The 251,934-nt window shown below is 44.7% G+C and overlaps 4 protein-coding genes and 4 long non-coding RNA genes across 41 annotated transcripts; 3 read left to right on the top strand and 5 right to left on the bottom strand.

The window, feature by feature from the left end:
- Positions 1 to 18,177: 18,177 nt before the first annotated feature.
- On the top strand, positions 18,178 to 30,503 carry LOC147996324 (uncharacterized). Of its 2 annotated transcripts, XR_015676005.1 has the most exons (5): positions 18,230 to 18,363; positions 21,795 to 21,879; positions 23,464 to 23,698; positions 27,397 to 27,597; positions 29,698 to 30,503. It is a non-coding gene; the product is annotated as an uncharacterized LOC147996324 (long non-coding RNA). The 2 variants fall into 2 exon arrangements; XR_015676004.1 differs by lacking the exon at positions 27,397 to 27,597 and having other exon boundaries at positions 18,178 to 18,363.
- A 33,059-nt stretch (positions 30,504 to 63,562) lies between these two features.
- Positions 63,563 to 66,929, bottom strand: Tigd4 (tigger transposable element derived 4). The gene is given in 1 exon segment (NM_001399762.1): positions 63,563 to 66,929. A coding segment is annotated over 1 exon segment (1,545 nt). The 5' UTR covers positions 66,710 to 66,929; the 3' UTR covers positions 63,563 to 65,164.
- A 9,500-nt stretch (positions 66,930 to 76,429) lies between these two features.
- On the top strand, positions 76,430 to 155,810 carry Arfip1 (ARF interacting protein 1). Of its 28 annotated transcripts, XM_087631863.1 has the most exons (12): positions 76,586 to 76,686; positions 84,360 to 84,430; positions 86,562 to 86,628; positions 100,750 to 100,891; positions 103,847 to 103,948; positions 116,914 to 117,022; positions 123,181 to 123,276; positions 124,608 to 124,720; positions 129,543 to 129,764; positions 133,347 to 133,504; positions 138,636 to 138,810; positions 154,039 to 155,803. In XM_087631863.1, exons 5-12 carry the CDS (start codon positions 103,856 to 103,858, stop codon positions 154,192 to 154,194), a joined length of 1,122 nt encoding a protein of 373 aa, XP_087487989.1. In that variant the 5' UTR covers positions 76,586 to 76,686; positions 84,360 to 84,430; positions 86,562 to 86,628; positions 100,750 to 100,891; positions 103,847 to 103,855; the 3' UTR covers positions 154,195 to 155,803.
- A 5,005-nt stretch (positions 155,811 to 160,815) lies between these two features.
- LOC148006710 (uncharacterized) lies at positions 160,816 to 162,752 on the bottom strand. The gene is made up of 2 exons (XR_015676001.1): positions 162,560 to 162,752; positions 160,816 to 162,480 (listed from the first exon to the last, which is right to left on the bottom strand). It is a non-coding gene; the product is annotated as an uncharacterized LOC148006710 (long non-coding RNA).
- A 3,908-nt stretch (positions 162,753 to 166,660) lies between these two features.
- On the bottom strand, positions 166,661 to 171,438 carry LOC147996323 (uncharacterized). Its single transcript, XR_015675998.1, has 4 exons — positions 170,243 to 171,438; positions 169,306 to 169,586; positions 167,561 to 167,694; positions 166,661 to 166,942 (listed from the first exon to the last, which is right to left on the bottom strand). It is a non-coding gene; the product is annotated as an uncharacterized LOC147996323 (long non-coding RNA).
- Fhdc1 (FH2 domain containing 1) lies at positions 170,517 to 208,441 on the top strand. Of its 2 annotated transcripts, none has more exons than XM_087619544.1 (12): positions 170,517 to 170,586; positions 176,190 to 176,824; positions 185,441 to 185,502; positions 186,527 to 186,629; positions 194,129 to 194,214; positions 194,305 to 194,405; positions 196,418 to 196,488; positions 196,580 to 196,687; positions 197,967 to 198,037; positions 200,096 to 200,213; positions 203,533 to 203,697; positions 205,958 to 208,441. In XM_087619544.1, exons 2-12 carry the CDS (start codon positions 176,327 to 176,329, stop codon positions 208,019 to 208,021), a joined length of 3,447 nt encoding a protein of 1,148 aa, XP_087475670.1. In that variant the 5' UTR covers positions 170,517 to 170,586; positions 176,190 to 176,326; the 3' UTR covers positions 208,022 to 208,441.
- Positions 176,023 to 177,515, bottom strand: LOC147996322 (uncharacterized). The gene is made up of 2 exons (XR_015676000.1): positions 176,579 to 177,515; positions 176,023 to 176,350 (listed from the first exon to the last, which is right to left on the bottom strand). It is a non-coding gene; the product is annotated as an uncharacterized LOC147996322 (long non-coding RNA).
- Positions 201,359 to 233,060, bottom strand: LOC147996321 (uncharacterized). Of its 5 annotated transcripts, none has more exons than XM_087641720.1 (5): positions 232,791 to 233,060; positions 226,505 to 226,571; positions 222,859 to 222,879; positions 222,600 to 222,729; positions 201,359 to 202,134 (listed from the first exon to the last, which is right to left on the bottom strand). In XM_087641720.1, the coding sequence occupies exons 1-5, from the start codon at positions 232,827 to 232,829 to the stop codon at positions 201,954 to 201,956; spliced, it is 438 nt and encodes a 145-aa protein (XP_087497846.1). In that variant the 5' UTR covers positions 232,830 to 233,060; the 3' UTR covers positions 201,359 to 201,953. The 5 variants fall into 5 exon arrangements, 2 of the variants coding, with proteins under 2 accessions (XP_087497846.1, XP_087497849.1); XM_087641723.1 differs by lacking the exon at positions 201,359 to 202,134 and adding an exon at positions 211,292 to 212,116; XR_015675976.1 differs by lacking the exon at positions 201,359 to 202,134 and having other exon boundaries at positions 222,836 to 222,879.
- Positions 233,061 to 251,934: the final 18,874 nt, after the last annotated feature.

Below are 251,934 nucleotides of genomic sequence, written 5' to 3'. Positions count from 1 at the left end.
GGCTCCTGACAGGGAAGGAAGGAATATAGTTGCCCACTGTTGGTCCACAGAGCTGAGAGTCTCAAGTCCATGGTCTCGGTTTAACTTCCTTCCCCTAGCTAGATTTTCTGAGAAATAGCAAGGCTGAGGGCTAGAGAGAGAGCTCGGTAGTGAAGAGTACTGCTGTTCTTCTGAAGAACCCAAGTCTAGTTCCTAGGGCCTGTGCTAGATGGCTTACATCTGCCTGTAACTCCAGATGCGCGGATCCAACATCCTCTTCTGGCCTTCACATGTACCTGCATGCACACGCGACATAGTCTCATAAAGATACACACATACACATAAAAAGAAAGAAAGAAAAATGGCAGGGCTGACTAAGAGTCTATATCCTCTACATCAATTCTATGTGGGCACCAGATAAAGGTCTTCAGAGGACAAGGCCTCAGCTTAGACAGGGTTGCTCTAAACACCTGCGAGCCGGATTCCTCCTCACCTCCTCCTTTTCCAAAGTGTGTGTGTGTGTGTGTGTGTGTGTGTGTGTGTGTGTGTGCACGTGTGTGTAGGAGCACACACCATGGCACACATGTGGAACTCAGAGGACAACTCTGAGTCAGTTTTGTCCTTCTACAGTATGAGTCCCAGGAACCTAATTCAGGTCTTCAGGCTTTGAGGCAAGCATCTTCGAAAGCCAGGTTCTCAGTCTGCCCACCATCACCAAGCTCTGGCAATGAAAGGGACACAGCAGCCCCGGCTGGCTTAGAATGGAAGGCAGTGAGCTGCCTAGACAAACAGCTGAGTGCTGAGGTGAAATAGGGTTACCAGAGGACTTGGAATAATCAAATCCCTGGGCTCCACCCCCACGCCAAAATAAAAGGGAGAAAGGAGGAAGCAGAGCAGCCTTAGGCCGTAGGTGTGGCTTGTCAGGGAAGCTTACACGGTTGTGAAACCAGGGAAGGAGGAAGGAAATAAACAAACGCAGCAGAGAGCTGTGAGGTGAGTCCTTTCCTGCCTGTGAAGCAACAGGTGCAGGGCTTATCTGAAACTAAGAACAGCCGTTTCCAAGGACAGCAGTGTGATCATTTCCGTTGCAGCCACACAGGACATCGAGCCCTGGTAGCGACAGCACGCTTCCACACCCAAAGCTCAGCTGCAACTCTCCTGAGAGGCCAGGAGAGTCATGGGCTTTGTCTCACGCTGTCTTCTTTCTCTGAAAACTGGTGACCCTTTTCAGGGTATGGATCGGAGCTCCCTTTCTAATGGCGGTTGCTTATGAGTACCTTTGAGGGGCCCTAGCTTTTTACTGGCCCTGGCTTCTCTGTGTTGGGCCGAGCCGTTTAAGAGTTGCTTTCATCCCAGAACTGAGTGGAGGAGACAGCGTGGCAGGTGTGGACAAAAGTTTGTAGGAATTCTCCCAGACTTTGGTTTGTCCTACTGCGTATCTGTGATCTTGTACTTCTGGGTCATCATGAGCCCAGAACATTGTACTGACTCCAAAACTAGAAATCTGGAACCCAGCTTAGGGCACCCCGGCTCAGCTGAATCTCAGGTGACCATGGGCATGAAGACAGATGCTGATGAGGACAAACTATGTGATCGAGTTAGCGCAGCAAGAGCCCTGGGCAAGAGCCCTGGGAAAGACCGCACTTCACACTCAATAATATCACCTTCATCTTCCGCCTTCAGGGGCCCCCTAATTAACCCAGAGCCAGCCGTTTCAAACAGTGGAGGCATGTGCTGTTAATTAGTGGCAGTCCCTGGTTCCTGAATCACTGGGCAGTTGCAGAGGAACAGGTCCTCAGAGCTAATGACCAGAGGCAACAGTAACATTGAACCATTTAAGCTGCACTCTGTGGTCTTTGTCTCCTTGTGCTCTGGTTGGGTAACCAGACAAACTCTCTACGCTGATTGGCCACATGCTTAAGGAAGAGGGATTCTTATCCAGATGAATTTGATCACTGCCCTCTACTTGGAGCACGCGGCGCAGCCTACAGCTCATGGCGCAGCCTACATGGATTAGCACACACTGGATGAACCAAAGGAAAGAGGCTGGGGATGTAGATCTGGAGCAGAGTGCTTACCTAGCATTCACAGGTCTAAGTCCTCAGTGCTGCAAAAAAGAAATAATGAAGAAAGATTAAAGAGGGGCTGGAGAGATGGCTCAGCGGTTAAGAGCACCGACTGCTCTTCCAGAGGCCCTGAGTTCAATTCCCAGCAACCACATGGTGACTCACAACCATCTGTAATGGGATCCAATGCCCTCTTCTGGTGTGCAGGCAGACAGCTACAGAGCACCTATATAAATACAATAAGTAGATTTAAAAAAACAAAAAAGGAAAAAAAGAAGGAACAAAAAATTAAAGAATCTAAAACTGGCCTTTATTACCTGCTACTGTGTGTGTGTGTGTGCGTGTGTGTGTGTGTGTGTGTGTGTGGGTGGGTGTGTGTGTGTTCATTCCTTTGTTTGCACACCTGAATTTGTAAACAAAGCTTCTTACCATCTTCCTGTCAGGAGTTTAATTCCTGAGTCTTTGCAAGAAAGGCATTCTCCAGAACAAGCCCCAGTGCCCTGCCTGCCTGTGTTTTCTTTCCTGGGAATAGAGCTGTTTATTTCCACTGCCTGAGCCTGTGTGTCTTCTCTCCTCAGGGTCCTTTGCAGGACACCTCTTTGCCTCATCCTGCAAAAGAATCTGACACAATAGGATGGAGGTTTTGCTGCTTCGGGGTCTGTCTAGCAACACCTGAAGAAGATTGGTCTGCCATGAGTGAGGTCAGGCTAACTACTGCCCCTCCAGTACTCACTGCAGTTGGGGGCGGGGCCTGTTTCAGACACTCAGGAAGCACTAAGAAGACCTCTCCCTTGCCCACCTGTGGGGATACAGCTTTTGTCTGCTTGGGGATGGGATAGAGGAAAAATGTTGCCTCTGCATACAAAGATTAGAATGAAAATATGCTTGCCTAAGCATAGAAAACCGGCAAGATAGGACCCACTGGGATTGACGTGGTCTCTGCGGAGGCACAAGAAGGAGAACGAGAAATAGGAGACACAGTGCCCTCAGAATTCTTCTGTACTACACAAAATATAATAATAAAATAAGTGGTGTGTGTGTGTGTGTGTGTGTGTGTGTGTGTGTGTGTGTGTGTGTGTGGTACTGGTTTGTACGTGCAGGCGAGTGTACTATGCAGTGGTCGGAGGACAGCATGGGTGTTGGTTCTTTCCTTTCATCTTGTTGGCAGCTTCCTACGTCAGGTTAGCTGGCCCACTAACTTTGCGTGGTTCTTCTTCCTCTGCCTCTCTCCTGGAGGGAGGGTCTGGGGTTACAGACATTTACACTGTCCATCCTTTATAAAATGTGGCTCTGCAGATCGAAACTCGGGTTCTCAGGCTCACGGGGCAAGCATTCTTCCCAGTCCAAGACTGGTTACTTAATTCAGTATCAGGAAATGAAGTTTTGTTGTAGGAGATTCTGTGGAGAGAATCCAGAGAGACTACCGCGCCTGTGTGTGGACAGCGACAGTAAACACCTCTTTATAATGCGTAGGCTGGTACCGGGAAGCATGTCACCATGGGATGAAGACAAACCTTCTTTGTTGAATGGCCAGAAAAGACCATGACTGGAGCAGTAGGTGTGAACGGCTGGGTGATCAGAAGCACAAAACCAGTGGAGGCTCTGGAGGTAACCGGAAGCAGTTACCACAATCCCCAGTCCAGCCCCCCCCACAACAAAGAGTCAACTGGAAATGCCAATTGTGCCAAGGTAGAGCAGCTCTGTACTGACTGGTGTGAGTGGTGAGATACGGTTGTACATTTGTTCCTTATCTCCCTTGCAGCAGGCAGGGCAGGCGTCTCTATTCTCTGAGAGAGCTGAGATGGAGGAGGTTTCGGGGGTCTCTGAGGGTGCAGCACCTGGGGCCCAGGCCCCCCCCTCGGCTACCTCTCCTCAGGAACGCCAGCAGAACATGCTTCTGCTATGGAGGAACTGGGGGGGTCCCCTCCTTGGCTTCTTCATTTCATTGATAAAATACTTTTAAGAGTGGATCCAGAATGGACAACGAGGACAATTTTATTAGAGTTTAAAGGAAAGCCACAGGGCAGACAAGCCGTAGACTTGGACAGTGGCCAGGAGGAGGAGGAGGATGAAGAAAAGGAAGCAGCAAGGAGAGACAGGGCTGCAGGTAGCAATGGTAACAATTTCTATATCCTGTCCTGCAAGCAGCTACATGGTAGCAATGTACCTTCAGAAAAAGAGTGAGAAAGCCCAGAGTGACACGACAGCATTCTTAGGCTTTACCCCTTACCCAAGAGAAAGAGGTAGAGAAGAGGGAAGGGGTAAACTTTAAAAAAAAATAAGTGGGCAGATATTTTGGAGCTGCAAGCCTCTAAGGGACACTTAAGCGACTGCACTAGGGGCAAAAATTCTGGGCAGGAAAAGTACATCCCCGAGAGAGGGTATAGTTATTCCGCCCATCCTTTAGTATGACTTTAGAAGAATCAGCCTTCCTGGAGGTGATCTCTTGTCCAGGTGATGGACTGATGGGAGCCGCAGTCACCTTTTATATCTACTTTCCAGGCAGAAGTTAGGAGAGAAAAAAAAATACAAAGAATTAGACCTCTCTTCTACTGTTGCTGGGCTCTCGCCAGGACAGAACCAAGGACATTTTCAGCTTTCCACCAAGGGAAAAACTGTTTACTTGTGGGATCCTCTATCCTGAACGTCAGAGTCAATTTCTATATCCTGTCCTCATCGCCAGGGCCCTTTGAACGGCATGGTTAGGCGAGGACAGTTGGGTGAGGACGAGTTGAACTCCAGACCAAGGTCAGGGAAAGAGGCTGCGTAGGAGCAAAAGCGGAAACGTCACAATCCAAGGCGTACTCGCTGGAGAAACTAACGAAAGATCAGTGGTGTTCTAGTAAGATGGCCAATCAATCCTTCTTCTGGTAGTGGCTGGGCCAGTTTGTCACACACCCACAGGAGGACATTTGAGTATGCACAGATCTGAAAGTACCTGGCTTACTCAGAGAGGGAGGCTCACAGTGGTTCGTAGAAAGGCGACTGAATCATGTGCTACAGTGGGGACAGCACAGCCTCCTGGGAAACTGGGAGCAGATGAAAACAGCAGTGTGCACAGGCCGGCCTGTTGGGTGCTGATTTAAATGCACAGTAAGTGAAGTCATAGCACGAATGTTCAGATGAGTAGTTAGCCCTTGACACTGACCCAAAGAGGCTTGTTACTGTGACTCCACTTACAAACAGGCTGCAGTGTGTGCAAGGTACTCACAGCCATATCTGCCAGCTCGGGGGCAGACATCATCACCCTGGAAGGCATGAGAAAGGAAAAGAACTTGTAGTGCCAGGCTGGCAACTAATGCAAGGACTGACCCTTTCTCTGTTAAGTACATTTCATACGTTACATTACAATTCATACATTTATACACAATGTGTGTGCAGGTGTGTGTGTGCATGCATGCGTGAGTGTGTGTGTGTGTGTGTGTGTGCATGTGTGCCCGAACACACCCAGGATCACATGTAGCATGATTTCATAAGTATGGACACAAAAGGAGGACAAGATTGAGACACGTAAGGAGCTGGCCCGAGGCCATGAGGGCTTAGGGTCCACAGAAAACCTTAGAAAAGCCCTTTCCCTCATGGTGATCATCTGGTCATTTGGCTTTGTTTTGATCAATCCAAAAGGCTACACACCACTCTATTTCATTTTAATTTAAGCCATTAGCACAAACCTAATGAAAAAGGAAATTGATTTGTTCTCTCAAATACCCTAGTGTTTAAGAATGTAGGTTAAAAGGTCATACTTTCTTTTCTATGAGATATATCCACTAATATCTACAAACAAGAATGTATTGTGAGGGCTAGGGCACTGACTGCTCTTCCAGAGGTCCTGAGTTCAATTCCCAGCAACAGCATGGTGGCTCACAGTCATCTGCAATGAGATCAGGTGCCCTCTTCTGGTGTGTCTGAAGACAACTACAGTGTACTTACATACATAATATTTTTGTTTAATTGTACTTTTTATGGTTACAGTGAGATGTATCATTGATTTCAAGCAAATTTAAAGATTTAAATCACAAAGAAAGTATCCCATAATGAAAAATCTGGAGATGAAACTATTCCCAGACTGTCTGGTCCAGGTGCTGAGCCAATCACGAATGTGGGCTCCTTCCAGCTTCCTGCGGTCTTATGATCATTCCTCTTTCAAGGGTCAAACCTAACACAATGTTGAAAGAAATCTAGGGAGAAATGTTCCAGAACTGTGAATGAATATGTCAATGGTAGGATGTTGCCCCAGTATACACCAGGCTGTGGGTTACAGCACTCGCTTAAAACGATTTTCTGTTACAAGAAGATCCATCCACAGGATTTCCATGGAGGAAGGAGAAAGCTGACTTTTGAACGTTGCCCTCTGACCTTCACATGTGTGCTATGGTATGCTCCTCTCCCTCACGTGAATAAAATTGTGTATTAAAAAATGATGGAAGCCGGGCTGGAGAGATGGCTCAGCGGTTAAGAGCACCCAATTGCTCTTCCAGAGGTCATGAGTTCAATTCCCAGCAACCACATGGTGGCTTACAACCATCTGTAAAGAGATCTGATGCCCTCTTCTGGTGTATCTGAAGACAGCTACAGTGTACTTATATATAATAAATAAATAAATAAATCTTTTAAAAAAAATGATGGAAGTCATTCCTCACCAGGTATGGTAATATACCCATCATCCTAACTCCCCAGGAGGCTGAGGCAGGGGGATCGCTTGGGACCAGGAATTTGGGACCAGCCTGGACTACAGAAAAGACATCAATGAAAAGAGTGCAAAATGATTTTTGAGTGGATGACTAAGAATGTCTGCTCTATAGTCAAGTGGGGGGAGTCCTACTAGGGGACCTGTGGGGGGTGAGAGGATATAAAATTTTAGCTGAGGGAGGAATAAATTCAAAACCCCTGTTGCATTACCCAGTGGGTGACTACAGTTTATCAGCAGGGTGACTACAGTCTGTTGCACAGTGAGGAGATGACACTCTTGCACAACAGGGCAACCACAGTTAATAACAAATATATGGGAGTCTTGAAAACTGTTTTGCAAAGACAGAAGGCTACAAATATAAAATGGAGTAAAAATTCAGAGTTAAAGATGATGAGAAATATCTAGATGAAATAACAGACTAAGGAAACATTTTAGATGTAGAATAATATAACAAATAGAGGGAAACAGGTTGCCACTGAAATGTTAAGTGAAATGGAAACTTAAGGGTTCTTTGGAAAGTCGGTTGGATGGGTCTTTTTTTGCTGGGGCAAACACGTGAAGGAATGTTTAGCTGAAGCAGACACAGGTAAAAGGATGTTCTGCTAACGCATGTGAATGGATACATGATGAATGAGTCTTTGCTAATGACACGCATGTGTTGGTCTGCCTTACATTGCATAGCTGAGCTGCATTTCTTATGACTTCATAGAGAGAAAAACTTCTGGTGGTGGTCTGCAGTTTCTTGCTGCTTCGGAGGACTTGGGCTGATTGACAGAGTGGTGTCAGCTGAGACAGACACAAGAGTTGAGCCAAGACCCATGATGCCTAGAGGGTTTAAATAGGACTTGACGGAAAGTGACAGGAGCTGAGCTTGGCTTGCTGGTACAGCTAGCTGTGCAAGCCTTGTTGGTCTCCAGTCTTCGCCGATCTTCACTTTGCTGAGAGAAGCACAGCTGAGAACTTCTCCGGCATCCCTCTGGTTTGCTCCTGCTAACTCGTACCAATTCAGCCGAGGCCTGGCTGTCTCTGCTAGGTAGCACCATCATTGCTGATTCATGTTTGCTATTCCCACTCTACCTAACTGGGCTGCTGGTTTATCTGCGAAGTATTTGCAAGTGGATCGAGTGGCTGCAGCTAACTGTGACCTGAACTGCAGATTTCCAGACAACACAGATTGGAGTTGCTCCATAGAACCTTTCTAAGCAGGTCCACTCCCACCCCCACCTCACCCACTGTGTATCCTTTCTTTTCTACTACTTGTGTGAATGGTGGGCTACCAGGGAGGTAAAAGCATTTTGTGAACCATCATTAAGAGTAGGCGTTTGAAAAAATTAAAGCTACAATTAAATGCAGAAAAACATAACCGAGACAGGCAGAGACCATGAAGCAGAATCAGGAACCTCTGGTTCTGGGCCATGAACATTTTACCCCTTAAGAGCACATGCAAATATTGACAGATGAGGAACCCATTATTATTAAACCAAATTAGAACTAGCCGGGTTCAAGATGTCTACACAAATCATAAGCAGAGGGGACTGTGACCAAAACAAACAAGCTCTCTCTACACAACCCTCTGGCTCTTGATTTGAGAGACCAAATAACCATTTAGGTTCAGACTCAGAGAACTTGAATTCAGGTAAACTGACAGGTGGTACCTAGCATTGGTTTCCAAATTACCCCCCAAAAGACCAACATCTCCAAATTAATCTCCCTCAACAAAACCGCAGCCTAGGTCCAGTCTCTAGGCTAACCCCAACAAACCCAGTGTTTCCCCAACAAGCCCGCCCCCTGCCTAAAGACCACCAATGCAGAGGGAAGCAGAGGTTAAGTTTATGGTTTGACTCCCACCGCCAGCCAATCATGTTAAAGGCCACAGTAGCTCTCCAATCAGATGCTTCCTAGGCTAGAGACACTCACCCGCTCACCCGCTCACCCACTCCCACTTACTATAAAGCACTGCACGTTTACTTAAAACTCACTGATTTTGGAGGTCACACGGGTGAGATGCGTTATGAGTCTCCTGTAGCCTTGAGCAGATAGCTCTGTTGACACAGGGGAGGGCAAGCTCAACTTTAACAGAAACCTGAAGACCTTGCCTGTGACGAACACTGGTTCCTCATTGTACCTGACAGTTGGCTAAAGTGGGATAAGAGTCTCGATGAGACTCTACTCAGCTCTGCATGAAACGTGTTTTAAAAAAGAAAAAGCCCCCGACCTGGCCGATTGACCGCTGGAGCAAACAAGTGTTTTCTCTACCCTGTCCCCGTGTGCTTTTCCAGTAACCGAGCACCTACAAGTCCGCCAGTCTCACTGTAAGACTCAGACCAAACCATGAGGCCAGGATAGTTACACAGACGATGGTACCAGCTGTAACGTAGCAGTGGTTGAATGAACTTGATAATCTGTTAAATATATCCCCAAACACACACACACACACACACACACACACACACACACACACACACACACACACACACACACAGGAGAGAGGGAGAGAGAGAGAGAGAAAGAGAGAGAGAGAGTTTGTGCATAAGAGAAAGAGCGCCTTCAAGACCACACCCACGACTAATGGATAATTATCAAACTTTAGGTCCCCTAGAAAATCAACAAAATCTTGCTGCCTCGATGGTTTAAACAGGCACTGCTCACCTTGGCTCAGTGTTACATCCGTTAGGCTTGAGTCAAAGGGGTCTCAAGAAAGTTCCAATGGAGAGCCCTGCTGGTCTGGTTGAGCATGTGGCTTGGTCTAATTTTTACTGCCCCAATGGCACAGAATGGAGAAGACCAAGAAAGCTAAGATGGGCAGTTCTGAAAGAACGATTTGTGGAGCAGCAACCGCAACTGTAGCCCGGGGAGTGACTAGAAACGCATCTGGGAACCCTTACTTGGGCAGCTGAACCAGAAGTCTGGGGGCAGGGCCAGAGATCTGCCTTAATAATTTCTCCCAGACACTCTACTGCAACTGGGCAGTTGAGAATCTGAAAGGGAAACAATGAATACTTAAAAACATTGAGAATCATAAAACTTGAAGTTAATAGGCATGACGAGGGGGACAAGGTTCCAGGGTGGCTACTGCTAAGTCTGGAAAACTAGGTTTGCTGTCAACAGGGGCTCCCAGTCTGTCCCAGCTTCTCGGCTGCTCCATCAAAGCTAAAATCTGTGGTTCTTAGGCTGGCTTCACTTTAGAGCCACAGACACTGCCAACAAATGGGGATCCTGGGAGTTGGAGAAGTGGCATTATTAGGTGATTCCAATGTACAGCTCTGATTCTGAACCATCGGTCTGGATGGAACCCCTGGATTGACAGGCACCGCCACAGCCTTTGACCTTGGTAAGAGGGCAGAGCTTTGAAGGGGAAGTTCAGTGGGGAACAATGCTGGGCTATGAGATCATCCTCCCAGAATCCTCCCCGATCTCTGATGGACACTGGGGTTCTTGTACAACCTCGAGTTCCCTTAGTGAGAAGCCTGAGTATCAGCAGAGGCTGTGCCTGAAGGATCTGGAAAGAGTTCAGAGGAGAGAAACAAAGATGACTAAAGAGGACAATGGAGCCTTTGAAGGGACGCGAAAGGAAACAGAATGGCCCAGCCTGGAAAGCTGAGAGACAGCATCAGTACTCCTGTGGAGGGTGTGGTCACTGCTGATCTGCCTGGCTCCATTTTCACTGAGGATGAAACAGGAAAACAAATAAATGTCACCCACCTGTGCCTATGCCAGTCCTCTCACTCTCTATAAGCTTCTACCTCCCCAGAGACACTCATCCTTCAGTCCGAGAGACAGAGTCTGCCTGACGGGGTTAGGAGAAACAGAGCCATGCCCTGAAGCTTGAAGAGCCGCTGGTTAGAGATGCTTCTTTTGATGCACAATAAGAAGCAGAACCACTCTTCTCTAACAGGGATGGTTTATGTATTTCCCATATGACTTTTAGAATTGCATTATTAAAGGGTTGGCAAAATGGCTCATTAAGTAAAGGCACTTGCTACCCAACCTCATGACCCGAGGTAGATCTCTGGAACCCACAGGACGTGCATGCAGAAGGAGAGACTTGACTCCTGCTGGTTTTCTGTGGAATTCTCTCTCTCTCTCTCTCTCTCTCTCTCTCTCTCTCTCTCTCTCTCTCCCTCTCCCTCTCCCTCTCCCTCTCCCTTTCCCTCTCTCTCTCTCGCACACACACACACACACGAGAAATATAATATATATTTATATAATATATAATGATGTTATAGTTAAATTATTTTTAGACATTGATTTCCAATGTACCTGAATTTTGTTGGGGCTCTTATTATTCACTAGTGCAAGGAATAATAAGTATATTCTGCATTCACATGATGTCTTATCTGTATGCCTTTCACCTTGACAACAGTATTTGGCCTATGAAACAATCGTCTGAAGTCACACAAAGGCACTCACATCTTCCCGTTTTCTAGGCAAGAGAGTGGAGGCACGGAGAAGGAGAGCGACTTTCCCACGGCCTCACAGTAAACTGTAGGGTTGGAGGATTTTCCAGGACCAGTGACTCTTGGTTTCAGGCCCTTTACCATGCTAGCCACACTCATCCCTTGGCACGGATAACGTCTGGTTGCGACACAGATCACTGGATCCACCCCAGAGTCCTGACTCAGCAGGTTTTGGGTGGGGTCTGAGAACTCTCATTTCTAGTAAGTTACCAGAACTGTTGGCACTGAAAGCCACTGGCCCTCACCATTCGCTTTACACACATTCCTGGTGTCTACCTTCTCCTCAGTGCTCGGTTCTCTGTTCTTCTCTAAGAGGTCCTTGGAGCAGGAAGGTAAAGCAGTCTCCTGCTATGTCCAGGCCAAGGAGAGATAAAACCGTTACCTCCTGTGGCGCTCGCATTTGTATGCTTGGTGAGAACCCCATTCAAGGACAAATAAGAATTGGGTGTGTATAAATGATTTCTTCAGGATCCTCGGGCTCTGCAGGGTAGCGGGGAATGGAATACACTGGCTCATAAATCTAAATGATCCATACCAACAGCCTACAGAGCATAATAAATGCTTCAAGAAATCAATGAGCAAAACTTCTGTGTTGCCGCTGCACCCAAACACACTCAAAACTTAATAGCTGGAGTTCGAAGGCTACAGCAGAGTAGTAAGTTGTCTGGCAAAGCGCAGCCTGGAGGAGCCAGCACGAGTACTGTACAGTCCAGTACAGTAGAGGCCCAAGTCGGGTGCGTGCAGGAGGAACACTGCCAAGCCACAGTCTCTTTGGGATCAAGACTCGGGTCCAGCGCTATATCTTGGAGGCTGCTTTCTCTAGTGAAGGATCAACCATGAGAGTGCCCAGGCCTGGTGAGCCTGCTCAGCCACACCCAGTGTTCTTTGTCAATGCCTGCACCTAGTTCAAGGGAGTGGTTTTTTTTTTTTTTTTTAATTGTATTCTCACCAACTGGTGACCTTTAATGCAACTGGGGTGGGAAAGGGAGGGAACAGCTTTCTTGGTGTGTGGGAAGGATGGGGGGAAGGGAACTTCAAAGGAAGCAGAGAGGAGAAATATTTGAAACCAGAGTAGCTCCAAACCTGCAAATAGCGTTCCAGAAGTTTCTAGAACAGAAGTAGGGAAGTGAAAGCCATTTCCAGCCCAGACAGATCTTACCCTAAATACAAGAACCCACTGTGGCTGGCCTGATACTGGTTAGTGGCTTATTGTTCTCTACCTGGTCCTCAGGGAGAGCCACAAAAATAAAATCATGCTCTGGACTCCTCTGAGCCCCAGTCTGTCTCAGTCAGACTGTCTTGAGGTGTGGAAAGAAAAAAAAAAACCAGTTCCCCGAGCCTGTCCTGTGGGTTTGAGGGCTCCTGGGCCACTGTGTCTGGGCACCCCTTGAGGTGAAAAGGAGTTTCTTCCGTATGGGATCTCGATCCTGTTGCTAAGCCAACCTCTCTAGACTTGCTTCCTCTTTGAGGCAAACTGTTTTGGTTTTGTTCGTTTGTTGGTTTTTAGAGGCAGAATTTCTCTGTGTAGCCCTGGCTGTCGCAGAACTCAGAGACCCACCTGCCTCTACCTCCTGAATGCTGGGGTTAAAGGAGAATGTCTCCATTTTGAGGCAAATGTTGTGTGTGTGTGTGTGTGTGTGTGTGTGTGTGTGTGTGTGTGTGTGTGTGTGTGTGTGTGTGAGAGAGAGAGAGAGAGAGAGAGAGAGAGAGTGAGAGAGTGAGAGAGAGAGTGTGTGTTTGTGTATGTGTGTGTGAGAGAGAGAATGAAAGGGAGAGAGAGAGTGAGAGAGAGTGTGTGTGTGTTTGTGTATGTGTGTGTGTGAGAGAGAGAGTGAAAGGGAGAGAGTGAGAGAGAGAGTGAGAGAGAGTGAGAGAGAGTGAGAGAGAGTGTGTGTGTGAGAGAGAGAGAGAGAGAGAAAGAGAGAGTGTGTGTGAGAGAGAGTGAGAGAGAGAGAGTGTGAGAGAGAGACAGAGAGACAGAGAGAGAGGGAGAGAGAGAGAGAGAGAATGCTGGAGCAGCATCCACTCTTGGCCTTAACCTATCTTCATATTGGCTTTAAATTCATATTAAGGTTCAAGTCTTTGGCAGTAGGGCAACTAACTGTTCCATGGTGTGCTGTAAATATTTATTTATTTTTCTGTATATCCTAACATTTGACTTCTTAATCTTTCTGGCTGGAGACAGACCCCTCCAAAAAAATAAAAAGGAAGCAGCTGATTTTTAGAGGTAGCAAGAAGCCCAGGACAACCGATCTAGAAGCACACTGTCCTTGGAGACCCTGTGCCTGAGCGTCGCCAGCCCAGGCCTGGGTAAGAGAGGAAGCAAAGCTGTTGCCACAGCTCATATCGCCCCAAAGCACCCACCAGAGAGCATCCCAAGTGCTTCATCTGCCATGCCTGCCAGGGAAGCCACAGTGCAGACCCCAGACTAGTGCTTCCCATGCCTCTGTCTCTGGTCTGGACACACAGTTGTCCTCCCCTGGAGACTTATGTGGCAGGCCATGCCTCCTGTCTCTAGCACAAGAATTTTTTTCATGTGATCCTATTTTGTCTTCTGACCTTCCTAAGAAGGTCTGCATTGACCCAAGCCATAGAAACGGCGGCAGGGCAAGACCCCATGAGTAACCAGCCTGTCAGAGGTCTCTGGTCAAGAACACATATGCCAGCTCTTAGCAAAGCCTCCATGTTTTCTAAGCACAGCTGACGTTTGGGGACTCGCCCCATCTATTCCACACATCACCTCCACAGAGGAAGGGAATGCAAAATGATGGAGGTGCTTGACAAGACTCTAAACTCTGGAGACCAAGGTGCCATTTTCAAGTCACAGTCTGCTTCCTGGGTCATGGTTCACATTTAGAAGACCCATGGCTATGCTCTGCTTTGTATTTCTCCTGAAAGGCTCAAGGAAGCAGTGCACCTTCTGCATGCAAAATGTAGTTCATCTCCACTGGCCCAGTGACCTGCCGAGCAGGACCGCCTCCTCCTGTGTGTGTGCACCAGCAGGTTCCCTGGAGGAAGTCTCATTGTCTTCCCAGCTGCTGTGAACCTCCTGAGCTTGACATCAGTTTTTTTTTTGTTTTTTTTTTGTTTTGTTTTGTTTTTTTTTGTTTTTTTTTTTTTTTGTTAATGCACAAAGCAATGGGTTTCATGGTGACATTTCCATACATATATAGCATTGTGTCTTATTCATGGCCCCTATGCACTAATATCCCTGCTCCTCCCTTTCCACTCTTGCTGACCCCCCTTCCCCAGTCCTCATAGGCCCCTGTGCTTTTCTCTCTCTCTCTCTCTCTCTCTCTCTCTCTTTCTCTCTCTCTCTCTCTCTCTCTCTCTCTCTCTCTCTCTCACACACACACACACACACACACACACACACACGGGGTGGAGTGGGAGAGAACGTCTAGATTCTTCATGAGAAGACATGTAATATTTTGTTTTTCTTTGCTCCCCAGTTACCCTCTCATTTCGTCTCTCCCCTCCCTTTATGTCTCTCTCCCCCATATAGTTTCCCTTCTTGGTATATTCATGTATAAATATACATATTCATATACATCTATATCATAGACTTATATGGAGAAGTATATAGATAGACTATAAATATATTATATATATTATATATATTCATATACAAGTCTGTGAGAGAAAGTACTGAGATTGGCTTATTCCATTTACTATAATGATCTCCCAGTTCTCCTGTAATGTTTTCCTGTAATCATCTTCTTATGGCTGAGTAAAAGGCCATCATGTGTATATGCAGCCAGACCTCATAGGACACCCCTTCATTCCTAGTACTTGGGAGGCAGAAGCAAGTGGATCCCTATGAGTTTGAGTTCTAGGAGAGCCACAGCTACATAGTGAGACTCTGCTTTAAACACAAAATAAACAAACAAAAAACATAAAATAGAGTACATGTTTTTTGTACCATCTGCTTTTAGGAAAAAAATTTGTGCCTACAATGGGCCATGTTGGTGTAGTCACCATCATGTCACTCCTTCCTCCTGTGCCCTGTGTCTCAGGGCTACACCATGAAATGAACTGCTGTTCATCACTGGTGATACTCTAAAATGTTCCAAGATGGGGGCAGCCTGCTCTTCAGCCTACCCCATTGCAGCCTGGGAAGACACCACAGCTACTTTCTGCTCATGCTGTAATGGCTCCTGACCTATCACAGTCGGCAGGAGTCAGTGTGTGAAAAGCCTTCATCTTCATAGAGCCCCTGAAGTGGAAACTTACAGTTCTTTGGAAAGTCACTTGTGTCAGTCAGATGGTGTTTTGCTGAGGCAAACACGTGAAGGAACGTTTCACTGAAGCAGACACAGGAGAAAGGATGCATGAGAAGGATTCTTCACTAACTAAACGCATGTATTGGTTTGCCTAAAATTAAAATGCACAGCTGAGCTCTGTTTGTCATGACTCCATAAAGAGAAATGCACCCAAAAAACCTTCTGGTGGTGTTTTGGCAACTTCTTGCTGCTTCCTTGGATTTGGGCTGATTGGCAGAGGGCTGTCAGCTGATACAGACTCATGTAGAATTTTGCTAAGACAGACTCTCAGGCTGAGGCAAGACACTCAGTGAGGCAAGACCCGTGGAGGAGATACGATGTTTGGGGGATATAAATAGGACTCGGCAGACAGCGATGGCTTGCCCAGCTGGTTTTCAACCTTCATTGGCCTCCCAGCTTCAGGGATCTTCACTTCATTGAGAGAGGCACGGCAGAGAACCTGTGCCAATTCGGTTGAGGCCTGGCTGTCTCTGCTAGGTTGTGCCATCGCTGCTGATTCATGCTTGCTGTCCCGACACTACTGAGCTGGACTGCTGGTGTGTTTGTGAAGTGTTTCTGAGTGAATTGAGCTGCCACAGTGGATTCCTGTGAACTGAACTGCTGGTTTTCCAGCAAAGAACAAACAGGTCCATCTCCCCTGGATCCTAATAACCTTTCTTTTCCCCTACCTCTGGTAGGCATTTAAGAACTGTTATTAAAAACAGGATTTGAAAAAAAAATCTAAGTTACAAGACTCTCTACTCCCCCATCCTTCCCTTCCGTCATCTCTAAGCCTCAACTCCAGCCGCCTCAAAGAAGAGATGGGACAGAGGAGCTCACGGAGGGCTGGAAGGCTTCTGATGAGGCCCTTTGTGCTTCGAGACAAGGCAGAGTGAAGGATTGAAGTTCATTTTGTTGGTTCGTGTGACACTGGCTCTTGGAATCTGTTTTTAAGAGGCCTTAACCTTACTGAATGTTCAGTGTAGACATAGATCTTGTCAAAGGTGGATTTCCATTCTCCAAGCTTGGGTAGAAATCCAAACGTGCCCATCCCGAGCAAAGGCCAGGAAGAGTTGACATTACTAAACTTCAGCCCATGATCCGGTGAGCTGTTTAATTAATGATGCAATAATTACTTTTGAACAGGCATTTAATCACTGCTTATAAAACTCCACCAAGCTCAGGCTAACACAGGCCTTTCTTTCTCCTGGAGATGCCCTGTAGTTACTGGTAAGAAGCAGGGCCCCAGGACACCCCCAAAACACTCCCGAAGCTGGAAGATCCCTACATGCAAAATCACTGCTACCTCTCTTGTTTTTCTACCTTGTGTTTTGGTTCTTGGCAAAGACAGCTCTGCAGCTCAGACTGAAAGAACGAAAGAACCCACTACAGATAGACTGGAGACTACTGAGCAGAAAGGGAGCGCAGGGCACTGGTAGTTAGGAGAAATGCTTAATTATTTCCCCTATTTTGATCTTGTAGGAGCCCAAGGAATGAAGGGAGAACTTGAGATGTGCTATAGTCTATCCGAAGGACAACCTTCCAAAGGCCTTGCCTGGCCACTGGTGCAGCTATGAATTAAATGCTCCAGGCTGACGCTAAGGGAATCTTTCTTCCGAAGAGGCCAACTGCCATTGACCTTTCTAGGCAGGAAATGAGCCGATAATGGGACCTTTGGAAATCACAGATGCCTGGGTATAAGCTCTTGATAAGGTGATTTATTTAATCATGCAAATGAATGTTTATCTCCTGTAATTTGCAAGGCACCCCTTCTCTCAAGGGAGGGCCCCTGGAGAGCTGCCCTATAGACCCATTCCTATCCTGGGAGAACAGTCTCAGTATCTTAGGATGCAGGCAGCCTGCAGCTTGGCTGTTTACAGCATCTAAAGAACAGGTGCTGGGAACTTGCGGGGTGGGGCGCAAGCCCAGTGGAAGAGTGACCGAAGCAAATGGGGAGGGAATGCCCAGTGTGTCTTGGGGGAAACGGACTGCTTGCTCTGGTCTGGAGGAATGGAACAGAGGGTGAGAGTGGGGGGCTGCAGCCCCATCCTGATACTCTTGGAATTATGTTAGTAGCTGGTTGGAGGCACAATGGTAACAGAAACCTAGATGTTGCTTGAGGCTGTCTCAAGTGCAATATGCTGGGGTAGAGGAGACTCAGGCACGCCCAACCTTCTGACATTGCAACATACTTTATCTTCTACAAAGTTCATGCTCCGTAACCATGAAACAAGTTACCAAAATATTACGGAAGAAAAAACACAATGTTTTAAGTCCGTTTATTACTTTGTGTTGTGGGCCAGCCACCTTCATAACTATTTTCATTCAGCCACAAGACGCTCTGTGCGGCCCTTGGTTACAGGTTGAAAACCTCTGGTAAAGCAGGCCAGAATGCCACCTTGTCGTCCAGCTAGGATTGGGAATGCCTGTGTTAGAGACAAAGGGAGAGCAGTGGTTTCCTGGGAGAGCGGCAGCTCCCATCTGTGGATTTAGGCTCTGTTTAAACTGAGTCATTTGGGTGAAGCTGACCAGCATGGGGCTTCTGTCTGTACGGTTGGAAACAAGTGCTTGCAGACAGACAGGGAGGGGAGCCATGGGGTTCTTCTGTGTCTGTTCCACAGCCAATCAAGCAGAAACATGGGGCCTGACATATTCCATACTGCCCTTCCTACCTGCCGGGGCTATGGAGGGCATAGCAGGGCATAGCAGGGCAGGGGCAGAGCAGGGCAGGGCTGGGCAGGGCAGGGCTGGGCAGGGCAGGGCCAGGGCCAGGTCATTTCTGCTGGGTTCTCACCTTGCGGAAGGTCACTCACTCCTTCCCAGTGTCAGCAGGCCACACTGGAGCAGTTTGCAGAAGGCAGATTAAAGAGAAAGACCTCAGTCTGAAGGCAGGATCAATAGCTCAGTGGGTAAGTGCTTACAGGTTTTGCAAAAAGATTCCAAGTTCCAGCACCTGAGTCAGGCAGCTCACACTGCCTGTAACCCTAGCTCCAGGAAATCTGACACAGCCTTTTACGTCTTTCAGAGGCATGCGCGTCCTGTGGGGCCTGCATGCAGTACACAGACACACAGACACACAGACTCTCCTCTCTCTCTCTCTCTCTCTCTCTCTCTCTCTCTCTCTCTCTCTCTCTAAAAGTAAATCTTTAAAAAGTGAAAAACTGGTCTGGAGAGATGACTCAGCGGTTAAGAGCACTGGCTGCTCTTCTGGAGGTCCTGAGTTCAATTCCCAGCAACCACATGGTGGCTCACAACCATCTGTAATGAGATCTGATGCCCTCTTCTGGGGTGTCTGAAGACTGCTGCAGTGTACTTATGTATAATAAATAAATAAATCATTTTTTAAAAAGTAGAAAACCTCTTAGGTCTATCGTACCAAAAAAAAATTTATTTAGATTTGTCAATTAGGTGACTCTCAAACCAGAAGAGTTCTGAGAACTCCAACCAACAATGTGATGGTGGAAATGAAGCACAGAAAACCACCCTCACGCCAGGAATGGCTGAAGTTCAGGCACCTGGTGCCAGGGCTTCTTGTAGCCCAAACTCCGTTAACTATGATTAAACCCATGCCCCTCAGGCTGTGGGCCCAAGCTATGCTAGCAACCTGCCACCTCCCTCAGTTTCATTCTCAGCAACAGCAGGGGAAGCAACGGACAGAATAGGAGCAGCAAGACTGTCAAGGACCATGCGCCTGGCTGTGCACACCGTTAATCCTAGTACTGGCAGCTGGGTCAGGAGGATCATGGCTTGGAGCATAGCCAAAACCTGTGGAGCTCTCCTGTGTGGGAAGTCAGTAGCCCCGGGTCAGTATCCCTGGTCAGAGCGTCAGGCCCTGGGAAGAGATGACTTGGTGGCCCAATGCCTATTTTCTCAAGTGTCAAATGCCCTCAGCCAAACTGGTTTTCCTGGTCTGGAACACCAGCTTCCCTGAGAGGAAAGCAGTCGCACGCCCCACCCAGGGCTGCCTGCTACCGAACCCCAGTTCACTTTATACCCATGCTCTAGACAGAGAATTTGCTGGGAAACTTCTGTTTTCTGTTTTCCTTTTCTGATACAACTCTATTTGGAAAACACCCTTTTAACTTATGTCTTTAAGAAAGAAAGAAAAAAAAAAACCCGAAGCCTTTTTCAGCTGGCCTCGGCCTCAGGGTTGGGAGAGCTGGGGTTGTGGCCTGGGCAAGTGGGGACCTTCTGCCTGGCAAACGTCAAGGAAGGGACTCTTGAGGGACTGATGAGGGAATTCATGGAAGCCCAGCCCGAGTTCTGAATTCTCCAGCCATTCATCTTTCTCTCTCCCCAACTCTTTTGTTTGTCATTTACTGGTTTGTCCGTCACATCATCGGAAACGAGAAGACAGAAATCTGCAGGACAGATGGACACCAGCTCGCAATGACTCAGGCAGGGGCATACCTAGATGTTCTTTGCTTTCAGCTGAAGAGAAAAGGAAAGAACATTTCTCTTTGTTCACTGTAGCTGACTGCCTTCTGCTGGCCTCCTCCAACCCCAGGGCTTTCTGCCTCCCTACCGTGTGTGTGTGTGTGTGTGTGTGTGTGTGTGTGTGTGTGTGTGTGTGTGTGTATGTGTGTGTGTGTTTCTCTTTCTCTTTCTCCTCTCTCTCTTAGAGATGGGGCTGGGGAGTTTATCTGCCAGTTCTGGGCAGCAAGGCAAGTACAGGATGCCAGAACACTTAAGGACTTTACCAGAACACCAAACTTCAACTTTCCCATACTAACTCTTGCTGTTATCTACCCACCATGGCCACAGAAAAGGGGGGTTTACAATGAGGAAATGTAACTTTAATTCCAGCTCTAGGGCGGATTTGAACTGAGGCCTTTGAATGCCCAGCAGTTAGACACCGGCCCGGATTACTACTCAGCGTGAGGACTAAGTGGAGGGGACAGCTGCGGGGCAGATGTCATTGTGACCAAGTGTTTTGTTCGATGACTCTACACCTTACTCTTCTAAAACCTGGTATTTCACTGAGCCTGGGGCCATTCTAGAAGCCAACAAACTCCAGGGGTAGCCCCGTCTCTCCTCCCCACAGTGCTGTGGTAGGAGACTTGTACTGAAGTGGTACAGCTGCACCCAGCTTTTTACATGATTCTGGGATCCAAGTTTGGCCCTGTTTGTGCAGCAAACAATAATGCAGCTCTCTGGTCCCTGGTTCCTCCCCACTTCCCCCAGCACCACCACTGAGAATGTTGGTAGTAAAAGGAAAAGTCGGGTGCTGTAAGTTCAAGGTGAGAAGACATTGCACAAGCCTGTCCAAGGTACCACTGCCTTGCACAGGGCTGTCACATGTCACGGGATCCAGAATTCCACCAGCTTCATCTGCTCCAAGAGGACAGAGCAGGGCCCCGCCTTGGGCCACTGTAGGCATACATTTTTTGCAGCCTACTTTTAATAAGGGCTCAACCTCTCCTCCAGTCTGCAGAGGCAGGGGAGGAGAAAAGTTATTAGGATAGGGAGGAAGTGGACCTGCTCAGCAATAGTTCTTTGGGGGTGAGCTCAGTCTTCTTTGGCAGCAAGCAGTTCAGTCCTGTAGCAAACACCAAATACAACTCGGCAGCTGCAGACCAGTGCAGACCAGTCCTCTAGGTAGGCAGACTGCGTAGACACACACACACACACACACACACACACACACACACACACAAACACACACACACACTGGCAGTTGCTATCCAGTCCTGAAGGCACAGTTAGGCTCACCGACCAGTCTGAGGTGAGGCCATGCACTGGAAGCAGGGACCTCACAAGCAGTCCTTGGGCGAGCTTCTCTCAATGGCAGTGTATTGAAGAACAGCAAGGCGGAGCAAACCAAACCAATGCTCAGTGCTCATCTCCCACTGTCTGTGGGGTCCTAGTTCATCAAGCATCTTTTCACGTTTGCTATATCAAAACTCTCACCTGCGTGCCCCAGCAAAACAGCATTTGATACCACATTCAAAGAAACTAAAAGTTTCCACTTCAGGCCACAGCAAGGGAGGGCAAGGCATGTCATAAAGGTGAAATGAAGTGGATATTTGAACAGAGGAGCAGGGAAAGTAACACTTTACAGGCATTTACAAATATTTAAAATATTAAAAATATTTTAAAATGTCTGATCGGGAGCAAAATGATTGTTATGTTTGAAATTTGTAAGATATTAAAAACAATTAAGAAGATACAGAAATTCCCCCAAACCCTACCGCACAGATCTGAATGCAGCAGCCGGTCCATCGTCGGTCTTGTTAATTTGCCTATATTTTATGCACTTACTAAATTGTTGGGATTGCAGATATTCTTCGGTAACCTCCTCTTTTACTTCATTTAACATACCATGTGTGCTTGCTTTTAGAGGTTTTCTTATAAGACACTTCACGGACACGGCTGTAGCAGGCACTTCACACGAAGGAGTTTATTCCTCACGACAACTTAAAGAGGTTAGTTAACACTGTAAGTTATGTTCAGTTTACAGAGGGAGCTACACCTCTCTAAGGGGGGAATCGGGCCCATGCCCTTAGCCCATTCTGCAATAAGATTTGCCTGTTCACCAGCCAAACCAAGTTGCTTTTGTCAGTGAACTGAGCCATCAGGGATATCACCTTGACTTCGACTTTTTGCTATCAGAGCAAGAGAAAGCTGAATAGCCTCAAGTGCACTCTTTTTTTTTTTTTTTTTTATTACTTGAGTATTTCTTGTATACATTTCGAGTGTTGTTTCCCGGCAAACATCTCCCCCCCCCTTCTTTATGGGTGCTCCCCTCCCCATCCTCCCCCCATTGCCGCCCTCCCCCCAACAATCTAGTTCACTGGGGGTTCAGTCTTAGAAGGACCCAGGGCTTCCCCTTCCACTGGTGCTCTTACTAGGATATTCATTGCTACCTATGAAGTCAGAGTCCAGGGTCAGTCCATGTATAGTCTTTAGGTAGTGGCTTAGTCCCTGGAAGCTCTGATTGCTTGGCATTGTTGTACATATGGGGTCTAGAGCCCCTTCAAGCTCTTCTAGTTCTTTCTCTGATTCCTTCAACGGGGGTCCTATTCTCAGTTCAGTGGTTTGCTGCTGGCATTCGTCTCTGTGTTTGCTGTATTCTGGCTGTGTCTCTCAGGAGCGATCTACATCCCGCTCCTGTCGGTCTGCACTTCTTTTGCTCTTAAAGCATGCATCTCGTGACTTCTTTGTGATCCCAGACCAAAGGGGAAACTCACTTAGGTTTTTGACACATAGTGACAATTTAGAGACCTATCAAATTACATTCTGCATATACAGAAGTAATACTTTGTAACAAACTCTTCCCGCTTGTGTTGGATTTGGAATCAGCAAGGAGACAATTCTTGGGAGACTATGAGGGAGTTTTCAGAGAGGTTTAAATTAGGAGGGAAGGCCAGTGTCCCTTCCTCCAATGAGGGCAACATCATGCCATGTCCCTTAGTCCTAGAGTACATAAAAAAGGCCGGGAAGAGGAAGCCAACAGCACCAGCTTCATCTCTCTCTGCTTCCTGACTGGAGGTGCATTGTGGGCAGCCTCCCAGGCATAGCTCTCACTGCCACACTTTTCCCAGTGACGAACTGCATCCCTTCAAACTATGAGTCAAAATAGACCCTCCTCCTTAAAGTTGCTTTGGTCAGGTGTTTTGTCTAAGAATGAGTAGATATAAGAGAATAGGTAATGAGAAGGGTAACTACTGTAACGATATTAAGTATTGATTTTCTTTGTGACTTATATGGCCAAAGTAGCCCCTAGGGATTGTTTTCATATACATATCCATATTTACTACCTTTACACAATTATGGCATGCAGATAGAGGTCAGAGGACATGCTATGGGAGTCCGTTCCCTCCTTCATCACATGGGTCTCAGGGATTAAAGTCAGGTCATTGGTCACAGTAGCAAGCACTGTGATCTGCTAAGTCATCTCACTGACTCCTGATGTTCTATTCTGAACGTCATGCTCATGAAGCCTGGCCCTACCTCAAGAGAAGGCAAATGCTCATTCATTTTTTCTTTCACTTTTGTTCCCCACACAGTTAAGGCATCATTTTCCATCTCTGAGTCAGCCTGCTTCAGGTCAGGTGATTTTGTTGCCACTATGAGTAGGAGCTGGGGTTCACAGCCTGAGTGACGCCAGATGCTTTGCTTTCTCTCCATGCTTCTCCAAAGGATACACAAGGAAAACAAAGCCACGAGCTTCTACACACATGGAAAAACTGATTCAAGCCTCCCGCAGTTTACTTCTTTAAGAAAGTTATCACCTCTCAGTAGGTAAGCACCCCACCCAGGGACCACTCTCCCCCTGGTGGCCTAGGTCCTAAGTGGGGGGGGGTTGTTTTCCAAGCCCTACAGGATTTGTGCAGGATGATGGGAAGTCTGTCACAGGCATGGGGCTCAGGAGTTCTCTGCTTTGACGAAGCTGGTATTGTAAACAACACTGGAAATGGTGTCAGGATGAATGCCTAAGAGGCAAAGGTAGGGCTTAATTAAGTAAAGAAAAGTTCACAGTGTAAGTGACAGAATCAAATGCATGTGTTAAAGGTTGTGCGAGCAAGGTATATGGCCCATAAGTGTAATCCTAGAGTTTGGGAGGCTGAGCTAGGAAGATTGCCAAGGGTTTGAGGCTGACCTGGGTTACATAGTGAGTCCAGGCTAGCCTGTTTTAAAAATACCTTTAAAGAAAGAAGGGTAGGAGGGAGGGGGAAAGAGAGGAACTTAAATGTCCTAGCAACAGCCAAACATGCAATATTAAGTAAGAAAATATAAATTGTAAAAATGAAATTTAAAATGATGACATTTTTAAGAAAATGGAAGGAAATAGAAATTAATCAAAATAAGTCAGTCACAGAAAGACAGTCACCATATTTAGAACCTAAATTTAAACCTGTGTGTGTGTTTCTCTCTTTGTGTGTCTGTGTCAGTATATCTGTGTGTCTGTGTTTATCGTTCTCTCTGTGTATCTGTGTTTGTATCTATATGAATGTTTGTGTATGTGTGTCTCTCTGTGTGTGTCTGTATATCTGTGTGTCTCTCTGTGTGTGTCTGTATATCTGTGTGCATCTGGGTTTGTATCCCTTTGTGTGTGTGTGTCTTTATCTCTCTCTGTGTATCTCTCTGTGTGTGCCTGTGTGTTTGTGTGTGTGTGTGTCTGTGTTAGTATGTCTGTGTGCCTGTGTTTGTATCTCTCTCTCTGTCTGTGTATCTGTGTGTATGTATGTGTGTGTGTGTGTGTGCGTGTGTGTTTGAATCTCTCTCTGTGTGTATGTGTCTGTACCTGTGTTTGTACTGTGTGTGTGTGTGAATGTATCTGTGTGTCTGTGTTTATATCTCTGTCTGTGTATCTGTGTATCTATATGTGTGTGTGTATCTGTGTGTCTCTCTGTGTGTGTCTGTGTTTGTATCACTCTGTGTATGTGTCTGTATCTTTCTCTGTGCATGTGTCTGTACCTGTGTTTGTATCTCTCTCTCTCTCTCTCTCTCTCTCTCTCTCTCTCTCTCTCTCTGTGTGTGTGTGTGTGTGTGTGTCTGTGTTTCTCTCTCTCTTCTCTCTGTCAATATTTCTGTGTGTCTGTGTTCATATCTCTGTGTATCTGTGTGTCTCTGTGTGTGTCTGTGTGTCTGAGTATCCGCATGGTCTGTATTTGTATCTTTCTCTATTTGTGTATGTGTCTGTCTCTCTCAGTGCATGTGTCTGTGTGTATCTGTGTGTTTGTGTGTATGTCTGTGTCAGTATATCTGTGTACCTGTGTCTGTATTTCTCTGTCTGTGTATCTGTGCTTGTATCTGTGTGTATGTCTGTGTTTCTGTCTGTGTGTGTCTGTGTTTGAATCTCTTTCTCTCTCTTTGTGTATGTGTCTGTATCTGTGTGTGTTTCTCTCTGTGTGTGTGTCGGTATATCTGTGTGTCTGTGTGTCTTTGTGTGTTTGTATCTCTCTCTCTCTCTTTGTGTATATGTCTGTATCTCTCTGTGTGTATGTCTATGTGTCTGTCTGTCTGTCTGTCTGTCTGTCTGTCTCTCTCTCTCTCTCTCTCTCTCTGTGTGTGTGTGTGTGTGTGTGTGTGACAATTTCAGAGGAAGAGATATTAGGGAAGGGGAGAAGAGAGGACACAGAGACAAGAATGGACACCTGTACCTTGAAGGCAGGGAAAGAACTATTAGGGAAAGCAAAGGACAGCAAGGGTGGAAAGGAAGGGAGAGGAAGTGGCTGACATGTGCCTGTATAAGGAACTGATAAGGAAGCCTGTTTTGTATGCTAAATTTAAAAATTAATACAAATAAAACCCACAAAACTTCTAAAAGGAGCTGGTTTTCTTACTTATCTCGTCCTACAGAGCATCCGTTTGTGAAGGATGTAGGTGGTTTGTGGTGGGCAGTGTTCAGATTGACAGATGAGAAAAGAGAGATACTGAGGTGAAAATTGATGATCTCTGACTTAAGACACACACTCTTGCCTTTGGCATGGCTCGATGGCTATTTTGACCTCTTGTGTGAGCATCACTGTCACTCAGAAATAACAGTCCCTACCCAGAAGGTTCTTACAGCAGCAGCTTTTCAGCTGTGTAGGAATTCTTGGCTTTCGGCAGTTAGAACCCAGGGCATGAGGGGCCTTTCCCATTCCCTTGCCCTTGCTGGCCCCTACTATTCATTCTCAGTCACTAATGACTAAAGGTCTATATGTTCACCATTTTTTGAGCATGGGTAGGGAGTGTAGGACTTTGCCATGCTCGATATGAGCTCTCCCACCGAGTTACTTCCCAACTTCCTTTTTAGAACATTTGAGACACGGTCTTGATAAATTCTCCAGACTGGCCTTGCCCTTGAGGTCTCCCTGTCTCTACCTCTTGGTTAGCTGGGCTTGCCATCATCATTCTTTGCAAAAACAATCATTTCCTGTGCGTGTGTGTATGCCTGGGTATATTATATCTGTACCATGTGTGCAGATACCTGTAGAGATCAGGAGGGCACTGGATCCTTTGGTTCTAGAGTTATAGGTGGTTGTGAGTGCCTGACAAGGTTGTGGGGACAAAACCGAGGTCCCCTGCAAGAGAGGTGCGTGTATAGAGGAGTCAATCTGATGCTTTGATTTAACCGGAAATCTGCGTGTACTGACACTGAAGGTCCTTGTCCCCAATTGGTTTTGATCTATCAATAAATATGCCAGCCACAAAATGGCTGGGCACAGGGTAGGACACTGAAAGAGGCCCAGGTAGGATGCTGGGGAGATTGCCATGACTTGGGGATGCAGTAGTAGCAGGAGATAAAGCCATGTAAATGGCCACTGGTCACTTCCCTGATTGGGCCTGAGGTGGCAGGGGAAGGTTTAGGACACCCAGCCTTTGAGGTAGCCAAGGCATTTTAAAATTAACTGGTGTGTGTGTGTGTGTATGTGTGTGTGTATGTGTGTGTATGTGTGTGTGTGTGTATGTGTGTATGTGTGTGTATGTGTATGTGTGTTGTGTGTATGTGTGTGTATGTGTGTGTATGTGTGTATGTGTGTGTATGTGTATGTGTGTTGTGTATGTATGTGTATGTGTGTGTATGTGTGTATGTGTGTATGTGTGTGTATGTGTGTTGTGTGTTGTGTGTGTATGTGTGTGTATGTGTGTTGTGTGTGTATGTGTATGTGTGTGTATGTGTGTGTATGTGTGTGTATGTGTATGTGTGTATATGTGTGTTGTGTGTGTATGTGTATGTGTGTGTATGTGTGTGTGTGTGTGTGTGTGTGTGCGTGTGTGTGTATTTTCCATTTGAAGACCCCAGATAGATCCTGGGTGGGTGCTTGTGTGCAACCAGCTGGGTGCACAAAGCAGGACAGCTAAAAAACTCACCTCAACACAAGTGCTTTTAACATTTGGCCATTTGGAAAAATCGTTTTTATATTTCCCCTCCCTATTTTTAGGGAGAGTAAATAATTTTTTCCTTGCATAATTTTCTTTATATTTTAACCTATCTTTTCTGTTTATTAAAGTTACTATCAAAACTGGGGGCTGGAGAGATGGCTCAGAGGTTAAGAGCACTGACTGCTCTTCCAGAGGTCTCGAGTTCAATTCCCAGCAACCACATGGTGGCTCACAACCATCTGTAATGGGATCCGATGCCCTCTTCTGGTGTGTCTGAAGACAGTGACAGTGTGCTTAAAAAGATTTCAAAAATTACCACCAAAACAAAGGTAAATGATTTTTAAGATTTATATTTTGTGTGCATGTGTCTTCCATACGTACCACGCGCACGGGAAGACAGCAAAGCCTGAAGAAGGAGCTGGATGCCCTGGAGCTGTGAGCCATTGCTGCTAGGGCAAGCATCAGACTCTCAGGTAGAACAGCAAGCCCTCCTAACCACTGAGCCATCTCGCCATCCTCAATGACAACAAAGAATACAAGACAAAGTCATTACCAAGGTTTTCCTAGAGAGTGTGCTAAGAGAATAGCTTGTCTTGATTATGAAGATGTGCTGAATTCTTAGGAAACACCGGTGTTTCTCTTCCCCTCCCCGACAGTGACCCCCCAGTTAGATAGAGGCAGGCAGCTAACTTATCCATTCTCCTGAGGAGGAACCCAGTGTGAATCTCAGGTTTGCAGCGCTCTGTCTCTTCCTCCTCCAGGTCAGGGGCTTCAGTGTAGGAAACGAGGATTCACTTCTGGCTCTATAATCTTCTACTGTTTATCATGAAGACATCCCTAATAGCCATTAGCTAAAGAATTCCTTGGTGTCGAGGGGCTCACCGAGGGGAAAGGAGCACTGAAATTGTACTGACCTCCTGCTGATCATTTCCTTTATTAAAAGTAATCTTCTATTTAAGACACTTAGATTTGCAGAATTAGTGTGCACTGTGCGGACCTCTCATCACATGGCTCTTTTGTTTCTTGTTTGTTTCTTGTTTGATCACTGCATTGCAGGTGGAACCCAGGTCCAAGTGTGCTAGCCAAGCGTTTGCCAACTGGGCTCCCTTGCCAGTGTCTTCTATTACTAATATCTTCCATTAATATATCATTTTTATAATTAAAGGATAGTCACTGGGGATGAGTATTATCAAAATACACTGTATGCACATATAAAATATTTTTAAAATAATAAAAACTAATATATGTATACTATATGTATACATACACACATATATATATATACATACGCACATACATATGTATATTATATATGTACTTTTAAAGGATATTCAGGGCCAACCAGATGGCTGTTGTGCAGCAGTTTGCCTTGAGATCACAATCTTTTCATCTTGGAGGGGAGCTTCCTAAGACATGGTATATTAAAGAAGAGGAAGGTCTGGATAGTCTATGCAGAGGTTAAGTTCAGGGAGTAAACAACTCACTAACTTCAGAAAAATCCCTGAAACTGACCAGATTCACTGAGCTCCTCCCTCCACAAGCATGTATAAAGTGCAAGGACTGCTGAGGCACACTATCAGACAAGGTAAGCTGCAAGAAAGTAGCAGAGACCAACCAAGCAGCCTGGAAGAGACTCAGTCCAACTGCACTGTCTGGATAGGGCACTTTCCAATCTGTCAAGCTGTCTGCAGGCTGTACAAGGTCCTCTAGGACTCCAACCTTGGTAAGCCCTACGCTGGGGTGGGCTTTGGTGATTCAATTGTCTTTGACTCATTTCTACTCCTGTAAGTAACCCCTCACCCACATTTCTGTAAGTAGCCCCAGTAAAAGCATGGATCTCGACGTTGGGCCAGGTGGTATCTGTACTTTGGTCTGTTCCCTTCCTTATCTGAGGTGAGTAGACATTCTTCACACCAATGGCTCAGCTGGTCCTGAGTTTGATCCTCAGAACCCATCTAACTGGTTTCCACAGGTTACCTCTCATCTCTACACATGTGCTGCAAAAAAAAAAAAAACAATTAAAAAATTAGGTTATTTATGACATAATGTCATCATTTCCTCTTTCTATTTCCTCTCCAAACCTTAAAAGAAGAGTCATACATAGTGATTAACTGGAGTTTATGCATGATCCACTTTTTATAAGTTTTTATGTTCCAGACATTTTCTGTTTCAGGATCCCATCCAGACACATTGCGTTTATTTGTTTTGTTTCCTGAGACTCTGGTTCGCTTTGAGTTTCTCAGACAGTTCATATTTGTGATGATTCTGACAGCTTTGAAGAGGCTTGGTCGGGCATTTTATAGACTGTGCTTCAATTTCAGTTTGTCTGATGTTCTCTCCAAGGTTAGACAGAGCCGGTGTGCTTTCGGGATGTATCAAGGGCACACGCCGTCAATACGACTCACTATTGACCTTCTCTCTGGTCTCAGGTGTGCTTGTCCTTTGTCTGGAAGGAAGTCACCGTGTGCAGCCTGCCCGTAGGATGTGGTGGTTCCTGCTGTCCTCCGTAAGGGCCTCGCCAGTGTTAGTTATGCATGGGAGGTTTGTGTCCTCCTTTCTCAGCTATTCATCTCACTGTTGACTCGTGGATATTCATTCTATCCCTTAGGTTATAATCCAATGCTATTTTAACTGATGGCTTTATAAACTTTTTATTATGAAGGATTTTGAACATATGAAAAAGTAGGTGAATAAGCCCTCCTGTGCCAGCCCCACGCCAAGACTGCTCTCTAAACAAACACTCCGACACTTCATCTGCAGATACCTCTGTATATATCTTGAAAAGACAAGGACATTAAGAATATAACCATAATCAAATGACCGAAATAAATCAGTGATAAGAATGAATACGTGCCATCCCTTTGAAGCCCCACATCAGAATGCCATTGCCCTGGGGCTGGGCACATGAATAACATAGACATGAACATGCAGACCACAGTAGTCTATCAAAAATTAATGAGATAGGTGTCGTGGTTTGTACATGCTTGGCCCAGAGAGTGACACTATTTGGAGGCGTGGCCTTGTTGGAGTAGGTGTGTCTCTGTGGGTGTAGCTTTAAGACCCTCATCCTAGCTGCCTGGAAGTCAGTATTCTGCAGCAGCCTTCAGATGAAGATGTAGAACTCTCAGCTCCTCCTGCACTATGCCTGCCTGAATGCTGCCATGTTCCTGCCTTGATGATAACGGACTGAAACTTTGAACCTGTAAGCAGCCCCAATTAAATGTTGTCCTTATAAGAGTTGCCTTGGTCACGATGTTTCTTCACAGTAGTAAAACCCTAACTAAAATAATGGGTGTTGTGGTACACACCTTTAATTTCAGCTCTAGGGAGGCAGAGGCAGGAGGATCTCTGTGAGTTCAAGACCAGTGTGATCTACAGAGCTAGTCCAGGACAGCCAGGGCTATACCCTGTCTCAAAAACAAAAAACAAAAAAACCAAAACAAACAAACAAACAAAAAACCCAAAAAACAACAACAAAAAAACAAGTTATTAGTTATACTCTGAAATTATGCAAAAGTTGGGAGCAGGGTTCTTGGGTGGCCAGAAAGACCCTCTATTAGGGTGAGTTCCATCTCACTACTAAAACCATAAGAACAAGACCTTAATCAGTGGACAGCATCCAGGCAGCTGCCGGTGGCAGAGTCTAAACTCAACGTGGACTCCTGTCCTCCAGTCCCTCCAAAGGACAGGGCCTTGTCAATAGTAGGCAAGCACTCTACCACTGCACCATGACTCCGGTCCTTTCTGTTCTTGCTGTTTGGGGAGATGTGTTTCTTTAGAAAGAAATCACATCTATCCAGTATACTACAAGGAGAGACAAGGGCATGCAGAGGGAAAACTTCTGCCCTCTTTCTCCGGTTTTCAATCTTCGACAGTGTCTTAACCTGACTGAACCACCCTTGAACTTGCTTTACAGCATTACACTTCGACTCTGCCTCCCTAGTAGCTGGGAGTTCCATTCCTGTCCTGCCAGACCCCACTGAGCCCTACTATCTTTTATAGCTACAACCACTTTAGTCCAGCACCTGGAAAAGCTCCTACGGCAGTCAGAGCGTCAAGCCTGTGGTGACAGGGTAGCTGGCAATGTGTGAGTAAATGATTTAGCTCAAATATCCTTCTGGGATCTCTTTCTCTTTCTCTCTTGTACACTGATACCTCAAAGGGTGAAAAGGAAGCAGGGATGCTGGCCTCTCAGATGGGTAATCCTCGTAGGAGGTGGACACTTCAAATATGGCACAGGGCCATGTGTATCACCCATAGTGTGTACCTGGGGAGATAGATATATCTGGGGTGGACAGAAGAGGGGGAAGAAGAGAGGAGAGAGGACGTGCTCTACTCCTTTTCAAATTATGTTGCAAAAAATGGGGTTTTGATGGGACCCTTCCTTTTTTTTCTCCTCTGGCCCTTCTTACAGATGTTTATGAAGATGGACATGGTCCTGGTATAGGCAGCATTCTCGTTTGTCTGTTTGTTCATTTGTTTGTTGAGACAGGATTTCTCTGTGTAACAGAACCCTGGCTGTCCCTAGACTCACTTTGTAGACCAGGCTGGCCTCCAACTCACAGAGATCCGCCTGCCTCCATCTCCCAAGTGCTGGGATTAAAGGTGTGCACCACCATGCCCGGCTTGGCAGCATTTACTCTTAGTAGTCATTTCCCGTTAGAAGTGGGGATTTAATGGTGCCAGAGTTAAAGTACCACTCAAGACCCCCTCACCAGTTGCTCCAGTGGGCGTCACGACTGTCGGTTTGTTCCCTTGACACCCAGGTCTAAATGGCCTAGGATTTCATTATTATTACTTTTCCGTCTGGAAATGCCTACTTTAAAGGAAGATTGCGTCACCCGCTAACAGCGTTGGTTTGGCAGAACACAGTGGAATCCCGGATTGTTTTTTTCCTTCATTTTTGTTTTGATTTGGGGATTATAGTTAAGTGGTTTCCAATTCTGCTGCCAAGAAAACAAATCAAACGAAAGAGAAAAGAACTGGATGGAAGGACAGATGGAATGATCCTTACAGACTTTAGGACCCAGGGTGAGTATGCCACATGTAGTGCTGCTGGCAGACCCTGGAGGTGGCTTCCCAGGCGTGTGGGAATGTGTGCATTTATCCATCAAAGAAGACCCTGAGGTCATCAGGAAATTGGCTTGTGTCACATCAGTAGGATTTGTAGCCAGGACGCTGGCACACAAGCCAGGAGCAGGCATGGCAGGGGTCAGAGGAGTCTAAAAGTGTTAAGGGTTTCTTGTTTTTGTTTTTGTCTTTGTTTTTGTTTTTAAGTCTACAAAGCCAGGAAAACACAGTAAAAACACGTCACTCCGTTCAAGATTTCTCTTTGCCCGTAAGCTTCAATAAATAAATGAATGAATAAATGAATGAAAACCTCTACCAGTTTAGGCAAAAGAACACAGGCATTTTGACCTTGGTACAGGTTAAAAGTGTGTGTGTGTGTGAATGTGTGTGTGTGTGTGTGTGTGTGTGTGTGAGCGTGTGTGTGTGTGTGTGAGCAGGAGTGAGTGTGTGGATGTATTCTGGCCTCAAACTCATCAATGATAACCTTGAACTCCTTATCTTCTACTCCAAGGGCTGGGATTATGGCCTGAACTACCACACTCTGCTGACAGAAGTAAGACTTCTTAAATGATGTGGCTCATATCAAAGCTAGATTCATCCAAACCACAGAATTGTGAAAGGCAGGTGATGTGCCTCCCAGGCCAGGCATCAGTCTGTCCGTGTGGCTAATGCACAGGAAAGCACCCCTACTATTGGTAGCCATGTAAACTGAGGTACACAGCAGCATGAACGTTTCTGTTGAGCTGGCATGCAGCCCAGCAGCAGAACCCTTGCCTATGTGTATAAAACCCTGGACTACGACCTCAGCATGGAAAAATATCTTCCCTTCAAATCCCAAAGAAGTAAGCTTCATAGCTTCTCTCCCATGGGGACTAGGGAAACTGTATTCCACAGCTAGAGTTCCAGGCAGCATAAAGACAAGTCCATCTCCTCAGAATGAGCTCTCATAGATAGCTTCCTCACAAGCCTTCAGAATGAGGTGTAAAGACCAACCATACCAGTTGTCTTAAGAAGACCACAAAGGGACGGGAGAGATGGCTCAGTGGTAAGAGCGTTTGCTGTGCAAGCTTGAGAACCTGAGTTTGACTGGGCGTGAGTACAACCAGGTGTAGGAGACAGAGACAGGAGGGTCGTTGAGGCTTGCTGGTCACCATCCTCATTCAATTCCATGAAAGAATTTGTCTTAAGGGAATAAAGTGATAGACCAGAACATTTGACATCCTCCTCTGGCTTTGCACAGCTCATGTGCTTATAACACAGGCTTATACATATGTACAAACAGGTTCACACATATGTACATACACAGGCTCACACACAAGTATACACATAGGCTCACACAGGCACACACACAGGCTCATACATAGGCACATGCACTGGCACATGCACAGGCTCACACATAGGCTCACCCAAAAGGGTCTGAAATGAAAAGTGAATAAAATGAAAGTTAGAGCTTGTTGTCTATTTCATTTTGAGGCTCCCCTGCCTGCTCACCTGTCTCCTTCCTTCCCCTACCGCCTCCCTGGAACCCGGAAGAAATCCAGAGTGTCTCACATGCCAGGCAAGCGTTCCACCACTAAGCCACCCTCAACCCCCTTTCTGTGGGTCTTCACTTCTGTCCCTTGTGCTTCTGGGCTTGACAAGACCTTTCAAACAGTATTCAAGCAGCAGCTTAGAAACTGACCTACATGCTGCATGGCCTTGAACTTGAGATCTTTTTGCCTCAGCCTCTCAGGTAGCTGGGATTGCAAGCTTGCACTAGACTGCATCATCAGATTTTGTTAAAATAAAATGGTTATGCAGACATCGCAGTACACACCCACAATCCCGGCATTCAGGAGACTGAAGCAGCAGAATTGCCATGAGTTTAAAGGCAGCCTGGGGTCTAGTAAGCTAGGCAGAGCTACATAACAAAATCTGTTAAAATGAGGAGGGAGAGGGGGAGGGGGAGGAGGGGGAAGAGGAAGAGGAAGAAGAGAAGGGGAAAGAAGAGGGGGAAGAGGAGAGGGAAGAGGAGGGGGAGAAGGGGGAAGAGGAAGAAGAGGAGATGGGAAGAAGAGGGGAAGAGGAGGAGGGGAAAGAGGAGAGGGAAGAGGAGGGAGAGGAAGAGGAGAGGGGGAGGAAGAGGGGAGGAGAAAAATTAACAAATGTCTCTTGAGTCATCCTTGGGCCTACTTATTAATCTTTTTAACACACACTGCAACCACATTTTAGGCAATTTCTCCATTTGGACAAGTGAAAAATGGACCCATGGGCTTATTCATTTGGCCCAATTATAAGTAACAGAAGTAGGTTGACCCTGGCCTGGGCTGGTCCTAAAATTAATACCTGCCCATTATCTGCAAAATAAGCACTGCAAAACCAGTGGTGGAGTAAGAGTGTCCTTCCCCTGTGAGCCCCTAGTCTGTGTTAATCTGCCACAGAAGCCTCATAAGCACCCACCCAGCCCATCATTGGAGCAAAGAAGCATTCACGATCAGACAGCTCCAGAGTAGTAGAAACGAAGCGAGAAAGGCTGACTCTGCGTGGAGCTGCTGGATAGCAACAGTATATGGTAGGAGAGCGTGTTAGCATTGCTGACCACCTTGGGGAGTACTGGGAAGCTTAACGGTGGGGCTGAGAAGAGGTCAGAAGCACAAGCAGAGGCCTCCTGGAGAAGTGAGCTTTTGGAGGCACAGATGGGATGGCAGAGCCACTTGCTCTGACGAGCCTGAGGGCTCTGGAGTCAGGCCCCTCCTACCTCTAGTTCCTAAGCGTATGACTTTGGACAAAGCTTTGTGTATAATGCTGGCTCTGCAGAATGCTGGTAACAGTACATTTCCACCGGGCCATCCAGACAACTGAATAAGGTAAGTTGTACAAACTTTAGCTTGCTTTATACTGGGTGCTCAATAGACATCTGTTTAAACCATAAGGGAAACTTTACTGAAAAGTAACAGGACAATCCACATAACTGTCGGAAGGCAGGATAGCCTAGATCATAAAACAAAGTAGGAACCAAGGACATCTGGGTGGCAGGCCCTGCAGCCAAAGCTGTATATGCAGGCAGGTGACACTCCTACCTTCCACCAGAACTCGCTCTGTGAATCGGGGGAGGGAGGTTGGGCACTTCAGGTAGATCATGTGAGTACTCCAGTGATACAATGACTTACCGGAGCAAGAAGTGAGTATGAGGGTGAGGGTCACAGGAGGAGAAGGTTAGAATAGCCTATGACAAGTAGACACACTGGCTGCAGGGACATCCTCTGGCAGTGCCTTCCTGACCAAGAAAAGAAGCAGTTTCAAGAGGAGCAGCCCAAGTGTTCTCCAACTTCTTTGAAGGGTTCTGCCCAGTCTTTAAAGTGCTTTTGAGCTTAGAGCTTTCACTCGTAATGTTTTTTTTGAATCACAGTATAGCTTAGGCTATACATTCACCAGTGCATATACGTATAAATATATACATGTAAAGACTACATTAGATACTTTCTTTTATTTCGCCTTCAGATCTTCAAATAAAACGGAAGACTAGGAATGAAAATTAGGGATAGAGTACTTTCTTTGTTCACATATATAAAGCCCTGGGTTTAGTCCCCAGTATCATAAGAAAGAAGAAAAGATGGAGGAGGGGAAGAAAGGAAGGAAGGAAGGAGGAGAAGGAAGAAAGGAAGGAAGGAAGGGAGGAAGGGAGGGAGGGAGGGAGGAAGGAAGGAAGGAAGGAAGGAAGGAAGGAAGGAAGGAAGGAAGGAAGGAAGGAAGGACAGCTTTATTTTATTCCTAAAACTTGACCGTCTTCAGTCAAACGAGCCTATGCTGTCTGGGAGCAGACAGACAGACAGACTTTTCAGCGTTCATTCAGCCAGTGATAGTAAAGTGTCTGTCAGCTCCATGGCAGAAGCAGGGCCGTTTGCATTAATAACCTCCTCGGTTCCTTCTTTCCAACTCTTAGGGTCTGCACTGTGCCCCAGACTGAGGCGCAGAGACCTGTGCTGTGAACAAACAGATGGAGAAATGTGGTTGGGAAAGATTGTTGAAACAATGGGGGCTCACTCAAAAAAAAAAATACCGGAGAAATCTGAGAAAATCTGAGAAAGGGGTTTGGAGAAGAAAAGCAGATTCGTGATGAGGGCAGAGAGGCTCAAATGGCTCAGAACGTAAGAAAACACATGGTCCAAGTGGAAACTTAGGGTTACTTCGGGAAGTCAGTTGTGCCTGATGGTGTCTTGCTGAGGCAAACGTGTGAAGGAGCGAAGCAGACACAGGTGAAAGGATGCTTTGCTAAAGCGGACCCGTGACGGGATGGGTCACAAGCGCACAGGTCAAAGGACGCGTGACGAAGGAGTCTTCGCTAACGACATGCACATACTGGTCCACCTTATACTGAGTAGCTGAGCTTCGTTTGTTGTGAGTCCATAGAGAGAAACGCACCAAAAAACTCTGATGGTGTTTTGGTGGCTTCTTACTGCTTCTGGACTTGAGCTGATTGGCTGAGTGATGTCAGCTGATGCAGACATGTGGAGTTTTGCTAAGACAGACTCTCGTGCTGAGGCAAGACCTGTGGCAGACACATTAGGTTTGGCAGGGGTTGGGGTGGGGTGACAGAAGGCTTACATAGCTAGCCTTTCAAAGCTTCCTTGGTCTCCTGGCTTCACTGATTTTCACTTTGTTGAGAGAGGTGTGGCAGAGAACTTCTGGTGTCCCTGCTGGTCATGGTCCTTCCTACTGACTCATGCAGATTCGGTTGAGGCCCGGCTGTGTCTGCTAGGTCATGTCACTGAGATTGATCCCTGGTTACTGAACTGGACTGCTGGTGTATTCATGAAATGTTTGCAAGTGGGACAGGTGCCGCTGCTGATTCCCGTGAACTGAACTGCTGGTTTCCTAGCAGAGCAGATGGGATTTGCTCCAAAGAACAACTTCTAAACAGGTCCACTTCCTCTGTATCCTAACAATCTTCCTTTTCCACTGCCTCTGGTGGATGATGGACTAGAAGGGAGGTTAAAGCACTTAAGAACCATCATTAAAATTAGGAATGAGAAAAAGCTAGGCTTACACATAGTTCTTGCATAGGACCAGGGTTCAGTTCCCACCCCTCCAGGAGATCTCCTTCTAGTCTCCAAGGGGTACTTTTATGCAGATGGTGCATATAAACTCAGTGGACACGCAGAGATAAATAATAAATAAATCTTTAAAAAATAATCTAGGCCCACAATGGTGCTGGGGCAGGAGCTTACAGACACACACAAGAGGCAGCAGCAGAACTGTGCCCTGCAGGGGAGGACATAGGAGAGTCCCCTGAGGAGAGTGTGGAGGGCCATAGGATGCTGGGCAGGTGTAGGAGTGGGTGGGGTGTTCCTGACAGAGGGACACAACCCTGTGATAGGGTTCAGTACTCAGGGTTTAAGTACATAAAGGGAGTGGAGGGCTGATGCCTGGGGACGTGAGTCAGCCCCTCGTGTGAGTGCTGTGGCTTCCTCACAAAGCAGTGGAGACTCACTAAAGGGTTTTTGAGTGGGCCACCACGAAAGGATCAAACTTGTTTTTAGAAGCTGGGTTGGGGCGGGGCCTAAAGAAGGCAATATCAGTGACAGGAAGACGTTTTAGATGACGGAGATGGTCCACCAAGTAAGAGATGATGAGAACCCAAAACGAGGGAGCTGCTGTTGAGATGGACCAGGCTTGTATGGGGCTGGGGAGAGGTGTTCAGTAATGACTGGATGATGATGAAAAACAGAGCAATAAAATGCCAGCTAAAGTGAATCAAAGTATTGTCATGTGGGAGTTGCAAGTGTAAAGACACGAAGCAAATTTTTTTAAAACAAATTTCTTTCTTTTTTTTTTTAAAGATTGACTTATTTTATTATATATGAGTACACTGTAGCTGTCTTCAGACACACCAGAAGAGGGCATCGGATCCCATTACAGATGGTTGTGAGCCACCATGTGGTTGCTGGGAATTGAACTCAGGACCTCTGGAAGAGCAGTCAGTGCTCTTAACCACTGAGCCATCTCTCCAGCCCACAAATTGTTTTTAGTGCAGTCAACAAACACACCGGATGCTGATCCAAGTCAGTGAGATAAGGCGGGGAATTAAACCAACAAAAACCCTTACCTTCTACTGGGACAGGCAGACAATAAACAAGGCAAAACTAAGTTGCACAGTACATAACACTAAGTGCTAACAAGGAAAAGGAAAGCCAGTTCAGAGAAGGGGAAGGAGAGTGTTGGGACAAGATTCTAACACTGTAAAGGCAATCAAGACCACCACACTAAAAGAGTACATTTGAGCAGAGAAAAAGCAGAAAGTAATGGATCAAGACAAACAACATCTTGCCTAAAACCATCCTTAGCGGGGAGAGCAGTATCTGTGAAATTGTACCTAATTCTGGGGATGGTGGAAGGCCATTGAGGTCAGACTGAGCGGATGGCAGGAGAGCTGTTGGAGATCAGGGTCAGGCAATGGACCCCTAACCACTTATACCTTGAAGGTCTGTAGCTTTTATTCCAACGGAGGTGGGAGCCAGCCTGGTGCCCTGAGCAGAAGAGTAGCACATGTGACTTAATTTCAAGCAGGCTCACTCCAACTGAGTTTTGAGCTTAGACTGCAAGGTGAAGCAGGCTCTGAGGCCACTCCTGCTGTAGTTCCAGAGAAAGTTGGCAACAGTGCGCTCACTGTGAGGTGGCTGCAGTGGAGGGGAGGTGGACAAGTCTCTGGCCACAATTTGAAGGTCAACCTCATTGATTGATACAACACATGGGAGAAAGAAGAGATAGCATGAAGGAGGTGGGGGAGGGAGGGAAGGAAGGGTGAGAGAGAGAGGGAAAGACACAGAAGTCTCAGGTGGGAGCTGGGCAGATGGAAGATAGAGTTCCCTTTAACTGATGGGATGGCCTTAGAGGAGCAGGCTACAATGTGGGGAGTGGCAAATCAGCTTGGGCGGGCTGGGTAGGGTGGGGATTCCACTTGGTATTTGGGCCTGGGCTTTGGAGAGTTCAGTACCAGACATAAAAATGCAGAAAGGCTTAGCGTCTGGAGAGGTCTAAAACCCTAAGCCCAGCTTACCTCCACTAGGGAACAGGTAAATGCAGACAGTAAGTCCCAGGACTAAGCTTCTGGGTGTTCTAACATGCAGAGGTTGCAGGGTTGGCAGAGAGAGAGAACAGGAGACAAAGCAGGAGGAACTGTGTAAGGTGCTCCTGGAGGGTCAAAGCAGAGGACAGCAGAGACAGCCTCACCTTGGCACTACAGAGGCTACTGGGTCTTGTCAGGAGCAGACTCTAAGTGGACATCAAGAGATGATGGAAGACTTGTTTTTCTGTGAGCATAGATTTCCTTTTAAGAAGCTGGTGTGCTTCAGGGAGCAGATATTGAACTGGAAAGGTTTTGTTAAGATAGAAGGTGGGGCTAGGGAGATGGTTCAGTACTGCTGTGCAAGCCTGCTGACCTGACTTCAGATACCCAGAACCCCGAGGCAAAAACTGGACACAGTAATACATTCTGCAATCAATCCCAGCGCCCCTGTTGGGAACAGAATCTTTGGAAGCTCACACATCAGCTAGTCTGGCTTATGTAGCAGTGAAGAGACTGTTACAAACAAGAGGAAGAGGCAAGGGCCAACATTTGAAGGTTGTCCTCTGACCTCTTCCTTAACACACATGCACACACACACACAGGCACACACACACACGGCACACACATGAGCACACATGTGCACACACACATGAGCACACATGTGCACACACACACATGCACAGGCACAGGCACACACACATGGGCACACACATGAGTACACATGCACAGGCACACACATACACGGGCACACACATGAGCACACATGTGCACACACACACACACACACACACACACACACACACACACACACACACACTGGTTGATGGGAATGACCCTGTAGAGAGAGAAACTGAGGAAGGAGGAGAATGTCTTTGTCAGGTGCTGTGGTGAGTGAACACGGCTAGGTCTGCATCTAAAGAACTGAGGAAAAATAGGGTGAACGCAAACACAGACCAGCGCTTTGTGTCCCATGAGTTAAATATTAAATAGAATTTACAGCTCAGCTTCTCACTGATGCTGGTCACCCTCCCAGTGCTCTGTAGCCCTCGGTGAGCTACAGCCCTGACTGGCAATACACATTTGCCTTACTCAGGAAGTTCTCGGTTTAGACTGCCCTACCTCTGCCTACAGGAGTAAGAGGCTGAGGTCAGGGTGAAGACAGGATCACTGGAGGGGAAACTGAGGCATAACTCGAAACTGACAAAACTCAAGGAAGGGTTAAGATCACAGAAAGTAGGGGTGAGATGGGCATTAAAGCAATCAATAAGTGTTTTTAAAAGAAGATTGTGAGGCTAAGAGATATAGGTGAGGAGGAGGCAGGGGTCTGTGGTCTCATCTCCGCAGCCCTGTGAAGTGAGTACTGTCATTCAACTTTATGGATGAAGACAAATTCAGAAAATACTAGGGTTAAGTAAAACCACAGGCCTTGATATTTCAGGTCATCCCCAGGAAAAGGGTGTAAAGTGTGTGTGGGGGGAGAGGAGGGTAAGGTATGGCTGTGGAGTAGAGAGGGTTCTGACTTAACATGTTCAGAATAGAGAGTGCCCTGCGAAAAGGTTGACAGGTCAGAAACACAGCAGGGTTTAGTGTGGGAGGTTCACAGTTAGAGAGGCGGGTCTGAAGTGAGCAATTCAGGCGGAGAGAGCTTTTGGACTCTGGATTCTCTCAGGTAGAGGCCTCACTGCCTCAGGGAAAATGGAATTGGTTTCTAGAGGTGAGAAACAAGAAGAGATTACAAGTGAATTCCAATTTAGAAGCTCGACAAAAACCTCAGCTGCTGCCCTTAAACTCCACGAATAATATCTGTGCACCGAAGGACTTCCTCGAAATTTATATTGCTGGGGAAAGCGGCCTGCTTTTGAAATACTGCTTTAACAGTGACCCCTAGTGTTAGGGAGAGGTCTCTAACTGATGCTCAACCTACAAAGGAAAATTCCCTTCACCTGAGTCATCGCTGAGCCGATGTTGCCAGGTGCCTTAATGCATTATTCAGTCACCTTGCCTTTGGGAAGCTCACACTTGAACAGTCCCAGGTCACCTCCCTTCCAGGAAGATGTAATGGAGATGGACTCCAAGAAGGGCAGCCAGCATAAACAAGGAGGAAGGTATACTTTCCCAAGAGAATAATTTGAAGAGGAGGAGGACAAGAAGAAACTACAGATTAGAAAGTTAATAAAATACTGAAATAACAAGTCTCTGAGTGACAGACCGGAAAGGTACCATGTTTTGTTTTCTTTTCTGTTGCTATGATAAAACTCTCTAACCAAAAGCAACTTAAGGAAAGAAAGTTCTTATTTCAGCACACAAGTCCATCACTTAGGGAAGTCAGGGACTTACAGGAACCTGGTGCAGAAACCACAGGAATGCTGCTTACCAAACGACAGAGTTACGCATTACGCATAACTAGCTTTTTTTTTTTTTTTTGGAGCTGGGGATGGAACCCAGGGCCTTGCGCTTGCTAGGCAAGTGCTCTACCACTGAGCCAAATCCCCAACCCCCCATAACTAGCTTTCTTATTCAGCCTAGCAACATTGGCCTAGGGAGTGGTGCTGCCCACAGTAGGCTGGGCCCTTCTACACCAATTAACCCCAAGAAACCTTCTACTCCCAGACATGTCCACAGGCCTATCTGATTTATGTAATTTCTCATTTGAGATTCCTTTCTCAGATGACTCCAGGCTGTATTAAGTTGTCAATTAAAACTAACTAGAATGGAGCGATTTGAAAGTCTGAGAGGTTCCTTCAGCATAACAAACTAATCATTCTGAGCACTTGTTCCATACCAAGCCAGCTTACTACTGGCCTGTTTATCCCAAAGGTGAGAACAGTTATTATCTCTTTTGTATAAAGAAGCCAATCAGCTAATTATCCAAGCTGACTACAGCTGAAGAGGAGGGAAAACACAACTGGAACCCAGGCTTCTTGAATGCCAGGTCTGCATTTCTAATCTCAGTGCTACAGCCTTTTTAAAAAAAATTAGTATGCTGACTAATGGTGATGGCACAGGTCTTTAATCCCAGCGCTCTGGAGGCAGGGGCAGGTGGATCTCTGTGAGTTCAAGGCCAGCCTAGTCTACAGGGTGAGTTCCAGGGCATCCAGCTCTACACAGAAAAACCCTGTCTTGAAATGGCTCAGCAGTTAAGTGCACTTGCTCCTCTTGCAGGGGCTAGGATTCAGTCCCCAGCATCACATTCATGACTTTCTGTATGTAGACCAGGACCACTGAATCCAGCTCCCTTTTCTGGTCTTGGGCACTGCATGCATGAAGTGTATATATATTAAGACAAACATACAAATTTGAAAAGCAAATACTTAAATACTGCATGTCAGATCTAGAATATGCATAACTCATTAAATAGCAAAGGCTAAAAATGTAGCTTGGTTCCAGAAGGACAGTCTGGGTGTTTGGGATCCCCACCCCTGTGTGCTCATTCACACTCGGTCATTATCGAATCAATGGACCTTCCAGAGAAGGAGCTCCTCCATGCACTGCAATTTTCAGGCATCTTTACTAGAGGCCGGGGATGTGACACAGTGGTGGATGCCAGAGCCTGCTCAGCATGGGTTCTCAGGCCAAGAGTGAAAAACAAACAGACAAGCAAATGGCCTCTCCAGCTGACAGTGTCTTCACATGTGGATAAAAGGAACAGGGGGGGGGGGGGGGAGGAAGGATGGAAGGCAGGAGGCGTTTGATGATTCCAAATATCAGAAGTTTTTAGAAAACATATATAATCAAACTTGTGATGATGGCTTTTGGCTTTTGGTTGCTTTTGGTAGCTGTCAGTGTCTGAAGATGTAAATATCTGGCAGACAAAACTATGGCATCCTTCTCAGTCTCCCTTGAGGCTTTCATTTCCATTAGCGCCCGGGGTTCACCTTCAACACCTTAGACCTGGTAGCCGCTCACTCAGTAGTGGCTGAGTGCTGAACACTGCTCCAGCCACCCATTTAGGCGTTACCCCACCTCTTCACAGCCTGCAGGAGATGGCCCGATCATGACTCTGCAGGAGGAAAGTTACAGATCAGTTAATGTGCCCAGTATCCTACAGGTAGTCATGGTAAAGAGAAAGCATGAGTAAAGTCATTTAAACCACTCTTCTGTGGACACTCATTATAACGCTGCAAAGCAGACAGGACAAATGGAACTCTTTCAATGCACCAGGGTGGCAGTGTTGGGGGAGGGAAGGTTCTGGAGGCCAGGTCATTAGGGATGGCCACACAGTGAGGTGAGGCCGACATCAGTTGGCATCCATCCATATTGTATACTGGTTGTTAAGTGTTTCCGTGTGAGTGACCCGTCCTAGCTGCTGTGAGCCTCCTGCATCACCCTGTAGCTTGGCATATCCACAGGTCTTGCTCTAGTGATGTTTGCAGACTCCAGCAGGTTCCCCTTGGGAACTGTAGTGGAGGAGGAATGGAAGGAGTGTAAGGGTGGGACAGGGGGCCTGGGGAGAGAGAACAGCCTATAACAGCAGGCTTCATGGTACCTGGAAGGGAACAGAGTTTGGGAAGGACAAAGGACAGGCTTTTATCCTCTGGTTTTATATTAGATGGGGGATCTTGAGGTATCTGAGATGGGTTACAAAGCTGTTGAATTGCAGGGAAGAGACACTCTGCAATGGGTCGATAGTTCTCAATCACCAGCAAGTGTCTGGGTACTTGAACTAGGTACTTTTCTCCATGCTGTGACAAAAGACCAGACAAACGTGGCCTAAGGGTGAAAGGGTTTATTTGGGTTCATGACTTGAGCAATACTGTCTGCCATGGTGGGGTAGGCATGGCAGTGACTATAACACAGGAGTGTGAGGTAGCTGGTTGTGATGGCTAACATAAGAGTGACCCCCAGAGGCTCACATACTTGAATGTTCGATCTCCAGTTGATGGCACTGCTTGGGAAGGATTAGGAGGTGTGTCTCGGGGGCTGGGCTTAGAGGTTACTGTTTCCAGCGTCTCTGCCTGTGCTTGTGGTTTGGATCTAGGTTTGCAGCTACTGCTCCTGCACCAGGCCTGCCTGCCGCCATGCTCCCCACCATGGTGGTCAGGAACTCAACCTGTGAATTGTAAGTCCCAGTAAATGCTTCTATAAGTGGCGTTGGTCATGGTGTCTCAGCAGTAGAAGAGTAACTGAGATGCCGGTCATGATGCATCTGCAGTCAGGAAGTGGAGAGAGACGAGTGCTGGTGCTCAGCTCTCTTCCTTTATTTAGTTCTGGACCCCAGGTTATGGGATGGAGCTATCTGCATTCAGGCGAGGCATTCCCTCTTCAGTTAGCTCTCACTGGAAAGCTCCTTACAGATGTGCTCAGACGTGTCTCTCCTAGATGAGTCTACGCCAGGCAAGTTGGCGGTTACTATTAACCACCAGGGTGCTGGTCAGTGAAGAATTGAACATGGGCATCTTAGAGAAGACAAAGTAAAAGTGCATCTCCCAAATATAAACGAGCTGAGTTAGTCCTGAGTCAACTCAGGCACTACATGGAAAGGCAGATGACAGACAAGGTGCTTACTGCTCTGCGCAAACACCCTCAGGGCTTCCGAAGGCAAGGGAAGGAACAAACAGAAGCCAAACCCAGGACATGCGACATGGGATGAGAAGTCAGTATGAAAGCTGGAGCCTGTCAACAAGCTAGAAGTCTGGGAATAAGAAGCACCATCGAGTTGCCCAAACCCCACGGGGAATCCATTCTTTAGTCTGACAATTCCATTTCTGTAAAAGGTAGGTTGGAAAGAAAACTGAATCATGGAAAGCAAAGTGTGTGCGAGTGCATGTGTGTGTGCATGTGTGCATGTGCACATTTTGCATGTGTGTTCGTGTGTGAACTTTCTAGGGAAGCTGAAACTGTGACTTAAGACAACAAACGCTAATTGTTACTGGATTCTGGAAATGGCTAGACTGAAATCAAGGTGTGCTGCACACACACACACACACACACACACACACACACATACACACACACCCCATAAGGGGTTTCAGGAAGGGTCCTTTCTGGCCTAACACCTCTGTGGAGGTCGGGGAAGGGGTCCTGGCATTCCTGGGCTTATGGTAGCACCATAGAAGTCTCTCCTCTAGTCTTGGTTTGTGAATTTGGTTTATTTTGAGACCAGGTTCCCACTGTATAGCATTGTCTGGCTTGAACTCGTGAGCCTCCTGCCTCAGCTTCCCAAGTGCTGGGATTATAGGCATATACTATCATTGCTAGCCATCTCCTCTCTGATAAGGAGAATGAGCACTATTTTAGGACCCATTCTGAGTCTAGGATTATTTTCTCTTGACATCCTTAACTAATTTTCAATTAATTACATCTACAGAGATCCTATTTCCAAATAAGGTCATGTTTGGAGGTTCCAGGTAGAGATGAAGTCTGGGGGAGTCATTTTATTAAACCCATTACAACATGTGACCTATTGCACAAAGTAGACAAAAGCAGGTATCTTAGTCACTGCTCTTCTGCTGTGAAGAGACACATGACCAAGGCCACTCTCATAAAAGAAACCATAGCTATATGAGAGGGGGGGGAGAGGGAGATTGAGAGAGAGAGAGAGAGAAAGAGAGAGAGAGAGAGAGAGAGAGAGAGAGAGAGAGAGAGAGAGAGAGAGAGGCTGATCCTGATTTGGGCTTTTGAAACCTCAAAACCCCCATGCCCCAGTGACACACTTCCTCCAACAAGACCACACCTTCTAATCCTTTTCAAAAGTTCCACTCCCTAGTGACTAAGCATTTAAATATATGAGTGTATGGGAACCATTCTCACTCAACCACCACAGCAAGAAACAGGTTATTGATTTACCAGAGATAACCAGCGACTGGCAACGGTCAAAGGGAATCTAGGCTGGGAGTGTTGACTCCATGGTTCAGCAGGCACCCGGCACAGATAGCATGTCCTGCATCATACTCTCAAAAGCAAACGTGACTTTTATATCCCAAGGACACTGTTTCCCACACGCTGGAACAGACCAAGAAGTCTTGCTGAATAAACCCCATAGGCTCTGTACTGAAGCCTCAGAGCCCTTGGCTTCCCCTCACCAGCTTGGAGGGATCACTGAGCAGAGGTTCTGCTGCACATTCTCCATGTCCTGGTGAGGCAGGCATCAGAGCCACCACGGTTTCCACACAGAAACCCTTATGTGATAAATAGGGGAAGTGCTATCACGCTTCTGTGTCCTACCCCCCCTACACTCCACAACCTCTCCTTTCGTTTCTATTAACCAACCTGTAGGAAGCTGAATTTAATAACAGATGATACAAATCAATGTAAGAATAAATTAAACATGTATATTTTGTGATGTCCCATTGAATCTATAGCCACAAGCTGATAAATGTCCATCAAACTATCAATTATATACAATGCAGTATTCTTTTTTAAAATATTTATTTATTTTACGTATGAGTATACTGTTGCTCTCTTCAGACACACCAGAAGAGGGCATTGGATTCCATGACTGATGGTTGTGAGCCACCATGTAGTTTCTAGGAATTGAACTCATGATCCCTGGAAGAGCAGTCAGTGCTCTTAACCGCTGAGGTGTCTCTCAGCCTCAGCAATATCCTTTAAATAAAATTGGATATGTAGATCAGGCTGGGCTCTTAAAGATCACCTCATCTTGATATTAAAGGTGTGGGCCACCACATCCGGCCTGCATATATTTTGTTTGTCATTGTCAATACTGTGTATTGCTATGTAGTGCAGAATGCCCACAGAAATACATTGAGAGCATGAAGGTATTTCTCCATAAGAGGTCCTGCCAGTTAAAAGTCGAACTTAAAGAACATACAGGTTGAAGTGTGATCATATCATTTTGCTTTAAAATAACAAGGTTGGCACTTCAGGGAAAGCACCAAGTAGATTTCCTTTGCCCAGGACAGTGGTATAGTGCATTGATATAATTCCATTTCTGTCTAAAGCCAACATCTCCAGAATGCACAGACGCTTTTCAAATCAAGTTACACCACTTTCTATTTTTGTTGGAGTCAGCTGCCAGTAAGCAAGATATTCCTGGGAGCCTCCCCTGCCCCCCACTATCACCCCACCCTTCTACCAGGCTCCAGACGTCAGGCAGGTAGCAGGAGTGCCCCAGGGTTGCAACTGGGCAATAAGTAAGTGCCCAGAGGACAAGGTACCCAGCCAACAAGGCTCTTTCACCCACGCATTGGCTCATTTATTATCTCTCTTTGGACCCTCACCAGAGCATCATTTGACAATGGAGGGGAAAGCAGTCACCAGAAGAAGTTGCTACTGTCACTTCCAGATGGCAAAGGTCTCTGCTTCCTTTGCATAGCTCCACCCTTCTCTGTTAGATTGCCTGTCTTTTCAAGATTTTAGAAACCATCATCTTTTGGTTTTTATCTTTGCATTTTAAATGTTTGACTTACAACCCGAAGCCTTATTTCCTGGCATCCAGTGCAGAATCAGATTCTCAGAGATGCGCAAATCATGACTGACTTGCTGTCTACAAAACTCTCAGGAGAAGCTTAGCCCTGGGCTTCTTGTGCATGAGTGCAGGCATATGCACGTCTATCTGACTCCAAAGGAAACCTCTGTCCACCCTGTGCAGTGGCATAGTGGACACTGCCCAACTGTGCTGCCCCTTCCTCCCAGGGAACGAGCTTCTGTGGGCACATGGGTGGCAAGAATCTGAGAAAGATGAAAAGACTTTCTTCTTGCTCTTTCGCATGCCTCTGCATTTCATACAGAAAATATACTGTGTACTTGGAGACGGCCCCTTCTGCCCTCTGCCCTTCACCACCCTGTCAGAGTCGGGTGTGTCGCAGTTTAAGCCAGATATATAAATCCTTCTGGACTGGGCTGGCTGCTAAATTAACTTATGCTAAATGGCTGTCTGCTTGTGACTGTCAGCTCTATCATCCTTGTCTGTCTCCTTTTCCCGTTCCCAGACATGCCATTTCATCGTGGGTGACAGTTCATTTCATTCTCAATGCCATTCTGTCTCGCTGCGATGACTGGAATTTCTCAGTGAACAGGATGCTCCCTGGCCCTTCTGAGACTGACAAGGATGTCTGTGTGCCCTGAGCAACTTCAATAATACAATCCTGCTGGGTTTCCCTTCCAGACTCCTCCGAGCTAGTCTATACTTCAGAGACTGCATTATTAAAAGAGAGCATCAATCTGTCACACCTATACTCAAATCCCCAAACTGAATTCCAGCTTATTACAGACACGCACAGTCAAGGGCAGCCAGATACCTGAAAGCCCTTGAGGGATGTGGGCAAAGTCAGCTGGGACTCAGCATTGATAGACGACGTGTCTATGTATTGATACTTTGTGATGTTGTGACTTTAGGACGGCTTGGCAGCTCTCAAGGTCAGCTTGAGGACGTAGGTTCAGAAAACCAGAGCAGAGTTTTCTACTAACACTAAGAGATACACAGTCTTAGTAAGTCCCGAAGTCCTCCACACATGCACTAGAGCTAGTTACATGTTCTCACTACCTCTTTAGATCAGGTGCAAAATCAAAATTTTCCAACAACTACTGATTGACATCTGAGTAGAAGCCAGTATGTTAACTGGAGAAGAAGCAATGCTGACAATTATGGGTGGCCTTGTTTCTTCCAGCTTATGCACTGGCTGGGGATCTAGAAAACAACTGAAAACGGATGCAAAGGGTTGTCGAGTGCTGATGTAGCTCATGCTCAAAGGCAGAGCTCTTGCCTACTATGTGTGGGGCCACGGGTTCAATCCGTAGCACCACAAATAAAAGAGTAAGTGGTGGGAAGATGTGCGTACCCTGGAGCGACACGGAGGAATCCTGTATGCAATGCTGGGTTTCAAGTCACCAAGAAAGCAGTCACCAAGCTGTGGCCAGAAGGGCGAGTAGGTTTTAGTAAGGGGAGAGAACCCAAACTCACTTGTGGACTAAACCTTCTCCCTTGCGGTATTCACCCCTATCCTACCGTAGACTCATTGTTTAATCCTTGGGACCCATCTTGTAGGGGTGTGTGTGTGTGGGAAAACTCTGCTAATTAAGGTTGAAGTCTACCATTGTCTGGATAGCCTTCTGGAGCTGAGTCCATTCCGGATGTTCCTACCCCCATTCCCCAATTATATAAGCCTCAGATTACCCCAAGTAAAGTAGATCTGCCTCCCTGCAGCTGGTATGGTATGTCTTCTTCACTGTACTTATTCCCAGGGCTTTGGAACCCGCTCCCTTTGCCCTCATGGACTGATATTGCTCTACCATCCCCAAGGGCAGGAAGGATCACAGAGGAGAACCGACTACTGAAAGTTGTTGTTTCAGACTTTCTATTGCTGTGAACAGAGACCATGACCACAGCAACTCTTATAGGGAAAACATTGTATTGGGGCTGGCTTACAGTTCACAGGTTTAGTCCATTCCCATTGTGGCAGGAAGCATGGCAGTGCGCAGGCAGACATGATGTTGGAGAGGTAGCTGAGAGTTCTTCATCTGGGTTAGCAGGCAGCAGGAAGAGAGAGTAAACCACTGAGCCTGGCTTGAGCTTCTGAAACCTCTAATCTCCCAGTGATGTACTTCCTCCAACAAGGCCACACCTACTCCAAAAAGCCACACCTCCTAATAACGGCACTTCCTATGAGTCTATGGAGCCATTTTTATTCAAACTATCACGTTTCACTCCTGGCCTCTACAGGATTGCAGCCATGGCATAATCAAAACTGCATTCAGAACTACCTCAAAAATCCCCATCCATAGTCTATTACAGTCTCCACACTGTTTAAAAGTCCAAAGCCCAATGTCTCATCTGGGACTCATGCCACTCTCTGTCTCTGTCTCCTCCTCCACCCTCTCTCTGGTATTTTGAGATAGAGTTTCTTTGTGTAACAACCCAGGCTGTCCTGGAACTCACTTTGTAGACCAGGCTGGCCTCTAACTCACCAAGATCCATTTTCCTCTGCCTCAGGAGTGCCACCATATCTGGCTGGAAACTTTAATTCCTTTTCACAAGTCCGAAGCTTAGCTGGGTGGGCTCTTGCCCTGAGGTTACTACTCCCTTTATTCTGTTTAGCATCAGGTTAAACTTTTTATCTCTTTGACACAGAATATTGCTCCATTAGAATTCCTAGTTGCTCCATTAGAATTCCTAGTGCTTCTTTTCTCCTTAGACTGTACGTTTTGTGTTTTCCCTTGTCCAGCTTGCTCCTTTTCATTATAGATCTGTGTAAGTATGGACACTAATAATCAATCAACAAAGTCAATACTAGACTAAAAATCTCCTCTGCCAAAGCTGTTTATCCCTAATTCTTCAATTTAGCCCCAGGGCGATTTTGGGGGGGGCAGAAAGCAGCTACACTCTTCACTAAAATATCACAAGAACAGTGTTTAGGCCACATACTCATAATTTTTTCCCTAAAACCTCTTGAGCCAGGCTCCCACAGTATCACCATCAGCACCACTGTCTTTCATACTTCTATAAATACAACCCATTAAAGCATTCAACTGCTTTTCTAACCCAAAGTTCCAAAGTTTGCATTCCTCCAAACAGAAGCACAGTCAGGCCTGTCATAGAAATACCCAACTCCTGGTACCAAAAATCTGTATTGGCTACTGTTCTCCCTAGTAACAGAATTTGTAGAATGAATCCCTCTCTCTACTTATATAAAGGGGATTTATTGGCACAACTCACAGGCTACATACAGTCCAGCTAGCCCAACACTGGCTAGTTTTAAATGGCAAGTCCAAGAATCCAACAGTTGCCTAGTTCACAGGGCTGCTGTGTCAGCTGGTCTTCCCAAAAAAGTAGGCTGTAGTGTTAATAAATGAATGGATGTGCTAGCAAGGTCAGGGCAAGCAGGCAGAGAGCAAAACATTCCTTGTTCTGTGTCCTTTTTTTTTTTTTAAGATTTATTTTGTTTATATGGGCACACTGTAGCTATTTTTAGACACACCAGAAGAGGGCATTGGATCCCATTAGAGATGGTTTTCGAACCACCATGTGGTTGCTGGGAATTGAACTCAGGACCTCTGGAAGAGCAGTCAATGCTCTTAACCGCTGAGCCATCTCTCCAGCCCCGTTCTGTGTCCTTATATGGACTTCCAGCAGAAGGTATGGCCCAGATGAAAGGTGTGTCTTCCTGCCTCAAAGGTCTGGACTGGAAGTGGATTCACCCACTTCAAGCCAAGAAAAAAAAAATCTCTCACAGGTGAGCCCTCCTTTTCTGGAATTCATTCCAGATATAGTCAAGTTGACGAACAAGAATAGACATCATAGTTGTCCTCCTCTGACTTCAGCACATGCATGTGTGTGCACACATCTGTAATACATTTTTTTAAAAAAGAAATTACAACAATTTCCTAATTTCCAAATGAATCGAACATTTCCAAATGTAAACATTACATATATACCAAACAGAAATAGCATTATATTCCCTGAGAGGGAAGATCTGAAGTTTGGCTTCATAAGATTAATATCTAAACCCCAATTTTTAGCTAGTAATCTGTGTGAACCTCAGGGGTGTGTGTCTGTGTGTATATGTATGTGTATACATGTCTGTACACAGAAACTGTTCACCTTTTGAGACTGTTGCTTGCTGGGACCTAGAGCTGACAGCTGATTAGGCAAGGCTGACTGGCCCATGAACCCTAGAAATCTGTCTTTCTCTGCCTCCTCAGTGGCTTGGCACCATGCCTCCTTTTCAAGTGAATGCTGGGGGGGGGGGTTGAATGCAGTTCCTGTGCTCACATGGCACTTCCCTCCTGAACTCTCTCCCACCCCAAAGCTCTTCTCGTTTGCAGTAATAGGACCAATGAGCCCCTCCCAGGATTATTGGGAAGAAGCTCTCTTGTTTAGTGCTGTATCCTCAATGCCCAGACCAGCATCCAGCGCAGGGTAGGTACGTACTTGCCATTTGTTAAGTTTATGAATGAAATAGACCTGTAGGGCTGTCTGTGACACTTAAATATACTGTCGATTTGCCACTGAATGAGTCTCTCTGAGGAATTATCTCGATCAGGTTGGCTGTGGGCATATGGTGTGTGTGGGGGGGTGTTTTGATTGTAACCCAGATGGAAAGACCCACCTTGAAGGTTGGCAGCGTCTTTTCCTTGACTGGGACCTCGTGTGTAATAGTGAAGAACATTAACTGAGCATATGCAGTAAGCAAGCAAGGAGACACTTATTTTTTTTAATTTTTTATTACCTATTTCTTCACTTACATTTCAAAGGTTATTCCTCTTCCTGGTTTCCTGTCCATAAGCCCCTATTCCCACTCCTCCCCCTCCCCCATATGAGTATTCCCCCTATACATCCCCCTTATTGCCCTCCCCCATATTCCCCTGCACTGGGGGTCCAACCTTGGCAAGACCAAGGGCTTTCCCTTCCACTGGTGCCCCAACAAGTCTATTCTCTGCTACATATGCAGTTGGAGCCCTGGGTCAGTCCGTGTATAGTCTTTCAGTAGTGGTTTAGTCCCTGGAAGCTCTGGTTGGTTAGCATTGTTGTTTTTATGGGGTTGCAAGCTCCTTCAACTCTTTCAATACTTCCTCTAATTCCCCCCAAGGGTGTCCTATTCTCAGTTTGGTGATTTGCTGCTAGCATTGACCTCTTTATTGGACATGCTCTGGATGTGTCTCTCAGGAGAGATCTATATCCAGTCCCTTTCCGCATGCATTTTTTAGCTTCATCAATCTTATCTAGTTTTGGTGGCTATATATATAGGGGCCACATGTGTGTCAGGCTCTGAATGGCCATTCCTTGAGTCGCTGCTCTAAACTTTGCTTCCATATCCCCTCCTATGGATATTTCCCCCTCTTTTAAGAAGGAATGGGAGCATCTGCATTTTGGTCATCCTTCTTCTTGAGCTTCCTGTAGTCTGTAGATTGCATCTTGGGTCAGTTGAGCTTTTTGGCTAATATCCACGTATCAGTGAGTGCATACCAAGTGTGTTTTTCTGTGATTGAGTAACCTCACTCAGGATGATATTTTCTAGTTCCATCCATTTGCCTATGAATTTCATGAAGTCACTGTTTTACTCCATTGTGTAGATGTACCACATTTTTTTAATCCATTCCTCTGTTGAAGGGCTTCTGGGTTCTTTCCAGCTTCTGGTATTATAAATAAGGCTTCTATAAACATAGTGGAGCATGTGTCTTTGTTGTATGTTGGAGCATTCTTTGGGTATATGCCCAAGAGAGGTATAGCTGGGTCCTCAGGTAGTTCAATGTCCAATTTTCTGAGGACGCTCCAGACTGATTTCCAGAATGGTTGTACCAGTCTGCAATCCCACCAACAATGGAGGAGTGTTCCTCTTTCTCCACATCCTCGCCAGCATCTGCTGTCACCTGAGTTTTTTATCTTAGCCATTCTGACTGGTGTGAAGTGAAATCTCAGGGTTGTTTTGATTTGCATTTCCCTGATGACTAAGGATGTTGAATATTTCTTTAGGTGCCTTTTGGCCATTCGATAATCCTCAGCTGAGAATGTTTAGTTTAGCTCTGTACCCCATTTTAATAGGGTGATTTGGCTCTCTGGAGTCTAATTTCTTGAATTCTTTGTATATTTTGGATATTAGCCCACTATCAGATGTAGGATTGGTAAAGATCTTTTCCCAATCTGTTGGTTGCCATTTTGTACTAATGGCAGTGTCTTTTGCTTTACAAAAGCTTTGCAGTTTTATGAGGTCCCATTTGTTGATTCTTGATCTTAGAGCATAAGCCATTGGTGTTTTTCCCAGTACCCATGTGTTCGAGACTCTTCCCCACATTTTCTTCTATTAGTTTGAGTGTATCTGGTTTGATGTGGAGGTCCTTGATCCACTTGGACTTAAGCTTTGTACAGGGTGATAAGCATGGATCGATCTGCATTCTTCTACATGTTGGCCTCCAGTTGAACCAGCACCATTTGTTGAAAATGCTATCTTTCTTCCATTGGATGGTTTTAGCTCCTTTGTCAAAGATCAAGTGGCTATAGGTGTGTGGGTTCATTTTTGGGTCTTCAATTTTGTTCCACTGATCTACCTGCCTGTCTCTGTACCAATACCATACAGTTTTTATGACTATTGCTCTGTAATACTGCTTGAAGTCAGGGATGGTGATTCCCCTAGAAGTTCTTTTATTGTTGAGTATAGTTTTCGCTATCCTGGGTTTTTTGTTATTCCAAATGAATTTGCAAATTGCTCTTTCTATCTCTATAAAGAATTGAGTAGGAATTTTGATGGGGATTGCACTGAATCTGTAGATTGCTTTTGGCAAAATGGCCATCTTAACTATATTAATCCTGCCAATCCATGAGCATGGAAGATCTTTCCATCTTCTAAGATCTTCCTCAACTTCTTTCTTCAGAGATTTGAAGTTCTTGTCATACAGATCTTTCACTTGCTTGGTTAAAGTCACAGCAAGATATTTTATGTTATTTGGGACTATTGTGAAGGGTGTCATTTCCTTAATTTCTTTTTCAGCCTGTTTATCCTTTGAGTAGAGGAACGCTACTGATTAGTTTGAGTTAATTTTATACACCGACACTTTGCTGAAGTTGTTTATCAGGTTAAATAGTTCTCTGGTGGAACTTTTGGGGTCGATTAAATACACTATCATATCATCTGCAAATAGTGATATTTTGATTTCTTCCCTTCCACTTTGTATCCCTTTGATCTCCTTTTGTTGTCTGATTGATCTGGCTAGAACTTCAAGAACTATATTGAATAAGTAGGGAGAGAGTGGGCAGCCTTGTCTAGTCCCTGATTTTAGCGGGATTGCTTCAAGTTTCTCTCCATTTAGTTTGATGTTAGCTACTGGTTTGCTATATATGGCTTTTACTATGTTTAGATATGAGCCTTGAATTCCAGATCTTTCCAGGAGTTTTATCATGAAGGGGTATTGAATTTTGTCAAATGCTTTCTCAGCATCTAATGAAATGACCATGTGGTTCTTATCATTGAGTTTGTTTATATAGTGGATTACATTGATGGATTTTCGTATATTAAACCATCTCTGCATCCCTGGGATGAAGCCTACTTGATCATGATGGATGATTGTTTTGATGTGTTCTTGGATTCAGTTTGCAAGCATTTTATTGAGTATTTTTGCGTCAATATTTATAAGGGAAATTGGTCTGAAGTTCTCTTTCTTTGTTGGGTCTTTGTGTGGTTTAGGTATAAGAGTAATTGTGGCTTCATAGAAGGAATTCGGGAGTGATCCATCTGTTTCAATTTTGTGGAATAGTTTGGATAGTATTGGTATGAGGTCTTCTATGAAGGTCTGATAGAATTCTGCACTGAACCCGTCTGGACCTGGGCTCTTTTTTGGTTGGGAAACTTTTAATGACTGCTTCTATTTCCTTAGGCGTTATGGGGTTGTTTAACTGGTTTATCTGTTCCTGATTTAACTTTGGTACCTGGTATCTGTCTAGGAAATTGTCCATTTCCTCCAGATTTTCAAGTTTTCAAGTTGAATATAGGCTTTCATAGTAGGATCTGATGATTTTTTTAATTTCATCTGATTCTGTAGTTATGTCTCCCTTTTCCTTTCTGATTTTGTTAATTTGGACACACTCTCTGGGTCCTCTGGTTAGTCTGGCTAAGGGTTTATCTATCTTGTTGATTTTCTCAAAGAACCATCAAGGAGACACATTATCTCTGCTCCTGCTTGTGGATGTGCTGTGATGAGCTCTTCGAGTCCCTGCTGTGACTTTCAGGCAATGATGGCTGGTGGTAATTGTAAGGCAGATAAACCTTTCCTTCCTTGGCTACTTTTATCAAGATACTTTGTTACAAGAGACATGAAACTTAAAACCCGTCAAAGCTGGCTTCTGCTCATGACCATGTTCTACTTGCTTCCTGGGGAGAGAGATCAAACGGGTGGATCCAAAGAATGTTTTTGGAGAAGGAGAAGGTATTAACTGTTGGAATTCAGACCTGAGACAAACTGCTGGGGTGTATACCAAAGCCAACCTGGTTTCCAGGTTCTCCCAGCACCCCTCAGTCCCTACTTGTTACAGGGCAGGGTTGCATACCCACCCTCTGCCTTGAACTTTCCAGCCAAGGGGCTGAGCTTCCCCTCCCCCCAAAAACTCTTCCTTATACAATCCAGACATTTTGTTCTCCCTCTCTCCCGTCTTCCCTTCTCTCTCCCTGCATGTGCAAGCCCCCCTCCCTCCTTCCCCACCGTGACTTCCCTGGCCTCATTCCCTGGGACCAGTGAACCTGCTAGAGCTGCTTCCCCAAAGCCTGTCTTTGCATACTTTAATTTGGCTTGAATTGGCTCATTCGCCAGCGGAGAATAACTTATCACCAATCCCTTAATTAGTCTTGAGATCCAGGTTTTCACTAAGGCTTCAACCTTTCCCCTAGGAAAGGTTTTTTAAGCCATTTCTGTTTCCCTTTATGCATTTATACTACGGAAATAATACTAGTGATGACCCCAGAGCCTTATGGAAATAAAACTGGGTAGTCTAGATGTCAGTCTTAGAAAGAAATCTTCTAGAGAGCTCAGAGTGCTTTAACTGAGCTTATGTTGTAAAATCCTTACCAACCCCCACATCACTAATGTAATGCTCTTCTGAGCTCCACAAGTAGATGACTTCAGTGCCCTAGGATAAGAAAGATCAGCTCATTCGAGAGTCACACCTTCTATACAATCCGAGTTTAGGATGAACTCTTTCATTTACTTTGGATAGGCAGAAAAAAGAAGGAAAGGCACTCACCCAGGAGGTGGGAGGGCAGAGTGAGAACAGATAGCCTTGAACACATCTCTAAAGCTGAGCTTGGTGATATGTGTGGGAGGTTGAGGCAGGGGATCACTTCTAGTTCAGGAGCAGTGTGGATTCTATAATGAGTTCAAGGCCAAACTGGACTACATAGTGAGATTCCATAGTGGACAGGGAGAAGGAAAGGGGATGGGGAAGGGAGGGGAAGGGGAAGGAGGAAAAGGAAGGGGAGGGAGAGGGAGAGAGGGAGGGGAAGAGGGGAGACTGATTCTTTCTAAAGAGTTTACAATCTAGTCTGAACATGTACTAGTTTTTCTACTTACAAAATCAGGCTAGTACCTGCCCTAATCATTATGCAATGTAGTCATCACAAGTCACCCAGATAAACAAGTGTGGCACTGTGTATTAGCTACCAATTTAAACACCACTCACACTTTGTAAAGAGGTAGCATTACTATTAGGGTGGTACATGCCTTCACTTACATACAACGCTCAGCTCAATGCCAGGCACGTTGCAAGCACCACACAGGTACCTATTGAAGCAATGTCTGTATCACTGACACACACCCATCCTATTGCTTCTGCTCCTCTGCAGACCCCTCACCTACACTCACTTTTACACTTATATTTTAGCTAATTAATATAAAATTACAGTGAGAGTGAATCACTGGAAATTAAAGTTGCGAGAGGGGATCTGCCTTCAAGGTCTGTCCCCCAGACGTTGTTGCCTCTGAGGCAGCTTGACAAGAAACAAGGAATAACATGAGCCATCTTGCCTCGCAGCTACTCCTTAAAATGCTTAATATAAATTTGTAGCTCCCCGAAATAATTTTCTCGACCTCAGCGCTCCTTTGGACTCTGTTATTTCCAACTTAATCCTTTCATCCCGCCCCACCCTAGATATATTTGAAAGGCTGGGCTCAGGCCTAAGTTCCCTTTCTTGTCTGTGTATCTTTGTGAAGGTCACATACACACTTTGAATGGAAGGGCACCCCATCCCCCAACCTTTATTGGTACTTCATGAAATCAAGGTGGGGCTTTAGAGATTTATCTACAACACAGACAAACCCAGCTAGAAACCATGCATTTCCTTTTATGATCTATAAGTGGCAGTTTTAAAGAGAACATACACTCTTCCTGGTCTGTAAGACTCAGAACCTATAAAATGAAACCCTGTAGACATCCTGCTGAAGTGCCTTGACCATGCCAGCCTACCTTGGGTCCTTTGTCAGGCTTTGGTACCCTGCAAGCTGCTTGTCCTGGCCCGATGCTATGCAGGAGGGTTTCTCATTGTGGGAGCTCACAGGAAACCCTGCTCCTGCACTCTCTCTGCCACACTGAGTCGGAACTACGGCAAAGTGTAGTTTTTATCATCTGGAGTGTTCACTCCACCTTCCTAGTTAGATGGTAAAACCCAGACAGGCACAAGTCTGGCTCTCCTGGAAACTTTGCGCTACCCAAATGGTGTACTCTGACACGGAGCACCTCGACATGGTTGCACCCGACATGGCGCACATCCACAACCACCCCCCCACGCCCGCGACATGGCGGGCCACCAAGGAAGGCCCTCCAAAAAGGTTCGAGTGTCTGTGGCAGCCATCTCTATCCTGGAGCACCTCCTAATACTGCTCCTGTGGTCGAATTGATTTTTTTTTCCCTCTGACTACAGAAGGCATGCTATTCCTCAGAGGAATGAGGCCGTGTACCCGTGAGCTGACAATTTTAATACTTTATTTCTGGTGCTTCTCTAAATGACAGTGTCCGAGAGTGTCAGCATGAGCAAGTCCTTATTATAGAGATTCAGCCTGGTGCTAAATCCTCGGCTCTCTGTTCAGCTTCCAGGGAGTATGAGGCCTCAGACGGTTCTTTTAATTGTATTTGATCAGAGTAGTCCTCGTAAAAATACACTAGAAAACTATTAAAAATAACATTATCAAGAATAGCGGGCAAAGGAGAAAGGAAAAAGGAATGTGTCAAAGAAGGCTCAGCTAAGACACGAGTGTAGGAAAGGGAAAGTCTGCTCCGTTTTCTTCAAGTATCAATTAATAACACCCGGGAGTTTAAAAACACAGGGAGGCGGAAACAGACTGTCTGGCATGTCGGCTCAGACTCAGGCTCAGGCTCAGGCTCAGGCGAGCGGCTAGGCTTGTGTTTCTCCTGTTTGGATATTCTGTGTAAATTTTACTAGCAAAAAGTCTATGAACATCAGGAAGATGAGTGTTTTTCTCCTCCCTTTATTAGGTTTTCTTTCTATGAATGCATGCATTTATTGTGCTGGGGTTGGAACTCTGGGCTCTGTGGATGATAGCAAGTGTTTTTAATCCCAATCTGCACCCTCAACCCGATGAGTAATTTCTTAATGGTAACCCCTTGGCCTGGGCTGTAGCTCTGTTGTAGAATGCTTGCCTAACACACATGAGGTCTCTATTCAGTCCCTAGTAATGAGAGAGAGAGAGAGAGAGAGAGAGAGAGAGAGAGAGAGAGAGAGAGAGAGAGAGAGAGAGAGACTCTAAATTTTAACTTTCTTTTTTGGAGAAAATCTGAAGCAAAACTCTCTTGTAGTCTCCAGAGTGTGAGACATGTCTTCTCATCTGTACATCTTGAGATTAACAGGTGAGGTTAAACTCCTGTTCCGAGTATGTCTAAAGTTTCAAAGGTTTTTTTTTTTTAACAAACTATTTCCAAGTAGAACAAAGCAAAATAAAAAACCCTTTGTCGTTTAATAGTCTCATAGCTAACCCCCTCAAAAACTAAAGGCGTCCTCCGAATAAGCACAGGCAGTGTCTAAAAGCCAACCCTGCCTAATGAGCCCAGGGCCTTGGGAACCTGACAAGGGCTCCAGAATTGCTTTTGAGAGCTTGGGATGTCTGCAGTCCTCACAGGAATGGCTAAGTCACTGAAAAGTGTTAGCTTTTTTAGTTTGCCTCCTTAAGGATGCATTACCTGCCTCACGGCCTACAAAACCCACTAGAAGTGTTTAACTGGTTCCTACACAGCGAGGCAGTGCTTGGCAGTTAATTAAGAACTGAACCTTTTCCAGATGCAGAGAGGTTTGTAAACTCAGCAGACTGTGTGTCTGCTACACACGCTGTGGAAAGAAGGAAGGCTGCCTAAGCTTGTGGTAAAGGTTTGCACAGAAAGTAAAAATTAAAAGAGCTCTCTGATAACCAGGGACAGTACGTGGGATGAAGTCGGCATCTTGTTAACTAAATAAGATCGGGTGGGGCGGAGTAAGGTGATACAGACTACCGATAAAAGTCATTTTTAAAAGCTGCTTTAATATGCCACCAAACCATCATGATGTCACTTCAGCCACGATCAGTAAGTAATGACTGTTACTAATATTATTTATGTATTTGTTTATCAATCTTAAGGGACATTTTCTTAGGGATGCTGTATTGAACTAGCATTAATCTGAGGCCAAGGCCGGGCAGGCTTCTGTAGCTGCTCACCCCAGGATCACTGGGTTGCTACAGCACTAACTCAGCTCCCACAGTCCGTGGGCCTTCACATAACATCCCTTTTCATTGACCTTGACTGTAATCCTCAATCAAGGATGTACTTTTTCTCTAGACTCTTTCAGCTGTTTGCCTGTGGGTTCAAGACTCAGCAAGAACCAATGTTCTGTTGGCTGTCCTGAAGAGTGCAGAGGCCTGCTGCTTACCCTCAAAGTGACTCTTGCTATTCATTTCCTCCTACAACGGGAAGGAGTGTTTTTGAATGTTTAGAGGTCTTGGTCCTTTCCTGGGGGAAACAAAGTCTATCCCTCTTTCCAAGGTCCAGGTGACAAAACAGGGATGACTCTGCCAAATTCACTCTGGAGAACCAATTCACTCAGGGCTTCTTTACAGGCATATGGGTAAGGGGTTATCTTCAGGAGTGTGGGTGCCCTCCCCCATAAAAGGCCACGCTGCTTTTACCCAGCAGAGAGGAAGGCTTTGTCATAGCTGCAGAGATGGAGCACCCCCTAGGCTCCCCTGCTCTTCAGGAAAGCTCTCCCTCCCTCCCCAGCCCTCTCTGAGGCCACCTGCAGTTAAGGCGGTTTTGTACAGCATTTGGTTGGGAGCAGCTGGATGTTCAGGGGAGGTTGTCTTGACTGTCCATATCACTCCATGTAAAGAATAAGGAGTTAACAAGCCCAGCTAGGATCCTCCTTCTGCAGGCAGACGCCCTTGAACTCCTCATGGTGGCAGTAGCTTGTCATAGAGGGTAAGCCCCTTTTTCTAGAATCTCCTTTTTTTCTTTTTTCTAACATCTTGACTCTATTCTGAGGCCCACAGCTCTGCTTATGGTCAAAGCTTTCAAAAGCAAAGATGGGAATGTTTTCTTCTCACCCCTGCCCCACCCCTGTGTAAAATGGCCCCGTATTGAACCCTACCCCAGCTAACTGATCCTCTTCTATCTCAAGCCACTTCCACTGGGCATTTCCTTCAGTTCCTAACTGATGGCGGCATTCTCCTCCTGAACCTGGCTCACAGGGCACTCAGTGATCTCTCCCATCTTTCTCCCTTGCCTAGTTAAAGTGTAATTTATCCTAGGAGTCCAAATCTCAGGTTTGGCTCTAGACACCTTGCTGGTTCACTCTTTTCCTAGTCTCGGGACCAGGTTAAAGCTCCACATTGCCTGATTTTGTAGACGCAGATGTCATGTTTCCAGTGTTCCTGTCATTACTGAACACTGCCTGCTTCCTTCACTAACCTGCCAATGTCACAAGGAAGGCGTTCTTTCCTCTGTTCTTATCATTAACCTTCAGTACTTGGCACCCTGAACAGGACAAACCCTTCTAAGTATCAGGCACCCCCTCCCTTTATTAGAATCTTTAGTCACCAGGTTTGAGTCGATTCCACTTATACCCCAACAACTGAAAGTAAGGGGACATCAATTTATTCTTCTCAAAAGTTAATATGGCCTCTAACTGAACAACTGGGTCTGAGAAACAATGGTCAACCCTGGAACAATGATGATGGTGATAAAGATGATGGTGGTGGTGGTGATGATGATGGTGGTGGTGGTGATGATGATGATGACGATGATGAACTCATCAGGGTTTAAAGCTGATATTGCACAGCTCGAGTTCAAAGTTCAAACAGACATTATAAAAGGTTACTCACTTGTATGGTAGGTCTGACTTGCATAATGTGTACATAGTTCAGAAATGAAGAAATACACTTTTAAAACTAGTTTTACCTGCTCACAAGCCTTCATTTCTATCAGCAGAAATCAAGCTTGATCTCTCCACCTGTATAATCGCCTTTCGGTTCAAGCTATACTTTCTTCTGGCAATTATTCAGACACCATAGAATTGCCTCTAGGGGCAGGGACAAGATTTGCTATATAGAGACAGGGCTTAACAACACAGTGGGCTGGTAGCTCTGTGATGTAGGGTAAGCAACAGTGCATAAAGCACTCTCGGGGCTGGAAGGAGGACTTCCAGATCTTCCTCATTTGCTCCCATGCTGGCTGGAAACCAGTGCGCGGTGCTGAGTTTTATCTTTTGCAATGTGGAATATAGGTGTGGCATCAGGCACCAGCATTCCACAGTGACTGTGCATTCACGAAGGACTTACAAGAGGAAGCGAGGGGAAACAGGTCCTGTCCTCCCTCTTGATTTGTTCCTAGTTTAGGAAGCAAGACTATCTGGAACTCTTGACTTAGTTCTTACATCTGACAGACATGTGGTCATGTCAGGAGCCTGCTATATATTTAGTATTCTGTGGAGATATAATAAGACTATACAACTGTCCCAGCTCTCAAAAGGTTGCTGAAAGGTGACAGCTAAGAACAAAATGAGGAAACATGGAATGAAGCGGGGGCCTATGCCCTTTGATTTTGTTCTAACGTAAAACACAAGAGTCATCTAATTCAGAAGCTGATTCCTTCAGTGAGGTGAATGCATGAACATGATCATGCCATTTACAGTATAGTATCCCGCATGGCTTCACCAACTCATCGCTATGCCGCTGTCCCTGCTGTGTTTGGTTAGGGCTCTAGGATCTTCCATTACCCATAACCTTCTGCTGACTCACCTGCTCTGTGGTGTATTTCATTCAGGAGTTCTTTGTGCAGCAGAGGCCCAGTCCAGCTCTCCACTGCACAGTGACCCTGAAGAAAGCAGATGTCCACTCCCCAGCTCTGCCTGTCCACAGGGAGCTGGGCCTACTGGCACAGGAGGTGCGAACTGTTCTCCTGGACAGCTCTCCTTCAACTTCCCTTCTCTCCTTGCTTCCTTCTTCCAGCTATTCTGTCTCTTATTCAGTGGAAAGAAGGTCTGCAGTGAGGGCTTGGTCTGCATAAGAGCCAGGCAGGCAGGATGAATCCATCCCACAGGCAGCATTAGTTATGAGCTTGGGCTAAACCTTCCACTCGGGAGTCAGGCACAACGCACAGTGAAGAAAGTCGTAAATGCAATTCAAGGTTTGTTCCTAGCTAGGAATGAGTAAAGAACACTGTTGAAACAGCAAGAACTTATAAAGTAAGAACAATGAAAACCAGACTAACTAAATTTTTTTCTTGAGAGACAGGCTCTTAAGAGCAAAGTTAAAATTACACATCAAATCACAAAATTCTTTTAATTTAAATATTCAATGTTTAATAATAAAGGAAACTTCTAAAATATTAATACAGTTTAGGGCTCAACTAAATCCTCAGAGCAGAGCAAACAACAATAGAAAATAAAAATGGTTTGTTAGATTATTTTCTTCTAAATGTATAATCTTCTGACAGATTAATAATTCACAACAAATCGCTATGCTTTGTATTTTTTTTTCTTTTCTTTTCTTTTTTCTTTTTCTTTCTTTTTTTTTTTTTTTTTCGGAGCTGGGGACCAAACCCAGGGCCTTGCACTTGCTAAGCAAGTGCTCTACCACTGAGCTAAATCCCCAACCCCTTATGCTTTGTATTTTTATAAAATACTTCTCAAGGGGACCTAAATTAGGTAGAATAAGTTAAATAAACACGCTATTTAAAACTGAACAGTGGGAAAGACTGACACATTGTTAAAATTTTGCTCAACGGCTGTTTTTAGATGGTGAGTAGGTAATTTCCTACAGTATGTTAATGTATTATACAGGTAACACTTTCTCTAAAAACTTTTAGAGAAGAAAACATTGGAGGAAGACAACTAAATACCACAATGTGCTAAGAAATAAAATTCAGTAAAATCAAGAACAAAACTAGATTAAAAGTTGAGCTCTTGAAATTTTTAAAAAAGCGCCACATCGCTTCTCGGCCTTTTGGCTAAGATCATGTGTAAAAAAGTGCCACAAGTTTTCTTCTTGGTGACTCTAAGTGAGTCTTCAATTGCCTCCTTATTCGAATATAAATATGAGTTTAATAAACATTTCCCTTCAAGTATTTTCCCACTAAGCAAGCACACACATATGCCCAGCAGAAGGACCTGGTGATGGATGGTAAAATGATAGCTTTTCATTTGACTTAATTTGACAAGTGATTTGAAAGCAGCAAGAATTACATTGTTCATCATCTTGGTGCATAGCAGATTAGAATATATTTTAATAATTTTTTCAGTCTGGAAGATTAATTAGAACATAATTTTATACTAGATGATGCTCAAAAGCTTAATTAGGCTGTGCATAGTGATTTATACCTATAATCCCAGCATCTGAGAGGCCGAGGCAGGAGCATAGCCCTGAATTTGAGGCATTTTGGACTACACAGAGAGACCCTTTCTTTAAAAACCAACCAAAAAGGAAAGAGAACAAAAGAATTCATTAGGATAGAGGTAGCATGCAAATGACTTTATAAAAATAAATAAGCTGGGTTTTTTTTACTACGAAGATAAAATATTCTAGAATATTATCTGAACTTAAAAAAAAAACAAAGAAAATGAAAACCAGCAATTTCATGCGTGTGAGTCAGCCAGCTGGAGTTCTTTCACACACATGCTAAGTTTCTTTCAAGTATAAAGCCTCTGAAACACATTTTCTCCCCAAACCTGCTAAACGGAATTTTGCAGTTTTACTTAGTCATTATTTACTAGGGAGCCCCCGCTACGCAGATCAAAGGCTTTGCAGTTAAGCCAACGATTATTAGGCTTTCTCTTTTCTTGTTTAAGAGATACTTTCCGTTTACATTCCTTGGGGAATATGATACCCGAGGAAAAGTTACTGCTCTGCAGATGAACACTGAGGGGCTACTTAGGCGACAAAGTGTTAATAAAGTTTTCAAGGTCTGCTAAAGAACTGTGAAGTTCATCGTTCATATCGTGACTTCTAAGAAACCTTTTCAGAGTGCCTAGAGCTGTGAGTGCTTCATTCGTGGATGGTAACGGCAGGTCCACTTCTAGCGCTCCGCTGTCCTCCTCCTCTTCATCGGAAGTATAAAAACCGGTTACATCTTGCTTACTTTCTTCGTCCCACTCAGCACCATCTTTTGGGGCTTCTTCACAAGTCTCCAGGTCCTCATCCAGGGCAGCGTATCCCTCTATGGACAAGCCTTCAAGAAATTCCACTCCTGCCCCCACTGCATGGGCAGTCAGATCAAGAGCAGCAGCATCTTCTTCTGCATTTGCTGTGTCAGTTTCTCCCCTTGGAGAGCTGAATCCTGCTTCTTCATAGCATTTAACAATGGTCTCTGGCGCTATAGCTCTCCAGCAGAGATGTAATGTATCAACCGCATCTAGCAGGGAAAATGTAAACTCTTTGCTACTTTCAACTGAGCTTAAAAATTTCTTGATAAGACAATGCCGGTATTTGATTTTAAGGCTTTTAATAACACCTTGATTCATAGCTGCAAACCCGGAAGACAAGCATGATGGGAAGAATGCTAACTCAATGGACTTTAGGTTTTTCACTTCTGGATGTGCCGGAAGAGAATCCACAAAAATCACCACTCTTCGTTTCTGGGCTTGGAATTTTTCATCCAGCTTCTGCATCCACTGTTCGAATATAGCTGCAGTCATCCGCGCCGTTCTGTTAGCTTCGTAATACACAGGCAATGATTTTACGCCTTTGAAACAATGTGGGGCTCGGTTTTTCCCGATGATAAGCAGAGGGAGCTTCTCAGAGCCATCCACATTCGTGCCGAGTGCCAGCGTTATCCTGTCTTTGCACAGCTTTCCAATTGAACATGTTTCTCCTTTGAATGCAAAAGTATTTGTAGGTAACATTCGATAAAGCAGTCCAGTCTCTTTTACATTGAAAATGTTTTTAGGATGATAATCGTTTAAATAATAAGGCAGCACATTTTGGTACCACACAGCCGAAGGGTCTGTAGATACACCCGTGGCTTCTACGGGTTGTGCTCTGAAGACTAAGCCATACCTGGACTTAAAACGGTCCAGCCAACCATTGCTGCACTTAAAATCATTGTGCCCCAGCTTCTGGGCAAAATCATTAGCTTTTAGACGCAGCATTGGACCGTTAACTGGAACGTTCAGACACTGAGCAATTCGATACCACCTCATCAGTGCCTCTTCCAGATCCGTATAAAACGCCGTCCTCAGCCTTTTTCTCTTTGGATCAAATCTCAAAGACTCAAAGGCTTCTAGAACTTTGTCTTTGTTTTTCATAATGGAAGACAATGAATTTTTCTTTATACCATATTCAGCTGCGATCTCTGCCTTTTTCTTGCCACTTTCCACTGCATTTATGATGTCGATCTTTTCCTCAATGGACAGGCTTTTCTTTTTCTTCACGGTTACTGGCGGAGTCCCGGCATCCAGCGAGGCTTCTGCCATCTCAGCGGCGGCTCGTGCAGACCTTGGCTCTGAGCTCCTGGTGTAAGTTTCTGTTTCACATTTAGTTTTCAGTAGGATGTGGACCAGGGCTTTCTACCTACCATTTCCTGTACTAACGTTGGTAAGTACCAACAGTCTCATTCTCTAGGAAAACAACTAGTCGCGTCTTTCCCAAAAGTCTGAAGAAAACCCTATATGCGATTAGGAGAGGCACCACCTTCTTAGGATCTTGTGTGGCTCAATTTATAGTTCTTCAGAGTTCCAGAAGTCAGGCTAAAATAGGAATGTCATTATGTCAAACCTGCCCAGTCCTGCTGGGGTATTTTTGGAGCTGCAATCCTTTAAGACGATTCATTTTATCCATGCATACTTCAGTCTTGTACTAAATTCTCCACAGCAGGCTCAGAGATAAGAAACAAACTTTCAAAAATGTTCATGTAAGATATCCCGGCTTAAGTTCTAGTTTCTTCAAGGTATAGAATGGAAAAAAGGACGTCTTGAAAATGACGGGGGAAAAGCAGTAGTTGAGCAAAATGGCAACCGGACACTACCATGCTCTGAATGACAATGAAAAGGAAAGGAAGAAGTTTCTGGAAATGTAGTAACCAAAGCTTCCAGGCAGATGATTACTTCCTGAATGGCCTCTCCATTAAAAGCTCTGCTCTGTGGTTTGCATCCCTCCTTGCGCTTTGCAATATACACTTCTAAAATACACCGGACAAATTTAATCTGCTTTGAAGATGTGTGTGTGCCAAAACTAAAGCACTAAAAACGATCCCGGATAGATCCTTCATGGCTATTTTCTACATGAGGTCACAGACTGTACCCTCTGGCTCTACAAGAAAAAAAAATAACCACAGACAGTAGTCATGAGCTCGATTTTTAATAGCACATGGGAGACAGTCTTCTTCATAGGAGTCTGCTAGAAATACTTCATTGAAATGCTCAATTCAGGTGATGAATAATTCCATTAAAAAGTCTAAACCCTGTGCACCGTCAAAACTAAAAATAAATACAGTAATTTTTACATCAGTTTAGAACAGTATATGAATATACATTGGTCGGTGTTGAGAACACACATCATGATAAACACGTTGTGAAGGGATAAAATGTAGAAAATTATCTAGACTAAAATAGGAAGTCGACTGACCATGGTTCTTACCCTTTCAGGCCTCCTATGTAGGTCTATGTGTGGGAAAGTGACTTGCCGTAGTTTAAAGACATGGGCTTTGGAGCAAGAGGGGTCTTGAGAAGTAACTGCCACTTAGTACTTATCTGGTCTTAACCATTAAAGCCTCAGCTGTTTTATCTGTAAAACGGGAGAAACTACAGGACTGACTTCACCGTGCTGAACACTCAGTAAGGCTCAGTGAGTTTTGTAAGAGGCACTCAGAACAGCTTTTAACACACACACACACACACACACACACACACACACACACACACATTCTTGCATATAGACTAGTTGGGCCTTGACCTTGCCGCCCCCTTGATTCAGTCTCTCTAGTGCTGGCTAGGTGTAACAGTACACAACCACCATGCCCGGAATAACTTCACATTTGAAGAAAGTGCCCAGCAAACGTGGGCTGATGATTTCATTACCATGGCCTTCTCTTTTCAATCTTTTCAGCTCGAAATTGCAGACTTGGGGACAGGATTGGCACTTAAAAACAGACTGGAAACAGTGTGCTCCGTGTTTGTGTGTGTGTGTGTGTGTGTGTGTGTGTGTGTGTGTGTGTGTGGTCAGAGGAGGGTGCTGGATTTCCTCTTCTTTACTCTCTGCCTTTCCTTTCTTGAGACAAAGTGTCTCACTGAACCTGGAGCCCACCATTTCTCATCTAGGCTGGCCATCTGTCTCCATACCCACACCCAGCATCCGAGTTCCAGGTGCGTGAAGCTATATGCATGTCCGTTAGGTGGGTGCTAGGCTCTAACACACGTAGTAGGTCTTCATGCTTGAGCAGCAAGTACCCTTAGCTGGTGAGTCCTCTTCCTTGCCTAGACTCGTTCTTCTTAAGCAGCAGCAGTGAGACCAGCCCTGGGGATCCAGACAGTGTCACATTCAGCTCCCAGACACCAGCTCTCTTGCCAGAATCTATCTATTCTGGGCATGCTGTGGCCAAGACAACAAGAAGCTAATTTGATAAGTGGACACTATTATGTGGGCACCCTGGTCTTCCTGCTGTGTCTCCAGGCTTCCGAGGTGACACGATGCATCTTTTTGCTTGCTTTTTGTTCTGTTTTGTTTTTAAGACAGGATTGTGTTGCACGGTCTAAGCTGGCCTTGACCTCATAATTTTCATATTTCAGCTTCTTGGATGCTGGGGTTGTAGGTATACCCAGCTTACAGAAAAGTTCTCGTTAAAATTCTTCTGTCCCTGTTGTCCAACTCAAAGGAGTAATTTTTAATCACCAAAATTACAACTCATAGGGTTTTTTTTTCCTAAATTGTTGTAAAAAAGGTCTTAATAATGACATCATCGTGGCACTGGTTTTCATATCGCTTTGTTGCTATATATCCCAACTAACTAATGAGGAGGTAGGTAGAAATGGGCTTTAATGGTAACACAGTTATAGTGTGTTTGGAATGCAGTTCCTAATCTCGTCCTTTTAATGTCCAGTTATACTTTATTTCTATATTAGCACATACTTAAATCATATTGATAGGGCCTTCTCTGACCATAGTTTACAATCTGGGTTCCCTGTACTAAGCAAGCCTGCAATAACACCCCCCCCCCAAAAAAAAGGGTTTCTCTGTGTAGTCCTGGCTGTCCTGGAACTCCCTCTGTAAACCAGGCTGTCCTCGAATTCAGAGATCTGCCTTTCTCTGCTTCCCACTTGCTAGGATTAAAAGCATGTGCCAGCATGCCCAGCTTACAACAACTTTTTAAAATGTTTATTTTTATTTTGTGACCATATGTGTCCCTGAATGTATGTATGAATGAATGTATGTTTGCGGCATGGGCTCAGGAGTCTGTGGAAGTCAGAAGAGGCATTGGGTCTCCTGGAACTGTAGTTACAGATGGTTACTGCCATGAGGGTGCTGGGAACCAAACTTGGCTCCTTTGTAAAAACAAGTGTTCTTAAGCACCGATCCACCTTTGTTTGTTTTTTAAACTCTCTCCAGCTCTAACAACACATTTGAAGGGCAATATTAAGTTTCTAAGGAAGAGCAGACCATTTTGGATGCTGTGAGCATCCACAGCATCTTTACTGACTGTTAGGGAAGCTAGGCTGTCTAGGTGCGATCTGACCATTTGACTCATTCCCAAGAGCACTTGTTCATTTCCCTGGGGACTCCTTGCATATTCCCTGCAAATCTGTGACTATCTTTTATGTAAGTATTTCTCTTACTAGTTTGATATCAGCTTCCAGAGATTCCCCGACCCTCCCATCTTACTTTATTTGTCTGAAATGAACAACAAGGGCTGCAGAAATGCTAACTTCCTCTCTTGGTTCATCCTAACTAAAGAAAAAACAAAGATCAAAAATCTCTAATTTTAAATCCAGGAGACTTACAGATTAGGGCTTACAGATCAGCCTTAAAGTCTATGCAAATACTCCAAATGAAAGATTCAAGCTCTGAGGGGTTGGGGATTTAGCTCAGTGGTAGAGCGCTTGCCTAGGAAGCGCAAGGCCCTGGGTTCGGTCCCCAGCTCCAAAAAAAAAGAACCAAAAAAAAAAAAAAAAAGATTCAAGCTCTGAGCCCAGCGGTGTTGGCATATACCTTTAATCTCAGCATTTAGGAGGCTGACAGATTGCTGTAAGTTTGAGGCCAGCCTGGTCTATAGAGTCAGTTCTAGGACAGCCAAGGCAACACAGAAAAACCCTGTCTCAAAAAACAAAGATTCAAACTCTGAAATTCTATTGTGAAGCCCTTCAGATAATGAATACTCAGCCTGTATACACAACCATAGAGACCAGTTCAAATCGAAATGAGCAGTATGTTTATTTAAGAAGATAGTCAACTTCCTTTGTGAGTGAACAGTGTCAGTTCCTTCAATAACAAAAGTTAACATTTCCACAATAAAATATAATACATTCCTAAAACAATCAAATGTATGATGTAAACCAGACAAATTAGACCTTTCCCCTAGAAAAGTATAAACATCAATATTGCTTAATGAATTAAAAAGGATGTTATTCGACTTCCCACAGACAATGGCTGGCATTGGCTGTTGCAAGGAGTAATGGCAGTAACTAATATTTACTACGGATGCTCATCCTCTTAACTAAGCTCAGAATTCATTTTCCCCTGAACACATTGCAGAGGAGAAGTGCTATCCTACAAGTTAGAGAATATTTTCGTGATGCCAACAGTTAAACTAAGAAATAGGCCGTGCCCTAAAGAATCCTACAAGTGATAAGAAAAATATAAATCGTCTTGGATGTTAGTTTTTTCCCCTAGCATCTTTTTTCCAGGGTATGTCACATAGGCTGTTCCAAGGCACATCAGGAAGACAAATTAGCAACATGAGAGAAAAAACTTAAAATATTTTGTCATAACTTTTTAACCTAGAAAGTCTTTATCTAGAACTCCATGTGGAGTTGGAGTTCCAGACAATTGTGAGCCACCACTGGGAGGAGGGAGCTGAGCCTCCGCAAAGGTCTACAAGATCTTCTACAAGGGCAGTAAGTACTCCTACCGACTGAGCTCTTCCAGTCCAGCCCCTATTTATTATCATAGATGCCCATAGGTCAGAACCCCATCCGGGACAGCTTAGCTGGGTCTCCAGGGTCTCACACAGCAGAAATCAGGAGGAAGAACTAGCTCCCAAGTCTCCCTGAGGTCATCCAGAACTTAGCTCCTTGCTGCTGTAGGAGTGAAGGTCCTGCATTTGATGGTGGTTGCCAGGAACCACTCTCCACACTTGAGCCCTCTGTCATATCTTGCCTCTGGACTTCATTTCCCAACAGAGAAAACTCCTCCTGTCCAAGTCTCTTATACATTTTGACTTTCTTTGATTCCTCTCCTAACTGCTTTTAAAGGGTTCATGTGGTGAAGTCAGACTCACACAGACTATCTCCCTTTCTAGTAACTCAAAGCCGATGAATTAGCTACTTTAATTATACCGGCAAAAATCCCCTAGCTGGTAATGTAGCATGACTATGGGAGAGTTCTCCCATCATTCTCACAGAAAGGGAATGAGGTAAAGTGGGAGCTGCTAGAGGTCAGACAGCATTCCCCACGGCAGATAGTGTTCTTTGGGTTATACATTACAGACAGAACCAGAAAAAAAAATCTAAATATGCCAAAAAGGGTCAATTAAGTAAATTAAGAAATAGCTGTACATTGAAAAACTACGCCAAGCCACCCACATTTTCTCCTTTTTATTTATTTTTAATTCTAATGTTCTTTTTGTACCAGATTGTAAAGTAAAACTAACACATTGGGAAACACAGCACTGGCAGCCTTCCCATTCAGAATATCTGGGGTAATAAATCACTCTGTTCTTATCCACAGTTTACAGCCCTCTGCAGAGTCCCAACCATTCCTCAGACTCAAAACGCACTCATGTTTTGTCTTTAACAACTAGACAGCAAGTATGCCCACGTAAATCTGCCCATGCCACTACTTTAAATAGCAGCAATCACTGGTCCTTGGTAAGTCTCGGGGTGTGCGACAGAAAACCTTTCTGTAACCCAAGCACTGTTAACTTCCTGATGGTTCTGAAAGAATAAAAACGAGTCCAAAGTTCAGACTGCCAAAAAGGATCCTGAGGGAGCCAATGAGGTGGCTTGTAGCTAAAGTCCTTGCCATACAAGCCTGGTGATATGAGTTGAATCAATTTTCTTTAAAAAATGAATGGGGAAAACAGACACGAAGAGCCAGCAGCACAAGGCAGACCAATGGCTGTTCAAACTAAGGGCCGCAGGAAGTAGGTGGCAGAAATGAACTCTCACAGGGAGGACAGAAATGGGTTTGTGGTGGAAGCAAGGGCTGAGCTCAGGGCCACGAGGGTAGGAGTGTGGTGTGAGGTGGAGGAGAGGTCTGAGAGCATCTCTGCAGAGACGATATCCACGACAGAATCACAGGGCTAGGAACAGGTCAAGCAGCTCTGTGTAATCACGCTTTCATCTGCCTGACCTGATGGATACCGTCAGCTAAATGAGCACTCTTACTCCACGTTCCCAGAGTACTGATTTGGTTGATAGGTTACACAACAGCAAACAATATTGGGTCCAGACCCTGGCGAGTCTTGCATACCAGGGTAGGAGGTCAAATTTATTCAGAATGCTACCAAAGCCTATTGGAGGTCTAGAGGGGGAAAGTTAGAGTCATATGAGAAGGTTCCTCTGTTATCATTAGTAACAGACAATATAATGAAATAATGAATAAGTGACTCCAGTGCTTAAAGCCGTAATAACACTAAGCTCACCCAGTGTACTTTATACATTACTGAATGAAGTTGTATACTAGAAAGCTTCCAAAAGTACAGCAGCTCTACTTTTTACCCTGTCTGCTTGGGAACTGCTGCTGCGGCTGCTTCTTCTTCTTCTTCTTCTTCTTCTTCTTCTTCTTCTTCTTCTTCTTCTTCTTCTTCTTCTTCTTCTTCTTCTTCTTCCTCTCCTTCCTCCTCCTCCTATCTTTCTCTTCCTCCTCCTCCTTTCCTCCTCCTCCTTTCCTCCTCCTCCTTTCCTCCTCTTCCTCTTCCTCCTCTTCTTCTTCCTCCTCTTCCTCCTCCTCCTTTCCTCCTCCTCCTTTCCTCCTCTTCCTCTTCCTCCTCTTCTTCTTCCTCCTCTTCCTCCTCTTCCTCTTCCTCCTCTTCCTCTTCCTCCTCTTCTTCCTCTTTTCCTCCTCTTCCTCTCCTCCTTTCCTCCTCTTCCTCTTCCTCCTCCTCTCCTCCTCCTTTCCTCCTCTTCTTCTTCCTCCTCTTCCTCCTCCTCCTTTCCTCTTCTTCCTCCTCTTCCTCCTCTTCCTCTCCTCCTTTCCTCCTCTTCCTCTTCCTCCTTCTTCTCCTTCTAACTCTTTTGATCCTTTGTGAATTTCACATCAGGCATCCCAGTCCTACTCATCTCTCTGTCCCTCCATCTGCCCTCCACCCTTGTAACCTCCCCCATAAAACAAAAATCTCCAATGGGAGCTGAGAAGTGTCAAGGTGTCACACACAGTTTACCCCTTCTCCCAAACAGCTTTTCTTGCAAATAGTCACTACAATGAGTCATTGATCTGGTTTGAGACCTCTGGCTTCTGCTACTCTATCAATACTGGATCCTCACTGGGGGTCCTCTCAGATATTCCCTTGTTGCCCTGTGCCATGGAGAACCTGCAGCTTTGGATATGCAGGGCCAGCCCTTTCGCAAAGTCCAACAATTCCTAGGTGGAGTAGATGCTGGGGTGGGCCAACTCAAAGCCCTGGATCTGGAGGTAGTAGCTGAATGTCAGGCTGGGTTGTCAGCTTTCTTGAACCCATAACACCAGGGCCAGCTTTCTCACTTGGCTCAGGTAAAGGGACAGGACTGTCTCCAAAAGCACTGTCTGCTCTTTGGGCGTTTGTTGTTGTCGTCGTTTTTTATTTGTTTGTTTGTTTTTTGTTTTTGTTTTGTCGTTGTTGTTTTTGGAGGGTTTCTATGTGTAGCTCCGGCTATCCTGGAATTCTATAGCTGTTCTTGAACTGAGAGGTCTGCCTGCCTCTCAAGTGCTGGGATTAAAGGCGTGCGCCACCAACTGGCTCATCTGGGAACTTCTTAATATGTTCTTAAGAGTTTCCTGAAGATTACACTGTGTGATTAGTAACCTAATTATCTCCCCAGGAAGAGAAACCTACTGATGAAGAGTGCTGGAAATTTTGACACATTATCAGAATTCGCATAGATAAGATCTGGATGTAGCAATTTCTTGCTCTTGAGAAAATAGCACTGATAAGTAGTATGCAACATTCAAAATCTAAATCTGACATTTACTTGAGGCAGAATGGAGTAAGAGCACCAGCCACCATCTGTGCCTTATCTCCTTTTCTTCCTGATTATAGAATTAAAGGCAGGCGGTCTACCAAAGTTCTCTACAAGCCCAGGGAACAACGCGTGAAATAACTTTGCAAAAGTTGAATACCTTATCTCCATGTCATGATTATATGGGACAGCAAATCCTTTTCTCTTACCCCTCTGATCATATATGTCAATTGAGAGGAATAGGAATCTTCTATTCATTCTAAGCAGAATGGGTAGACAGAATTCTTTGGGGGCAAAAAGGGACAAAAATAAAGATAAGGAGAGAAAGAAAACAAGAAGAAAAAAGCAAGGAAGTGAAAATTTACTGTTACTTAGAATAAGCAACTAGTAGCATCTTTTTCAAATAAAATTAGCCTTAGTTCCAAGTCCATCAGAGCCATCCTAAAAACTATCAGCAATTCTCAGAGAAAGTATACCACTTAAGGACAAACGACCAATACAAGAAGCCAAGTATTCCTAAATGTAAAGAGACATCATCAGACATCCTTAAGGAGACACCCAGTTTTGATAAATACTAACTGTCCACACCATTCATACACAACTGGGCATTGCTAGACATCTTTTCCAAGTCACCCTTCAGAAGCCCTATAGATGACATTTGCACTTAGCTACAAGTCTTATTCAGTTCTTACAGAATGAGAGCAGGAGTTGCACTAGACAGGGGCCCCTTTCTAATAATAGCGAAGACTAATGGGTTCCAACTCTGGAGGATGGCTTTGAGTGGGAAACTTCACAACATACTGCAGGATAGTTACGGTTTGAGTGAATTGGCACACCGCCCCCCTTTATAGATCAGTTTCAGAACGGGAAGGCCCTTTTACACAAGATTTATGCTTGGGCATGTCAACACTGTTTTTGTAAGAGTTGATGTGCTGGCAATCTAAGACAATACAATACATTTTAGGTTTAAAATGTATGTGGTGCATTTTGTAAATAATTGTATGTAGTGTTACTATTAACCAGTCCGAGGAAGACAGTACAGGGATATTGAACTCAATGGAAATGTGCTCTGGCACATTTCTATATAGCGCCGCTGGGGATATGAAAGACTCTCGCAGGTACCCCAAAGACTGGTAGGAAACGGCCAAGAAGAGCTCTGAGAGAGGGATAGTTGAAATGTTTCTGTGGACAGGGCGACGGCGATCTAATTAAGAGGGGATGAGCAGGAAGGCAGATCTTGGGTGCTGGCAAGAGAAGAGCAGCGAAGAAAAGTACCCTGAGCCACTGTCAGAGAGCAGCGGGGAAGGGGAGCACAGCAACAGTGCTACAACCGCACGCTCACGGATGCCGGTCTTTCTGCACAGATTGGTACGAGTGCGTTGGTCGCGGAGAACTAGAGAGACACCTAGGAAAGCGAGGACCGGGCTTCCGTGCTGTCAGCGGGTGTACATTCATCTTCGCTCCATCCCTTCCGCCTCCCGCCCGGTCTCTCCCGTGGCTGACAAACTTTCGGCTGCGCGGTGGTGAGCTGCGGCCACCTCCACCCTCCAGGCACGGACTATGAGTGTGGGAAAAGGACAGACTGTCTGGCTGGTGGGTTGCACTTTGCAAACTAGTGACTCTGCTCCACGCCGCAACCGGGTTACCCGGGCAACGGCCCGTGCGGATTCCCGGATGTAGTTCACAGGGCTGCGGCCCGGGGCGGAGTCCAGAGGACCCAGCCCCTAGGGAGAGGCGCGCGCACCATAGAGACGTGGCGGGTCCCGGCTTGGCTTCTAGAGAGAGGCTGTCCGGGGCTCAAGACCCCGCACTTCCGGCCTCTCACTTCCGGCTCCGCGGGTAGGGTGCAAGCGCTGGAGGCCGGCTTGAGAGGTCGCCGGTGCAAGTGTCCTCGGCGGTTGGTTGTCCAGAGCCTGTGACAGCCGCAGCTGCTCCCCGCCCCCGAGGCGTGGGGGAGGAGACGAAGGAAAAGCTCCCGGTCGCGCTTCCGGTCCCTCCTGCCTCAGGCCGACGCGATTCCCGAGAGCTGCTGCAACCGGGAGAACCCGCGACGGAGCGCTGCCGGCTTCCCTGCTGACAGACAGGTGAGGGCGGAGCCGCGGCGGAAAGGATGGGGTTGAGGTGGCATGCTCCCGGACGGACGAGTCGCCTACGGCTACTCTCGCCAAACTTGCTCCTGGGCACTTCCATCCCTGGGAGCAGCCAAGTCCGCCCCATTCCTCTGAGTGTATTCTGGAGTGAAATAGGGCAGCACCGGCCCCCGGGGCGGCACCGCTTGACTGTGCTGGCGGTGGGTGGGAAAAGTTGGCAGAGTCCGGGTCTTTCTGGACTCTGTCCAAGTGGGCCGCCTTTCCCTCCGTTCTTCCCTAAGTCTCCTGCTTCCTCTCTCCTGCTGTGAGAGGAAGGGAGGTAGCAATCAGCCCTCGGAGAGGTTGCCTGACACTGGTGCAGAGGGAGGCGCCCCGACTGAAAGGTCCCAAGCCTGAGTGCTAGTGAGGGCGTCCTAGGAATGCTGGAGTTTGGAGAAGGAAATTGTGGCCCTGCCTTCTGGTGCGTTCCTTATTGCCAAGTTAACTACACTTTACGTGTCTAGGAAAGGAGGCGTGTGTGTGTGTGTGTGTGTGTGTGTGTTAATTTAAGTGTTTAGATTCTAGACTTTCTCCCCTGTTATTGCTTCCTTGGCTTTGTTCTTATTTTCCTCTTGAATCCTCTGATCTCAAAAGGTTTATACTTTACACTTCCTGCAGATCCTTTTAATCACCCTGTCAGGATTTCTGTGTGTCCTTCCTGAAGTATACTTACTTGCTTCTTATCTGATCAGGAAAAAAAAAAAAAGAATGAAAAAGAATTGCAGGGCTTTTCATCAACGTGTTGCTTTCACAACTGCGAAGGTGTGTTCACATTTGCCATCTGATTAACTTGATTGTTGAAGAAAGGTGCACCAGACTGATGATGGTTGGTCAATTCTCTGGAGGCTGCAGGAATGGCTGTATTTCATTGCTGCTCTTTCAGAGCAAGTATTGCAGCTGTACTCTTTTCTTATATTTGTTCTATTTTTATTTGCTTTTAATTTCCGTTTTTGTTTTCCTTCTTCACTGTGACCAACACTTACTACAAAGTCTAACACTTAGTATATAGGAAAACAGCACATTTCCACTATGATTTTCTGAATTAAAGGCTCTGCCTGAGTTACTTTGTTTCCTGTTTGACAAAATGCTAACTTTTCTTGGATTATGCTTGCCTTAATCCTGGGTTCGGTCTCAGTCTAGGTATCAGTGATTTTTCAGGGGGTTTCTATTCCTACCCCTGAAATTCTGTGCTGTTTGTATATGTGTTCTGGGTAAAGGCAGTCTTTTATCAACTTCTTAAAGGACATGTGTAATGTCCAGCAAGATTAAGTATGTTTTAATGTCTTGTTGAAGCTAATCGAAACAGTTTATTCATGGAGCTGTTGTTTCCCCGAGTTGCACATGGCCTACTTGGGTGCTGTACAGAGTAGAGTGCAGGGATTACAGCCTGGTACTGAAATCTCACTACTTCAAAAAACTGCCATGTTTCTACATTCCTTCCTGGACCTATAGAAGGAACCAAGTCAGTTCCTGATTTGTGGGTTTGAGATTTCTTTTTAGGGATAGCTGGCTGTGTCCATTGCTTTGTCAATACAGGGGCTTTCTACACTGATGTGCTTATCATTATTTAATGCATACTAACTATCACCAGTCCTCTGGGTACAACTCAGAAGAAAGCATTGGAATGATGGTTGTTCTAGGCTTTCATTATCTTGTTTTTAACTGGAGAGAGATGTCTGCCTTGGGCTTCCCTAAGGAAGGGCAAAGATGTCTTATGTAGTCCACATGGCTTCAGCATTTTTGATACCCCGTTCTCTTCATTCTGTATTATGTATGTTATTTATTGTTTCTTGTAAATGAGGATCTTTCCAAGCTTTATGTAAGTCTTTGGAGCACATTTTACTTACTGGTTTGGCTGTGAAGTGTTTGGAAGTTGAAATTGTAACATTTTGAAGTTCAATTCACACAGTGTTACCTGCGCAGCTTATAGTAAGTTGTCTTCTCTTCAACAATGTCATGATTTTCCCTCAGGGTAGCATCCTCACCTAGTGGAGCAGACAGTGCTAACTAAGCTAGTTGCTTGTGAAATAAAAGCAAATTTAGAAGCTAGATTCTGGATAGCACCGAAGTGACAGGTATATTTAATACATTTATTTGCTATGTCCATGGTGCCAAGTGCTTTTCATGATTAACTCATCCTTCTAGCAACCTTATAAGGATGCTCCCTCCTCCTCATTGTTTAGATCAGTGGTTCTCAACCTGTAGGTCATGACCTCTTTGGGGGGAGGGTCCCAGGAGCCTTTCACAGGGGTGGACTAGGACCTTCGGAGCACAGATATTTAGATGATGATTCATACCAGTAGCAAAATTACAGTTATGAAGTAGCAATGGAAATAAATTTATGGCTTGGTGGGGGTCACTAAAACATGAGGAACTCTGTTAAAAGGTCACAGCTTTAGGAAGGTTGAGAGCTACTGTTGTAGATGAAGTTTACTGAACCTAAATGACCCATAGAGCTAAGATAATTTGCTTAAAATAATTCTGGTGGAGGCAGGGTTGACCTTAGGTGTGTGACTTTAGGTAACTTCTAGGAAACTCCATTGTAAAATCTGTGGAATGACTTGGAGATATCTTCTTTGATTATCTTAGACATGAGGGATCTTTTCCTCTATTACTCCTTGGCGGGTGAACACCTCCTTGAATGTTATATTGTAACATAGATAAACGGCCTATAGATTAGTAGCTGATAGGGCCTCTCTGGAGATGGATACAAGTTTGTTGGATTGTGTGTATTATCACCTGTAAGATTGGAGACTATCTAACCTTGGCCTAGTGAGTTTGGAACCTTGAATTTCAGCATGGTCATTTGGGATAGAGGGAGAACTAAATTTGGCAAAGTACTTAAATTCATATAGCCTTGGGTGGAAGCTGACGCTACTGGTGGATATTGAAAACATTGCAGAGCATGCTGAGGTTGGGAAGACGGTGACTGGAAGGCAGGTTGGTAGGAGTGCTACTTTGGGGTTGTAGAAAAAGGATGTGAAACAAAAGTCTACCTGTGAGCTACTTCTCCAGCCTTATACAGGATGGTCTTGAAGTAAACTTCCCAAATATATAATAAGCAGATGGAATGAAAATTTCTTCTACTTTCAGTATTCCATCCCCACCCATAGGTCTCAGGTCCCCTCACAGTTAATTCAAAATATAGTTGAGGATCAAATTAATTAGCACTAGGAAGCCTTAAACCTCTTCATTCTAATACCATAGCCTCTAACCTTGTGGCTGTTTAAGTTATGTGAAATTAAATAAAATTCTCTCAGTTGTACCAACCACAAGTCAGTGCGCAGTGGTCACTTGGGTTGGTGCCTGCCTTTTAGGACAGCACAGATTTAGAACATTTCTAGCAGTGTTTTCCAACCTGGTAAACACTTTGAAATACTGTGATTTGTTACGTAATTATTATATTACTGAACCAAGATGGGAAGATTTTCTGTTTCCCCATGGTGTTTAGCAGCTTTGTTTTAGCTGACAAAATATAGCCGTGTTCTCTCTTGGCTTTAAAACTAAATCCAGATGGTCAAAGTCTAATGATTTTCTTGCATGTTTGGGATTATTATGCTGTTAGCTTTTTTTCTAGGATAAAGCTGTCAGCTTTACTAAAGGCATGTAGGTTTTCTGTTTCCTTTGAGCTATAAGTCTGTACTCCTTGCTAACTGGTCGATGCCTTCCCTTGAAACTTGAAGATGTCTTCAAGCTAGACTCATTTCTCCTCCTTCCTTTCCCACCTCCCAAACATTGCTTTTCTTTTTCTTGTTTCTGTTTTCAGTGGGTGATGACATTATCTGACATATAAAATCTTTAAGATGTGGAGCAGTCCTTCCAGCCCCTCCTTCAGTGTCATATATGTCAGCAGATAGTAACGTTCTTTCTCATGCTCTTGACCATGCTCTCCCTGCTTCCATGCACTGCTTTAGTTTGCACACTGTCACCTGTTGTTGATTTTTAATGGGGTGTTTCCACCTGCCTTGGATAGTTCAGTTCTTAGATAAAAGACACAGAAGTTTTATATTCATAATAAGCCTTTAATCAGCACTAGAGTTGGGCAGATATCTACCTTCTAAGGTATTAGTATCTAAAACGTTATCAATAATCCTGAGCTGTGACTTACCATGTTCTGTCTGGGCTGCTCTTATTTTAACTGACCAGCCCTCAGGGCCAGTTCTCAGGATCATTTACCCCATGGTGTAAAGATCTCCTCTTTCCACCTTCTCTGCTTTTCTTCCCTTGCAGTCTCCTGCCTCAGACCTCCAAGCCTGGGAACCAAAACCCTGCCTACCTCTCTTCTGCTCAGCTGTAGGTTGTGTCACCAGTCAGTGATAACTTGGGGGGCAAGTGATATAGCACCACTTGTGTATGTGAGGATCTCCTTCCTCTTCCCGGTGTTTCTAGCATTACAATGCGTAGCAACATCACCTTGCCTGAGACTTGTTTATAGCCTTCCTTTAGGCTGGCTTTGGCCTGTTTTAATCCTTTCTCCATCCTGAGAACATTGATTTATTATGGACATACTGATTGTCGCTCTCTCCCTTTTCCCTAGCCCTTTTGTGACTTTGCTTGCTTTTAGAGTAAAAAGAAAACTCCTTAACAGTTGTAATTCTTCAGCCTTACCTTGAAGTAGGTTCCATGAAACTATGCTCAACCAAGCTGGCCTCCATTGGTCATTACGTTTTTTTAATAGCTTTTTTGCTTTATATTTTTGTGGATGTGTGTGCGCCTGTTTATCTGTATTGCGTGTACATTATGTGCTAGGTTTTTTGCAAGAGCAGCAAGTGTTCTAAACAGTGGGCCGTCTTTCCAACTCCTGATTTATTAATAATTCATATATATAGTGTGTGTGTAGGTGTACGTGCCATGACCCCAGACCCAATATTTATTCATTATTCTAAATTGCTGGTATTAAAGACTTTAGCTCATAGATTTTTTTTGTTGTTGTTTGATTTTTTTTTCTTTTAAAGATTTTTGAGTTTGAATTGTTACACTTATAGTAGTTAAAATAGTAATTCTTAAACTGCAAACTAAATTGCTGGTTTCTTAATTCACATAATAAAGTACTAATAGTTTATAAAATAGTATAATATTTTTAGATTATTTATAATGAACCCTTGACTAGACTTACAGAATTACTAAAAAGAGGAGATAGAGGTAGCTGAATATTCCATTTCCATATTAACATATGTCATTAGTGTGACACAATTATTTACATCAAGTCAGCTTTTCCCTTATGTCCTTTTTCTGTTCCAGGATCCCATCCAGTCATCAGGTGTTCTTGGCACTGAAGTTTCAAAGATTTTCTTGCTTTTTGGAGGGTAGGAATGGAGGTTGAGACAGGGTTTCTTATGTAGCCTTGGCTGTCCTGGAACTTGATCTATAGACCAGACTGGCCTTGAACTCATAGAGATCCGTCTGTATGTGCCTTCCAAGTGCTGGGATTAAAGGCATGCTTTACCACTGCGTGGTCTCACTTTGTCCGTTGTGGAGCTACTCTTTTTGAACCCTTCCCTTTGAATATTGCCTTATTATAGAAGAAAAATTCTTTATATGGTGCAAAGATAGAGTGGAGAATTAACTTTTACCTCCTAAAGGGGAGGAGTATTCATATAAACTTTAAGGAAATAAATTGTAAGGGGAATATTTCTCCTTGTTTACTGATTCAATCACTTCTATCAAATTTATATTATTATTTTAAATTATATATATATGTGTGTGTGTGTGTGTGTGTGTGTGTGTGTGTGTGTGTGTGTGTGTATTGGTATGTGTACATAAGTCAGCACAGGTGCCCATGAACTTCAGTCTCCCTAGAGCTGGAGTTGCAGGTGGGTGTAAGCTATCTGACATGGGTGTTGGGGCCAGTCTCCAGACCTGTGTGAAAGCAATATATGTACGTACTCTCTTGACTGCTGAACAGCCGCTCCAGACTGTCTGTTCTGAAAAATGAATACATGTTTGCACTTTGGGTTATAATTCCGCGATGCTTTTTATTAGTCGTTCTTCCAGCCTTTTTAATTGATTTCTTGAAATACCTTGTCATTATGCAGATTGCTTTTTTAAAAGCACTTTTTGAGGTTGTTTATTTGGTTTTAATTTCTCTTCTACAAGATGCTCCTGGATCATCTAGGGTGTTACTTTCCCTGGTTCTTGAACTATTCATTCTCTTGGAGTGACCCTTCTTTTTACTGGAAAATGCTATTAGAAACCAGTGTCTGGGCTGCGTATGTTCTCATTGCTGAGAACATTGCCTGTCACTGCTTCTATGGCCTCTTAGGAGATAGAGCAAGGAAATAGTGTGTGTGTGTGTGTGTGTGTGTGTGTGTGTGTGTGTGTGTGTGTGTGTGTTAATGTATTTAACATTTTATATGGTGATGATCGGTATCTGTCTATATTAAACTGCGCTTACCATGAACTCTTTTTCTACTGAGTTTCTGCCTGTAAATTTTGAGGGGGTTTATTTGATATGTTTTTCCCCTGTGAAGTTACTGTTTTTCTCTTTTAGTTGGTAAGTATATTGTGAGAAAATCTGGAAAACCAGTCTTGATCCATTTTTTTTCCTAAAAAATTTGCCCTCTAATTTTAGCATTTATCAAGTGGGTTTGGTCTGTAGTGTTTGTGGTGTTTATCTGATGATCCTGTTTCCTGTTCTCCTCAATCAGTGACCCCCTTTGGGGACAAAGGTCTCACTGTGTATCCCCAGGAACTCCAGATGGAGCCAAAACTAGCCTCAGACTTGAGGTGCTGATGCCTTAGCCTGCCAGTTGTGTGATTATATGGATTGTGTGTGAGCATAGGTGTGTGCCAGCTTGCTGTGTGTTCTCAGAAACTCAGCGGAGGATATCAGGTCTCTGATCACTCACTGCCCACTTTATTCCTTTGAGACCAGTGCCTTCTTACTGAGCTCGAGGCTGGGCTGGAGGTCATGATACTTCAGCAATCCTTGCCTCCCCCATCTCAACGTGACCATGCCTAGCTTTTTATGTGGTTGCTGGGATCAGACCTCAAGTTTGCACAGCAAGCTCTTTGAACCCGTTGTGCCATCTCACCATCTGTTTCTGTTCTGTATTTCCAGTCCTGAGTGTCTTGAAGTGAGGGTCTTTTCCCCTTTACCTATGTATTTGCTTATGTTGTTAAGGGACCTCCCCTGTTTGTTTTAGTCGGTTTCCTTAAATCCACTACTGCCATTTTGTTGCTGTTACTCAGTTTAAGCCAAGTTTAGCAACTAGTGGCTCCTTCAGGTTGACATCTGTTTTCTTTGGATATGTTCCCATTCCTTTTGGAAAACTTACTTATTTTCTGACTCTAGATGATATTGTAGTCGCTTCTGTTTTTCTTGATTCATCCTTAGAGTGGAGTGTTTGTCCCAGAATCTTTATTCTTTTCATTGGAGAATGTTGTTTAGAGACCAAGAATGGGCGCAGGTGTACTTGTCTTTCTTACCCCTTAATACAGGGCTAGAAAACTAACCCACATATATGCAGACATATTAAAGGATTGATTCCAGACCAACACTACAGGGTTCGTGTTAGCATTTTCCTTTCTTATAGCTTTCCTGTGACAATTTAAAATGTAGTTCCCAATATCTATACTTTCTTTCTTTCCTTTTTTTCCTTTTAAACAGATTTTCATTTAACCCTTAGGTAGACTCAAACTCTATGCACAGCTGAGTCTGACCTTGAAGTGCTGCTCCTCTTGCCTGCTTCTCCCACAGGTAGGGTTACACATATGCTTCCTGCTCATCTGTGCACGCTGTTTGATTTCCTTTTCCTCCCTGCTTTCTTAGTTATCTGTTTACAACAGATTGGTTTCTTAGTATTTCTGATTTTCAGTTTCCACTCCACCCTGTTTAGTTACAGTTTTCACTAAAATTATTTTCAAGGATGTGTGGGCATCATTATAGCTCTGAGTCAGTTAGTTTTAAAATGATAACTAGAGGTATCAGTACTTCTTCATCCTGCTAGCTCTCTAGTTCCCAATCCTTCCCTTTTCTCCTCATCCCCCCACCCCAGATGAACCATCCACCTTGTTTCTGAGTCATGCTTCCTCTGTGTTTTCCTAGATTCCCCTTCTTAGATAGAGGTAGCAAAACAGAGCTTGTCAGACTTTGGTTTTTCAATGAGCAGTTACAAAGTTTCAGACATGTCCAACTTATGGCTTGTGGGCCACAGATAGCTATAAATGTGGCCCAGCACAAAACTGTAAACTTAGGACATCAGGACTTTTTTTTAAAAACTTAGCTACAAGGTTCTTAAGCATGAACCGTATGAATAGCAGCATTTCACAGTGTCAATAATTGGACTTGCCTAGTTTAGGTGTAGTTAATCGCTTTTGTATGTATAGGCATAGATGGTTTCCAGTGTTTTATGGTTGCAAAGAATGCTATAGTGCACATTTCTACATTGCTTATTTTATTACTACTTAGTCTTTTTATTACAAATGGGATTTTTTTCTGTCATTTGGTCCACTGATTATTGTTATATACGCAGGCTGATATTTGAATATTTTGTATCTTGCTACTTCAGTGAATTCTTTTCAATTTGATTCTCTTGGGGGGCATGTACTACCTATTGTTTGCAAATAGAGATAAAGTTCTTTACTATGACTCTTGACTGGTTGGATTGGTCAAGACTTCTAGCATAATGCCAAATAATAGTGAAAATGGCTGGAGTTTTTGCCTTATTTCAATATCAGTGGAAACACCTGTTATTTCTTTATTAAATAAGATAGATATTAAATAAGATACAGAACACATACATATTAAGATACTTTCAGTTATATTTCTGTTTCTTTGAGTATTTAATTTTGAACGAGTGTTTAATTTTGCCAGCTATACTCTGTCTCAGTGTACATGGCTATGTGTTTACCCTGTTAAATTTATGAGGACGGATTATATTGATATATTTTTCTAATTGAACCAATCCTGTGCTTTTGGGATAAATCCCACACAGCCATTTTGTATTATTTTCTTATTTTAAAGACTTATTATTTTATGAGTACATTAGCTCTCTTTAGACACACCAGAAGAGGGCATCAGATCCTATTACAGATGGTTGTAAGCCACCATGTGGCTGGGAATTGAACTCAGGACCTCTGGAAGTGCTCTTAACTGCTGAGCAGTCTCTCTGGGACTGTATTTTTATTAATGTATTTGATTTTGTTTGTTAACAATAAAAATGTTCTTTCTAGTCCAATTTGAGAGTAGAAACCCATTTCTTGCACATTATTGTCTAGCATGTCTTGTAATACTCTTGTAATACTCTGTCTCCCTATTGGGTTGAAAGTACTTTTTAGAACCTTTGTGCTTAACTGAGCTCTTTTATGTAGTGACATTCTCCATGTATTTATTATTAGATACATTAGAAGCAGGAATAGCTCATTAAGCTTTTATCAGATGAAATCTGAGAGTTGTGTCTCACTTACACAGCAAGCAGTTACATCAGTTACCAGGATTGAAGATGACTTTTCCAGTATCTGGGCAAGAGGTGTGAGTTCTAGTGTGCAGCGTTGCTTTGGGAGACCTAAGGTCACTAACATTTGGCTTTAGATATTTGATCAGTTTTTATCTGTCAGTTCAAGTTGATAGTCTTTTGAAGTTTCTCATGCATATACATGGTTTTATAAAATTGTTTTCTTCATTCTATATAAATGCTTTTTCTGATTTTTTTTAGAAGCATTTACCTGTGTAATCAATAGATAATTCATATAGCTCCAGATAGTTTTGTAAAACAAATTCTGATCACAAATAAGTTAATTATGCTGTGCAATATTTATAAGAATGTCAGTGAATGATGCCAGTCTTTTAACTGAGTGTTTAATTCGTAACTAACACATTTCACTTTTAGGTGTGTCTGATTGCAGCAATGATGCTTCAGCGCAGCAGCCACAGGAGGAGTCCAGTCTAGAGTTGAGGTGATTGGGGTGCTGTTTGTATTGCTTTGTAAGGTCAGCCCATCTTAAGGCCTCAGACTGTCCAGATTGACTAGTTGTCTAAAGGTACACCATTCAATAATAAACTCTCGTGCATAGTGACCAGATAAAATGAGAGAGGCTTGTTTGAAAATAAGGAGTAACTTAAACATTTGTTCTTGGTGACTGTCTTAGTCAGGGTTTCTATTTCTGCACAAACATCATGACCAAGAAGCAAGTTGGGAAGGAAAGGGATTATTCAGCTTATACCTCCACATTGCTGTTCATCACCAAAGGAAGTCAGGACTGGAACTCAAGCAGGTCAGGATGCAGGAGCTGATGCTGAGGCCATGGAGGGATGTTGCTTTCTGACTTGCTGCCCTGGCTTGCTCAGCTTGCTCTCTTATAGAACCCAAGACCACCAGCCCAGGGATGGTACCACCCACAAGGGGCACTCCCACCGTTGATCACTAATTGAGAAAATGCCTTACAGCTGGGTCTCATGGAGGCATTTCCTCCACTCAGGAGCCTTTCTCTGTGATAACTCCAGCTTGTGTCAAGTTGACACACAAAACCAGCCAGTACAGTTGACCCCTTGTCAACTTGACACACAAATACATCGCTATTAAGCCTCAACCCTTATTTTCCTATTCATCCCCAAGATCTCAATAACTTAATAAGTCTTAAGTTAAGTCCCACAGTCTTTACATATTAACAGTTCAGTCCCTTTAAAATATCCAATATCTTTTAAAATTCAAAGTCTTTTTAAAATTCAAAGTCTCTTAACTGGGGGCTCCACTAAAATATTTCCTTCCTTTAAGAGGGAAAAATATGAGGGCACAGTCACAATCAAAAGCAAAATCAAACTCTTAACTGTCCGATGTTCTGGGATCTACCCATGATCTTCTAGGCTCCTCCAAGGGCTTGGGTCACTTCTCCAGCTCTGCCCTTTGTAGCACACACCTTATCTTCTAGGCTCCAGATGCCTGTTCTCCACTGCTGCTGCTGCTCTTGGTGGTCATCTCATGGTACTGGCATCTCCAAAATGCTGCTGTCTTCTATTGCAACTAGGCTTCACCAATAGCTTCTCACAGGCTCTCATCATGGTGCCAAGCCTCAACTCTTTTGCATGACCCCTTCAGTCCTGGGCCATCAACTGCAACTGAGGCTGCACCTTCACACATGGTCTTTCATGGCCTCTCACAGTGCCCAGCCTCAGCTGCTTTTCATGACCCCTTCATGCCTTCAAAACCAGTACCACCTGGGTGACTCTTACACACTCCCAGTTCCAGCCACAGCATGAGATACAACCGTGACTATCTCTGGAACACAGCCTCTTTGTGCTCTCAGAAAACACTTCCCAGAAGATTTCACGTCAATGATGCTGGTCTCCTCTTAATCACCACTAACTTCTTAGCTCCAGCTGACCAGCATCAATAGTCCCAGTAATGCAAAGGTTCCCTTTAATAGTTCTGGTATCTTGTTAATCACAGCTGATTGTTCAGCCCTAGCTAGCCAAAACCACAGAAACTTCACAATCAAAACAGCATCAGCCCTGAAAAGAGTTTTTAATATTCCCTCTCCGATTTCACAAGCCAGGCCTCCATCTTCTGCACTGTTCTCAACATTATTTTCCAAGCTCCTATAGAACATCCCACAGAGCTCTTTTAGCTCAAAGTTCCAAAGTCCTACAGTCAGGACTTTGGAATATGGTCAGGTTGTCACAGGAATACCCCACTCCTGGTACCAACTTCTGTCTTAGGGTTTTACTGCTGTGAATAAGCACCATGACCAATGTAAGTTTTATAAAGGACAAGGTTTAATTGGGGCTGACTTACCGGTTCAGAGGTTTACTCCATTATCATCAAGGTGGGAGCATGGCAGTATCCAGGCAGGCCTGGTGCAGGAGGAGCTGAGAGTTCTACATCTTCATCTGAAGGAAGCCAGGAACAGACTGAGCATCCTCAGGCAACTAGGAGGGTCTCCAAGCCCACCCCCATAGTGACACACTTCCTCCAACAAGGCCACGCATTCTAATAGTGCCACTCCCTGGACCAATCATATGCAAACCATCACAGTGACCTAAACCTTTATAGGATAGCTTTAAAAAAAAAACAAAACTAAAATTGCTTTATTGAAATTAATTCATAAATAAAAACATCACATAGCTAGATCCACTCTAACAAATACTTGCTCGGTCTCAGACTCTAGAAGGTAAAGCTTATTTGTCACATCAAAATAAAAATGAAAGCTGTACAGGTTTTATTTAATTTGTATAATGAAATATGAAAGTGTTTCTAAAAAATAATAGTAGTATTCGGTGTCATAGGTGGCTCCCATTTTGGCTTATCTACTACCATGAATGTTTACTCACTGAATGTGCATCTGAACCCAGGAAGAGAGCTTTTAAAAAAATGACTGAATGCCATGCTTGAGACTCATCATGAGACTCAGCACGCCGGCAGTGATAGACATAGAGTCTGATTCCTGGTTTCTTCTCTCCTCGTCCCCCCCCCCCCTCCTCCTTCTTCCTCTCTCTCTCTCTCTCTCTCTCTCTCTCTCTCTCTCTCTCTCTCTCTCTCTCTCTCAATCTATAATTGATTCTGGTGAAATACCATAAGTCAACTATTGTATCTCATCAAACTAGGGAGAAAGATTAATTAGAGAGGAAAAGGAAGGAAAGAAAAGAGAGAACTGACTATTGTAGGTCATTAAATGGGGGCGGAAGATTAAGCAGTGAGTTTGTTTAAATTGAGCTCCAGTCAGTATAGCTGTTTTTGGCACATAATTAAGCACAAGCAATGCTTTCTCTTGTTCATAGATCTGTAGAATCATTCGATTCGATAATTGGAGCAATTGTTTCTTTTGTTTTAGTTGAATAAACTAAACTTTCAGACAGATGAAAGACAGGTGACTGACTTAGAGGATTTGGTAAGGCAAGAATGCAACATGGGACCCATTGACTGCAGATTCAATGTTTCTGTACTAATCTCCCACTTGTAAAGATTCATTATTCTTCAGTTAAGCAGAATATCCTGAATTTTTGTGACAAATATCGCACACAAAAAAGGGGGTGCTTTTTTCAGGAGTGGGGATTAAATCTGATTGTAGGTTAGACAACTGCTGTACTGCCCGGTTGTATTCCCAGACTTATTTGTGACATGCTGATACAGGATTTTGAGTGTTTGTTGTTGTTGTTTTTCAACCAGGGTTTGTGTAGCTTTGGCTGTCCTTGAACTCACGCTAGACCATTAAAGCTATGCGCCCCCAAACCTGGTGATGATTGGCTTTTTTTGTCTAAACATTGATGGTGATGAATTCTGTTTGGGAAATAGGTGTTATTTGTATAAGGTTCAAGATTCTTTCTTGAATTCTTCCTGCCTACCTTCCCTTCTTCTTCCTCTTCTTCCCCGCTCCTTGTCTCTCCCTCTTTCTTTCACCAGGTTTTGCCTTGTAGTCTCACCAGTTTTTGCCTCATAGCCCAGGCTGTCCTCGAACTTGAGCTCATCCTGCTTCAGCCTCCTGAGTTGTTGATATTATTGGTGTGTAGCACCAGACTGATTGTGTGGAGGTTCTTTGTAGTGTAAGGTAACTTGGCTGGTTGTCATCTGACAGTGCAGTCTTGAGAGAGGAAGAATTATGTGTACTATAATCTACTCCTGCTCATGGTTTGACTTTCTGTGATTTATCTCTCAGTTTATACCATTGAGAGATAATCAGGGAAGCTAGGCATTTGTGAGCTACCGGGAAGGTTTACAGCCTAGCCACTGATGGCTCCATGACATTATGTGCTAGGATTATTGTTAGCTGCTTGCTACTGTGAGTTTCCTGTCTGTGGAAGGTGCTCTGAGAGATGCTGAAGTAGAAATTCTCTACTCAGTAAACAGTAAAGTTTGGATGATAGTGATCTGAAGGAAGCAACTGTCAAATAATGGATCGTTCAAAGCAAATTATCATTACCTCCTTGTTAAGAATTCTTTGTCTTAGTCATAACCGAGTAGGCAGTCGCCAAGAGAATGCAAGAATAGTAATCTTTAAAGTTTTAACTGTAAAAATAAGCTGAATTTACACCCTGGCTTAAAAGCATTATAGGAGTTTATAGTGTGATTTGGGACTCTTCTGTAGTTTTAAAGTTTATCATTTAGAATGAGATCCTGTCATTTTCAATAATGTGGATAGAATTGGAGCTTTATGTTTTGTGGGTAAGCCAGGCAGAACAGTAGTCCAGTTGTACCATTCGCTGAGAGACTCACAGATGCCAGGCATTGGACTAGGTTTACGCTATGGTCTCCTTAGGTTTTCCTCCCACATTTACATATTAAGACTTTGCCTCTTGGAAGGATTAACAGAGTTATTAAGTGGAAAAGCTGAGACAATTTGAGAAATGAAATAAAAATGGAATGATAGGAGCAAGAAGGTGAGAAACAGTATATTCCTTAAATTACAACAAAGAAAACAAGTTGTGTTTTATTCTGAAATTATAGCCTGAATTCTTTTCTGCTTTCCTCTTAATTTAGTAATTTTATATAACAACTTGTAATACTCACGGAAAGTGCACAATTATTTGCATTCTTCTTTTGTATAGTTCTGTGGTCTAAACAGTAGATGGATTGTAGACCTTGTGTTCAAAGTGTATGCTGATTAATTGATGAAATTGGGAAAAAAAATCAAGATAATGGTGCCTATCGAGTAACACAGATTAAAGGTCATGGCAGTTTAAAGGAATAGGATCAGGAATGTCAGCGACAATGACATTGCACTCTTGAAATGTGCATAGAGATGAACATGTGGGTGATGTCCTTCCTGAAGACGGGGAGAGGAGATTGGGAAATACATATGCGGAGGATGGGTTTGGTTTAACAAATCTAAAGGGGGTTGGGGATTTAGCTCAGTGGTAGAGCGCTTGCCTAGGAAGCGCAAGGCCTTGGGTTCCGTCCCCAGCTCCAAAAAAAAAGAACCAAAAAAAAAAAAAAAAAAACAAAATCTAAAGAAGTCTAACTAGTGGGAAAAAATAATTGGAAGAATTCTGAGTGTCAAGTTGAAGAGTTGGCTTTTACTTTGTAGATAGAGACAGATATGCTGACTGTTTATTCTGTAGTATAATGTGTTATATGCCATGAAACATAATAAAAGGCTAAAAAGTGTCAAAAAGGTCATTTACAAAGTTGGTTAAAGGTAGCCGTCTGAGGATCTGAAGTTTGAGTAGAAAGTTGATGAGATGAGAGTCATGTGAAATGTAGAGTGAGAATCTTCCAGGCAGGGAAGCAGCAAAAACTAAATGTGAGATTGGTTTATGTGAGGAGCGAGTGGCGGTCCTGAGCTGTAAATGGTGTGACAGAGAAAGGAAGGGGAGTATGTTTCAAGAGGGAGCTAATGACTGAGACCGGTGCAGAGTAGGCATGACAGTGACGGACAGAAGATAGTCATCAGACAAGGATATGGACAGTGGGAAGCTCAAAATCATGATGTTCACTGTTGATTTGCAACAAATAAAAAATGGACAAAATTCCCATATATTTATTCAGATCCAATAATTGTCTGGGTTTAACATATCTGTTTTCTTCCTTTATGTATAATAATGGGGTTGAAAATTCTCTATCTATTGAAGCCATGGAATTATCAAAATAACTTAAAGGTGAGGAGGAAAAGGCTGTATGCATTAATATTTATATCTGTAATTTAATTCTGTCTTGATTATGGTCCGATGTAGAAAACTCTAGAATGCCCACTCCAGTGGGACGGCAATGAAGAATTTACTTGGGTAAAATCAGGCCCAATGTCTCCTATATGAACTGCTTGGGAATTGTTTTGAATTCACATGTTTTTGAAGATCAGAAATGTTTTTGGATTTCAGTTTCACTTTTTGGGGTATACTTATAGATACATAACAATATATTTTAGGTATTGATTCTACATGTAATCACAGAATTCATTTGTGCTTTACAAAGACCTTGTACAGGCAGCCTATGCTTTGACCAAAATCTATCACATGAAGTCAGTGTGAAACACATGTTAGCACTCAGGAAGTATATCAACTTCGGAAACACTAGTGTTGATAGAATGACTTTAGTATTTATCTATTGGTCTGAGGTTGACTGTAATGTCTAACATAGTGCTTATGGTATATAGTGTTTCCTATTTGATTCTCTACCAGTGTTACCAGAGGATGTTGGGGACTGAACCCAGGCAAGTGTTCTCCACTGAGTTACCTTCTCAGCCCCTGCACTTGTTTACCCGGTACCCATATGACATCTTGGGGTGTTTAATAATACCATTTTCATTATATTTTAGTTTATTTGTGTGTGTGCGCGTGCGTGTGTGTGGGTGTGTGGGTGGGTGTGCACTTGTGTTCCTGCCACTGCACCTCTGAAAGTCAGAGGACAACTAGTGGGAGTTGGTTCTCTTTCTACGACGTGGATTCTATGAATTAAACTCAGGTTTGGTGGCCAGAACCTTTACCTGCTGAGCCATGTCACCAGCCCTAGTAATCTCCTCCTGACGAAGTACACAAAGGTTACGGGGATGAAGTGACATCTCTGAAGTATGGAAAGGCAGAGCTTGGCCTGAGGTCAGTGTCTCCTAGTTCCTGAGCTGGTTCTCCTTCAGTTTCATTTAGCCCCTTCATTTGAGGCCATGCTGAGTTGACACTTTGTGATACATATACTTCTCACTTTAATAGATTGTGTTTGTCTTTGTGGTGGAGGAAATTTCAGAGAGTATTTAAATTATGAACTTATTAGAATTGCTTTGTCTTTGTACAGGCAAACAAAAAATCTGAGTAATTTCATCCAACACAAAAGGCGTTTGTACTGTTGTATTGGAACAAATATGGTTTGTCTTGAGATGTATAATTAGTCCACTAAGCACTGCGACCCTCCTTGTCAAAGCCTGAACTAGAACAATTGGGCTGAAATATTTGCAGCTTCTCCTTTTGCTCTCTGCTTACTTTTTTATCTAAAATTAACTGAAATTAATTTAATTCTATAAAACTGGTAGGAAATACAACTACTATAAAGCACCCCCCCCAAAAAAAACAAAACAAACCCAAACCAACTGAACATAAGCAGTGACCTAAACACTGAAGTATTTTGGGGTACTTTTTATTGCCTTTTCAGAAAACTTTATAAAATATGGTAGATTTAGGAAACATCTGAGAAAATGTTACGTTTACTATTATACCTTTAATTTTGTTTGCTTGGTGGTAAACTAGGCCGAACAGTTACATTGGTTTGAAATTAAACTGTTAAATTGTTAAATGAATAAACTGCTGTCAAACAATGATAAATGCCTTATATGGTTGGCAAAGCTGTAGACCTTCTCTATGAAGAGTCTAAGTTTTTCTAAGCATTTTTTAGAAATTAAATTTTATGTGCGTAAACTTGTTTCTAGTATGTTTGCCTTACTAAGGTAACTTTTGGATGAACTTTGTCAGTGATTCTCGTCTCTAACAATCTATCTATCAGGGCCCAGTGGTCAAAAGGAAACCCTTTTGTAACATCCAGATACCTATTTTCAAGATTTAGGCACATATTATGTGAACATTTAACAAGCTGGTCTTGGCTCTAGAAAGGGTGTAGACAAAGAATTGAATTGATAATGAGCAGCGTTAACTCTGTATCCTTAGGGTAAAGATGAACTTAGCATTTGGTTGTCAAACTGGCTAATGGGAAGAGAGTTAGGGACGGTTTTGGTCTTAGGAGCAGTTGGAGAGGTGAGCAGGGGACAAGCTAAGTTGTTTTCTGGATCCATACTATTGTTGTGTCTGGAAAGCTTGCTGGAGAGCTCCTTGGCTCATCGACCGCATGGGAGTGTGTCTTCTAATGCAGCTGCAATGGCTGCCTTTCTCAGAAAGAGGAAATAGATGGTAACTTAGGCCTGCTAGTCTGGAGAGTTTACATACCAGGTTGTCTACTGAGTTTCTCAACCTTGGCATTGTTGATATACTTGATTTGGTAATTTTAATTCATCATTTAATTTCAGTCATCCTTGAAGAAATGGTATATTGTGAGGTAGTTATATGTGTTGACATACATGAAGCAGAGAGAATTCAACCACTTCTTATGTAAAATACACATAGAAGAGCATCTGACACACAGTACTCATTGTTAGTTCTTCCTCTTACAGAGCTTCATTTGCAGGAGGATGTGCACTACTTAGTTTAAATCTTTAACCAGAGAGGGCTCAGTGTCCTTGCTATAAGTTGAGAGCATCATATTTATCTTAAGGCAGCTGTGAGCATTAAGTGATATAATTCATGTAGTGCTCTTAGTTCAGTGCTGACCTCTAGTACATAAAGTCACTGTAGCAATTCCCTCTGGTATTAGAGCAAGTAGTGTTGGTGTCAGAGTAAGGAACCTTTAAGCTAGGAAACCAGCTTCATAGCATTCTGGTATCTGGGGAGTTGATAAACCATTTCAGAGTACCTTGAAAACATTCATAGCAATACTGGAAGACTTCCATTCATCTGCTGTTGAGTCTGAGGCCAGCTCCCACTCAGCTAGTCAGAAAAAGAGGCTTCCTAAAGCCCCCCCACCCACCCAGTCTTAAAGTATGGAGGCTTTCCCAATATTGAGAGGGAACCACAGTTGGCCAGCCAAACAGATGAACAAATGAGACATCCATAACCCTTGGCTGAAGTCTGGCCAAGGGTTACAATGAAAGTACGCCTTCATTGCTGTCTCAGAGATCTGAGATGGTAGTGGGATTCCTTCCTCTGATTGAGTGCATCTCAAACCCTGCCATTGCTTGCTATTTCCATGTTTGAATGCTCGCTTGGAGGAATTACTTGAGATTCTCAGGTTCTGGATTGTTCATAAATGGCACTTAGGCTGCCGCAGCCGTTTTTATAGTGGTATAGGAGAGTTGTTATTTTCTTTTTGTTGCTGAAACATTTTGCAAGTTGACAAACTTCTTTTGCTGCTGGGTTATAGAGCTACAAGTCAGTCCCTTATAGGTGGGCACAGTGGTCAGAGTGACACCACATACCTTGCTGTGGGTGGGATTTGGACTTCCAGGAAAAACAAATCCTTTACCATTAAAAAATGGTGAAATGGGAGCTGGGCATCTTTAATCTCAGAAACTGGGTGACAGAGGCAGGCAGATCTCTGTGAGTTCAATACCAGCCTGGGCTATAGAGGGGGGTTCCAGAACAGCCAGGGCTATGCAGAAAAACAAAACAAAACAAACAAGGAAGGAATGAAGGAATGGTGCAGCGTGAATAAGGGAGGCTGTGGGTCCTGTGTCGCTTGGTGTGCTGCTTTGTAAGCAGGTGCTCCCTGCAGCAGAGTTTCTTACACTGGAAGTTCTCACAGCACCACAGTGAGGCCTTGCCTATGTTTGGAAGTCTTTCTCATCTTCTTCAACTGCTGTAAATCTGCCTGAAGCAACTGAGTCTGCAACGGAGAAAACTTTAAACACTGTTTGGAGAGGAAGTAGAAAAGGAATCGTTCTGTAAACTCTTGTTGGTTTGAAACCACAGAAGGTTTAAGAAGCGACTAGGAGCAGTGGGGAAAGTTCCCAGACTGGTTATGAGGCATCCTGCGAGCAAAAGGTAATAGGGCTTGATTTTGTAGCTTTCTCGTCCTTGGTGGAGGTTGATGCTGCCTAGACTGCAAAGCCTCGGTAATAGATGGGAGAGTGGTTGAGGCAAACATTTCATATTAAGAGAGGAGTCTGGAAAACTTGCACCTCTTGTAACTGAAGAAGCTGTTTGATGGTGGGGTTAGAGAAGATCCTGAGGAACACCACCTTACAGAGTACTTTGAAGAATATAGGAAAATTGATATTGAAATAATTCTTGACAGGCAGTCTGGAAGGAAGAGGGACCTTGACTTTGCTACATTTATGACCATGATCCTGGAAATAAATTGTATTGCAAAATATCATACCATTAGTGGTCACAACACAGACGAGAGAAAAGCATTACCTAGGCAGGAAATGCAGGAATCTCAGGTTCTAGGAGTGGAAGTGGAGGTGTCTAGTGGGAGGAGCCAATATGGAGCTTCTTCCTGTGGGCTTCAGTGTATAAATTGGAGAGGATGAGAGTTGGGAAGAACATCTTTAGGTTATTAAAACCACAGTGCTTGCTGGGCAGCGTCAGTGCATGCCTTTAATCCCCGAAGAGTCAGGCTCTCTGCTGTCTCTGTGAATTTGGTGAGTTCCAGGACGCAGAGAAATACTGTCTCCAAAAACAAACAAACAAACAAAAAGCAAAAACAACAAACAAACAAGACCAAAAAACAGTGCTAAGGAAACCCTGGTCTTGAGTATGCACAAATCTGAAGTGATGTGGCTGAAGACTCCAGAGTTCTGAATGGCCTGGACTGTTTAATAACCTTATCTTACTGTGTAGGCAGAATTGTTTTAAAAAGCCTTCAAGACAGTGTCTTCTTTTAAACTTTTGCTTGTTCCTAGTATTTATTTGTAAGAGTTTAGAAGCATTCCTTCCTTGGTAATTTTATATTTGTTTCAGGTGATCCATGAGACCATTTTCTCAGACTTTTGAAAACTATTAGAATCATGGTATATTAAGACAGTGTTTTTCCTTTAAAAAACGCAAGCATATGTGTAGAGATAGGAAGCCGTTGACATTTATGACTTAATAAACAATTCTGAAAGGAAAAAATGGTGAAATGTGACTTTCAAAATCTTGTTTCCCCCAAATAAATCATCAGATTATTGAATTATGACTACATCCAAATTACACCTGTTTCAGATGTAAAGCCTAGTGAGTTTTGACAAATGCATAAGGTGGCAGTCCCCAATCACTGTCACCGTACAGAGCATGCTATCACCCAAACTTCCTTGTGCCCTTTTTCAGCAACCCTGCCCCACCTCTCCTGGGCAGCCGCTAATCTCTCATGACAGAATGGCTTCTCTATGTAAACAGACTCTTACAGCATATGATTTCCATGCTTGTTCAGCTTTTTCACTCAACATGTTATGAGATTAAGCAGGAATGGTGTGTGTTGTCAATTAGTTACTGCTTTTGTTTAGTAAGGAATATACCATGGTATGGATAGACCACAATTTATTCTATTCATTAAACTCTTGGCAGACATTTTGTTTCATTTTGGAGGTTTTATGAATAAAGCTGCCATGAGCAAATATATACAAATGAGGATATTTGTTTTAATTGTATGTGTGTGTGTGTGGGGGCAGACTTCGGTGTAAAATAGATAACATGCACACATGGGTGAACACACACTCAAATATATACAGAGTGACATTTTTTTCCAGTCTGTGACTTGCATTTTTTAATTTTTAAATAGCTTCTGAGATTTTAGTTTCTGTTATTACCATTGTTTTTAACACAGGTGCCACTGTTAAACTGTAGCCAGCCTAAAACTTGCCATACAGATAAGGCTGGCCTCTTGTTCACCGAGAGTTGCCTGTTTCTGCCTCCCAATTGATAAGCATTCACTATCATGCTGAGCTTGGAGATTTAGTGTTGATAAATTGCAGGGTTTAATTGTTTTTATTCAGTTATCTTTAAGCTGTGTGTGTGTACAGTGTTGTGCCACACCAGAAGAGGGCATCAGATTCTGCCCAATGTGGGTCCTGGGAACTGAGCTCAAGTCTTCTGTGGGAGCATTGCACACCCTAAACCACTGAGCCATCTCTCCAGCCCATTTGTACTTTTTGTGTGTAAGAAATGTTGACTCCTCCAAGGACTCAGGATTCTTCCACTCATGACACCAGTGGTACTGCTTCTTTCTTTCTTATCATTGCTACTACTATTAGTATTCCTTTTTGAGCCAGTCATGTAATATTTACTCCTTGAATCTAGCTTTGTTTTGGAAAATTAACTCTGACGTTTATAACAGTAGTTTATACTGTTCTGTTGATATACAATATTCTTTTATATGACTGTATTACCATTTTATTTGATCAGTACTTGGATTTATTTCTTGGCTCTTAAGATAAAATTGCTTATGAACGCTCTTATACTTGCCTCTAATAAACATATGCATTTTAGGTATATTTCTTAGGAATAGAATTATGAAGTTATTGGATAGGTATACACTAACTAATATTATTACTAAATACTTTCCTACCATGATTTTATTAGGTTTTCTTTGTGTCAACACATTTTTGGTGGGAATTTACCATTTTTTTAAATAAAAATTAAGCTAAATAGGCAGTTTTTAACGCAAACTTTAAATATGAAATTCATCCATTTTACAAATACTGTTGCTTCGCACATTGGGTAGCATTTGGTTTTGTCAGCCTGAGTTGTGGCCATTCTAATGCATGTGTAAAGCTATCTGACATGTTGTACAAGTACTAAGTTGCCCAGTACTAAGTTCACAGGACAAAGTTCTAAGTACCCTGGTTCAAAGAGAAGCCAAGTTTCCGGTTGAAGAAGCAGCATGTGAAATTCCTGGTCATCCATGTGGCAACTCAGAGGGGCTCATCACTAAATCGTGATCTCCCTGGAAGGGTTACAAACTTCCCAGGGAGTTCCGAGGTTGGGAACCATGGCTTCTTGAGGCCTTGCTGTATACTGTAGGGATAAAGTCCCAACTCTAAAAGTGTCATTAATTATATCCCCTTTAATCTACCCTAGCTTTATTCCATTGAAAGAACTCAAGAAGCTAGAGCCTGGAGCTGTAGGCGTGGTTCCGAGGCTCCACACTCTTGCTGCTCTTGCAGAAGGCTCACATTTGGGGCTCACAACCACTGTAACTCTAGCCCCATCATAATGCCCTCTTCTTGCCTCTGTAGGTACCCGAATCTATAAGCACACATAGGCATAATTAGAATTATCATTAATTGTTTTAAAGAAGCAGCTAGTCTCTGTCTTCTGCTTGTTGAGCTGCACCGCATAGTTATTCTCTGGGTCGGGCCCACTCAGTTTTCTGATTTTACATTACTCTTTGTATTATAAGGTTAATCCTGTTTTAAAAGTATATTAACTACATATGAGTCAATTACATATCAATTACTATAAAAATGAATGTCCTTTCTGCCAGCATAAAAAAACAATAGTCATGTAAAGTATTTGACCAACTTTGATCTCTTCCTTAACACGACAATGAACTTAAAATGTGCTTAGACTTGTCAGAACATGAAAGAAAAGAGGCACGACTTGGTGTCCCCTTGTAAAGTAGAAAATAGAAAGCGTGATCAGCTTCCATTCATCGCCAGACAAGTGTATTGACTTTTAAAAGTTTGTTTCCATAGATCCAGCTAGTACGTGCCATATACTCATTCCCTTACCAGGAATTAATTCAGCAGTGTAGACAGTGGATGTGCTGGCCTGCAGAAGTTGATTATCACGTTTTAAAAAGTTTGTAAGCCAGCTCTTACTTCTTAAGTTTTAACTGTATGAATTTAAGATTAGGGTCTGGAGCGATGGCTTGGTGATGAACACTTGCTCTCAGTGCCCACATTAGATGGCCAAAACTACCTGTAATTCCAGATCCAGCTGATCTGATCCCTTTTCTCGGCCTCCATGGGCACCACATATGTATGGCATGCATGCACACAGCTACACAGAAATAAAAAATAAAAATGATTCTTGAAACCTACAACTAAATAAATGTTTTTAAAACAAAGGTAATACAAAACTTACTGGTTCTGAAATATTTTCTATTATATGTGCTCAAGTTATGTTATATTTCAATAGCAGAAATGCTATGTTGTATTGTACTGAACATCTCTTTTTTTGCTCTGAATTCAGTGAGATCGTGTCAGAAACTTGAGAAATCAGCCTTACTTAGTGTGGTTACCATAACAATAAACATTAGCAATCCAATAAGATTGGCTGTATTTTAGCTTAGTTTTCAAGGAGATGTAGTTAGTTGATTGTTGTGGAAGGAGTGGCGGAGCTGACCACACTGTGTCCGCAGTCAGGAGGCAGAGCGATTAGACTCAACTCCTTTTCTCCTTTTCAGCTCTGGAGTCTTCTCACCCTTGGCTCAGTTTACCTATTCTAGATGAATTCTTGCATTTATGCCCAGAGGCTTGACTCGTAGGTAACAGTAAGTGTTAACTATCATAGTGGACAAATTCTTTGCCACTGAGTGTTAGCTCATTCCATGGGCTTACTTTTTGTTTTGCTTTTTTTCTTTTTCCCTGTCACTGAGATTTTCAATGTTGTAAATATTCATTTTTTGTCAGGTGTCATAACACACTCCTTTTATCCCAGCACTTGGAGATGGCCGAAGATACTTAGAGATCACCCTCAGCCTGAGGTCTGGGAGAGAGCTCTTGTCTCACACAAGCAAACAAACAACGGGAAAGAAGAACCACAACAGCAGAAGTAAACATTCACTTTAATCAAAAACAGTAGCTTCTAGGTCTTCATTAGTTTCAGCATCTCAGACTAGATTGGATTTTCCCTGGGAATATATTCTTGGAATTTTCTTGATTTTATTTTATGTTTTGATTTGTATTCTGGACATTGTGGATTGTGGTGGTCTGGATAAGAATGGGCCCCATAGGCTCATATATTTGAAAGCTTAGTCACCAGGGAGTGGCACTGTTTGAAAGGACTAGGAAGATTAGGAGGTGTGGCCTCGTGGGAGGAAGCGTGGTGGGGGTGGTCTTTGAGGTTTCAGAAGCTATACTAGGTCCAGTGTTCCTCTGCCTGTAGATGAGGCCGTAGCTCTCAACTACTTCTCTAGCTCCACGTCTGCCTCTGTGCTGCCGTGGTCCCCAGCAGCTAACAGACTAACCCTCTGCAACTGTATGCAAGACCCCAGTTAAGTCCTTTATTTCTAAGAGATGCTTTGTCATGATGTCTCCTCACAGCAGTAGAACATTGACTGAGATAGGAACACGGAGATATGGAGAGTGCAGTCTGTTAGTTTTCTCTCTGATATTATTTCCTTTGGGTAATTTTCTCAGTAGGAGAAAATTTTGACTGTGATATTACATTACAAACTGTTCTTGATTGTGATTCTTTTATCTAGATCTTTTCTGTTTGGTTGTGTTCCTTTGGGTCTGTCAATTCCAACAAAATTCAAGGGTTAGAGATGTAGGTAGACAGAATTTGAGTTGACCTTACTAGATCTGTCCTTTCCTGGATTCTCTTTCTCCTCCTCTTTTTTCCTAGCTTTCCACTAGTTTAAAAAGGCCTGCTTTATCTACATGTTCCCAGCCAAAAGTAAGGAGATTATCCGCATTTCATATTTGAGATTCTATGGGATGTATGTACAAATATATGCATAGAGATAGAGAGAGATACAGGCAGGTGGACTTTTCTGTTCTTTTTCTGTGTAAAACATCATTTATTGACCAAATGCTGTCACACTGTTTCTGGTAGCTGTGGTAATGAGTGGATCCTAGGCCTGAGTCATACCACGGTCATACCAGTCATGTTTCCAGATGCACACTTCAAAGGACAGTTAGAGTATAAGTGCCATTGTCTCTGAGTAGTTCTGCTCAAGGCAGTTGGGGAAAGGAGACTATGCTGCCACAACGTGGGAGACAGCAGGAAGTTTAGACCTTAGGGTGACATCTGTGAATGTTGGGTTGCCAGGAAGGTCATTTGATAAGCAAAGCATAGAGGAATCCTTTCCCTGCTGTGTAAGGGGTCAGACAACATTAGAGTCTGGTGCTGGGTTATTCTACCATTGGATTGGTATCTGTTGCTCAGGGCCATCTGTGCTCTAATAGGCAGGAGTCACCTGTAGATGATTGATGCCGGTGTGCACATATGGGGGAAGGGCCGAGCAGATATTCGGGAGGGGCCTTTGTCTTTGGTGAGAGATGAGAGAAATGATGAGCTGGTTCTAGGTAGAAAGAGGCAGCTAGCTCCTCAAGACTATTTTCATGGAGTTTCCCTCCCGTTCAGGTTGGGTTAGCGATTTCCACTCAACTAGACAACTGAGGATAGGAGAGGAAGCTTGTTTAGATGGATGTCTTAGAAAACAGGACTCATGCAGTTGAGAGCTCAGTAGGGGTTTTTGTTTGTTTGTTTGTTTGCTTTTTCAAGACAGGGTATCTGTGTAGCCCTGGCAGTCCTGGAACTTGCTTTGTAGACCAGGCTGGCCTTAGAACTCAGAGATCCACATGTCTCTGCCTCCCAAGTGCTGGGACTAAAGGTATACCACCAACAACAACCAGCTAAGGCCAGAAGGTTTTTTTTGTTTTCGTTTTTGAAATCTCTTTTTAAAAAAACTTTCAGAGAATATTCAGTGATTTTCTTTTTCCGGTGTTAATGATCAAATCCAGAGTCTTGCTAATAAGTTTCTTAGTTGCATTTTTGATTTAGGTCTGTAGGTTAACTGTACATGTATACACACAGTTATAATTAGTTGTTCATTATGGTTTTGGTAACCACAGTGTAAGTGAGAGAGAAGCTAGACTCAGGTGTCTGCATTAAAACACATGTCCATTGGAATGTACTGTCTGTCCCTGACAAATACTTATCCCATGGTCATTATTTTAGTGGCTATCCATGTTAAAATATAAGGGATAAGTAACACTTTTAAAGACATCAGTGACTAAGAAACAGTGGGGAGAAAGATGGTCATCAGTTCTCAGTGGAAAGTTGAATAGCTTGGTTTACTTTGAAGGTTTCAAAAATTTAAAGTTGGTGATTTTTAAATAATTTAAGATTCTTTGTATAAAATTCTCATATTAATTTGTCAACCTTAAAGTCATTGTTGAAGTACAACTGCTTTAACAGTAATAATTGATGTTCTGTTATTGTTTAATCTCTGAAAAATTGTACTTCATATGGTTATGAAATTAAGGAGTATGTTTTTAACTACTGCTTTGCTTTTTGAACCATCACCCAGAGGATAAAACTTTTGTTCTTCTGGTTCACATATTTAAAACTTTTGTTATATTAGGAAAAGTTTTTCTGTAGATAGCTCAGTTTGAAGTCCATTAAGTAGGGCAAGTGAACTCTCTTTGTATAAGTTATACACCACGCATGACTTTATGAAGTATTTCTTCTATTATGAGTGGTGACCTACCATATTCTAAGAGGCAGGGAGGATGCCCCTCTCATTTTTCACCTGTAACTTTTCTGTAAATCAAGGAATTTAGAGTGAGTGCGAAGAAAGCATCCACATACATTTATTTTGTTGTATTGCCATCATGTTGAATATATATGAAATAATATGTGGCTAATATATCAAGTTATAAAAAGATTGGTAGACAGTAAGTGTATATGAATAAGTCTTAAAATGTGCCTTTTATAGTTTTGCATTAGTATAGATTTTTCTCTTCTCTTTAAAAAAAAAATTTTTTTTTTTTAATTTAGGTGTCTGCCATGGCTGAAGAATCCCCCAAAAATTCTGCAGCGGAAATTCCAGTAACTAGTAATGGGGAAGTTGGTGATGCCCACGAACATGGCTATAATAGGGTAAGAACACTTTACTTTCTGTTAATGCAAAAATCATGGCAAATTTCGCTAATAATCTGAGGTTATCATGAGGAATATTGGATAGGCTGTGGCACTGATTTGTCAGGGTTGAGCTCTTGTGCTATAAGCTTTGCTATTAGCTCACTAATAGAGAACCTACAGAAAAACCCTAAAAATTTATGTCATTAACCAGAATGACAAATGTATCTTGCAGTTTTGGCATATAATTTTATATAGTTTTTATTTTACTTTCATAACTTTCATAGTATTTTACTTTTAAAATATTATTTATAAATATCAATATGTCCTTTAAAAATATAGCACCATCTAACTGCTTTTTTAAAAAGCACATAATTTCTAGGAGGCTGGTTTTGATTTTGCTGTCATTTGTTGTTTTGGGTTGCTGTGATAAAGTACCATGACCAGAAGGGGCTCATGGAAGAGAGATTATTTTGGCTGTGGTTCCGCAGTGGATGGGCAGTCCTGGCGAGAGGTCGGAGCAGGAAGCTGGCTGATCAAATTTCTGTCCACACATAGGAAGTGTAATTTAGAACAGGAGGTGTGGTGAGGCTGTAAGCCCTCAAAGCTTGTCCCCAGGCTCTGCCTAAAGGTTCCATAACCTCCTCAAACAGTGCCATCAACTGGGGACCAAGTGTTCAAATACATGAGCCTGTGTGGGACATGTCTCATTAGAACCACCAAAGCTGTTAGCGTCTGAAAGTGGCACAGTTAACTCAGAAAGAAACTGAAATGACTGTGGTAAGCATAGTGTCTCTCTACCACTGCGAGACAACCTTAGCCTGGTGAAATTAACTTTGCTCTGCGTCCAAGTTCAGTTTAATGCATTCTAAGAAAACCGTATGAGACTGGAAATAATTTGGGTTCAAATTTCAGCTCTGTCATTTCTAACAGTGTAACCTTGATAGCATTTCCAAAAACTATTTACTTTTATTAGGATATTAATAGTGAGTAAGATGAGTAATGTGCCTGAAAGTCAGAAATGATAGTGATACTTTGTATTTCTGAGATGAAACATTCTTCTAATGACATTTGATACAAGTGTACAACTTTACCTAATATGGTTTCTGTGGTCTTAAAAGGTTAGTTTTGTTTTGTTATGCTATTTGTTTGCTTGCTTAGATAGAATGTCATTGTGTAGCCCTGGCTGGCCTGGAACTCCTGAATTCTGGAATTAAATGTACACAGCAGCATGCCTAGCTCTGTGTGTGTGTGTGTGTGTGTGTGTGTGTGTGTGTGTGTGTGTGTGTGTGTGTGTGTGTTTTCATGAAAGGTTGAAAGTTTTAAATTATTTTGTAGTTCCCATATGTTTCTGTGTCCTACTTAAGAATGAAATCTTTTGTCCTTTTATGGTATTTTAGTTCAGGACTCTGAGTTGGTGTCAGCTCACTGTCAGTTGTGGGGCTGTCTTTGTAGGCGCCAGCGGCAGCTTCGTTCTCTACCGAGCAGCTTCCTCTTCATCGCTCAGCGTCTGTAAGGCTGGAGAGACACTCATGCTGGTTGGGAACTACTGTTTTAGATAGACTCTGTGGTAGTCTTCAAGCCTGAGGTTTATCTTAGTATTTTCCACTGCCAGGACAGAATACTTGGGAGTGAATAGTTTATAAAGAAAAGAGGCTTAACTAATCCACAGTTCTAGAGGCAGGGAAATTCAGGATTGTGCTGTCCTGTAACCTGACAGATAACATCACATGGGGAGAGGGTGTTTGTGAGTGCTAACTTGGAGTGCATGTGGAAGGGAGAGAAGACAGAATTGCTAAATAGTGTATAACAACATGTTCTTGAGAGAATCAGTCTCATGAGAAAGCCGTTCTTGCCTCTCAGAAGCCTCACTTTAACATTACAGCATAAATGGCAGCATAAATTTTACTAGGCACAGACCACATGTACACTAATTATTTATTTTACTTGGCAAGTACTTTAATTTGGTTTCTGAGCATGTGTAGTATAAAATAAGGTAACTGATGGAAGACTTAAGATTCTGAGCACATAATGAAATCTTTTACCTCTAAGATAAACCTGCATGATAAGGAAACTCAGGTTACTGTCATCACCTGCTGCCAATTACCTAATAAATACCTATTAGCACAAATACTCATTGTACCAACATTTTAATCATTTTTCTTCCAAGTTTTGATATCTACTTTAGCAAATTTACTCTGTGAATATTTATTAAGTAGCTGCTATCTATCACACAAGGCACTGGGCATAGAGCAATGAAAGAATGCCTACTGCAGGAGGATTGATGCCCTCAAAGCCTGTCTGAAGGTGAACCATCTCAGCATTGGGAGCAGACGCAGGGGGATTGCTGCAAGTTCTAGGGTAGCTTATTTACATAGTAAGTTATGGGCTACAGAGTAGTACGATTCTGTCTCAGCAGAAACAACAGAAATACCTAATGGAAGCAGCAGACCTGTATTCAGTGAACACGCACTATATTCAAAGCATGGCAGGAGTAACCTCAGTGGTGGAGTGTGGTCAACGTCCTCAGTGCAAAAGTAAAATAAAAAATCGAAGTTAGGTTGGAAAAGTCACCACAGCCTGTTCTTTTTCCTTAAAACTTGTTGTTATTGGAGTCTGGCTCGTACAGAGGGGAAACGCTCCAGTGTGAAGTGTATAGATAGCTCCAGGAAAGCACCACTGAATAAAGATTCAGAGTTCCCGGGAACTCGGACCAGTCCCTCATTGCTAGGCAGTATGCTCCCCCTTTCTGGGAGGGGCGCCACTAATGTAACCTGTCTAGATTGATTGATTGACTGATTATTTATTTATATATATATTTATTTATTTGTGTCTGGTTAGTTGGTTTGATGTTTTGAGACAGGGTATGTAGCCTATGTAGCCTAGGCTGTCTTCAAATTTGTGACCCCCTTTCTCAGTCCCCAAATACAAGATGTGCAAGCATGTCTCATCAGTGGGCTGCTTTTTACTGCCCCTTTGATTATAAGTGGGGTTGTACAGTTGGGACTTTGTGAACTCACTTTCACCAAACATCTGCGGCTCACTTGTATTGTTGTTTGTAGCACGTTTTGGTCTTTAAATGATATTTTTCTGTTTGTAATCTGTTTTTGGTCAGTGAATGTTAGGATATGTCTAGTCCTTATCCATTATGAATAAAATTGCCTCTCCCACGTCTGTACAGATGTTTGTTGTACACAGTCAACTTCTGAAGGAGCAGAAGTGTACAGTGTACACAGACGTTGACAGTTTCACTAGCAGTGAGCGATTGAGAGTTCTAGTTTTCAGCATCTTAGATAGTTCCTCATATTTGACGTATAATTAATTCCATCTTAGCTGTTCTTATAGAGGTTGAGTGATAACCTATTATCCGTTTCTCTGATGATTAATGACATTGAACAGTTGAACCACCGTGTGGGTATTGTCTTTTGTGAAATGACTTTTCTATAGTGCCAGTGTTTTAATTAGGTGTGAACCTTTTTCTGAGTAATTTGTAGAAATTTATATTCATTCATATGGGCATTAGGGAGAATCTTTAAACATAACTGTGGATGTTTTAGTTGCTTTTCTGTTGCTGCACTAAGATACCAAGAGCAGGGCAACCCACAGAAGGTTTATTGGGCTTCAGAGTGGAAAGGAATGTGACGGCAGGCAGGCAGGCATGGTGCTGGACAGCAGCTGAGCAGAAGGATCTAACTGGGAATGCTGCAGAATATTGGGAAATTGCAGAGCCCACCCCCAGTGACACTTCTTCAGAAGGCCACACTCCTAATCCTTCCCAAACAGTTAAATAAATGAACCAGTGGAGGTAAACAGCTATTTTAAAAACAGTATAGAAATTCCTTTAAAAACTGAAAACAGATAGTTGAAGTAGAAAAGAAACAGTTTCATCTCAGGGAGTATAATAAATAAAACAAAAGTTGTTATTTCTAGTTATTTCACAGTGTTATTTCTAGTAGACAAGCTATAGAAACAACCCAGGTGTTTGTTAGGTTGACTAGGTACAGAAAACAAATACACATACACATATTTCTGTACACAAACACACATGCGCACACACACACACACACACAAGAATACCATCTGTCATTAAACCAAGGAAACCATGAGTGAGCATGGTGGTAAATATTCTTGAGACTTTAGTCCTAGTCCAGTCTAGGCTGCACCGTGATACTTGGTCTCAACACCAAGGGAGAGATGGTGAGGGAGAATATGACTATGAGAATGAGTGAAGAGTCTTGTCTTCTGTTATAGCATGGGCTAACCGGGAAGGTATCTGTCTATGCCAAGTAAGGTAAGTCAGATACAGAAAGGGAAGTATGTATGATCTCATTTTTGTAGTGAAAGTTTCTTCAAACTTTCGTCAAAAACCTCAAAATCATAGAAAAAGAATGGGAGTGTGGATCCTACCTTCTCCCATAAAGAAGCTCACACCATAATGCTTGCTGCTGTCCACTCTTTAGTGTGTCGTGAATCTCTTACATATTTGATATGCTTTATTTAAAATTAACCTTAGTTCGCTGCCTTTCCTCAAGAGTGGAAACAATATTTCCAGGCATCTTTTGACAGTTTCCAATGTATTTATACTCACGCTCTATTAGGCATACGCTAACCTAAATGTTAGTTGCTTTCTTGTTTCGTTTTTCAAGTTAATCAACAGGAAATTGTGTTTAACCTCAAATCTTTTAATAAAAGTGAAATTTTAGAAAGAAAGGGTGAAATGCATCAACTGGTGTTAGACTATAGATGTTTATAGAACAGCAAAACAGTCTCATGGGGCTGGATCCCTGAGCAGATTTCAGAGATACATACATACTTCTTCCTTTATGGGTGTTCATTTAGAATCTTGTAGTACCTTTTTTCTTGCCTTGGCATGATAGTCACTGTCTTTGTCAGGGTGTCTATTGCTGCAATGAAACACCATGACCAAGAAGCAAGTTGGGGAGGAAAGAAAGGGTTTATTCAGCTTACACTTCCACATTGCTGTTCATCACCAAAGGAAGTCAGGACAGGAACTCATACAGGGCAGGAACCTGGAGGCAGGAGCTGATGCAGAGGCCGTGGAGGGTGCTGCTTACTGGCTTGCTTCCCCTGGCTCACGCATCCTGCCTGCCTTATAGAACCCAGGACCCAGGGATGGCACCACCCACAGTGGGCCGGGTCCTCCCTCACTGATCACTAATTGAGAAAATACCTTAAAACTGGATCTGATGGAGACATTTCCTCAACTGAGGCTTCTTTCTCTGTGATAACTCTAGCTTGTATCAGGTTGACATACAAAACCAGCCATACAGTCTCTAAAATTAGTCTCACAGGAACTCAGAAATTACTGAGTTGCAATGATTCGGTTGGCCAGCTGGTGGCACTGTGGCACAAGCAATGAGACAAAAAACTGTTCTAGTTTGTATTTTGGTTTCTCAGTTCAGACTATTTTGTTCTGAGAGGCCATCCTCCACATTCGTGTTTCTGTAGAGGTTATAACGAGCGCGCTCATCCTAGAACTGCACCAGCACTGCCGTCCTTGCTCCTGTACACACACCTCTAGAGAAGAGTGAGACAGTGAGCTTACTACCTTGGGCCTCCTCTACCCCTCCGCAAAGATACTGTTATTTTCTAAGTACAACAATTTTTGTTCTTTAAAGTTTAAACTTCACAGATGTCAGGTTACTCTGCAGTTTCGAGCTGTATATTGTTTACAATGGCTGCTTTAACAATTGCTAAAGAGCAGCTTGGTGAAGTGGTATAAACCCGCTTATCCTCTGCTTAGGGGCCAGAGGCCAGAGGCTCGGGGTCATTCTCTGCTACACAGTAAGTCCACGACCAGACTGGAGGACATAAGACTGACCCAAAACAGTGGAAATGGAATACGATGGCTGCTGTTACCTTGTTTCTTAAATAGTAACTAGATATTGCAAGTTGTTGCTTGAGATAAAGAGAAGCAAACAAATACACATGGTTGAAGCTCCTTGTCAGTTCAGCTGTACTTATCAGGTTAGGGAATTACTTCATTAGGTACAGTGGAAATGGACTTTTCCTGTGGAATGTCCAAAACAGAAGTGCATAGTTTAGATGTTTCCCAGCTCTGAACGCTTTAGAAAGTGCATGCATATAGCACACTATCAAAACTTCCTATTAAAGTTAGGTAGTTATAATCCACAGTCATTAGGACTTAAATTACAGAGCACTGGTTGAGCAGGAACTCGTTAGAGACCTTTGTGTCTCACCACTTTGTTTTACGACAGGCAGGGGAGCCTGGGTGCTCAGGCAGAGTTGCTAGCACTGCGGAGCTGTTCCTGAAGCCTTTGTGACTTGGCTGTAATTTCAGTCAGGGGCAAGAATTTTCATTCATTTCCATATTTCCAATCCTGGCAAAAAGGCTTGGTGTGTAATAAAGGCTTATATTTCATAAATGTTTTATGAACGAACATTTAGTTTTGTTAGAGGTTGCCTAGAAATAAGACTTCTAGACCTGGGGTAGGGGAGAGGTAGTCCATTTTTAGATTGACTTCGTTTTGCATCCTTACCTGTGCTGCTTGGGCTGTTGTTTGCTTTTGTGTATAAACAGTCTTTGGGTTTTTTGGGTTTTTGTTTCTTTAAATAAATGTTTGGGAAAATGATAGACTTGGTCAAATAAAGCTTGCTGATATGTGGTAGGAGGAAATAGTACCTGAGGAGTTGTGTGACCACACTGAGAGCTAAAAGATAAACTAGACAGATGAAGAAGAATGAGGACTACTTCCCTCAAAGTACCTGCAGAGGGTCTAAAGGGGGCTAAAGACCATGTTATCTACAACTCACCTGCCAAAGTGTGTGTGTGTGTGTGTGTGTGTGTGTGTGTGTGTGTGTGTGTGTGTGAGAGAGAGAGAGAGAGAGAGAGAGAGGCAGACAGTTATGAATTTTAGTGTTGGAGGTGGAGGCCTAAAGTGTATGTGACACTAGAGAGATAAGTAGACCCTGAAAAATCTTAGAGCAATATTTATTAAGGAACTAGCTTATGTAAAAGGCAGTGGAGCCACATAAACAGTGTAAAAATGGGTTAAAAATGGGTTACCAGATTCCCATTTTAGAACGTTGTACCTGAGCTCAACATGGTGGTACACACCTTAAATCCTAATACTGGGGAGGCAAAGGCAGAAGGGTTGTGAGTTAGAAGGGAGCCTGGGCTTCTTAGCAACTTCTGTAGCCAGACCCTGCAGAAAAAAGGCAGGAGGGTGGAGGGGAGGAGGGCAAAGAAAGTTGTTTCTCACCACAGTGTAAAGATTCCGTTGCAGGGCTGACAGGACAAGAGACAAGGAAAACAAGAATAGTCACCAAGAGAAGAGAGGTAAGACCTAGACTCTGCTAGAGAAAGTAGAACCATTGATGACACCAGACTATTTAATATAGACAGGTGGAAAGCAGCACGGTGTAAGCACAGGAGCAGGGGCTGCTGCAGAGTGTAAATCCCTGGAGGACCCTTGCAGACTATGCTGATTGAGATCTCTTCCCTTCTAGCCAGAACAAGGAGGGACAATGAATTCTTCTGCAGTTCTTCTCATGTGTATCGGTGTCCTCCACATCCTTAAGTGTCTGTCTTAAAACATTTATTGAATGCTTTGTGAAACAGCACATTGTTATTCAAAAGAAAATTGTTATGCCAAGTTCTAAATTGAATTTAGGTTTTAAATTTCATTTTGGGATTGAAGAGATGGCTCAGCAGTTAAGAGCTCTTGCAGCTCTGGAGCAAGGACTTGAGCCTGGATCCCAGTACCCATGTCAGCAGCCCACAGACACACAGACACACACACACACACACACACACACACACACAGATACACACACACACAGATACACACACACACACAGATACACACACACACACACCTCTAAAATTTTGCATTCTTTTTTTTTTAACTAGTATCAAATTATGCAAAACAAAGAGAAGTTCCCAGGGTTTGAATGAGCACTCTTTTATGACTTTGTAAAATCTAATACTTTGATTTTGTATCATTTAAAAAGTACTAAAATGCATAAGACACCTATTTGAAGTTTTTAAGGCAATATATTTGCTTTAGGCTAATTGAAAATTATTTTTATTTATTTTTATTTTTTAAAGATTTATTTATTTATTATATGTGAGTACACTGTAGCTGTCTTCACACACACCAGAAGAGGGCATCGGATCCCATTACAGATGGGTGTGAGCCACCATGTGGTTGCTGGGATTTGAACTCAGGACCTCGGGAAGATCAGTCAGTGCTCTTAACCACTGAGCCATCTCTCTAGCCCGAAAATTATTTTTAAATGTATTAAAGACTTCAATATTGACCTATAGCTTCAGTAGAGTTGAAACTTAAGCTATTTTAAGTTTGAATTGAATATCAGTAACTTAAAAATGTGAAGTGGGGATTTGGTATTGAGTTGTAAACAAATTATTTCTGGAGCTTACCTTGTAAAATATAGGACTGAATATAGTCACTTACATTCAGTGAGTTATTAAGGTATGTAGTACCTTATAAGTGAACACCAAAAAACCTGAAAACTGACAGTATACGAAGAAGGCACATTTCAAAATTTTGTACACACTGAGGGTATATTATATTACTTAGGAAATATAACACCCTCAGGTTGACACACTCAGACTCCTGAGTATTATCTAATGAGTTGTCCATCTCAGACCTGAATTATTTTGTACCATCAAGCTGCTGTCTCTTTTCAGAATTTTATACCACTTCATTCAGATGTTGCACTTTTTTCACATAATGGCAAGAGCTCTGGTTCCTGAAACATTGCTGCTTTCTGAGTCAAGGAACCCTGGCCACCATGAGGTACTCACACTGTTGACTGGAGGCCATCCATTTTATTACCAATGGCATCTGTGTCACTTAAAGGTGTCCACAGTCTGAGATCTCTACCATTTCTGTTTAGTCCTTTCCTACTTCACCTCACATGCAGCACCCACTGTGCTACTTGAGACTGTCCAGAGCACTCTCTTTAAGAGAATGGCCAGGTGGCTGGTGCTCTCTCGGGTAAGTTCAGCTGCCCCAGGTCCTGTGCGATCGGTACCCTGCTGAACTAGCTCTTCTCTCTGAGATGACGTGCCCCACGTCAGGCCGGCGTTTATGCTGGCTCACAGTCCATCAGCACAGAGAAGTCATGGCAGCAGCTCTCTAAGCAGCTCAGCTTGCTCCCCTCTTCATACAGAGCTAGGTAGGCCGATGAAGTGACGCCACAGGATTACCTCAGGATTACCCTGGAAGACATGGCCTGGGGCTTATTTCTATGCTAACTCTGAGTCCTATCAAGATGATAGTGCAGATTAAGGGTCAGTGACATTTGAATGTACTTAGACTTTCAAGTCCTCTTATTTTCCCTCAGGAGAGCTTATCTTCACTTAGGTACATGTCTAAACGTTGTCATGACTTATGTGCGATGACATCCTTGGAAAGATATAGGGAACCTGGAAATGAAGAGCATAAAGCAGGATGACGATCAAATTAAATGAGGTTGTTAAGTTAAAACAGCAGAAACTTAAATAAAACGTGAGTTCTGAAAACTTATATTTTAATCGTATATTGCAGGGTAAAGTAAACTATAAAGAAAGGATTTCTCAAACATGTACGGAGGGTATAGCTCAGTGGCAGAAGATTTTTGTCTCACGTATACAGGTCTTGGCTTCTGTCCCAACACTAGTGGTGAGGGGCACTTGGCATCCCTTTGTTTTCAGTAAGTAGTCACTGTGGAGGGCATTCAGAGCCCCTCGCCCCTCGCCCCTCGCCCCTCCGGAGGTGACTTTAACTGGAAATCTGGTGCTGTAAGAAACCGGTGGAGACCAAAGACCCATATTTTTCTTTTGCTACACAAGAGGCATGATTTCTGTATTTGTTTGGTTTGGACTTGATGTATATACAGCAGGGGCTTGTGTGCCTTACACTCGTCTAGAGCAATATTCTTAGGAGTCTAGAGGTTTCTGGTTGGGAGTATCTTCAAAGATCGTCTGTAAGGACAAGACCACTTCATCTTTCCATCTCTTTTCAGAAGAGTGTTTATGACAGTGTCTCTGTCACTATTGAATTAAGTTACTATTAATAAAATTCACAGTCTGTCTGCTGGCCTCTTCCTCTCTTTTTGTTTGTTCAGTATACAGTTCTTATTTTTAGTATTAAACATACTCCTACCCTTTACAGGCTGCCTTTCCTGTATTTTTGTATTCATAGGCATTTTCTGTTACATATATTAGCATTTTATATTCTTTTATTTTTACTTTTTAAATTTAGTTTACTTTTATTTGTTATTACTTTATATAATATTACCTTTGTTATTATCTTTATTTTTGAGGTGGGTTCTTGCCATCAGACTGGGCTCACTGTACCCTATTTTTACTTCCCAGTAGCTGTGTTTAGCAGGCATCTGCCACTGCACCCATTTAGTGTGTAACATTTTAAAACTTGAAGCTCTCAGACTTAAAGCTCTTTGTAGATGTGTTCTTTAGAGCAGTGAATATTAGAAGTTAATTATATGGTTGTTTTAAAATGCAGGCATGCCCTAATATAATTGAGATGCATTGTTAAATATATTACTTAACGGTGGGTCAAGGATGAGTGCCTGTAATTCCATGTTTGGAGATGATAAGGAGATACACTAATGACTTCGGTGTCTTCTTCTGTCTACCATTCATAGGGTAGAGATCACTCAATCTAAATTATGTGAAACATGTAATCTTCTGTTGATCCAACTTTAAACATTCAACAGAGTTCTGTTTATAAGTTAATATGAGAGGGTATTGTCCTTCACTCTCTTTGTGTGCTATCTGTGAAGTAAGAATTATTAACCCTCAGTTATCTCCCTTTCATAATAAAGAAACTCAGCAAGTTAGAGAAGCTGCCTGGGACTACATGGTCATAAGTAACTAAGCCAGGTTCCCTGCTGAGGTTTGTCTGACCTGACTCCAGTGCACATGTCACAGCGTTATGACAAACTGATCAATGCTATGGGTTTTTTTAAAGTAATGAATCCACTTGGTATCAGAACTAATTCTTTCCTGATAACCAAAGTGCTAAGCAGTCCTGTTTCCTTTCTGAAACTCATCTCTCAGTCTAGAAAGCATATTGTAATTCAGAGATGACTTCAACCTTACCACAATGTAAATATTTTTCCCACTGAAGTTGATGAATGCTTTCATTTCAGTCACTATTAGTAACAAGTCACTTGAGACACACCTTGCTCTAATAGCAGTGAAGACGCCAGTCTGGTGAAATGCCAGGGTTGAGGACTATAGAAGAAGCTGTTCTCAGACATGCTTCCTCCATTTGATGTATTTTTGTGATAAATCTCTAGTAGCTAATCTAGCTAGAAAGTTATAAGATTTAAGGTTGAATAGGTAGAATAAAGTTTTTCAGAACTAAGCAAAGATGCCTTAATAATAAAGCACACAGTCACTTCTTACAGTAAAGTAAACATTTAGGTTTGCATCCAGTCTACAATGCTATGAAAGCCAGTAGGAAGTCAGTTGATACATAGGAAGAGTTAGGTCTGGGAGAAATCTTAAAAATGACTTATTTCAGTTATTAAAAATGGGTTAGCAGAGTATAAAAGAAAGGACAATCATAAGCAGTATTAAAGACCAACGATATCCCTGGGTGGAAATGGCTTTAATTGCCATGTGTTGAATTAAGTCGTGTATGCTAAGCCAGATTTAGTGATGTGGGTATAGTTCCAGCACGCAAGAGGCTGAAGTAGAAATGCTGCAGAGTTAAAGCCAACATGAGGTAGACTAGCAAAATCCTGCCTCTAAAAGAAAACTACATTTTAAACCTTGTATTTCGTTAAATACTTAGGATTACACTAAGGACATTATGGTATAGCCATTCTGTAGGTTTTAGACCTGGGTACTCAGTAGAGTCCTAAGGATCCCTCCAGAGGGGATCCCAAAGTAGAAAAAGGCACACATTTATGCTTAGTCGCCAGAGAAGATTCCTCCATAGAAGAGATCTCAGGAAATGGTTACAGCTCTCACAATGGATTTGTAGCAAACACTTGGCCCTCTGTGTATACGGCCAAGCTCCACATTGATAGTAGTGGTAACATGCAGAAACTTGAGCAAGAAAGCATAATGGACACTGAAGGTAGGAGGGTTTCCAGGCAAGCGTTCAAAATGCTGTCTTCAAATCATGTTGTTGCTACAGATGTCACTTAACGTATTTCTCCTCTGGTAGCAGAGTTGACAGAGTTACTGAGACTCTGTTGTGTGTTTACCACTGACTTGTGCATATCAGATGTTCTCTTTGCTCTCATACAAAGCATGCAGCAGGTTTTCATCACAAGTTTTAATTTTAATTATTCCTGAATTTCATGGGGTGGGGGAGGGTGGTGTCTATGTCTCTACCTTTAGGCTGGCCTTACTTGAGATAGAATGGTATGCAGTTTATGATTGGTCTTGCCTTTAGCTTCAGATTCTTTTAAGCTGTTCTTATATATGTCCCAAATTTATATTCTTAAAGTAGTTCTTTCACCAAACCAAGCACATCTCCTATTTAGAGCCTACTTTTTAATTCAGTTAGGACTAAACTTCCTACTTGATCTGGCCTTCTTCTCTTTCCTGCTCCTCTATCTCTCAGTGAGACATTAGCTGCATCGGCCCTTTGTTGGTTGCTGGCCTCCCTGCTTTGACAGTAATGTGATGGTAGCGGCCTAGTCTCCCGCCTCCTCTTCTGCAAGGGTCTTAGCCAAGGTACATCCTGCTTTACCCTCTTTCCCATCTCTGCAAACTTGTGTGTCCTGACATCCTAAACTGTGACCAGCGTAAAGGCGTACCACATGTGGCATACACTGTATCTCCTAAGTAGCATTCTTGCTGTATTCGATCACCACAGAATGCCACGGCAGTTTAAGGAGATAATGTGTAGAAAGAGAAAAATAGCATAAAATGTAGTAAAAGGCACAATTCTGAAATTTTATGTGCTATGAAATCTTTTACCAAGTTTTTTTCCTTTTATTTAAATGTTACCAAGGATTTGAAGCATTCATTACCATCTGGACTTGGACTCTCAGAAACTCAAATTACATCTCATGGCTTTGACAGTACCAAAGAGGGGGTTACTGAAGCAGGAGCATCCCAAGGTAAGGACCCACATGTTATAAAGATGGCTGAAGTAGAGGATGGCAGTTCACTAAGCGCCTCTTCTGTTAAAGAAGACAAGAGTTAAGCTCTTTATTTCTCTGATGAAAGGTGCCCATAAACATACTCTTTCTCTTCATTTTAATAATTTAAGCATTATCTTGCTGATCTTCATAGAAATAAATTGGAATGAATAACTTTATTGTCACCCTCCCTCCCAGGATGCAGCTGAAGCCGCGCACTAGGCACTACCACTCACGCTGCCCCTTCAGCTCGCTACTCGTGCAACACTTTTTAATAATGCTTTCCAAGTATTGTGAATGAAGCTGGGAAATTATTTTAGGAGGTAAACTACTTTTAGGTAGTAACCACAAAATTGTAACTATTGATTTGTATAAATACAGATTTCATATTTCAAAAGAAGTAAGAAAATGCAGCTTCTATTTTCCTATGCTTGCCATATAGGAGAACTTCAAGGTCACCTTGACATTGGTCTCGGCTGATGCTCACACTATGGCTTATTACAGGCAGTCAGGAAGGCGATGTCTTCCTAGGGTCTTATGCACAGAGACTGCTCAAGCCTTTCACTGTGAGTCCTGGCTCCACACCTAAAGTGTGGCTACTGGGGGAAGATCGCTGGACCTTTAGTGTCCAGGGCTTTTATAAGGACTGCACACAGGCATCCTGTGAGCACTGTCAGGGTTCTAGACGTAACAGAAGTCTGTAGACACTCCACCTAAGCCACACTGTCTATGTAGACAGTTTAGGTCTTGGGATCCCAGCCTTCTGAAGGGAACTTTTCAAAGTTATCTTCTGAGGATCTGGACAAAGGCTGGTCTTGTAAATAGTCTTTTGTAAGGACAGGCAGTAAGACCTGCTGTAACTCTTTGCTGCACGCAAACTAGGAAGTATGTAAATATACATGCATATGTATATATCTGTATAGTTCATGCAGAAGAAAAATTGCTTCTTGTTAGTGACCTTGCTTATAACCTTTTTCAATGGGTTTTTAATGTAGTGCTTTCATTCTTGGGTATTTTATACATGTATACAATATATTTTGACTTTCTCCCCTTATTCCTTATCTTAACTTGTCCCAGATCTTCTTCAACCTCTCCCAACTTCCCCTTTAAAGAAACAAACAAACTAAAACACTTAGTCCAGAATGTGCCTTCCATATACACACATGGGTGTGGGACCAACCACTAGTGTGTGGTCAGCCTACCAAGGCCCGTGATCTGTAGAATCTGGACTATTCCCTAACACCCGTCAACCGTTCACAGCTCCTCAGCAGGGGTAAGAGCTTAGGAGTCCCTCTCCTTTATACTGGAATGTCAACTGATTAGGTCTGGCATAGGCAACAACTGTCAGAGATCACAGTACAGTGACCCTGTCAAGTCCAGGAGATACTACTTTACCCTAGTTCCTACCCCACTCTTTCTGTGGTGTTCCCTGAGAATCGTTTTTGTAAATGAATAGAGGAAAACCACCAAACATTTGGATGTAGAGCTGTAATTAAGGAGCCATAGTTAATGTTCAGTGTGAACTTGGTTAATTTTCTTAATGTCTTGTGGTTTGATAGAGTAGATCTTGCTTTGCCAATACGTAAATTGGTCAATATTTCTCCTATATTATTGGCTAGCTCTTTAGTCAAGGGCACTTTAGATTTTGAAGCACATTATTTCTAATTCCAGTATTACGTTCTGAACTGTAGGTTGGGGAAATGAATGAGTGATACTGTTTTTCCTTCCTTTTTATTGTATTTCAAAGTAAAGCTAGAAAGGAAGCAAATTTGTTGGTATCTTTTTTGTTTGCTTGGTTTTGGTTTTTTGAGACAGGGTTTCTCTGTGTAGCCCTGGCTGTCCTGTCAGTCATTCTGTATACTAGGCTGGCCTCAACCTCACAGAGATATGAGTTCTGCCTCTGCCTCTGCCTCCCAAGATATGTTAGTATCTTAACAGTATATATCTGTAAAGCTCTTGAAAATGAAAATCAATGCATGCTGTTAAAAATTAGAGTTTTAGGTCTATAAAATGCCTTAGCAGATAAAGTCACTTGTCACATTGTGGAATGAGAGATCTGAATCCCACAAACTGTCCTCTGATCTCCATGTGTACACCATGACTGCCTACCCCCCACAATAAGAAATGAAGTCTTAAGGTTGGGAAGTTGGTTTGGTTGGTAAAGTCCTCAGCGTATAAGATGAGTTTGGTCCCCTAGGACCCATGTTTAAATACCAGGCATGCCCCAGAGCTAGGAGGTAGAGACACCAGCCTTGTCAGTTCAGTGATTCCCAAGCCCGTGAGAAACCCTATCTCAAAACACAAAGCAGACAGTATCTAAGAAGGAGCAGCACCAGAGGCGGCCTTCCCAGAGACAGGCGAGCGCAGTGTCCTCTTCGCTCTCAAGTGTTACAGCATTCTCATGCAGGCTTCTTGCCTTCGAAAGGGTTGACTAAACGCCTAGAATTATGATTGCTTAACATATTGGCTTACTTTATATAATTTGACACAATTTTTTGATTAGTTACTACTTACTAATTTTATTTTATTTATTAATTTTCATGATGTTGGGAGTTGAACTCAGGACCTTGAACATTTCAGACAAATGTTCTAGCACTAAAACTAGCTACATCCCAGCCCACTTCCAAATTTTAAACGTCACCAACTAAAAAAAAAATCAAATGTGCTATTTAGATATTTTAATTATTTTTAATGAAATTTTTCATCTGACATTTGATTTAATCTTTTCCCCTGAAAGTTGCAGGATTATAGAGTAATTGGACTAAAATGACCATTACAATCTGTAGCAAACATTAAAATGTCAGTTAGTTTTATTTGCTTGTAAACACTTTCTTTTTTATTATTATTTATTGTATGTGTATGAGTATGAGTACACTGTCACTGACTTCAGACACACCAGAAGAGGGCGTCAGATCCCATTACAGATGGTTGTGAGCCACCATGTGGTTGCTGGGAATTGAACTCAGGACCTCTGAAGAGCAGTCGGTGCTCTTAACCGCTGAGCCATCTCTCCAGCCCCTTGTAAATTCTTTCTAATACTCAAGTTAGAGTGACAAGTGTGTTTTGTACTAATGGAAGTAACTTATCTCTTTGGACTGCATTTATAAAGCTCATTTTAACCTAACATGATTATTGATCCGTGTATCCATAAGAGAACTCTGTGTGCTCGCACTGGCTCGGTACTTATTGGAAAGGTACAGTTGACTTAAGGGCACGTGTTTTAGGATGTACAGATAATTGGAGTGACCAAGGGAAGAATGACAGACGGAAAACCTGGGAAATAAATCTGAGGTCAGGGTTAGCTCTGAACAGTTACTATAAGATGATTAATGCCATACTTCTCTGTTTGTTCCTAAAGTTAAAAACAAACAAACAAAACCCCTTATACCTAAATTTAGCCTTAAAATGAACAACAGATTGAAATCTGGTCTACAACAGAATGTGGCAGAATCACTAACAGTGTGAGTCAAAAGTAAGTCTCAGCTCCTGGCAGGGAGGTGCTTCCCCAAGGCTTCGTTTTGTTATAATTTTAATGAGAGTTCTAATTCTTGCACCTGCCTAGGTTTCTGCTGAGAGGAAATTGCCTAATTCCCCCAAACATAAGTCAGTTAGAAAGATCCTGAAGTTGTTTTTCCCTGTTTTTCTCTTTCGAGGGGGTAGGGTCGTGCAGTATGGTCCTGGTTGGCAGAAACTCACAATCCTACCTCTCTTGGTAGGATTTCCTCTCCTCGGTCCTAGGAATAAGAGGTGTGTGCCACTATGCCCAGCTTTAAGATTTTGGATTCCTAAGAGGTTTTTGTGGGCATTAGTGAGCACTTTTGATAGTTTAATTTAATTGGGAGGGTTGATTTAAACTACACCAGTCTACAGGCTTGCAGTTCTGAATATAGGAAAAAATGGAAGGTGACTTTGAAGGCAAGGCAGACACCCGAAATCTCACCCACTTTAGCACCACATCTCATCTGCCATTTTAGTCTGGAAGCTGTGTCTCTGGCTACATGTATGATACACACGTCAGGTTGTGTGGTGGCGTCATTTCTCACAGAGACTAATGAACTGTGACAGCCAGAGCAACAGGGCTCTGTTGTCAAGGTCCTCAGACATGGGACTGCCCTCGTGTCCTCTCATGTTCACTGCTTCCTTATGGGAGCCCCAGGCCTGGGGAATGGAAGTGTGGTCTTTGTGTGGTGTGGACCTTTAGGTACCCTTTTGAATGTAATTTGATAATGGAGATAGATCCGGTGTAGGTTCCATACTTTCCCATGTGGGCCTGTTTCCCCTCCCGAGCCTCATTTCTCATGGACTTTATTGTAAGTGTTCAGACCATTTTATGTCTACCAGCTAATCTAGTTTTAAGTTTTGTAGTTCAGAAACTTAAAGAGATAGCTATCTCTACTTTCAAAAATAGTGGCAATCAATTTAGGTCTATCATATGCTTGAGTTCAATGTAAGCAGGTTTTCATACTTTTACAGCTAAAGGCTGTCTTTATCAGAACTCTGTGTGTGTGTGTATAGGGTATGTACACTTGTAATTATATGTAAAGTGGATATTGATTCTTTCCTGTCATGAATGAATTTTACATAATTTTTTCCAGGAAACCTGGGAAGATTACTATTAAAATGATAGTATGTCATAGGCATTAAATGTCCCAGCCAGAGCTCAAGAGATGACTCACTGAGTGAGGACACTTGCTTTGTAAACATGGGGATTTGAACTTGAGTCTCTAGCACCCATGAGAACGCCAGGTGTAGCTTCCTGTTCCTGTGACTCCAGTGCCGGGTAGATGAGGAAGGAGGACACTGGCGTCCTCTGGCCATCTTGTGTACATGTGTACAGATATACCATGTAGACACTCACATGTGTACAGATATACCATGTAGACACTCACATGTGTACAGATATACCATGTAGACACTCACAGGTATAGTAAGTAGAGAAAAATCAAATATTCTCAGCTAAGTACTGAAAGAATTTCCCATGTTTTTAATGATTACTCTCTTTAACTTGATTTAGTACTAGGCCTTATCAGCAGTGATGGGTAGCATTTATTTGTTTTGTGTGCACACATGCATATGGATGTGTTTGCTCCAGTGTGAATGTGCATAGCAGTTTGTGAGAGTTAGCTACTTGTACCTGGGTTCCAGGGTCAACCTTCAGAGTGTCAGCCTAGGAGCAAGTGTCAGCCTAGGAGCAATGCCTCTGCCTTCTGAGAACTTATTACTGTTCAGAAGACTGCAGAGACTTAGAGCTATAAGTAAGTTATCAGTGTGTTCCTAACACTATGTGATAGACAGTACCAGAATTTTATACCTAGAATTAGAATTATAACGTGGTTGTGATTTACTTGAAATTTGTTTTCTTCCCCCTTGTTCTTAAACTTTGAAAATCTCCCAAGTAGCCTTCAAAGGCAGCAGGTGCCTTTTGCAGTGGATCTTGAGAGAGTGGCAAATATTTCTTAAAGTTCCATGAATGAGTCTTATGATCACTAGGGAAACATGACAGCCCTGGTTCCGAAACTTCCCAGTACCCAGAGTTCACCCCGGGTGCAGCTCCTGGTTCAGTGTGCTTGAGTGTCTGCATTTCAGCAGAATGCTGTGGAGTCCCTGCAGTCTCAGAGTAAACAGCAGTAGTCTGTACTTATCATACTTGGTTTATCATTGGGAAACTTTGGCAACAGTTTCTATAAAAACTGTAATTCTTATAAAGAATATCATTCACATTTTTATCAGAAGTATTAAAAAAATGCTTCAGTATTTTTTTTTCTACTCTTAAGCCTTTTCTTCATATAAAGTCTGGGAAATTATGAGGTATATACCTAAACTATAAGGACTTTCATATGATTTGGTTTTGAAAATCACATACTCCAGGGAAACTCATTTGGATATGGTCTTAACCAATTCTTTTATGTAGTGAGGTGCTTTGTATGGTTTTGATAGGCTAATAAAACATTTATATAGAGCTCAGGCTCATAGCATCTTCGATTAGTCCTTACTTGCAAGGAGGCAAGCGTTTTCATTGTAGTTGTACTTGCAGCATTTGACCATGTTAAAGGAGCTGTCAGTAGATCTGTGCAAACTGTCCAGCATGTGGAGGAGGAAGTGGATTTATTTTCACAGTTCAATGTCTGCCTTTCCAGGTTCCTCAGCACCACCTTTGCCATGTGTTCTGTCTCCCAGCAGGGTGGCAGCTAGTCAGCTGACCCAGCACGCAGGTGATCTGACTGTTCCTGCAGGTATCCACTGTGTCTCCTCCCGCTGAAGCCAGCCTACCTCACTTTCATGATTGCCCCCCTGTGTGTAGTCATATGCTCTTCTGGCTGCTGCCACTGCTTTCTCTAGTAATATATAAGAAAAATCACTTTTCTAGCCATCGCCTGCCTTTTCAACGCAATTAGGTTGTGCTCAGATCTGAAATTTAATTATTTTAATGGTTAAAAGCATAGTAAGACATAATTTGTTTTAATCCATTCTTTCTTTTCTCTGGTTGGTATAGATCTACCTATTTGATTCTATTTCTTAGCTTCGCAGCTCTGCCCTCTTGCCAGACAAAAAGGGAGCTTTGACAATTGTATTATTGAGAATGGGTCAAGTGAAAAAGCCATGTATGTATTCCTGTCAGTCTCAGATACATACAGATAGATTGTAGATTGCAACAAAATACTGAGAAATGAGCTGGATTTAGTAGTACATGCCTGTAGCCTCAGCATTGACAAGGTTGAGGCTAAGGAGTTCAAGGCTGACTTGGGTCATTTAAGGAGACACTCTTAAAACCAAAACATGAAACAAAAAGAAGCGGAAAAAACAAACTACACATTTCTTTTTTGTATAACATTAACACTATTTTTATGAGACTTTTATAAATTAGATGTTTTTGTGGTGTTTTTTGTTTTGTTTTGTTTTTGTTTTGGGTGGTTGGGCTTTGGCATTTCTCTGATCCTTAAGTGTGTGATGGCCAGTTTGGCTGTTGAAATAAGTGGGAGAAGAAAATGTCTACTCAACCTGAGTTTTGGTGTTTGTTCCCAGGCACACATGTATGCATGTACGTGTGCAGTCTGTAGGTCGACCTTGGTTGTCTTGACTCTGACTCTGAGGCCATTGTCTATCACAAGCCTGGAGCTTATCGAGTCAGCCAGTGACTGACCAGTGAACCCCGGGGACCACCGTCTGTGCTGAGGTCACTGCCTGCACTACCTCCCTCAGCTCTCCCCAGCAGACACGGGTGCTAGAGAGTTTGAACTTGAGTCCTGTTGCTTGTGCAGCAAGCACTTAACAGAATAAGTAATCTCCCCAGACCAGATGTTTGTCGTTTGGTTTGTTTTTGTTTTTAGGTAAATTTGCAGCAGAATTTCTTAGAGTAAGACAAACTATGTTTACTTAGTAGACAGAAATATCTGTGACTATGAAATTATCCTACATGTTTACAGGAGGCTCTAGTCCTTCACACAGTGGGAACCTTTGCATTTTTTTATTTAAGTAGTTCAGTTTGAATAGCACCAGGCTTCAAGTTTCCTCATGTCCTTTGTTTATCTGGATTGTGCTTTTGTCTTTTATTATGATCATGCAGGTGGCCAAAGAACACACACAAAAGGTGGACCAGTTATTTTAGCAGATGAAATTAAAAATCCTGCAATGGAGAAGTTAGAACTTGTTAGAAAATGGAGTCTCAACACATATAAGGTTTGTAATTTTTAAATTATTTCTATGACTTTTCATTTATATGTAATTCATATTCATTATATATTATTCATATATTGTTCCATTACTTTATATACTTTAAATTTAGTACAAAAGAATTTGAAATGGACTGACTAAAACACTGGCAGATTGTATATTTTATTCATTCATTCATTTATTTTAAGAAACAAAAACCCAGCCTGCATGTAGTGACACATGCTATAATCTCAGCACTTAGAAGGCCAAAGCAGGAAGACTGTTGTAAGTTCCAGGCCACTCTCAGGACTATGAAGACAGAGAAACAGACACCAGGCCACTCAGGACTGTGGAGACACACACGCACGCGCGCGCACACACACACACACACACACACACACACACACACGTTCTTGGAATGTCTTTAACCATAGAACTGCTAAGGTTGTACTCCCTCCCTCTTCTTTTTTGGTAATTTGGCCAGTCTGGGGGTGCCCTTCCAGGGACCAAGGGATCCTCCGACTTCAGCCTCCTGAGTTACCTAGACTATAGGCCAATGCCCCTGAACCTGATCTTTTCTTGGTATTTTATAACAGCTGACGGTTAAGAGAGCACACTAGTTCTCCACAGCTGGCAGCTCTGTGATCCTGCAGTCATTGAGAACTGTACAGGCAGCACCAGATTAGTCCAGCATGGCTCTTGGCGTTGCCTTGGAGTCATTGGTGGTTATTTTCCTAAAGATCTCAGTAAAACCAGTCATTTTTAGATAAACAGCACATGTCATGCTGTCCAAACCACAGATCTACGTGAACTTTGAATCTTACTAGGGCTCAGACACTAGAAGTCATTGGACATGTAAGATGAGAAACCCCAGCAGCACAGGCCACAGCATAAGCTACAGTGCTTGTGTTTTGAGTTGGCAAGTCAAAATTGTTTACGTTTTTACACACAGCAGTTTTCTCTAAAGTGTCTTCTCAAGAGTAAAGCAGAATGAAATTATTCTTTCAATTGTTTTAAAATATGACATGAAACCCTCTATAAAAATAGAGGCTTTCTAACAGAGTGAGATACTGAATTTGTATATGTTAGACTGTATAATAAGTTTTCTTCATTTTTTAGATGTATTTTAAAAATTTTTTGTGTATGAGTGTTTTGCCTGCATGTGCATATATGCACCATGTTTGTGCTAGGTGCCTGTTAACGAGAGGACATCAGATCTTGAATTGGAGTTATAGATGGATATGAGCTACCACGTGGATGCTGAGAACTGAACCTGGGTCCTCTTCAAGAGCAACAAGTGTTCGTAGCTACAGAGGCATCTTTCTAGCCCCCAAAGTTTTCTTAATAAGATAAAATGTTTTGAAATGTGCTACATGAGTCTTTCCAAAAGTAATTTAGTTCATGCCACCACGTGACCTGAGAGATGCTGGTGGTAGTGTGTAAAAGCAGTGCCCACTTACACCGTTCTTCTCGTGCAGGGGCGTCTCTGCACGCCCTTGCCCTCTGTTCTCCATGGTAGGGGTATGATCCGCGCCTCTGTTCTCTCATAATGCAACTGTTGTTCTTTGAACCCTCTCCTTCCTTTTGTTGAACCTAGAATCTAATCAGTCACTAAACCCCGCAGATTCTCCCTTGGTTTTCTCTTACTTTCTCTGGTACCGATCTTTATTACTGTCTCACTATTGTTACAGCTTACCAGCCAATTATCTTAGACTGGTGTGGTCATTGTTACATTAAATTCCTCAGCAGATCCCATTATCTGAGGCAGCCATATGACCTTACCCACTTTCCCTGTTATTACCTCCCTGCTTTTGTCTGCAGATCCTGGCCATAAGTGTCTGTCTTCTCTTGCTCCTGTCGCTGTGTGAGGGTGCGGTGCCAGCTGTTGGAATTCCCCTTCCTCTCACTTGTGTAATTTTCATGCCACACTGAGCTTCGTTCTTTAAAAACAAACAAGCAAAAAAAAAAAAAAATGTTTCCCCCAAAATTCTATTACAGACTAGGAAAAGAAACAAAAACAGACTATAAAAAAATAAAGAGAACAGAGTACCCTGTTCAACTATGTCTTCAGATAGGAGGAAGTAAGGAAATTGATCTGAAAGGATGGATTCAAGACCTAAACTGGAAGTTCCTTCTGGTGTGCTTGTTCTGTCCCTCTGTCCTTCCTGCCTCCTTGCTGTATTGTCCTTCTTGAAATATTTTTCTCTCTTGATTTGTTCTCGATCTTCCTCCCTCATTCTTCTCACTTCTCTCCCTGTCCTGTCCCCTCCCCAAAGATTAAATTGTCTCAGTTTCAGGCATTGAGAGCCAGCAGCTTTTCTGAATATGAAATACTGTTTTAAAGTCATACTTTAAATTCTGAAGCCGTTTCCATTAACATTCCTGCTACCTTTAAGCCCGTGTCTTTCAGTTTTCCGTCCTTGTTTTCCCGCCAGTGTTGCCCCACCTTTTCATTGGCTGACCCACATCCTCTGTTGATTGCCCTCTGAGGCGTCCTTCTGTATTTTGTCTTAATAACCTTTCTGTGAAGTTGTTCTTTTCCTTGTACCTAAATGTCTATTTTTGTCATCACAGCTAAGCTGTTTGTGCTGTTTAAATAATCAGAGTACACAGTCTATAGTGTCAATTCTTGAGCCAGGAGGATAGTGCCCAGTGCATTCCCTGTGCTGCGCCACTTCACCCACCGCCATAGTTAGGAGATCTTGCCAGGTCAATGATTTTGTTTAAAGCCGTCCAGCTCTGCAAGTTAGCACATTGGCTTCATTTGGAAGCTATTATGTTCTAAATGATTACTAGGGAGGTGCAGGAGGGGTTGGTAGGTGCAAGCTCTTGGTAGGTAGCATGGGACTTGATAGATCAGCAGGTCTCAAATTCAGAAGTCTGCCTGCCTCTTCCTCACAGTGCTAGAATCACACTCTGACTGTTTTCTTTATGTGGGAAACTTTGGTCAGTTTATTGTAAGTAGTCTCCATTTTCAAGGACTTTGAAGGATAGAGAAATTAGATTCTCTTTGTAAACCTGCTATGTAATGAATTATAGTCTTCAGTTTTGTATTTTAGTTTCAGAAATGTCTCATGCCAGAAACTTCCTGAGGCTCTAAATACTGAGGAAATGAGTAACAACTATATACCTTCTTTACCATACTTCAAGCACACACACTCTAGTATTCTCATTTTTGATTATTTAGATTTTCCTTAAGAATGTACAGTTAAACTTTATTTTGATTTTCCTCTCCTAGAACAGTTTTATTTATTTATTTAGAGTGACTGTGTATGTCTGTCTGTGTGTGTGTGTGTGTGTGTGTGTGTGTGTGTGTGTGTGTGTGTGTGTGCAAGCGTGCATGTATGTACTCATGCCATAGCACACGCCTGTCGGGGTAGAGGATAACTTGCTGGAGTTGGCTCTCTCGTTTCACCATTGAGGGTCCTTGGGATCTACCTCAGATCGTTAGGCCTGACTAGAAGCACCTCTGCTGGCTGCTGGTCCTTCCCTCGTCCTTTGCCATGCCTCTGGGAACTTGGCCCGATGAGAGCCTAAGAACAGGACAAACATATAGACACATGCAGAGAGCTAGGGTAGGGGGACATGTCTCTCTGATGAAGACACTCCAGCACCTCAGAAGCTCAGCTTGCTTGTTATATGGAGTTGAACAGGAAACTGGTTATAAACAAGGAGGCAGGGTTTGTGGTGTACAGCTGGATCAAGGACACTATAGCTGATCACAGGAGAAACAGTCTCTGCTGGGGAGCCAGCGTTTAGGCTGGGAACAGGCTGGGTGGGAAACCTGTGATGGACGTTTTCTGCTCATACTCTCTTTGTCCTTCTCTGAGCCTCCTTCCTAGGGAAAGGCTTTGCTGTTTTCCCTTGGGTCTGAGGCTCTGGGGTCCTTGACAGGGCTATGCACACATTCACTCGGGTCCTCACTCCCCATATCCAGGAACTTTAGAAGATGTAATAAACAACGTAGTTAAAAGTTATACCAAAGTTAAAAGTTTGTTGTTGTTGTTACTGTTGTCTTGAGTATTTTGTTTGCTCATTTGTATTGTTTTTTTGTTTTGTTTTGTTTTGTTTTTTAAGATAGGGTCACACGTATTCTACATTGGCCTTGAACTCCTGATCTGTCAGCTTTCCAGTGTGCAGCCACATCTGGGTTTTTATTACCTTCGTAGAATATTTTTATTTTAATGATGAAGAATACATTGATACCTTACACAATTATTCCTTAAACAATAAAATATTTTTATTTTCATAAAAATTATTACTAGCAAGTTTACTTTCTTATTCTCTGAAATTAGGTACATTTTTTTAAAAAGTATGTTTCTGGGACAAAATAGAATAACAGCTAACTACTGTGCTGACCTTGGGGAATGTCTAATCCCTCTTCCTCTTGTGGTCTTACTGTTTCTTTTCATTCTCCCTCCTACACAAGCAGAGATCACTTAGGTGAAAGTAGAAAGTGACCAGTAGGAGAGTTACATCTTGGCGGTCTTTGTTTTCTCTCTGTTTAGGTCTTCATGCTGTTCTGCAAAACTGTCTGATATCCCTGTTGCTTTAAATACTTTACCCAAATGCAGTGGGCTTGAAATATGATTATGTGGATAATTCATTTGGCAGTATATAAACTTGCTAGATGTATGTCACAATTTCTTAGCTTAGTGATAGTTACTACTTAGACAGGCCTGTAAATGCATTTCCTCAGTCCTGGGAACAGGGATAGTAGTTCAGCTTGCTAACTCGCTCACTCTAGGTATAAAACTAATTGTGTAGTGCACAGTGTAATATTTTGGTTTGCTGTAATTTTTTATTGTTCTTTTTTCTTCTTAAATAAAGTGCATCTTTCTGCTTTTAGTGTACTCGGCAAATTATATCTGAGAAACTAGGCCGTGGCTCAAGAACCGTGGACCTTGAACTTGAAGCTCAGATTGACATATTAAGAGATAATAAGAAAAAATATGAAAACATTCTGAAACTGGCTCAGACCTTGTCGACGCAGCTTTTCCAGATGGTACATACCCAAAAGCAACTTGGAGATGCATTTGCTGACCTGAGTTTGAAGTCTCTAGAACTCCACGTAAGCTTATTGAGAACACCTCTTAGGGATTGTGGGTGTGAGGGTACTAATAGAAGTATTCTGAGTGGTAATTTTTTTCCATTTATGATTGCTAAACTCTTAGTAAAATTGGCAATGTTGTGTTTGTTTGGGTGCTGGACATTGAACCAAGTGACCATTGGTGTTATTCCACTGGCCTATATCCTCAAACCCCAAAGTAATGGGATTTTGAGGCATTTTTTAAAAAAAGGTTTTAATAAGATTTATTTTATATGAGTACACTGTAGCTGTCTTCAGACACACCAGAAGAGGGCATCACTGTGAGCCACCCTGTGGTTGCTGGGAATCGAGTTCAGAACTTCTGGAAGAGCAGTCAGGGTGCTTTTAAATGCTTGAGCCTGGGGATATTCTTCTCAAGATACTACATTATACAATCTTTTGGTCTTTTTCTTTGGTTGTTGTTGGGGTTTTTGGGTTTTGGTTTGTTTGTTTGAGACAGGGTTTCTCTGTGTAGCCCTGGCTGTCCTGGAACTCGCCTTGTACAGCAGGCGCCTCTGCTTGCCTCTTATCGCCTGCCTCTGCCTCCTGAGCACTGGTTGTACGGCACGTGACACCCCCACCCAGCTTACATCATATACAATCTTTAAGGAGATCCAGATGACCCTGAATGTAGTGATCCATTTCTACCCAGAATAGATGTCAGCTAGAGGGTCTAGGAGAAAGTTCTTGGTGAGAGAGAAGGGAAAGATCATAACTATTTATGATTCTTTGATGGGATACAGAGTAAGTAGGCACTTACGCTGCAAACCTCTGCCAGTCTTGAAATAAGCTGAACAAATAGTCACTTGTTTGAGTGGACTTGGGGTATGTGCTTACTAAAGTTATGAAGTAAATTAGATTTAGGTCTGGGCTACAGCTCAGATAGCGTATATAGTCCGCATTTCTAAGACAGAGTATAGAATAAAGGTCTTTTTTTCTCCTAGCATTTATTTATTTAAGTGTGGAACAGAACATTTTTCTTGTTTTCAGACAAAGTCTCTAGCTGAGGCTGGGCCTTAACTCCCTACACAACTCAGGATGACTTTGAACTTCTGATCCTCCTGCCTCTGCTTTCTGAATGCTGGGATTTGTATGTGTGCTCAGTTGTTATGTACTGAACTCAGAGATCAAACCCAAGGTGGACGAATGCTAGGCAGTCACTCTACCAGCAGAGCTGCTTCCCAAGCCCTGCGGAGACTTCCTTGAGAACTTCTTTTACTATCTCACGACTCTTGATGTCTGGCTGTTTGTCTCGCCTGCAACAAAAGATAACCCTTCACCCCATAGATGTCTAACCTGAGGAAGTAGATCATTTAAAGCAGAAAATTATTTTTTTCCTAGAAACTTGGATAAGAAATTTGGTACAGACATTGATACAGCACAATAATAAAAAAAAAAATACAGAAACTCATGATCTCTTAGATTTACGGAATTTGCATGGCTGGCTTTATTTCAAGGGTCTCTATCTCTGTTGCATAGGTCTCTGGGCTTTTCCCCCTTTTGATGAAATTATAATTTAACTAGATTGTTTCTGTCTTTCCCTTTCCTCCTTCAGATTGTCCCATATACCCTTTCTTGATCATCTGGGTGTGTGTGTGTGTGTGTGTGTGTGTGTGTGTGTGTGTGTGTGTGTGTGTATTCTTAAATACATAATACAACCTGCTTTGTCTGTATAATGTTCCTTGAATATATGTTTTTGGGATAGGCCACTTGGTTTTGGGTAGACAGTTTCACTGCTTTTCCCTGGGGAATAGTATTTCTCCCTCTCTTGTTATTCTCTAGTGTGTGTAGGATTGAGGCCCTGTGTGCATGCCCCCTCCCCTTCATCCTCATCCTCATTCCTGTCCCCATCCCTCAGCATTTCATCCACCCCACACCTCTCCCCGTCCACATCCATGTTAGCATGCTTGTTGGTGGTGTTCTCTGCTCTATTGCACAGCAGGTAAGAAGGGCTCCTTAGTTTTTGTTAGGATTATGCTTATATAAGTCTAGGGTTTTTTGTTTCTGTTTTTTGTTTGTTTGTTTTGTTTTTTTTTTTTTGAGACCAGGTTTCTCTGTGTAACTCTGGCTGTCTTAGAACTAGCTCTGTAGTCCAGGCTGGCTTCAAACTTGCAGAGATCTGCCTGTCTCTGCCTATCAAAAGCTGAGATCAAAGGTGTGTGTCATCACGCCCAGTTATAAATCTAATTTTTATAGTTTTCTTCCTCTTTTTTTTTTTTAATTTTTGGCTTTTACCTCTTAATGTCAGAGAAAATAAGTACAATTATAATATTTTAAAATTTTTGAGAAGTTAAAGAAAATGTTCTATCCCATATATTTTAAATGCAGTAACATTTATTTATACTTCATATGATTTACCTTGTAGAAAATGTCAGAAACACCCTGCCGTTCTACCTATAGTTATAAAGATGCTATGGTGATGATAGAATGAGTGACTGCTTCCCCACTGATTGTCAGTCTGTTTTGAGACAAAGTCTTGCCCTATAGCGTCAGTGTGCTTGACTTTGGAGCACCTGTATTGTGCCATCTCTGAGTGTTAGGATTGCAGGTATGCGCTATTCTTCTTACACGTTTCTACACTTGGAGTCGTCTACACAGTTCAGAAGACTGAGTCGGAGCAAAGCACATGAACCTCTCTTAAATGAAAAATGTTTTTAGCATAGTGTAATTTTACTCTCCTGATACTTACTGAATTATTACATCATTTATCATCTGGAAATGTAATTATAAGCATAGCACTGCATTAAATTTTCATCTACTAGTTAACTTTGTTACTCCTTTTTTTTATAGCCAAAATTGAAGTGTTTTATGACAGACTGGAGAATTCACGTTGGACGATACATCTTACAGTAAAATAGGATGACTTTATTTGGTCAGATGTGCGTCTGACTAATCTGCTCTGACTGGGAAGCTTGCACTGCTGGCCATGAAGAGTTTGTTCTTGCCACATATGAAGGAGTTGTCTGAAATGTTGGCTGAGCTGAGACATGGTTTATTAGAATGAGCTAAGGCTGGTGTTGAGTGAACCTCTCAGCTCTCTGCCCAGATAGACCTGATCTTGCAAGGCACCTGGACCACATAAGTTTACAAAGAAATGTGTCTTGTCAATATTTATACGTTGAAGAAATTCAATCAAAACACAAAAAAGAATGCAATCTATTTTATGTCTGAAAGTTTTAGCCAATTGTTACCTAATTTGGTCCTGAAAGTTCTAACTTCTCTGATTAATAAGCTGCTGTATTTTCCCACACAGCTGTGCTTACAGTGTAATAGAAACAAAATGTGGAAACAAAAATAATCTGTATAGTACAAAGTAATTTAGCTTTTAAAATTATTTAGATTTAGCTGTGTGTCTGGGCTAATGATAATTTTGGTTTACTAAACTTTTAGTAATTATGTAGCTAGCTATGATTTATATTCTTACATTTTTAAAGATTAGCAGAAAAAGTAAAAACTTCAGTTGCTAGATTTCTAACCCAAACATTTTCCCATTGATAATATGTTTACAATTTCAAAGTCATGCCCAGTGATTAGTGGCCAGTTAAGATGTCGTCTTTGTTTTAGGAAGAATTTGGCTATAATGCAGATACACAGAAGCTGCTGGCTAAAAATGGAGAGACTCTTCTTGGGGCCATTAATTTTTTCATTGCTAGCGTGAACACCTTGGTGAATAAAACAATTGAAGACACACTAATGACAGTAAAACAGTACGAGAACGCCAGGTGGGTACGACTTCATGCTGTCTGCTTCACAGGTGACTTGTATTTACTTAAGGTGTTTGGTTCCTAACAAGAGAAGCTTACTGTCCAATAGGAGAAGATAAATAATGTATTAGAAAAAAATAATGTATTAGATTAGGATCTGAGGTCGGGGATGCTTGTTGCATGAGCCCCCTGTTTGGGCCAGTACTGAGACCGTGTAGAGGTGGAAAGAGAGAACCACATCCACAGAGCAAATGCTCTCTTTTCCAAAAAAAACCAAATGTCAAGTTGGAGGTTAGTTCCCAGAAAGAACAAAATGGGAGAGCAAGGTTTTGAAGAAGGCAAGAGCCAAAGTCAAGTAAAGCCTCAGGAGTTTTTCTCAGCATATGAATCCTGCACCCTAGGTGCTTGATGCTGCCACCTCTTCAGAAGTAATTTTCAAAAGGCCTGGAAAACTTCACCTTGGGAATGTCCGGTTGAGCCGTACTCATACCCCAGCCTTGCTTGCTGACAGATGGGGAATGGAGGAGTTCTCAGTTCTAGCTTCCTTTGTCCTACAAGTAGACAGTCTGGAATCTGACCTAATGAGAACCTGTAACTGTATTATTGGTGCATCCCACTGTGAGCAGTCACACTGCTTCCACATACCAGCTCTTGATTTTCATTTACCCAGGTTCAAACTGCCATTACATGTTTACACATTTGGCCTTATACATAAATATTTACCTTTATCTTGGTGGTTTATAATACAGATTTCCAAATGTACTATTTTATATGTATATCCCTCTCATGATTTTACTAAGTGAACAAAATGTATAGTAATAACTAATTTTAAATATCTAAAAATATTCTCTAAGAAGTCCACACCCATGATAACTTTTCAACTTTTGCTTCCATGTCCATTTTCCTGTGTCCTGACACTGTTGTTCATTGTCAGCCTCATTTTCTGGTAGTTCTCTGAGCACTTGGAACGCTGTCTTTCTGATACATTTCTGTAGTGTGGTTGAAGGTGATGTCAGGTCTTACCTTGTAGGAATAGAAGTCGACTTTTGACCTCTTACCCTAGCTAAATGGCAGTGCTTGTGAGAATTCCGAAAGCATCTGCCTCACCATTTTGTGGTTGAGTGCTTATTCTTAGGTCCATATTGTCTATGCTTTCTGTAGGTCAAAATCCAGATATGTGGACTACTTAATTTTTGATTTTTTTTGTTACAAGAAGTGCTTCTGTTCTGTGCTGTTTGTAATTTCCAGTTTAATATTAATGGTGGTATTGTTGCTGGCTTTCAAATAAAGGTCACGGTAACAGCTAAGACTATCTGTGGGAAGCGGGAGGTTGCTGGTTTGCAGATTATTTAGGCTAAAGACTTACTTTTTATTTGAATTATTTATTAACATGATAAAATCAGGTGGTGAGAAATAGAATTGGAAGCAGTCTTCCTAAAGATTTACTTCACTGACACGGAGAGTGTCAACAACATCTGCAGTAATTGGCCTGCCCGGCTGCTGAAATCCTCTCGTCAGCCGTGTTTTCATGCATTCATACGCACAGGAGTAAAAGCTTAATTTGTCTTACTTCTGTGTCAGTTTCTGCTAAATTTGTCTATCATAATCTATCTCTAATCATTTTAAGCTGTTTTTCAGTTTTTCTAGTTCTTAGGAGACTAGACGATTCAAAGATAAGAATTACTTGTCTGCCTCTTGTGTGCTGAGGCTATAGGCAGGTGCCACCGTGCACAGCTCAGTGTGGGAAGCACTTGTGTTTGATTTACAGAGGAGTAAAGTAAGTCTACAGAGATTGAATGGCTTGCTTACCTGTAGCTTCAAATGCCCATTTGGCTTCCTATCTTTTAATCTAAAATTTGGGCTGCAAGTGTAGTACAGAGACAGTGTCTTGCCTAGCACAACAAAACAATAATGTAATTTTTAAAACCATAAAATTTTCATGTCTCATAATTGAAAAACCGTTTTTAAATGAGAACCTCGAAGGATAATGGAGTATCAGGTCTCAGGGTATATACAGTATATTGGCTTATTTGGAACTTTTGGATAGTTACTTAAAGGAAACCTTCAGGCAACCTCATTTGTGTGCTTGACAATGATATCATCCCAGAACCATCTTTTTTTGTTCAAATTACGCTAGCATATTCTTTAAGTTTAGCTTGGGGCTTGATTTCTGCTTATCAGTTCTCTGAGGACTTGGTTAGTAGTAATACTTGGACATTGGCTTCTTGCGGGATAGTCTTTGAAGAAGAGGCTAAGCTTCAAAGTTTTAAGTAGCAGTTTCTTTTTTGTTTGACAAATTTACTGACTTTTAGGGCAAGGGTCATCCATTTGACCAGCATTAGAAGAGGTAATTAAGGCAAATGCTGGGTGGTCTGTTAACCCTCATACGCATTGTGTACAAGTCCTTCCTGGCCTGCTCGTAACAGCCCATTCAGTGTTTCTCCACAGCAGCACCAACAGGCGGTCATTTGTGACCTTTTCACATGTGGACACCTGCTTTCCATAGAGTAACAAGCCCAGGCTGGCAATCTTGAGGCTTGCCCTGGAAGACTGAGTGCCCATCCCTGGGTGGCACTGAGTGCTCTTGGAGAAGTGTTGCTGGGAAGTTCTGCTTTTGCCATCTACAAAATGAGCATCAAGGCTAAAGAATGCAAGGTCAATATTATAACTGCATATATCTCGGCCAGCACCGCTGTTTAAAATGCCACGTAGCTTCGTAGGGCGCGTGGGGCATCCCACCAGCTTTAGTTTGCTTCCACTCTCTTGTTTGTAGCTTGCTTTTAGCTCTTCCTTTTTTTAATACTAAGCATTCTAAAGGTTTTGATTATTGCCCAATATCATATAATAATATGGGTATGAAGTTTTGTTGTAATTATTGTTCCCATTCATAGATGAAAAGGTAGAAACAAAAAAAATGCAATGCTAACTGAAGACAGGAAAGCAAGTAAAAGATAGTTTGGCCTGAAAACCCATGGACTTAACTAACTTGTTAGCAAGTTTAAATTGTCCTGCCCCGTTGTCTGTCTGAGTCTTTATCGCCTCTGTTCAGGTTCTGACACGTCTTATCCCCTCAGTCTTGAGGCTGACCCATCTTCTTAGTCTACTCCAGTCCATCTCCCTTCCGTTCCATTAGAGGCTCAGCTCTCTATCCTAAACAAATGAAGTCAGGACAAAGCACAGCTCTTCACTGGCTTTTTCCTGCTTGCTCCTGCTGGCTTACCTCTGAACTGTTTTTCAGGGACCATGGGGCTGTCTACAGCCCTGACTGAAGTGCCTTCCATTACTGGCATTAATTTTGGGTTGTAATACACTGACTTAATTCTCAACTGTCTATGTCAGTACTGACACTTTTCTCTTTGGGGGTTATCCTACCAATTTTATTGCCTAGTACTCTTTTACTGTCCTTCACACTTTAGTTGTGTCCTATTTTTGTTCTCCTCAGAAATACTTTCTTAAATGTCCAGTCATGCCCACTGTCTGTAATGGTGATGTGCATTGTGCCATTTTGTTACAATCGGCTACTCACTCGCATCTTGAGGATGAGCTCTGCTCACTTGAAACACAGAAGGTGCCGACGTGATTACTGCTGGATGGATCAACATTTAGTGAACGAATGAGTGGTCTTCATCGGCCCGGAAAGATCTAGTTTGTTAAATTTAGTGCAGGTTAAAAATAAGCAGGGCTTGGAGGCCAGGCACCAGGCACATGCCTTTAATCCCACTGTCCAGGAGGCAGAACAAACAGGCATCTGACTTTGAGGCCAGCCTGGTTTTTAGAATGAATTTAGAACAGCCAGAGCTACACAGGGAAAACTTGTCTGGAGAAAAGTAAAACATAAAAGTAATAAAACTTGGGAAGCAGAAGCTGGCCGATCTCTGAATTCAAGGCCAGCCTGGGCCTCATAGTGAGTTCGAAGACATCCAGGGTTATGTAGTGAGACGGTCTCAAAACCCACAAATTAAATGGCAGACAAAGTACGGTCGAATGTGAGGGACTAACATATTCCTTTTCAAGTTAGGTATACAATATAGTTTATCACTTAGCATATTCTTCATTCTTGGAGTGGAAGATAGAGGAAATCTTCCCTCCAAGAATCTCCCTCTTGATGTCTGAATAAAGACCATTAGCTGTAGCACATAGACTTTTTTTTTACTGAATTAGGGGGCACTTGCTTTCTACAGTCGAGTACAGAATGCTAGAGCAGCTGAGAAGGTCTGCTTACCATGGCAGCACTGTTACTCCACAGGGCTATGGCAGAGGTGCCATGTAGCTGCTGAGAGGTCGCAGAGTGAGTTTGGTGGAGGAGCTGTTGTAGAATCATTAAGGCAGAGCACCTCACAGAACCAGGTACAGTGTCTACAGGAGGTGTCATTTTCACAGTCTAAATGCTACTGTGACCACAATCCATCTAGCATTGTACTGTCATATGTGCCTGTCAAACACTGAACTGTGACCAGTGTCTGTTGGAATATGATGATTGTAAAAAGTACACCGGGGCTTTCCAAGACTCAGTGTAAAGTAGCCCCAGATATAACGTAGCTTGTTAGCAATTGTCTGCATTCATGACAGGTTGCAGCAGTAGTGTCTGAAGTGACAGTATTATTTACACACAGTGATGAGAACATTTTAAAGAGCATAGGTGCGTTGGTAATTCTCAGTGACTTAGCAGTTTTGCTAGACATTCTAAGTCCGCTGGCCTTACCAACTTTGTCTCATTAGTAATCAGTTCACATTAAGGATTGATAACTACTTTGAACTTGGTTTGACATCTGTTGAGGTTGACTTTTTTTATTTAAGTATTTGCTAAATGTTGAAAATTTTGTCCAGTAATATTTAAGTTTGGGAAATAGTGGATGATCTTAAGAAGCAGCTTCTCCCTGTTCACTCATGCATGTGTGCATGCACATATTTTACAGTGCTGGAGAACAAAGCCCTAGAGTTGCACACATCTAAAGCACTCTAGCGCTGAGGTCCCCCCAGCCCTTTAAGTGTCTTGATAGCTCTTTATGTTTAGGGAAATAATGATTTAAAGCATCAAATGTAGACTGTGTGTGGGGTTTGAGTATTAATGTGAGACTCTTGTTTCTAGTCCATCTCTTGACTGCCCCAGTGTTTGCTGCTGTGAGATTATTTATTCTCTTCTTTTCAGAATTGAATATGATGCATATCGCACTGATTTGGAAGAACTGAACCTTGGACCTCGTGATGCAAACACTCTGCCAAAAATTGAGCAGTCACAGCATCTGTTCCAAATACACAAGGAAAAATATGACAAAATGCGCAGTGATGTTTCTGTCAAATTGAAATTTCTTGAGGAAAATAAGGTAAATTTATTCTTTGTTTTCTGATAGCTGTTCATGGATTTTAAAATAGTTAAATTCGCAGAAATGATTTGTTTCTAATAACTTTTTCATGACAATTGCATGAAGGAATTTGGTTCATAACTAATTTGAGTTTAGATAACATAATTTCTGTTACAAGAGTCATCAACCATACTGAGTCATGCTCTCATATATAACAACTGGGTGGGTAAAAAAGTCTTGTGTTCAACTTTGATCTTTAGGTTGATGATGGAAAGCAAGGACTTCAGTTAAAAAATGGGGCTGTTATCAAGTTTAGTGGCCCATGCCTATAATCTCTGCATTAGGAAGCAGGCTGGTCCTGGTTTTATTGTGTGCTTTTGTTGGTTGGTGCTGGGGATTGGATCCCAGCCCTGGGCATGCTGGGTAGGTGAGTGGTCTACTGCTGAGCTGTGTTCTCGGCCCTTGAGTTTTCCTTTGTGTGAAGGGTCGGTTCCTGAGTTTGACACGTCTTCTTAGTTTTCTGTGGACGATTGTAGTTGTAAATGAGAGAACCAATAACAATCATGGTACAACTAGGTGTTCTCTGTCCTGTGACTGGATCTTTCGTGCAAACAGTTCCTTTTCCTATGCTGTCTGCATCCTCTGAAACCCAACAGGCCTTCAACCATGCTTGCTTCCAGGCAGCCTTGGATAACTGGCATGCAGTTAGTCAGTCAGTTGTCACTGTAGCCTATTCTTGGGACAGCCCATTATGACGTGAAAAGGTTGGTCTGACTCACAGTTGCAGGGGTCTCAGTAATAGGGTGTATCCTCACAGGAGCATGTGTCAGGCAAAACTGCTCTCCCGTGGCACCCAGGGCAGCCCTGTTTCCTCACTAGGCCCGGTGGCTTTGGTGTTTCTTCCTGTGTCTGTGGAAGGTTTGGTTTTTATTCTGCTTTGCTGTTTGGTGACTGTAGCTGTCGCTGTCCTGGAACTTGCTGTGTAGACCAGGCTGGCCTCAGATTCACAGAGATCGGAGTGCCTCTGCGTACAACACCACACCCAGCCGTAGTTTTTATTTTTAAGACAATATTTAGTAGATAAAAAAGAGCTGGCCTTGTGTTCATGTTTAGCTCTGCTCTTGAGTTTTTAGCTAAGCAGGGGTGTGCCCTGTGCCACACTTCAAGATTCTACTATCTCCCAGAGGGCCATAGGCTGGCAGCCAAGCCTTTAACACATGGTCCTTTGGGGACAGATTTAAACTGTAGCAATTATTTTTATTTACTTCTAGAAAACTAATATTTATACGCTCCCTCATGACATCAAAGAGCTATATTAAATTATTACCTTCTTGTTTTCTTTAAGCCCGTAGCTACCATAACATTTGCAGAAATAACATTTCTTTGGGTTCTACCATCTTTAGAAATGTTATTCCATTTCTAAAGAGAGTGTGAATGAAAATACTCACCTGGAAGCAATACACTGATAGAGATGGTCCAACATGATTGAAGTAGCACAGCCTTTTAAAGCACTCATTAGTTAAGGTCCACAAGACTATGTTCATTTCAGTCTCAGATCTATTAATCAGTTACGTTTTTTAGTATTTTGATGGATGTTATTATATCAATATTTACATATTTGTTGACATTATCACTGATACATCTCTTAGAAGAGCCACACTCCACAGTAATATGCATGTTGATAACTTGTAGCCAGCCAAGTCATTTCTAAATTGTTTTTATTACTGTAATTTTTTTTTACAGTCAGTTGTTGTTCCCCTCCCAGCCATCCCTCCCACAGTTCCTCATCCCATCTCCCCCTCCTTACCTCCATCTCCAAAACGATGGGCCCATCACCCTCTTCTCCCACCAGGCCTCCCTTCTCCCTGGGGCTTCAAGTCTCTCGAGGGTTAGGCACATCTTCTGTCACTGAGGCTAGACCAGGCATCCTCTGCTGTATATGTGTCAGGGGCTCATATCAGCTAGTGTATGCTGCCTGGTTGGTGGGTCAGTGTCTGAGAGATCTCGGGTCCGGGTTGGTTGAGGCTACTGGTCTTCCTATGGGGTCACTCTCCTCCTTGGCTTCTTCCAGCCTTCCCCTAATTCAACACAGGGACCCTGACTTCAGTCCATTGATTGGGTGTAAGTATCAGCCTCTCTCTCAGTCAGCTACTTGTTGGGTCTCTCAGAGGACAGCCATGCTAGGCTCCTGTCTGTAAGGACACCATAACATCAGTAATAGTGTCAAGTTTTGGAGTCTATCCTTGAGGTGGACCCCAAGTTGGGCCTGTCACTGGACCTCCTTTCCCTCAGTCTCTTCACCATTTTTATCCCTGTAGTTCTTTTAGACAGGGACAATTCTGGGTTAGAGTTTTTGACTGTGGAATGGCAACTCCATCCCTCCACTTGATGCCCTGTCTTTCTAGTGGAGGTAACTCCTCCCCTGTTGCCTTGGGTGTTACTTTTAAATTTTAAATGCCAGTCAGATGGATCTTATTAACGCATTTTTTTTTGTAAGCACTGAAAACATTATCATGTAGGGAGTAACAGTAAGTTCGTCGCAAATAGACTAGACGTGGTGGTGTGTGCCTTAATCCCGGCACTGAGGAAGCAGAAGCAGGAGCACCTGAGAGTTCGAGGCCAGTATAGTCTAGGGAGCAAGTGCCAGCCAATATTGTGTAGAGACCATGTCTCAAGTATTAATTAATTTAAAAAACAAAGTAGATATTTACCATCTTTAAGACATCTTATCAGCAAGTGGACTGCTGAATGGCTTGAGCCCAGCTGTCACGTGTCACAGAGGGGCATTTCTGTGGTGGCATAACAGGGATGGGATAAGGGTGCAGGTGGATCTTCTCTTTAAGTAAGGATGGGATATTGAAGGGAGACGATAGGAAGTTGGCTGTTGTATGTTCAGAGTTTGGCTTCGATAACAAAGGTCTGGGCATTACTGGAGATTAATATCAGTCTGTATTTCCTTTTTATTATAAAATATAATAGAAAATTATCCCTGTTCTCATGGATTTTGTGTTCTGAGAATATTGTCTTAGTGTTTCGAAGCTGCTAGAACAAAGTACCATATATACATATCATAAATATAAAATATGTTTCTCGTGTCTCTAGAGAGTTGGAGATCTGAGGCAAAGGCAGTCTGGTGTCTGGTGAGAACCTTCCTCTGGCTCATAGATGGCCTCTTTCTTGCTGTACCTTTACCCAGCAGGAAGAGGAAGGGGTCTAAGGCCTCTTTTAGAAGGACATTAATTTATTAATGAAGACTTGGGACCAAACACCACCTCTGTCCTCCCCTGGGTTGAGGATTTTGAAATGAATTTGAGGGGGCACAGTATTCAAGCCATAGCGGGATGGTTACTGTCAGCTAGATTTCAGAGTGGTCTTTTATCCTTTTTACTTAATGGTTTAAAATTATGAGATATTGTCAAACTGTTACTTATAAGCATTATCTATAATTTAAGACTTTGCTCCAGGAGGTGGCGGTGCATGCCTTTTATCCCAGCACTTGGGAAGCAGAGGCAGGCGGATTTCTGTGAGTTCAAGACCAGTCTGGTCTATAAAGAGAATTATGGGATAGCCAGAGCTATGCAGAGAAAGCTTGTCTCAAAAAAACAACAACAAAGCAAAACAAAAAGGACTTGGATCTATGAGAGAACTTTGCAGCACTGTTTGATTTAACAACGTTTACCCTTTTTATTTTTAATTAACAAGAACAAAAGGAACATACAGTTTGCCTCAACAGCTTTCAGTTCAATTTGGTTCTTCTAGTAAAATATTTCTGAATTAATTGCTCAGTGTTACACAGATGTAAACAATCTATTTAGGAATTGGATTTTAACAAAACACAATGCAGCGCTTGTTTGTTTGTTTGTTCAGTGTGTGCTGACTTTAAGAACAGCGTCCTGAGTGTAGTTGTGTACAGTGTGATGGTTGAAGGGCCTGGTTTTGTAGTTTTCTGTGGGGCTGGGGTGGTTTGTCCTGGTTCTCTGGTTTGTAGCTTTCCGTGGTGACACTTCTCAGGGGCAAGCACCTGCAGCTGAGTTACACCCCACCAACTACTCCTAAAATGAGAGGCCAAATAGTGAGTGGCTAAATAGTCCATAAAATCAGGGCAGAAAGTCCCGTATGGAACGTTCAGTCTGTGGCAGTGCTGTTAGGTCTTAGTGTTAGTACTTTTGTGGCTCCTTTTTAAAATTTTAACAGAAAGTGAGGCTGGCCATAAGATAGACTCTTTGCTCTGTTTTAAAAGTCAAGGTGTTTGCAGTATGTTCTTAGGATAGCCTTGCTGTGCTTTGGCAAAACAGAATGGATCGGTATATGAGTGGCAGCAGAGAAAGTCACTAAGCCTCTAGCTGAGGAGCTTGCCCTTGGGACCAGCACTCTGATAAAGCTGGTCCTTAATTATTACACCACAGAAAATAATTTCAGGGCCAGAGCTTTGCACAGAGTGCTTACCTAGCGTAAATTCAGTCCCTAGCACTGGAGGAGAAAAGATTCACAAAAGATTGCAGTCCCAGCATTTGAGGTTTGAGAGGTATGAGGACCCATCACTACATTGAGGTCAGTCTACACCACGTACCCAGAGACTAGTCTGAGCTCCAGTGAGACCATATCTCAGACAAACAAAATGAAATTCAGGGCTGAAGGGAGCCACGATATCAAGTGTGATTGTCAAAGGTAAAAGAAGCAAACACCTTGGATTTTACCAGGCCTGGGATGGCAGGGAAACTTAAGAGGTAAGACTACTTGTGTGTGGGATTGTCAGGAAAGAGGGGCACATCTTGAGTGTCCTAACAATTTTATTGTCTTTGAAGTTACATTGCTCAAAGAATATAATCTATACGTAGGTTAGAAGATTACGCAAAGGTTAAAAATTAAGTAAAAATTTAAAGTGGTCTGCTTATCATAAAGAATTGTCCTCTCATAAATGAAATTGTGAGGTAAGTCTGTGGTGCATTGCTCAGGGTCGGATGCTTAAGATCAGATGACACAGGCTCTGGCCCGTAGGAGCACAGTATGCATTCCCTTTCATGTTGTGAGAGATCTCCTAGACTTGGTTACACAAACCAGATGAGAGAAGGGTGTCTTTCTCTTCCCAAGTCCCTTCATTTCCCTCGTTTTTCTCTTGCTGCAAGTGTGCACTGTTGTACACTTCTGTATGTGTGCCTCCCCTAATACTGAGGTCATATTTGAACTTGTTATTCTCCCTCAGTAAGAATGTATGTTTCTGCCTTCCCTCCCCATCCATGACATAATTACTTGCCTTTAACTTACACAATCATGTTAATCTCGGATGTGGCCTTCATTGTTTGTTCATAGCAGTGAAGACCGAGTTAACTAGGTTCTTGGAGTGTTTCACCTCTCATCATTTCTTCTTTTAGACCTTTAAATAATGTTGTTTGAGGTTCATGACCTAAAGCAGCTTGTTTATCCGCCATTTGTTCTTTCAAGTCTCAAAGCAAAATATAGGCCACTTTAGTAAAAAGAATGAAAACCAACATTTCTGGTGACTGCATAGTCCGTGAAAATAGGTACTGAGTCCTTTAAGCCTTCATGATGTTCAGTGATGGTTCAAGCATTCACTACAATGTGTGCATTCTTCCCCGTGCCATCAAGCCTGGCCCACTGGCTTCAAACACTGGCTCTGACTGTCTGTCTGTGCTTATTGTTGGTCTAGAGAAGCAGATTGGCTCGAGCAGCCCATTTGTTTTACACAGTTCTTGTGTGCTGGAACCACCGAGAGTGTGAGATAGATGGTTTGAGGTCACTCTGAGGCTGGAGTGTAGCTAAGGGTAGAGCTTGTCTAGTGTGCTTGAGTGTTCTAGATACTAGAACTCAGCACTAGGAAAGAAAAGGCAAATGGCAGGTATTTTAAAGCTATGAGTATGTTGGGGGTAGGGTTAAATGTTTGAAATCATCCAATAAAACCATTTAGGGTATAAATCTAAAATTAGGGGCTTATTTGATTTTAAGAAAGATAAAATTACTCTTACCTTAAGATACTGTTAATTAGCTATGACCATCAAATCCTGGTTTGTTTCATTAGTTTATATTTTAATGACTTAAAAGATGTTGGGTGGTCAGAGAAAGATAGACTGGATTTTGGATAGAGTGTTCAATGGCAAAAAAAATGCACATTTAAAAAAATCAGCTATTCTTGTAAATAAATCGGTTATTCTGAGTCTGAGGTTGATATAACAATAGTCGTTTATTCTCAGAGTATTTTGCATAAAATAGTAACCTTCTTGTCAGGGATTTCTTTGTTGCTATTCATGCTAGGCAGGCACTTTGCCATTGAACTCTTTCCCTAGTGTAGAAGTTCTTTTTTAATACTAAGTGTATTATTTCTTTTCTAATCCATTATTACCATCTTACTTCATGTATGGATTATAAATTTTATTTTTCAGAGAAAAATTCAGAGGGCTAAATAAAATGGTTGAGCAGAGGAAATAATGCATGGAAACTAGAAAGTGTTTGTTTTGTACACACACACACACACTGTGGCTCTGACTTGGCATACCCAGACAACTGCAGGGGAAACACAGCACTTAGGAACTGAGGTCGGAAAACTTGGAGGACCATGTTTGGCTTGCTCACCACAAGTACGTTCAAGGGGAATGCCACATCTGGTTTACTTAGTTTGGCTTTTCTCTAGTGCTGGGATCTGGAGCCCGGGTCTTGTGCTAAGCTGCAGACCTCAGAGTTTAAAATGATTGTGCCAGAGATTAAGGCACATGACTGTGGTTACCTAGGGTGTACTAGCCACAGATGCCACCTCAAACTCAGCAGGTACTTGACAGTGTCCCTTGGTGAGTGTCCTGCCTTCGCCTCTTGAGTGGCACCAGCCCGGGTTGTGTGGAACTAGGGATTGAACCTGGGATTTTATGAGTGTTAGAGGAGCACTCTAGAAGCATATTCTTGGAATGTTTTTCTTATTGTCAAACAAAAGAATGCCAGTCTGTTAGTGTCTTAGTATCCATGCCAGTGATCAGCTATGTAATTGCTTTCACAACTGGAATGTGAGTACTTGATGTGTTCACTCACATAGGTCAAGTGAGATGAAATGATAGAGGTGGGAGAAGCGTGTGTGATGCTGAGCACAGAAGGACCTGTTGACAGTGTCCAGATGTGACCTGCCTACATTTGGATCCTGTGAACATTCCTTTACCCATATATCTTACCAACGCTTTGGTTACCCACTCTCTGTTCCTTTGGTCCTCCTGGCTGCTGCGCCTGGTTCCCCTCTCCCCCTCTCCTCACATAGCTCAGGGTCCCTGCCTCTGGCTCTGCTCTCTCCATTTCTATAATAAAACTTTCCCTCCGCCATACCTAGAACCATCATGTTTCTTTTCTTTTCCATTTTACTTCCTTTTTTCATTCACTTGTAAGAGAAAATATGCAGCATTTGTCTTTCTTAATCTGCTTTCTTTTACTTAACCTAATGATTTCTGGTTTTTTAATCCATTTTCCTAAAAATACCTTCTTTTTTTTTTTTTTTTTTTTTTACAGCTGAGTAAGATTCCATTGTATATAGGCACCACATCCTCTCTATCTGTTGATAGGCATTTGGTGCTTCTGTTTCTTCGCTGTTGTCAATAGTAAAGCGATGAGTGTGGATATAAGGATTCTTCTGTGGTGAGGTTTAGTGTCTTAAGATAGTTATAGCTTTCCTGGGAGCCTTATGAGCCTCCCTCCAGGAGGGAGCTTTTCATTCTAGGGTGTCTAGACAGGGTTTCTCTTTGTATCCATGGCTGTTCTGAAACTCACTCTGTAGAACAGGCTAGCCTTGAACTAGCATGGCAGTTCTAGACCAGCATGGGCAGTATGGTGAGATGATGAGACTTCACCTAAAAAGCCACAGAAACAAACAAACAAACAAATCAGTCCCTCCTATTTAAAACAGATACTGGACTAATGAGATGTTTCAGCAGGTAAGGAAGCTTGCCTCCAAACCAAATAACAAGTTTAATCCTGGAGAGCCACATGGTGGAAGGGGAGAGGTAACTACCTCGGGTTGTCCTTGGATTAGGCCATGTTTGTTCTGGTATATGTGTACACATACAAAGAGATGTTTCAAATTAAATTTTCTTCTAAAGAAAAAGCAAAATATATACAGCTAGACTATCTTTTTAATAACATGCCTAACCATTTCTCCAGAATAAGTCTCAAAGTAAGAGTTCTGCTTTCCAAATAGAGAGCCACAGCCTGTAATTCCCTGCTTTGCTTTAGAGCCTGGTGATCATTTCTGTGCTAGAAAGAGAAAGTGAGTTAACATAAGCGCGAGTTACCTCCCATCATTCTTAAAGGACAAAGTAGGAATCATATTTGCACATATGATAGTGGTTTCCAGCGTCCACATTACTGTTTTTCCTTCTAAACCCAAGTAGTGGAGAAGTGTTTAGTGGTTGTGGTATTGCCTCCTTCCCTCTTCAGAAATCAGACCAAGAAAAAAAAAAGTCTATAAAACATGAGCAAAGAGAACTGTGAGTTGAGAGTTGATTTTGAAATAAGACTTATCCAAATCTTACCCTGAACTGCTTCGAGCAGTTTGCAGAAGATGAGTCGAGATGACATCCAGTTGTGGCTGGGACAGGCACACCAGACTGACCAGGTTAGTTTATCAGCCTTGCTCATATTTCCAGCAAAGTGGTGTGTTCTAAGGACATGTGTTGGTTGGTAGGTTTAGGGATTGGTGTTCGGGTTTTAGAAACAGTGTCTCATGTAGCCCAGCTGGCTAGCCTTGAACTCACAGAATAGCTGAGGGTAACTGTGAGTTTGACCCTCCTCCTGTCTTCACTGAAATGCTAGGACTACAAGGCATGCATGTCTTCTGATTCTTCCTGGTTAAAAGTGGCCAGCTTATGTGCAGGGTAGGTTGGCGTTTTGGGTTTCTGTTGGATATGGTAGAGGAGATGTAATAAATAGTCCTGCCTTTTACTTTCGAGAGGATTCACCTACAACTGTGTGTACTTCTAAACCATGGTGCTAGACCGTACCTGTTCTATAAATGGTGGTGTGGGCTCCTCCGCTCCATATCTCGCCGATACTGCTAGCCTTGAGCATCTTCAAGTTGGTTTGCCTGGTTTTGTGGTTTTGTGTTGTGTATCAGTGGTCAGTTTGAGATTTGAAATGGGGCACTATTGACCTGGGCTAAGCCTTAGTAGTTTCTATCCCTTGGGTTGGTTACACTTAGTAAGAGTTCAGAGTAGAATCTCAGGTGAATAGTAGGGTTTGAGTTTAACTTTTTTTGCTTCTTGTGAGCATTCTGGGTTCTTGTCATGACTTGGGACTTTGCCCTTGTCAGAACTCGTCTGTGCTTTGTTGTGTGTGTTCAGAAAAACAACTTGATAAGGGTTTAAAAAACATTTTGGTTTTCTGTCCTCTTAAACTTAAAATCCTGATTTTCTCTTCTTTTGTGGAACTGAACAGCGAACCCTGGACCTTATACATGCTAAGCAGGTACTCTGAATGAGCTTTGCCCCAGCCTTTCTTCCTTCTTAAAGCTCAACTTGGAGTTTTTAAATTTCATTAAAGCATTTCTCTTAAGAAAATGAGATCAGAATTTTGTAATTTGTGTAAGACTTTAGATTCATAATTTTTCTTAAAAGTTAGTTTTCCATGATGTCATAATGCATTGCTATTCAAGAAAACGGTTTTGTGAATAATGGTGAGTGAGAATGGGACTTTGTTTTCAATTGGTTCTATACTGCATAGTGTCCAAATGCCAGAGTCATGGGACTTTCTGCGTGACTCTGTCCACTCTTGGACACTAGCTCTCTCGTCTGTTAGAGAACTTTAAGGAGTTAACTACCAGTAATACCTGCCCACGCTCCCAATACACTGTTTGTCCTTCTGGATTCAGGAACACCTGAATGGACAGAACTAATTCTGACCAGGTCAGGAATGGAGTAATGGAGTGAGAGGGATTCTGTTCGCTGTGTTTCTGGATCATTTCTGGGACATTTCTGCCCTAGCCTGCCTCTGAGCCTCTGTGTACCCAGTGCTCTCAAGCCCATCCATGGTTGTCAAACTCTTCTAGAAGACTCCTGCTAACTCTCCCAGCTTCTTTTGAAAATTAGTTTTAAGAACTCAGATGCTCCAGCAAATGTCGTGCATGGCTTCCTTTCCTCCAACAACTTTCAGATTTCCTCCTTCCCACCTGCCCCCTTCCCATGTCACCAGGCCCCCCTTCAGTAAAGCATTGTGTTGTGTTGTCACTGCTGCTGGCTTTAATTACCTCACAGAAACACTCCTCCAATGAATCCATATGCCCAGCATTTAGTCAGTGAACACTGCTCTGCGAGTAGTCTGTAAATGGAGGGTTTTGTATATTACATATTTGTATCTATGTAATCCACAATTTTGTTGTTTTAGAGAGTGCTTACTGCTCTAGAGCCAGTGGAACCTGGGAGAATAGAATGGATAAATGAGGGAGACTAAAGTCTCATGCAATAGCCAACTTTATTCAGAGCATCTGACAATTTATACTCAGAGGGTCAAGAGGAGTCATGTGAGTAAAGTTCAATCACAAGGGCAGGCCACCTGTGATAGATAAGCTGCACTTAAAGCATAAGACACATGTGGCAAAAACATAATTTTCCATAGAGGCATATAAACAAATAATAATAGCCAGTTGTGATGAATAATTTGAAGTAAATTCACTCCTATCTGATACCCTGAAGGGGTACAAAAACGTAAGAATAATTTTGTGTTTCTGAAGAAGCTGAAGTCACAAGACTCTTGTCTTTCCCTTGGAGTTTTCTTCAAGCACTCAGAAATCTCACACACTTCTTAGACCGTGTTCCTACAAGCCTGAAGTCTCACAACTGGACTAGAATTCAAGCCTCCTAACTGGCTCCAGAGTCCTGCTTTTAGTTAAGCACACTGTTACACTGCTGTTCAAGGTACAGCTCTTAAAAGAATAGTGGGAAAATATAATAATACATAATATATGATAATATAATGATGGGAGGATGACCTTGGGAGACAGAATCTGTAAACCGAACACAGCCATGTGGGAGGTAAGGGAGGATGGAGGAAGGGCACTAATGGTGTAAGTTAAGAGTATAGAAGACAGCAGACATCTCTAAGGAGAGGAAACCTCTGCACTGACAGTTTGTTTGTTGTTTGAGATGTGTTCTGTGTGCTCCTGGCCTCAAAAGTATGAGCTCTTGAGATGCTTCTGCCACAGCTGGAGAAGCTGAGGCTGCAGATGCCCGGCCATCACTTGTAGATAAGTAAGTGCGCGCGTGCGTGCATGCGTGCGTCCGTGCATGTTTGTGCGTGCACTTGAGATGGTGGAGGCAGTGCCTTCTCAGCTCTCTACTACCATTTCCTAAGGCTTCAGCTGTGATTTGCTGAATCGAATCACATGAGTCAGACATGGAGCTCTCTCCTCTTCTGTCCTCACTTGACCATACTGTCTTCTTGCTCTCACTCCCTTCCCAGTGCCACGAGTCTTAATAGTTTTTCTTCTTCTCCGCCCATAGTTGCTTTAGCCTGACAGGCATGTGAGATAATGACGTGATATTTCAGGAGCCTAGTGGAAGGCTGAGAGGGCCTACTCAGATCTGCTTTTTCTTCTAGTGTCTTCCTGGAGAGACAGACGAGGAAAAAACAAAATGTCGATTTGAAGTAGCAGGGTGTTAATATCCTAGCAGTTGGGCACCTCTTACAGGATGGCCTGTTGCATATGCTGAAGCTAGTCTTTTGCTCCAGGAATTGGGTATATTTAATGTAACTCCTATTTTCTAGACTTACTGGGTAATTTACTTTGAAGTGCCTCACAATATGACTATATTTATTTAGACTAATAACTTATTTTAACTGGGTGATGACTGTTGTTAAGTTAATTCTCTGAATTAGGTGTGTGTAAGGCTGAGGTGTAGCTCTTGGGTTGAACAGCAGTCTGGTGTGCATGAGGATTGTGGTCTAGCCTTACTGTCTACAGGGCAGTGCTCACCCATAGGACTTTCTGTAGCAACCCCCATGGTGCTAATCTTCCCAGGATGCTGTGGAGGTGGGAGGAAGTGTCTGGTGTCATCTTTGAGTAGCTCATTAAGAAAGCCTGGTTCCTCTCTGCCTCAGTAGTGTGTGTTGGGAGTTGTTCTGCCTTTAACAATTAAGCACTGTGTGGTCTGTTTTAGGGCACTTGACAGATGATGCTGGTGGCTTCCTGTAGGTCTCATTGGTCTGTTCACTAGCAGAGCTTCATAAGGGTTCTTTGTAACAGAGCACACTGTGCTTTAGTATATTTCATTTTCTTTCTTTGTGGTGTTAAGTTTTAAAGGTTTGTCAAATTGCCTGTCACATTTTTGCCTGTAATAGTTATGTTACCCATCTTGCTCTTGGTAAGTCTCTGTTTTTGTTGTTTTATGTATCCCTTTAACCACAGAGTTTTTTCTAAAGATATGAGTAGTTCATTAAGTTTTTTTTCTGCTTTATATGCACAGAAAGACCTATGAAAGCTTAGTGTTGGGGCTCGGGATGTAGTTTATGGATAGACAGGCGTACACAGGCTCTGGTTTCTGTCCTTAGCAGTGTGCACACACACACTCACAGGTTCAGCATCGTCCTCATAGCTTCAGAAAGCCTCTCTTGTTTGCTCCAACCCTCGTTCGAGGTTCTTGCTCCACTACCGCTGCTCTTGGGCGTGCTCTGCCACCAGTGTTGGTCTCTAATTCTTGCTTAGAAGTGTTCTCCAATGCTTATGGTCTCGTGAGTGCTGGCTGCTACACTAGGTGAAAGAGCATGCAGCCATCCAGGAGTGTGACATTCCCAAGTCCTCACACTCCAGTCTGTCTCCTGGAGGTCTAGCTTGGGCATTTAGCTTTTTGAACTGAGAAGTTTTGTTTTTCTTTCTGTTTCTTTTCTTTGGAAGATTCCCTATGGGTCTGGAGACAGGACCCAGTAGTAGAGCATGCGCCTCAAAATCATAAGACCTTGGTTCAGCCCTCAGTGCCACCCCCAACGAAACAGGTTAAGTAAAATAATACAAAGTTTATTTAATAAATGTACTTAGTGCACTATTGAGTGAAATACCTCTGTACAGTGTTAAAATTATTACATTATTATAGTGCAGATGTTGCAGATATCACAAGTGTAGATGCCGTCTCTTAGGTCTGCTTGGACTAGTGCACTTTGGATTTCTTGCATTTTGGAATAGTCACATATGTACGATGAAGTGTTAGGGAAGAAGCCTAGTTCTAAGCACAGGGGATACTCAAGGACATACCTTTACACGTAGCCTAATGGCGAGCCATGTACGGTCCTGCATTTGGACCATGCATGAGGTCTAGTGGGAAGGAGACTTTCCACTTGTGTCCTAATCAACACTTAAAATATAGATTTTGGGTATTTGGGAATTTTTTTTTCAAATTGGGTTGTTTAACCTATAATAAGATTTTTATAAATTTGAATCATTTGAAATTGTTTTGCAACTGCTCTTTTAATACTATTTAATTTTTATAATGGTTTCTCTTTATAAGTTTGGGGTGGCCCATACATGCATGCAAAGGCCACAGAAGGACCTTGGGTGTCCTGCTGTACGCTCTCAACTTTATTCCTTTAAGACAAGATCTCTCACTGAACATGGAGCAGGGCTGTGCCCAACAAACCCCAGTGGCCTCCTGCCTCAGTGCCCACAAGATTCGGGTTGTAGGTGTCCATACAGTGCTGCTTCGCTTTCCTTTCTTTTCTTTCCTTTCCCCTTAGTGCAGTTGCTAAGGCTTTGAATGCTCCTCTTCATGCTCACATAGCTCGTGTTCTTCCCACCCGACCATCGTCTCAGCCCAGCTCTTCTTTATTCAATAGCCAAAGCAGTGTGCAGTGCATCAGAGAGCAGTCCCAGGCCCAGCGCCTGATTGCACAGCACAGTGCCAGTCAGCTAGCAGTCTTTCACTGTCAAAATACAGTGGTCCCTCATTTGCTATGTAGTTCAAGAATCCTACGAAATAGAAGCACAAAAGCACAGGTATAGTAGTACTTTTGATAGCTGAGCAAAGTGGAGAGTAACTTTGAGCCCTTGGTAGGTCACTGCTGGGAAAGCCTTAGGCAGAGGGAAAAATACTTTGTAAATTTTATAAAAATGCAGTCAAGCAACCTACACTCTTGGGTTCTTGCAGCTCACCCATGTTGAATTAATCAGTGACTTGTTTCTTTCTGTTGTTGAACATTATCCATCGATGGGAATGCCCCAATGTGCCTAGTCACTGTGGTTGACATTTGAGTGTTTCTGCTCTGAAGCTATCACGAGTAAATCATCCCCTGACTCTCACTAACCCAGCCTGACCGAGCATCCCTCTGTATGCACCTAGGTTTTCATTCTCTTAGGTCAGTATCTAGGAGTAGAGGAGTTGGACCACAGATGAGTCGTGTACTTAACTGTTAGAGACTGACAAGCTTTTCCACTCACAGTTCCACAGACCGTGCTGGAGTTCATCACTCCTATCATTGCCAGTGGTAGGGTCACAATGTGGGATTCATAGAGATTTTCCTAATAACTAAAGATGCAGGAAGTTTTCCATGTGCCTCTCTCTATATTCCTTGGTTAATAACTCTACAATCTTTTCCCATTGCATGTAGAGGTGTTCCCATCTTACCAAGTCATTTATATGCTCTATAATCAGCTCTTTACGTGTTCACCTTTCCTTTTCACAGGGGTGTGTAAAGAGTCAATCTAAAAACAGTGTTGGTGTGTTCTTGGTATCACTATAAGTAATAAGTAGTTGGAAATAACTGTTATATGAGTTTAAATAAACTGACTTTCTGGGCAGCATTAAAAGTACTCAGCCTCCTCAGATTTATATAAAGCTTGTCTCAAAGCTGCCTATAGCTGGTGTGCATCTGGTGCTGTATTGTAGCATGCTAATGTTCCCTTTTCTATACCTCTCATGCTTTAAATACACCTAACTCCAGGAAAAAATATGATGGTATTTTTTGTTAATATTCTCAATAATGTTGTTTGGAAATTTTAACAGGACTGGGTATTAGCTCATTGGTAGAGTAGTTTCCTAGCCAAATGCAAGTTCCTGAATTCTATCTCCTGCAATGCAAAAAACAAAACATCTAAGTCGACCTGTCCCCTTTGGGTAGTGAAAAGGTCACTGAGCAGACATTATGTACTCGGTGTTTGTGAACGTTGTCATTATATTAGAGTGGTTCTTTGGGTGACACTTAAATTAGAGGTGTAGTAAATCTCACTGTCTCGTATGCTGCCCATGCTATAATGCTTGGCCCGTCTCTCCGCCCTGTCCACAGGTTAAGGTGTTACGCAATCAACTGGCCCTTTTCCACAGTGCTGTTGCTGCCTACTTTGCTGGGAATCAGAAGCAGCTTGAACAGACTCTCAAGCAGTTCCATGTCAAATTGAAAACCCCAGGAGTGGATGCCCCGTCTTGGCTTGAAGAACAGTAAACTCACCAGGAAAGAAGGACAGTGTATTGTTAAACAACTAATAAACTAGTAAGAGTGAAGTAATGTGGGAGGTGTGAGGTGACCACCATCGTAGTGGCTCCTGCACAGATAGCTTTTAATTTCCCTTTTCATACCGTAACAATTGAGCTGTTAAATTTGATGGGAAGGTAGGTGATTTTTATGTAAACATAATTTCTATAATTCTAAACATAATAATCTTCCTTTTTGAGAAATCCTTTTTGTACTGTGAGGGTTGATGGCTATTTCTGTAGTTTGAAATATTTAATATAGATTTGCACTGACAAGATAAAAGTTCAAGGCTTTTTGGGTCCCAGAAATGAGGGCCAGCTATAGTTTTCCAAGGGAGGTTTACATGATTTGTATCAGTGTCAGATATTTTATATATGAATATATTCAACATCTTTAAGAAGTTCATGTTTGTGTATTATCTTTTAAAAAAAGAAGCTATTTTGCAGAGTAAGTTTTATGGTGTCCTGCAGTCTCACCCCAGGGACAGCTTGAATAAATGATTGATTGGCCCATAGCTTGTTGCAGACACACTCTAAAATTTAATTTGTAACACTGTAATTTTGTTTAGATATTTTTAAAGGCCCGGGAGTCACACTGTCATAATTTTTACAACGTATTTAAGCTCATGAATTTGACAGTTGTGTTTGCAATTTTGATTTATAATGAAATCTGCTTAAGAGGGGTAGGTTTGTTTGTTTGGGGTTTTTTTTATTTACATGTGGACAGAATGGAAATTCTTAGCAGTTTCTAGAGTAGAAATTTGTACATTAAACAGCTAGTTTGGGAGTAAATTCCATTTTAATAGAAGAGAATTTTCAGACCATGTTCATTGGCTTCCATGCGTGGCTGTACCACTTAAGCCTTAAATCACAGACATGTGCCTTCGCAGATGCAGTAATTCTTGCCCAACCATTGTACATACATGAAGAAACTCCTACAGATGACGCAATTCCTCTGTAACGGAGGGATTTTTTTTTTTGTCCTCATAAAACCACACCTGAGGAGGATGGCGAAACCAACTTTTGAATTTTTTGTTTGGTTTCTCTTGATTCCTCTTGAAGAAGGGGATGATGGGAGAATGTTTTCCACTTGGTTCATGAAAAGATTGTATAAGGTGTGTGGCGGTCATAGGAAGGGAGGATCCGGTGCTGGGTTACTTGTGCAGCACTTGGTCTTATGTATGTGGTTGGCGTGTCTACTGTGGTTCCTCAGTGATGTAATCTTGGTTAAATGTAAAGTTCCTTGATTTTGTCATACGTATAAATGAGTGTTCTCAGAGACACCACTTCACCTGTTATTTCTATTGTGTCGAAATGAAGTACTTAAAATTACTGTCATACGTGACCTTTGTGGACTGTATGATGTGTTACATTTTTAGCTGGTCTTTTTTATTAATACGCCTGTTTTGAGTGCTTAATATAATGTGATGTGATTGTAAGTCGTGAGCCTGTTTTAAATCATTCCCTCCTGTGTACTTGTACTCTGAGAACTCTATTTTATTCTTCCTGCAATGGTTAGTTACACTCCGAGTGTGCCTCTGTGTGAATCCTGTCTTCTTATTAAAGTGGCTGCTGCAGTATCCACTTGCCCTGGCCTCAAAATTTTAAATGAGAAGTAACTATTTGGAACTTGAGAGAATATTCTTTTCTGATCTTTAAGGGGAAAAAGGTGCTTCTCTTACTCTGCCATCCTCTAAGTCATTGTTTCTTCTCAGTCTGAATCTCTCAGGCGCTGAACACATGCAGTCTCACCAGATTTCAGTGACAGTTGTAGTGGAGGAGCTAAATATTAATAGACTCATGGAGTAATGATTTTTTTTTTCAGAAAAGCTAAAAACAACAGTGATTTCTGAATAGTGAGCACGTAGGGAAGAGAAGTGCAGCCTCGTGCCAGACAGTGGTGTGTTCATTTGGTTTCACAGGTGGCTCCCAGCTACTGTAGCAAATAAAAGTCAGCAGTGGACCAGGGGCTCCCTTGCCGTCTGCAGGAAGTCACCTGGCAGGCCTGAAGTTAGGTGCCTAAGCTGCTGGGCTGTTGGTCTGATAAACTCGGGTGGAAATGTCCCTTAACCAGTGGTTATTCTTAGGGTCTGTTTGTAGAAGAGAGGACAGGCCGTCAGAATGGATGCACACTTCAGAGACGGTTCTATGTTGCTGGTGTGTTTTCAGGAGTAAAATGTGCCCATATGTAGGAAGCATATGTAGGAACTGAGCATATATTTTAAGCAAAAATGTAGAAAGTGAAATGATTATTGAATCAGCAATCACTTCGTGGGTGTTGCTGTTCTAAAGGGAGCTGCTGACCAGAAGATAAACTAAATCTGAGGAGTCTGGAGATGAGCCTCAGAACAATGGGGGTGGGGCATGGCTCTTCTCACATTAAAACAGATGTTATTCCAGGAAAACAGACACTGAGGAAACCAGTTCCCAGTCAGGCCGAGTGCTGAGGCTTCAGGTGCACACTGCATCGTGCTTGCACATCCAGCACGCAGTATGCCACCTCTCTGGCCCTCCTTCTTTTAAACCAGAGTCTGAAAGGACCCCAGACTTGCCGGAACAGTCTGGTTAAGTCTAGACTTCTTTAAAGTCACTCCCAGATTGCCTCCCTAACCCCTGCAAATGTGGACAAAGCACATTGACTTTACCTGAAAGACTGATGTGTCCAGGTAGGCAGATAAAATAAGGGCACTGATAAATCATGACATCTGGTGTAAGACAATTCTTGGTATATATATAACCTTACAGTTCGATTAGAGATTGACGTGGTAACGAGATGGATGCACTTGCTTGGTGTTAACAAGAAAGCAGTGTCCAGAGCCACGGAACGGCATCTTTGTTTCTCAGAGCTGATCAGGATTTTGATTTCTAATCAACTGTCAACACCAAGAGCACCCTGATGACCTGAGTTCAGATAGTGTGTCTCAGGGTTTTACTGCTGTGAAGAGACACCATAACCATGGCAACTCTTACAAAGGAGAACATTTAATTGGGGGCTGGCTTACAGTTTCAGAGGTTCGGTCCATTATCACCATGGCAGCATGCAGTCAGACGTGGTGCTGGAGGAGCTGAGAGTTCTACATCTTAATCCATAGGCAGTAGAAGGAGTCTGTGTGCCATACTGGGCAAGCTTGAGCATAAGAGACCTCAAAACCCACCCCGCAGTGACACAGTTCCTCCAACAAGGCCACACCTAATAGTTCCACTCCCTAGGGACCAAGCATATAACTTAGGGCCAGACCCACTCAAACTACCACATACATTGTGGAAGGGGACTCTTGCAACTTGTGCTTTGACTTCCTTCCACACACAAGCATGTTCTTATAAACACACACACACACACACACACACACACACACACACACAGTCAGTCAGTCAGTCAGTCAGTCAGTCAGTCAGTCAGTCAGTGGGGGTAAGGGACCGGAGAGAGAGCACAGCAGGTTACTCTTCCAGAAGTCCTGAATTCGGTTCCCAGCACCCATGTCAGAGACTTGTAAACTGACTATGCTAGTTCTAGGGGATCCAACTCCTTTTTTTTTACCTCCAAGGGCACCACATAAATAGCATACACTGATGTACTCCTGTCTTAATGAGGGTGTCTGTTGCTACAGTGAAACACCATGACCAAAAAGCAAGTTGGGGATGAGAGGGTTAGTTTGGTTTATACTTTCATATCATTGCTGTTCATCAGTGATGGGAGTCAGGTTAGGAACCTGATGGCAGGAGATGATGCAGAGGCCAAGGAGGGGTGCTGCTTAACAGCTTGCTCAACCTGCTTTCTTAACCCAGAACCATGATCCCAGAGACTGCTCCCCCTAACAGTGTGTGCCCCCTAATCACTGATTAAGAAAATGCCTCACGGCTGGATCTTAATGATAACTCTAGTTTGTCAAGTTGACATAAGTCTAGTGAGCACAACATACACATAAATAAAAAAATAAATATATATCTGATTTTTTTAATTACAAATTTTTATGTTGGTCTAGGGCTTTCTAGTTATGAATTCACTGTTTTCTGATCAAAGATGTAGTTAATTTTGAATTAGTTTTGCTTTCCCAATGCCATACAATCTTAACTATTATTACAATGTAACAGGAGCTATTATTAAAATAGAAAATCTAAGCCACTTTCACTAAATTCTGTATTTTCTCTTAAAGGTTTCCTGCCCAGCAGGTTTCCTTGCATAAATGGTTCTTCGTGATAAACTGCCAAGTGGTCCACCCCAGATGTACTAGACTCGAAGGCTGCACTTCAGGGTTATGTATAATAAGGAAGAACCGTCTGTTACTCTATCCGCACCGGGAAGAGAAGTTAGGCCCAGTCTGAGAAGCCACCACCATTGCTGTTAGTTTACTAATACACTGTTGGAGCTGGGAATTTGGGTGCCAGTTGTGAAACTGACCACCAAAAAGAAAAACACTTAAAACTTCTACTAGGGCCCACATGCTTTTTGGGAAATACAGCCTTCTGTTAAAGACGTGAATTTAATGAAGTCGGTTCAGATGACCATGAATTGTTGAGTCACAGGAAAGGCCTAAGAGCCAGGCAGTGGTAGTACACCCTGTTCCCAGCACTTGGCAGAGGCAGGGGCATCTCTGAGTTTGAGGCCAGCCTGGTCTACAGAGTAAGTTCCAGGACAGCCAGAGCCAAACAAACCTATCTGGAAAAAAACAAAACAAAAGGTCTGAGAGGAGTAAGATGCCCGCTTAGGTGCTTAGGGAAATGCTCAGTTAGAAAGTGCTTTCTGTGCGAGCGCGAGGCCCTGAGTTCATACCCCACATAAAAGCCAACTGTGGAGCCATTTGCCTGTAACATCAAGCGTTGAGGAAGTGGAGACGGACGTTTGCTGGCCACCGTGCTAGGTGAATGGGAGAGCTCTGACTTCAGTGAAGACCCTCTCAGAGACCTATGCCGAACTACAGAGAAGACATCAGACATCGCCCTCGACCACACACACTTAGAGGTGACCTTCTGTAACAGATTTTCTTACTGTTCTGCTTCTGGCTTTGTTTATACAAACACGGTGTGTTTGTATAAATTATGTCAGGGTAAAATGTGGGCAGCATAGATAGCAAACGGAGAAGCAAGCCATGTCATATTCATGCTGTCTTGGTGTCTTTGGTGTCTGAAGTAGCCATCAAAGGAACTACAGACTCTCATTGTGGCAGAAAGAGAAAAGTCACTTTGCTTGTCTCATAGAGGGGTCAACAAGCAGTGAGGTAGGAAACGGTGGTAAATGGTCCCATTGAGCTACCTGAAAAGAGATGCGAAGTGGTGACACTTTTGAAGGAGGAAAATACCCAAGAGAAATTATATATGATGCCTCATCTAAAATGCGTACATTGTCTTATTGTGTGTGTGGACAGATCAGTGTCACAGCACAAGTGGAGGACAGTGGACAACCTGCAGGAATCAGTTCTCCTCCTACCACGTAGGTTCCAGGACCCAAACTCAGGTTAGCAGGCTTGGCATCAAATGCTTTTACCTGCTGAGCTATCTAGACACTCACATTTATTTTCCCTCTAAATGATTTCTGACTATGCTAGAAAGATGTGCGCGTGCACGCATGCGTGCGTATGTGTGTGTGTAAAGTACATATACACCTATACATATCACCTATAGTTAGGGGAGGTAATTACAACTTTCCTTGAGAAATATGCAAGTGCTATGGCCAGACACCGCCTTCTGAGGAAAAGGCACACATGCAGTTTTGTTTACTTGACTCTGTAGTTCGTAGTTTAAAAAGCCAAACAGCTGTATGAAACCTTGAGAGAACAGCTGATTACCTTGAATGTGTTTGATGCGTGAGAGGTTTCGCATGAAGTCTTTAGCTCTGCCACTATGGGGATAACATTATTAGATGTGTGCCCACAGCACATGTGGAAGGAGCATGAACTTTGCCTTTAAAGTGGTTGGTTGCAGCATATTGGTGCATAGCCATACGTCCTTTTTCACTCGGTGTTTTTGGACAAGGGCTCACTCTATATCCCTGGCTGACCAGGACTCAAGAGATCACGTCCGTCTGCCTCCTAAGTGCTGGATTTAAAGGGATGTCCTTAGGTGCCCAGCAGGAAAAGGTAATGGCAAAGTGCTATGAGGTGGGTGGTGTGTATGTGGGGTTTAACAGTAGTAATCAACTTTTCTTAAAATTTCATAATAAAATTAATTTTTAAGTGGCAGTTTGCTCTAGAAAGGCAATAGGATTCTAACAAACCTTTTTTCTCCCACTAGGGTGGCAATGGCTTTTTTTTTTAATATAGTCAGTGACACTTCTATATTATAGTGCGTAGTTCTAGAATGGGTACTGCCCACCCCAGCATGTGAAAGGAGCAGAGAGGACTGCAGTGGCCTGTGAAAGCACAGAATGTGTCCAGGAAGCGAGACCGAAGCTCGCAAACACATTCCCTAAGCCGGGCACTCCCCACCCTTCTCCTACTAGCTATTGGAACGGTCAAGGGAATTAGGCCCAAAACAAAGCTAACTTAATTTTAGCCAAGTTAGAATGATTCCTTCCGTCTCGAATGTGTGCTCTCTGCTCGTGAACAAGCGTATAGTATAGTACTTTCCTACACTAACTTTCTAGTTTAAATTCTACCTGACTGCTTAATGGGTTTTTTTTTTTTTTTAACCTGAAAAGGTACCTTTTGAGGTAGCCAGGTTTTCCCCTGATTTACAGGGATAAGCTAATCGAGTAGCCTGATTGTATAAAGATGAATCCTAGACATGTGTGTTCTCGCAGGTCCCCTCTTCTACCCATCCTCTCCCAGATAAGACTGGGAGCATTACTCTAGACCCAAATGTCCTAACTGGCTCCCACTCATAAAAGAAGACACTGAAACCCCGCAGTGTTTGGGCAGGGAGGTCTAACCATGGTGATGGTTACTACAGAACTGCTGCTATCCCGGGAGCTGTAAGTGTGAGTGTAAACAGTCATGAGTATTTGCTGAACGGCTAGCATTGACCTTTATTGCCTGGTCCCACCGACACCCTGAAGAGGACCACATGGTTCCTGAGTCAGGTGCCAGCAGGCTCTCCTTGGAGGACAGACTCCCACTCATTGTTGAGACTTCCTGTGTGTAGGTTTATAAAAACATAATCCGAGGTTCTGCTAGTGAGGTGTGGCGATGCTGCTCGTCTGGGTCTGACCCTAGAATAGCATCCCCACCACCCTCATCTCAGTATTTACCTTTCAAAAAGTCGGGATTTGCTTTGTGACTTTTAGTTAGCGTTTTTCTCCTATTGAGCCAGCTGTAAAGTAAGAGGAATTAGTTAGAAATAGTAAGATGAACAGCTCTTAGTATGACAAACTGGTGTACTGAGATGGTGCCTAAACTCACAAGGAGAGGAAAAAGTCAGCACTGAGGCTGGCAGCAGGCTCGGGTTCTAACTTGCCTCTTTGTCCTTTTAAAACAAAACCGCAGTGACATAATGGGCTGTTGTGCTGTGTTGGGGTTTTCAAGACTTCAGAGTCACTATTTGTGCCCATGAGCAGAGCAATGAAAACAAGTCTTCCCCCCCCCCCCCCCCCCTTCAACACAAGTCCTTGTAGTCCAGGCCACTTCAGACTTCCTTGCCAGCAACCTCCACAACGACCTTGGTTTATTCTAGAAAGAACTCTGCCTGTTTAGTTCTTGGAGCTCACTCTTTACTGTGAATTCCTGCTTGCTGGTGGTGAATTGGGTTCACCCAGCTAAGGAAGCATTCACAATTGTTAACCTGCTGATATCTCAGTATTACAGTGTTTTCCTCCTCTGGTCCTCTTTGCAGCCTTATGCCTGGCTCATGGAAGCAGTTCGGCTCCAGGCTGAAAAGAGCCACGCTGCCTTCTTCCCAAGGGCATACGTAGTCTCTCTCCAATTGAAGTCAGGGGTCCTCCCCTCTCTCAGGGTAACTAAAACAGTAGAGGCTCCACATGGAATGCTTCGGTCTCCATCCTCTTGGCTGTGTTTTTGTTTGGTTGGTTTTGGGTTTTGTTTTTGTTTTTATTCCACCTGGGGAAAAAAAAAAAAAAACCGTCTTCATCACTCTCCTCCTCAAGCCCTGTGAGAGAGAGCTAGTATTGTTTTTCAGTCCACTTGTGGGCCGCCTTGCTTTAGGTCAAGCACCGGCATGTCTTCTGAAATGTTAACCGGCCTGTGCAAGCCTGCGTTTCTTCAGTTCACCATAAAATGTTATGATGCCTGACTGTTGCCTTCATGTTTTTATATCCTGCTTCAAAGAGCTTGCATCAAGCTGATGGCTCCCTCCATACTCTAGAGGCCTGTGGAAGACAAGAACTGTTGTGAACGTTTTGTAGCCTTCCCAGTGGCTTCCCTTTCAGCAAAAGGAATTCCTATTACCAAGGTCTCTGGCCTTGAGTGACCGAAGACCCCTGTTGTCACTGGGTAGTTGTAGGGAAGAGAAGGACCAGTTCGAAGAACGTATCGATGGCTGAGTATGGAAGCAGCTGGCTAACCAGATAGGAAGTCTCAGTTCTGTGCTTGTGGCTGTTGAGGGGAAAGAGGGGTGTATATTGCAGCATGGTCTGTGAACACAACCCCATCCTTACTGCCCAACCAAACCGTACATCAATCCATTTTAGAGCACAATAATCCCTTTGTAGGCTTTCAAGCTTAACACCCACCCCCCCTACCAGTCCAGTTTTGCCCAGTGACATTCTCATCAGCAGATTATGGCTGGGGACCTCTCAGGGACAGAACAGAGGGGCTCATCGTCCCAGAGTTTTCAGGTTATCATCAGAGCATCAGAGCAGGAATGCAGAAGTGAGACCAGGGGAAAATATTGGGAAACTTCATTACAGGGTCTAAGTACACACAAGAGAGAGTGTGGAGAGACAGAGAGACAGACGGAGACAGTCACACCGTCTCTGGCTAGCTCACTTTAGGGCAAACTTAAGAGAGAGAAGGATTCTGGATGTTCTATGGTGGGTATCCTGGGAATAGATGGGGATTTTCCTGGAGTAGGGTTTACTTACCCTCTCTAGCTTTTAATAGTTTCATGTGCTTGCCGCAGTGTCAGATGCATGATGACAGCAGACAGCTTTGCAAAGTTAATATGGGGATGCCATTAGGATAATGCATAGATCAGATAGCTATTATCAGATAGCCATGTTAGGTCCACTGGTTTGGGGTGGTCTTGTGTCTACTGCATGAGCGGGCATATAAAACAGCTCTCTAGAGCACAGGCCTCCAGCCATCATGAAGACTGCCTCTCTTCTCCCTCTGCCTGACTAGCTCCCCTCAACCCTAGGGTTGGGCAGATGAAATGGCAGTCATCTGAGCCTTGTAGGTTCAGGGCGAGATGGGTTGTTAGAAGATCAAGCTGTTTACAACCTCAGTTTCCCACTAGAGGCCAGCCCAAGTGCTTCCTTTTAGAAGGAAAAGAAATGAGCCCCCAGCCGTCAAATGTGAGGACTATAAATACAGGCACATACATAGTCTAGGGCGCATGACTGTTTTGAGGTCATCCAGGAAGACCTCAGGAGCTATACAAATGGCTTTCAGGAGCTCAACAACAGCTTTGAAAGATATGCCCTTTATTGCAGCTCAATGCAGGAGAAACTGCATGACCGGAGACACATCCAAAAATACCAAGTAAAAGCCCTTGTGGGTCTTCTCAACAGCTTTGGTTAAAAGCGTGTGACTTTTATTAAAAGTCTGGATGCTAATAAAAACTGGATGAGTCAGAATCTCCTCAGCTCCCTCAATGCCCAGCCCCTGCTCCAACTTTGCCAGCTGTTCATTTAGATGCACCTACCCCACCTCTGCACACCCGGGTCCCTGAACGTCAGGCAGTTCTGTAGACCCTGGACCACCAGCATGGAGATCCCAGGGTTCCCGTCCCCAGGAGCTCCTTTAGGTTACACCTAGTTATGCCCAGTAGACAAAACAGCCACTCTCAGAAACTGGGGTCCTTATAGACAGAGCAGTGCTTATAATAGAGGAAGGAAGGAAGGAAGGAAGGAAGGAAGGAAGGAAGGAAGGAAGGAAGGAAGGAAGGAAGGAGGGTAGGTAGGTAGGTAGGTTAAGTTGGACACCACAAATCCTCATGATGGGAAATGGGGGCTGGGGAGGAGATGTGTGGATCACACCATTGTCCTCTGCAGTCTTTAGACTCTCTTTAAAGCTGTAAACGTTTATGGTCCCAAATTTTGGTTAAGTAGGAATTCACAGTAGCTTGCCATTTTCCTGGGAAGAGAAATTGCTCTGTGTGTGTGTGTGTGTGTGTGTGTGTGTGTGTGTGTGTGTGTGTGTGTGTGTTGCCATTTCCAGCATAAAAATGAAACTAATTCGTGTGTAGGTGTACTTGCCCTGAATCCATTGCCCTCCTTCTTGTAAAGAAGACACCCAGATTAACTGTCCAGTCACCCTACAAGAAGCATGGCCATTCAAAACCCTAAATTCATGTACCTGTGCCTTCCACAAAGGTCCTGAGTGTATTGAGGAACTGAAGTTTCTTAGAAACTCTGCCGCCTTTCAGGAAAAGAAAATGTGAAGCAGTTAATGCGGTCCTCTCTGCAGCCCAGGCCGGGGAAGTCATCGCGGCAGAGTCCGTTGTGCAAATGTGTTTTACTGTATTAGCTAATAAACGTTTAATAGCTACCACACAGAAGTTGATTGTATGCATGAAACACTTCATTAAAGAGACTTAGGAATGTTAGAAAATGTTTTCCATCCATCCTAAGATACTGATTGTCAAATATTTAGTACCCTTTTCTTCGGAAGGAAGCCAGGAAGAAAGGATGAAAGGTAACTCCTAGCCTTAACCCCAACAGACGCAGCTCCCTTTCAACCTTAGTCTGACCAGGCTCACAAAACTATGTAAACAGGAGCTAATTACAACGCTGAGCATTCCATAGGATTCTTTTTGCACCCCATGTCAAGCTGAACTTGACCAATAATATCCGCAACAAAACACCCTCTGTGCTTGCTCAGGAAAGTGGTTACAGATACTTCTCTGTGTCCACTTGAGAAGCATGAGGATTCTGGTTAGGGTCTAGGCTGCATGGAGCCTTGAGGTCCATTGCAAACAGCCCCGAAAGCAAGCCAAGCCAAAACAAAACACATATTATGGGGGGCTGGTTGGATTATTACCTATTGGAACCTAAGTATGATTATTAAACCTGCTTATTATTAAAAACAGAGACTTACTGCAAAAGCATTATCTTCCAAGCTTTCACTAAGCTAAGTATACTCTTAATTCCCAAGGGCGCAAAGGGGCTTTTTTTTTTTTTTTACAAGTTACTAAGTCAACAATTGGTCCTTTCTCTCCTACCTTTATGTCTCCTACAAAGTCTTCACATAGTATTCCCACAGGAAAACACTCTCTCTCTCTCTCTCTCTCTCTCTCTCTCTCTCTCTCTCTCTCTCTCTCCCTCCCTCCTTCCCTCCCTCTCTCTCCCCTTCCCTCCCTCCCTCTCCCCCCTCCCCTCTCTCGCAGATTCCTTTGTTTGGGAACTGCTTATACAATTAAGAGTTATGGCTTCAAATTACTCTATTTGTTCTTCTAGTGTCTTGGAAGGGTAAACAACTTGAAAAGCTAAAGCCAGTAGCAAAATAAACAGGCATCTGACCATCCTAACGTCTATCCAGGCCCACATGCTTGTTTTGGAGAAGGAAAGAAGGGCTGGGTTGCTACAGCCCATTTCAATGTCATGGGTTCTGCTCCAAGTTGGAATGTTGTTGTCACAGCCAACGTGCTCTAAACACTGAACTGGGGATAAACTAAAACAGTAGGCACGGTGAAGGCTTTCTGAGGAAATTCAATGTATAAGACTGTCTCCCTCTCCTTTTGCCTCTTCTGTGGTCACTTTCCAGAACTTTCACACATACACACCTGAAAGGGATAAGTGGACAATTTCCTTCCAGGCAGGCAGGGACAAGGGTCCTCAGATTCTGATTACCCCATACCTATGTTGGGTAAGAGTTATTTTTAGTCTCTTGACCCTTACCTCAAAGGGCTACAGTTACTGTCAAGTACAACCTCGGGGCGGGTGGTGGGCGGTGTGGATGCTGCTGCCATGGATACTAACAGAGAAAGCACATGCGGTAGAACATTTGGAAAGTGTTGCTTAGCATCTGACCAAAAAAAAAAAAAAAAAGTCTACTCTTCATGACCAGAGCCCAGTTAATGTTTACTAAGCGTAAAGGCAACTTTACTATTTAAATCCTGGAGCCTGGGAAAATAAGTTGGCAAATGTTGTTTGAGTGGAACATGGCTCCGGGGTTAAAGGTGCCAAGCCTGTGACTCAAGTTCCATCCCCTAGATCCCATGGGCAGAAGGAGAAAACTGGCTCCTGAAATGGTCTTCTACTACATGCACACATCACATACACACACATACGAGTGCGTGCGTGTGCACACACACACACACACACACGCGCGCGCGCGCGCCACATGCTTCGCCACATGCTTTATGAATAATTGGAACAAAAATGGGGGTGAACCTCACAGAACTTGTATGGAATGTTATGACTGACATTTGCATTTTTCCAGTGTTAGGTCAAGTTCGCATCCAGACTGATAACCACAATCTGCAGGCCCTGTTTGTTGTGTGATTTCTACTCTTTAGAGGAAATGGTGCGCCATTCTCTCTTAGCAGTGGCAGCTGCTAGGTAGATTTGTCAGCCTTTCCTTTATCTGCCGGACTATTTAACTGCAGAATTGGCCATTTCTTTCCTTCTGCAGCTTCAGACCAAGAGCAAGTGGCCCCATCAGGTGTATCTTTGAAGAAGAACAAAGATGAAAAGACAGCTCAGCAAACACCAGTCTACTATAAACACAGGAGAAGGAACGAAGGGAGGGGGACGGGGAAGATGGATTTAAAATCGGCTTGTTGCCTCAGACGTGTGCCTGGGGGGACTGACTTCAGGGTGCCCAGGGACCAGTGGAGTCAGCACATAGGCTAAATCTACTCCTTTAGCAAATAAGTCTGCTTTATAATGATGAAATGTGCTTTAGAAAGGATGCCGAAATGGAGTCATGCCAATTTGAAGGTTTTGTTCAGTCCGTGGTTCCTAATGACAGAGTAAACACTATGGGGTGGGGGGGTAGAGGGCGGGGGGGTGGGACAACTGAGAGTGTCTCAGAAGTAGAAGCCAGAAGAAAAAAAAATGCATTTGGTGACAGGAATGGAACTTTCTGGAAGACTATTCTAGAAGAGGGCAGACAGAGCAAGCTGCACAGAGAGCAGGAAAAGTAGGTAGTCCTGAAAGACATTCTGCTGGCCCTGGATGATGCCCTAGCCATGCTAAGTAACTAACATACTTAGAGTGTCTTGCTTGCTTAGAGGCTGGCCGCACCACTTCCCCAGGGGCAGCAGCAGCGCCAGCATCTATCTACCTTGCAGCCACGAATGTGGTCCCCCGGCTGCCTTCAGGCACACTGCTTCAGGAGCCTCCTGAGCCTCTCCCGCAGGCTGGTTGGCACATTTTCCTACTGTAGATGAAACAAAGCTCTTTGCTGTCACGGCAAACCTAGGGGAGGTGTGGACAGCATATGCATATATTGCTTCCCAGACGGGAGAGCTCTTCAAACCATCTACTGTGCAAAAGGAAATCAAGTCTTAATAAACAAGATCTATCCCGAGGGGCTTCACACAAAGCTGCTTATAGGAAGGGGAAGCCTAGATGGCAGGGGACGATGCAGGGTGCCCCTGCATCATCTGAAGGCCACATCTATGCACACACGACCCACAGAAGTACACAGGCCGATGTGGAAAGCCTTAAGATCGACCTGTTTGTGTAGTTACCCCACAGCAGTTTCTGGGTGAATGAATTTGGTGAAGAGCAGGAAGAAGTCTAAGCTTTGGGACACAGGTGTCCAGTTACACTTCCCTTAGGTGGAAATCAAAATGGAAGGTTGCTGGGTGATTGATAGGAAGACATGCGGTGTCCCACATGTGGTCAGTGCAGATGGGCAATGCAGACCACCTTGCCCTAGAGTTAGTATGGTGGCGTGGGACTTCAACCTCCCAAGCCAGCCATTAGGGAAAGAGGGAAGAGGGATGGTTTGAGGGAGAGTGACTGACTTCCAGGCATTGAATCTGGAGTTCTATCACCGTCAGACTGATGTGGATCTAAGTTGCTGACATACTGAAAACAATTGACCCTCATTTTTCTTGTCCCCTTCCAAGGATGGAAACCCAAGGCCATGTGTGTTCGGTTTTACTGCTTTTCTTTCAAAAAGGCATCCAGATTGAAGTCAGACTCAATCCCCAGGGGATGATAATAGACAATGGACGATCAAGGGTTGAAGAGCCTTGTGACTGCACTCAGAGGAAAAGAAGGGTCACCAGGGAGGGCCAGAGAAGCCAAAGGAAGGCCTGTGGGTCAGAACGAAGCTGGAGATCAAAAGCCAGAGGGAGGAGGGTGGGCCACTGGGCTTGACTCGTCCAAAGTGGCTTTTTTCTTCTTGGAAATCTCAACGTGTTGGCAAGGCTGGCTTCAAATTCCTGGGCTAAAGGAAATTCCTTGCCTCAGTTTCTGAGGTATCGGGATCACAGAAAGGCATCAGAAAGGGACTGGTCTTTCAGCACATACTTCCTACAGTGTGAGGCTTGCAGGCTTGCAGGGTTGGAAGAGATCAATCTCAGACTAAAGAAGGGGAAAGGGAGCTAGCTGGCTCGGTGACCTATGCAGTTCTCTGTGAGGTGGAGGACAGCCTGGTGTACTGAGTGAGTTCAAGGACAGCTAGGCCTAGAGAGAGCTTGTCTCAAAACACAAAACATAATAAGCAATGAAATAAAAAGGGAAAGGACACACACACTCACACATAATGCTTGTTACTCTTTTGCCTGGGAATCGATCAATATTCATTTGAACTATCGTGAGTTCCCAGCCTGAGGCCAGCCTTGATATTTTCAGTGTCTGTGGATCGTGTTTAATCATGAACTACATTAATGGCCAAAGAACCATCAAGAAGGCCAAGAAAGGGGTTGGGTATTTAGCTCAGTGGTAAAGTGCTTGCCTAGCATGCGCAAGGCCCTGGGTTCGGTCCCCAGCTCCGGAAAAAAAAAAAAAAAAAGGCCAAGAAATAGGCTGACGCAGTTTTGGGGTCTTGGATACTGAACTGGTTTGGACTAGTACCTTCTCTCGTCCTGTGCAAGGCTCGCAGTAGGAGGTGAGGAATTAGGACGGAGTCCAGGACCTGAGAACCTGGTGGAGTAGCTGGAAGTCCTCAGGCCCCAGAGCTTGGGAAAGGAACGCTCTGGTCGGTTATCTGGGCGCACCCAGAAAAGGGTAGGATGACTTCATTCCCGCAGAGGGCGCTTCCCACCCCGGCAGCTGAGATGCCAGCAGCCGGTTTGTCCAGGGTGAGTTTTCTTTGACTACTCACTTCGCTCTCTGCCTGGCATCGTCACAAGTCACTTTGAGAAAAAAAAAAAAATGCGATTAGACTGACTTCCCTGTTTCCTTCAGTGAGGGGGCGGGCTCTTCCCAGTTCCCAGACAGAGCTCCTTCATTCAGCTACTTCTGCCAGACTTTTTTTTCTTTAATAAACCTGAAAAGTTTGTTACTATCATTGAGACAAAAGAAAATAAAGGGGAGGGAAGGGGAAGGGAAGGGAAGGAGGGAGGGAGAAGGAAAGGGTGGGAGTCGAGTGGGAGAAGAGGCGATTTGGTGTGCCCCACAGAGGATCTGACCTCCAGAGCGCTCTGGACCTCCTGACACTCTCTAAGCTCCAAAGAGAAGCTACAGTGAGTTGAGTGCGCGGAGGTGTGGGGATGTGAGTGTGTGTGTGCGTGTGTGTGTGTGTGTGTGTGTGTGTGTGTGTGTGTGTGTGTGTGTGTGTGTGAGAGAGAGAGAGAGAGAGAGAGAGAGAGAGAGAGAGGGAGGGAGGTGCATGCGTGCCTACGAATGTGTGTGGAGTGTTCATGCGTGTACGCAGGGTAGGGTGTCCAGGAGACTGCCGCAGAGGTTCCTTTTGTGGAAGGCGGTGACCTGCTCAGTAGCGACTGGCGCCTCCCCCTCGCTCCATTAGGACACCAAGGCTCATCTTCTCCCTGCAGCAATTTCCATCTACCTCTGTGGTTGCCCGCCCAGCCCGGAGCTGGTCTTCAGGTGCCAGGAGCAGCGTGCTGGGCGGCGGCTTTCGAGTCTCCGGAGCCCGGAGCTGGCGAGGGCGAGCGCAGTGGCGGTGCTCTTAGGGTTGAAGGGGGAGCGAGGGAGGCAGCGGAGCAGGAAAGGGCGTGCTGTCCTTTGCGGCCGGCTGGAGGAGCAGCCGGGTAGGCAGCATTGTTACCTGCAGCGGCCCCGCCCCTCCGCACCGCCCTGCCCCCTCACCGTCCCTGGCCTGCAGTCCCGCGGAGAGACGGCGGCGCCGGGACAGCGGGCGGAGGCTGCGCGGGCGCCGGGAGCGGGGGCGCGGTGAGTGCGGGACGACGGGAGCTAGAGCCGGGGCTGCGAGGCTGGGTTCGGGGATGCCGAGCTGAGCGGCGAAGCCGGGAGGATGCGGGGAAGCGCGAGCTCTGTTTCCGATTCCCGGGACCCGATCCAGGAGCGCAGGCCCCGTGCCCCGAGGCGCAAACGCGCGGGACTAGTCGGGCTTTGGACCCGGAGCTCTGTGTGACGCTGTCCGCGGGTGGGACCTCGGAGGTTTGGTTAGCTTTCATGCCACTTATGCGGGTCGCGCAGGTCACAGGAGCCCCTCTCAACGAGGTCTCGCCCTGCCACCGTGGTGTGGGGTTAGGCTTCTTTTGACTGCACCCTTCCCTGGAAGTTCACCTCCGAAGTGGCGTCGGTGCTTGTGGAGTGGCGGGCTGGCAGTCACAGATGGTCCCGGAGCGTGATGGTCCCCGAGCGTCCCGGGTCTCCATACCCAGCCCCGGAGACTCCTTTTCGCGTTTCTGTCGCCGGCTCATTTCCTATCCCTTGGTGCAAAGCCGCAGTGCGGCCGAGAACCCTTCTCCTTGGAGCCCGCGCTGGGGACCACACGGGGTCGCCGTAGCAGTAGTCCAAGCGGCTGGCGGCCACTGTTCCGAGAATCGTGAACTCCGCTGAGATCTGGGACCCCGGTTTGGGCGGGGAGGCCTGGACAGGATGAGCCACCCGGGGTCCGATCGACCGAAGGAGCCCCAGGGGTTTCGCAGCTGGCCTCCAATGGCCTCTGAATTGGTCCGGGACTGGGGAGTGCCGGGCACTCCTGGAAGCGGAGGGTCGATCCTTTCCCGGGAGGGTTGTCCCTACTGTCTCCGCTAGGGATCCTTCGCGGCGCGTGTGGGCGTCTCTTCGCCCCGACGCGCGCCTTCCCGGACCAGATAAGGCGGCCTCTGAGCTAGAGCGGGGACCGCCCATTCGGAGCTCGCTTGCTGTCCCGGGATCCTGGGCTGCTCGACTGCCGGACGCTAGTGGCCTTGCGGGGGGCTTGGGCTAAGCGCAGCTAGAGCCGGCGGAGCCAAGGGCCTTTTGGTGAGTGGATCCACCAGACCGCGGGGCTAGAGACCAAAAGAGGTGGTGGGCAAGACTTGGGAAATAACTGCGTCCATCCTGACTGTAAAAAAAAATCGCGTTCTGGGTGCTCCCTCCGTTCCCGGTTCTGGGCGAGCTTCCCAAAGACCTGGTGCTAGTGTTTAAAGAAACTGTGCCTTGAATTGGACACTCCGCGGGCACCCTCTCACCACCCTCCGGTGGTCTCTCCGGAGCTTCTGTCCTTCCAGGAGCATCCTTTGGCGCTCCTGGGCCTATTCTTCCTGGTTTGGGAACTGGATGAGAAGAAACTGGAAATGTGCTTTCAGAAACAGGCAGCTGTGAATGTTTATGTGACGTGACAGATGAAACCTGCCATCGTGGGTTCTCTAGGCCGGCTTGCTTGCAAACTGTGTATTTCTTGATTAAGAAAGGGGTTGAAAAGCCAGGTCGAGGAGGGATGTTCCTTAAGGAGAGAAGACGGTATTTAAGATAGGCAGGAACTTTCCCCAGTCCTGTCCCTCTTTTCCCAGCTGAGAATACTGTGTATGTAGCTTAACCTCTCCCAGTCCACAGCTCATCGGGTGGACAGCTACCCTTTCAACTTAGGCTCATCCCTGACAGAAGGCAAGAGGAAAGCCACCTGGCTCTGTGTCATTTTTTTATTATTGTTGAACAGAGCAGCGTGGAAATCCCTGGCTAGAGCTAGTAGCCAAACAGCTCTTCCAGGAACGTTCTTATTCTAACCCTGTGTGCTGGCTGATCATAGACTGAAGGTTAAGTTCCTGATCATAGCATCCCTAACTGAAACCGCAGTTAAAATGCTCCCCAGAGCAGCAGCGTCCCCCGTGGCGGCGGGAGGAACAGTAACCCCACCTCTGATGAACCATGGTTATCACTCGTGAAGATGGGTTCTGTCTTCAGAAAGCCTACTGGTGACGGCTCTGGGTTTAACATCCTCCTCGCTGTAGGGGAGATGCTAAATACAAGCCTGCCTCTGTTTGTCTTGAGGAGATTGATGGGAGACCTGACGTTTCCCAGACAGAATCAGGGCTGATCCCATTGTCCCTGCTGCCAACTGCCAACTGTGAGAAGCAGGGGACGGTGTCATGTGTCCGGGTGTTTGCATCACCTGCCTTTCTCCCGGTGTCTTTGAGTTGTGTGGTGTCCTCCCTATTGTGGACAGTATGGCAGAATATTTTTTGTGCATCCTCGACTTTAATACCACATGTGACTGGAAAGAAATGGAATGCCACCTATGCCCTTCTTTCTTACCACCTCTTGAACATTGTTAATCGTGCCCCATCAGTAAGTTAGTAGTAAGGATGCACTGCTTAAGCGACAGAAATAAAAGCACCAGCGTGCAGCAGCCATTCTGGCTGGTGAACTGACTCACTGGATGCGGTCGGAGCTAGGACCTTTGACCATTATGGGAGGGGGCTGCCAGAGAAAGGGGCCAGGGACAGAAAGGTACATTCATTCCCCTTTGTTCCTTTAACTTCTTAAAGTGACAGTCTTCTCTCAGGCTGGGCAATAGTTATAGAATCATATCAATGCAAGTTCATGTGTGTGTCTCTTCTTAACTCGTGCAAGCTTTTATCTGGCACTTGCACTGTGTATGGCACAGCACTCAAAATAAAAGTCTCAGTCCTTTGGGGCGTCGGTGTCAGAAGACAGTGGCTGGGGAATATCACACTGCCTTTGATGATCCAGCTCCTTCATTTAGTATTTCCACACATGCACTGAGGGGTTTTATGCTATGCCTGTAACTATCTGAGACTGAACGAATTATTACCTTCCAGATCGGACAGCTTTTTAGTTTACCCTCTTTTCTGTTGCCCCAGTGCTGGGAACTCGATTCAGGGCTTTGAGGTAGAGGACTTGCTCGTGGGACTTCTGTGTTCAATCCCCATCTCTGGGGTGGGGGTGGGGATATAGAAATACATCGGTACCAATGGAACCGGAAGTGATTTGGAGAATTAGGAACTTTAAAAGGGCTCCTTTATGCACAGAAGTAGATAAAACATGTGAGAATAAACTGCCAAAATTACCTGTACGGTCTTGAAAAAAGAGTTCAAATGTAACTATAAACTGTAATTGACAATGAGTCATGCCAGCTTTCGGGGTGCCAGCTATGAAGACAGCCTGGTTATGCCCCTAATGATAATTATGAAAACTCCTTCTGAAAGCCAGTTTCATCTCTAGTGAACCAGAAGTCTTGGCTGAGATACATACCTGTAACAACACTTATTTAGACATTAGCTGGCGGTGACAGCTGGATGTACCGATGCCACTGAATTAGACATGTAAAGTCATGAGAATGACTTTTTAAGTGTCAAATTAATCGTTGGAAATGTCATTTTCTGCTCAGTCCTTAAACTGTCAGGGGGTGACTGTGTAGCTCCGTGGTAGAACATAGCCTGAGCATGCGGGTTGAATGCCCAGCTCTAAAGTAGATAAAGACAGAACTAGATGATGAGCAGTTGAGGAGAGATGTCTGGCTGGCATGCATAAGGGCCTGGGTTCAATCCCCGGCACCACAGATTAAATTAACAAACCTTGGACTGTTACTATTTCATAAACATATTTGTCCTGTATTAAATTTTACTGGATTTTTGCTTGTTCTTTTTGAGACAGAGTTTCTTTGTGGAGGACTGGCTGTTCTAGACTCCATTTAGTAGACCAGGCTGGCCTCGAACTCACAGAGAACCGCCTGCCTCTGCCTCCTGAGTGCTGGGATTAAAGGTGTGTGCCACCACTCCCGGCCCGGTGGCCTGTGAATATTAAAAGAGGAAAACTCTCATGATTCACAAACTTTGGTAGCAAAGAGAAGATATTACATGCATTTCTAACAGCCAGAACTTTGGCATTTCATCTACAAACTGAAGACATGTTTTCTTTTTAAAACCTTTTTTAGCTATATGTATGAGTGTATGTATGTATGTACATGAGTGTGTGTGTGTGTGTGTGTGTGTGTGTGTGTGTGTGTGTGTGTGTATACTTGGGTGAGGATGCTTTTGGAGGCCCAAGTGTCAGATCCCCTGGAGCTGGAGTTACAGGTAGTTTCAAGCTATTTGGCATGAGTACTGAGTCCTTGCAAGAAGAGTGTTCACTTTTAGCCACTGAGCCATCACTATAGACCCCCTTCCCCCACATGTTGTTAAGTCAAATATATTGTTTGTGCAGATAAAGAGGAGCTGTGCATATGAGCAGCTACCATTAGAAATAGTTAAATACATTCCTGTTTAGCTCATTTTTCTCACACAAGCCCACGGAAAAGGTGTTCTCTGATTTCATAGATGAAAAATGCTGAAATTGAAGTGACGACATCCACCCTGGTCTGATTGCAGCTCAGGGAAGTGGCAGAGCTGGGCTCTAAGGGGGAAATGTTTCTAGACTCCATTCTTGCTCCCCAGGAAGTCCTGCCAGTTGTGTGTACAATGGTTCCTGATATCTGAATTAATGATGTCAGATGGTTCACTTCTGTATAACCCAATGCTGCGGGATCCACTAGTGTCTACAAGTTGAGGCTCTAACAGCGACGACATAAATGGAAAATTAGAGCCAGAAGTCATGACAAAAGCTCCCTTTCATACACCAGGCCACCGTATTAATGCCTTCCATGGGTTTCCCTTCACTTCCTTATTCACCTGGCTCCTCGTGAAAGAAATAGTTACTTTGATTCTGTCTTGAATTGGGTTAGTAATAACCAGTATAAAGACCAAACCAAACATCTGTAGGTCCATAAAAATACAAACCTTCAAGATAAGTGAGTTGTACCAGTAAGGGCTAGATGTGTGGTGAACTTGATAGGGACAGTGTTTCCTTGTACATCTCCTTTGATAAAAGTGTCATGGGAGCAGAAAGGGTATGTGACAAGTTTCCAGCCTCTGAAGACTAGCTAAATCCAAGATGACAGCGTCTGAAGGGGTGATAGGAATCGTTGAATGTACTGTAATTTTGCAGAGGAGAAAATGGAAGTCTAGTGCAGTGATGTAACTTGTCTGGCACACTTTCCTTTAGCTGGGGGAAGCACATCACCCTGTGGAACAGGGGCATGGTGACCCTGGCTCCAGGAAAGCAAACTGGGTCATTCCTGCCTTCTTTAAGTGCCCTATCCGCCCCCTTCAACATGGAAGATGCCTTTTGACCCAGTGATTGGCAAAAACATGTCCAGACTGGGAAAAGGCAGGGTCACTAAGCACCTAAGGCTTCGACAATTTGGGCAGTTTCCCCGAGGGCTGGTATACATCGTCCAAGAAAGCCAGGAAGCTCTTGGGGAACAAGCAGTTTATTCATGAAGGGAACACTCCGGATCCTATAGCCGGCTTCACTGATTGATGGGAGATTTCCAAATGGTTTTACTGCTGGTTCTTTGGCAGTTTTTCCCAGTAGCAAAATGTGGTTTGGATTTAGAAAGATAGGCGTGCATCACAGTGCTCTTGGAGATGTCCTCTTGACCCAAATATCTCAGCATTGTGGGCCAGCCGACCCTGGCCTCTGAAGGAAAAGCCGGCGTGAGGGCGTTTGCCAGCGCTAACTGTAAACTTGCTCCACCCTCACAGGTCTGGAAGCTGACATGCAGTACGACTGCCTTCTCTTCTGGCAGCAGACGTCCGAGCCAAGAAGTACCACTGGAGTTTGATGTTTGTGTCTGCTTCTCCGAGGCTAAGGAATTAGCTCCTTAGAAGGCAACAGTACTATGCATGTCATGAACTGTGTCTCCCTGGCCGGCGACAAAGAAAATGGAACTCTTGCCACAGCAGCTGCATTCATGACTGGGCAGACGTCACCCTCTGCTTCTCCTGCACCTCCTCCTCCACCGCCTCCACCTCCACCTTGTCCACATTCGGGGGAGGGCTTTCCCCCCTCGCCCCCTCCCCCTCTGCCACCTCCACTGCCTGGGGGACCTCCTGTGCCCCCTCCTCCTCCAGGACTGCCCCCGGCTTCTTACCTGAATGGCTACAGCTCCCTGGGTAAGAAGAAACGAATGCGAAGCTTCTTCTGGAAAACCATTCCAGAGGAGCAAGTCCGAGGCAAGACCAACATCTGGACCTTAGCAGCCAAGCAGCAGCATCACTACCAGATCGACAAGAAGACCATCGAGGAGCTTTTTGGGCAGCAAGAAGACACCTCCAAGGCTTCTCTCCCCAAGAGAGGAGGAGCTTTGAATTCGTCCTTCAGAGATGCCCGGGAAGAGGTAAGATGAGTACAAGGGTGAGAGGATGGGAGCGGGCAGAGGAAGGCCTGCGGTCGTGCAGCTCCGTGTTGGAGTTGTGTGTTTCAGATCACTTGGTAAGCCTCACTGGGGAATGAGAGCTCCCGAGCCAGATGTGTTCCGGAAGCCATAGAAAGGGGCTGCGGCCTGAGCTGGGGCTGAGCAGCAAAAGTGGAGGGAGCGTGCGTGCAGGATCCTCCCAGGCATCCCCATGGACTATGACCTCATACAGAGAACACAGAAGTCGGGGCTGCTGAAGTTGGCTCTGGCCTCCCAGCACCACCCTGTTGCTAGTGAATCTGCTGTCATTTTCTCGGGGAGAGAAGTTCAGCCAGACCTAGGTTTTCCCCTGGGACAGGAGGCTGAGCTCCAGAACCCAGCTGTCTGGGATGAGCTGCAGCCACCTGGGATCAAATGCCTTCTGTTAAGGGACATAGGCACCAGGCCGCGCCATGGGACTCCTTCCCCGCTGGTGTGCCCTAGGCGTGCCCCCATGTCTCAGATCCCCGAATTAAGTCACCACTTTTGTGGAGATGGGTTTCTAAAGAGCCGGATCACCGAGCTATCTTTTCAGACAGATTTTTGTTTGAAGCATGTTTCCAGTTAATACTAAATGTGTTACTTTGAAGGAGGAAACAGTTGTTAAATTACCAAAACACATAAACAACTTACTGTGAATCCTGTGTTTTTTAATCTGTTATAAAGGAGCGGAGAAAATAGGTCATTGCTGGGGCTGCCTAGATAAGAAAGTGGGCGGGACCCAGGGTGAAGTATTCGCTCCATGCATTATTGAATTCTCAAGCCAACAGAATTGACCTCTTTTCCTGCCTTAGGAACATGCTAACTCCTCCTGCAAGGCGCCCTGAGGGCCCTTTAAGCTGTTTGTATGATCCCTCCTGAAGTTGCTAAGAGCATTCTTAAGACATGCAGGGAACACAGGGCCCACAGTTGTGACAAATGAACTGTGAAGTGAAAGGGAAAAGGGAGTCATTTGGAGAAGTTGCCACATCTTCAAGTACGGGTCACAGGCTTTTCTGTCTGTCCCTTCATTTGGTCAGATGCCCTTTCCGTACTGGAAGAGACTCAGTCATTTCCTTAGTGCCCTGACCTTGGCCCAGCTCCCAACAGAGGCATCTGCTTGAGCAGTGTCTCACCCTTGTCTCCTGGTTCTCCCTGCTAGGATGATTGGACAGGTGTGTGTATGCAGACTTGGGGCACATGTCCCAGAGAAACACCTAGAACAGAAGGGGTTCTGCTTACTGTGCCCCTGGGGAGGCAGCCCTGAGCTGAGGGAAGTAGCTATCTCTAGGAGTTGGAAAAATTTCAAGGCATTAAGGACCACTTAGTGCATTACAGCTGAAGTCTGAAGAGCAGGCTGGGGTCCCGAGAGAACGAGGCAGGCAGGCAGGCCTGGCGAGGTGTTCTCAGTCATGACAGAAACAGAGTGATCCCTATGTGGGCCAGATCCAAAGTTCAGGACCGAGTTGTCTCTCGGTCTAACTTCTTCCGTTTCTGCAGTCTACATCATAGACCTTTATATTTTTTCCTTAACTTCCTTTTTTAAAAGATATTTTTAAATAATATGTGTGTTCGTTTGGGTTCAGAAGTACTCACATGCTACAGTGTGTGTGGGTGGAGGTCAGAAGACCTCTCTGTTGGTTTTTGCCTTTTATCTTCTTTGAGACAGCGTCTCTCTTGTTTACCACAACCTTTACCCGAACCTAACGGCAGGCCAGCTGGCCCACGAGCTTCCAGAGATTTCCCTGTCTCTGCTTCCCACCTTCACACAGGAGTGCTGGGATTGGAAGTCTGTGCTGCTGCAGTGCGGTTTTCTGTAGGAGTTCTGAGGATGACCAGGTCGTCATGCTTGTTTGGCAAACATTTTACCCACTGAACTATCTCCTTAGCTCTAAAGAATTAGTTTTAATTTGGTAAAAGATGTATTCATTTGATTTTTGTGTGTATGAGGGCTTCGCTTGCATGTGTGTCTGTGTACCACGTTTAGGCAGTGCCCTTAGAAGAAGGCATTGGGAGAAACTGGAGTTGTAGATGGTGAGCAGCACGCATCCTTAACCACTGAGCTATCTCTTTAGCCCACACTGTTATTGTTGTGTAGATGCTGAGAATGGAGTCCAGGGCGTTGCCTACAGGAGGCAAGTGCTGTAATACTGAGTGAACCCCCAGCCCTAAACATATGTACTTCAATGTGCACTACACATAAGACGTTCTACCTGAACGGTTTCTAGTGCATCCGTACGGAGGTACAGAGAACACCATTCATCTCCAGAACCCTTCCCCCGGGCAAACCTGAGCTGCACGCCCATCAAACAAGGACTTCCCATCCCCCTCCTCCCTTTGGCCCTTGGCAGCTCCATTTTTCTTTCTGTCTCTGTGAAGTTTATTACTCCGGGTACCACATTTGTCTTTTCACGGCTGATTTATTCCTCTTAACCTGATGTCCTCAAGGTTCATCCAAGCTCAAGCATGTGTCAGAGACAAATCCCCACAATATTCCTCTGTGTGCGTATACCACGTTTTGCTATAAATCCCTCCGTCCTGCTTTTACTGTTTACGAAAGATGCTGCTGTGGGCATGGGACACAGATAGTACTTTTGACACATGTGTGTCTGACTCCAAGAGATAGCGTGTTAAAAAGTTAACATGGCCGAGCGCCAAGAGATGACCCAGCCTGTCAGCTCTTCTCTAAGCAGGAATAAGGAGTTAGATTGGTCCTCTGAAGTTCATGCTAGTTGACACTGCCACCTAAGAGATTATTGGGGGATATTTTTTATTTTCTACATTACATTCAGCATGACTGGAAGTTTTAGGAGTGCCTTTCTTGTGGAAATAGCCTGGTGTGTGCCATTTTCTTCCCTCAGTGTAACAACTCCCACAGAAGCTGTAGTTCAGCAGAGCTACACTCTGACAAAGATCAGTCATAAATCTTCCAGCTCACCCTGCAGTGAGTGGAGTCCGGGGTCAAAAGCAATAGTCCTCACCCTCTGTCCAGGTGCCCTGGAGAACATGTGAACAGTATGTTCCTCAGAGGGCCTGCTCCTGAACAGACAACAGGTCATAATTCTGGAGGTTCAGACATGCAGAGGAACAGGTTGGGTCCCTTGTCATATGATAACCTCTCATAGAAATGGCCCGATTCTATATGATTGGCCTTTTATTTTAAAGGGCTTATACAGTGTTTCTAGAGAGTTCCATTGTGCTCCAGAGGTAGAATTTGCTGGAGGGTAGGGAAGATGTTAGTTTCGGAATGCCAGGCACAGACAGAGCAGCACTCAAAATAGTAAATTGGGGGAAGGAGGTTATGAAACGCTACCATGGTTGTATTCTTGTTACTGAAAATTAATTTGGGAGATCACAGCTGTGATGGTGTCATAGTAATTAAGCAGTAATAAAGCAATTGGAGATATACTGATATGGGCTGGGCTCCTAATAAAAGGTTCAGCTCAGACTTCCTTTCACAGTCCACTGATGCCAGGCACGAGACGTTGTCAAGCTCTTGCCCATCCACTGCAGATGTTCCCAACACTGGTGTAGCTGTCTCTGTCTCCAAATACTGGTCTTAGTTGAATTTCCATCTCCCTTTATAATCTGAGCAATTCTTTTAAACATATTTTATATTTTTAATGTTTATTCATTTATCGTATGTGTTTGCCTGTCTATATGTGCACCACAACCATCCACTCGGAGGCCAGAAGAGGGATTCAGACCCCTGGAACCCAGTTACAGGTGTTTGTGAGCTGCCATGTGGGTGCTGGAGACTGAACCTGGGTGCTCTGCTAGAGCAGTGAGGCCCTTAACGACTGAGCCTTCTCCGTATAACCCTCGCATGACTCTTCAGGATAACAATATGGTTTATGGCTTATCAAGATGGTGAACTCTAAAGAAATGAGAGGAGAAGCAAACAGAATGGACCTAGGGCACAGGATCCATCTTCCTAGGTGAGGACAGATCAGAATGGGGACTCGCCAGCTGTCATTCACCGTGGTGACTGTGAGACACTGAGTGAATATTGACACAGTATACATGGTAACCAGAAGAGGATGGGAGTGAGAGGAAGAGGGAAGAGGAGGAGTTAGGAGCAGGGAGGGAGGCTACAAGAATGATGGATGGCTCTTTCTTAGCCCTATGCGACGCTGCTTCATCCTCCCACACCCTCATTTGGAAACCAGTCATTCTGTAATCATGATTACATTCCCATTATATCCTGAGACTCTGGGACGTGCTCACAAGCCAGTACTGTAGAACTAGAGAGTGTGTGGATTAAAACAATGTATATTCTTCAGGTTTCCTTCTTTCTTTCTTTTTTCTCCCTCATAAAGTAAGGGGTTCCGGTAGATAGTCAGCCAAAGCTATAACGACGGAAAACCGTCAGACACCAAAGTGGCATGAGGCCTGCACTGAAAAGCTGGAGATTTAAAATTGTTTATGCTTTTCAAGTTTTAAATGGGGTGAAAAGAGCCGCTGGTTCAGGTGACCCACATATGTAAGGAGGCCCCCTTTGACACAGCGAAGTGAAAGGGGTTTATAGGATTGAGATTTGGCTCAACAGTAGAGAGCTTACTTAGCAACACTAAGGCCAGCATTCAACACCAGCACCAGGAAGTCAAAACCCCAAACCACAAAACCCAAAACACACCAGCAAGGAAACATAGTCAATTAAAGGTTTATTCCTTCCACCTTGAAAACATGCTAAATGAAGTAAGTCCACCATGCAGGGGGAATCCTAACTCTGCCTATAAGAGGGACCTAAAGGCCTGGAGAGATAGGTTAGTCAATAAAGCGCTTGCCTCAAAAGCACGAGGACCTGGGTTCAATCCCCAGGACCCACATGAAGATGCAGAGTGTGGTGGCACATGCTTGTAGTCCTAACAATGGGGAGGCGGAGACAGTTGGATCCCTGGACTCATGGGCTTGTTAGTCTAGCCCAACTGGTGACTTCTAGGCCAGTGACAGATTGTGTCTCAAAGGAGGTGAACGGTGTTCTTACAGATGACTCAGACAGTCGTTTTCAGGTCTACACATGTGCATACCAGTGCACATAGACACACACACAGACTACACACACACACACACACACACACACACACACACTCACACACACATTCACACACACGCACAGCTTAAAAAGTAGAAAAAGAGGATGGAAATCTCACGGAGATAGAAAGTACCAGCCAGGGCCATTGGCTAGGGTGGGGCATAGTAACTACGGTTTAATGGATTCAGGACTTCGGTCTTGCAAGTGTCAACACTTTGGAGCTGGATGGCATCATGGTGTCATGTGGATACACATAATGCCACCAAGCTGTACACCCAAAATTGGTCCCAATAGCTTCTCCGTACAGTTGAAACAAGTTTCTCCTTCTGTGAAGGATACGGGAGGCAAGCTTTGTATCAGACGGATGCTGAGGAAGATGGTGTAAGAACTGGGCTGGTGGGTTAGCACAGTAGTCGGGCTCTTGCCTTGAATGGTGTGCCAGACCCTGCACTCTTCCCCTATAGAGAGAATGGGGATAAGGGGAGACCTAGTACAGGTGGCACGGAGCTGGTCGAGGCTGGGCTGACACATCCTGGATTTGGTACTTTGTCTTCTCTGACTTAGCTTTTACAGCCCTGGGACTTTAATCAAGTGCCACTGTGTGTGTGCGGTTCCAGCACAGCACGGGCCAGTCCTAAAGGGCTTTGCACCCAAGACACTGGCTCTGCGGCAGCCAGAGTTTGGGAAGTGAGATAAGCTCCTTACATGGGCAGCGATAACCCTCTTGAAGGGCTTTAACAAATGCCTTTATAGCTGTTCTGAGAATCCCGTTTGATAAGACAGCAGAGTCAGTCACCAGGTAGAGTTGAGGGTGCCAGAGAGCAGGTGCCGTCCTGAAATGCTATCTTTCCTCTCTTGTTCCTTGTTTGGGTGAAGTGCTGGCCTTTTGTTTTCTTGGTAAGCTGATCAGTCATGACCAGCCCAGGCCTTTCTAGGGACTGGCTGACTGTGACCAATCTCAGAAACAGCTTGGGCTGTGGGGACATCTCTTGCAAGCCAGAGCTGCCCTTGACTTTGAGCATGTTGACTACCCCTTGGGGGGAGGGGTTGGGCTCCTGGAGGCTGGTCTATCTGGTGAGAACATGATGTCACCTGGTACCCCACACTAAGGACACCAGGGATGCCCCTCCCCTTGGCCAGACTGTGATTGGATGCTTTCCACAGACCTGTCCCGGATTCTGGAGAGACCTCCCCACCTTGGTGTGGGAGGAGGCTACATTTACTGAATCCATGGGAGACCCACCAGTATTAAACTCACAGGAACCAGAGGGGAAAAGAATCAGGGAACCAGGCTAACACTCTGTGCCAACACAGCTTTGGGGGAAGCCACAAGATGACACTTCTGAGGTGCAGTTTCCTTATCTGTCAACTAAGGATAATAAGAGTAATTTCTCCCTTGCTTTCCAGCAGTGGTGGCTATGGACCCACGCCAAGTATTCAGAGCCCCGCAGGGTGGAAGGGTGAACAGGGTGGAGTTGGAGGTGGGGGTGGGGCGGGGGAAGGATGCTGCAGTCCAGTCCAGGGTTAAACACAGCAAGGGGTGGCAATTAAATGAGAGATTTCTACAACAGTCTCGTTTCCATTCCAGGTAGACATGGACACAACTGTATCAGTGTGCGTGTTCCTACTTGCAGCCTTTTAATTTACACGTTTTAATGAGCAGCTTTCTGTCTTAATAAATTGAGGGCCCCCGCCCCCGTTCCAGTAGGAGTGTTTCTCCTTAGAGTGTTAAGTTTCACAGGCTCTATTTATTCCTCTCTCTTTCTCTTGCTTCACACTGAACTTGAACTGAGGTCCCTGGGTAGGATTCCTGTACAGAATCCTACCGTGCCCTCAGCCTGGAAACTGACTTTATAGCTGGCAGGTGATTGTGTTAACATCAAATAAACCCATAGGTTAGTAAATAGTGAGGTGGTTTAAGATTAGTCTTCAAAAGGAGACAACTACACCTTGTAAAAATTTAACCTTACAGCCAGGAAGTGACATTAACGGTCTCGTTGTTGTCTACAAAGTTGAATCGACCCAGAGATGGAGAATTTGGTCTGAAACCTGATTCCCTTTTGTTCTTGATGAGGCTTCCGTTGGTCTCTCCTCATCTAGCCTCCCTTTACCGAAAGACAGACAGAAAAGAAGGGAGTAGCTTTCAGTCATCTTCCGTTCCCCTATCCTGAATGCTCACTTCCAGAGGCAAAGATAACTTCTCGGCAAACCCCTAGAGGTTCTAATCTATATTTTAACACCATCTTCTTATTGTTTCTGAATATTTATAACTTGCTACAGCCCAGTCTGGGCTCTGATGGTACAATAGGATAGTTATATAGCATCCGTTAAATCAAGAGAGGCCTAATACTGCCAGGCCGGGTGGTGTGCACCTTTAGTCCGAGCAGGTGGGTCTCTGGGATTTTGTTAGTAGCCTGATCTACGCAGTAAAACCACTTATTATAAAGCACCTTCTCACCCAGAGACAGGAAAAAAGTGTAAGGGAAAATGTATGGATCTAAGACTTCTTGACAAAAGAAAAATGTTTTTAAAACCTTCTGAGCAAACAAAATGTAGAATCCTTTCTTTCTTTTTCCTTCTTTCTTTCTTTCTTTCTTTCTTTCTTTTTTTTTTTTTTTTTTTTTGAGACAGTCTCTGACTGGCCTTGAACTTCTGATAATCCTCCTGCCTCAACCTCGTGAGTGTTAAGATCACAGGTGACTACGATACTTTCTTACTTTCTCCTAATGGGTGAGTTATGTCTGTAAATCAGACCTGGGGCCCCAGCCCCAGCAGAGTCGTTGCCTTTTCTGCCACTTCAACTCTCACATGGTTCCTGCCATGCTAATATTTAGGCTTTAAGTATGGGCTGTATGTGAAAAAAATTTAAATCAAAATAAAACATTATCTATTTGAATGTATATACTGGTATAGTAAATCTATATCTTGTGTATTATTTTGGGACTGGAACCCAGGGCCTTGCACATAGTAGATAAGGGCTCTACCACTGAACTACCCAGCTCAAGAATGAATTTGGGGAAGGGGCAGTGTGGCTATGGTCACATAGACCAGGCTGTCCCTAACTCCCTGTGTAACTTAGGCTAGCCTTGAACTGCTTCTCTTCCCTCTGTCTTTTAAGGGCTAAGACGGCAGGTGTGTGCCTCCCTCTACACCCAGGTCTGTGTGTGTCTTTTTTACTGCTGGGGAAGGACAATAAAAATTTTCATAAAACTGTATTAGGAACCTGTGTTAATTACCATATCTACATATTAGAAATTGTCCCCTTGTGCATCAGAATTAGTCTTTGACAGGGTTTTTAACTTTGTTTCCTCAAGTTGCTTCATTTCATATTTATAGTTATTTTGTTATTTTGGGACAGGGTGTCTCTGTGTGGCCCTGGCTATAATATACTACAATTCACTATGTAGATCAGACGTGATCCGGAATTCACAGAGATCCATCTGCCTCTGCCTCCCAAGCACTGAGATTAAAGGTGTGTGCCACCCTGCCTGGACTGACTGTTTTTATTTAGATTCAAAACGTTGTATGCATCTGTTTTTTTCCAGATTGCCGTCTTGGATGCAAAGCGAAGTATGAACATTGGCATATTTCTTAAGCAGTTTAAAAAGTAAGATGTTCGCATGTCTGGGATTGTAACTATAGCCATGCTGTGAGGTGTGACTGAGCTGAAATTCAGATTGCAATCTTAGCTAGGGACATTCCATACTCCTCCACATCCTTCCTAGATGTGTGACTCTGTGGTCTAACAAGTGTCTGTCTTTGCTGTGAGCTCATAATCTTGAAATGAGGAAGAAAGGCCTTGCAGTGTCCACTGGAGCCCTGCATATCAAGAAAGTATGTGTGTGTATATGTGTATGTGTTTCTGTGTGTATGTGTATATGTATGTGTATGTGTGTGGCTGTGTGTGTATATGTATGTGTGTGTGTGTATATTTGTATATGTGTGCATGTGTGTATGTGTCTCTGTGTGGCTGTGTGTGTATATGTGTGTCTGTGTCTATGTGTGTATACGTATGTGTCTGTGTGTATGTGAGCATGTGTGTCTATGTGTATATATGTATGTGTATATATGTGTGTGTGTTAAATTTTTTGATGATTTCAGATACACTTATACAGGGTTTGGGGAATTTGATCCCTCAATACTCTTATCCCTGCTGCCCCTGCTAACAAGTCCAATTCTATTTTGATGTCTTTTTTTTTCACCTACGAATTTAATTTTTATGGTTGCTTACATGAGCTGAGGGGTCATGTACAGGAGCACAGGCAACTTATCAGTGGCTATACCACTGAAGAAATGGCACTGGCCCCAGGACCCATTCATTGTTCATTGTGCCTCAGGCCGGCGTGAGGCCTCGGGAGCCCCTCATCAGGGAAAGTTTTCACTCCTCCTCCCCTAAAGATCCCAGTAGCTGGTGCTGCTGTCTGCCTCCCCGGGATTCCTGGGGACTTTTTCTGGAGGAGGGAGCTTTAGGGTGGTTTTCAGTGGCACTGGTAGGTCCTCTGTACTGGGAAGGAGCAGGCAGAAGGGAGGGAGGGGGATGGCAGTGGGGGAGGGGGATGTGATTTAGTTTCCATGGGCGTGCATCCCTGTTGGCAAGGCAGGCAACCAATGCAATTCCATATCTTTTCAAGGTCTCCTCAGTCTATCGTAGAGGATATCCATCAAGGAAGGAGTGAGCATTACGGATCAGAGACGCTTCGAGAAATCCTTAAGCTTTTGCCAGAGTCGGAAGAGGTAAGGAACTTGGCACGCTGAGCTTTGGGTGTTTGGAGTGAGGTGCGAAGCTATATGTTCTACTGGGTGTCAGAGGCCCTGTGCAGAGGATACTGTCCTTCCTGGGGTCAGAAGGGTCTCATGTCAAAGTAAAAGGTGACAGTCTTACAGAAAGAGCCAGGCTTATAGACTCAGAGTCTCTGTTCACACAGAGCGGTGCAGTCACCAAGAAACTCCGGTAAGGTTCTGAACACCTGCGAACTTTAGCTTCCTCACCTGTAAAATGAAGACAATAGCCCTTACTTCATCGGTTCCCAAGATGACTAATCCCTGCTCATACAGACAGCACCATACTTGGCACACGGGGGCTCAGTAAATTACAGTTTTCTTTTCCATCAATTTAACATTTGACCTTTGCTTAGAGTGAACCCAGGTTATAGTAGCTACACCTTGGGGTACTTTATTTGTTTGTTCTTTTGGTTTTGTTTGTTTGTTTGTTTGTTTGTTTCAAGAAAAGAAAAGCAGTTTTGGATAAAGATACTATAAATGTCAGTGAGTATTAGCATAGGATGTTGGTGTAACTGACTAAAAGGGAGAAGTTGCTATGGTCACAGAAAGTACTATGCTAGGAAGGTATTAGTCTTGTTTAGACCAAATTAGTTAGTTAGTGGGTAATTAGGAGCCTCACAGGAGACAAGAGAATAGCAATTTAAAACGATGAAATATATTTCTTATTATTGTGTGTGTTGGGGTTGAGAGATTTGACACAGTGCTCCACTGGAGGTCAGAGGGCAGCTTTGTAACCCTCTAGGCTCAGACTCAGCCCGCACACACCTGACTTAAAGGCTAGAAAGGTCCTTTACTCACAGAGCCAAACCCCTGGGCCTCAGCACTAGACTGGGAATTGTTAAAGCCGTCCACAGTTGTGACAATACCAACCCTTATTTCTGAAGAAAGAGTCAAGAAGAAATTACCCATATCCACATGCTTATAATCACTGAAATAAAACAGCGCATAATTTTATATAAGATTTTTATTTCTGTAAATAAAAGTAAAAAGAGGCATTTTATAAGTGAGAGGTTGTGACGAAGCATGCTCCAGTGTCTGGTGGATCCCTTGTACTATAAGAAAACCAAATAAAGAGGGTAAGCCTCCCACAAATCCTCTTTTCCAAAAGTCCTGTGGACTCCTCACATGAACCCCTCATCCCAGACATCATTAAAGTTGACTTTAATGCCACTAATAACAGGAGGGGTAGAATTTTTCCTTTTATGTTGACTGGTATTAAGTTCACAGTGGATATTAGTGGGTAACTGGAGACTCTAGTTACATTCATATATGTCTGATAATGGAACTCTCTCTCCCCCAGATTTTGTTTACAAATGAAGTGTAATTTACTTAAACCCAGATTCATTAATGGCATTTATTTATGTAATTGAAAAGTCTTAAAGACCAGTGGTCCTTTCTCCTTTTTTTCTGTGTGAAGAATGGGGGTTTAAAGGATCTTTGCTAGGAAAGTAGGGTCTAATGAATCTGCATTTAAAAGAGATCATTTGCTTTGGGCTAGGGGTGTAGCTCAGGGTGCCCCCTAGCATGCAGCCCTGGATTTGAGAGGGTTTGACACTGTATTCCTGCATGACCTCTTTCCTGACTCCTCAGGGTTGTTCTGAGTGTTCAGCCCTGACTGAACTCATCAAATTTGACAGTGTGTGTGGAGGTGCCCACAAGGCTCCTCGTGGTAAACTGAGGCCTGAGGAAGGCTGCCAGCTTCATGCTGTGACTTGTGACGAGCTGGGAGGCACCATTTCCTTCTTAACCTGTATTTTTCATGTCCAGTTAAAGGATGATTAGAAAACACAGAGGGGTTGTTCCAAAGAGCAGATAACTGTCAAAACACCTCTAGTTTAAAGATTCTTTTTCTGTTGTTTGAGTTTTGTGGGATTTCACTGGAACAGAGACTGTACAAGGGTGGGGGTGGGGCAAGTGAGGAAGAAGCTCTTAAGAGCTAGCCTGGTCTCCCAGGTCCCCCAGATCCACTTAGTGAGCTAATTGTGAAGTAGTAGCCTGGGATGAGACCCCTGAGGTGCCTTTGTATCCCCTGACTGCAGGCCAGAGCATACACACACCTCTGTGCAGGGTCACCCTCAGTCTAATCATGTGACAGCCCTGTTTACATTACTGACTCTTGGCTGCAGCTCACCACACCCTCCACATTCAGCAGAAACACCCGCCTGGCCACCCCTAACAACCAGTGTCGGTGTTGTCCAAGGGGCTGCAGGGGAAACAGAAGCTGCCTTAAGAATGCTTTGTGGCCTGTGGTACTCTCTAGACTCTAAGAGCCCTAGTGGTCAATGATGGGGGTGAAAGGATACACTAAGGACACGGAGGAGCCTGGGCCAAGTGAGAGAGGTTTAAGAGCGTGGAGGAAATGCACGAACAAATGCTTAATTGTGCTGGAATGTAACACAGTTCTTAGTTTTAGCACAGGAAAGGACTAGACTCCTCTGAAGACCTCCTATGCCAGGCACTAGATGGGACAAAATGAAATTCGGTGTTGCTATATTTACAGCACTTACCTAGCGACTGACAGAAAGTCCCTCAGTCACCAAGATGATTACTCCATCTGCCTTTCACGAGAACATTAGGAGATTCTCCCTATTTGCAAGTTGCATCGGCTCTCACGGGTTAGATGGTGTCTCGGGATTGCTGGGTGATACCAGAGGGGTGGACTTGAACCCTAATTTCTTTGACCCTGAGCAGTTCTTTCTGTTGTCCTCTGCTACCTTTTCTCGGAGGAAGGAAGGGCAAAGGTTGTGAAAGCTGTGTGCCTCACACCACGTGGTCTGGCAGCCTTTCCTCACCTCTGCTATCACAGCCACTGGTGTGAGCAAGTGTCATCTGAGCCCTCCTGTAACCTTATCAGTATGCTGACAAATATGAGCGGAAACAGCCGTTCTCGCTCCTGCCCGTCTCCTCTAGCCTAAGCCAAGGTTAATTTGTCATCAGGAATTTCTCTGCTCTTCACCACTTATCTTTCATGTGGCCTGTTTGTTCATCTTTCTTCCAGTATGTAGTGAACCCATACAGAGGAAGGGTTGGGCCCCTGATAAAAGGTCGAGGTATGTTTTTGTCTACCAGTGATTCCCGTGCAGGGATGAGGACGAGGAGGGGCCGGGGTCACCGCCCAGTCACTGCTCCACTGACTCTCTCAGAGTCCTAGGAGCATAGCTGGAAGGTGCTGGGTGAGTTGCCTGTTCTGGTCTCCCACACTGAGGAAGAAACCTGGGGCTTCCTGAGTGCTGAAGCAGCCCTTTGTCTCTGAACACACCCACTTCCCTAGCTTTTTAGTTGCTTGGCCTCTGCCTCTTCTGTAGGTAGCATGTTTGTAGGAAGCCCGGCCTTTCTGAGGCTGTGAGAGTAGAATGGGCCTGGGGGAGGAGGCTGCCATTTGGCCTTGTGAGTCTTAAGAGCATGTTCTGGCTTTTATAACACACAACAGAGCACAACAGGGGTCATAATGAGAGGCCCTTGGCTCAGCCTGCAAAATTACGCCTAACAGTGTTTAAGGTATGATTTCTGATAATGACGAGAATGCATAATAATTACAGTTTGCTCACCTCTCCTCCTGCCTCTCCACCACTGGGAAGGCACCATAATCCCTCTTAATGAATACGAGGCTTCCTGGGAACTAACACGCAGAACACAGCATTTAAATTCTGTTTTCCATCTCCTTTCCTTTCAGATCTATAAACAGTTTTGGCCTTCTGCATAAGTGAAGGAGATTAATCTTTGCTCTGTCACAGTTCAGCACATGTTTAGTAGAAGTACTTAACGTTTACTCACAATGACCTGTTCTCCTGCTTCAGCCTGAAATGGGTGCTGTTTTCCTAAGCTTTGCACATATCGAGCAGAGGGTCTTCCAAAAGTTTCAGCCTCACTCTGCCCCTGCCCATATATAGTGAGCTGTTCATTTTGCTCTTTAGGAAGAATCAGAATCCTGCCTAGAGCTGTCTCGGCTCACAAGGCAGGCAGGCACTAGCTGGGGATGAGCTAAACCGGAAGTGTTCAGAGTCCATATGTGTAGCAAGGTTAAAAAGTGGTAAATTCACTTTGTGCCTGTCTGCAAGTGGGGCAGGTGCAGATTTATCCATGGCTGTTTTCTGCCCTAAACAGTGTCCATTGCTTCAAAGAACTTGCTTGAAATCATGTTGCCAATAATAATACAGAGAGTGGAAGAGCCTTGTGGAGAGTAATATGGCTGGGTGGGTCGCTCCATTACGACCCTGGGTTGAACAGCCAGCGCTAAGATTAAGGAGGACTGTAAATTGGTCAGTACTTCCTCTGAACAGTGTGCTGTAAGCATGGGCTGTGCCTGTCACCAATGGGACTAAGGTGCTGCTCACCATAAAGACACTTACGGGTGTCCTTACAAGTGATTTCGCTCTTAGCTCGGTCCCGTTTCTGTGTGGAGAAGGCAGGGCTTTTCTGTCTGATCAGTGTGAGAGCTTTGGATCTCTCTGCCTGCCAGTCCTTTTACTGTATCCCTCTTTACTACAGGAAGTGGATATGTGTGTGTGTCAAAAAGCATCATTTAGTCTTTTTTTTTTTAAATAACCTGTTCAAGGGGCTGGGGATTTAGCTCAGTGGTAGAGCGCTTGCCTAGGAAGCGCAAGGCCCTGGGTTCGGTCCCCAGCTCCGAAAAAAAAAGAAAAAAAATAACCTGTTCATAGCAGATATGTAAAAATAACTAAAATGAGTAGCTAATAGAAAGAAAAACCACTGGTGACATTGCCACTTAGTTTACAGAGACCCTCCAATTTTAGTATATGTGCTGCCGAAGCGAGCACTACAGAGACCCTCCAATCTCTGTAAACCTTTCATGTGCTTGCACACATCCGAATGTGGGTGAGTGTGTGTGTGTGTGTGTGTGTGTGTGTATAGGGGGTATAAACATCTTTTCTCCTTAATTTATGGAAATGTGATCTTCTAACTGTATTGACTCTATTTACCTTGTCTTTTCATAGACTTTTCTTTAGACTAAGTGCATTACTGGTACATTGATGAGGTTCTGTGTCATATGCGTAACAGCGTGTGCTGATCAAATCCAGCTGCCTTTGTCCATGTCCTCCCTTCCCTGGACGAGTTTACTAATTTCCATCCTATGGTCAAGACCTTTCTTAGCTTCTATTTAGGACAACCAGTATCCGCTGTGTGTCAGTCAGCAGCAGGCTTACTCCATTTACGGGAATGCTGTCCGGCTCCATCCTCTCTGTTATGACAAACTCTTCTCTAAAGACGAGTGATGCTCCACCAAGTATAACTGTGTGGCTTCTTTTTCTATTACCTGCTGGTCGGCATCGCTACATTATAGGCAGACATTGTGTGTGTGTGTGTGTGTGTGTGTGTGTGTCTGTGTGTGTGTGTCTGTGTGTGCATGTGTGTGTCTGTGTGTCTGTGTGTGTGTCTGTGTGTCTGTGTGTGTCTGGGTGTCTGTCTGTGTGTGTCTGTGTGTGTGTATGTGTGTCTGGGTGTGTATTGTGTGTGTGTCTGGGTGTCTGTCTGTGTGTGTATGTATGTGTGTATGTGTGTGTGTCTGTGTGTCTGTGTGTGTATTGTGTGTGTGTCTGTATGTGTATTGTGTGTGTCTGTGTGTGTCTATGTGTGCGTGTGTTGTGTGTGTGTCTATCTGTGTGTGTGTCTGTGTGTGTGTGTGTCTGTGTGTGTGTGTGTCTGTGTGTGTGTGTCTGTGTGTGTGTGTGTCTGTGTGTCTGTGTGTGTGTGTGTTTTGTTAATCATTTATTTGTTATTTCTTTCTTTGCTTGGTTGTGAGCTCTCCAAGGATGGGAATTTTTTTCTTTTTTTAAATCTACACACAATTTTAATAATTTATATATTGAAGACTAGTATTTCTCAAAATTAGTAGTGAGGACATTTTGTAAAACCATATGGAAATTTTACTATTTAGAAACTTCCCAAAGCAATTAAAATAATTTTTTGACATTTTTCTTTTATTGGATATATATTTTTTTATTTACATTTCAAATGTTATTCTCTTTCCCAGTTTCCCCTCCAGAAACCCACTATCCCCCACTGCCTCTATGAGGGTGCTTCTCTACCCACCCACCCACCCCCTCCCACCTCCCTGCCCTGACATTCCCTACACTGGGGCATCAAGCCTTGACAAGACCAAGGGCCTCTCCTCCCACTGATGCCCAACAAGGTCAACCTCTGCTACATATGCAGCTGGAGCCATAAGTCCATCCCTCTGTACTCTTGGGATGGTGGTTTAGTCCCTGGGAGCTATGGTTGGTCGATATTGTTGTTCTTCCAATGTGGTTGCAAACCTCTTCAGCTCCTTCAGTCCTTTCGCTAACTCTCCCATTGGGGTCCCTGTTCGCAGTTCAATGGTTGGCTGCAAGCATCCACCCCCATATTTGTCAGTCATCTTAACATTTATTGTTCAGTTGAAGCTTTTATCCTTCTTACTACCCACTGGAGATCCAACCTGTATTCACTCACTCCAATATTGTAGTCCAGGCTGGGTCATATTCCAGTGGAACAGCTACCCATGTTCAGGCCCTCAACACTGGAGTTGAGGGCTGAGAACAAGCCAGGCAAAATGACCCGAATCTGTAATCCTACCATCCAGAAGGCTGAGGCGAGTACATCGAAAGCCAGCTGTTAGCTTAGGTTAAACAGCAAAACCCTGTGTAAAAGGAACACACAAAAACACCAGGTGCTTAGATGCAGTCTGTTGCCTTGTTCAGAAAGAAAGTAGTAAAGGGGGAAAATGAGTTTATTTAGTTCAACCACTAAGAAAAATAAAACTGATTTTATTTTCTATAAAATAAAAAGGTACTCTTGAACTTTATAGAAAGCCGTGAGGCAGAGGCCAGAAAATGTGTGGGTTTAACTGGGAGCGTTACCTGCCCTTGCCTCATTGTTTTTATTAGACTTTGTTCGTTCTCTTAGTGTGGAGGTCACTAGTGTGCCTTTAGAATTTAGAAAATCTCCTCAGTTACTCCATTGGGTTCTGCTTCAGCATGAGCCACAGCACCTAGCACTTAGCACCTAGCACCTAGCATCTAGCACCTAGCACCTAGCAGGGTTGTAACTACTTTAATGCTACAGTTTTATTTTTTTGTTATTTTGAGCTATTCACTTTGGATCAAAGCCATGATGCAAGACAGCACAGTCTAGTGGTTTCTCCTTGAGCGTGAGCCCCGCCCCCAGCATTTACTGGTCCAGCAGGAGACCTGGGCCTGCGTGTCTGCAGTAGAATGCTTGGCTACTATGCTCAGGGTCCAGGGTTCATCTCCTGACATAAAGATGGATAAACAAACAAGCAAATAACACAGTTACAGTTGTGGATCTCCCTTTCTTACTCGTAGATCTATGTTTTCTTCATTTATTTCTCCCCGAAACATTATTGTCTTAGGAGGATTCTACGATGAAATGTAATCATGAATTTTAATCAATGATTTTGTTTTTGTCCTGTCCCCTTATCTTTCGTCTTTTAGGTAAAGAAATTAAAGACATTTAACGGCGATGTGTCCAAGCTCTCTCTGGCAGATTCCTTTCTGTACTGCTTGATTCAGGTGCCAAAGTAAGGACCCAGTCCCTGGTCGCTGTTCTCGGTGGCGTGGGGTTGCTACTGACTTTAATGCTACAGCTTTACCTTCTTGCCGTTTCTCAGCTATTCACTTCGGATCGAAGCCATGGTGCTAAAGAAGGAATTCTTGCCATTCTGTACATCCCTGTACAAAGACATCACGACCCTGAGAGCTGCTATGAAAGGTAATTGGATATGTGCTTTCTATAGATTGAGTTTTTGTCAATTTCGATAGCTGTTTGCCTTTTTAAAAATAATTCAGAAATGGAAAGCACCGTTTTTGGATCACCTAAAAAGGAAAAAGGTGTAATGAGGACAAGCAGTTCAGTGATGAACATTAATTTGCATATTATCTTTCCCCAGAAGAAAGTCTCTTTTATCTCAGGCTTCAGAGTAAACCTTGCAAGTCACAGCCTGTTTTGCTCCTCGGTTAACTCCCCGTGGTGTGTGTGTGTGTGTGTGTGTGTGTGTGTGTGTGTGTGTTACACTGTGTTGTGTATATGTTATAAAGGTGTTTGCATTATGCTTATGCGTGGTGTCTGTGGTATGTAGTATGTATTGCGTGTACTATATATCGTGTTCGTGTGTGGAGCTTGGTATATAGTATGAGGATATGGTTTTGATAAGTGAGTGTATAAAGTGTGTATGTGCGTGGTATGTAGACACAATGCCTGTGTGTCCTGGACTGTCTATGCCTTCCTTTCTCTGGCCTCTGTTGATGGGGACTGATCTACCAAAAGCAGGGAGGCCTCCATTCCAGGCTGCGGCGTTGGCATCGTGCCTTTTTCTGCCAGAGTTCTCTGTTCTGTGGTTTCTCCCACCTACTGTCCCTCTAGACTCCGGCATCTGACAGTCTGTTAAGTCTCAGAGAGGTCAGCTGATCCTTTCACTTCTTGTAACAGCTAAACTTTTCCTGCCCAGCCGCCTCTGTCCTGCTCTGCCTCCTGGGATTGAGGCCTTTGTTTCTGGCGTCTCGTGTGTCTCTCAAGTGTGAGCAGCACTGAAGCTCCCTGGCACTCACCACCCTGGCAAGGCAGGTCCGCCCACCTTCCGCTCTCCAGCCTTCAGAGCCAGCCTGGTTCCCTCACAGTTACTTCTCTCACTGCTTTTCTGGAACGGTTTGATGTTCCAAAACATCAGGGAAGAGCGTTCCCTCCAGCCCACCATGTTTTCTCCATGTTAGAGCAGCATTAAGAAAGAAAAGACGTTTTTCTTCTTCCAATATGGAGACCTCTTGCTTTCTTCCCATTCCGAGGCTATGTGTTACAGCAACAGTGAAAGGGCTGCGTTTCCTGTTCACAGAGCCACGGGCGAGCTTGTTCTGGTATTGAGCAATATAAATTTGTGGGCACGGAGGAAACGTTTCTTATCTGCATAACCTTCCCAAACTGGCCTTCTCAGATAACAAAATACAGGCACTGATCCAAACTTAATGTTTTGAAAGTAAGACCAGACTTAGTGGAGACCAGTGACCTACAAATATCATAGGTGACATTTTATTACCTATACTGTCATTTTAATAACTAAATGTTTATTTTGGCTTTCCAAATGTATACTTTTAATTGTGTTTCTTTATGGACATGTATAAGAGATTCTGTGTAAATAATTCGTTTACCAATATGTTAACGTAAGTTCCCTCTGACAACCTTCAGGCAATCCAAATGAAATGTGCTTTGAATAAAATGGGAAGATGGTTTGGGTAGCAGGGGCCTGAGGGTTGATGGTTTGCAAGTTATTTACATGACATTCCAGTTTCCGGCTGGCTTTTTTTTTTTTTAAAAATCTTTTTCTAGCGCATTGGCCAAGCACGATGTTGCTGGCTATTGGTTTTCATAATTCATAAAAAACAGTCTCAACGGATAGTGAGAGAGGGGAGGTGGAGTCAAAGACTTATCTGCCGAAGAGGGGGAAGTTGGCCTCCATAGCATAGTGTGTCCTTGAGTTTCTCTGCTTTCTGGGACTTGGACATTGTTAGCAAGCCATTTTGCACTGGACTGCCCTACGTGTTTGATCCCCAGTTAAACACCAGGACGTAGACCATTTTACGTCTCTTATTATCAAAGGCAAAATTACAGCAGAGAGTGAGTTTGGTTCGTGTGAGCTTGCTTCAGACACGCACACTCGAGCCTGGATGTGGTGGCTGCCGTTCATGCGTGTGGGGCCTCTCTAACGTGCAGCGGTGTGTTCCTTTTAACAGAGCTGATGTTATGTGAGGAGCTACATTCAATATTACACTTGGTACTCCAGGCTGGGAACATCATGAATGCCGTAAGTAAAGTCCCAGCCAAGAAGTGTATCTACCTACTCGCTGTCCGGCTGCAGGCTCAACAGTTTCTCCCTCTTGTCTGGTCTCCTTTAGGGAGGGTATGCCGGCAATGCTGTAGGATTTAAACTGTCTTCTCTACTCAAATTGGCCGACACAAAGGCAAACAAACCTGGAATGAACCTTCTGCATTTTGTAGCTCAGGTAAGTGATGTAGAAACAGGGAGAACGGGAAGACCTGCTGGGACACAGTGTGCTTTTCCCAGGGATGAGATGGTTTCTCAGTTAGGAAAAGGACCAAGAGTGTGCCTAGAAGATTCCGGTTTTGGAGCTTTGTGGATTGCCAGTTTGATCTACTGGAGGGGACTGAGCAAGGGAGGCGGTGAGGCTGGTTTCGGAGAGTAGGGAAGGATGCAAACGTAAAAGGTGGCGTTTTAGAATCTGTGCTTTAATCATGGGAAGCAGGCAGAAGTTTGCAGTCTAATGGCGTGACCAGGCTTTCTGTTTTAAGAAAGTAAGAAATGGTAGAGGATGGGTTGGAGAAGAGCAAGAACTAAGTCTAGGGAGGCGTCTCGGTGGTAGCCATCTGATAGTTTGGTGCAGGCTGGAAAGGGAATCACTGTAAGGACCGCGTGTAGAAGACTGCGGGTAGAAACCTCTGGGGTAAAATGAATTTGGTTTGTAATTAGTCTCTCGGGAACTGTGCCTGCGAATGCTGTCTGTTATTGTGGGATTTGGAGTGTGACTCTAACCATGGTGTCTTACCTTTGGAATCTGGGGATGGCAACCAGGGTCTTACCATGCTGGGCAAGGAGCCTGTCAAGAGAGTTTTTCTGCCCCCAGCTTCTAGGCCTCAATGCTTGGTTAAAAAGTCAATACTCAAAGCACTGAAGTGAGAAACTGTTTTCTTATCTAGTTTGAAACACTGTCTGGGCAGACCTGGGCATTGGCTCTCTATGGCTTGGCCCCTGCTCCTTTAGGAAGGAATCTCTTAAATGGTTCCTTTCCACTTGCCCTTCCCAAGTCAGCCTCCAAACAGCTGAAGAACCTAGATACCTCCTTGGCTTGTATGCCTCTCCTTAAAGTTGGTTTGCACACTGGTCTAACAGTCAACAGCATCTCACGCCTTCATGAAGCGCATGTTCATGGAGATGGCTGGTATTTAGGCAAGGTGTATTGGGTTCTCCTGGAAACAATGGGTGCTAAGCCGCTACCTCATTCCATTGAGTTTGAATGCACATGAGTTGAATTTCATGCGAGGATCGTTTGTCTTGGGAAGGTTAAAGGCATCTGAACAGTGGGGGGCAGTTCTGGTAAGTCTTAGGAAGAATATCAGAGTTCAAGTCTCAGGGGATTGCTTTCAATGTGATTTTCAAGCTGAAGACTAAGTGTTGTTTCCACGGCTCCCCAAGCTCTGAGCAAATGAGCCTTCCCTCCAGGTTTATTCATCCGGTAAGAAGAATGTCTTCTGCTTTTGTTCCAGGAAGCCCAGAAGCATAATACCATCCTTCTAAATTTTTCTGAGAAGTTGCAGCAGGTGCAGGAGACATCGAGGTGAGCACAGAAACAAAGTGCACCGCGAGACTTGGTTTCCTTCATGGCCTTTCTGTGAAAATGGCGGCGGAATGAACACTCTCAGATTCCAGTCTGAATTCTGAAGTGTATTCTCATGTTCAACTTTTGGGTTTCCTTTCCATGTGCTTGGTGTGTGTGTGTGTGTGTGTGTGTGTGTGTGTGTGTGTGTGTGTGTGTGTGTAATTTGGGACTTTGTTATTTTTAAACCGAAAGAAACCATTTTAGTCTATTCTAAAGAGTGCCATTCAGTCTAAGTAAAACAGGGATTAGAGCTTCAAATCCCTCCCACGCCCAAGAGGCTCAAAGTGCTTAGCTTGGGAGTTGGTTTAGATCAAACTTGTAGGGCCATACATCACTGTTTCCCTGTGGACTCGAACGTGGTACATTTATTTTTTTATTGTAGTTAAAGAGTTTGGAACCACACCAAAGCCTGTGAAAGGATTTGATTCTAAATTAGTCACTCGGTTTTACAAAGTGCCTACCAAGCATGAAGCCCTAATTACATTACTCTAATTTGCTTCTGAACCTAATATAGATGCATGCTTTAATGCAGCAATCTGTGTGCATATTATCTCCAATGTGTTATTTAACTTATAGTAGGCCCAGGTAGCCTCTGGTAAACACTACAATTAGTCAGTTCTTCCTGAAAAAAAGTCTTGATTTTTCACATTTGCTGATGTCCGTGCCTTAAATACCGCTAGCCTGGCTGGTTCCTGGCCACTGGCACAGAACTATTTAATGTAAAGTTGAGAAGAAATGCACAGAGTTGCCGCTGGTGAGCTGGCTCAGCTCTCCACTGCTTCGATCGGCCAAATTAATATGATATACTTTTTCTCTTTTTAAAGAGGTCCTACTCTGTTGCCCAGGCTGGCCTGGAATCTCTGAGCTGAAATGATCCTCCTGCCTCAGCTTCTTGAGAATCTGAGACTGCAGGCACATGCTACCATGGCTGGCTATATGATGTCATTGTTATTCATGTGACCATAGTTGCCATGACAACACGAACCATCTACATATAAGGAAATAAACCACAACTCAATCCTGTCATTAGACAGTGTCTGTCTGTTACTGACATCCAGCCACAGATAATGTCTTTGAAGCAGGAGAATTACCATCACAAAGATTAAACACCTCATAATTCATGTTTTACAGTTCACTAGATTATGCCCCAAGAAAAAACAGACATAAGATACAAACTTTTTTAAACCCCTAAAAGGAACCAGTATGCAAATATTTTTACTGCATTAATACTGTAGAAATACTATGTAGGGAGAAAGTAAATGTTGCATTACTGAGTTACCATTTCTTGTTGGCATTGGATAGGTTTAACTAGACATCACAGTCTTAGAGAAACCCCTCCCAGTAAGGCTTGTTTATTTGAAGTGGAAGGTGAATGACACGCACAAGTGAAGAATAGTGAATTCTCCGATGGGCACTGATGGGCACAACAACAACCCTAAAATTCATCATAGCAACACGAATGCTTCCAAATGTACAAAATTCCCCTGGATTTGGGGTTCTGCCTACTCCCTTTCCTGGTGACAAAGTCATTGTGGGCATTCTGCTGATCTTGATTCCATGGCTAAAACCAAGTCCAGCTGCTCATTTGCAACGTTGCTGGCCATGTTTGGTCCTCTGTAACCTACAGGGAGAGGTAGAATCTGGCTGCCGTGACCTGTTAGAGTAGGTCTAAATGTCAGCCTCTGCTGTCTGGTTCCTTGTCAGTGAGAGCATCCTAACACAGGGGAGGGGGCTGCTCCAAGTCTCTCAGTCTGGATTTTAGTTGTCATGACGTCCTGTGTGAAAAGTGACCCCAGCCCTGTGGTCTGCGTTGGTAGGCAGCCTGCTTTCCCCAATTCTTGTGTGTTGAGGAAGCACTCGGTGTCTTTAAAAAACAGTTGGAGACTCACTCAGAATTAAACACAGGAGTGGGTAAATGCCACCCCCTGTTCCAGACTTGACCAAAGATGGGTCTTGTTTAGCCACAGGACGCCTGGTGCCCGGTGCCAGCTGCCCACTCTCCCCTTCCTTCTCCAGATTATCTCTGGATATCATTGAGGCAGAACTGCACTCACTCTTTGTCAGAACGAAATCGCTGCGGGAAAACATCCAGCGGGACCAGGAGCTGCGTCAGCAGATGGAAGACTTCCTCCAGGTCAGTCCCTCTCAGTATCCAGCAGTCTCAGCAGGCCTGCCTGCTTGGTTTGTGGAGGCAGCAGTTGCCCAACCATGCTTTACCCCGAATGAGTACGAGGATCCTTGTGCCCCACCTTCCTTTCATGGCAGACGATGTGTAGCGATGATGGTCCGAGCAGGAGAAATGGCTTCTGATGACCGTGCTTGGGTCTTCTGATCACTCTTTCCCGCACTGAGCTGGCGGCAGTGCAAACCTCTCCCCCCCCCCCCGAGACGCTGCCTGGCAACTTGAGGTTTGGTTCTGTAGCTTTCGTATTTTGGGGCAACGGGAGAGTTCCACAGAACAGCCAGGCACCGGAGGACTTTGGACGGATGCTCCTTCTTGTGTTTCTGTAGAAGAGTAAGATCGATTGTACCTGTCATGATTTCTGCTGGGAGCAGTAGGGCACACACAGCTCCAGTGCCCATCAACGCACGAATATGTCATCAGCCCACAGGGTGTGGCAGGAGCCAGTCTGAATAACATCAACAAAAACCAGTAGAGTGGATATGTTTGCGACAGCTCATGGTGACTCACTAATCACATAGTCTGACGTGCACCTTTTTTACCTTCCTTATTTAAAAAACAAAGCCAAACCTCCATCCTGTTACATTCAGTCTTCCATGAGACCCCCAAGCCGGGGTAGGGCTGCCATGACAGGAGGCAAGGCTGGATGCTTGGCCATCAAATCTTCACTGCTTTGAAACCAAGGCCTCGTGCCTGCGAGGCAAGCGCTGTACGTACCGCCCACAGTGCGACTGCAATCCAAAGGCTGCCGCCACCTCGGAGCACAAAGCAGTAACTACATAGTCAGGTGCATGAAGCCAAGTAGAAATCCAAGGATAAGGACCGTGGCACATTGAAACTTAGGTTCTGTGTGTTCCCTTCAGCCTCGTTCTTATTTAAACTATCAGGAGATTACACTAAATCCTTTTTTCTGAAGATGCTAGGGCTTTTTTCTGGAGATGATGGCTTTGTACATGCTAAGCACACGCCCTCCACATGTAATCGTGTACCAGATCTTTATATAGAAGGCGCCAATATAAAGACCCGGTTGCCTTCTCCTCGCTGCTGGCTGCTTTTCAGTGGCAACCTTGTTTTAGATCTTTAATTTTTTTCCTTTTGGTAGCGTTTGTTTTAACAGTGCTGAGACTGGAACATTGTTCTTGCTGGACCAGGATAGACCCTTAAAGTTACAGCTCCAGCCTCAGCAGCTCGTATAACCTGTGTAAACAGAAGGACACCTGGGAAGGGGCTCCTGGGAGAGGACTGGGGCGGGGTCACTGGCCCCTGGACAATAGTGGGAAGGTGATGCATCTCTTGCTATGAGCAGCACAAAGCTGCTCAAGGCCTGTGGCTTTGTTTTTTCATTTGTTAGGTAACTGGGTTTGCTTGCGTGTGAGCGTGTGCTGGGCTAGGAACTCAGGGCCTCATCCATTGCTAGGAAAGTCCTTCTGGCCCTTATGCAAGGTCTTTGAACAGAAAGGTGACAGAAACACTTTTTCTTCAGTTTGGATCACACTTTGGGTGAGACATAGGGGCCTTGACTTTAGCTCACAGCAGGCCAGCCACTTAGTGATGAAAGCGCAGGTTCATCTCAGAGCCACTAAACTGTCCCAGCCGCTAAACTGCTGACTCCTTGGTCAGCGCAACTTTCTGGTTCTGGTTCTGGTTCTGTGCAGGACGCTGTAGAATTTATGGCCTCAAACTCCTCTGTGGCTATTTTTCAAGCTGAGGTTTAGAATGTTTGCTTGTGCCAGGTGCCGAGGGCAGCGTGGGTTCTGTTAGGCTGTTTCTTCCTGGTATCCATCTAACCATCCTCACAGGGTCTGCAGCTAAGCCAGAGGGGGTGTGGCTTCTTGTCAGGAGGCTCCTCCGTAGCTGTTTATAGTTATTTGGCCTGCAGAAGAATAGCAGACAATGACAGTTATCTTTCTGTGAATACCCTCTTCTCTGTGAAACTACGCCAGGAAGGCTCTCGCTGCCTCAGGCCATCAGCTAGGATGGTTTCTCTCTCTGGTTTCACTTTCCTAAATAGTTTTTGTTTCCCCCCCCCCCCCGCCCCCCGCCCCTAGAATGTATCTGGTTAAGTGATGGCTTACTAAGGGGAAAGTGGTTGGACTGGTAGACTTCTGCTGTGTAGCTGGCCGAGTGCTCCCTCCTCCAAGGAGGGCAACCTGTTTCTTTCCTACACCTTAGGCCCTGCCCCTCGCTCCAAAGGAACGTGTTCACAGGTAGACTTCCTTAAAATACAAACATATGTGTCATTTCATGAAATAGTATGTTCCTTAATTCCTTTTCATTTAAGCCTGGTAAACACGTCCATGAAGTAGCTCAGATATCTGAATATTTGATATTTCTCTCCACACACTGCTACCTCATTAGGGCTTAGAGGCTGTCACTGACCTGTATCAGGGGACTATGCTTGTGACCCATGGACATCACCAGCTCCACTCTCTATGACTTGGGAACGTGCTGGGGACACACAGTCTTCTATCACGCCCAGTACTTTGATGAAGTAGCATTGAAACTCTTGGCTTTAGATTTCTAAGAATTTCTGGATTTCTAAGGCTTTAGAAACTGACATATCCCAGTGGAGCCAAGGAAAGTTAATCAGGAAAGTAGGGATTGGGATAGGACCCACCCAATCTCCTAGGGAGTTCTGACACACCCCAAACCTACTGCACATGGGGTACAGCTGCTCGGGGAGTACCCCAGTCTTCCGTCCTGGGCAGTATGGACAGTGACCTCATAGCGTGTGTTTTGGATTAAGTGTAGATTCCCCTCTCAGCAGAACAGCCCGGGCAGCATGTCAGGACAAGTTAACGTCTGAGACCTTGGCCCAAAGAAGAGTCTGTTTTAAGAGGAGGAAAAACAAATACAGCAGAATTTCTTAATGACGATAAGCTGTTTTCCTTAGCAACTTTTCTAGTGGTCTTAAAGGTGAACTCTTGGTTAATGATACTCTACATGAGGATTAAGGCTCCATGTTGACTTACTTAGAGACAGGGTCTCGATGTGTAACCCATTTGGCTTTGAACTCCCCATCCCTTAGTCTCCACCTCCCAAATGCTGGGATTGCAGGCATGCGCCGCCCTTCCTGGCTTCTTGAGTTCGTTCTGTGGCCTCTGGGTCTCAGGTAGGAGGCCACCTTGTTCTCCTTGTTCGGTTGGGGTTGATTCATTTTCCTTTTGGCTCTGAGCAGCCTTCCCCTTCCAGAGACCTGAAATCAGACCCTGGTAGTGCGTCCACCTCAGCTGACCTTGTTTACCACTTGTCCCTGTTTGTTTTCCTGTAGTTTGCTGTGGAAAAGTTGGCCGAGCTGGAACTCTGGAAACGGGAGCTGCAGGTCGAGGCTCATACCCTTATAGATTTTTTCTGTGAAGACAAAGAAACCATGAAGCTGGATGAATGCTTCCAGATATTCAGAGACTTCTGTACCAGATTCAACAAGGCAGTTAAGGTATGGCTCCTGTTTCCAGGGTCCTTGGGATTTTTTTTCCCAGCATACTGGCCCAGTCCTCTGCCCGTGGCAGAAAGATGGGCATCGGTTATTTGGTTTCAGGACTGTCTGGCCGGGTAGCACGCCAGGCTCTTGGCAGGGATGAGTGGAAGGTGGCTCTGTTGTAGTATCAGGAGTCTGGCACAGTGACCTGTGACCTTTGCTGCTCACACAGCATGCAGAATATCCTAGAAGCATTTTGGTAGCCAATGCTGCTTATGATGATGGAACTTGGAAGTTTCCGGTACATTTGACTCTTTTTCTCAGCTCCTCCCTAGGAGGAAGTGTCAGCCTCTCAGGAGAATTGAGTAGCCTAGAAGAAAGGTCTTTCTCTTGCCTGTTTCAAGAGCTACACAGCTATGGCGTTAGCACCAGGGGGACCAAGCTATCCTTAGCAAGGAAGGTCTCCCGAATTGAGGGGGGCCTGCTGCCTTAACTATTCTGGCAGTGGTCGCTTAACTGAATTCAGAAGCCAGAAATCTTCCCAGGTTGCTGGTCCTTGCTAAACGAAACATTTATCTGACAATGGGAACACAGCCTCTCATGTCTGACAGCGTCCTTCTTAGATCCCATTATTTTGGGGTGACACTGAGGGATGGGCTGCTCCCGATTCTTCTGCCAACCATGTTTTGTTTACTTACCTGCCTACTCATTGATTTACGGTATAGGATTCAACCATGGCTTGCACTACTTCTTATGGAAACTGCTCACATTCCTTCCCAGTGCAGAATTCCTTTGGGTTCCTCTCCACTCCTTTCTTGGTCTATCTGAGAGAGGCAAGCTGAGCCTGCTGCCACGTTAACGTGCTCCTGTCCAAGCAGTGAGCTCAGCTGTGGGAGGCCGTGGGGTAGCTGAAGCCAAACTGACTCTGAGGCTCTCTCCATCTGGAGACTGTGGGCCTGTGAGGCCACTGTGGATTCTCTTAGCCCAGTTGTCATGAGAGACAGGGCCGGGACCACCACCACTGTGTGAGGGCTTAAGATGACAATAAGGAGAGTTTGGGGACCTTCGGGAGGCTGTGGCTAGGGTTGCAACAGCCAAGACTCCCCAGGCAGAGCTCCACAGGAACTTGGAAAGGAAAGCCCACTGGAAGAGGAAACTTATTGTCAAATAAAAACTGCTAACAATAACAGAGCTGAGGTGTCTGCATAACTGCATGGTTACATGGGCTTCAGGATCCGAAAGGAACTCATGAGTTACACAAATGTAGCCGTGTCTGCATGCCTACCCCTGCAGGTCCAGGCAACCACAAATTGGAAATGGTGTTAGAAATTACATCTGTGCTAAATGTTTGCAGATTGGGGGGGAGGGGGTCAGGCCTTAAACAATACATGTGTAACTCTTACACAGCATCAGCTATCAGTGATTTGGGGTCAATGTGAGGCATATATGAGGACATGCACAGGATATATGACGGGAATAAGTCCCTTGAATGTATGATGGACAACAACGTAAGAGGCCACACAGAGAAGTGAAGGACACGCCGGCGTCCACATTTGGGTTCTGTGCCACTGGGAATGGTGGATTGCTTTCCAGTAGATTGGTAAAGCATGCCTGTGTCTCTTCCCTGATTGTATGAATGGGTCTGAGCATAAGATAGAGCCCTTGCCTCTGCTTCAAGCTGTGGCTGGCAGAGCCACCAGAGCATTTTTGGTATTTGTTCATTTATTTTTCATCCAGGAGCACTCTGGAACGTATGCTTCTATACCCAAATCAGTGGTAAATAGAGAGTCCCGCTGTGGGTACATGTGTGTTAACTTAGAGAGGAGAATGAACAGAGCCACACAACTGGCTTGTACAATTCCGGGTGCACTCTTTTAGCATCTGTGGTCTCCACATCTCTACAATTGCTTAGGTGGCTTGGCTGGAGTTGAGAGTGCCCGGATATATGGAATCATAGCCTATGTTGGAGGCTGGACATCGGGCCGAGGGATCAAATGAGGATGGCAGACAGATTGTTGGAGTAAAGCCTACATGCTCCTTTGTCAGAGCCCTAAGTTGCTTTGGGAAGTTTGCTCAGCCTACACGCACACACACACACACACACACACACACACATACATACACACACACACACACACACACACACACACACACACACGAAGGCAGAGACCAACAGCTGTCTATGAAAGCACGTCTCATTAAATGTCACAGTGAGTGGGCCTAATATTTTGCACACAGGCTCTCTGTGTCTCATGCTGGCTTCTCTCCACTCTGTTAGGACAACCATGACCGGGAGGAACAGGAACGGAAGCAGCTACAGAGGCTGAAGGAGCTGGAACAGAAGAGGCATTCCTGGACAACTGGGGAACTCGGGGGCTTTGGCCGGAGCAGCAGTGAGAATGACGTTCAGATGCTAGCTAAGAAGGGCACAGAGGACCTACCCTCCTTTCTGAAGCCCAGGCCCAACAGCCCCTCCTACCGGCCCCCCAACACCCGTCGCTCCCGCCTCTCCCTGGGCATCTCTGCTGACCGCGAGCTTTTGACCTTCTTGGAGAGTGCCACCAGCAGTCCAGAGGACCCCAACAAATTCAACAGTTTGCCCCGGAGCAGTCCCAGGCAAACTCGGCCCACCATTGCCTGGATGGAACCCAGAGAACAAGAGACCCACGGCCCTGACTTTACACATGACCCTCAGGCCTCAAAGAACCAGGAGCAAACCCCTCACCCTGCTTGGCAAAATCATCTCCCACCATCCTGGCTGGGGGAGCCTGTTTCTCCTTCTCCACCGGCTGGACGGAGCAGGCCGAGCCTCCGGAAAAGGAGCAGTGAACCTGTAGGCTTGGGTACCGCACAAAGCCCTCCACTCTTACCGCTGGATCTGGGCATTAGGGAGCATGAGTTGGTCACAGGGCTGACCCAGTTTGACCTCCAGAGTCCCAAGAGCCTGGAGGAAACATCCCAACTGACTCTGAATGACTTCTGTCCCACAAAGCTGCCACCTCTAGGGGATAAGAGCTCACAGCCATTTGATGCTGGCGGTGACAGCCGTGCACCCAAGGACACAGATCCCCGGGAGGCTCTCAGCCCAGCTGGGGAGGATGACAGGGCTATCTCTGATGAACCCAGCAGTGAGGCTCTTGTGTCTGTGGTTGTCACCGACACTGAAGATAAGGATCCTGGATCTCTATTATATGTCTCAGATACCACAGACTGCTCACTGACTCTGGACTGCTCTGAGGGAACGGACTCCAGACCTGGAGGAGACAAGCACCGGGAAGAGAAGGAAGGCGATGGCTCAGTGTCCTCTGGGGCTGGAGAGGCAGGAAGCAGCCAGGTTTCCTCCAACCCTGCTTCCAGTCCCCCTGGGGAGGTTCCTGCTCCAAAATCCACTAAGAGTGAGCCCAGCTGCCAAGGTGGCCTTCAGAAGGACAGACCCAGCAGAGGGAAAGATGCCATGGCACCAAAGAGAAATTCCTTCAAAGAGGCATCAGTGGGGGCTTCAAAGCCTGTCAGTGCCCGGCGCAGCCAAGGAGTAGCACCCAAGCCTGTGCGAACCTTGAACTCCTCTGAGAATGAGCATATGCGCAAAGTGGTCCCCATCTCCAAGTCCAGCAGGGGAGCAGGGCCCTGGAAGCGGCCGGAACTGACATCCAGGGCTACCCCTCGGGAGACACCCAGCAGCACAGACACACAGCTATCACGAAGGAGCTCAGTTCGAGGAACTTCTGACACTTCGCCCAGAAGGCCCCAGGTGAGTGGATCTGGGACAGAGGAGCCCAGACTGCCCCGCTCAAGTGGCAGCATTGGTGGACGGCCAGGGAAGGACCCCACTCTGCAGCCCAGAGCCTCGTTCAGGAAACCCAGCGCCAAGCCCCTCAGAAACATTCCCAGGCAGAAACCTGAAGAAAACAAGGTCAGCAGCCCCAACTCGCGAGACCCTGAGAGTCCCAAGGAAGAGCCCAAGGCTCCTCAGGCTCCTGGTGCCTCTCGAGCCCTTCCCCCCACCCCAAGTTTTGCTCGAAATACAGTGGCCTCGTCATCTCGGAGCATGCGCGCGGATGCTCCACCTGCTGCCAGAGCCACTGGCATCACCAGGACAGTCTCTCAACGGCAGCTTAGGGTCAAAAGTGGTTCCGAGGATTCTGCCTCCAAGGACAGTGGCACTTTGAAGAGGGCCAGCAGCGCTCGGGCCTCCAAGAAGTGTCCTGAATCTGCTGGGGGTTCAAGTGCCAATGTAGAAACCCCACTGAAGGGCAGAGGGACTACGGAAAGATCCTCTCTCAGACTGAAGGACTCGGGGCAGGCCACCCTAGGGAGGATCCTCCGTCCCCTGCAGAAATGATGAAGCCTATTTGCATCTCCGCCTTGTGGGATTTTAGCTGCCGGGACTGGCTGCTGGGGGGAGGACACAGAGGCCAGTCTTAAAAGTCTTGTTACACATCAAGCAACTCACTGGTGCCACCTGCTAAAGGTCACGTCACTAAAGGTACACAGAGTGCTATAGCCTGCTGTGCAGACTTCTGCTTCGAAATCAAAGCCAAGAGTACCCTTATTCTGCACAGTACTTTGTCAGGGGCTGGCACCTCCTGTCACTCATACTCAGGACCCTATCCCTAACTCCTGCCCCAAGACAAAGATCCAATAATAGTCTGGACATGTAAAATGACAGTTCTTATGTAACAAGTAAAAAAATTTTTTCTGGCCAGTTTTTATATATCAAAGACTTATTTTTTAATATTATAAAAATAAAAAATATGTTTTAGTTCCTTTTTCAGAGTGAAATGCCTCCCAGGGGTGGGGGGATCCTTAGTATGGAAATGTTTGTCCCTTCATCCCCTGCCCCCTGCCTCTGGGTTCCAGCAGCGTGTATGTGCGAGGACACACAGCATCCCTAGCTAGCAGTGGTCTCTCACAAGCTCTTGGGCAGTGGTAGGGTTGAGGCTGTCTTTGAGAACTGTCTGGCTAGCTTGGGTTATCTTCAGAAGTCTCTGGGTGAGGATTTTGTGTGAATAGGAGAGGTGTCAGATTTGTGTGGGTAGAAATCTGATGTTACTGTGAGTTTAGGGGGCCTGAGGGTGTGAGGCCCAGGACTTTAGGGAAGTTTGCCCTGAAGGGAGGACCAACTGTGCCAGGAGCTGGATTCCCCACAGTTCATGCTCCAGGGAGAAGACAGCAGGGGCTGCTCAGCTGAGCATGGGCTTCCCGTTTGAGCAAAGATGGCCACTCGCTTCCGTTTGCTCTGGGTGCAGAGGGAAATGACCCTTTCTGTGGGTCAGGTTTCCTTCTCCCCTGGGGCCTCAGTGCCCCACCCCCTCCCGTTATTCCATTTGATTTTGCTTTTAGAGACTGGGTCTCAGTGTATAGTCTAGGCTGGCCTCTTACTTGCAATCCTCCTGCCTCAGCTTCCTGAGGGCAGGGATAGCAGATGCAAGGCACCAGGCCCAGCTTAGTGATGACTTCTCAGTGTCAGCCTCTCATCCTTGGTACAGTACTCTTCAAGTCCAATTGAGAGAAGCCCGATCATGGTTGTTTGTTCTCAAGCCCCGCCCCCCAAGAAACACTGATTTCAGAAATGTTAACATTTGGGAAGTTTGTACAGGAGATAGGCATCGAGCAAACAGAAGTTTTTACCCAATGCTCATTTCACTGCTTCTTTATTAAACCCAGGAAATAGAAGGGAAAAAATGCCTGAAATAAAAGCCCTGCCCCCTCTCTGAGTCACTTCTTTGTGAAATCTCACTTTCGATCAGATACTGGTGAGTGGGTGGGCTAAGTCAACGTGTCACACTGTTCGGTGACTGTGGATGCTGCTATGGTGTCCTCTTGGGAAGCCTATCCATCTTTGTCTAGAAACTGAAATGTAGTAGTTGAACAGTACAACAGTGGAGAGATGGCTGCAGTTACCACCTCTTGTGAGAAAAACAAACAAACAAACAAATCAGCCCTGAGCAGGTATGTCTGGGCAGCTAGGAGTCCCTCAGCAGTCGGTTACCCTCTAGAACCATCCAGAACCAGGTAGATGAAACTTTCAAACAGAAGGCCCGCGAATGGGTGGGAACGGAGGAGAGAAGTCACATGCTTACAGATTGGGAACAGTGAATGAGTAACCCATGAGAGGGCCCAGGGACCCATTCTTTGCTGTATTCCAACACCGCATCGCAAGCATCCACTGTCCCTAAGTGTCTGTCTCCCAGCCCATAGAAGCGAGCCAAGGCCTTCATGATGGTTTCTAGCAATCTAGCAATTCAGTTGTTCCCTGTCCGCCCCTGATGTGGCTTCTAGGAACCTCAGCAGAGGCTGAGGAGCCTCTGGAGAGGCCATTGGTAAGGTGCTGTCAGACCACGGTTGCTGTGTGCTGGGAAAAGCAGGGGCATCCCCGGCCCACAGGTGGTCACTCTCACTACCTTCTGTAGACTGTAAGTTTGGAAGAATAATCTATGCAGTGGAGAAATGTAAATACGTTTCTACATGTCTTGGTTAAGGATGAACTGAATGCATTTTAAGGTCCTTTTCTATGTGCTTTACGGAACAGGTAGTTTTAATAAAGTTTGTAGGAGTTATACCTATATTATGCCTTTGTACATATGCCTTAGTTGTCCTGCCAGGAGGGTGTTTAATTTCTCTCCCAGAAGGAAGGTAAGGTGCAGGAAGAAAGGGGGAGGGTATGGAAGTCTTGTCCTCCAAAGGCTCAAGAATCAGAATAAAGCTCGGTGGTGTGTCTTGGCATCGGCTCCACACAAGGCACACGTCGCTAGGGGCTCAGGAGTGGGCTTGCTGCAGGTTGGTGAGGATCAGGCACAGGTTTATCTCAGAAGCCATTGCTTCTTGGATATCTCAGAAGCCATGATGCTCCTTGGAGCTCTCATCCCAGGCAGGGCCAGGCTTTGTGTGATCTCCATGAGGCCCGGCGAGTCCAGACTGTCCCCATGTGTCCTCTTGGAATTGGGACACTCATTGGGAAATCTCAGTTCATTTCTGTGTCTGGCTCAGGAATGAGTGGGGGGTAGGGGGTGTTGAACTTGAGATGCGCTGTGGGGAAAACGAGAGCATTGTGGGTAGGTGCACCTCATACCTCAGGCTCCCATCACATCATAGTCCTAGTTGTGCTGTCATCCTGAGAGCAGGCTAGAGGAATGTCCCCCAGGCATCAGCATCCAGGATTCTGCACACCCGTGTGTTAGGGTGTGAGATCCAAAAATCTTCAGTAGAACTATTAGCGCCCTTTCATTCATGAACGTCTGCTTTCAAATATGCCGTGTCAAGGGGTTGGGGATTTAGCTCAGTGGTAGAGCACTTGCCTAGCAAGCGCAAGGCCCTGGGTTCGGTCCCCAGCTCCGGAAAAAAAAAATGTGCCGTGTCCTTGCCCTAGGTCTACCCCCTGGCAAGGACTCCATTTTGTAAACTTAGAAAATTTGCTATGGAACGTCATTCTAAGTTTTCACTATGCTTTTACTTGTGTTCAATTCCTGCTTGAAACTATGAGCTTTTGTTTTGTTTTTCTTCTTCTTCTTCTTCTTCTTCTTCTTCTTCTTCTTCTTCTTCTTCTTCTTCTTCTTCTTCTTTTCTTCTTCTTCTTCTTCTATTTCTTCTTCTATTTCTTTTTCTATTTCTTCCTCCTCTTCCTCCTCCTCTTCCTCCTCTTCCTCCTCATATAACATAATAAAATTTGAGTAAGGGGCATACCTTCCAGTCTTCCAGTTAGCATATGCCATGCCTCACTTGGCCACCTCAGTGAAGACAAGAGTAGCCAACAATGGCTTGTTGTCTTCCAGTCCAGAGCTCTTCAATGGAGCTTTTGAGTTTCTGTTTGGTAGGAAAGCTGACTGTGCTCAAAGATCATCATGGCCTTTGAAGCCACTCTGTCCATGCCTGGACCCATGGCTGTGCCATCAAGGAGCCAGGCACCGTGGCCACCAGCTTGTGGGGTGAAGGTGCTAGACCTTTCAGTGAGGAAGTCGGAAGTCCCCAATGTTGGATTCATGTGGGAAGCTTGGAATCTGGTCCTAGGCTTTGCTCCTGGCCTCCTCAGGCTCTTCCAAGGGCCAGATCATGCAGACAGTGTCTAACCTGCAAGCAGATTGGGGAGGGGGGGCGGAGACACTGGATTCTTTGAGAGTCTAGCTAATGGCTAGGGTTTTCACTCATAGGAGAGGGTGGGCACAGCTCTCCAGGGTGCTGACTTTGCATCTTGAGTAGGCTCCATGTGTTCTCTGCAGCCATTTAGTACTGAAGGAGAGGGCTATGGCTAGCCCTCAACCTTGAAGGGAAGCACAAACTCACCTCTTCCCAAAGCTGTCCCAGGTGATATTACCTGCTATCGCTCCCCTGCCGTAAATGGCTCCGTGCTGGTCTGAGATGGCTGCTGACAGACATGGGCAGTTTCAGTACTTTCAGGGACAGCCATTGTATGGGCAAGCACTGGAGACAAGCGTGAGCTCTTTGAATGAAAATGATGGAGCAGCTTCAGAAACTGCTCCAGCAAAAAGAACAGTACCTCCATTCAGCTGCTGCTCACCGGTCAGGGTTATCTCCTTGTTTCCCAAGTCCTAAATGCTTCCCAGCAGCTGATTCATCTCCGGGGAGGAGAGGAAGGCAGTGGGCTGCCTGCAGGGCAGGCTTCTTCGCTCAGCTGAGAGACAGACTGCAGAACTGCCTTCCCGCCCCCACAGGACCTCCTACTCCAAAGTTCAAGATGACTCCACTACAGTACAAGTTGGAGTTGTTAGGCAAGCGACTGGCTAACAGGCCCAGTTGCTCATGGCACTTTCCCAAGCCCCTGCTTTCCTCACTGGCTGTGACCCTGGAGTCTGGCTACAGCTTGTTCCCCTCAAAGTGTATGGCTTTGCAAGTACTCATCACACTTCCGGTGCAGCCACTAAGTGGGAAATTCCACTTGTCGACAGAGGAATTCTGGGAGACAGACAGCCACCAATGCACTACCTTTGGCCACTTCCAAGGAGCCATAGTACCAGGGTAAGGCCAGCCAGTCTGTCCACGTCTGGGCACTGCCTTCAGCCTGAGGACCCACCTCATGAGGTTGGGTATGACAGAGAATGACATGGCCAGCCAGGTCTTGACCATTGTGCCTAAGGATACATAGCTGAGGCCACCAAGACCACTCAAACTGAAAAAGTTATAAGAACAGGAAGAATCAGGCTGGAGAGATGGCTCAGCTGTTAAAGGCTAGGCTCACAACCCAAAATATAAGAACAGAGAGAGTCATCTTATTTTATGCCTTCCAAAGATGACAGCTCTTTAGGCTAACAGCAAAGCTGCCTGTCCTCTCCCTAGGTGAAAGATCTCTGTGTCTCTTCTACTGGAATGTTCCAGCCCTTGTAGGGACTGCCCCTGTCTCAGTGGCTGATTTGGTCTACTAGTACCTTCTCATATGTTGAGAAGATGCTCTGATTGTCATTGCCAGCATGACAGCTCGTGGAGCTACCTGCTCTCCCCAGCATTTGGCTCCTGTGAACACTGCCATTTACTGCAAACTGCGCTGGGCTTCTCCACTTGAGACCCATAGATGTTTGCCCTCAGAGCAGCTTCACAGCACATGACTATTTTGAAGCAGGGTTGCTTGTCAGAGCCCAGATATGACACCCGTAATGGAACAGTAGGGGATGAGTGAGGCAGGCTGGCACCAGCTATGCCCGCAGGATGGAAAAGTTTTGAGAGACCTCCATGTGGCAGGCAGAGGGGCCAGCAGACTCCATAAATGCCCCGTGACTGACACCCTTGATGGCATCCCTATCTGGCTTAGACCTTGGGCAGGTCACTGACCTGAAATACGGTTCATTTTTGCTTCCTCCTCCAATGGAGAATTCAAGGCAGAGTATCACACCTGACAGTATGTAATAGCCAGGTTGTGCTGCATTTATCAGATCTATAAAATACATTTGCTTCTAAAGCCTATGATCTCATCCTAGAGGTCAAAGTCCTCAGGAGATTTCCTCCTATGCAGATCTCCTGGAGTCCCTCTTTCCTGAGCAATGTTTGCCCAACATTTATAAGGAGCCCTCTATAACAGTGAGTACTGTGCTGGTGCCAGGAAAAGTCAAAGGGGCAAAGTGTGTCCAGAGCTCAAGTTCAAGTCAGCAAGTTCATTAGGATCATGAGGAATGAGGTGGCCTCATGTCTGAGGCCCTGCACGTCATCCCAGGGTCACCTGCTTTCTCATGGCTCTGCTCTTGTGTGCACTCTGTCAACATCAAACCTGCGTGCCCTGTGGCAAGCAAGTCAAGACAGAGGGAGAGAGATGTTAGGGCCACTGCAAAGAGGAAGGCCATAGGACACTGGGCAAGCACTCAAGAGATTCTCCTCTCATTTTATACTGGTTAGGCCTGTGCCACACGTATCATTTTTAAACAGGTTTTCCCATTATCCAGTGGAGGTTGGATCAGGGACCACCAAGCTCCCCCTGGGCGTGGTTCTTGGATGCTAATGGGCAGTTCTCATAAGAGTGTTAGGGATGCTGAGTACACCCATTTTATTTCTTCATGTTTCATGTTACCATGACAACGTTTACCTAAGGTGCAAAGATGGCTCCACTGTCCCAGCCTTTGCACTGACCTTCTCTGTCAAGAACATGGGCACTGAGCTCTCTGCTCCCAAACCCCGTGGGAGAGAGACCTCACCGCCTGGTCAGGTGGGCACTCCCGAGGCTGCAGAGCGGAGGAGACCACCAACACTGCCCGCTCCTGCCCACATCCCTGGCCCAAGAGGAAACTGTATAAGGCCTCTGGGTTCCCGTAGGGGAGGGCCCAGGAGCGGCAGGACCCCTGCGCCTGAGACACCGCCGGAACCTGAAGGAAACAGACCAGATAAACAGTTCTCTGCACCCAAATCCCGTGGGAGGGAGAGCTAAACCTTCAGAGAGGCAGACACACCTGGGAAACCAGAAGAGACTGCACTCTGCACACACATCTCGGACGCCAGAGGAAAACACCAAACGCCATCTGGAACCCTAGTGCACGGAAGCTCCCGGAAAGGGCGGCGCATATCTTCCTGGTTGCTGCTGCCGCAGAGAGCTCGTGGGCAGCACCCCGCGAGCAAACTTGAGCCTCGGGACCACAGGTAAGACCAACTTTTCTGCTGCAAGTGACCTGCCCGGTGAACTCAAGACACAGGCCCACAGGAACAGCTGAAGACCTGTAGAGAGGAAAAACTACACGCCCGAAAGCAGAACACTGTGTCCCCATAACTGGCTGAAAGAAAACAGGAAAACAGGTCTACAGCACTCCTGGCACACAGGCTTATAGGACAGTCTAGCCACTGTCAAAAATAGCAGAACAAAGTAACACTAGAGATAATCTGATGGCGAGAGGCAAGCGCAGGAACCCAAGCAACAGAAACCAAGACTACATGGCATCATCGGAGCCCAATTCCCCCACCAAAACAAACATGAAATATCCAAACACACCAGAAAAGCAAGATCTAGTTTCAAAATCATATTTGATCATGATGCTGGAGGACTTCAAGAAAGACGTGAAGAACTCCCTTAGAGAAACACAGGAAAACATTAATAAACAAGTAGAAGCCTACAGAGAGGAATCGCAAAAATCCCTGAAAGAATTCCAGGAAAACATAAATAAACAAGTAGAAGCCCATAGAGAGGAGTCACAAAAATCCCTGAAAGAATTCCAGGAAAACACAATCAAACCGTTGAAGAAATTAAAAATGGAAATAGAAGCAATCAAGAAAGAACACATGGAAACAACCCTGGATATAGAAAATCAAAAGAAGAGACAAGGAGCTGTAGATACAAGCTTCACCAACAGAATACAAGAGATGGAAGAGAGAATCTCGGAAGCAGAAGATTCCATAGAAATCATTGACTCAACTGTCAAAGATAATGTAAAGCAGAAAAAGCTACTGGTCCAAAACATACAGGAAATCTAGGACTCAATGAGAAGATCAAACCTAAGGATAATAGGTATAGAAGAGAGTGAAGACTCCCAGCTCAAAGGACCAGTAAATATCTTCAACAAAATCATAGAATAAAACTTCCCTAACCTAAAAAAAGAGATACCCATAGGCATACAAGAAGCCTACAGAACTCCAAATAGATTGGACCAGAAAAGAAACACCTCCCGTCACATAATAGTCAAAACACCAAACGCACAAAATAAAGAAAGAATATTAAAAGCAGTAAGGGAAAAAGGTCAAGTAACATATAAAGGCAGACCTATCAGAATCACACCAGACTTTTCGCCAGAAACTATGAAAGCCAGAAGATCCTGGACAGATGTCATACAGACCCTAAGAGAACACAAATGCCAGCCCAGGTATCCTGCAAAACTCTCAATTATCATAGATGGAGAAACCAAGATATTCCATGACAAAACCAAATTTACACAATATCTTTCTACAAATCCAGCACTACAAAGGATAATAAAGGGTAAAGCCCAACATAAGGAGGCAAGCTATACCCCAGAAGAAGCAAGAAACTAATCATCTTGGCAACAAAACAAAGAGAAGAAAAGCACACAAACATAACCTCACATCCAAATATGAATATAACAGGAAGCAATAATCACTATTCCTTAATATCTCTCAACATCAATGGCCTCAACTCCCCAATAAAAAGACATAGATTAACAAACTGGATACGCAACGAGGACCCTGCATTCTGCTGCCTACAGGAAACACACCTCAGAGACAAAGACAGACACTACCTCAGAGTGAAAGGCTGGAAAACAACTTTCCAAGAAAATGGTCAGAAGAAGCAAGCTGGAGTAGCCATTCTAATATCAAATAAAATCAATTTTCAATTAAAATTCATCAAAAAAGATAAGGAAGGACACTTCATATTCATCAAAGGAAAAGTCCACCAAGATGAACTCTCAATCCTAAATATCTATGCCCCAAATACAAGGGCACCTACATACGTAAAAGAAACCTTACTTAAGCTCAAAACACACATTGGACCTCACACAATAATAGTGGAAGATTTCAACACCCCACTCTCATCAATGGACAGATCATGGAAACAGAAATTAAACAGTGATGTCGACAGACTAAGAGAAGTCATGAGCCAAATGGACTTAACGGATATTTTTAGAACATTCTATCCTAAAGCAAAAGGATATACCTTCTTCTCAGCTCCTCATGGTACTTTCTCCAAAATTGACCATATAATTGGTCAAAAAACGGGCCTCAACAGGTACAGAAAGATAGAAATAATCCCATGCGTGCTATCAGACCACCACGGCCTAAAACTGGTCTTCAAAAACAATAAGGGAAGAATGCCCACATATACGTGGAAATTGAACAATGCTCTACTCAATGATATCCTAGTCAAGGAAGAAATAAAGAAAGAAATTAAAAACTTTTTAGAATTTAATGAAAATGAAGGTACAACATACCCAAACTTATGGGACACAATGAAAGCTGTGCTAAGAGGAAAACTCATAGCGCTGTGTGCCTGCAGAAAGAAACAGGAAAGAGCATATGTCAGCAGCTTGACAGCACACCTAAAAGCTCTAGAACAAAAAGAAGCAAATACACCCAGGAGGAGTAGAAGGCAGGAAATAATCAAACTCAGAGCTGAAATCAACCAAGTAGAAACAAAAAGGACCATAGAAAGAATCAACAGAACCAAAAGTTGGTTCTTTGAGAAAATCAACAAGATAGATAAACCCTTAGCCAGACTAACGAGAGGACACAGAGAGTGTGTCCAAATTAACAAAATCAGAAATGAAAAGGGAGACATAACTACAGATTCAGAGGAAATTCAAAAAATCATCAGATCTTACTATAAAAGCCTATATTCAACAAAACTTGAAAATCTACAGGAAATGGACAATTTCCTAGACAAATACCAGGTACCGAAGTTAAATCAGGAACAGATAAACCAGTTAAACAACCCCATAACTCCTAAGGAAATAGAAGCAGTCATTAAAGGTCTCCCAACCAAAAAGAGCCCAGGTCCAGACGGGTTTAGTGCAGAATTCTATCAGACCTTCATAGAAGACCTCATACCAATATTATCCAAAGTATTCCACAAAATTGAAACAGATGGAGCACTACCTAATTCCTTCTACGAAGCCACAATTACTCTTATACCTAAACCACACAAAGACCCAACAAAGAAAGAGAACTTCAGACCAATTTCCCTTATGAATATCGACGCAAAAATACTCAATAAAATTCTGGCAAACCGAATCCAAGAGCACATCAAAGCAATCATCCACCATGATCAAGTAGGCTTCATCCCAGGCATGCAGGGATGGTTTAATATACAGAAAACCATCAACGTGATCCATTATATAAACAAACTGAAAGAACAAAACCACATGATCATTTCATTAGATGCTGAGAAAGCATTTGACAAAATTCAACACCCCTTCAAGATAAAAGTCCTGGAAAGAATAGGAATTCAAGGCCCATACCTAAACATAGTAAAAGCCATATATAGCAAACCAGTTGCTAACATTAAACTAAATGGAGAGAAACTTGAAGCAATCCCACTAAAATCAGGGACTAGACAAGGCTGCCCACTCTCTCCCTACTTATTCAATATAGTTCTTGAAGTTCTAGCCAGAGCAATCAGACAACAAAAGGAGGTCAAGGGGATACAGATCGGAAAAGAAGAAGTCAAAATATCACTATTTGCAGATGATATGATAGTTTATTTAAGTGATCCCAAAAGTTCCACCAGAGAACTACTAAAGCTGATAAACAACTTCAGCAAAGTGGCTGGGTATAAAATTAACTCAAATAAATCAGTAGCCTTCCTCTACACAAAAGAGAAACAAGCCGAGAAAGAAATTAGGGAAACGACACCCTTCATAATAGACCCAAATAATATAAAGTACCTCGGTGTGACTTTAACCAAGCAAGTAAAAGATCTGTACAATAAGAACTTCAAGACACTGAAGAAAGAAATTGAAGAAGACCTCAGAAGATGGAAAGATCTCCCATGCTCATGGATTGGCAGGATTAATATAGTAAAAATGGCCATTTTACCAAAAGCAATCTACAGATTCAATGCAATCCCCATCAAAATACCAATCCAATTCTTCAAAGAGTTAGACAGAACAATTTGCAAATTCATCTGGAATAACAAAAAACCCAGGATAGCTAAAACTATCCTCAACAATAAAAGGACTTCAGGGGGAATCACTATCCCTGAACTCAAGCAGTATTACAGAGCAATAGTGATAAAAACTGCCTGGTATTGGTACAGAGACAGACAGATAGACCAATGGAATAGAATTGAAGACCCAGAAATGAACCCACACACCTATGGGCACCTGATTTTTGACAAAGGTGCTGAAACCATCCAATGGAAAAAAGATAGCATTTTCAGCAAATGGTGCTGGTTCAACTGGAGGTCAACATGTAGAAGAATGCAGATTGATCCATGCTTATCACCCTGTACAAAGCTTAAGTCCAAGTGGATCAAGGACCTCCACATTAAACCTGATACACTGAAACTAATAGAAGAAAAACTAGGGAAGCATCTGGAACACATGGGCACTGGAAAAAATTTCCTGAACAAAACACCAATGGCTTATGCTCTAAGATCAAGAATCGACAAATGGGATCTCATAAAACTGCAAAGCTTCTGTAAGGCAAAGGACACTGTGGTTAGGACAAATCGGCAACCAACAGATTGGGAAAAGATCTTTACCAATCCTACAACAGATAGAGGCCTTATATCCAAAATATACAAAGAACTCAAGAAGTTAGACCGCAGGGAGACAAATAACCCTATTAAAAAATGGGGTTCAGAGCTAAACAAAGAATTCACAGCTGAGGAATGCCGAATGGCTGAGAAACACCTAAAGAAATGTTCAACATCTTTAGTCATAAGGGAAATGCAAATCAAAACAACCCTGAGATTTCACCTCACACCAGTGAGAATGGCTAAGATCAAAAACTCAGGTGACAGCAGATGCTGGCGAGGATGAGGAGAAAGAGGAACACTCCTCCATTGTTGGTGGGATTGCAAACTGGTACAACCATTCTGGAAATCAGTCTGGAGGTTCCTCAGAAAATTGGACATTGAACTGCCTGAGGATCCAGCTATACCTCTCTTGGGCATATACCCAAAAGATGCCCCAACATATAAAAAAGACACGTGCTCCACTATGTTCATCGCAGCCTTATTTATAATAGCCAGAAGCTGGAAAGAACCCAGATGCCCTTCAACAGAGGAATGGATACAGAAAATGTGGTACATCTACACAATGGAATATTACTCAGCTATCAAAAACAATGGCTTTATGAAATTCGTAGGCAAATGGTTGGAACTGGAAAATATCATCCTGAGTGAGCTAACCCAATCACAGAAAGACATACATGGTATCCACTCACTGATAAGTGGCTATTAGCCCAAATGCTTGAATTACCCTAGATGCCTAGAACAAATGAAACTCAAGACGGATGATCAAAATGTGAATGCTTCACTCCTTCTCTAAAAGGGGAACAAGAATACCCTTGGCAGGGAAGAGAGAGCAAAGATTAAAACAGAGACTGAAGGAACACCCATTCAGAGCCTGCCCCACATGTGGCCCATACATATACAGCCACCCAATTAGACAAGATGGATGAAGCAAAGAAGTGCAGACCGACAGGAGCCGGATGTAGATCGCTCCTGAGAGACACAGCCAGAATACAGCAAATACAGAGGCAAATGCCAGCAGCAAACCACTGAACTGAGAATAGGACCCCCGTTGAAGGAATCAGAGAAAGAACTGGAAGAGCTTGAAGGGGCTCGAGACCCCATATGTACAACAATGCCAAGCAACCAGAGCTTCCAGGGACTAAGCCACTACCTAAAGACTATATACATGGACTGACCCTGGACTCTGACCTCATAGGTAGCAATGAATATCCTAGTAAGAGCACCAGTGGAAGGGGAAGCCCTGGGTCCTGCTAAGACTGAACCCCCAGTGAACTAGACTGTTGGGGGGAGGGCGGCAATGGGGGGAGGGTTGAGAGGGGAACACCCATAAGGAAGGGGAGGGGGGAGGGGGAAGTTTGCCCGGAAACCAGAGAGTTATTATTAAGTATTAAATAAATTTAAAAAAAAAAAAAGAACATGGGCACTGGAGCCAAGTGCATCTGGTCAAACCCCACTTCACTGTTCAGTAACGAGATTACTATCTAAGTTTCTCATGCATAAAATAAGAAAAGCCATGCCCACCTTTGGAGCAATTAATAAACATTCTGGAGCACAAACGCTGCAGAGTTGATGGCTCTTGGGGAAGTCTGTCCTCTGACCATTTACTGAGTGCTTTGTGATTGACTGGGGTTCAACGCCCTGGTGAGGACACCCTGAAGAAAACCTGTGGGAGTCAAATAGTGTCTGCTACTCTTTTTCACAAATGAGAAACACTCCTGAGATAAAAGGACTTTGGCTTGGCATCTCCATCCAGAGAATTTCCAGAAGAAATTCCAAGGTCTAAGAGCAAATCTGAGCCTAGCAAACCACTGCTTCTCGTGTGTGGCTACCCACACAGGATGCATGTTTTTAGTGACCCATCTTTAAAGTTCAGAGGCCACATCATAGAGACTTTACTTTCCTCCAGTGGCCTCAGTTGGGGAGAGGGACTCTGCCTCAAGCCTGTGTCTCATCTGCCCCATCCTTGTAGACTCCTTCCTCCAGTATGGCCCACGGTACCCGGCAAATTGCTTCAGCAACTGGCTAGTGCTTGGGCATAGGTGGTCCAGCGTGAGCTGGGTTCCCTGGGTCCCCTGCTGATCAGCTGGACTCCCGCCAACTCAGGGTAGGACTGAGCTTCTAAGCCAGTCTCTAATCACTTTAAGCTCCGGCAGTCCCCAGGTTGGGAATATGGCTGCCTGGTTCTTTATCTCTGCCACTTAGAGTACAGTAGGGAGAAGGGAGCTCATTTCAAAGGGGCTTTAATCTTGAATGATATGTGTCTTTGACCACGAGGCATTCTTTCAAAAAACAAACCGGGAATGTTACTTTGCTATAGATTTAACATGAAGACAAACAGCCCGTGGGGGGAAGAAGACTGCTGACTTGTTTCCTTTTCATTCTGCCGGTTGCTAAGTCGACCTTCTCCAGAGATTTCTTCCAGACAATTGCATCCCAGCCTAGCCACAAATAGAACTACTGACACATCTGGCTCACCCTTGTCAGTAAAGGTCTTAGAAAGGACGCACACTCAAGCCTGTGCTAGCTGCCATTCCCAAGTACAGCAGCCTGGAGCACAGTCAGCCAGTGCAAATTTTCTAGGAAGCTGACTTCTCTGCCCCTGATGTTGATAAAGTTAAAACTGGTATAAGAGGTGGCTGGGAAGATGGCTCAGTGGGTATAGTGCTTGCTATACAAGCATGAGGACCAGAGTTCAAATCCCCAGCACCCATGTAAAAAGCCAAATGAGGTGACACAGGTGTATGATCTCAGTTCTGGAAGGAGAAAGACAGGTAGATCCCTGAAGTTTACTAGTGTAGCCAGATGATAAGCTCTAGATTCAGTGAGAGATCCTGTCCCCCAAAATAAGATGGGTGAGATAGAGGATAATGTAGACTTTGGATGACCTTCATGTGCATGTACACAAGAACCTGCAGCACACATGCATACACACACACACACACACACACACACACACACACACACACACACAAACTGTGCCTGTCTGTGGTATTAGAAGCATGACTACTCTTTGGAGTATAACTAATCATGTGAAAAGGACAGGTAGGAAGGGGATGCTCTGTGCTGATTCAATGGGCATTTATATAGATTCTGAAAACATATTATTTTGATATATACAATTACAGTGATTTAATAATAACAACACAATACCAAATGATTCATGAAGGACCTGGGGGGAGGGGTTACTAGGAAGAGAAATCATTGGAAACCTGCTTCTCTGAGGACTTATTGTTCCACCTTCTGCTAGGAAAGGACAGTCATAAACTTTGGCCGGGGCCCACACTGATACCTGTGCAATCCTCCTGTCAGCAGCTTTATGGACCTGTGGTCCCAGCAAACTGTTGACATCAGCATGGTGTTCCCACACAGGGCAAGGGTTCTGAATCTGCTGCAGTGGGAGGCAGTGAATCCTGAACAGACTGTGGGAAAGATGATCCCTTCAATCCCTTCTTCTGCCTCAGTGCCACGGTGACATCATATCCTCCAACCAAGATCCCTCCCACTGAAGCCCGGTCCTGCTCTCACCTGTCCAGGGAGGGTGAGCTCACCTGAGTTTTGAGGCCGTTGTCCTGGAAAGAGAAAAACATTCAATAACACTTCTAGAGCAGGACAGAGCCTCCCGCCCACTAGGAGACCTGCCCCTTGGACAGCACACAGGCACAAGGCACTGCTTCAGACTGGGTGCCCATGGGCTCAGACAAACACAGCCAAGCCCTTCAAAGCAAACAAGAGGGAACTCTGTCTTGAGAGTTTGGAAGATGGCGCTTTGGCAGAGCCTGGGATAGGAAGGAGCAGCAGAAGGCTAGAACAAACCTCCTCTTCTCCCTGGCTTGAGGTTGTCTGGCTGCAGCAGTTTTCCTACCCCCTCTAAGCTTCAAGACTGCAAACCCTCGTGTGGGGAATTGAGTGAAGTCATTCCTAAGACCTCTCAACAAGAGAGAGTAAAACTGCCATTGCCCTGGTGTCTCGGGGTGACTGGTTGCATTGTATGGCCTTGTTTTGGGTGACACCAGGACAGCAGAGGGTAAAGCTGGCTGCAGTGTACAATTACGACCAGGCTGTGCAAAGCCCTTTCAAGTGAGTACTACTGCATTTTTACCCCTTACCTCTAATCTCCACTCCCATTCCCCCCCCCCCCCCCCCGGCAGGCACCAATGGTGATGTATTTGATGCCTGTTCTTCGCTATGCGTGCGTTACGGGTGCCAATGAACATGCATTTCTCTGTCTCCGGACAGGCAATAGCCTCGAAAGTAAATGCAGTGCAGTTTGGGGTGTTTTTGCATTCGTGGAGATGAGTCAGGTGTAGTGGCACATTCCTACAATTCTAGCACTTCAGAGGCAGAGGCAGGAGGATCACAATTTCAAGGCCAACGTAGAGAGTGTAGGAGTCAGGGTATAAAAATGAATCCTAGCAGATTTCCATAAGTGGTGCCACAAAATCCTACCCCGCCCCTTCGTTTTACACGTATCTAAGATCTTCCTGTTTGCCGTGTGTGCATCCACTTGCCACTCCCACTGACGCTTAGTCTGACTGACTATCCCATTGTTTCCCACCCATCCTCCTACAACTAGACATCTATGTTTCTTAAAGACCACACTGTGACACACAGGGCCACCATGTGCATAACTACACTTTTCTCCGAGGACAGACGGCAAGGGAGGTCCTCATTAAGCAGATCCCTATCATTGTCACCAAGCACTACCAGGTAGCCTGGGGTCAGTGGTGGCTGAAGCAGCTGCATAGCTGGGATGTAGAACAGGCAAAGGGCTTGCAGAACAAGAGCCATCCTTTGGCTGTTAGGTTCTTTGGTCTGTGTTTTAATTGGTTAGCCCTTATTTTAAGAGCATTATCTCCTCGGGCCATGCAATAGTTTATAAACAACTGTGATTCGAGTTACCATTCCATAGCCTGTCTGCCCTCCTAGACTGAGAGCCCCTCCAGGACGTGTTATGCCATGCAACATACAAAGTCAATGCAGCAGTGACAGGGAGTGTACTTGACCTGGGAGGAACAAATCGGAAGCAACAACTGGGTCAGCAGGGACTAGTGCAGGACAATATGGCTAAGAAGTGGTGTTGAGGGACTCTCTCAGAAGCTGGCCCAACTGAGGCGGGAGCGAGAATGGCTTGTCTCTGGCATTATCCCAGGTCTGCCTCTGACCTGCAGAAATGCTCTCACCTAAGTCCTGCATCTAATCCAGATCCTTCCTCTCATCCCACCTCTCCGTTCTCTTGCACTGAGCATAGGCAAGCCAAATGTGAGCCTGCAGACTAAAGGAGCTTTGCAGGGACCCCGGTACAGCAGGTGAGGGACAAGACCACAAAACATAGTGCAAGGAGGGGTAAGAGACGAAAACCAGCCAGGCTTGGTGCCACAAGAGGCAGAGGCAGGTGGGACTCTGTGAGTTCGAGGCCAGTCTAGTCTACAGAGTGATTTCCAGGCTACACAGAGATGTTGTCTCAGAAGAGAGAGAGAGAGAGAGAGAGAGAGAGAGAGAGAGAGAGAGAGAGAGAGAGAGAGAGAGGACAGTGCTCATTTGGGTATAAAGGAGGTCAGGTCACCTGCACACAGGGCCTGCTGTGTGAGGGCCGAGCCTATTAGGAGGGTAGCAGGTGCTACCTGAGCAGCACAGATGCTTCTGGACTGGGAAGCCAAGACACAGGGTAGAGAGAAGGGAGGTGAAGCTGCACATGGAGGGGATTGTAGGGGTAAGAAGGAATTCGAGGGTCAGAAGAATCACGTGTGGGCTGTATCCTGGGGCAAGAACTCACTGAATGGGAGCAGAGGAGTGACCTCAAGTTAGCACACTTGGGGATGCTCTGAAGTCCTGCTGAGCAGAAAGAACTGGGCTGAGCTGGGGAGTGGGAGGTGATGCTGTAGTCCCTGAGGCCACGGAGGTGGGTGCACAGGGAGTTCTAGGGGCTGAGTTCAGATTTGAATGGGTGTGGGGGTGCAGTGTCTGTGGCCATCAGAGGGGAGATTGGCTGAGTTCCAGATCCCAGAGTGAACTCCTTGCATTCCTTCATGGAAGGGTGCAGAATTCATACCCTGGGGTGTACTGAGAATTGACACATCTGAGGTGACTGATCGGGACTACTGAGAAACAGAGCTCTGTGTGTCAGAGAGGTGCCTTTCTGACCAGGTCGGGGTCTCCAGTCCCAGGAAACACCCATGGGCAATGCTGTCCAGAATCGAAAGCAGGTCCCTGGACAGATGCCCGGTCTTGCTGGGAGGATAGAGGACATATCTTCACCTAATCTAGTCTCAGAGAAGGCCTTGTGGTTTCCCCCTTACCCTCAGGACAGAGGCTGTCACTCATGCTAGATACAGCCCCTGGCATGCTCTCCGTGAGCCTGACAGCCGCAGGACCCCTCAGCAACTCTGCACAAAGGCCCCCGTAAAGCTGAAACTGTGAGTTCAGCCTGGCACAGACAAGTAGAAGGCCCATCTGGACACCGCCATGTGCAGGGTGCTTCAGCAATTATCTTCCTGTTGGCTTCAACCTTCCCTCAGCTGCAATCTCTTTCTTCTCCACCCATTCACCAAACTGGCCTTTCAGGCTCTGTGGCCCAGGTGAGAGTGGTGGAGGTTGTAGCGCCTGCAGCTCTCTGGTCCTCCCCCTTCAGTCAGCCTGGCTTGTTTGTTTCATTTGAATGTCTCCTCTGTCCCTGGCCAGCAGGTTCATGACCAGGTGGCCAGAGTTGCAAATGTGTAGCTTCTACTGGCCCCATATCCTCAGGCCTCCCCATGCCCTCAGCAGCCAGGAGCAGACTCCCCTGAGGCTCCCTCATGGAAAGGCCCTGAAGTCTGTGCAATTCCTGAAACCGTACCTGACCAGGAAACACAGACTCTAGCCAGCTTCCTGGCAGGAGAACTCCTTCTGCTCAGGACTGGTGCCAAAAGGCTGGGGATGAGGCTCTGGTGGTAGAGTGCTGGCCCAGCATGTACCGAGTCCGGGCACCAGATCAACCAGGTGTGGTGATGCGTCCCATAATCCCGGACTCAGGGTGTGGGGTAGGGAGGCCAGAAGTTCCAGGTCATTCATAGTTACACGGCAGCTTCAAGGACAGCCTGGGCTACACAAACTCCTTAGAAGGAAGGAAAGACGGAATTGTGGGAGGGAGAAAGGAAGAAAGGGAGGGAGGGCTCCAAAAATCAGTCTCTACTACTCCCTCAGCACTGTGGCACTTACCCTTCTGCAGCCTCCTGAAAGCCCTCCATGGGGGCCTTCCTGAAAGAGGTCCCAGTATGACCCACACCTGTGGGAACAGGAATAGGGACATTTTCAGACCAGCTTGGTTACTGTGAGGCAAAAGCCCAGAAGCCCCAGGTAGAGATGCTGAGAGCATTGGGAGTCTCTGTTACGTTGTTAAATAAAACAAATCCAGTTGGTTTCTTTCAAAAGCTGCTCACTCCTTGGCCCTCCATGGGCCTCGCCTTCTCCTCCCCCCTCCTTCCTCTCTCACTTCCTACCCTCCCTGGGAGGGAGGGAGGCACTCAATGAGGAATCTCTGAGGGATACAAATCACAGCAAAAGTGCCTCGGGGGAACTGGGAAGCATCCTAAGCTTCAAGGAGCTCCACGTGTTAGAGCCCTGTGTGCTGCCAGGGGAAGGCCCGGGCATTTAGATGCTAAACGCTGGCCTGTGTCACTGAGGGTGCAGGCCTGGGAAAGTGGGTTATTAAAAAGGAGGTTGGTTAGAGGGGCAACTGGTGTCCATGGAACCAGAAAGCTATGTGGTCCCTTGGCTGACAGAACCTTTGACCTCATTCCTTAGAGGTCTAATTTCTGAAGCTCGACCGTCTTCTGTATCTGCGTCTGGGCCGTTTTACAATGAGTAAGCTAGACTTTTAAATCCCTGGGTCTATCTGCAGCATGATCAGAACAGGAAGAAAGGAGGAGGACGGGGAAGAAGCCAGAAAAAGAAGTGAGACAGCAAAGCCATTTTGAATTCTCAGGGAGACTTTGGTTAAATATATATGTACATTCAATTTGTATTGCGAATGAAGGCTAGCACCGGTCTACACTGCACAGAATCAGGTCACCTACACTGGAGACCACACCTCCAAATCAAACTAACCCGAGGGCATGGTCATCTTATGTTCACTGGTATGCACGCCTTGGGCTCTTTGCACAAACCCACAGAGGACATGTGTAGCCCACTTGGCACGGTGTTCACCCCCCTGGCTCGGCCACAGTGAGATTTCTCAACAGGGCCTCATGGATGGTCAAGGAGAACTTGAAGCCCTCCCGGGCTCTACATCGAGTGAGTAACTCAGCAGTTCTTCCGGCCTGGAGGCAGATGACATAACCTCTCTGTGTGCCAAAGGCAGGAGAGATGAGTCACAGCCGCCCTCCTTGTTTGTCTACTCTGTCACCACTTGGTCCATTTTCAGAAAGAGTTCGGAGATTTGACTACTGCCTCAGGTTTGGCAAAATCATAGAACCGGCACTCAGTGGAGCTCATCAGTCGACCAACAGCCGGCCTTTACCTTTGTCCTCTTGTGTGTCAGGCACTGCTCTGGCATAAGGGTGTGATGAGGATGGGAGAGACAGTTCTTGCCTTGCTAGTGGGCATGTGGCTAGGGGAAGGAGATTACTCACGCACGTGCTTTAAGACTGAAAGGAGTCCAGCAGTTCAACAGGCCCTTAAAGGGTTGACCCAGAACACATCAAGAGCTAACCATGGGACATACTATACCACATCTCTCTGCCTCGGCATGCCTTTCTTCTCTGTGCAATTAGAACATTGGGCCCCGCCACCTTGAGCCTTCTTCTACAGAGAGAAAGCAAGGAAACACCTCAAACATGGTGTTCTGTGGTTGTTTCTGCCCAGGGACTCTTTCCACCATCCATTGATGGCAGGAACTCTAAAGAAAGAGTGAGCAGAGGAGGAGCTCAAGCATCAAACCAAGACCTCAGACTTTCCAGGTGGTGCATGCCCCCTCTACCCTCTGTCTTGCCGGAAGCCCTGGGTGGGAGGCAGAAACACAGGGTGGGGCAGAGATCGGAGAACTGGGAGCAAGGGAATGGAAGGCCCTGGAAAAGAGGGTGTCAAAAGCTTTGAGGGTCCTGGGGAGCCAGAGTCCTTCAGGCTGATGAGGCTCCCAAGCCACTGGCCACTTCTAACTCCACCAAAGCCATGCCCTTGGCGTGACTCCACCACAATCCAAGGAGCAGATCTGGTTTTGCTGAGTGCTCTCAGGACCAGCCCAAAGGGGAGCCAAGTTCAGCCACACCAAGAAAATCTTGCTTGGCCAAAAGGACCCGTTTAGGTCTTGAGATCCAGAGATGGGAGGAAGGAGTGGAGAGTCTCCACCTTTCCTCCTGGAATGTGAACTGACTAATATGATTTTTTTTCTTTTCATAATTCATAGGGTCACATGCTGCTTAGGAAGAGGGCCCCATCCCTGGAGTCTGGCACTGTGACCTTTGTAGACTTCAACAAGTGTAAGACCATGTGGTTTGACCCCCGTTACACTCCCCCTCCTGAGCCCCACAGGAGTGATGTCCAGCTGAGGAGGTGACAGTGCCCCATGCCCTCCCTGCTTTCACTTTAGGGGGAAAAGGAAGCCACCCCGGGGAACTTTGGCTCCTATCTGATTCATGTTCATTCACCATACAGCAGGCTGAGGGACCGTGAGTAAGACATCAGTGAGCAAAGGCAAGCCATTCAAACAAGCTCATGGATCAGACTCCTGTGACACCAGGCCTTCAGCTGTGGGGCCCGTGACTTTGTAAGGGGTTGGGCTGTGAGCCACAGAGGCGCCTCGAGGGAGTGGCCTGCTCCAGGGTTTTGATAAAGATTAGCTAGTACTAAGGTCAATAATAAGCCACCTTATGATTGTGTGCTAGCCATGTGACAGGCACTGTGGCCAGCCTGAGAAATTTAATTGCAGTGAAAGAAGCCATAGCTTCTTGATGTCAAGTTCTGGGCAGGCACTTGGCCCCCTGGCTGAGGAGACTCAGGAGGCTACCTAGTAAGTTTGAGACCTGTCTCCCTACCTGAGACCCTGTCTCAGAAAAAAAGACCCAAGTATGTGTTCATATGATTTATATGTATCTATATAAATACATATTTGGGCTTGGGCTCTAGCTCAGCAGCAGAGTGCTTGCTTAGTATGTCCAAGATTCTGAGTTCAATCTAGTACTGAAAACACACATGCTCTAACACACACACATGACACACACACATGATACACACACACAGAAACGTAAAGACACACAGACACAGACACACACAGAGAGGTACACACATACACATGCATGCATGCATGCTCACACACACACACACGACACACACACACAATATACACACACAGAAATGTAAAGACACACAGACACAGACACACACAGAGAGGTACACAGACACACATACACACACACACATACACACACACACGCGTGTGCGCGCGCACAGGTATAGAGAGAGAGGAAGAGCAGGAGAGAGAGGGAGAAGAGAGAGAAAGAAAATAATGTCTAACTAGGAAAAAAGCCTTAAGTCTCACTATCCTGTACCCTTCCTCATCTCTAGTGACTCCTGGTCTACATTTAGTAGACGTCTTTGGCTTTCATGTGTGAAAAAAATATGAAACAGGTCCTCCTTTTTGATGTCTGTTGTATTTTACTGACCACAGCATCCTACGGTTGCACCCATTTTGCTGCAAACGCCTGGGTTGCGTTGTCTTTACAGCTTTCTAGTCCTCTGTGGTACATTCCTAGCACTTTTTCTTCTGTTGATAGACACCTAGGAGGTTTTAAGGCAATTCCCCAAGGAGCCCTTGAATATGCTATCCCTGACTTGGTAAGGCTCATTCTGTCATTCGCTATTTAAACTCTTAATTTTATTTATCACACCATCAGCCTGCCTTCTATCCTGGGCTAATGAATTCACTCTTTACAATTTTAAATTTAACAGACTCTCTTGGACCTTCTTCTAGACCCAAGGTCCCCCTCTCTTGTCTGGCTTGGCTGATTCTCATCTAAATGTCACCCGTCTGGTCTCCTTCAATGTGACTCTTTGTGTCAATAAGATGTCCAGGCAGCCCCCTAGTGTGACATTTGAGTGAGCCTCTGGTTAATAAGACGCTCATGTCAGAATTGGTGATTTGTTGAGAACCAGCTGGGTATAGAGTTTTAATAAAAACCCTTCTATTCTCTGGGTTCCTTGAGGTAATCAGAAAGGAGTGCTCCAACAGGAATATTCTTTCTCAGGAAAACCTGAGTCACTTCTGCAGAGTATGTGAGGCAGGAGGAAGTGTTTGTGTTGGTGGATGCTGACCTAGACTCATTCACATTCTGTAACTGTGATATGTCTCATTTGCCCCAGAACTTGACATCAAATTTATGCCTCAGACTCAAGACAAATTCCCATCTGCCCAGAGGGGCAGTTCCCCAGCACACTGCGTACTGAGCTGGAGGGCCTGGGGCTGTGTAGTGTGAGTTGAGAAATGGCATTTGTTCTGCGAGGTCTGGAAGGCACGCTCTAGGATGTGGTGTCTTCTAAGGTCTGGCCTGTGTGGAAGTGCTACAGCATCCTTTTCTTCCTCTTGCCTCTGGGCAGGGGCTTGGATGTCGTATTTCATGCCTTCTCCTCGTCAGCCATCTGAGCCTGAGTCCTCCTCAGCCATCTGAGCCTGAGTCCTCCTCAGCCATTTGAGCTGACCCCCACCTGCCAGTCAGAGGCTGAAGACAACTAGATGGACATTTCTAGGTAATAGTAGATTCTCCGGTGAAGCCTGACTTTAGGAAGACTCAAAAGTAGGGCTCTAGGCTTGAAATGTGATGTGTGTGGTGTGGTGCATGCATGTGTACGTGCGTGTATGTGTACTTAGTCTCATGGAGGCCAGGAGTCAACATTAAGTATCTTTCTTAATCATTCTCCACCTTTGTTTCTAAAATAGTGTTCGTCACTAAGCCTGGAGCTTACCAATTCCATTAGACTCTCTCCCCAAACCCCAGGGACTTTCTCAGCTCCACATCCCAAGGGGCGGGATTGCAGGTGTTAAGCTGTCTGTCTGTCTGTCTGTCTGTCTGTCTGTCTGTCTGTCTGTCTTTAAGTGGATGGTGGAGTCAAACATGATCCTTGTGTTTTCCCAGCAAACACTTTACCAACTGAGCCATCTCTCTCCACCCCTTGGAATTTCTTTTCTGGTTCCTCTATATCATCAAACGTTTACACTCCTACCAAAACCAAAACCAAAACCCAAACAAACAAAAAGAAACCCAGCATGCTAACGCTGCATGTTGCAGCACCTTAAAATGTACATGTTCAAGACCTTCCAGTATGACCCGGTTTGGAAGTGGGTCACTACTGATGCAGTAGGTTGAGTTCATGCTGGAAGAAGGTAGCTCCTACAGGCACTAGGACTTTCAAGTCTTATGAAAAGGGAAATTTAGACAAAGTCTTCCACACGTGTGAAGATGGGCAGAGCTTGGCAACGCATCTACACCCCCAGTCGCCAGCAACCACCAGAAACTGGGAGCAGTAGATCCTCCCTCCCAGCCGTGGAGAAACCGGCCCTGCCAGCCCCTCTCCCTTGGCTACGGGGAAGTATTACACTCTACTCTTTTGTTTTGGAGTCTGAATTTGGCTAAGTTGCCCGTTTGTCCTGAAATTCCTGAGTTCAAGCCATCCTTCTGCTTGGGCTTCCTGAGTAGCGGAGGCCACAGGTCAGGCTCCCACACCTAGGTTTATGTTTGCAGTGAGCATGTGTGAAGACGGAGACCAGAACCTCACCAGTGCCGAGAAAGCCCTCCACCACTGAACCACATCTTCAGTCCTGCATTTTTCCTGTTTAAACCACAGAGTCCAGGGTACTTACTAACTGCAATCTTAGCAAACAGACCGACTAAACCATTTTCTTGACTTCAAACTTCTCAGAGCCTCTGTGTGCTCTTGACTCCATGTATGGAGGACTCTATAAATTGGCTACCAGGATGCTTTTCCCATAGAGCACTTGAAGCAGCACATCCTAGGTTCTTTGGACGTAGCTGTTAGAAAGAGGGGGAGCTGTGTCAAAGCCACAGCATGGACTGGGTGTGCTGTGGTCTGTGGCCCAGTGTTTGTTCGGTGTGTGAGGTACCAGCTGTCATCAAGGGATACAGAACTATAGGTATGCCATCATGAGAGAACTCCTAAGACTGTAAGTGCTGAAACTGTCTTAGGCAAAACTGGACTCTAGACCAGCCCCAAATCCCTACACAAAGTGACCCCAAGTGAAAGGTTAACTGTGATGCATTTTTACTGTTTTCTTCCCCCTTTTGCAAACAGCTAAACAACTTCTGTAAACAACACTTGCTTCTCTATACTCCGTAACTGCACTTGTGTTTCCTGCTAACTGCTTGGGACATTCAAATCAATGTTAAATAAAGACTCCATTCACTTTTTTTCAGGTCTCTCGGGAGTTTTTCTCTTCAGGTACTCCATAACACATCCCTCCACCAGGAAAACGAAATCACGACCAGAACTTACGTACCCTGGCTCCTAAGTCGCTTAACTGCCTCAGCTGTAACATCTGCCCAGCCAGGACAGGCGGAGCCGGCAGAGCCTGGCACAGGGCCTGTGGTGCTTTTCCATATTCAGTGGCGTCTGCGTGGCACCAGAGCCACGGTGCAGAGGAACCGAGGTCTCTATTCAGTACTCCCACGGAATGCTGGATGTATGCATTAGGGACACTGAGTGGGGGTCAGCAGTCCTTGCCAGTCTAGCTTGAACTCAACATCTGCAGCACGAGCCACATTCTTCTGCCACACCTCAGACCAACGTGAAGGAGGGAATCCTGGGAAGTTAATTCACACACATCTGAGCTGTCAGGCCAGCCTCCTCACAATCCCTCCGTGCATTGGCAACCTGACTCTCAGTTCCTGGCTGTACATAGCTGTCAGCAGACCACCAGGAAGGGCCTGGGCAGCAGCTGGAGAATAGCAGCTGTGCTCCTGAAATACACAGTTCCCTATAGGGTGGGGAACGTCGATTCCCAATTCCTACATCAGAATAGATCTGGCAGATAAGGGGGAGCAGGGAGTAGGACAGAGGCTGACTTCCACGGTTCGGAGAGCTGGGCTCTGAGTCATGGGTGCACCTGGACCCTGGGCATCCTCCCAAAAGTCCTGTAACTGATTATCAGCAACTCCCACGGGGGCGGGGGGGGGGGGAGCGACAAGGATGACCGCCATATTGGACCCAGTCCTGTTCCTCTTTTCAATTGACTATCTAAAGCAGTGGTCCTCAGCCTTCCTAATGCTGTGACTCTTTAATACAGATTCTCATGTTGTGGTGACCCCCAACCATAAAATTATTCACACTGCCACTTCATAACTGTAATTTTGTTGCTGTTTCTTTTTGGTTTTTTTGAGACAGGGTTTGTCTGTGTAGCCCTGGCTATCTTGGAACTCACTTTAGACCAGGCTGGCCTCGAACTTAGAGACCTCCCTGCCTCTGCCTCCCAAGTGTTGGGATTAAAGGTGTTCACTGCCACAGCCCAGCCAGAATGTTTCTTACTTAAAGTTGAGCAAAACAGGGTTGGGGATTTAGCTCAGTGGTAGAGCGCTTGCCTAGCAAGCACAAGGCCCTGGGTTCGGTCCCCAGCTCTGAAAAAAAAGAAAAAAAAAAAAGTTGAGCAAAACATCAATCAATCAGCCATGGTGCTGGTAGCTTGGAGCTGTCAGCTTCATCCCTATTCACCATCCTACCTCAAGAGTGTATGAGCCTTTTGGAGGTGGGATGGGAACATTGAAAAACATCCCAGTGGCCAGGAGCCCAGGTAACCAGACTCCTGCCCACTCCCAGGGTCCCCTCTGATTTCACCTTCCCCTTCTTCTCTAGTAAGGGACCCAGCAATTTCTCGGTCGCTTCAGCAACAGCCAAATGAACAAATGTAGGCTGCATTTTCTTCCTTGGTGGTTGATGTGGGAGCTTCTGGCTTATTTCAGGTAGCACCATCCCTGGGCTAGTGGCTCTGGATCAAGTAAACCCTTTCTGCCCGGGATGTAACACACTGGCAGATTTCTTACACAGTGTGTGTGAGGCCTTGGTTTCTGGTTCCATTGCCCAAATAAAGTACAAGAACAAATAACAGGACATAGGATTCTTCCAGGAATATTCATCTGCCTCATCTCATGTAGTCCTCAAAAGAGATCTGCGTGGCTGAAGGGTAAGCTACCCTTTGAGCTTTCCCGAGCTTCAGGAACTGGATGCAAATACAGTCTTCCTCTGACTGTACCTCCCACCCGGAAGACTGACTGCAACCCTGAGAGTGGATTATCTGAGTCCCTGAAAACATTGAGTTGCTAAGACAGTTGTCAGAGGAAAGGGGACCATTTGCATGTAGACAAATAGCAGGTAAGTTTCTACCGGGAACCTGAAGTGACCTGTCCTGAGTAGGTTTGAATTGCAGGAGGAGGGGCCAATGGCCTATCTAGTTTCCCTTGGCTCAGCATGGTGATCTGGGTTTGGATGTAGCTGGTGGCCTCTAGCCATGTTCTGTGTGGGTGAAGATCATTTCTCTCTTTAACTTGTGTCCACAGTGGATCTCCATGGTGAAGGCCAGATCATCCTAAAACATGTATCACTCGGCATGGTGTTGTCCGGAGAAATGGGCTAGACATGTCTGGGCAATGTGGAGAGGTCTTGGTCAACAGACAACCAACCTAGTCAGCTCTTTTCTTGTAGGCTTGGGCCTGAGCACACAAACTCTAGCGTGCCTGGGCTGGGGTGTAGCTCAGTGACAGAGTACTTGCCAGCATGAACAAAGTCCTGGGCCCCATTCCCAGCACTGGAAAAAACAAAACCAAAAAACCAAAAACCAAACAAACAAACAAAACAATGAAACCCATGGACCAGAAGCCCCTAAAAGCCAACCTCCTACTGTCATCCTAGAACTCAATTTGTTCTCATCTTTATTGTCACACCTGGAGACCAATGTGTGACAAGGTATCAGTGTCTTGCGATGACTCATTCAGAAAACTGAATGAAAGGACTGAAAATATATGTGCCCTGAACACCATCACTACGGTTCTGCCATCTTCTGGCCAGCTGGCTACCTGTGGGCCTGATACGAAGCATTGTATTTTGAGTTGTTCCAATTAGTGTCTCTCTATAAAGATCCTGTAAACACAACTTGTAATTATCTATAGGTCTGTGGCCCACTTGGGCCTTGTTGCTCTTTTTTTATAACACCCTAAGGAATAGACAAATGGGTGTGACTATATCCCAGCAAAATCTTACTTGTGGGCACCAAAATTTGCATTTCTTATTATTTTCACATGTGAAAACAAAATTGTTTTGGTTTTGTATTAATGTACATGTATGTGTTTGTATAGGCCAGAGGTCTTCAGGTGTCTTTCTCAATTACTTTCCACATTATTCTGGCCTATTTTTCTATCTATCTATCTATCTATCTATCTATCTATCTATCTATCTATCTATCGATCGATCTATCTATCTATCTATCTATTCTGAAACTGAATCTAGAGCCCACTGATTCAGTAACCTGGCTGGCTGTGAGGGATCTTTCTGTTTCCCTCTCCAGTGTTGGGATTACAGGTTCTGTTTTTTGTTTTGTTTTGTTTTTAATATGAGATCCAAACTTGGGCTTGTGTGGCAAGCATTTTATCAACTGAGCCATCTCCCCAGCCAATAAATGTGTAGAAATATTGCTAGCCTATAGGGTACTGACCCGCAGGTGGAAGGCAAGCTTTGACTCCCTGGGCTGTACATTCCCAACCCTTGGGGGAAGTGTTCAGGCCTCCTACCATTCCATTACAAATGTGTTTATGTAAAACAGAAGCCAAGGTGAGGGAGGTGTGGGCTACTTGGCTTCTGACTCCCAGCTCCAGGGCCGAGGATGTGAAAAAAGGTCAAACCCCAGAAATCTGGAGGCTGCAGGTGCACACAGAGCCTGGCCTGTGAACTGCCCCCCTTGGAATCAGGCCTGGGCTCCCATGCCAGGACCAAACCCAGCCACAGGCCCTCACCCATTCATTATCCTGTCCTGGTTCTTTCTGTACTTAGGAAAAGCCTGTGGAGAGCCAGCACTTACCATCCTTAATCTTCATCATGTTATTTAACACAGCAAAACAGCTGCGGCGACTGTGTTTGACACCGTTTCACTGTGTATGACCTGGAGTGAGTTTCCTGTCTGTCTCCTTTGAATTTCTTCAACATCAAGGTAGTCAGAACCAGCTGCAGACGTGTAGGGAAAGTGCAAGATTTAGAATATGCTGCACTCGATTGAACTATCACGATGGGTAAGTGCTCCTCTCTCTCTCTCTCTCTCTCTCTCTCTCTCTCTCTCTCTCTCTCTGTCTCTCTCTCTCTGTCTCTCTCTCTGTCTCTCTCTCTCTGTCTCTCTCTGTCTGTGTCTCTGTCTCTCTCTCTCTCTCTCTCTCTCTCTCTCTCTCTCTCTCTTTCTCATCCATACCCCCATGTTTGTGAAGTGCTAGACTCTGAGCTCTGAGCAGGACAGGGGATTGCAAAGTCAGAGCAGATTCAGGTCTGATCCTAGCATCCTCCAGTCTCCTGGAGATTAAGAGATGTTTCAGTTACCTATTGCTAAAATAACAAAACACCTCCAATTGGAGGGGTTTAAGCCAGCCACAGGATTCATTTGCTCAAAGCTCTGCAAGTAGGGCAGGGCGCATGTGCACAGCTCATCTCTGCCCCACATAGTCTAGGCTGGGGTGTTTCCATGGGAGTTGGAAGAGCTGGTTGGCCTCATTCTCGTGCCTGGCACTTCAGTGGGAGTGGATGGAATAACTGGGGGCTGGCTGAGCCCTCTCCCTTCCTGCCCCCACCCCCTAGAACAGTAAGATTTATTTACAGGACAGCTGACTTTCATGAGGACAAACTGGGATCTGGAAGCCCAGGCTTATAAGCAGTGTGACCTCCACCACAGGCTACCAAAGAGAATACAGGCCTCACCCAGGTCAGAGGGGACCAAAGAGTCTCCATTTCTCAGTGGAGGAGAGCAGCCATGAATGGCAGGGACTGTGGCAGACTTCAGAGCAGCCAGCTAGGGATGGAGACAGAAGGGATAGCTCAGAGCCTGTCCTTGAGCCTGGCTCCTGCAGTGCTCCCTGGGGCAGTGCTACAGCAAGGCCTCTAAGATGAGAAACAGACAGACAAACAGAATCCAACTGCTGTCTCTACTGAGTCTGAGCAATCCCTCTAAAGTTAGAAATGTGTTATCTTGTCAAAGCTTTTTTCAGACATTAAGAAAGAAACACACCAAAACAATGTAAATGAAAGAGCTGTAAAAGTCACTTATCCCATAGGAACTCAAAACTTCTGTGTGTTATTGGAATTCCATGTATACAGTTGTTAGCATGCTGCCCAACGGTTGCTTAGCAACAGCCAGGTATGTCTGGCTTGCTATAAAAGGCCCTGTTTGGCCCCTCTTTGCTCTCTCTGCCCCTTCTATTTCTCTGACTCTCTTCTCTCCCTGATCCCTTTCACCCCTTCTTCCCTTCCCTTCCCCTCTTTCTCTATACATGTTCCTGACAGGCCCCCACCCCCACCCCTGTTCTCTGTCTCTACTGCCTTCTCAGCTCCCCTTCCCATGCTCTAAATAAACTCTGTTTTACACTAGACCTGTTGTTTGGCTGGTACCTCAGGGGAAGGGATGCCTCAGTGTGGGCCCACTGAGGCACCCCTCCTACCTCACCATATCACACTCTACAGAACTTATCCTGGTCTTTTTATAAAACACAACATAATCATAAAAGTGTATAAGATATATATGTTGTATTATTTATAATAAACCTTTGGCAAAAGCAACAGAAAGACGTTCCACAGTGCTCCCAGGCGTCTCAGCAGCATTTGCTGGTTATCATGCTCTGCGTTTTTCTCATGTCCCCACAAGGCTTTCACAATGAACCTTCTTTTAGTAGCATGGTGAGGTTCCATTGGGTTGATTTCCCAGAGTCCCATGCCTCTGTCTCCCCATGATCACCTAGGCATTTCTGGTGGGAGGCATCCATTCCTGTTTCAACACCAACCATCCTTCCTGCTTATCTCTTTCTGCAATGGGCAAACACAATTTCATCATGTCTATCACCCACCTGTTAAGACACATTCCCATCATGTTGGGCATTCTGCTGTGTGTGCAGACTTGGCTGGAAAGGAAGCTGGCCCCTGAGAACAAGCTAACCTGGAACTGAGGCAGAGGCAGTGGCCAAGTCCGTGGAGAGCTAGGGCTTCAGTTGCCCAAACTCAGCAGAGTCAGCAGTTGGATTCTGTTTGTCTGTCTGTTTCTCATCTTAGAGGCCTTGCTGTAGCACTGCCCCAGGGAGCAGTGCTCTGAAGGCTACCACAGTCCCTGTCATTCGTGGCTGCTCTCTTCCACTAAGAAATGGAGACTCTTTGGTTCCCTCTGACCCGGGTGGGGCCTGTATTCTCTTCGGTATCTGGCAGGCCTGATTAGCCTAATGAATGATTATCCTTGGGAATTTATCTCAACCAGCTATTCTAAATCTCTTATCCCAGGCGTCTCCACATGCCTGCTGCTGTTTATTTATTCATTTAATTCTTTATTTGATTACATGTTTATGTTTTTGATGATACCAGGGATTGAATCTATGTCTTCATGCATGTTAGGTAAATGCTTTACCATTGAACCACACACCACCCCTCTCTTTTATTTTTAGCTTTTGATTTTGATACACAATCTCCCCAAGCTGTCCAGCCTGGCCTGGAACACACTGTAACTTGGACAGTTCTTAAACTTGAGAGTCTCCTGTCTCAGTCTCCTAAGTAGCGGGGATCACAGGTGTGTATAAGCTAGGCTTGTACCACAGTGACTTGGGTATAGCTCAATTGCAAAATATAGATGTCCCTCGATGTCTCTAGATGTATAGATGTCCCTGACTTCTGTCCCACAACTGACACAAACATCTTGTCACAGTACTATTTTTTCTTCTGAGTCATCAGACACATCTCCAGTTATGATTTACTGGGTCATATGACATAATTTCTTTTTGGCTTTTGCTTGGAATTGCAAACTCATTTTCAAAAGTTGCTTCTGTAGTCCCATGCCTCTGTGGGAGGCCAGTGCCTCACACGCATCCCCGCCTGCTGCTGACAGGACTGTTTGACCTGCTTCTTTGGTCTCCAAGTCACCAAGAAAGCAAGAAGCACCCTGTCCATCTTTAACATGGAGCCATCCTTGAGTGGAAAAGAAAGAAAAAATATACTAATTTAAAACATGGCTGGGCGGGGCTGGGGATTTAGCTCAGTGGTAGAGCGCTTACCTAGGAAGCGCAATGCCCTGGGTTCGGTCCCCAGCTCCGAAAAAAAAAAAAAATGGCTGGGTTTCCTGGGAGGAGGATTCTTTCTGAGATGTGGGCTCCAAATCCATCTTCCCGTGCTTTGGCTCTACCTCATCTCCATATCTCAAATTGCATCGTCGAAGCCCCATTTCTCCAAATAGTGGAACATTGGAGATGAGGACTTCATAGCTGTGGGCAGCCACCTAGTAAGCCTAGGTCTCCGTTTACCCATCCAAAAGTGGGGATAATCAGACTTCCTTTACAGAGTCTGTGTAGGGATTGAGACTATTTCTTTTAAGTAGAATTGTAATAAGTGGAAGCCATTTTTGTTAGTTGTAACTTGTTCAGCCACTGTGTTTCCTACAGTGAGGAGCCTCTGTGCGTTCCCTGTTCTGTAAATTAGGGTCCGGCCATTTTTTCTCTCATTAATTTGAATGATTTCTGCATATGCTTTAGTTTTATAGTCAGTCTTCATCACACAATATAGCTTTAAATATTTTAAAAACATTTATTTATATGAGCATTTTGTTTACATGTATGTATGTGCACCATGTGTGTGCAAGGCCTCTGAGGTGAGCAGAGGTTACTGAGTCCCCTGGAACCAGAGTTACAGTTAGTCATGAGCCACCATGGGGATGCTGGAACAGCAACTGGGTCCTCTACCAGAGTAGCAAGTGTTCTTACCCCAGAGCCCCAGCTGAACATATTTTAGGTTTGTCATTTTTATAAGAAAATTTGATGTGTAAAATTGTTGAGTTTTTTCCTTTAAATTTTATCTAAACTAAAGCATCATCAGTCTTGACCTACACACACACACACACACACACACACACACACACAAAATATATATACATATATATATATATTACATTTTATTCTTTTTTTTTTCTTTTTTCGGAGCTGAGGACCGAACCCAGGCTAGGCAAGCGCTCTACCACTGAGCTAAATCCCCAACCCTTGCATTTTACTCTTATCATCAACATTTTCTAGATGGCTGGTGCTGTGGCAGTCATTTTGACATTTTGTCAAGCATCTGTTATTTTTTTACCATGGCTTAATTTTTTTAATTAATTCTTGAGCTTGGGAGTATGACTTAGTGGCAGAGACTTTGGCCAATGGGCACAAGGCCCTGTGTTTCCTCACTACCACTTCACACAGCACAAATTCATTCTGGAGCCCACTAGTGTAAGGTATGCCTCTAACTCGGTGAGTTCTACAGTTGTGTGAATCTGCTAGAGAGGTTGTAACAAATCAGTACAAACGAGATGATTCAAACAAGAGAACATTATTTCTCTAGTGACTGTAGAGGACAGAAATCTGAACTGCAGTCTTTGGCAAGGTCCTCGTTCACGGCCTCTTCCAACTTCTGGTGGCTCTAGGTGTCCTTGGCTTGTGGCCCTATCTCTCTGATCTCTGCCTGTGGTCATGTTACATCCTTTTCTCAGTGCCTCTCAAAAGTCCCTTTGCTTCATTTACAAGGGTACTTGTGGTGGCACTTAGGGTCACTTTGATGGGTTAAGCCCATCTCCGAATCTCTAGTGTCATTCCATCATGGGCAAAGATCTGTGTTCCAAATAAGGTGCCAGAGGAACTGGATCCCCATGAGCGGCCATGTTTGGATCCATCATGGACACTTTGCAAACAGGAACATCTCAGATCTTACCCTTCAGGCCAGAAAACAATGTGTGTCCATCTGATAGTCACACTCGGAGCCAACACAGAGAGGCGTGGCTGGAGGTGTGGGTGGCAGGTTCCCTGGGGTGAGAAGCAATCTGAGGTGACTTGGACCCTCAGAACCACTGAGGGGAGGCTTCCCATCCACACAGTCAACTCGAGGCCATGCTCGGGGAGTCTTCTAATTGCTGCGTGGTGGCAGAAATGACTAGTTACCACGCTTTCCTGCCTCCCTGGCTGCGGGCGAGAGAGGAAGTTCCACAGATGAGAAATCAGGAGAGGGAATTCTAGGAAAAGCCCCTCAAATAGACAAATAACTCAGCAGCCTGGCCGGCCCTTCCTCTCCTTTCTTTCTCTACTGTGCAAGGTGGATGTGTTGGTGGTGGGTGTTGGCTGTCTGTCCCTTATCTAGTTGTCAGCCCTCCTCTTCAGTCCTTTAATCATTGTTCTTTGGGTCCAATATCTCTTCTTCAGAGCTGCTTTCTCTGGCTGACATCATACCTGAAGTTGCCTCCCAGTTCTTGGCATACCTCTTCAGGTTGCCTGGCTTCAGTCTGAGTGAGTCCATGTTGTGCTTCTGACAATACACGCTGTCTTCTTTCTTCCCAGCATCCTTGGTGCTGTCTAGAGTCCTTGCTGGAGAAAAGAACAGGAGCCCAGGAGAGAGCTTCAGGATGCCTAACTGACTGCTGTTGCTAGGGGTATCCTTTGTCTGTGATGGGCACTAAGTGTGGGCTGAGCTTTCGAGCTTCTGGTGAGGACTCAGGTTAGGCATCTGGGAGGAGGTGGTGCTGTTGAAATGTTCTTTCTGGGAAACACAGGAAGCCCAAGTGCAAATCCCGACTGTCGTCATTGGTCCCAGGGGGATGAAAGTGTTGATAGTCCTGTAGTAGCCTTTCCCTTTAGAGTATAGGATGCTCTGCTGGTGTCCACGACTGGGCAGAGTGAGCCCCAGGGGGCCGCTCACCATTAGCTGCACACCTGCCTTCCTGCACTGTGTGACCTCAGGCTCCTTAAGCTTGGGGATCAGAACCTGGCTTGGTCCCATGCTGGGCAGCTCTGAGTGGAACCAGCAGCCGAACCCCACTTCCCTAGCTCACACCATTCCTCCCTGAGGGCTGACAGTACTTGCTTTGGTCTTCTCTCTCACTGCACCGTTTCAACTGCCAGCTGGGCCTCCTTCCACAGACCCTTCTAGATGGCTCTGGTCATCCAATTTTTCTTTGTGCTACCTTGTACCATTGTTGTTGATTCGTCTGTCTACTGTTTACATAGCCCCTGGTGAGAGGTTTCTTTGTGCAGATCACTGTTGTAACCACTAGCTCACAGGAAAGACATAGGTTACATATTAACTACAGGACAGATGTTCCCAGAGCTTTAGTGTCATAATGACAGTCACGAAGTGAGATGACACACACAAAGCTGCTTTCAGCCACCACGCTGTGAGGAATTATCTCTAACCAGCACGTGACAGTCACAGAGCAGAGGCTTGCACTGGGTGCAGCCTACTGGCCCTGCAGTGGGTCAATACATGGCCTGCTGCTGCGGGCATCCCTCTGGCCCCAGGGCTGATGGATGGAGGCTGCAAGGCAGAGAAATTCTTGTCTACCAGGAAGGAGAGACTGAGACTGAGTGATTTGTAGACAGATGGACATTTGAACTGCAGTGACATTGCCAAAGGGTCACAGACAGTTGTGGGTGGCCATCTGTGAACCAGGGATACCCCTCTTCCTTCCTGTGGATAGGTCAGCATAGTGCTCACTTTCATCTACAAACTCACACCCAACCTTAACACAGATCAAGCAGTGGGCCGCACCCGTGCCCACAAACAAATTCGCAATCAGATCTCCACTTGACGTTGCTTCCTGCCCCACAATCCAAAGAACCACAAAGCCCCTCTTGTCTGACCCTTCTCTGGAGCCAAGGCCTGCCAGATATGGCCAAATGTAGTTAGCCTATGGGTGACTCACAAGCAAGGGGCTGACCCTTGGCATGACGAGGTGTGCTGAATCAGCATGGATGGTCCGTGTTGGGTGGCAGTGTATGTCATTGGAACACAATCCCCTGAGGGGCCTGACACCTCTGGCATTCAGTTAAACAAAACCTCGGAGCAGCCTGGCCAGCCTGAGGCTGACCTGAATGCGTGCTGCTGGTTTTGTGATGATATATTTGTTTTAAATCCCAGCTCCGCTCACAGTGCCCCCCAGAAGGCTTTGCCCTACTCCTACGGCGTGTATGGCTGTGTGCTTAGGAAATGCAATTTATTCTGGAGGGTTAGCATAACATCACCAAGGGAACAGCTCTGGGGGCCTGGGGGAGACCACACACAAAGATGCAGTCCAGCCCACATCACCAGCAGCTTCAGCCGTGGGGGACCTCCCTAGCACCAGCTCAGTGATGTGGGGAACTGACTTTGAGGTTTTGGGGCTCAGGAGGCATGTGGCTTTGTAGGAAAATCTGTGTTCTAATGGTTAGTAGTGATTTTCAACTTGACAGGGTCTGGATCACCTAGGAGAGGAGGCAAGCTCTGTCTGATATCTGGTTAGTGGAGGTGGGAAGGTTCATTCTTAGGGCTGGGGTCCCAGGCTGAACAAAAAGGAGAGGGCTCATTAGCACCGGTCTTCACCTTTCTGCCTCCTAACTGTAGCTGTAATGTGACCAGCTGCCTCAAATTCCCCACCACCGGGGCTTCCCACCATGATGAATGTGTTGGTTTGAATGAAAGTGGCCCCAATAGGGAGTGGCACTGCTAGGAGATGTGACCTTGTTGGAGACAATGTGTCACTGAGGTTTCAGAAACTCAAGCCAGGCCCAGTGTCACTCTCTGTACGGATGCTGCCTGCCCACCTAGATGTACAGCTCTTAGCTCCAGCACTGTGTCTGCCTGCTTGTTGCCATGCTCTGCCACGGACAACGGACTAAATGAACTGTAAGCCAGCCCCAATTAAGTGCTTTCCTTTATAAGAGTTGCCACAGTCATGATGTCTCTTCACAGCAATAGAAGCCTTAACTAAGACAGTGGACTCTCACTGTGAGCCCAACAGATCTCTCTTTGAATTGCTTTTGTTGGTATTTCATCACAGCAACGTGGGAAGCATCTTATCACATTTCTAAAGGCAATTCTTGGCCATCGAGGACCAGAATCTTTGGGGTCCAAGCCTCAGCTATGTTCATACATCTATGGTTAGTAATTCACCAAAGTAGGTAAGTCAGCAAAGGGCAGTGGTGTGTGTGTGTGTGTGTGTGTGTGTGTGAATGTATAAGTGTGTATGCATGTATATGTAAGTATGTTTGTGTGTGTGCATATATGTATGTGAATGTATGTGTGTGTAAGTGTATACCTGTGGGTGTGTATGAGTGTGTATACATGTACAAGTGTGTGTGCGTGTGAGTGTGTATGAGTGTGTATATTTATATAAATGTGTGTGTGAGTGTGTATGTAAACAGAGAAGGCATTCATATCACCCACTGACCTGCTTCTGCCCGCCAGTCCCCTGTCCTTCAAAGTAGCATTAGCTGGTGACTGAGTGTTCCAGACTCTAGCCTGCAGGGGACATTTCAGAGCTGATCCATAACAGTGAGGGAATGGACTTTTGTCACTTGGCTTTGCTAGTACACCCTCAGGAAGCCACACACACACACACACACATGCCTGCCTCTGAGTAGGTGGCATCGAAGGCTCAGTCAGTGTGCAGCTCATGGCAGAAACTATTTAGTCCTTCATGTGGGCCTCTTCCAAGGCCCTGGAATTTGTGTTTGCTTCCTGCATAGAGTAAGGTAGGTCTCCACACCTAGATTCCATGTTTGCCTCCAGCTTCCCTCAATGCTCCAACCAGGTCCACATCTGTCTCAGCCAGGCCCAGGCAGCCTTGCAGGCTGGCTTCTGTCTGCTTCTGGGGATGCTTGGTGTTCCTTGGGAAGCACCAGCGCACAGGAACCAGGCCAGTACTCTATTCATTTGAGGTGCAGAAGCTAAGCAAGAGACCCTCCTGGGGTCTCTTCTGCCTACCACCCCATAGACAACTCCACAGAATCACTTCAGAGCCTCATCAGTAGGAGCTAGAATGTCCAGCCAGTGTGCAGCCACGGTGTGTATAGAGGCCATGGCTCCCCTCTGCCTACTCCGATCCTGGACAGTCCTCCTCCATGACTCCCCCCCACCCAAGCTGTCTTCATTCTCAGAAATCAGATCAGCAGAGATGCCAAATGCCCAAATACTGGATTGCCTCCTCCTTGGGTACACGGGCACGCCCTATCCTTGCTTCTCACTGGGTCTTTCTGCCTCCAGGCCAACTCTCTCTCACACAGCACTGCTGCAGACACTTGGATGCCATTCCATGTATGTGAGGCACCGGGAGAACCCTGCATGAATGGTACCATAAGCCCTGGGGACGGACAGTCGCTCTGTGAAGAGTGAGACTATTCTACGGATAATAGCCACATTGTATGGAAATATTCCGGAAGGGCTGGTGAATGCAAGTCCAGATGAGTTGGCTTCTCCAGCGGGGCAATTAATTCCTATTTGGATGGTGGATGGGAAAGTTTTATGAAGCAGGTGGCATTGAAACACTTTAATAGAACTGGCTGCTCCACCCTCCAGGAAGAGCAGGTACGCTGTGCCCTGTGTGTATGAAGCTATGAGATGCTCTAGGGACCTGGCAAAGCAGCCGGTGGCTGGGGAGGTGAGATGGCTCAGGACAGCTGCTCTCCGCCACTCAGGAACAAAGGATTTTCAAGTTTTATGAGCAGGCCTGTTATGTCAGAGTATGCCCACTGGCCCTTGGCCCTGAGGTGGTGTGAGAGCTGGGCCAGTGTGCCACACTCTTTCCCTCTGGAAATACATTTCCTTCTTTTCTAGAAGGGCCTCTAGCAGCTTGGCTCGCCTCTCCTGACTGTTGCAATGAACACCTGCCCGCCTGAAAGAGGACATTGTTTCCCACCCCAGCCTCCCACACCTGGGTGGGTGGAGCGGTGGGTTTCTCATCAGGGGACGCTCCCACCCAACCTCATGCCTCACACTTGGGAGCACTGACTGACATACTGCCTTGTGAAGGGGACAAGCCCCCCTCCACTCGAGAACTTGGGGTGACTGGCTAATGAAGCGCTAGGTGTACACAAAGTAAACAACTCCTGGGCATTGCAAAGTCAGGCACAATTTCTTAAAGAGGTAATTATCGTAAAGAAAACTATTCTCAGACTTCGTCCATCCCTTGGGGGACAAAATGTCCACAGTGGGAAAAAATGTGGACGATCTCGGCATGTTTGTTTTTCTTGGGGCACTGGAGCCACCCACAATGTTAGTTATGGAAAACAACGTGCTCCTAGTGAGAGGCCACAGGACAAAGGACCTAAGCTAAAGCGAGAGTCCTGAGCAGGAAGGGCGAGGCCCAGGCCTGTCAGTGGGATGAGGGACAGGAAGCCAGCAGCTTTCTGCACTCACTGCCCTGGGCTGGGTTGCTAGGGCAAGGCCTGGCTTTAGGAAGAGTAAAGACAGCCTGCTGGGCAGAGTACTGAGATGAGCTTCCAAATTCAGTCAAGCGTCTAACCTGCCACCTTCATGGGGGCATAAAAGCCCAGAGGAAAGGTGGTCAGAGCTCAATTCTAAGGAGGAGTGCTGGGAGGGAGAGACAGCTCGAGCGTGTGTGTATATGCATGTATGTGTACCTTCATGTGCATGTGTGTGTGCATGCGTGCAAATGTGTGTGTGTGCGTGTGTGCGTGCGTGTGTGTGTGTGTGTGTGTGTGTGTGTGTGTGTGCAAGTGTGCTGAGGAGGGAGACACAGAGATGGCAGGGCAGTTAATAGGAGTGGAGACCTTAGGTACCTGGGGATTTCTGGCTGCTCAAGGTCACCTTGCGTTTTATCAATGCTTCTTGCTACCCAGCCCTGCCTAGAACCCGTATCTTCTTGCTACCCCAGCCCTGCCATAGAACCCTTGCTGGCTTGGACAAGGAGCTAGGAAATTAGAAGAGGCAGCTTCAGACTTTCAAGCACCGACATCTTAGCAAACAATCCTGTAACTGCCTGCTCCCACACCCCCTTAGTTAAAAATGAACCAGAAGAGCTTCCTGTGACCCTAAACTGGCCACAGAGCTAAGGGCTGAAGTAAACATAATTAGCCACTGGCCCAAAGCTAACAAGAGCTAAAAGGTAAGCTTGGGATAAGTCAGTTAGCTATTGTCTGTCTCAGACACCCTTCTGTGGCCCAAGGAAGTGAAATGTGGTTTTTACCCAAGGTTCATGTCATCCTAGGCAAAACACAACCTTCGGGTCTGCTTCAATAAAAAGCTCAACAGAGGCCCTCCATGACCCATCCCCTAGCCACTTTCTCCCTTCTTGCAAGGTGAACTACCCTTTCTTTGCCCACTGCTTTCCTTAAAAGTTCCTTTAGCTTTTCTTCTGGTCTTTGGTTGTCTGAGAAGGAGCTGGGGACCAGGTACCCATAACTTGAAGCTGCCTCACCCAAGGACAGAGGTGACTTTTCAGTCTTAAGTACCTGTGAGTAGTCTCACCCTCACAGCAGTGAGGGAGAGAAGTTTCTAGCCTCATGTTTCTTGCCTGGAGGCTTAAGAACAACAAATGCATCAGCACCAGGCCCACAACGAACCACCCTGTGTGTGCCCCCAGTGTTGTCTGTGGGCCCCTGCCACACCCTTTACACTGACGTGCAGGCTAGTATGGACTAGCTCTGGCTCAGGCCTGAGACCTTTCTTTTCCACTTCCTTTTCTGGTTGTTCCCCTCCTCCCTTTTCTCATCTTGTCATGTATAACCTGCTGGCTTCTCTTAGTGTGGAGGGAAAAATGTATCATTAGCCACTCGCAGGTGGTTTCTGAACCCCAAATAGGGCAAAGATATTTTATCCTCAAAGCCCTTTAAATATGACCTCTGGTAGAGCAAGAAGAGGCTGAAGGAGTGAGTGCTGGACCCTGGGTGGACCTCAGAGTGTGGGGCCCAGTGCCCAGGCCCACTGGGCCTGCAGTGTTTCCACTGCGGTGTAGCCCCATGCCAGGAATCATCTGGTCTTTCGGGGCCACTTCCCACTGTGCTTGACTCTGAGTTGGGAGAACTTTACCTGGTTTTTCCGAAAACTTTTGCAGAGTTATGAAGGAACCCTCAAGGGACTTGGGTATCGTAGGTCACAGCCTTCGCTGGTGGCCTGTTTGTCCTCCCAGCAACCTGCCCACTTGGGTAATCCTCCATCAGGAAGAAGAACTCTTGTCCACGAGCCTACCTGAGTCTTAATTCTTCTCTCTCTCTTTTTTTTTTTTTCATTTAATTTTTGAAGATAGATTATCCTGAAAACATCTTATGGGGGATGGGCAGAGACCAGTCATAGACCTATCAGATGAAAGCCTCTTCTTGCCGGGCAGTGGTGCCGCACACCTTCAATCCCAGGATTCAGAGGGAGGCGGAGGCAGGAGGATCTCTGAGTCTGAGGCCAGTCTGGTCTACAAGTAAGTAAACAACAACAACAACAACACCCAACCAACTAACCGAACGAGAAAAGAAGCTTAATGGCTCTGGTACCAAGAGCAAACTGTCCAGATCGTCAGCCACCGGCCTGCGCATGCGCCTGACTCTGGGTGGAGACCAGAGGACTGGAGCAGGAAGGTGGGTGTCTTCCTGCCCATCTGTGTCTCTGCTCAGCCCACCGCTCAGCTCCTTTGGTGGGATATACAGAACACATGCGGTGCATCACGCTGCCGGATGGCCTGGTGTTTTACATCTTAATGGTATCTGGGGAAAATTCAAAAGTTTCTGTTAAAACTCAGATTGGGGACAAACAGCTGAGGTGCATATTTTACATACCAAAGGGAACCCCACTTCCAGGTTCTCCCAGCATCCCTTAGTCTCTACCTGTTACAGGGCACACCCTGCCTTCCTCCATGAATTTCCCCTCCCCCAAAGGCTCTTTCAAATATAAACCAGACACATTTCAGCGCTCTCTCTCTCTCTCTCTCTCTCTCTCTCTCTCTCTCTCTCTCTCTCTCTCTCTCTCTCTCTCTCTCCGTCCCTCCCTCTTCATTTTCTCTCTCCTTGCGTGCTCAGGCTCTTTCTTTCTCTTCCCCTTCCCCTCTGTCTTCCTTCCCATGATTCCTTGAGACCAGTGAACCTGCCTGAGAGCGGCTTCCTAACAAATTTGGCTTTATACTTTAATTTGGCTTGAATTGGTTCATTTCGCCAGCAGAGAATAACTTATCAGTTTCATGTGGGGGCCATTATAAAACTGCCCACTTCACTCTCCAAAAGCTAGTGAGTGTCCTGCTCCCAGGTGCTCTGAACGTTAGAGGAGACAGTGGCGTGACTGAGGTTTCCTGAGCCAGCACCAGACAGGCCTACAATCCCTCAGCCTGTGCCCACTCTTCGAATCAGAAGAGATCAAGGTCTTTGTTTCCATGTGGGCAGCTAACTTATTCTGGAACCTTACTGTTCCGTGGGGTCTTCCAGGATCCCTAGCCAGGGACACTCACAGTTCCAGGTAGCGGCTTTTGTAGAAGTATTTTGTTATCTTGGTAGACTGCACACTTGTGTCCTAGTGTGCCAGACCAGTGTCCAGTCCGGGTCGTGAGAGTACCTTCCCTGCTGGCCACGTAATGAAGATCAGATGTCATAACACACATAGGAAGGCTGTGTAAATATTATGGGATATGCTAACACAAATTGTTTCCCACTCTGTCATCACAGGGTTCTGGGGCAGCAGGAGACCTGCTGAGGTGGAGACCTTCTAAACAGCAGCGGAAGCCCAGAGATTCTTCTCAACCACCTATAAGTGGAGAAAACTTATTTTTTTTATAATGCATAGTTCAACATTAGAGGAGAATGTCTAAAAAGTATTCCCCATGTCACATTCACAGCAAGATTGTAAGTCCAAAAGCAAGGGCTCATGCCCTAAGGCATTTTGTCTTCTCAGGGGAAGACAGCTCTCAAACTCAGAGCTAATTCTCGAGGAGTCATTGTGTTTGGAGGAGTCATTGTGTTTGGAGGATGGAGGACGGATTAGAGGAGCCTGGCCACATGCTTCTGCTGAGCCTACCTGGCAGCTCTAGATGCCCTACAGAACACAGTGCTTGGCGATACAGCTCAATGGTAGAGCAGTTGCTAGCTCGAGTTCTGTCCTGGGTTCCATTCCAGTTATAAAAGCACAATTCAAGATGCAGGGACTGGCAAGGCAAATTTTTTAGATTGTGTCTCAACTTTGAAGAAATGACTCAGAAATACCAGTGGCCACAGACAAGAAAAAAAAACCACTGAAGCCCCTCTCTCTAGCCAAAGGCCAAGAAAGGGATATCTTAACCAGACAGAAAAAAAAAATGTTTAAATAACAACCATTCTAGGCTAATCCTAAACCATGGCCTTGTGAAAACCCACACCAGCGTAGTCTGAGTCAACAGTCAAGATTCCTGCCCTCACACAGCTGCAGTGAGGTATCCCCAACATCTACAGTGTCACACACAAACACACCCACGCGTAAGTGCAGATCACCTGTGGCGTGTAAACTTCTACCCATAAACCTGGCAGCAAAGAAGTAGGAACTGCCTTCCCTCTTTGTGGGGCATCCCAGAAAGCTCACCATGGATCCCTGCCCACCAGGGCTAGCACTATTCTCGATCAGCATCAGTGGAAACGAACCTGTCCCACCCGCAGGAATGAGGGTCATCTTGGTCCTCACTGAAACTCTCCTGGAGGCTTGATTTTTTATTTCCACCCAAGAGTGATGAGGTCAGATTCTCCCTTATTTCCTGCCAGAAGACCAGTCAAAAGCACAAAACCCAGTCTCAGAACAGAATGAAAATGTCCGGGCTCAATGGAGAGGGGACCCAGGTTGGTCTTGCTATGGCCACCTTGGCTATAACTATCATTTTACCTGCCAGGGACCCCAATGCGAATCTCAAACAAGACAGGACCAAAGAATGTATTTTGCTGGCCATGGACACTGGAACTACCTTTTTTTTTTTTTTTTGGAAAGTCCAGGTGCTTCCTGGCATTTATGCAGTTTAACATGCCAGCCACTCTCCTGTGCTAAGGTGCAAGTCATCAATGAGTTGCACTTTGTGCAGTCCTGGATTTGTGTGTCTCTCTCCTTTGCCTTGCAGCCTCTACTGCCTCTGGCTGTGTTTCTGTCTCCATTAATGAATGGTGCAGTAGCTACTTTTCTCACTGCTGTGATAAAATACCTGACCCAAAAAAAACCCAAAAAACCAAACTTGAGGGAGGAAGGATTTGTGTTGGCTCAAGGTATGCAGAACGGATGCAGAATAGCAGGGCGGGGAAGCATGGAGGCAGGGTGTGGGGAGGCAGGAGTTCTCACAGTCCAATCCAGAAGCCGATGGGGAGGAGGCCTCATGCTTCTCCTTTTCTCTCAGTCCAGGACCCCCCAACTGTGAGACGCCACCATCCACGCTCAGGGTGGATCTTGTGTCCACCTCTGTAAACTATTCTGGAAATACCATAGTGGGCATATCCAGAAACATCAAGTTTGCAATGAAGATTGACCAACAGAAAAGATTTTCCAAGGAGTTAAACCACTTGGTATATAAATCTGGGAGAACAGAGGACATAGAGGTGTCCTTTTATACTTAAACTGGTAAAGAGATGCCACAGGTAAAGACACCCTAAGGACACCAACAACAGAGTATCCTAGAGCAAATGGTTAAAAAGCTATACAATGAGATACAGTGT

This window comes from Rattus norvegicus, chromosome 2 (assembly GCF_021556685.1).
Source record: "Rattus norvegicus strain SHRSP/BbbUtx chromosome 2, alternate assembly SHRSP_T2T, whole genome shotgun sequence".
In the NCBI taxonomy this organism is placed as follows: domain Eukaryota; kingdom Metazoa; phylum Chordata; class Mammalia; order Rodentia; family Muridae; genus Rattus; species Rattus norvegicus.
This window is presented reverse-complemented; position numbering and strand designations above follow the sequence as displayed.

Bases quoted from the DNA above. Each gene is read 5' to 3' on its own strand.
- Arfip1 (XM_087631855.1), top strand. From the start codon at position 103,856: ATGGCTGAAGAATCCCCCAAAAATTCTGCAGCGGAAATTCCAGTAACT. The intron at 124,721-129,542 runs GTTTGTAATTTT...TTCTGCTTTTAG, and splicing joins GGAGTCTCAACACATATAAG to TGTACTCGGCAAATTATATC. The intron at 138,811-154,038 runs GTAAATTTATTC...CCCTGTCCACAG, and splicing joins AATTTCTTGAGGAAAATAAG to GTTAAGGTGTTACGCAATCA.
- Fhdc1 (XM_087619544.1), top strand. From the start codon at position 176,327: ATGCATGTCATGAACTGTGTCTCCCTGGCCGGCGACAAAGAAAATGGA. The intron at 176,825-185,440 runs GTAAGATGAGTA...GTTTTTTTCCAG, and splicing joins TCAGAGATGCCCGGGAAGAG to ATTGCCGTCTTGGATGCAAA. The intron at 198,038-200,095 runs GTGAGCACAGAA...TTCCTTCTCCAG, and splicing joins CAGGTGCAGGAGACATCGAG to ATTATCTCTGGATATCATTG.
- LOC147996321 (XM_087641720.1), bottom strand. From the start codon at position 232,829: ATGTTACAGCTGAGGCAGTTAAGCGACTTAGGAGCCAGG. The intron at 222,730-222,858 runs GTGAGCTCACCC...TCTTTCCCACAG, and splicing joins ACAACGGCCTCAAAACTCAG to TCTGTTCAGGATTCACTGCC. The intron at 202,135-222,599 runs GTATCAGTGTGG...ATTCTTCTGCAG, and splicing joins CTGACAGGAGGATTGCACAG to GCCAAATAACTATAAACAGC.